General features: G+C 40.7%; 4 protein-coding genes across 7 annotated transcripts; 1 reads left to right on the top strand and 3 right to left on the bottom strand.

Moving 5' to 3' along the window:
* Nucleotides 1-19,109: 19,109 nt before the first annotated feature.
* On the bottom strand, nucleotides 19,110-28,270 carry ogfrl1 (opioid growth factor receptor-like 1). Its single transcript, XM_073481321.1, has 7 exons — nucleotides 28,001-28,270; nucleotides 25,864-25,950; nucleotides 25,642-25,720; nucleotides 25,288-25,366; nucleotides 23,958-24,024; nucleotides 23,516-23,661; nucleotides 19,110-22,722 (listed from the first exon to the last, which is right to left on the bottom strand). Exons 1-7 carry the CDS (start codon nucleotides 28,184-28,186, stop codon nucleotides 22,173-22,175), a joined length of 1,194 nt encoding a protein of 397 aa, XP_073337422.1. The 5' UTR covers nucleotides 28,187-28,270; the 3' UTR covers nucleotides 19,110-22,172.
* Nucleotides 28,271-54,991: 26,721 nt separating this feature from the next.
* Nucleotides 54,992-101,192, top strand: b3gat2 (beta-1,3-glucuronyltransferase 2 (glucuronosyltransferase S)). Its single transcript, XM_073482213.1, has 4 exons — nucleotides 54,992-55,525; nucleotides 79,153-79,297; nucleotides 92,045-92,193; nucleotides 100,727-101,192. The coding sequence occupies exons 1-4, from the start codon at nucleotides 54,992-54,994 to the stop codon at nucleotides 100,811-100,813; spliced, it is 915 nt and encodes a 304-aa protein (XP_073338314.1). The 3' UTR covers nucleotides 100,814-101,192.
* A 1,811-nt stretch (nucleotides 101,193-103,003) lies between these two features.
* On the bottom strand, nucleotides 103,004-203,926 carry LOC141008953 (stromal membrane-associated protein 1-like). 4 transcript variants are annotated; one of them, XM_073481327.1, is made up of 12 exons: nucleotides 203,897-203,926; nucleotides 201,840-201,982; nucleotides 187,353-187,486; nucleotides 184,580-184,665; nucleotides 179,284-179,359; nucleotides 166,362-166,430; nucleotides 162,156-162,230; nucleotides 137,443-137,506; nucleotides 129,457-129,578; nucleotides 114,276-114,468; nucleotides 109,523-109,767; nucleotides 103,004-105,987 (listed from the first exon to the last, which is right to left on the bottom strand). In XM_073481327.1, the coding sequence occupies exons 2-12, from the start codon at nucleotides 201,955-201,957 to the stop codon at nucleotides 105,841-105,843; spliced, it is 1,329 nt and encodes a 442-aa protein (XP_073337428.1). In that variant the 5' UTR covers nucleotides 201,958-201,982; nucleotides 203,897-203,926; the 3' UTR covers nucleotides 103,004-105,840. The 4 variants fall into 4 exon arrangements, with proteins under 4 accessions (XP_073337428.1, XP_073337430.1, XP_073337429.1 ...); XM_073481329.1 differs by lacking the exon at nucleotides 203,897-203,926 and having other exon boundaries at nucleotides 166,362-166,427; nucleotides 201,840-202,266; XM_073481328.1 differs by lacking the exon at nucleotides 203,897-203,926 and having other exon boundaries at nucleotides 109,523-109,764; nucleotides 201,840-202,265.
* Nucleotides 203,927-205,352: 1,426 nt separating this feature from the next.
* slc1a4 (solute carrier family 1 member 4) lies at nucleotides 205,353-223,008 on the bottom strand. The gene is made up of 8 exons (XM_073481277.1): nucleotides 222,366-223,008; nucleotides 216,999-217,041; nucleotides 214,026-214,091; nucleotides 211,445-211,611; nucleotides 211,084-211,317; nucleotides 209,621-209,815; nucleotides 209,295-209,429; nucleotides 205,353-208,989 (listed from the first exon to the last, which is right to left on the bottom strand). Exons 1-8 carry the CDS (start codon nucleotides 222,878-222,880, stop codon nucleotides 208,749-208,751), a joined length of 1,596 nt encoding a protein of 531 aa, XP_073337378.1. The 5' UTR covers nucleotides 222,881-223,008; the 3' UTR covers nucleotides 205,353-208,748.
* Nucleotides 223,009-225,732: the final 2,724 nt, after the last annotated feature.

The raw sequence follows: 225,732 nt of genomic DNA, 5'->3' as shown, positions 1-225,732 counted from the left end.
TGTGTGTGTGTGTCTTAATATAAAGAAAAAGGATGAGAAATGCAGCGAGTGAGAAAGAAACAGGAAGTGAACGTTTGGGTTGAGGGAGCAGGGTCAGAAAGGGCACTATGGGAGTCCTCCACATTCAACTGCATGAGAAGAAGTAATTAGATGTGTGTGTGTGTGTGTGTGTGCGCTGAGCTGTGGGAGTGTGTATGATGGCTAAACAGAAAGGCTGAGTTGTGTTTACATGGTAAATATGTGTGTGTGTGTGTCTGTATGTGTGTGTGGGTTGGGAGTTAAGGTTGTGGAATGTCACATGCTGATAGAATGCTTACTGGACAACAAAGCCAGGGAAAGAAAACATAGTGGAAACCATTAACTACACTGGTCACTGCTCAGCACCGTCTTTACTGTAAAACACAAAGAATGAACGTGTGTGTGTGTGTTAACATTGCTGTTAATGCCCGCTGCTCTTGTGTTGCAGGGAGCCGCCATACTGTAAGTGGTTATAAGCTTTACATTTGCGGTTATAACAAATACCTGCCAATAAGCAGAAACCTTAGATATTGCTGAAGAGACTACAGTGTTGATGTTATGTCAAAGATGTCTGTGTACTGTGTTGCAGAGGTGTCTTCTGAAGTTAGCATGCTAACCAGCTAGCCATGGCCCTGTCGTTTCAGCTGGGAGTTGTATTCACAGTGAATTTGTATCATTTTGTTTTTATCACTACACCAACTTTTCCACCACAGACAAACTTTTTTTGTTGTTATATTTCAAATTAAAAGTCTTGCAATACGCAGATGTAATCTAAATAAACTAAAGCGTGTATATAATCAAAGAAGAGGAGCTTCGACTTTGGTTTTGCAGTGTGTTTCATGTTACCAGAAGAGCTTTTTTTTTTGGATTTGAGTATGGCACGCATACTGTACATGGGAGTGACTGGCACAGGAAAAATTGAACAAAAGAGTCTCAGATCAAAGGTTGATGGAAAATTACATTCGGACAAATTATTAATGTAGTTTTTTCTTTTGTTTGAGCCTTTAAAAAAATGCAATTATGACAAAAAGATATATGTAAGACAGTCACGTGTATAAAAACCCACAAATACTCGAAAGTTAGGAAGCTTATACAAAGACCTCTCCTAAAAAACACTCAAGGCGAGACAAACATAAAGGGAACAGACAGATGCGGAGCTTTTCAATAAAAGGCAAAGTGAAATACTCTGTACGCAGTATAGATCTGAAAGGAACAGCACCAGTATCATTTTTCAGTCGTCCTGTGCTTTCATGAGATTTATTATTCCACTCAGGGCAGAATCGGGTGTCGGCAGGTTTGAGGATAAGGACAGACAGCAGAAGCGGTGGAAGGGGAAGGGACGCAGACAGGAGGTGTCAGCTGTAGAGGAAAGTCACCAGTGAATTTCTTTGAGTCCAAGTTGGCAGTGGGACAGAAGCTGGATTTTTCCAGTAGAGCTCTCTGATTGTGTTCTTGATGCTCTGTGTCTATGTTTATGTAGCTGTCCTTGTATACTCGTGATCATGAAATGTCCATGTCAACATTAGATGATATAACACTCAAAATAAAATGTGAACTTGTTCATTGCAGGCTTGCATGTGTGCATGGCGTGTATGGTGTGTTTGTACCTGTAGGTGCCGTATCCCCTCCAGGCCGGTTGGCAGTCAGGGCTACTGTAAACATCCTTGACTGGAAGCTGGTGTTAGGCTTTGGGGCTTTCAGTCGGATGTTTGCAGCAGCCAACTGCTAGTACCATCGCTACACTTCACCTGCTGTGTGCCATCACGAAATGTGTGTGGAGCGCACTGATATGACACGTGTGTAAGTATAGTGACTATCTTTGGATCAACTGTAGTGACGGTTGAGTCAAAGACTGGTCACACAGAAAATAATTTGTTCACCAACAGTTTATTACAACCTGGGTTTTACTTCCATAGCTCTTCCAGTTAGTTTTAGTGGTAATGATAACATTGTGCTCCATAAAGTCATTGCTGAGATCTCAAAAGCAGGCGAGACGGCGACAAATCCTACAGGACAACAAACATGAGACCACCCGGCTGCCAAACCAATGGCAGCTGGGTGGCTGGAGATGGCTCATTACACCAGTAACATGCAAAGTGCTGTAGACCGAATCACAATTTGTTTACAATAACTTCCAAGTAGAAAACCACTGCATCGCGCACTGTTATACATACAATGGATTGATGAAGTTTATAGATCTATTTTTTAATTTTTTTTTAAATGCATGTTTGATACTCAAGTTAGTTTGGAGACTTAATTTACCTGTTGGGCCACAGACTAAGGAAAAAGACCTGAACTGCTGGTGTGAGATGTCACTGTTTGGTAGGTCAAAGATGTTAGCGAAGCAACACAGTACATAAAATAAGAACAGCAGAAACGTCAGATAGATCAGACCAACATGTTGAACTATGTATCCTAAAACGTTACAGTTACTGCTGAAAATGACAACAAATTTGTGCCTTCTTGAAAGTGAGGAAAGGCCGGCCCGTTCTCACATCCAGCGCGTCAAATGCTGTCTGGTCAGTGGCCCAACACTTCAAAGCCTGGCACTGTAGTCAGTTCTTGAAGTGCCCCTCTAGTGCAGTAGCATAAAAAGCAAGAAAAGTCAGAGAAGGGGGGTGGTTAGGGTGGTTAGTCAGGTCATGCACTCCACTTTCCCCTAGGAGATCTGGAGTTCACTGCCCACATGACTAAGAGTCAAGAGTGATTATTTTTGAAGTTATGTCACGTAATTAAGTTAACGTTCGTATATGATGTAACTTATGATGTCTTACATCAGTTATGTGAGTTACAAGAGTTGTGAGAATGTTTTTTGTGCCTAAACTTAACCAAACCGTGACTGTTAGACATTATAAAAAGGCCAAAAGATGTAATATGTCATAAAATGTGACCTGTTTGTCAGCTAGCTGTATTGCATGTTGCGTGTTATTGCTAAATTGACCACATTGCCCTTCATGGGCAAAATTGACTCGAGGGGGGTAGATAGAGCGTCAGAGAGAAGCTTAAGACCACTGAACAAGCTGCATATTTGGGGAAAAGGCACAAGTTGCATCTCTGTGAGTGACAAAAGCTTCGTCTTATCATGGGAGATGTCTCAATTCTTAGGAAAAGTAAATATGTACAAATAGAACAAAGCAGAAAAAGTGGAGAGAGGAAAAGGAGTTTGATTCCAGGGAGAGAAGGCTGGCAGTGATGGTTGTCTCCATTCAGGCCATTCAGTTCCCAGTAGATGGGAGCGGCTTCATCCTCTCCTGAGAGACGAGGACAGGCGAGGGGAGGAGGGGAAAGGAATGGAAGGAAAAAAGGAGGAGAAGAGACGAGCATGAAGGGAAAAAAAGAGAAAGTTAGGGAGATGAGGTGAGGATGAGGATGGGGGGAAAGGAAGGTAGAAGAAGACATGGGAGGGGAGACAAAAATGGTGAATCCTGAATGGTTCGGTCGTGATTTTCTCCCCCCTCATCAGTCGGAGCTGAAGGGAAGTGGGTGTAACATATACTACAGGACCACAGACAGGGAAGGAAGGAAGGAAGGAAGCATTCTAATATTACAGACCCCCCACCCCAGCTCCACATTCATCATAGCATGAATGAAAACATGCTGTGCTTCTTGCAGTTTCTGTCTAAACAGTCTCAGCGTTCCTTCCTTGGTGCTGGAAAACCCAGCGAATACAGTTCAGCTCACAAAAGGTCCTCTACATGTCGAAACCAAAAGAGCTCGTGATGCAGCAGTTTATTTGTTGCCGCTACAGTATTGAGACGTCACTAAATCTCATATGTGTTTATTTCAAACAATCCAACAGATTTCCTGCCAAATCTGTCTCAGTGGGGGGGAAATGTAGATTTGGAGACAAAAATTCTTCTACACAACATTTTGTTTACTTTTCAGACGTCTCTCTAATATTTGCTTTTTCTCTTGTGAGTAACTGAATCATTTCATTTAACAGATAAAAGGAGAGGGGAAGTATCACTTTGTGGGTACGCTCGTCAAACCTCAGGCATGTGCAACACAAACCTACTATTCAGACCTGGATACGGTGGCACCGCTCAGCTGCGCTTCCAATTTTGCCCAGTGGCCACTCTCTGTATTGCAGTGGAAAATTCCCCTGAACCATTTTTTTCCCATAGAGCACCATTATTAAAGAGACATCTGTAAAACTGTTGACAGGACACCTCGAACTGCAAACAAGGTCAGTTACGACTCACTGTAGTTTTTGATCCATGGAAGTTGCATATTTGTAACCGAGCAGTAACTTGAGGGCGGAGCCAGGAGGGTGAACACTGTTGCCCATATTCAGTGGGCTGCATAACAAGGAAGTAAACCCACAAGCTACAAAACTTTTTGGGCTAATGCGCCAGACGAGCAGTTCTCATTGGACTGAATAGGCAAAGTTATCCTTTGACCTCTGAGTTCCAGGAAGTGTAAACATCCTACACTCTCGGCGTCCGCCCCCTGGTGGCCGGGAGTGGGCCTGTTTGCACTGCCTGGCTCAGGAACTCAACTAGCAGCTGAGGAGAAACATTGTACATTTCAGTGCAGAATGCAGATATTATAGTTTTTTCTCATAATATAATTTATCCTGTACATGTTGTTACTGTCCAAACACAAGGATACTGTATGGAGAAGGTATATTTTTAATCCGCCCAGTAACACAAGTTACTGAAAGTCCTCCATTACAAATTCAGTTTGCTAACTGCGTCTCCCTTTTGTGCTGAGGATTAAACCGTATGTTTACTTTCTTGTGTTAATGTGTCCGGATGCAAGTGTCAAAATCATAGGCGCCACACCAAAACAAGCACAGTTTGAGACACAGCAGTTAAAGTAAACAATGTGTTCACCATGGAAGTTAGTGTTCCTTCTTACAGGTGCAAAAAAGGGATTCTGGGGAAAGATAGTTGATTGTTGAGTCTCATTCTCAGGTCCTCGAACCAAAAACCTCAGTATTTGATGACCTGAACATGAGACTCAACAATTCTGTCTCCGGGATTGCTTCCTGTCCCTGTACAGTCCTGAAAAAGAGTTCAAATGACTCTTGAATCACAATCAGGTTCTGTAATGTCTGTGCGGGAAGTTCACAGTATGAAGTTCAGCAGAAAGGATGTGCGTTAACCAAATTAGTGTTCAGAGAAAGCAGCCCGACCACACACAGACTCACAGCACATCCCCGCGGACCTGCAGTTGTGTTCTGTCACATTTTTTCCATTAGTGAAATTGTGTGTCCATCCTCAGTGCCATTAAAAAAGACATCAACAGTGTTAAATTTAACTTGATGTGAGTGGCCGGCAGCCTGTGTAAATAAAGAGCTATTAAAGTATCAACTGGAGGATTTGTGCAATTCCTCTGACATCCTTGGTCGAACTGCTAGGGAATGCTTGCCATGTGGGACAGGAAATAGGGAGCGGCACATCTCTGATTGGCCCGTTTTCCTGACCCAGCGACCTCGGTCATGGCTGTCCCACTGGGGCAGGGACACACACACACACACACACATACTGCAGAGTATGTGACACAGTCCAGGGACAGGACAGAAAGGAGGAAATGTGGCTAAAAATGATGGAATAAGTCAAATGACTGTTGAGTGTTTTATTCTTTCTGTGAGACTGACCGAGTATTGAAACGTGTCTGTGTGCATAACATGATGACATTGAAGGAATTTCCTCTGACTGAAAACAAATATATCAGTGGTCATTTGTATCAAGTGTGGTATGTGGCGATAGAAGGAGAGACTTACAGAGGAAGCAGAACCAGTGGGTGTTGTCTTTGTGTGGACTTCCAAGGCTGCTATTGTAGAACTAAAAATATACAAACCCGTATACATACATAGGAAGGGAGTGTGTGTCTGTTGAAAGGGGATTGATTCTCAGGGTCTGGTGTACTCACTAGATTTCACCGTTGCTATGCTGGTTGTAGATGATGAAAACTGTACAATCGAGAACAAAAGCAGACTTGTAACTGTCGGGAAAACTGTTTATTTAGAGCCTGAAGTTTCAGGCATGTGATTCCCGCTAGTGAACACTAGGGGTCATCCTTGTCATGCATAATTCTGGATTTTGATCGGCGTCCCTCCTTCTTTAAATGGGTCTGTTCACTCTGTGTCTGTATGAGCAATTTTTTCTTTTTATTGTAAGAGAACACAATATGCATTATTAGAATACAAAATGCCATTATTATATGAACATGATATGCACAGATGCTCCTGGACCTGCAGTAAAGCATCTGAAAGCTAAAATCCCACCAAATTGGGGTCCGTGGTCTAATTTGTGTCCGTTTAAGGACTTTCTTGACTTGAATAAATTTGAGAATCACTGATCTAATGTGCAGCAAATTACCAGGTTTATTAACCTCTGTATTCTTTTATTTAAATGTGGACAATAACGCTATCTCCAGTAAGACATAGCTACTGTTTTCAGATGGAAAAATGACAATAAAAGCACAAATATAAACATACAAAAGTCATCTTTTAAGAGAGAATGATATGAAATGTGCATACTTTTACCACAAGGTGGAGCCATAGTGTCACTGCAACACTGCTTACTGTAATACATCACTGCTGCACAGCTTCAGTGACCATCCTTTGGTTCTGATTTTACGATGACGATCAAATCCTTTCCTATAACAAGCAGAGACTTTAATTATGTAATAAAAGCTTTTCTTAATGGTCTCCCCTTCTAATGAAACGTCATGATGCGTTCCAAGACGCAATGAGAGCAGAATCCCTTCTGATGATGAACGGTATTGATGTTATGGATTTAATGTAACAATAAACAAATGTGTAATACATTCAACGAAATAAAGAAAAGAACGTTTTTTGGGAACTATAACACTCAAAACTGAATGTAAAATTGTCATTTTATACATGTGGAAAATATTACATTTATTTGATTGTGCATGTGTTCATTATATAGGGTAAATTTCACATACACATGCTGAATAACAAAGATTATAGGTTTCTCTTGCAGATTTAAAGACTATATCGAAACTCTCACATTCATAGATACTGTTTATGAACTATTTATAAAATATTCTTTTTTCTGTGTACCATCATGTGGAGCATATGTGTGTTATGTATTTGAATGTTTTTCAATAAAGTTAATGGCTATATACTGTACACTGAGTTGTGACTAATAAATATTTCACTAGACTGCCTATTGCATCTCACTGTGTCGTGTTGTGTGTGTGTGTGTGTGTGTGTGTTGAGGCAGGGTGAAGATGATCAATACCTCCAGCTACATTCTCTCTGGCTGTAGAAACTTTTCCATGTCAGAAACTAGGTCAGTTACAGTAACATATTAAAATAATATCCACATCCTGTTTTCTGCACAGCAGCAGAAAGCAGAAGTCGACTGTTTTGCTTGCGTTCTAGTTTCTGCCACAACAGAGAGAGCAGGGAAAGCCCCCGAAACCAAAACTCACTCCAGTTTCAGCCTGGTCACCGAGAGTGAAACGGAGCCGCAACGCTGTCTGAAAGCCTGCAGTCACGATTTTACACAACGGTGTGTCAGTGTGTCTCGTATGATTACACAATGACCCATGTGGAGTACAGCCGGAGTACTACTGCTGATGTCCAGGGTCATTCATCATGAACGGACTGAAATGACCACCAAGGCAACTATGGATAAACAATATATAGATAAACCATACATGTCTAGACATTTGCAGCTGGAAAATGTTGCAAATCAAAGTGTCAGCCATCATTGACGGCAATTTAAAGTGGGTGCTTTCTAATTAGGTACCATTTGTAAAGTTAAAAGCATTTATAAGAACAAATCATTGTGAAAAATCCATTTACAGGTGTTTATCCTCTACATTTAGTAATAAAGTTCCTCTAAATGGATTCAAATCCCATAATAATTGCTAATGGGCTTCTCACATTTCTAATAAGCCATCAGGTAGAACCGTTCAAACATTTTGAACCACTTGCCACAAAAGCTTGATTGGGTACAGTCAGATTGGTGAGAGGATGGCTGTGTGGTTTGAAACAGTCTTTCCCTTCTGTGTGAAGGGTTTGTGAAAAAAAAACAGAAGCTTAGCATCAAAATCTGTGCCGATTTAAATAGAAACAGGTTCTTGTTTCAGTGTCGAGTGCACAACAATGTCTATACCCGGCAGGAATCAACTGGCATGTTGGTTCAACAAAGCTATTCTTAAAACTTCAACATAGAAATAGAGCAGAATATCTGCTGAACATACTTTTACTGTCAAATCACAGTTTAAACCTACTCAAGTATGTTGCAGAGAGCCAGAAGATAAAAGGATTCCCAGAATATCTAGAACCCAATTTTCAGTAATCTCAGGTCACTCGTGCTTTTCTGGATTAGAAGATTTAATCATTTAATTCTTCTTCTTTTAAGACTAAAAGTATTTTGAAATACAAATAATACATTTGATTATCATGTTTTTTTGTTTTTTTTGTATCTATGTTAAAATAGACATCATTAAAGGAAAGAAGATAAACTTCAATATAACTGGTGATTAAAACGTTTGAAAGGCAGTGTACACAGTTATAAATGTTCAGTAACCCTAACCCCAGCATTAGTAAATGAACGATGTATTGTTGATGAAGCCTTTAGTTACAACATTAACCCGTTATTAAGAGAAATCGTGTAATAGTGTAATCCTGGGTCGAGTTGCAGCAAAGCGACTAGCCAATCACGACATACTTTGGTAAGAGTAGCTGAAATCTGAGCGTGAAATTCACGTCCACCCCTTTCTGCTAACAATCCCACAATGCAGTGCATCGCATAGATGTACTCCAACCCTGTCAGTGATGGCGCAAATAGACGATTTATGTGTCCAAAATCCCAATGTACTCATCCCTATAGAATAAACCACAGAGTGTCAATTATATGTGGAGTAGTGAATGAGTGACGGAGTGATTTTGGCCGTAGCCCCCTGCCTCAACAGAGACCAACTTTCATCAGTCGTCTGAAATAAGAAGATCCACTGACATTTAATGTGTTTTAATCTTTGTTTTCTTTGGAGCATAAGCAGGTGTAAGACATCTAGGACAAAGACATTTGATTTACAAGACCAGCCATAATATTGTCAACAGTTCGAATATGCAGTAATGTCAGAGATCCATGGAAGTGTTGGACAAGCAGATATCGGATGTAAAACAGTGTGTTACTTCAAACCAATTTAAGGGGAAATAAACTGGGGATTTGGGTCGATAAAGGGATTCATTAAAAGGTTTCTTCTCATTAAACTGCTCATAATGCAGATAAAAGCTAATAAAATGTGTAATAAACAATCTCTTTTATACTGAGTGGGATTGGTTGAAAGGTCGAGGGAATAAGACAGAGACGGAAAATGCTTGCTTCAGTTTTAAGATTATAATTGTGTCCAGTCGTTCAGTGCGATCTGACATAACCAGCAGCACTCAGGCTTCAACTGTCAGCCTCAGTGTTGATATCAGCAGAAAGGAAAAAGAAAAAGATCAGTTCTTGTCAAACGCTTGAAAATAAAAAGTACCACTGTGGTGCCCTCTGCTGTGTTACAGATACGGCCTTTGGACATACTGTTGAGAAAATAAGTGAGTGTTGGTGATTACCAGTCTCCAGCGGTGCCTGAACTCTCATGATCTCCCCTCGAGGATGAGAGAGGAGAATATTGTGAAATATCTCTTTAAAGGCACTGCGGCGTGTTGAACAACACGCTGGGAGGAAATGGGAGACGAGAGGACAGGAAGCACATGGAGACACCATCTGTTGTTGGGCAACAATAAAGAAAAGAAATGCCAAGCTGGAGACAAACACACACACACACATAGACGCATATGAAAGCAAACGGCAAACAGAGAGCAAAGACTATCAACAGTGAGAGCACATATTCGTCTGATCAGGATGCTTCATTTCAATTTTCTGATCTAGATTTCAAAACTCAGACAATTAACAGCCGATATAAAACAGCCCTATTATGTGTCATATGCTAGCACTTAAAATAATCATGTCTGACTAATTAGAATGAACACATTGTTTGTATTCATTCAACCCATGAGGCCTAATCCTGACAAGCTAACGTTATTCTTTGCAAAGTCAGCCTCACCTTTATCCATGATTTTCCAAAATTCTTCCTCACTAATCAGATGATTTGGTGTCACGATTATCCATTCGGCACAGCAACAGCAACAACATTAGCTTGGTCTACTGAGGGCGATAGCAGTACTGACACCCTGCTGAACAAAGCATGGTTTACTGTGCTCACACACTGTGTTTTCTGTAGTTGACATTTGTGGTTAAGATTTAAACGGGATGGATTGCCATGAAATCTGGTAGCCCTGTAATGGCTGATCCATCATCTTTTCATTACATTACATCAGGTTATATTTACAATTTACATGCAAAACTAATGACACCAGCCTCAGCTCTACTTTGCTAAAAAGCAAACATTAGTATGCAAACATGTTAAACCAAGATGGGAAATACGGGAAAACATGATACCTGCGTAACATCTCCATTTGTCGTTATAGGAATTCTAGCACGCTAAATGTTAGCATCTAGCTCAAAGTGCCACTGAGACACCAGCCTAGCTGCTATAATAACATGTCGGCAGTCAACGGTTACGTACCCTATTGACATTTCTACAATACGTGTCATATCACGTTTACATTATATGTTTATGACCTGGCTCTCATGGAGGCAGATGGAATGGTGGTGGAGTTAAGCAAGAAGGCTGCCATGCCAGTTTGAGACAGTGTTTCAACATTTGTAAGTGTGAAACCACTGGATATTATAGGGAGACCTCTGGACAATTTTTAGCCATGTTTATGGCAACAAAAAATCGAATCTTGTGTGTTTGTGTAGACCACAACAGGTATTTTAAGCCAAAACGTGATTTTTTCCTTACGACCAGGTCCTAGGGGAAACCCTGGTACAACATACAACAACAGACTCCCCACTTCCCATCTCCCAAGCACCACCAGCAGCAAAGTATTTTAAAGTCTTTATCTGAAAACCCATCCAAGCACAAAAAGAAGTGCTGGCAGTCTGGGTGGATGCAGAAAGAGGAGAGCCCACAGGAAACTGGGAGGAGCCGGCCTTTAAACTTCTGGCTTGGAGGCTGGAACCAGTTAGCTCCCTCAGACAACCTAACTCACATGTCATCATGCACTCAGCCAAACACGCCTGTAGCCAATCACACAGGTAACAAGACAGAGGGATTAAATCAGGGGAAACTAAAGAACATGCATGAAAATGTTCATACGTAAGGACACAGACAGCAGCGTTTTGTTTGGTATCTTGCTTCCATAATTCAGCGTCAGGAACAGAACAGGATGTTTAGGAAGAACATAACGTTGGAAAGGAATGCTCAAATGAATTCTGAGGATGGAAAATGTTTGTTTTTTTTGCATGTCGTCACAATGAATAAATACATTTTAGCCATTACGACTCACCCGCAGAGCCTAAAATAGAGGATTTGCTTTAAACACTGTAGTATTTGACTATTTTGTGGCTTGAAAAACTGTTTTTATGATGTGAACACAAATCAAAAATGTTCAATATTTCCCCGGAGGATAGAGCATGACCTGAAAATGTTTCCTTGCCATGTATTTCTAAACCTGCATGCTATAAAATTGGAAATTATAGAAAACCTGCAGCTATTTACATCAGTGTGCGCTGCGTGTGCGCTACAAGACTTTTTGCATCCTTCACACACATCCTTCACACATTTTCATACGATATAACGAGCACCATATAATGAGAAATATTTCCCCCGTTTTCTTGCTGGGGGAGGGGGTCCCTTTCAGTCGAATGCAAATAAGTCGACAAGCCAGAATATCTCCCCACCGATCACCATGTAACCCTGCACTGCCTCAACACACGCTCAGTCGCTTTTTCTGCTCGAGCACACATTATGGAAGGCCTCCTCATTCTGTCAGTGTGAATCAGGTGAGTGTGCACGTAGGAGACACATATACATACACAAAGACACGCACGCATGTGTAGTAATTTGGGTTTGGGAACATGAGGCAGCGATTATGTTCATGATTTTAGTCAAATTTAAATGGACTCTAGGAGACAGGAGTTCCTCCTCCTCAGCAATAAGATGTGGTGCTCTATCAAAGGAGAGTCCTCATCACTGATATTTCATGATGTATCGGGTAGAGTTAAAGCAACACTATGCAACTATTGTTCCTTTAAATAACACCTTCAGCATCATTTTGATGGTACAATGGCTTTTAATGGAGTCAGTGCTGTCGCCGGCTCAGCCACTCCACCGCCCGTTGCTTGTTCCTGTGCTATGTAACTTGGATGAGCGGGTAGGATGCTGCTCTGCCTCAACTCTGTGTTTTACGGAGTTTCCTGGAAGCATGTTGTCGGTTGCTGGCCGGCTGTCCTCGGAGCATCGCCGGAAAGTGTCGGTGTTTGTTCACACCGCTATCACGGCAGCTTTGGACCCCTGAGAGTAGGAGGTTATCAGGTTCGGGTGCTGGAGTGGGCACCAGAACCGGAGCCAGGTAAGCAGGCAAACGGAACCAGGATCAGCAGCCCCTACGGACAACGTGGCAGAGGCAAAAAGATCGAAGAGGAGGTTGATGGAGGAAGCTCAGAAGAGGAAAAAGAGAGAGTGACTGTGAGCAAGAGACTGGACGAGAGTAAATATTGGACTGGCCTTTAATCTAAGGAGCGGGTCCTCTTCCACGGAGTCGGCTATGATGCACCGCCATGTTTCTACAGTAGCCCAGAAAGGACAGACAAGCCACTGGATCTAGAGAGTCTTTCATGTTTTCTGTGGCCACCAGAGGGGAGGATGAGATGAGGGGTGTTCAGTTGGTTGCTATCTCACTAAATCAGCTACTATTACCCACACACTGGACCTACGACATATTGGTCTATTAGACTGGCTTTACTGTACACCGTGTAAGTGTACTGTATTAGTGTAAGCTCAATTTTACATGTGTTCACCATAAAAGCAGCCATCTTTTATCATACAGACGAAACAAAAACGTAGAATTTCCGTTTTCATTTCGGAATTTCAGTGTCCATGTGCAGATCGTACTTATTGTCGTGACATTCAGAACCGCTCGACACTTCATCTCTCCTGTCTTGTGTTTTCTCATCAAGGCTTACCAACGGCAGCGAAGAAGAGCGGAAGGATCGATGCTGTCACTGACGGGGAAAATGAAGAAAGGTTGAGTAGGAGCGAGATGAGTCGCACCACAGCACAAGCGATTTCCTTTGAAGACTCTGGCCGTCACATCTTTCGGCTTAAGTCCTCTCCTGACGGCAGCAAGCGCTCTAATTGTATCTCTCTTATTATTTTCCAACTTCTTTGTGCAGAAAACACTTGTTCGAGCGAGTTCTTCAGTCAGTTTGCCGTTCCCATAATATAAGGCTCCTCCAGCCTCTCCGGCTCTCTTTACTAAGAACTTTAATCCTATTATTCAGCTGGCAGATCTGTTGCAACACATGTGTCCTTTGTACTGAAGAATCAGCGTATTTCTTTCTTTTCTTGTCTGTGGAAGGCGCAGGCATCACATGATTGACTGTAAGAAGCTTCAGCACTGAATGTGTACATAATGATCAACAATGCTTCAAAACTACATTAGAAATGTAATAAAACTGGTTGTCAAAGACAGCCATTGTGATATGTCATTTTTGTGAATGCATTTACAGGCAGGATATCTGCTTTCCGCAGCGCGTAAGCCCTGCTGTTGTTAATTTCTCCTGTCCTTTTGTCAGGCGTCATCTGTCACAGTGTAATTTAACATGAATATATTATATATTTTTATGCCTGCCAACAGCGTAATCTGTCTCCTGTCGGGACACAACTGAAAATTAAAGCTGCAAGCAGCGATGAACGGGCCCTCGCAGGCCACGCGGGTCGGGCCGTGCTGCTGTCGGGGCGTGCTCCTTACCCGGACCCATTGCCCCGTTATTGTGCGCGCATGTCTTAACTGATAGCCAAAAAGTGGTTTTGTGTTGATAATAGCGCCACCTGCTGGTGATATTTGGTGTGTGAGTTACAGATGCCAGTCTATACCGGCCCAATCAGTTTCATATCCATAAGTGTTATGGTGTGGGCACAGTGCCAATTATAAAATGAAACTGCCACCAGAGCGCCACCTAGTGTCAGATCGGTAACACCTTCGTCAGCTGTCCTCAGGAGGCCATTGGCAATCAGTGTACCAAGTTTCGTGTTAATCTGACCAACCGATGTCGAGATATAAAATACTTCAATTTAAATAGCGCCACCTAGTGGTCATGGGCCAAGATTTTGCACAGAGTCTTAGGGGCTCATGGGGAAATACTATACAGAGTTTCATGTCATTTGGACACACCAATGTGGAGATATGCAACACTTCCTCTTTTGACTCGAGTCCACAGGAAGTTCTTATTTAATAACTTGAGTGTTCTTTGGCGTATCAAAATTCTTTTAAGAACTTTTTGTCAGAAGGGTCCACTGATGCTGTGTGCAAAGTTTGGTGAAAATCGGTGAAATTGCCTGGGAGGAGTTCAAAAAAGTAGGTTTGCGACATTTCGCGAGCTAGCGGAAAAAAACGCTAGGCGCAAATGGGCGTGGCCTATATCAGGAGATTCAGCAAGATTCACTGAACGCGTGGATATAAGGTTTTTGAATGTGCGACAAAGTATATGGGAGTTATTAGGCAAAAACAGTTTGTGTTGATGATAGCGCCACCTGCTGGTCATTTTTGGTGTGTGAGTTACAGGGGCCGGTCTATACCACCCCTGTCAATTTGATATCCATAAGTGTTATGGTGTGGGCACAGTGCCAAATATAAAAAGAAACTGCCACCAAAGCGCCACCTAGTGTCAGATCGGTCACCCCTTTGTCAGCTATCCTCAGGAGGGCAGTGGCAATGAGTGTACCAAGTTTTGTGTTAATCTGACCAACCGATGTCGAGATATAAAATAGTTCAATTTAAAGAGCGCCACCTAGTGGTCATCAACCAAAATTTAGCACAGAGCCTTAGGACCTCATGAGGAAGTAGGATCCTGAGTTTGACGTCATTTGGACAAACCAATGTGGAGATATGCAACACTTCCTGTTTTGACTGTAATCTACAGGAAGTTGTTATTTAATAACTTGAGTATTCTTTGGAATATCAAAATTCTTTTAATAACTTTTTGTCAGGAGGGTCCACAGATGCTGTGTGCAAAGTTTGGTGCAAATTGGTGAAATTGCCTGGGAGGAGTTCGAAAATGTAGGTTTGCGACATTTCGCGAGCTAGCGAAAAAACACGATAGGCAAAAATGGGCCTGCCCTATATCAGGAGATTCAGCACAATTCACTGAACGCGTGGATATAAGGTTTTTGAAGGTGCGACAAAGTATGAGGGAGTTATTAGCCAAAACGTACTTTTCTTGATAATAGCGCCACCTAGTGGTGCACGTTCACAACAACAACAGATTATAAAATTTTTCGCCAAGCCTAATGACTTTGCCAAATAAAATCGACTTTTCATTCACATTCAGGCAGTGAAAAATGCGATCATTTTGGACGAAGGAATAAAATAATAATAATAATAATAATAATCATTCGAAAAACAATAGGGACCTCGCAGGTTCCCTGCTCGGGCCCTAATAACTGCATAGCTGTCTTATGCAAACACGCGACGAAAGGGTAAATTAACAGTGTTTTATGCAAATTGCACTCATAAGTAATCAATGCAGGCTTCGAAGCAAAACTGTTAACTGCTGTGATCGCAGGTGAGACATGATATCACCCTCCAGTTACGGATCCTGCTGATGACACGTTTTATCCAAGTGTAACAGAAGCTGATGACTATTGCAGCTACAGCACAGTGCGTGATGTGACACTATTCACCTGAGTGCCTGAAATAAAACCGTGAATTGTTGTTTTGTGTTTTGTGATGAAGGTGTATTTGAAGATTAACTCCAGGTAATGTACACTAGGTGTGCATAAAGGCACTCCACAGTCAGCATGAACAGTGAAAAGGAAAAAAAGGTTAACTGAAACCCTCTTGGGACTGTCAGACAAGATAAATAACCTAATTAAAGGTGCAGTATGATAAACAAACAGGGTAGCTCTTCTTGAAAGAGCTGAATCAATGGGTTCAGTGCTAATACAGGGTTTTAGTGTTGGTATGGATGTAGCCGTGTTGGCTTGCAGCCATTTTGCCATGAGTTTTGTGCACACTTTCACCGTTCTTCTCGCCAAGTAGGAAATATTAAAGCTGTTGAATTTCTGACAACCTGGATCTACAACCAGGAGGCTGACATGAATATATTTTTTCACTTGGCTGCTCATAATTACAGTCTGTACATTATGTGAACGCAGCACTAGGCTTGCTAGCCTACATAGCTAAATGAAAGGCATGCTATCCTCAGTTTTAACTTAAGCCCTCCTCAATAGACCCTTTTATATAAGCCTGTTGTGTGAAGATGCTTGATTGACATCTCCCTCTTATTAGTTCTCTTGCTCCTGTTCGGGCAGGAACACTTACAAAAAACGGCTCCCTGTGGATATTTGCAGCAACATTATTTTTGCTTGTACCACACAGTGCTGCAGGTTTATTGTTGTAAAATGTAACAAAATTCAACTGCTGCATAATTGATACTGGCTGTATTCTTGTGTCATAAGTAAACCACTTTATTTTGGTGGTGCTAGCACAGGAGCTTTGGACCACTGGGAGGAAAAGGTAGCCTTTCAGCGAACATGGCTGGACTGGTGCTAGGTTGTTAATGCGCTTACTTCAGCAGATATCTCTGCAACACATTAAGTAGATGTCATTTCCACAACATGGCCTTTATATGCCTTTAAAATGTATTGCAGCATCTCATAACGTCGGCTGAAGAAACAAATCCAGCAGACTTGCAGAGGCAGCATGAGTCAGGTAGTCAAGGTATCTAATGAGTAAAATCACTGGGTGTACTCCAGCAACTTTCAAGCCAACATACATGTGGATACTTGACAACCACGCTCAGAGTGCATTTGTTGCACTCTCACCCTCCCTTGAGATGTTTCCATAGGTGCCACATGGAGCTTTCACTTGGTACTCTCATCTTGCAGTAACATTGACCGTGCTGAAGTGGGGTGAAGGTTGTGGTAGAGGTGTGTCAGAAATAATCAAGCAGAAAAGTGCAATTTTGTTGTCAAAGATGAGAGGATTTGTTCCTGCATCACCTGCCTGCTCACACCAGGTTTATCTGCCAGTGCAAAAACCCTGGATATCAGGAGAAAACATGTTGATGTATTCAGCCTGTAAGCAAAGATGAGTAAATGATTTTCATTCTATACTAACTATAAACACTGACTGCAGCTGTAGTGATGATCTGACCTAGCCATGATGCAAGAAGAGTGCCGTCCCTTCGCTCCAGTTCGGAAATGTATTTACAAAGTGAGCACTTTGTCGAAAAGACTGAAACAAACTGAAGCGTTAACTTCCAACTGTCAGGTACATTTGTGTGTACCTGACAATTGTACAGATACAGGTGTTAATTTATTGCGCTCGTGTATTCACACCACATTTATCACTTCAGAGCGAGACTGAAGAAGAGAGAAACTATGGCAAAAGTTATGTACTGAGGTTGTGATTTATGTGCTAGGATTACAATTGCGCATAGAATTATGAGGATACATTTAGTAGCTTTAAAGGAATAGCTTAACATTTTGGGAAACATGCTAATTCACTTTCTCTCCAAGACTGAAAGTACAAAAGGAGGAGGGGGGCTCGGACATGACTTTTTAACTTTTTGCTTGTTGGAAACACTGGGAACAGTGTACACAACTCAACAAAATACAGTATATAACAAAGTTCCAGTCGCTTTTACACATTTGAACACTAACATTTCACATCTTCAATCGTACGACAAATAGAATTGGAAAAATGACAGTTTGTGTTTTCACTATTTCGTGGTGAAAACCGGCCAGATCAGTGACTACCTATGTGCTGTTGTCATCACAATGAAGTTGCCATCATCATCATCATTATCATCGTACCATCTTCATTACACATTGTTATTTCAGAGCTGTTACAGGTGATGATGCATCCAGTCTTTATGCTAACCTAGGTTAACTGCCTCTCAGCATCACAGCGTCAAATAAACACGTTTCCTAATTTAATTAGACTGAACAGTAGAATAATTGTTATTTATATCTTTATGTACTCACAATAAAAATGCATTGCATTGCAACTGATTAAGAGGAGCCTTAGAAGAGGGCTCTCGGGACTAGTAGAAGTTCACCTGCTCTTCGGTAAATTCCTGTTTTTTTTTTTTTACATTTTTCAATACAGAGCAGCTGCATGTTGTGCTTGACTGGAGTTGCCTCCCAGGGTCATGTTAGTTACTGACAGCCCAACATCAGGGCTTGATGAATGCCCACTACAGTTACAGTAAAGGGATATTAAAGGTTTCCTTACACATAAATAGACAACTTACCTGCTGTTCATTGTGTATTTGCCTACTTTGTCATTCATTATGTGCTCCCTTCTGACTGTGAAGATCAAACTGCACTTACCTGTACAGTATGCTGAGCTTCTGTCTAACATAATGACATTCACTTGTCATTCATTTTTTTCTGATGGAGCCCTTTTTTCTTTGTTTTGGGGTGTATCGTGTACGGCATCGATGTGCATATTAATGCTCCATTAGTTCCAGTCAGATTAGAGGTTCTGACGTCAGCGATGTTTCAGAAGTCAGACAGATAATCTCAGTTATATTAAGTATCTGAAAGTGAATCCTTTCGCATGTCTAATCCTCCACTGTGAGCTTATTTAAGTGATATCTGTTCAGCCTTTGGCAGACAAACTGTTTTTTTTGCTCCCACCGCTGAGATTTACCTCAAGCACTGAGATTATTCCTGCTTCCAGAGCAGCTCTGCACCTGGAAAATTGGTGCTCACAAACTTTAAAGGGGCTCTATGTGACAATTTGTAGTAATTTACATGTATTAACCACTTTTTTATGGGCCATATGTGAGCAGATTGTAACATGATGTCTGTCTCGGTTGCCTATACAAGCCTGTGGATGCTAATGTTATTTTAGAAGTAGAGTACGCTAATGGAAACTGACAACCTGCTTCCAGCACAACACAGATGTTCCACAGAGCCCCTTTAAAATAAAATGTATAGCCACACATACATACAACACTTCCAGATGACAAAAATCTTAATCCACATCCCCATTTTTATTTGAGTCAAGTGTGGCAAATTTCACATTTTCGGGCAAATGTCCAGTTATTGAGGCCCATCTAACACTGGAGGAAACACTGGCATAGTCAATATTCTATGGAACAATCACATTTTAATCAACAGGCCAGGTACAAACAATTTCAAGTATTATATAGTATTAACCTCTCCTCTAAACCGAGTCTTATGGGATTTATTCCTGCTGTTACTGTACATTAATACTCATACTGTATATGACTGTAATGCAAACAATAATGTCAATATCAAAATGCTGTACAAAAAACAGGATGTACAGGAAATCAGTTGGGTAAGACACTCCTTACAGCATACAGATAAACATAAAAAATACAAAAAAAGGCACTTAAGAATATTAGACACACACACACACTCACACACACTCACACGTATATATGTACACATACAGTATACTAAGAAATCATATACTTGAGCCCATGTTATCACACAATTCACCTGAAAAGTTATTTTTACAATTATATCAGATACACTTGGCTGGGGAGCAATGCAGAGACCTCGTCAGCTAATGATAAACAAGGCGTCATCCTACAGGAAGAGCAGCTGACAGAGTCAGGAAGGAGTGTTTACATCCCGATCGTATGCATCACCGCTGTCTTACACCTCAAATGGCTTTTAATTTCACACGTATCTGTCTATTGTAAGCAGGAACTCAAATGTCTGTTTGAAATGATACCTAGAATTAAACATTATGACCTTAACCTGCCTCTGCAAAGTCCTTATTGGCTGAATGGACAGACCAATACACACTTATATCGTATTTATTCAAATTAAACACAAGTATGGTGACGCTTCCGACCTCTGATATGACGAGTGTCATGATATGATGTTAACAACATCTCGGAGGTGAGTATAAAATCAGCAGCTTTGCTTTCTCGAGCAGCTGCTGACCCTAAAAAATAATTAGTCTGGTTGTCAGCGCAGTGTTAAATTACTGTAGCATTAAACATGCTCATTAACTCACTCCTGCACCCTCATTAGAGAACAGTTCTGGGGGAAATATTATTTTTGTGGAATATTTTTTGGCACGTAAATGAACAAATTCTTCAAATATTGAATATCTGACAGAAATATCAGCAGCTGCTCTCCCACAAACTTTATAATTGTCACATTCAGAGGGATAAAATCAAGAGTATCATCACTTACACTGTTTAGCTCGGTTAAAAACTAATTATTATTGGCAAGTTATTGCAAGGTTAGAAAATGTGAGAACAATCATGTTCACGACGCGATAAGTTCCTGACCATTTGTAGATTATATATGTAGTTCTGTCTCGGTCAACAATTTGGAGAAACCTACAGCGCTTTGGACAGGAAGACACAGATTGTCAAAAAAGTGCAACACACCACACGTCACCTGTTTGAGCACATAACTTCAGTCACAGTCCACATCCAGTCATCAAGAATAGAGGGCTTTTAGGGACACAATGCACTCTGTGGCAACCATATTGGCTATGACAGCAGAAAAAAGTATGGTTGTGTTCTGTTTTTCACTACTTATTCACTCCACTTGAATGATTTTGTCTAAAATGTCAACGTGTTTTATTCGAAATCTGAGCTAAATCAAATATGGGAAGATTAAATTGTTGGAGTTCAATATTCAGTCAAAACAGACCAAGTCGTGCCTCAAGTGGGAGGAATTTGTAAAATCTACTCTCAATTGTTGCGTGCCGTGGGCTTCAGCCTACTTCTTTTTTGGTGATTGACTGTGAGAAATTCATGTGAAATAATTTTTGTTTGTAACTAAAGAATAGTCTTTATAAAATGAAGCCCCATTAGCCAGGAAACAAGCCTATTGTTGGCTGCTTTTTTTAATGCAAAATGGAAGAAACTAGCAGGGATACTATTCATCATAAATTAGCCTCTTGGCTAGATATCCAGCTTAAACGTTGATATTGTTGCCAATAGGGCAAAGAAAGAGAGTTTGATGGGTCACAGGTCAACATGAATCTTGACCTATTGCTATGTGCTATATTTAGCCATCTTAGCACCTTGCCACTTGTCCAGTAGGCCTTTGTTGTGCCAGTGATTGTTTACAGGAGAGCTGTGATGTCACCAAAAAGCCTCTATTCCTCACTGTTTCTTACAGATATCAAGTCACTAACAAATCCTGTTTTTTGCTCAGTAGTTATATACAGTTATCGTAGGGAACAGCTACCTTTAACTTGTGGAGTAAAATTGCAGAGCAGATAAATATTGCATTGTGCCTGCAAAGTGACAAATTCAAATCTCAAAAAACATGGTTTCAAAGTATTGCTTTGACAAGATAGCCAACCCCTGCCATTGTCACTTATCCTCTCTTTTGGGTTTCTTAAAAATAGAAAACAAATTCTCCCTGATCTCCTTCTTCACATTATGATCGTTAGAAAGCCTGTTGAGAGTGAATACAGCCCAGCTTGTTGCTCAGTGGAGCTCCAGCTGCAGTGTTTGATGAGTAAGCAGGACTTTGTTTCCCAAAACCATCGCAAGACCAATACGCCAATCGTGAGACACCTTAGGTTCAGTAACCACGTTTCACTCTGCCATAGCTCCAGACCCAAAAATAAGGCAATCTTTTGTTTGAGTTGTTTCATAATCATAGCCCTGATGAGGAAAAGCCTTACAACGCATGTTTGGGTTTCTATTGATTTGGATGGTTTTGGGATTTGATCCAAGGCGAGTTTGTTTAGCCTGACTCAGGATATGACCTCCCACCTGCCCAGTCACCCCAGTCCCGCCCCCTGTTCAATACAGTGAAACAGATCAGCAAAGAATAACAACACATTGTTAATGGTAAGCCCTTAACCTGAACTGATTCTAATGACCGTCACATTGTATGAATGTGTTCTACTGTTACTGTCTTGACCCTAAGTGTCAGTGTCCTATGGGGTTGCCCAGAAACTTCCTAACTCTGCTAAGAATAAAGTTCTGGGATAAACGATGATGTTTTCTTTACAATTGAACCGCTTAATTTTTAAAAACAGTCCTTTTGTTTTCTGTCTGCAAAACTTGGTAACAATCAAACCCTTCTCCCTACAAAGGAACCATCTCATTGTACTGGTTCCTCTCTCCTCGAGCTCCCGCCATCATGAGTGCTCCCTCCAGTCCGGCCATACTGGAGCCGAGTCCTGTGCAGCCCTTCAGCCCTCCTCCAGCCAGGTCCTGGCACATCATGGCATCATGGGAAGACACAATAATCCCGCTACTTGCCGAGGTGGAGTTGGGGCTCTCCTCCCCCCTCCTCTGTCGCTCCGGTGTTGGAGCAGGTGCTCTGATCCCACTGCTTCCAGCACCTACGCCGCCTCCGACAGCTCCCCCTCGCCTTTTAGGTGGCGGGCCCCAGAGGAAGGCGTGGGCAGGCCTGTAGTGCTGGCGGGCGTAGCGGAGCAGGCGTCTGCGGGTGGCTGGCAGGCGGATGGTGTAGACGTAGTACTCCAGGACGCTGTGCTGCATGTTGGGAATGGTGTTTTGGCACAGCGACTCCTCCAGGAACAGACGAACCAGTGGGGCCTTGAAGGCCTCATAGCCGAGCTCCCCCAAGGATTTCAAGATGCGAGTGATCCGCAGGTAGTTGTGCTGCGACCTGGGAAGAACAAAGCGAGGTGAAAAGGTTTACTGGGATGAAGAGGGTTAAAACAACTAAACCAGATCAGACATATACATTTTTAGCAAAAAAACGTAATGTAAAAATCAATGCTGCACGACTCTGTGTAGCATTCAACTTGTATTCTGATCTTCTGGTCTCTGGACAATACAGAACCTTCATTAGCAAAAATACTTTTGTCTCCGATGGTCGTTTGGCCTGAGAGGAGTCTAGAAACCACATTGCACCAGATGCAAAAGACATCGTGTGTATCTGATGGGACGTTAAAAGCAAAAGGAGGGAATAAAATTATACTGAGCAGCTGCTTTATGGTGGAGAATGTGTTGTTTTTCATGTGGTTGGGATAATGGTAACAATTAGCATCAGATACTTTGGGTTTAGAGGTGGTTTAAGACTTGAGGAGGTTATAGTAATAGCACTGAGACCATGCTGTGTAATACCACTGGTAAACACCCCAACGTGAGACATTCAGGTGGTTTCTATGGCAAGAAAAGGCAATGACTTCTCTCAGGCCATGAAACCATTCAAATCGAACGCGAAAGAAAAACAAATCAACCTTTAAATTGCCCTTTAACCATCTGTTTGTTGGCTTCAAACATGTTGTTTCACATTTGGCTGCTGATAGAAGAACAATTAAGTTGCAATGGATTTAGAATAATTGCCTTGCTAAAGGACACAAAAGCAGAAATCGGCAACCCAGCCAGAAGTTCACACGAATTCTAGCAACAATTTGATACCACGAAGCTGCTGCACGATGTGTTTACGTGCTTACTCATTGAGGTGCTGGAAGCGCTCCTGCCAGTTGGAAGCCCGAGCAACATTCCCGCTCTTATCCAGCAGTTTGATGCCATAGAAGTCCAACATCAGGGAATAGGCTGCCAGGAATCTCCGCTTAGCTTCCCGAGTGCTTTGGAATTCCTGACAGGAGTAAACACAGCAGATGAGAGACCGGGACACGGGGACAACACCATGTTTCTGTTTGGCTTTTTTTTAATGTTTAGATGGTCGTCAGAGGTTGTAAGAGGGACGTAACATCTATGTGTTAATGTACTCTCGTCTCAGTCACTGGCTGAATGATAGATGTACTCAATCAACAATGTTAAATACTTACTATGAGGAAGTGCAAACAAATGAGACATGCAGCAGGAAGCTCAGACATTAACGCGCTTGCAAACATGGTGCGTAGAGTCTATACGTCTTATTTTGTGTCTTACTTTGATCTCGTCCTGAGTCAGTTCATGTGCGTAGAAGTTGAGCCCTTGTTCTCTTAATGGGAACAGCCTGCCACACGGGAAAAAGATTCAAACACATTAGTTTACTCAGTAATGTAGATTATTTGACTGCACAACAGCTGCTGTTGTTGTCAACGGAAAATAAACAAAGCTAATACCACTATTGCTACCTTATACAGTTCCAGTCATACGTCCATTAGCTAACTGACTAGACATGGCAGGCTTATCAAGCTTGAAGCTGCAGAAGGAAAGATACTCTCTTTTTTTTTTGTCTTCACAAAACCAAAACCAAATATCGTAAGAGATGGATTCATTGTGTGTGTTTGTCTGCTCTCATGTAAGCTACAAATGTTAGCATGTCCAGCCAACTAGCTTGCCAGCTACAATAGTAGCATTACTTTCAATGTTGAGGAACACATCATTAACTACAAACTATATAACATTACATCACAAGTAGCACATCCACTGTGTAGAAGCTGGACCTGGATGCTATCACAGTTAGCATCTCTGTCTTGTCCTATTGAATTTTTGGTTATGCTCGTAATAAGTAAGTAATAGTCTGACTTTACATTTCTCCTCATCATTGTGGTAATGCCAGCACTAACTAACTCGACAACGCAAAACAACAATGTTGTTTCTTATAACTCATTTCAACGTCTTCTACGGGGATCATCAATTGGTGGTGTTGTTGTCTTTTTGCCTTAGACATGAAGCTTTAGCCTCAGTCTTTAGCACAATATCATGTATGTATCCATCTTGTGTATTTTCAAGACCCTTTTACAAAATAAGTCTGCTGGAAATATTAAAAAGTAAACTGGAGAGAGTGTTTTAAACCAACTCATGGAGCTGACGTTAGCTTAATTGGCTAGCTACAGTAGCTGCAGCTAACAAAATCTGATGCCGACAGTCCTCTTTTCAGCCGTCAACATCTTCTCTCCATGGCTATTGTCTACCTCTGTCTGACCTGAGGACCCGTTGTTTTGAAAATGGTAAATCTGCCCCCTTCGTCATTGTTAACTGCCTGTGTCCTATGTAAGAAGCAAAAGCTAAACAGGTGTAGCGACAGGAACTAAAGAGGACCAGGCTTAGCGAGTACTTATTTTCAAATCCATTCCAATTCTAAGATGCCCCACATTTTACAATCAGGAAGCACAGCTGATTTAAATCCTCACACTTTTTCTAGTGACATCTGTTTGACAACTGGACAGAAAGAAAAAAAAAACAAGCTTCGACATGTCAGTCACTGCCAATTACGAGGAGTTTGTGCTATCACATTCGAGACAAATGAAAATAGACAGATGGGTTGTCTCACCACTGAATGTAGGTGTGATTGTGCTCCAGTTTGTCATAGTCGCCTCTCCACTTAGTCAGAATCTCCTCTATATAGATACCTGAGGAGAGACAGGGACTAATTAGCTGCCACACACATTTCAAGTGTGTATGTATGTATGTGTAACATGTGTGTGCGTGCGTGCAAGTGCGTGTGTGTGTGTGTAAGCTTGTTTAAACATTGGATCAGTCCACTAATCTTCTGGTCTTTCCCAGTCAAACATGACCTTTAGCCAAGCACAACTCGTTAAGCCCAAAGCCAACATCGGGTCTCTCCACAGTGGCAGGAGGTCTGCATGTATAGAGCACGCGTGTGTGTGTGTGCGTGTGATCTCACCATCAGGCACTAGAGGGATCTTGTTCATGTAGAAGCGCAGGTTGCGGTACTCGTTGGGTTGCCGGGACTTTCTGAAGTTCTGCACAAAAACACAACAAAGAGATCACACTGGGTGTCGACAACATTGAGACAGCGACTGCGCATTGTATAGCTACATTTGTGGATATCTAGGCCACCACAATACATAATGTTTTGTTTGTGTGTGTGTGTTTGCGCATGTACCGGGTAGCTATGACGGTATTTGTAGAGGTCCCTGGCAGCGTAAAAACTCCTCTTCATCTTTGGAAGAGACTCTGGGGATTCAGTCAGCTGAGAAAGAAAGACAGTCAGAAAGAAAGAAAAAAAGAAAGAAAGAAAAAGCAAAAAATTGTCTCTGTTCAAATGCAGATCTGAAACAAAAACATCCAGTGTTTTTAACAGATGCAGCGTCCCACTCATCCACCATTCAGCTGAATTAAAAGCACCGACTTTGCTTTTGAGGTCGAGTGCTGTCATCATCCATTTCTTTCTGGCAAAAGAGGACAATTCACATCAGTGCTGCCGTGCAATCGCTACAAAAGGACGCTAGAAACTAGATCTGATTCTCAAATTAAATCTGGGTCATGCTAACTTCCACTGGTCAGAAAAGGCTTGCACTAAGCCTAATCCTGTTAAATCTAACTATCTCGGTATCATATTGTGCACCCAATACCTCGAGCTGTTTACTGTGTGATGTTTCTTGATTTTGTGTCTTTTTATAGACATGTTTGAGTGTTCCCTGAGTTTCACCTTAACCCTCAAAGACTCAGGCCATTCAGGACCCCTACAGTGAATGTGATAACTATTTTTTACAGTTATTATACTATTTTTTTTCTATTCTGCAGCATTGATTCATCGAGGAAACCCACATAGTTTGTTCCAGTGAGCCAACGAGCAGCGGTTTTAGCCAACCTGCTTTTGTTGTTCACGTCCAATGGATAATATATTTCTCTGAAAAGAGTCACTTTTGCACCAATCTTCTCAGTTATGATAAAATAACCTTTCTATTTACTCTCTGAAAATAGCTACATGGTTAGTAAATGAAATATCGGATTTTTCACTGAAGAACACAGAGAAATTTATTATAATAAATGGCTGTAACTTGCCTAGAAAAGGTCAGAAGAAGACAAAAATTCATATGGAAGTCTGAAATATCCAAGTTCAACTTTTTAAATAAAAAGAAAATTAACTACCTACGATCCTTTCTGAGTTTAGAGTAAAAAAACACATTTTTTTTTCTTTAATTCTGGTAAATTTATCCATTCTCAGACAAAGCGAATGTAAAATTGGGACTTGAAATGAGCCAGACTGAAACTTAACGTTCTCATAATGATGTACGGCAAACTAAATATATACAGGTCAGTCAGCCGCCACAAAAAGTGTTCAACGTCTTTGAGAGTTAAACCACAGTCCAATATGCAAAGTCCAACACCAAGCTGTGGTTTAATCATAACCAAAACACAGAAAAAACAATTAAGGAGTCTGATTGAACCAATCTGAAACAATCTATCAAAGAGTGATCCAGCAGATTACAGTTTCTCAAACAGCCCTGTTATAACCTACTGGTTTCATTAATGTGAAACAGTGTGAAGCAGCCGAATTACAACTATTGTGATCATTCAGGGCACGGGGACAATAATCATGAAGCTGTAACCTAATAGAAAATGTTTTATTTCTTTCATGAACCAGCAGGCACATTGTGTAATTTCAACTGGAAAAGCAATATAGGGAGTAATTACCTTCAATAATGAGTTAACATAATTATCCCTAGTAAGTGGTAAATAATGCCACATGTGAGATATATCAGTACCACATCATCATGCAGTTAATGTTAAATGAGTTGGGATATTTTGAATATTTCTTTGGTGTTTAATCCACCAAGCAGCAATTTATGTCACGTTATGTAAAATTAGACACTTTCCCAGTCAGCTCACTGCCAGCTGCCTGTACAACCCTTCACTGTCCTGTGTAGTACACCTTGGTACAAGTGCTGTCACAGGAGGACCATTGCAGTGAAGTACATTACTGTTTGGCGGATATAATGCCAGAGTGTATCTCAACGACTGAGTAAAGTTCACACCATGAAGTGAGTGGAAATCTTTGCATAAAACCCACGTTCACACTAAAATTGACACATTTTTGAATGGAGTTTGGCGGAACGCTCGCCTCAACGTGACAGCGTGTATCGGGGCTAGTGGGCTGCCCTTCCGTGTCCTGGCCTTGTCAATACAGTGCGCTGCCGGTGGCACACATGTTACCGCATCGTGTCCCTTATCACCAGCCCCAACCCCCCCACCCCGCATTGTCTCATCACAGGCATACTACATGACCCTCGGTGTACCTGCGGGGACGTGTCTCCCGGGTCTCCGGCGGCCCGCTCGCTCTCCGCCGGGCTGACGGAGTCGGAGATGCCGCTGTCATCTTCAGCCGCCGGCTCGTCGCTCTCTGAGTCCGACCCCCACGTCGAGTCGCATTCCTCAACGGTGCTCGGCTCCTTGAAACGCCAGCTGCCCAACAGATTTCCCATTTAAAAAACATGCAACACCTCTCTTGTACTTCTTTGCACAAATCACTACATCATTTTGCTCAAAGCCCTCGTATTTAGGTTTGTCACATTGTCCTCAGAGCGGAGCTTTTAAATGGCAGAAAAGGGGGAATTTCCAGATAAGCAGCGATGATGCGTGTTTCGGTATGAGAGGTGATTAGTGCCACAGAGCAGCGGGAAGCGCTCTTAAAGCTACAGTCACTGAATATTTACCTGAAGGAGACGCCTGTTAATTGTCTTAAGTATTTCTACTATTGCACACCTGTTTCCTCTTATAAATATTGTATGTTTATTGTTACGGATCAATACAAGTACAAATACAGTATATTTCAATTGTTTATCAAATGCAGAGCTTCAGTGCTAATGCTGCATACTGTCTGCTGATTGTCCAGTGGACACACGTATACTCATATAACAGATTTAATTCATCTTTCTGTACACTGGCTTTTGTTATTTAGTGTCAAATACCAGCCGTCCTTGAAAAACTTTGGCCTCTCAACTAGATTTCATGAAGCAGAGTCCAGTTCAGCAAGTTTAATGAAGTACGCAGGAATTTATACTTGAGATTTTACGCAAACCTGTATTCATATCCCAAGCTAACTATTCAAACTAAATTAGCTCAAATATTTAAGGCAGCAATTGAACTTTTAAGTTGAATCAACCCAAAATGATGCACAGTGCATTGTAATATATATTTTTTGTAAAACCCGAGCCTCTATTGTACAGTGTGTGTGTTTGTTGCCATGCTTGCGCCGTACATTTTGGGATATGTTGCACACGAACTGAGGTTTAATGTTAACCAGCAGCACAAATGCATTTTGTGCTGCTGGTTATTTTTAATACAAACAAAAAAAATGTGTTTTAATACAAATGTGGAATTGTCATCCATCTTAGAAATCACTTCCTTCATGAATTCAAACAAACTGGTATCCAATTGCAACCACAGGATCAAAGCCAGTTCTAGAGTGTTGAAATGTTAAAGGGTAGAGGATCTGTCCATTTCCTTTCAAAATTCAAACATAAGCTGGTATCCAATAGTAAGCACAGGATCAAAGCCAGTTCTAGAGTGTTGAAGTGTTATAGGTAGAGGATCTGTCCATTTCCTGCCATTTGTGCTCAAACCCAAGTTTGGTTCAGACACAAATTTAACTGTTACCATGGAAAGTACACAGAGAAAACAAAGGAGACAGAGGACAAAATACACTGAGGTCCAGGAGAAGACAACTCTGGAAGTCATGGAAAACAAGTCCACCAAGGATAAACCTTCATTTGCTGTCCGCCTCAGTTCCCTTGAAGAACGCATAAGGTGTCAGCTGATGGACAGAATGGCGATGCTCAGACCGACTAGAACGGCGGGCAGAGTCAACTTGGAAATCCGAGAGGACTCCCTGACTGCTATACTCGATCAGCTCCAAGAAAAGGAGACATCCAACATGTGGAGCGGTGAGAGAGAGCAGATGCAAAGGAAGATATGTTTCCTGAAAGCCCAGCTGGATAAGGCTCAGGCCAATGTCTCTTCACGCAACGAGATAGAGGATCTGAAATCACAGCTCCAAACCATCTCCGAGACGCTGTTGAACACTCAGACTAGCCTTGAGCAGCAGACCTCCAGTAGTAAGGACCTTCAACTCCAACTGGAGAAGGCGAATGCAGAGAAGGAGGACCTTCAAAAGGAAGTGGGGGCAATGAGATCAGAAGTCCGAGTGGAAAAGCAGCTGCGCTCTGTGGCTGACAGCAACACTGAGATGTTTGAGGCTCGCAGAAAAGCCGAAGAGCTGGAGCAGGATCTTGTATTTGAGAAGAATCAAGTTTACCGGCTGCAGGACAAACTGAGCAAGATCAACAACATTCTTGTCAGACGAAAGGAGGACGCTGAGAAGACTCTGGAAAGAACCGAGGCTTCCCATCGTGCCGAGCTGGAGGAACGCAACGCAGAGACCAGGAAGATTTCATCTGCCCTGAAAAATGCAGAGGATCTGCTGGAAACTGAGCGCCTCCGCTGGCAGCAGGAGAGAACCTCCCTGCTGGAAGAGACGGAGAAATCCAGAGCTCTTCACGTGGCTCAGCTTGGCAAGCGAGATCAGGAGAACAACACCCTCCTGGCTGCTCTGAAAAACACAGAGCAGCAGTTGGAGAGACATCGTACGGAGTGGCAGGAGGTCAAGTCATCCCTCCTTCAGGCCACTGACAGCCTCAAAAAGACTCTCCAGGAAAAGGAGCAGGAGTGGGAGGAGAAAGAGAGCTCCGTGAAGTCCAAGCTGGAAGATCTCGAGAGCCAGGTCAACAAGAAGAAGAAGAAGAAGAAGTGGTATAGAAAACTCTTCTAGTGCCCAGATCCAGACTCAGGAACAGAGACTGACTCAAAAACATGCATTTGTTCTTGTATATTTGAGGATTAGTCATACTGGTTTTCTCCGGGTGCTCCGGTTAACCAACTTTAATTGAAGAGGAAATTCTTCAATAATAATAAAAAAAAAAAATGACCCTGTTCCTCACAAATATACAAGAACAAATGTGCGTACACACCCAGCCGTCCGAGGAGAGGGGATCTCTCTCTGAATTGCCTTTCCTGAGGTTTCTTCCCGTGCACCTTCCCAGGTTCATGGGGAGTTTTTCCTCGTCTTCTTAGAGAGCTTGGGCTGGGTGTCTGTTCCTGATCTGAGTCTGCAAGGCCCACCGTAATACCATCAGCCAAAAAAATAACATCTTTTTTGAGTGTTTGCATTGAAAATAAAACACAAAATGCAATGAGAAAAAAAAGTTGATAATTTACACTTTGTTGTTGTTTGTTTTAGTGATACAGCTCCTCATTCAAATCATTTTAGTTACATACAAAAAATGCATTCTAGAAACCTTTTTTTCTATTAAGACATTAAAGAGGTCATATTATGATTTTGGGGTTTTTGCCTTTCCTCTATTGCGTTATGTAACATTTTTGTGCATATAAAAGGTCCTGCTCCCGCACTGCCTGAAGTGCCTGGTTTGGAGTCGAGCCTTTACTTCCGTAACGTATGTGTGTCACTATGTCATATAAATGCGTATAATAATATGCGTTACACAAATATACATTTTTAAACATTTATTATAAAATATATACACTCCAGTCAGCAGATATGCAGTTTCTACTGCTGTAGTGGTGTTATTTTAGATCACACTACCTTCCTCGGGATGACCCGCCCTACCCTGCCTCTGATTGGCTACATCCTGCCTGTTAAGTAATGCGCATGTGCAACTCTCGCCAAAGATCGAATGTAGGCGAGATGTCTCATTTCCACCAAACCGGAAATGGTGTTTCCTATGGTGAAACGAAAAACAGAATGTACAACAAAAATGTATAACACATTAACAACACTACAGCATGTCTATATAAAGCAATATTCATATGATTTGTGGTTGTTTTCTAGCTGGTATATGTATAACATTTATTGCTCATTACCTTTTGTCACTCTGAAGGCGCTGATCCTATTTGTTACGCAGTATTTTACAGTCCACAGTGTTGTTGATGGGCCCTCGCTTCTCCTCATGCTGCTGCTGTGTGGCATTAATCACTCCCTATACAGGGTCCCGGTAACAGCAGCATCAGTACCAGAGCTGCGTCACGTGACACCGGGACAAGAAGAGGTTACGGTAACCCACACCACCACCACCACCACTACTGACCCCTACCCTCCCACCTCTCTGAGATTATCAATGTCAAAACATAGCTTGGACTGTACAACATCCTTCACAATTTCATTGATTGATTTTATCATAATGGTTCTAAACCAAACTAAAGGGACGACGTACAGCATTTGAATATTTGTTTTTCCTGATAAATGATTTAAATTTATCAACAAAATTCTCTTCTGAATTAAGGCCACCTGTCAACATATTTCAGCATGATACTGTCACGGCAAAAGCTTGCATAAAGCAACACTATGTAGAAATTGGCATTTTGTGTGATTTGGTGCTGTGTGGCATTAATCACTCCCTATACAGGGTCCCGGTAACAGCAGCATCAGTACCAGAGCTGCGTCACGTGACACCGGGACAAGAGGAGGTTACGGTAACCCACCCCACACACCACCACCACAGTTTCTGAGTGCAACACCACTGTTGTAAATACAAATACCAGGTCAAATTACTTAAGTACAATTTTGAGGTACTTCTACTGTCCTTCAGAATATCTTATACTTAACTTCAGATTAAAATATTGTACTCTTTACTCCATAACATTTCATTAGACATACAGCTAAAGTACTAGTTACTTTTCAGAATAAGACTTGAAAACATACAAAATACATTTGACATAAAATACAACATATTATGAAGGATTAAACCAGTGATTCACAACTTTTATGGCATGTGACCTCATCCATAAAACAGCATCTGGTTTGTGCTCCTTGAAACATGTCGTGCTGTTAACAATTCAGACAAGACATTTGCCTCAAGAAGTCTCACAGTTTCATTGATACAACTTTTTAAGGCTGAAAAAGATTAGAAAAAAGTTCTTAAAATAATTTGTTGTTTTCTTCTTTCTCCTCCCATCAATCATCCCACACCCTTCAGATGTATCTCGTCTCTTTGGAGTGGCCTGATGTCTTGGTTGAGAACCACAGGATCAAACCAGTGAACTGTATATACAGTAGTTAAAACCAGCTCCACCTCGACCTTCTACAGCGATACACCTTCTACTGCTACATGCAGACCAGCGTGTCAGTAACGTCATATAATAATAGATCAGTCATAGAGGACAATTGTTTGAATTAAAACATTCTTTTACTTTTGCTTTAAAATTATTTTGCTAATAATAAAGTAAATCTGTTTTTACCTAGGTAGGATTTTAAAGGCAGAACCTTTAATTTTAACATTGTAGTTATATAACTTTTACTGAAATGCTCTGAGTGCTTGTTTCACCACTGGTATTTGTGTTGGCCTTCATGTCGTCATAAGCTTTTTAGTTTAAACTTTAAGTGTCGTTTTAAAAAATACAGTTCTACTGGACTATCACCACTAGTTACAAATGACTTCACTGCACGTAATATTAGTATCAACCTTCAAATGTCAAGTACAACCCTAATAGGCATTTTTGGTTTGGTTAAGGCTGTAGGTCGACCACCCTGACACTGGAAAGAGGAGCTACCTGGAGGGGAAACTAGAGCTCTTGGCAACGTGAACGACACCTGTGACATTGATGCGACTCCGATCAAAAGGTGCCCCTTGCCCCCTCAGCTCTGGCGGCTGCTGCGATGAAAGTGACTCACGGAGGTCAGAATAAAGTCATCATTCCAGTGAAAAAAAATGTGTGGTGTCGAAACCAAAAACCAAGTGAAACTGAGGAATGAGGCCATTGAGAGTTGATACTGCAGTATCAACATTATAGTCTCGGTCTAGTAACCACTCATAGGAACTGAAGTAGTTGCACCATCAGCAGTTAGCGTGACCTCTGTAACATTAATGGTAATTCATTACAAAACAGTGATTAACCGAGAAACAACTTCAATAACATTTAAGAAAGCTGAAACTCCTACAGTGCTTCATAATTGTCCATTGGTCTCATGCTGGGTTGGATTTTCTATAAAATGGAAGTGAATGCAACATTTAGCATCCAGCTCGGACTTCCCAACTACCAGTTCTGACAACAGCAGAACTCTCACAACCACAAATGAGTTATTGTTAACGGTGGAAAACCCAGGATCAGATGACTACTATGATCAAATCAACATTGTTACAGAGAGATACAGAGAAATCCTTTTGAACGGTGTTGAGGAAAACTGTTTAGTAAAGGCACAGCAGCAGACAGACAGTCAGGGGTGAAAACATTTGGTTGTTCCAAGGAACATTACAGTCATACAGCAGGTGATCTTTTCTGTATCGGAGGATTGAGGAACAATCTGTGATGGGATCAGTATTTCATCTAAATATGAGCCATAAGTCCCGGCACCAAACCAACGGGGAGACTTCACTGCTGCATTTCTTTGTTTACATACGCTTATTGCCCCAACATTGTGTGAGTCACAGAGGACTCTTTTTTTCATCAGTGAGCCTTTTATTGCTTTCAGTCCAACCAGTTTCCTCTAATGTGTTGTGGAAACACAACACCTGAGCCTGTTTATTGGAAAATAATGACTCTCATGCTGTCGAGTGATATTATACACTTACACTGCCACACAGTGTTAATCTAGCAGGGTTACAACCAATGAATATTAGCTAATCTGCTCGTTAGTCTCTCAATCAATCACTTCATTGTTTGGTCTATAAAATGTCTGAAGATTATGACATTTTCAGAGTCACAAAATGCCCCAGGTGACATCTTAAAGGTGCTATATGTAAGAATTAGAAACGTACCTCCAAACAACTCTAAACATAGCCGCTGACTGCTGCTAGCTGCTGTTAGCTTGTATGCTTAGTTAACTGTACAGCAAGCAAGCAATCTTATTGGCTGACTCTGTCCAGACTGGGAGCTTCAAGCACCGGGAGTGTTGGTGTTGTTTATCATCGGACTCCCCCCTCTTAAGGTACAAAGTGGCTAGGTGCTAGCTGGTTAGCATGGTAACTTCAGTGAATATCTATGCAACCAAATACATAGATGTCTTTGACATGATGTCAAAACTGTTATTTCTTCACATTCAGTTGATAATTTAAGTTGATTTAAGAATGTTAATAAAGCATATTCTTACATATTACACCTTTAAATTGCTTGTTTTGCTGAACCACAACACAATTTCAATTTACTATCAAAAAGTATAAAAAGAAAGAAAACATGAAAAAAAACTTTAAAACACTACATCATCCATAAATGTTTCTGCCTGAGTCATGTAGATTTCCATCAGTAATGGTAGCTGGTTGTCAGAGAAGACAACAATTCCTATGATCCCTCACTACTTACGTCATTTTCTTTGTTCTTTGTTTGATTGATATACACTTGAACAAAATAGTTTCTGATTTAAAACGAACAAACTGTTTCAGCTCCTCATCAACTATCTATAAAATGCCAGCCTGTTAAACATAAATATGCTGTATAGACTTTTCAATTAAGAGAAATTAGGGCACCAACAAAATGAGGAATAAACTTCAGAGCTATTTTATTTAAAGGAAGTGCAATAAGAGGATGTATTTGTATGTGCTGATGCAGCAACAGAATTCTATCTACACAAAATTAAAAATAAATGCGACACTTCTCTTTTTGTTACCATTTTTTCTCAAGTTCAAGTAAAAGATTTAAGACTTTTTATTGCACACAAAAGAATCATGTCAGAACTTTGATAAAAATCTGTGTTAGTGAGCACTTCTCCTTTGCCAAGATGCTCCATCCAGCTGACAGCTGTGACATATGATGCTGATTAAACAGCCTGATGAGTGCACAGGTGTGCCTTGGACTGGTCGCAATAAAAGGCCGCTCTAAAAATGTGCAGTTTTATGAAACAAATCATTTTGTGTGCGTAAATAAACCCCACTTATTTCTGCATATTTTACTTGTACTTGGGGAGCAAAAACAAATTAATAAATGGATGCCAAAGGCCAAATTTGTTGTTGTGAGTTGAGATTCAGCCTCTCAGAGTGAGTGATCCTCTTTTCTTTTCTGCTGTGCTTAACTAATCTGACCACCAGAGGGCAGTGTTTTCAATATAATACTGTCAGACTGTCTCATCATCGCCAGCCCCTCCCCACTCTGTGTGTGTGTGTGTGTGTTTGTGTTTTCATCTATATAGGTAAATGTAGATGACAACAAGAGGAGGCGGGTGACCGGGGGAGGTTGATAATGTATAGAGGCACACACATCCACAGTCACACATGAGACTGGTCCTCCAGCTGTAGCTGCCAGCAAAGACACAGCATCCTGCTGAGAAAAGGCCTCTTGTTGAAATGGGGCAGCTCAATGTTCCCTGCCTATGGTGCAATTGTGTGTGTGTGTGTGTGCATGTGCATCTATGTGTGTTAAAAGCTGTTATGTCTCCCCTAGGATCAACTTGGGTGTGTCGCTGCCATTAACAGCATGTTAGCTACCTGAGCTGACGCTGAGAAACCAACCATCAACCATAATGACCATACAGTACCTCTGAGTGTGTGTGTGTGTGTGTGTGCATGTGCTGACTCTTTATGATAGCAGAAAGCCAAATGGAGTAAACGTGGGGAACAGATTGAAAGCACAGTTCAGAGAGGGTATCTGTGAGATGATTCCTTCTTCTTTTATTTATTTATTTTATTTTTTGGTTCCATCTTTGGTGTCATGACCTCATTCCCACAGTGTATTTTGTCACTGGGACTGCCAGAGGTCACCTGCCAATCAAACGGCGTGTCCAGTCCAGCAATGTGACATCAGTAACCTTTGATTTTCTCTTGGTGAAATTTCTGTTATGTGCTTCTCTTTTCTTTGATTTGCCCTGAAGGCTTTAACCGCTCAAAACCCTGGCTGCAGTGTTCGCAGAAGATTTAGTTGAAATGTGAGAAAAGTGAGTGACAGTATCTTACATTTTGGTTATGTCCCGCTCCACTTTTCAATATACTGTAGCCTGTTTGTCTTCATAGTAAACCTACAAAGCACCGTATGGGTATAGATATGATTCTGGGGAATTTGGTCCACAGCACACTCTATAAATAATACAATTGAGCATTAATCATTAATAAATCTCATTAGAGGAATTTCGAAGTATCAGTGAATACCATTTTCTCTAAAAGCCGCAAAATAAAAAGTTTAGTCCACTAATGATGTGTCAATCTGAAACCAGATTCTCGTAATTAACAAAGAGGAAAGTCATAAACACTTTTCCACGCAAACAAACACCTGGTAAAAAAGGAACGATCCATTACATGATTCTGGTGGTTATTAAGGAATAAACAGAAAAACAGTGTGGATGCTGTGCTCGAGTAACTCAATGGCAAAGTAAAGGTCAATACATGACTGTTCATGTGACAATTACATTATTTGATTATGTCCTTAGATGTTCTCGAGTGGCTCAAAATGAAAGATGAAGATTATTGTGGCTTTGACGTCACAGAGACAAAACGTGTTTATGTCCGGCCTATCACTGGAATTCAATCGCTCAGCTAATTCACGACCGGCCTTTTGACTTGCTGCGACGGGTGCTGCGAGTGCTGCTGTTTGTCTTGCTGGCAGAGATAAAACCTGAGGATTCACCCAGAGAGGAGACTTAAGTCCTCACCGGCACAAGGGACTCCAGCGACATCCCCTGACAGCTGCTGACTGCTGTTATGTATGAAGGGAGGATAAGGGGAGCTGTAGCATCAACCTTGATGTAGGGAGCTGGATATTTAAAGGAACCGTTCACCCCAAAATTAAAACTACATGTTTTTCCTCTTACCTGTAGTTCTGTTTATCCATCTTGTTTTGGTTTGAGGTGCTAATTTTTTCAGCCGTTGAGATTTCTACCCTCTACATGGCTACCAAACTACACCCCCAAACATGAATGAAACATGCATCTACTCACAGACGAGCGCCTCGTGTTCATGACAGAGAGGGATGGAAACATTAAGCTGTAACGTTAGATATGTTAGTTACATAGATGCACGCTTCCTTGTGCGCGGTGAGATGGAAAGAAAATAGTTCCTACATGAAACTGCTCACAGCAAGGTCTGTGGAGTATCTTGACTAACCTGGTCGTGATTTCTGGAAAGACACATTGCAGAAATTTTTCAGAAGTATTTTGTGTGTGTCATCTAGTCTCATTATATTTGAGACAAAGCAGACATCTCTTCGGCCGTCTGCAGTTGTGCATAATGTTTCAAATCAATCAACCTCCCACTCTGGGTGGACAGCAGCTCTTCTACTGCCCAGCTAGTTGCCTTCTTCCTCCGCCCACTCATTCACAAGCTAAACACACTCAAGGTTATTTACTGTGAAAAATGGCTTCTGTAACACGTGTTGAACCCTTTATTACCAAACCTCATGATGTCCCCATGTAGGGTCTTTACACATGGTGTGAGTATGGTACATAGGTCATTTGTTTGTTATTAAATGTTTCTTTCCAGGAATATTGTACATTTACTCTCAGTGGAATACAGAATAAATCACAAACAAGTGTCCCCTTCAGGGTGTTGCAGGGACAAGGAAAAATATACTGAAGGTGATGATTTAAAGATCTTAATTTAAAGGAATACATTAAAAATAATAATGTAACATTTTTTGCATTAAAATGTTTTTAAAAGGACTACATCTTTGTTGTATATTTTGTTGAGTTGTGTACTTACATTATCCCAAATGTTTCCAACAATATTAAAACCCAGAGAAATCTGTTTTTGTATTCAAGTTAACGGTGCCTTTAATTGGTCGTCTGTCGCCATAACTACCGGGAAAAGACAGTTGGTTTAACTTTTAACCATTACCACATCCATGAGCATTTCTGTCACTTAGATAGATTTTCATCAGCAATGGTGGTTGTTACACAAGGAAGACAACTCCCATGATCCCACGCTGTTTGTATCTCTTAATTTGTCCATGTTAGCTTAAAAGTTAAACATGCTATAATCATTTTTTATATTAACATTACATCAAATGACGACATGGAATGTGAAAAAGCTTTGTTCATGTGCCTGTAAAATAATATCAGCTCTGCAGTTCCCCTCAGCTCTGTGAAGCGTTAAGCAGCTAGAGGGCGCTATATTTTCTGCAGGAGTTGATGGAGACCAACACATAGCTAAAAGAGGGGTGAATATTTAACTTACATTTGTCAGATGGTCAAAAATAAAGCTGCAGATGAATGCTGATGTTGCTCTGTAACTGCTGGATGTGTACACAGGCTAACAAATTCACTCATCAGCTTGCAGCCCAGTCACCAGGATAAAATATTGGCAGCATACATTTCTGCAAACCACAGAGTACATCAATTTGTACGTGTCCTACACATCATATCAATATTCATGTTACACGTATATGAGCTGACATCCATGTCAGGGGGAGGAGGAGACGGTAGCAGTGTGACAGACCACTTGTTTGTGGTGATAGAACCAGGGATTTTAAGTCAAAACATAATCTTTTCCTAACCCGTAACAAGTTTTCTTTTGTATTTAACCAGACCATAAACAATGCGTTGTCACAACATAAAATGGAATATTGAACCTAAAGAAAAGTAAAGCAGAAATATATCTATCTGTCTGCAGAAATATACATTGCCAACATTTATTCTGGTGATTAGTTTGCAGCTAGAGTGATAATATGGCTGTGGATACAGCTTGTGTCTATAAAAAGGAGATGTTGAAAAAGGGTGAATAAGAGAAGCTCTTATTGTAAAAATCAACTTTCATATTCCAGATCATACTGTACTTTTGAAAAGGTTCAGCTTGTGCCTGCTCTGATGTGACAAGCACAGGATTCATGAGGAGGGAAAGAGAAAGCAGCTCTTTGCTCTAGTGAGCAACACCTGGACCATTATCATTAGGCAGAAATTGTCACAACTAAGCGTCACAATCTGAAAGCTTCGCATCAAGTCATTCAGGATTAACAATCAGCACAGTTTACAGCTCAGGAGAAAATCATTATCTCTCCTCTTCGGTAATTAGGACCTCTAGCAGATCTTAAGTCAGCTGAGTTTATGAAGAAAGACCCTGCTGAAAAACGGTTCGGTCAGCTACCTTCCAATAAATAATGGTTACAAAGTCAGTCCTAAACACAACTCCAGGTTCACTTCCACTTCAAACTGTTCGATGTCGCACCCAAACACATTCTGTTGAATTTCACCTCCATTTTCTTTTCCCTCGCAGCCTTTAAGTGGCAACGCGCTAGTAGCTAATCTCTCAAGCCGACACTCCGGCTCATGGCTAATGACTAAGTGTCAGTGTTACAGATGAGGCTGCTGTCTACACTGACCTGTTTACAGACACTAAAGGCTAAAGGCGTGAATGGTGCCCGTGATAAATCATTCCTCCACAATGGCTAGAAAATGAACTGTTGGCAAACAAATATCAGCCGCCAGCCCAAAATGTTGCTCAATCGATACATCAAGCAATACATTGATCAAATAATACCATCAAATGTAAATTACACATTTTGGATGGTTCAAATACTTAAAAGAGAAACAAAAAAGACTACAGGTTTCAGTTTAATATCAAACGTATGTCCCTCATATAACCGTAAATGGATCAACATTGTTTAGTTAAGTAGTGAGGTGATGGAGCCCATCAATAAATTTAGTTTTTCCCGTATCTAGTTATGAAAAAGCCCCTTCATATTTAATTACAATATTCAATTTATAAGCTGGACTGCCAGAGCAGACAGAGGGAAGTTTTTCACTTCAGACAGGGTAGCAGGTGTCATAGTGAAGATGAATTACTCCAAGCTCCCAGTGCTCCGGTAGACAGCGGAGGCAGTGAAACATAAGGACAGCTGTAAGGTAAAATTAAACTACAGTTTTAGACACAGTGATGTGCAGAGACTCTTTCAGATACAGTGAACCAAACAGGGGAACCAGGGCAGGGAACACGGAGTACTGGGATGGAGGTGCAATTACAAATTAGTGTCGGGAGAAAAATGAATCCAAGTCGCTGACATTTGAATAGCACTTCCTCCAGACAATGATTGAACTGAACATTCACATCATAAAATCACTTTCTGCTTTTATTTCCTTTTATTGAGAGCCTTGTTCTTTGAGCAGGGCTCATGTTGCAGTAGCCACCGGCATGACCCAAAGCTGTCGGCATAGAGAAGATGGTGCTGAGGACAGCTGCTGTGTCTCGACCTCCTTTTCATTTTCCACATTATGCACCCCACGCTATCATAAAATGTGATAGAGAACAACTGCTGCCCATCAGATTGTTTTTTGGCAACACTGTCTTACTATGATCAACAAACAATAAGAAATATCCATGGCTTGGGTTAAGTGTTGCTGCACCTGAAGGAAATGAAAGGAAAGGAAGATCATGGGAAGGAAGGACAAACTGGCTTCCTCTACGAACTTTTCTTGGAAGTCAGTCAGATAATAAGCTGGACGAACTTGGGAGGAGGATGGCTTCAAACGAGACCTGGCTCAACTCTTTGATCCCAGACTCAGCCATTACCTCTGAGGGCTTCTGAGATAATGGCTAAACCTGAACTGAACAATAGAATTGGAGAAGAAACAAGACGGTAGGTTTCCGCTTCATGATCAACAACCAGTGGTGCTCAGATGTGGTCATCATTTCTATGGGCTCTTCTCCTGATCTAGAGCCCCTTATGATTGGAGCTCTAATTATCTCCTGAGGGAGTTACTTCAGATCAGATCTTACATCGGATTACATCTCAAAGAGCTCCTACAGTTCACCACATGTCAACACCAACCAAGCCCTGGACAAGATGTAGGGAGTTATCAAGAGACTTCATGACAGGGACCAGGTTTAGGCACTGAAACAACTTGATTAGGTTTAGGGACAAAAACTACTTGGTTAGGTTTAGGCACTAAAACCTCTTCAGTGGCTTGGGAAAACATCATGGTTTGGATTAAAATAGCTACGTTACTTCTGTAACTTCTGTAACTTCTGTAACAAATGTACTTCTGTTATCTTCATAACTTACTTTACATTATGTATGTCACGTAACTTCAATGCGCTAGTAAGTTAAGAGAACTCACCATTGACTTCTGGTTTCACACTCAACATAAATAGGATGAAAGTCCTATGCTTGTTTAACCTGATCGTCCATCCACAACCTCCTCCCTGCATGGACTTTTCACTTTTTATACTGCTTTCATTTTCAACCTATAAAAGAACAAATAACAAAGCGAATCAACGCAACACAATTTTAAAACCACAAATTTTGGTGAAAGATATTTGAGCGTCTTTAAGTATTTTTAAAAGTGCCATATAAGTTAAATGTATTATTATTGTACCTTGTTAAAGGTCCCATATTATGAAAAACACGTTTTCTCTGGTCTCTACATATATAAACTGGTCCTCCCTGAGCCTGCCAACTCCCAGAATGAGGAAAGGAAACGAGTCCTGCATGGTCTCTGCAGCCCACCCACTGGTAAAACGGGGCTCCTACAGGCTGTTCAGACTCAGCTCATAGGCCGGCCTCCTCTGCGCGAAAACACGCCCCCTCTCCCCGGAGATATCCGAGAGGGGGGCGTTCACCCCCGAGGTGAAGGTCGGTGTGTCCAGCGGTAAGCTAGCAGTGTTTCGCAATGTCGTCGCTCAGAGCTAGACACGCAAATTGCTCTGTTGTTGGTTGTTAAAATCAGCATAAGTGCCTTTATTCTGTCCCAGCTCCAGAAGAACAGAACAACGTGCCGGCTACGGTTCATTAAGTCTGTTTGTGTGTGCTAACCACTTCACATCGGACTGCTTCAGTAACGAGGGTCAGTACAAAGCGGGCTTTGCCTCGACACAGACCCTCGGAAAAGGATCAGACCCAACCACACGGGACCAGGCAGCTGCACCCGAGCCACAGGTAAGTGTCGCCACGTGTTGATAGTATTTACAGTTGCCTACGAGTATGGTGACGTCAGCTTGACATTGGCTAACTAGTTAGCTCCGCTTCGGTCGCTATGCAACGGCGTTTGAAGCGAGTTTAATGTTAATATTATTACGAGGGAGCTTGGTTGTCACAGTAAAAAGTCTGGAAACATGTGCAGACTGGAGACAGAGACTATGCGAACAGTGTCCAAGAGTTTGGAGACTGTGTTGGAGACAAACACAGCTTTCGCTAGCTGTGTTTGGATGTTACCTGTTGCAGGTCAGTGGGGGATGGGAGCCGGGTGGTTGTGTTGGGGAGTCCTGCTGCAGCCGCAGAGTCTGTATTTTTCTGAGCCTCTCCTTCTGGGTCCGATTCTGGGTCAAACTGGTGTGGTTGAACGACAGCATCTCGGCGAGCCACAGCGATACATCCACCGTAAACATTAGCACATGCTACCGCTAGCGTCAGCGGCATCCTCTCCCTGAGAGGCGCGTGTAGCAGGACGGAGCTCATTAGCATTAAAGGTGCAGGCACAGAAACAGCCTGCTGTCAGTAGAGCGACTTTCAGGAAGCTGAAATTCAACACCACGGATGTGTTTGGGGCAATACATTTCGAATACAGTGTTGTTGGACCTCTGACAGCTGTGTGAAATTGATGAAAAACAGTATAATATGGGACCTTTAAGATCTAGAAAACAAACAGTTACAAGGTGGACTTGACTTGGAACTTACTGGTCTTGACTCAGGGCTTCATAGCCAAGACTTCTTGGTTAAAAAACAGTGATCCTTCCACCCACTGAACCTCAAACAGATTTCCACAAATTGACATCTGAAACACAGTTCAACTTGTCACACTCCACACTCATTCATGCAGCCTGACCCCAACATGTAATTAACATCACATGCACGCACAGTGCACAGAGTTTTTTGACGCTGTGTTTCTAAAAGGAAGGAAGGTCTCCTCTGTTATGCTAATGGGGCCAGATATTGCCAGTAATTCAAGGTTAGTCAAACAGCAGTTTGTTTGGTTGCCGGGCACGATCAAGAGACTTTCCTGTCCTGGCTCGACAACACGCTGGCACAGCTACAGCCATCAATGTCATTGCACAGACAGTGCAAGGTAGAGCATTTGTTTCTGAGTCCAGCCCTGTGTTGTACACAAAGAAAAAGCCAGGCGGTGAGCCAGTTCAGTATGTCACCGGGAAAAGTATGGCGTGTGTAGCTGTCTGGGGTGTGTTCGAGACAAATTGAGGAAGGTTGAGATTTTGCAGTCTTGATTTGCACGTGCACTACTCAGGTATGTACATGTTAAAATAGATATTTGGTCAATGTCAGTCACGAGAATCGATGTCGTCACTGACTGTGTTTTCCAAACCACTGCACTGTACTGCCTTTCTCAAACAAATCAGCTTGGATTGGTTCAGCGTGCTCAGAACGAGGGAGTGAGAAAGTGATAAATACACAATGAAATAAGAAAAGAGCGGGAAAGAGATGAAATGGGAGAAAAAATAAGACAACCAGCCAGGAAAAGTCACAAGGAGTCACAAAAGAGACAAAAAAGAGAGAGAGAGAGAAAAGGCGAAATTGATAAACAGGCACGGCAGTGAAAGAAAATCTTTATTGCATTTTTTATCCAGTCTGTCTGAGGAAAGGAAGGCACAAAAACAGAGTTATTCTTTTGGAGATTTGATTGTGCAGGCAGAGAATAAATTCAGTACGCTGCAAGGTTCTGAAGAACACAGGAGAGGCAATTTTATCCTCTATAGCCTTTCTCACAAGGTCTAATATTGTTAAGCTTTCAACCAAATGGTCAAAGGTATTATTATAATAATTAACTTGACAGTATTAAAACAATAACAGCGTAATCTGCAGTCATTCAGTCTACTGAAATCAGAAAAAAGGAACTGAAAGTTTGTCACAATTCGTTGAGTTGTTCATTGTGACATGATTGAATTGCTCTGTCGGAAATTTTCCTGGATCAATTTTCATGTATCCATCTATGTTCCAACTATTTTTTTTTTTCCAGGCATGATTTTTCATGGGAGCGCCCTTTAAAGAAGGCAGCCCTGATTCACATCATGAATAATCATGTTTCCACCGAGCATTGTCCTGCTGCTCAGGGAAGCATTAACTGTGGTTCCTGCCGACACAATGTGACCACTGAAAGCTCATTTAAAGGATCCTCAGCCCTTAGTTAGTGTTTTAACTATCGGGCGAAGCAGCACAACAGATGGATGGTTTACTGAATGGGTCTGCCAGGCTCAGGTCCAAAATGACCTCACAGAGATCCCAAACGACCATAAAGATAAGCAAAATGACCACAAAGTCACACAGTTACCACAAAAAGATACAAAGCGACGACAAAGAGATGTAAAATGACTACAAAGAGATAAAAAAATAATAATGAGCACAAAGAGACACAAAATAATGACAAAGAGATACAACGTGACCACAAAGAGATATAAAATGATCACAGAGACACAAAATGGTTACAGAGAGACACAAAATGATCACAAACAACCACAAAGGGATGTGAAATGACCACACAGGCACAAAGTAATCTCAGACATACAAATGACCTCAAAGAGATAGAAAGTTACCACAAAGAGATACAAAATGACCACAATTAGAAATAATAATCACAAACCAATGAAAAACATCAACAAAGACATGCAATATGACCACAGAGACACAAAATGACCACAAAGAGACATCAAATAACTGAAGAGACATGCAACATGCCCACAAAGAGATGCAAAACAAGCATATAGAAACAAACAAACGACTATAAAGACACAGAAACTGACCACGAAGCGATATAAAACGGCCACACAGACACAGAATGACAACAAAGAGACAAAGTAAAACGACAGCAAAAAGATGCTGAAAGACCACAAAGAGACTTTTAGACTTTGTGTCTTAAATGGGACTTTAACATGCATTTAGTCGTACATGAGGCAAAACCTTAACTACTGTACAGAGGTCTGAATCTGATGGCAACGCTGGAAGGCAGGGTAAAAAACTGCCATCATATCCTCCTCATGGCTGTCCCACACTGCCTCCCCCATCAGACTCTGTGAACTCTGTCTTTTGTGTGGTTGCTGTCTCAGTGGGATGCATCGTACAAAGGCGCACACTTCAGTCTCCCCACAAAGGCCTTCATGCCGTCTCCCTCAGTTTAGCCTATAACATGAAGCGACTTCACATCAAACATCTACTGTTTATTTCAATTCATTAAACATTGATTGCATTATCATTTTATGTTACAATTTATTACACCAGTCGGGTGATGAAGTAGCATAGTTTGATTATTTATAAGCTTTTTTAATCTTCAGTAGAAAATACAAGCAGTGTAGCAGTGTTGTGTTTGGTCACGCTATCCCTACTGGAAACATTACATGATTTTCAAAAATAGCTACGAGACCCAACCGCTACACTGATCATGCTGGCGATGTTATTGCTGCACAACTGGTCATGTCCTTCTTCACTGCCATTATTTGCATGGCAAAAAAGATGTGAATAGTGCTCTAGCCACAAACAGATTGCAGGTGCACATATGACAGGCTGTAGCTGGTGCCCTTTTGTAATACATAAGAGAATTTGAGTTGGCAATGGATTGGATAACATTATATAGCTCTGTCATCAACATAGCTGGCAGCAACTAAAATCAAATGGCTGTCGCATAAATGTGACAAGGTGGTCCGACTTCAAATCCTTCCCAATACATGAAAAGTATTATGTATTACACTGTATTTTTCAGCGTTCATCTAGATGATAGTTACCAGACTGCATTTCAATATACTACAGTTTAATACAACAACACCATAAACGTAGGCCTTGTAAAAAAAAATGACATCTCTCAGACAGTATCAACCAAGGCTGAACTTCATTGTTACTTTCTAATTTTGACTGAGGCGATTTATTTCATGACAGCCGTATTGGATTGCATCAGGACGCACAGGGGTTTCTAGCTTTTGGTCAGTCAGTGTAAAAAATATATAACCTGACAACCGAGAGAGAGATGTCTCATGGGATCTTTAGTCTGATCGCGAACATTTGGTGATCTGTTGTCTGCCTTCTTGTCTCACAGTTCTGTAGACGCTTCTATCTGCATCCCTTACAGAATTGTATGTTGAGGAGTTGACCATAATATACAAGTGCAGAAATATTGAGAAAAAAGTGCAACCTCAGAGTGCAAAAATACACGTAACATGAAGTGATAACAATGACAAATTAACTAATACAAAAGAGGGTAAAATAACTGTTGAGGCTCTTTCTACATATTTAAATTATTTTTGAGTTAAACCATTGTTCTGTCAGCACTGGGAGGTAAGAACTTCGTCACATTCATCTGTTGTTGTCTTCCACATTGAAGAAAATGTCAGGAGTCAGGAGACTGACCAATTTAACATCTAACAGAGTATTAAGCTCTTGACTTTTTTGGTGCTGCTGATGCATTCAAATGTCAAGCGGCGCCTCTCATCCCGGTGCAGAATGTATCGAGTCAACCCCCCCAATCTGAAGAAGTGCTGGACAGAAACTTATTTCTATGCTAATAGTGCTGACAAATGTGTTGTGATCGGTTTGCCATTTTTGAGCGGATTTGAATTGTCCCCTTGAATTGAATTGTACTGTGAATTATCATATAATTGCATTTTCAGCCGTGATTTATGTGCACACTGGAGCCGCTGTGCTCCAGTTAGTTGGTCGTGGCATTTCAGCAGCTGGTCTAACTCCAAACACTGCAGGATGTTTCTCCACCAGTAAACATCAATCTTTTAGCCCTGCTCCCCTCCCCTCTTCCTGCTCTTTTCTTTCTTCATTCATTTGTTCTTTCTCCATCTTCCTGTCTTACTTCCTTCCTTTCATTCATTCATTCTTTTTTCTTTAAGTTTCCCTACAGGCGATGCTTTCACTTACTCCTTTATACCTTCCATCTTCCATCATCTGTCTCAGCTGTATGTGAAGAAATGACAGTGAGGTACCCTCAGGGTTATTCAGTTGTTCTGCCTCCTTCATACTGTGCACGCACGTACACATGTGAACACACACATCTCCTCTTCTCTGTCATTTCTGTATCCCAACGCTTGGCATTGACAGATTCTCTCTCCAGCTTGTTGTCTACGGTCCAGTCTGTCATCCTGCCTACAGTAATAATATTGGAAATTTGAACATGTATGCCAATATCTACAATTTGTGTACCAAAAACTGATGGTGATTGATAAAACCAGAAAAAAAACACATGAAAACAGACTGATAATTGCTTAATATTAATAGTAATTACTAATTACCAAGGTTCAGTGCTTCTTCAGGATTTACATCCATTATGATTATCAAGATTTTCACAATAAAATGAAAGTCCATACGTACAGCCTGAAGTAGTGTGTATATGACAATAGATCATAGCTCAGGGCTTCCAGAATACAATGTAGTATTGACCAATTGGACAACAGATATGACAAACAGCAATATAGAAATGTATATGTAATATACAGTCCTACACTGTGTCCTCTAGTCTGAGCTTGATGGTGGTCTTCTTCTCTGTGGACAGAGCTCTACTCTACTCATCTCTCAGTCTTCCAGCAGCACATCCCACTAACAAACAGAGCCTCAGCCCTCCACATCACTGTGTGTCACCACACTGCAGGGTCCTGGCAGCCCCCAATCACACCGACATCCTGACATTTGACATCATGTCACTATGGCGAAGCCTTCAGGGTCAAATCAACAGCATGTACAAATCCAACCCTACATTGATGACAGGCAGCTGACTCAAGTCTGTGTCAAAGGTAATAGTGCTGGAACGTCATCCTGGTTGACTTTACTGGGACCAGCTTGTGTAGCGGTGATGCTTTTAATAGCCAGATGTAGAGAATTGTTCCAGGACTGGTGTGTACATTTACAAGGGTGGAGGAATAATGGACTGTGTGGTTTTTTTTTTTTTCAAACTGCACCAACCACTATCACACTTTGACGAAGTGTTCAGGTAATGCTGAGCAGATTGGAGTTTTAGCTGTACAAACATTCCTCACAGCTCTGCAGGTAGAAATGGAAAGAAATAACACACACTGGCTGATACAAACCTCCAAAGCTTTTTCAGAGTACAGGTTGAGGCACAAGCTTGAAAACTGACCAAACAGCAAATGAAGTTAAAACTGCACTAATCAATATTTTTATATTAGCACTGAATCAATGGTATGTAGGGTGAACGGTGTTGCTCTTTGTGACAAACCCACAGAGAATTTGCCACCTGACTCTCCAGTTTGCCTCAACTCTATGGAGCCTTTCTCATTAATTGCATTTCTATAGGCTTTTTTTAATTTTTTTTTTTTTTAAAAAGGCTGGTTGCAAGCAAGCTGTCTGACAAAGCTAGCAAGTAGCTAGTGCACAGTGGGGCATTTTAACGTACAAAGGCTGATACAAAATATAATAGATAGAAACAACTCCAAACTTTATTGTCACTGCACAGTGTACAACGAAATTTCAGTGCAACTCTAGCAAGTGTAAGAACAGCAATAAATATATATTGCACTCGTCTTGATAAGAACTCAGCAGCATATTATTGCACCTAACCAGATATACAGCATTGCACCAGATATTTAATAAAAATAAAATATAAAAAATTGCACAGGGGAGTATTGCTCATAGCCAGTTTTTGGCAGAGTTCAGTTCTTTGAAATCTGGAGGTGTGGGTCTCAATAGACCTGTAGTGCCTTCCAGAGGGCAGTAGAGTGAAGAGGTGATTTCCTGTGTGAGATGAGCCCTTGATTATGTTAGTGGCCCGGCAGAGACACAGGTTCTGTATATGTCCTCAAGTGAAGGTAACTGTGTGCTGCTGATTTGTTATGCTGTTTTAATGACTCTCTCAAGTGCTTTTCTGTCAGCTGCAGGGCAGCCAGCGTACCGCACCAGGATGCCGTAGGTGAGTATGCTCTCTACAGCGCAGCAATAGAGGCACAGCAGCTGGGACAGGTTGGCTCTCTGCGGTATCCTCAGGAAGTAGAGCCGCTGATTCACCAGAGAGGTTAGGTGTACCGTCCGTGTGAGATCCTGGGAGATGTGTGTGCCCAGGAATTTGAAGGTGGTGACTCTCAGTCCCACAACAGAAGTGTCATCCACAAACTTAATGATGACAATTGTGCTGTGGGGTTGATGTGCAGTCGGGGGTGTAGAGAGAGTAGAGGAGAAGATGCAGCACATAACCCTGTGGATGCGCTACTTTAGCTCTGAGGTAACCTGCAATTTGCAAAATAACTACTAACTAACATTATGAATTAAATGTAGATTAAAAAGGTCGATATTTGCCTCCAAATTGTTCCGGAGTGGAAGAATAAAGTAGCAGAAAATAAAATGCAAGTGCCTCTACACTGCACTTGATTGTTGTATTTGAGTAAATCTACTTAGTTACATTCAATCACTGGTTTATTGTAAAGGGGGATCTGGATAAGAGGATAATGGTGGGGAATGAGATCCAGCACCTGCAGGGCGAGGGAGGATAATGGAGGACTGTGGCTGGGCGTGAGGCTGGAGGGAAGCGTGGCTGGCAGGGATAGCATTGGAGGCTTGGAGGTGGTTGGCAGCTGAGTGATGATCCTGGGACACGGAGAGACAATTTAGTAACATGAAACACAGCGAGAATAATCTCTTAGACAAAAAACTAGATTGGCCTTGAAGTGCAACTACGGCAGGGGTGAAACAACAATCTGACGAAGAGCGGTTGAGGAGCCGGGGGTGGATTTACTGAAGGGGACGAGCTGATGAGAGGCAGGTGTGCAGACTGGGAGGGGTGACGGGCTGATTTCAGGCAGGTGTGTACGATGAGCAGAGAGAGAGCCAGGAAGAGGAAGGACGACCACGCCCTCACTCAAACACAGACGAGACATAAACAAAGAGACGCAGACAGGGGAGCACTGGGAAACACAAGGACATCTTCTGGGGGTACAAATATAGCATAAAATAAAGGTTTGGCTACATTTCATGGTTTGAGTTATTAGCACGAGAGTGTGTCCTCATTATATAAGCTAGCTCCTCTTTTATCCTTTGCTTTTCTCAGGGCCCACGTCTAATTTTACAAACCGTTTTTCCGCCCGTTGAGGTTTAATTCAGTCTCAAAAGCAGTTCTACCCCTGAAAAATCTGCATTTATCATCCGACAAAGCTTTTGTTATTAAAAAATATCACTTGATTCCTTAGCTGAGAGACTTAACAAGATACTGAGGTAATTTGTTGGAAAGCTGCTCTTTTGCATAGCAGAACAGTACGAACTGTATCTGCTGCAGGACTGGTTGAGTGACAGAAAGTCACAATAATGTATATTTAAAGGTGTCTATTTTTGGCCCAACTGTCCCTTCAGTTTTCTGTCACTTACATACTTAGACAGGCACAAACGCTTGCTATGGATAAAATAGCATTTATAATGCTGAGACAGGTGAGTGACAAGGCAGCTTGACATGTGATTGACAGGTCTGACAGCATGACAGGGGGAGGAGATGGGAGATTTTTTACAACGCTTGATGGATCAAGACAGGAGTCACGGCTTGACATTGGACTGATTTTTATTGTGCCTTGGCAGAAAATGGTTAAATTAACCTATGACTTCTTACTCTCAACATGTTCCACCCAAGCAAATTTGAAAATAAACAAGGTTGCTACAAATCAAGTTTCCAAACGCTTGATTATCCCGTGTACATTTACATTTCTTTGAACAGCCCCCTTTAGATCTTGTTTTCAAAGTCCTGTACATAAAATAAAAATGCTGTTCCTCCTCCGTGTCCCTGCTGTGCTACTAATAATATCTGAAGCAATTTTAATCAAAATGATCTCATTTCAAATTACATTTTGCTTGACGAGTCCTCTTAATTTCCAAATTGCTCATTGTGTATGAACAGATGGAAGAATGTGCAATCACGGCTGATAAAGCACGGCCATTTAATATTGGAATAGAGCCTGTTAAATCACTCGCTATCATCACATCACTCTCTTTAAAGTGATTTACCGCTGAGTGAGCCCATTACCTGATTTTCACCCAAATCACTGAGCATGCGATTGATTAAGCCTCTAAGAGTCATTTTGTTTGGGGACAATGCATTCGATAAGTTTCAAGGGGCCAAACATAGCGCTAAAAACAACTGGTGGTTAGTACCGCCCACCCTCACCCTCAGCATTCCCTTAGCTGCTACCTTATCCAAACAATCAAAGGTGCTTTCATCCTGTGAAATTATGAGCTTGTTTGCCTGCAATTAGTTTGGTGTGAACCAACTCTATTAGTGTGGCTCAGTGATTTCTCTTCTCTTGCCTCTCGACAGATCCCTTGATCCGTGTTGTGTGCATAATTACCCATCAATGATTAGCTTCTCGGCTGAAGTGGAGAACACCAGTAAGCCAGGAGCTACGCACTTATCTGCATCAAAGACCCCTGAACGGATTCACGATAGACCACAGACTTTTGATCCAATTCTGTTCAGATGAACCCCATCTGGGAAGTCGGCTGTTTGGTATCTATGACCTTGAAGAGTGTGGGTGATAATAGAGTGTTGCAGCAAAGAGTCCTAAAACCTGGAAGTGAGTTAGCGTTTTATTCCCTTCTGGCTCTCTTGCCTCATAGTTGGTGGGTTTTGTGAATGGGTGTTTTGTTAAATGCCTGAAATAAGGTCTGTGGTTAACTTCATCAAGTCGAACATGGCAGGCAGAACTGTGAACTGTTCTTAGTGCGATTTCATTTCACTTCAAAAAACATATAAGTGGTGTTCCTTTCGGAGGATCTTGCTGAAAGAAATGTATAAGTATCATAAACTTGTTTGCCACAGAGTTTATTTTCTATAATTAATCAAGATCCAATTGAAAAACCCCCTGGGCCTTTTATCGAGGGGAACTAGGGCGATGCTAACTTCCGGCTTAGCCTACAGAAATACGTCATCCCTGCCACTTTCATGACACAAGGGAAGAGAGAGCCTATATCATCAGTTATTTTCTTTATATTATTTGTGCCTTTGCGGATGGCAGCTGTGTCAAGTTTGGTCATCGTAAGGTCAAAAGGACGCAAGAGTCGGTCGGTAACATGTTACCACTTTTCCTTTATTTTACTCCATTGAACTCTGTCAGTGTGTGTGTAGTTTAAGAAACGCGACCCTGACTCACTCCAGCTTTAATTAAAGCAGTCACATTTATTTTGTTTATATAAAATGTTAGAAAATAGTGAGAAATGCAGGTTCCTACAGCTCAAGGTGAAGCCATCAAGTGCTCACTTTGTCCAAACAACACCTCAAAACCCAAAAACATTCAGTTTACTGTCTTATTAGAGCAAAACATTTGACAGGCTGGAAGCAGTTATTTCTTTCTGTAGATTTAGGATCCATACCACTGACTCAGTATTGAACATCGTTAGACGTTGATATTTGGTTGGTTTCAAGTTATGGTATTAAGTTACCAAAATTCAACGTCTGTCATTCCAATGCCAAGAGTCCAACATCTTTCTGATGTGACATTGACGTCTCTGCCGTATTAACTGTCCATATCTACATCATGAACTTTCCAGCAAAGACAAATATGACTACTACTACTACTACTAATATAATTTACAGTAAAGCTAGTTTTAGGTAGATTGATCCATCTTTAGATTGTTGTTTGCAGCCTTTCTTCACATTGATCTGTCTTTAGATCAGTATAAAGTAGCCCAGGGATACACTCAATTATTATTTTCCTTAATCTGATGATTACTTCTGCCAAAGAGGTTGCGTGTCCATTTGTGTTTGTTGGTTGATTTGTCAGCAGGATTGCATAAAAACTGCTGAACACATTTCCACAAAACCTGGATTGAAGATGGGTCTCAGCCCAGAATATACCCCATTAACTTTTGGTGCAGATTCTTCTTTAACATTACGACATCGGGCATTTTTCAACATTTTCTTTAATTTCTCTGGTAAATGAGGCTTGGATCTTGATGGGGGAAAAAAACAGCCATGTTTAAGTGGCTGATATCTATGAATGAGTACAATTCGATGTGGATCCTATCTATTAGTCTGCCACGACACGTTGGAGATGATGATTCTGTCTGCATTGTTTTGTTGTACTCTCGGTTGGTTGAGCTTAAATTATAATTAAGCAGTAATGGGCAGTTTAAAATTGAGAGTGATACAGAGCTCTTTTGGGCCTTGGTGAAGGTATGCAGTCTATTCAGTCCCATTCCAGTCATTTCATCTAACAGTAGTGACAAAAGGCCATCATAATTACCTAAAACCCAAGGTGCCATCCTCTAGTAGCCTGTTTTGTGCATCCAAGACCTCAAAATACGCAATCAAGGGAAAGAAAACAAATCTTCACAATCCGTAAAGAAGCTTGATCTATAATGTTTTCAATTTCTGTTCAGAAATGTGACCAACATCCAACTAACCAAAATGCTTGCCGGTTAATCTGGACCTCACATGAAGTCACTCCACACAGCCGACATATCACGATTATCTCTCATCACTTTGTCCTGACATTTTTACAAGATGTAAGTTTGAGTTATTGCCTTGAGTTTGGGATAACAGTGTGTAAGGAGAGATGAGAGTGAAAGGCACGTTTGCATTAGTTATGTTGTATTTCTGAAAATTAATTTTTCTGGTCTTATCAGTGTAGAGACCCCTGGAGGTCTCCATGTCCCGAGACAGCTCAGATCAAATCCTCCCTGTTTCTGATTTCATAATTTATTCTTAACAAACACAGCAAGAGCTCCGGCAGCACAGGCTACCCTCTCTCCCTCTCTGTCTCTGTGCTCTCTCCATCAACTGGGTTTATTCTCAGCGGACTCTGATGCACACAACATAACAAGGCCTTTCTCCCTTTTCCCCTCCTCTCTCTCTCTCTGTCTCTCTCTCTCTCTCTCTCTCTCTCTCTCTCCAGGTTCTCTCCTCTATCCCGTCTCCCCTCCTCTGCTCTGCACCTGCTCCTCCCCTCCTGCCTTATTATCCTCAGACTCAGAGCAGCGCTCCGTCCTCGACAAGTGATGCTCCTCGGCGGCGCACATCGGTGGGTTATCACCGCCCGCTGCAGGGGACACCGCTCCGGCTTGTTTTTCTCATCTGGAAACAGGCACTGAAGGGCGACAGAACATGGGAATTTAACGGGGCTTTTGAGAGAGTGAGCTGGAGGAGGGAAGGACGACGAAGAAGCACTTAAGTCCCATCCGAGAGAGGAGGAGGAGGTGGAGGAGGTGGAGGAGGAGGGGAACTCCGGGGAAACGGTCCCGCCGGGACGGGGGAACGCAGCAGAAGGTTTTGCGCTTGATATAGTTTTGAAATGGACTCAAGAGGTCTGCTTTTGTTGTTTGTTTGTGAGGAGCAACATCACAGGATTTAAAGGAAGGGGTTCCTGGAGTTGCGGTCGGTGCATTTGGTGTGTGTGATGGAGTGAGTGAGAGAGAGGGCGCACGGTAACTTCAGCCTCGCCATGAAATCAGTGTTTTTCAGCCGCTTCTTCATCCTGCTGCCCTGGGTCCTTATTGTCATCATCATGATCGATATCGACAGTAAAAGAACGATCCGGGCTCCAGCAGCCGCTCGGACCGGCAGGGCGCAGCGGGCGGCCCGGACCGGCGCACCGGGGGTCGGTGGCACCCACAACCAGACCGCCCTGCCGGTCATCTACGCCATCACTCCGACTTACACCCGTCCGGTGCAGAAAGCGGAGCTGACCCGTCTGGCCCACGCCTTCCGCCAGGTGCCCCGCTTCCACTGGATCGTAGTGGAGGACTCGACGACGCGCACGGAGCTGGTGGCGCGCTTCCTGGCCAAGTGCGGGGTGCCGTACACACACCTGCATGTGTTCACTCCCCGCAGGTTCAAGCGCGCCGGGATGCCACGCGCCACGGAACAGAGGAATGTGGCTCTCGCGTGGCTCCGGCAGCACCGGAGCAGGCGGGACGCCGGGGTGGTTTTCTTCGCGGATGACGACAACACGTACAGCCTGGAGCTGTTTGAAGAGGTAGCCCTACATTTCATATATCACCTGTGTTATTACCGGATATCCGAGGGGATATTGGTGGCGTATGTCTTATCAGTATTTCTTAAACTTTTTGTAAAATATCTTAATTTAAAGTGTTTTAATTTGAAAACCAAGAGGTGGAAGCATGGGGTTTATTGTGATGCTTCATGGATTTATTGCTTAAAACAGTGATGATGGAAGAAGTTCTAAAATCCTGATGAATATACTCCATCACACACAAGTCTAGCATTGAACAAATGGTGAAAATATAAAATGACAGAAGTATTATCAGCATTAAGGCTGCTTACAGCAACACAATGTAACGTCTGAAAGAGGAAATGGCACATACATTAGTTTATAAATAGAAATTTAAACCTATAAGTAACTAAAACTGGCACTCAGTAGAGCGCATACCTCCGCAAAGGCCCAAAAAGTCCCCTTGAATTCCACCACTATCAAACTCCATCACCCATAAATGCTTACCCATAAATGGAACTCATCATATAGGATCTGCACATTGTACTCACTCATGGATCCAGCCTGATCCATACACTAACACCTGAGAAATGAACAAAAAATGTCCTAAAACGCCCTATATTGCAATTTTAAAGAGATGATTTTAAGTGAGGCAGTTCACTGACTTTATGAGTGTACATGTGCTACTGTACTGATGTGCTGCTGCTAGACTACATTTTAGGGTCTACCATTGTCTTATAATTGGCACCTGGTGCCTTTTGGCAGAGGTTTTTGTTGACTCACTTTACAGTATCAGAAGCAGTCATTATGCTGAATGGCCCCTTTCTGAGTCCTGTTATTACATCATTAGATAATTATTCATAATTGCAGCATTAACGAGTCAACAGAATTGAAATGTTGCAGTCGATGTACATGGCACTAACTGCTGTAGGTGCTGTTGGGTTGCTTAATCTGACAGTATTGCTTCATATCTTCATGTGCTGATCACCTTTTTATGTGAAGAATGTTAAATTGTTAAGTAACTACCAACTAGCAGTCAGATGAATTAAAAAGTACCTCAAAATTGTATTTAACAGTACTTGATCAAATTCACTTAGATCCTTCCCACCCGAATGGTGTCGGAGCCCTCTGCCAAACAGCCCTGATAAATCTTAAACGCATCCCTGCACACCCTGTTGCAAAGGATATTGTCCCATAGATTTAGTTACCGATGTCATGTCAGGAGATAATAGAGGTAAGAGCCATAGAAATTGACTATTTGGGTCCTTTTTCTCACAGTATCTACACTATGAGGGTAAAAGGTCTATTTCCCCATTTCTGAATACGTTTGTACCGTGCTGGAACGGTTATGCTGCACAGGAGAAGCCATTGTTTAGCATTCCCCATATGAGATCACATCGAAATTCACCGGTTCTTCATGTTGATGGGATCCCACCGGAACGTTGCTAAAAAAAACTCTGGGGAGGCTCCAGACCTTGTTTCAAGACCCGCTCGTTCCACCCGAGATGCTGTTGTTAAACCAATGTATTCTAGTCGTGAAACTGGTAAAACTACATGACAGAAAGACAGATGAGAGAGATGGATGGTGGCCGAGGTGGTGCTGGTGCTCACTCGGGGTGTTTCGGTTCACCAGGGCTGCCACTTCTTTCCCATCTTTATCACAGCACCACCACTGTCCAGATTTCTTCTGATTCACTCACCCACACTGAATTAATGTGACAAGCAGGATTGTGTGTGAGAGTTGTAAGAAAGCGATACTGGTCTTTTTGAATCATTATAAGACATATTTTCATTTTTATGATTTCAGTATTTCTAGTTTTATGATTTTATGCCCCTAAATCAGTATACTTATCTGGATGTAAAACCCTCTGATGTAGCATGTAGACCAATTTGAGACACTCAGAGTCTTCTGATACATAAATACTGATAAAAACATATCGACCGACAGTCGTCTGTAAATCTGAGTATGTCGACAGGCCGGATGATATGCCAGTAACGACTTCTCATATCGGTAAACTGACACTCAAGTTTATGTCTGAGCGTGTGTATATGTAAGCACATGTACATACGTATATGGGTGTCTCTTTTCACATTACTGTTAAAGATCTGTCGTCCTCGATATTAGAGACATGCAGCTCTAAATGTCCAGGTAACAAAGAACGATGAGCCAACAGTAGCGGCGGACGCAACCAAACAACCCTCTCACTTTCACATGCACAAACACTCTGAATGAATGCTTCTCTGATTGCTGATTGCCTGCTCTGATTACTGCCATTCAGAGAAAGCTAAAATTGCTATCATTTGTTCCAATAATAAAATGTTCGGAATGCAAAACATTTTTTATAACTTATCTGTTAACTCTGCACTGAATAATGTAGTAAAAACCGAATGGAAAAAACTGATTTCAGTAGTTGGAAAATAAATTCAATTTCACAGTGAGCGATTTACTGGCTGGCGAGCGCTGATGATGATCTCTGATGACGATGGACCCATTCAGAAATGTTGTGCTGTCCTCTACCTGAGCATTATAACGAATGAAAACGATGAAAAATGAATGTTTGCATTGCAACATGTTGATATGAAAAGGCTCTTTTCTTTTCCTTTTGAAAGCAATCTCAGCTTGCGTCTAAAATCTGTTCTTCAAACAGCAGGGTAAACCGAAGGCGAATTTACACTAAGTGTGTTTGACGCACTGTATTTGAGCTCTGCAGCTTTTCTTCTTTCCGTTTGGTCTGTTTGGACATGTGAGAGCGGAGCCTGATGACTGATGATTCTAAGAGAAGTCTTGTTCACCAGAGAAGACAATGTAACCGCTGGAGAAATGCTGTAAATATATAGGTTTAAGGCTGCAACGGACGAATTTCCACTATCGATTGATCTGACGTCAAGCCAAACAGTCCAAACCCAATATTAGTCAAAAGAAGAAGAAAACAAAAAACAGTCAATGCTTTTACAAGCTGGAAATATTTCACAGTTTTGCTCATCAGTTACTTAAATTATTAATGGGATATCACAGTATTGGCAGCGTACATTTCTGTCCTTTTACTAATTGATTAATCAATTATGTAAAGAGTTAAACAGAAAATGAACTGCAGTCTGGGCTGGTGCTCATACCCATCATGCTTAGCTAAAGTTACACACAAATGACCCAAAGGTCCGACCAATCAATCCAAATGCAGCAAAGTAAATTATTCACATTGGTTCAGCCCGAAGAAATCCAGCTTTGATTTGAATCACATGCTGATTCTCGATGGCTTATCCATCTTTTGCGACCCTGAATGCAGCACTTGGGTAAAAAGCCTCTATATTGTGAGCCCAGTGTGCTAGCAGAGACTACCCTGACACGTATTCTCAGTGTTAGATTGTGTGCCTGTGGCTCATCGTATAGAGCGTGTTTGATTTGTTGATAGCACACTGTCTTCTCTCTGTCCTCCTGCCTATTTCATTACTTAGTTCCTCTGTGCAGGTAATGGCCTGTCATAGAGAGATAATAGGCTGTCATACGGCAGTAATAACCTGCAGAAACTGTCTGCAGGCTTTAGACTGATGGCAGTAACTGTGCTTATAGTGGGTGGCAGCTTCAGATTAAAAACCCTTATATCACTTCAGGAGGAAAAATGAATGAGTTCACGTTTCTGCAACTAAAATATTATTTCAACGTGACCTTTTGGAATATTAATTCTCATTTTAATCTTTTGTGAGTTTTTCTTGCAATTCCAGCGATGATTTTGTAAAACTGGCATTCAAGGAAAGTCGGGACTTTTCAAACCCATCTTTAATGCAATACTATCATATCTATAGAGTCACAGCAAAAGCAATACCCTAGGGATGTATATCAGATCAGGCCAATCAATTATCGGCCCACTGATGGCTGAATTTATATTATTAGCTATTTATCATTGTAGCAAATAACAAGAGGTGACAATGTGTGGCTAAATTGCTTTCATGGACTTTACAAGCACAACATATGCACATTCTGATACATGTGGTGGTATCCAGCTTAAAAGTTGGTTTGCAATATGTAGAAGAAGAAGAAGAAGAAGAAACACACTTGTTGCTCTCATGAATTTACCTTTTTTACTGTTAGGTGTGCGTAAACTACAGGTAATGAACTTCTTTTACAAATACAGAAAAATATGAATTATCCGTTATCTTATCAGCATCAACCATGAGAAGCAGGTCATTATCGCTTATCAGAATCGGCTTTAAAAATATCCTTATTGTGCATCCCTAAACAAAAACAACAGTCCCTGTTACACATCCTGTTTTATGTCCCCTGCCCACCAAGTTATATAAAACTGAGGCCCTGACCAGTCATTAGAAAAAAAGCTAATACCGACATAAGAAGATTTTTGTAATTTGAACATCTGCCTATGGAGATTATGCTACACAAAGCGCAGTGAGGGGGAAAATAGACTTAAAGCATTACAGTACTGCAGGCACCGTGTGTTTGGTGGCACTCTGAACCCAGTACACAATACCCAATACTGTAGGTACTGATTTAAAAAATTGCTACACATGTTCTGCATCATGGGATTAAAACCGAAGCTGATGCGTTTAAGATGGATGATTGAAAAACGTGGCTTAAACACTTACTGTGTAGTCAAACAACAACAACAAAAAAATGCTGCCAATGTGGATGGCCCAGAAGCCAAAACAAGCGTGTCTTCGTCCTGGTAGGCGTGTTTGTAGGTTTGTTGCTGGTGTTGTGTCCTGGTGACAAATGTAAATCCACCCACCATGGCTCAGATAGGGTCAGGGTCAGTATAGAGAGGAGGAATGATTACAACATGAGTGATGTACAGTATTAGACCAATTAGACCTAGAAACCCTGATGTCGGTGCTATGAAAAAGAAGGAAAAGACCTGGTTGTATTAATAAGTAGGCAGGTCATGTAACTTACTGGTCTAGTAGAGAGATTGCTGGTTGTGAAGCGTCTCAAGTCCCACTGGTAAGGTGAGCACATATCAGCAGGGGGAGCAGGCTCAACACCGGAGCTCTCCGTCATGTGAACGCCTGTTCGTTCACTCTTGTTTTACCTCGGTTTCTATCACTCTCCCTCTTCACCTTCTTTGCCTCCTCTATCAGTGTGGTTCTTTTTCTTTTGCACAGTTAATTCAGTTGTTCCACCGTTACCTGGAGGAAAGTGACCGGGGGAAAACAAATGCCTCTCCCTGCTTTGGTTGCGCAATTGCAGACGCGCTTCCTTGGTGCTGTAATTTCGTCTTTTGTTGTTCCGTGAAAAATCCAGCCTGGTGGTAGACCGAACAGCATGGTGGAAGTGAGATTGGTGTCATTTCCTGTGCAGCCATTACTCTGTGCATTCAGTACTTATGTCAGAATGATATGTAGAAGCTGAAAAAGTCAATTTCTTGGACAGTAAATGTATCACTGTTATCCTTCCAGAAATGTATCCTTGTATGGTTCTGCTCCTTAGCCCTCACTGACTCAGCAGACTAGAGATAATTTTAACAAGGAGCAGATGTAGAATACAGTACAGGAGAATTATATTACTCAAATTGATTTAATATATATAATATATTTAGACATTGAGCAAAGATGATAATCACAGTTTTTGGGAGGTTATATCAATGTTGATTTAAATAGGAAAAAGAATGTTTCTCAATATTTAGATTTAAACCAATTTTATCAGTCTAGTTTTTACTGTAGAGCTGAAGGCACGTCATTTCTGACCCGCAGTTGCCCAATTAACAAATGATGAACCCCAGCTGGGACAAAATCTGCCTCATGCTCGACTCTGAGCTGTTGATTACATGAAGGTATCTGCCCAGGCAGTTTTTGCTCCAAACCACCGCAGAGTAATGAGCAAAGTGTGTCCCCCTCCCCCCCTTATGAAAAAAACATCGGTACATAGCAAATGTTTAACAGGCCTTCCTTCTCTCTGGCAGCAGAGTGAGAGCGAGAAGTCAGGTGGAACGGCATTTAGCATTAAGACAAGAGTTAAAGGGTGTATTTTCTGATTCCGCACATTAGTCAGGTCTCACTTTGGCATGGTTTATTATGCACGCGACACGTTCCAGCTGAGTCGACTCCTAGTAGTCAATAGGGTGTCAGAAAACGCAAGGCTGCTCATTGAATGCCACCCATGCAATTACACCTTGATTGCTCACACATACACACACACACACACACACACACACTGCTTCCTGTTGGTTCCTGATGGTGGTTTCGCATTTTTCCCTCAAGATGCAGTGTGCCACCCTCATGGGGGCTCCCTCACTTTGGACCACATTAACATGGTGTTTATAAAGTTCGAATCTCTCAGATTTCTTTTTATATCACCTCTCAATCAAATAGAGTTTTTGGAAGGCTTACCCCGACTGTAGTTTCTTCTAGTAATGTATTCTCGTGAGGACAGTGAAACAACACTTATACCCAGAATGGGGGGATTGTAATAAGGTTATGAATTCCCTAAGCCACAGTGAATGAGGCTCCGTTGATGAGTTTTGGGTTGTTTTAGTGAAATATCTCAATAGCACAGTGGAAGGAGTTTTCTTGTGGGAGAAATTAACAGGGAACAATATTTGACTTTGGCAGTCCAGTAACAAAAAAGACAGATTCATTTCTGAGATCTGGGAGTCTCCCCACATCACTAAACAGACGTCAAGACAGCTAGACCCCATTTAATATACAAGCTAACCATCTCTGGGGATTGTTGAGATGCATTTTAACCAAAAAAGGTTGAAAAGATGTAAATGTACCTGTCTCTCAAAGACACGTACGCAGTCTGTACTCATGCTCATAGTGTATCTACAGTACATCAGCAAGGAGTCTGTGAATAAAGCCACCCACTGTCTGATGTTCTTAAAGGTCCCATATTATGTTCATTTTCATGATCATTGTTTTTTTAATTTTGGGTGTCCATTAGAAAATCTTTATGATTTACTGTTAAAACCACCTACAATGTTTCTAATATTGTCTATGCTGCAGCACCTCTTTTCACCCTCTGTCTGAACGCTCCCTTTAAGGCTCTTTAAGGCCACCCTCCCGAAAAGTCCCGTCTGCTCCGATTGGTTAGTTCTCACAGACCTGAACAGGCACTCCCCACTGATCAGCTCTGTCTGTGTTTTTGCAACCACAGCTGTGCAGGGGGCGTGGCTGAGGGCGTGACATTGTGTAGGTGTGACAAACATCCTGAGTCTACCACTGATTACCAACATTTTATATTTGTTACACTCATTGGCTTTACCTCCAAATAAAGAGCTTTACGATTCAACTCTGATCATCTAACTTCATGTTTCTTCTGTTGGATTGCAGCAATTACTTTGGTCAGTGGTTTTATCATAACCAGTAGAAATTATTATAGTTAAAACTACAAAAGTAAGATCCAAAATGTAATAAAACCCGAGTTATCCAATAAAACGACTGCTGACCCCAACTATGTCTGGCTCAGTCAGTTTTACAATGGAGGAGCCCAATCAAACTTGGCTGCGAAACAAGCAATCAGGAAAATTAAGCTGTGCCTTTTCCTCCTTCTTCATTCCTGAAAAGCTGACTCTGGGGATGGAAGCTTTTTCAGCTGACGGCAGCATGGCAGGGCTGTTTGATTCAGCTGCAGCAGCCTGTCAGCGAGGCAAGACTTTCGTCAGACCTTTTTTGAATAATTGAACTCCCCCGGCCCTGAGAGCTGCGCAGCAGTCACGGCGACTATTTTAGGGAGCAGGTACTTAGGCAAATGCTCTGTGCTGAAGTGTGACTCTGGGACACCTTCCTCGAATGGTGCCACAGCAGATCTAGTGTTGCTTTTTTTTTTAGTTCTAAATTTGGTGTGATGGCTTTTCAGATTGTGTATTTGTGATGGAAATCCCTTGCTGTGCTGAAATGCAACTGAACTGGAGAGCTCAGAAACTCTAAGAATAATTTGTTCCATTTGATTTTTTTGATAATTCATCTTTGAAATTAAATTGGATTTTAATTATACTTTCATACTGTTAATATTCCCTTCTCTCATATGTTATTCATCTTACTGAGCAGTCAGTCGGTGTCGGGGAATTAGCTAAATTACTTTCTATTTTTTGAGGAAATGGTCTAAAGACACGTAAGCAAACATTAAGGATATATTTGATCAAGAGTCCGAGCGGCAGACTCCAGGCCTGCAGAGAATCGTGGGGCGATGGGGGGTGGCACAAAGAGAAACTGCTGGGATAAAGGAGCCAGAGCGAAATGGGAAATTCAATTTCCTCAAACCCCTATGAGCAATTATCATAATTACATAGTGTAGTGGGAGAAGCGGGGATGGGGGGGTTGTAATGTCAGGGTAGCGAAGCATAAAGGAGATGAACCTTGGCGAGAGAAATTGTCCGTGGTGGGGTTGGTGGGAGGATAAGGACGGGGGAGACAGGAAGGTGATGGAAAGGTTGAAGGCTTTAAAGGGCCAGTTAAAACGTAAGACGGTGTTATGCACCAGCTTGCTGCATATTCTCCCAGCCTTTTTTGACTACCCCCTCCCTATACTCACTACTCCCTCATCAAGCCCCCTTTTGTCCTGTTTCACCCGTGTGTAACAGCGAGTGGCATACATTTATGTTAAACAGAAGCTGTGTCTCTAAAACCTGTGTTCTTTTTTCCTAATGTGTTTATAGCTTCTTATGTTTACAGACGAGCTTCTGTAATATCTCAGACATTTTCAAAATTGATAACGAAACTACACTAACCCTTTCCTGTGAACTTGTGTGGGCAGGAACCACTGATGAGATCTTCTTTCCTTTAGGACCAGTACAGTATGTGGGCTAGTGGTTCTCATGGGTTTGTTGTAGACGCAGTGGTGAAGCTTTCTAATCCCTAAACTTTTTGGTTGATCAAGTTTGTCTACTATTTCAACATAATAATTAAAGGATGAGTTAGCCAAAAAATGAAAATACAGTCATTATCTAGTCACTCCCATCTTTATGGAAAGTCGGGTAAAGCTTCACAGATAAAACAGCACTGCAGAATTCTCCTAACAGCTAAAGTAGCTGGTCATGTCACAGTTTCTGGGATTTTTTCCATAATAGTGAAATGTTGTGGAACTGATTAGAAACCAGTCTGATTAGTCATTATACATTAATTATGTCAGCAATGCGTCAGGGTCTGTCATCAGTCTGATCTCTGCTGAGAGCTTGCCACCCACTCACAACCTCGAAGGAACTCTTTATTTCACAGTTATCCTTTGGCTATGGTTTAACCGTCTCACTGTCGCTACTGCTACTTAGATTGTACAACATTTTCTATAGTGTGTCCTGAATTAGCCTCCAGAGTAAACAATGTAGTAAGGCTTTCCAGTTTCTTAGGTTAACTAACTAAAACTAATCCAGAGAGGTGTTGATTCAACTGTGTGTTCATTTCAGATGATGTAGCTCACAGTGCTGTTGAATTGTAATGGTTATAAGAGAGGTGTTTCTTAGAATGAAAACAGGCTAAGAGCTAGCAGTACTCTGACCAAATGAAAAACTACCAACTCTTTTAAAGCTGTCTTTACACAGTGTATCATCTTTCGGTAGGGAGGTCGTATTCACTGGGTTCATATCGTATCATATTGATATGTTGAAACACTAAGTTATCAACAAACTAACAGATCAAGGCCACGGTAGACCAGCAACTCCCATGTTCTGTGAGGTAAAATTGCTGTTTTTATCTATGTAGTTTGGTGGATTTGAAGAGAGCACAGATGGATGTCACAGCTTCAGTTCTGCATTGATTAATATCTCACATATAGTATGTCTGTGCAGGGAGGATTGAAGGCTACTCATCCCAAGTCCCTTATGTCACATTGTCCAAAATTTTGCGTCTTTTGTCATATAAGACAGGGTGACGACAAACATAAACATTCAACAGGTCAACACACATTGTCACGAGCTGTTACAAGTGCAGAAAGATTGACTTTGTTCCAAAAAAAAGTGTCTTTCTCGCTGTGTAATATTTGCAATCATCGCATGAACCCCTCCTTGTGTGTAAAGTCCTTAATACATAACCAAAAAGGTAAAAATGAGAAGTTATGATTTTATGGAGTACCCAGTTCTTTAACTCAGCATCTACAGCCATAGTACATTGTGGGTATCCAGACACAGTTTGTGAGCACAGGTTTTAGTTTCCTTACAGGCAGAGCAGCAGTAGGTCGGCAGGGAGCATCACTGTTTTCAGGCTGTGTTGAGTTTGGGAAGTTGCATACAGTCAGTGTGCTGGGCAGTTGTTTGCCCAGAAACGGTTCCAGCATGTAACTGCCCGTAAAACCACAAAATGTAATTTTTATATTTCTGTATGTGTTCATGTTCAGTTGGTCAATGTATTCTTTCACATTGGACGGAGCCAGGTTAGCATGTCCAGCCAGGTGCTTAACACACAAACATGAGAATTGTTACTCTCATCTCAGTCTTGGCAACATATACAAATACATACACAATGTTAAGGTTGCCAGAAGTATCAGTACCTCTTTATACCATGCGAAATCCAGATTGGACAGCATCAGATGTTCCGAAGCTATAAAAAAAAATTTACTGAAAGATCTATAATCAGATTTTCAACCCAAATCTACACAGATATTAAAGGGATATTTCGGGTCTTTTGACGTGAGCATTGTTACGCTGTAAACGGTACCAGCAGTGAAACGTCTTTAAGCCACCTAAAAGAAGGCCCACCTAAAAAGCCGCCGTCGGACAGCCGCTGAAAGTGCACAGTGCACAGCAGGCACAGCTGCGCTTGTTCGTAGTAGTACGCACGCTGTATGGTTCAGGGAATGTAGTGCCAATGGAAAAGGCTGTATGCTCTACATTTAGTGACACTTTAACGGATATATATTTCTTTAGGTGGACCTTCTTTTAACTGGCTGAAATATGTCTTGCTGCTGGTACCGTTTACAGCAGTACACTGCTCTGCTTCCTGCTGGTGCTATGCGCTGCTTCTCCACACAGGGGGAGAGCTGACGGTCATGTACTGCAGGTAATACACTGACTAGAGATCAGCGAGTACATCATGCAACCCAACATCAAAAGACCTGAACTATCCCTTTAACATTATTACAACTTGACTTTTCTGTGCCAGCACTGTGTGCAGGTTGATCTTTAAAAAAATACAAAAAAACAATGTTGTTATTATTATTATATAAATATTGATATCATATTATTTTGTGTGCTTAGGACTTCTATTTTTTTTTTTGCTGTGGTATTGAAAGATGTGTCGAGTTTGCACACAGGCAGCTAGTTCCCCTGCTGGAAAGAAACACTGTGACATTACAGCATCTCTGCACGTTTGTGGATATTGTCACAGAAATCACTCCGTTTCATACTCTACACACACACTCAATAAGCATGCACCCTCATCTCTTTCATCTTTTTCCACATAAACCCATAAAGCATTCAACCTGTGCACGTATCATGCACCATTGCATCACGGTTTCATAGCCCGTCCCCAGACTCTCTAATTTGATTCATTCATTTTCTCCCAGCTCATTTCTTCCCTCCCTTTCTCCGATTGCCTCTGCCATGCATATTAATAACACACAGATAAAAATACGCTTGATTAAAATCACACCCGGCCCAGCCACCCGAACACTCGTCCCAGTGCGTCAACAACACAATGACGGCTCTTTCTCCGGGGCAGGAGGCAGGAAACGAGAACATCCATAATGGATTTCATATACCTCATCATTAAGAGTCTCCTTGTGTGTACACACAATTCACTTCTCACCTATTTGTTTGCAGGGGAGGGAGTCAGAGTTGATTACCCGACTGAGCCTCGGTGCTCCCAGACAGAGTGTCCTGGCTGTGAGTCAGATGAAATGTGATTCCTCTCAGCACTGTATTTTTCACCCCAGCTTTTCTTTTGTTTACTTGTAAATAGCATGCGTTTACTGACTGAGCTGCCAGCGCTGTAATTTGTCAGGACTTGGAGGTTGTCGTGCACCCAGCTGCATCTGAAATGATTTTTCATGTGCGGCAAAGATGAATTATTTGTTATCTCAGTGCAGCGTCTGCCCTCTGGTGAAGATATCCATATTGATAATGAGACAGGAGCTTTTGTAACGCATGACAGTGTCCGCTTGTGGCTCCCTCTATACGGCCCACTGATGTACAGTACAGAACAAAGGGCTAAAGATTCAGCAGGGAGTAAAGTGAGTGTGTTGAGTGAGAGCAGAGAGCGTGTGTTGTTTTAAGGTCTTATTAGGGGAGGCAGAAGAGCGAAGTTATATTTCCCTGGAAACATTCTACAAAATATTTTTCTTATATGAATTTTGTTCCATTTCACTCTCCATAGGTGTATTGAATTGCAGACTTCTGGACTTGAGTGACATGATGAAACTCGATAAAGACTGGACTTTGACATCCAGGACTCATCACATACATTCTAGCCTCTTTAGGACTTAAAAGTCCACCTTAAATGTCCAGTTTGTAAGAAAGTTTTCTCATTTCCAACTTGTCAATTACATCTTCTTTGGGATTGTAGGTCAGGTCGGCCCCCATCCCAAAGCGTCAGTGTTTGAGGAGTTGGAAATGAGACAACTTTCTTACAAACTGGACCTTTAAGAACAGAAATGAATATTATTTTTAGCAGCTTTATAGGTCATTCTGTCGGTCCACAAACAATTCCCCACCCTTTTGGCGACCACACCCTTTGTGTGTGTCTGTGTCTTCATGACTTTATCACTGTCTTATTCATGGAGGACACCAGGAGATGGTTTTGGCATCCAGGTAATTCAGTATCAGTGCCTTTCTTGGCACCACCTGGAAGTTGGTTGACATGTTCTCTGATCCAAACCATATGTTTTCCATTCTTATCTTATTCTTATTCCCAGTCTTATTTCTGTCTAATCTGTATATACTATACAACATCTATCGTCACTCCAGTGTTCGTCTTCCTGCCTTTTCTTTACCCATTTAAAGGGTTTTGTGGGGGTTGGAGTATTCCTAACCTCATTTTGGCACGTCATAGCAGGATAAATACAAAATTATTTGACATGAAAATCGGGGGAAAAACCCTCAGTCTGGAATGATTGTCAAAAAAAGCTTTTGTGCAACATTTGGAAATAGAAGAAAATAGTAAAAAGAACTTTACATTCCAGGATATGAACATAATGTGCTTTTCAGTTTTGCCTTTAGAGAAAACTCCATTCAACTGGAAGCTTAGGGAAGGCACATTGGGATCACTACAGTGTTAAAATGTGAAAAAAATTGTATTGGTATCCAATGAGGAAAATATTTGTCTACCGTGAACAAAACTAAGACGACTCTCTTCAGATTTAAAATGTGTAGCAGCTTCAGAGACAATGAAAAGAAGACTGAATGTGTGGACCATCAGAATCTTTACACCCTAAGGAGAGATGCTTTCCTGCATCGACGAATGAAGCTCGACCAGAAAGAAAATACAATATCGCTAGAAAATCCCACTGTGAGCTCACACAGAAACCTTTACTCTTTCTCCTTCCCTAGTTGAGTCCCTGTGGGGAGCTGCAGAGCTGGCTCTTGATGATGAACCTGATCATAAGGATGAACTCTGTGGTTTCTGAGAGACTTGTTTGTGTTCTCAAATATGAGCTAGATTACTGTGGTCTGTTGGAGTGACATGTAGTACTCATAGCTTCTTTAAGACCTGGATCCTACTCTGTTGGGACTGAGATCAGGTGTAAAAGCCAGCTGTGTTCACACTATTACTGTTCTTTCGGTAAAATTGTTACAATGACCCAGTTGCCAGGATAAATGTAGGCAGTGTATGTTTCTGCAAACAATTAATATGTTGAAACTTTACATTTCTTTATGTGAAACTTTAGGCTTCTTTAGGTTCGGTTTTCAATTTTATGACAATGCTCTGCTCGTGGTCTGGTTAGGCGTAGGCTCAGAAACCACTTCACTTAATATTAGGAAAAGATCATGTTCTGGCTAACTGGTTCTGTTGCCACAAACACGGCTGGAAATTGTCCCAAGTTGAAGGTAATATGACACATAGTGTACAAATGTTGATATGACAGGTATGATATGTAAAAAAAATGAAATGTATCCGTGTTTTGCATGTCTTCATTTTGTGTTTTTCCTTTTGAATCCCTTCCTTTAGGCAACTTTATCATTTTGTTTCAATCTGTGTTGAACACACTGTATTGATTTCAAAGAGCTGTGTCTTGGCCTACAAAGATAGGGTGTGTGCTCTCCTTCCCACTGTAACAATTATTTGTATGTTGTTTAAAAAATATGGATTTTTACTCAACTTCTAATGAAAAATAAGCACTAAAAAGCATATATACGCACACACATACACACAAACAAACACACACACGTCCCAAAATAGCAGCCTTTCTGCACAGAGGATTACATTCGAGGTTGCGTTGACTCTCTAAGATCATTGCAGTGTTTTTCTTCTCAGATAAAGGTATAAAATGTCCCAACAATGAGTCCTCATTGTTTGAAATTGGTTTTGTTAGCAGTAAAAACAAGAGTTGATAGTAAAATCAATGACTAAGAGAACTCCTGGTTTACTCCTGAACTGGTGCTAAATAAAACCTGAGCAGCAGCCAGAAACAGAAGAACCAACTCGCTGGTTAGCTTTTAGGCATTAAAGGAACGATCGTGCAGCTGCAGTCACAGCTGCCAACTCAGGGTACTACTCACAGTAGCTCATAATTCCTACTTAGAGCAGCAAAAGTCTGGAAGGTAAATTCAATAAATCTTCATCTCCCGATGTGAAATCTAATGGCTGTTTATCTTTCTGTTTTCCCTTTCTGTTTATCTATCTGTTTATCTGTTTGTCGGGATCAGCTTTCACATTTCTCACTTTTGCTGCTGCTGGCCATTTGTTTGATCACACAAATTCCTACTATTAATTTGTTTTGTCAGTTACATTGTGAAGGAAACATAATTGCTGCCCAGATTTTGTTCAGTGCAAATGATTTTTTTTTTCCAGTGAATGAAGTGTAATGTCTTTTTTTAACATCATGTTATGGAAAGATTGCACTTGTTAATGAAGTAAATACATCATGTGCTTGAAGTCTCTTTGGACAATATTCAAACAAGACTTCAATATTTCTCTTACCTGAAGCACAAGCAGATGTTAATATTGCCAGCGTGGATATTGTTGGAAAACAACATCAGTGAGCATTTTGCAGATAAATATCATTATCAACATCTTGCAACTTGGCAGATTAGTTAATTAAAAATATTTCCTCAATGTGCTGCTAAAAATAGCTTTATGTTTCTTCCAAAATGTGCCTGCTTTTGCAAACTGGAAGAATATACAGTATGTGATTTCTATGAGACAAAGTTGTCTGAAGATATTCACTCTGTTCTTCTCACAAATCAGTCACTTACACCCTCTGAAACGTCAAACCATTCTCAGTAAAAACCCTGTAGCCTCCATTCTTACATACCAACTCAACCTAGAACATTCTCAACTATCCACTTCATTTACTGGTTGAGACCAGTTAGGAAATGTAGCTTTCTTTTTCACATTTATTATTCTATATGGCCTCAGAAGGGTTGTCTGTATCCAAAGCTGTTTACTGGATAGCTTCAAGATCTAAGGTCTATTTGTCATTGTACAACGCAGGGCTGAATAATGAAATGAAAATTTGTACATGTAGTTTCTTCATGCTGCACAAACATAGAATATATATACAGTAATTTATATACCTATATACATAAACACGTACACACCCAGGAATAATTCTATAGAGCAATTTTTTATAATAATAATAATAAATACATTTTATTTATATAGCGCTTTTCATGATACTCAAAAACACTTTAAACAACCTCATTATAAAAGGAAACAACACATAACTTTTTCATTTTCCTCAGGGCATATGTAAACAGCAGCAACTGGTGATGGTGCAATGATTTTCATTTTCCTTTTCATCAAAAGTTTTACACCAGAGAAACATTGGCCATCAACTTTGACTGTGTTTTAGCACCGAGCATCAATGACGTAAACGCAGATCCACCTCTCCTGGTCCTGCCAGAGTCCTGCATGGTATCGGCTCAGAACGTGGTCTACTGCATACAGCACCTTGATTCGGGATATTGTGGTGAAGCCAGGTCTCTGCAAAGATGTGAGAACAGCAGTGTCTGATCCCATTTTGTACATTTCATTTGGACTGGGACAAGAAGCAGCCTTGTCCCAGTCCAAGCTGGGATCTGTTTCCTCTCCTCCTGTTGGTCTGGTTGGATGGTTGAAAAATGCCTTGGGTAGTGACTGTCTCAAAGTCCGCTGCTCTTAATCGAAAACGTACACTTTTTATCCAGTGCTGATGTATTTCTGTAATAGGTAATATGTCTTTACAGCAATAAAGCTGAACAAATAACATTTACAGCAAAAATGAAGCAGAATTTGAAGGAGCTACCGGCCACTGCACCCACATGTGCCTCATCACATAATACACTTCAGCGTGTGGTGGTAGAAATCTGATCAGGTTCACTTTTGGTGTATATTTACATGGTGATCGAACAAATAAGACAAGGGAGAGTCAGAGTTTGCTTTTGCAGCTTACTAGCTGAGCCTGGTCCACTTTAATTTAGTCTGCCAGTCACAACTGAGTCAGATTTCTCAAGTGTGTACACATACTTTGCCAAAAAAAGGTGATTGTGATGTCCCTTGAACAAGGTGTGTAATTTATTTGTACCATTAGCTAGCTTTGGCTTGCTAACTGACAGCTGAACTTCACTGCCACTTTCTGGTCTGACCAAGCCTCGATGCAATATTGTGCTGTTGGACTGAGTCTATTAAATTATCCATGGCTACATTAAAGTTGCCCTTTAATGCGATGCAACGCACTCCTATTAACTTTAATTGGTGCCTAATGCAAATTAAAAAAAAAAAAAAAGAAAAAAACTTGCTGTTGTGAAGATCCACAGACAGATTATAATTATATGCATATATCTACAGTGGCAGGGTCACAGAGTTGAAATATCTTGGCATCTGGCTGTATCAGAATCGTATATTAGATATTTTATAGTCAACCTGGAACTTGATGTGGCTTCTAAAAGCAGCTTTTCTCGAAGATGTGAAAGGAGGATAGTGGAAGCAATTGTCCTCATGTGTGTCATTTATAGAAATGCTGCTGCTTCCACTTTCATCATTCAGCTCTTAGGTTCATTACTGGAGATAATTACAATACTCCTCACAGCATGCAGACATAATAACCATTGTGCTCATTTATATAAAAAGCTCTTGTCTGGAAACGGCTGAACTTAACCTTGTTCAGGAACCTCATTCCACACCAGACTGAAGACTGCTGTTGTGGCAACCCAATCGTCAATACGTCAATCGTCAATAAATATTGGCACTGAAGGTTTCTGTAAACCACGGATATGTTGTTGTGCTTATGGTCTGGTTAGGTTTAGGCACAAAAAACACTTGTTTAGGGTTCGGAAAAGATTGTTTTTGGCTTACCCGGCTCTCTTGCCACAAACATGGCTGGAAAATGTTCCAGCATCTCCTAAAAAATATCCAAAAATCCAGTGGTTTCGTGCTTACAAATGTTGAAAGGCAGTCTTGAACAGTGGTTTCTGACTCGGCGTCCATAACTGGTCATACCTGACTGTAACTGCTTTAACCGAGCTCCTCTTCTCTTTTCTTTTCTATTCTCCCTGTGTCGGTTTTTGTCACATTATTTGATGTATTTTTCATCGTCCCTGCCTTGCAGGTAGTTTCTGTAAAAACAGCATGTACTGTGTGCTCAGGCAACCTAAATACAGTTAAGACTACAAGTTTGTGCTACAAACTTTTCTTGTGCCAGCAGTAATCTGCAGATGGTGGCATGAAAACCAGCATGTACTAAAGCAGTTGCCACCGAGCAGAATAATGTACCATCTGTTGAAACACTGTCACCCCACAGCTTTGTTTGGCTCTCAGCAAGCATTTTGACATTGAGTTGTTGTTGAAAAGACAACCTGCACTGATGTTGAAAATGAAAACAGAGACGACATCTGTATTGAGCTGCCACTTGCATCAGGAGTCCAGTCCAGTATCATTCTGATATCCGATTAAAACTGTCTCCAAAGCTGGTTTAATATAACTTTTTTTTTTTTTTTTTAATAACATATTTCATATTATAACATCGCATTGTTGAAAGGTTGTGCTTGATTAAACTGACACCGAACTTGCACATCCTCTGATCATCTGTCAAATACTTGCTCTGTATGGTGGGGCAAAGATTAACTTGTCATTTAAATGTGATTTTTAACCTCAGACGCTCTAACATGAAGATTTGAGAGGTACTGAGTGTGAGTCTAATGATACTGCCACCCTAGATAGCCAGACTCAGTGTGGCGCCTGGCCACAGTCCAGTCATAATGGATAAATGAAAGCTATAAAAACAACAAGTAGGGTAAGCAGCAGTATAATGTGCTGTTGATATAGCCTGGTGCTGGCAGCCCGCAGTTCTCAGCTCTCTCATTTAATGCAGTCTGAAGAAGCTCAACAGGCATTTGTCTGGGTGTCATTTTAACTAAGCTGTGCAATGGATTATTGACATCTTACTCCTTCAGTCAGACATCTGCCTGAACCCTTCCTGCATCTAATTGGTCGAATGAACTACTCAGTGAGCCGTCAGTCGTCTTTGCTTCTGATTTTTCCAGACTATGAATGATTTGGTCTAAACCAACAAAACCAGTCGTCCACACCTACAGGTCCCATACTTTGCTCAATTTCAGGTTTATACTTGTAGTTTGGGTGGCTTCTAGAAAATGTTTACATGCGTTGATGTTCAAGAAACACGTTATTTTTCTCATGCTGTCTGTAACTGCAGCACCTCTATTCACCCTCTGTCTAAACGTGTCATTTAAGCTTCCGTCTCTTTAAGACACCTATCTCCATCAGATAAATGGCAAATGGCGGTGAGATAATAGCAGGAGACAGGAGACATCACCAAAGCTGAGGACAACATATTGGAAAACCTTGACCTTCTCTCATGTAGAAACATGGTCCAGTGTGAAGATTCATTAGGTTGTTAAATTGGGCCTTTGTGGACTAAAACTGAAATCCCTCTGCTCTTTATGAACGTTTATGGGTTTTTTATGTAGATGTTTATAAGGCAATAATTTCATCTAGGAGACATGACCTTCTAGGGGATGTAAACAAACAGTCATGTTTTTTCTTCACTGCAGAGAAACTTCAGAGAGCGGCAGCTGCTTGTCAAAACTCTTTTAATGTGCTTTGAAAAGTGCCAAAGGCCAAAGACAACAAAGACAGATATTTCTGAGTGTGTTTATGCCCGAAATAATGTATGTATTTCACCATGTTGTGGTGCAGATCTTGTTAAAGGCAGGCCAAGCAGAAACAGCTCAAAATGTTATAGAGCTGGGTCCCCTGCGCGCACAGGTAGCCCCTCTGAATATCTTTGCACACCGATGGACCCTGTTTCCATTCTAACTCTCTAATAATGTGCGAAACTGCACTAAGCTTGCTCTGAGGTGCAGCATTCAAACCAGGGGATCATTAGCAGTCAAAATAGGACTTAGCCACTAAGCCAAAATAACGATCGTACTCCAGGAATGATCTGGGAACGACCAACGCGCACAGTCAGCCTCCCTTTCTTCTTCCTCACATTTTCTTTTCATCTGTTTTTTTTTTTTTTTTTTATAAAGCAGAGGAGTCTTTGAAAAATGACCTGAGAGAGAAAGGCAGACAGCAGCAAAAGAGAAACGACGGGCGAAAGGTTTTAGCGTCACGCAGGCAAACTCAAGGGGCCACGGTATTAACAGGGAAACGGCTTCAAAGCTGCTGACGTCACTCAGGGGCCCTGATAGAGAGTTTGTTGGGGTGCGGGACAAAAGAGATGGAAAGGAGGAGAGAAAAGGAAAGGGGGGAAGAGATGCTCACCGCTTCTCTGGAGGTGCAGGATCCAAAGATAAAGTCACCGCGCCTCATGAAGATGAATAATTACAGTTATCATCTGTGACAGTTTGATATTAATAAATATCCCTTTCCTGTTCTTTGTCTCTCTGCTTTAAAACAAAGGGGATTCAGTCAGCTCATCAAAGCTTTTACATTTAACTCTGAGTCGCTCTTTGCTCCGGCACACAGGAGGTGATGTTTTTTTATATACTGACAGTTTGTCTATGCTGAAGAAATGTAATATTTTTCATGATATGTCGTCAACATCATGAAGGGATGTGTTGAACATAACAATCAACATCTGGAAATGTTTTAATCTCTGTGTTTGTATTTCATATCAACTTGACTGACATCCCTACTTTCGTCAACTAGACCAAACCATGTGAGATACAGGTGTGAAACTTGGTTGAGCAAGGGGCAGGAATTAGGGGGAGGACTGAGTACTCATGTAGCAATCACTACTGAGTAGCCACGGCACATAATGCGAACATGTTGACATGTATCCTGGCTGGTGTGATTCCATCACCAGATGGTCTCTATTTTAAACATGTTACTCACCTAAACTAGTCTGGTGACCAGGTGTTTTGGAAAATGAAATCATGTGGAGAAATAAAGAAAATAGTAATCTTGCAGCCTGTCAAGAGTTTTTAAGAGACACAAGGTTTCTTTCATGGACCTTTAGTCTGACATCAAATTCACCAGCCCATGAAAATGACCATGTAGGTCGCCTGTCAAAGCAACTTATTCAGACCCATATTTACGTTTGTTGTTAGGTGTGGTCTAGTGGTTGTAGTAATTATAACAGCAGCAAAGGAGGAAGTCAGGTGAAATAGTATGAAGAGTCACATGTCTGTAAAGGGAGGAGGTCTGGGATGGAGGGGAAGCAACCTGATCTTTCTTTCTTCAGAATAGCTTTAAGAGTTTCCCTTCATTAGTCCTACATAGTGTTGCTTTATTTGTCCACCTTAATGCGCGCCTCTCCTTTTTTGTTTCTCTCTCCTTTCTGTTTTCTCTCTACCGGCCACGTTATTTGCTTTTTTCGTCAGCAGTAAGTTGTATAAAGGGGACCAAATAACACACCACACGTTTAGGACTGTTCCACCAGTGACTCTGTTGTCATAACGGCATGTGAGCCGCATGTGGGCGACGCTTATTGTTAATTATGTAGCCGATCGAAACCCAGTGTGCACCCAACGACAATGCAACAACCAGGTCCACTTAGTGCACCTGTACAAAACAACAGCACAAGTAGTCCTACATTAAAAAAGGAGAGGATGCATCACAATCAGTGTGTTTACAGGAAGGATGTAATAACAGAGAGCGTCTCTCTCTTCCTCTGCAGAGCTTGCGTGATTGACAGTAGATGGGAGGGGAAGAGCGAGGGCTGATTGTCACCAAGTTAATAGAAAGGCGTCATTCTCGCGGATGGATTAAAAAATAAAAGTAGCCTATAAAATGGTTAAAGGGGTCGTCAAATATACTTGGGCGGCTATTAGTATACATGCCCAAGTAAAGTGTATTTGTGGGAAACTCTGCAAACCATACAAAAAAAGCGGTCTGATCAATGTCAGTCAGGCTTATTTTAAGTTTATATTATGAATACAACTATCCATGCTGTCAAGTATCTAAGGTACCATGGCTTTTGCCCTGAAGGCCTTTATTGTTGTTTGCTTTGTCAACTGACAATTAGGTGGCTGCTGCTGCTGGCTGACAGATAACACTCCCTTTAAACACTTTTCCCAGCCCTTATGTTTTAAGAGGTGCACCAGCACACTTAAATGGAGCAGAGCCTGTAAGTACAAGGATGTGTCGTTTCACATTGTGGCTACCTATTTAAGGTCCATGGCTGAAACTTTGTGTCTCCAATAAACTCCACTAACTTACATTTTCTGGTCAGGGTCTTGTACATTTGCGTAGTGATTAATATATCTGTTAGAGGCCAGTACTACAGTCAGCAGTGCCTTTGAGCTACATGTTCATATAAACTGTGTTATTCTTTCTTTGCAGCTCCGTCTACAGTTCTGTGTCTGTCATTGAACTCTGGCGAGGTTCGATATGCACTTGCTTGAGGCAGACATCTGCAGACAATGAGGCTGTCAATGGCAGACTGACAGTTCTTCCCTTCCCTAATACAACAACACAAACCTTTTCTTCACCTGATTGGATACTCACTGGGCTGTAATTGGTTTTTGATTTCTTCATCCAGCTAGACAAACATTGCAAAAATGTCAAATTTCTCCTAAATTATTAACCAATAAAAACATTTTAGTTGAGGTAAAGCTATTTTTTTTATTTTTCCATGGACCATGTTATATTCTCAGCTATGCTGTGATCTCATGCTCCAGGTCTCCCCTCCATGACTGCTTGGAAGTTTGCAACAGGACTGTAAATCTCTCTATATGCTGTGCTATACCTACACTTGGTTTCCCGTGGCTTTAAAAGCCAGAACTCAGTGTGAAGTCTGGGCGCAGTAATGCAGTGCTGCTTACTGATTTGGTTTTGTTCTGTTGTTCTGTCATGAGCGACTGGCTGGAGGCTGTTTGGGTGAGCGATGAGGAGCAGTGTCTGAATGAACGGGCTTCGGGGTGGCCAGGGCTGGAAAATAGAGTCTCACACACACACATATATGCATCCACACACAACGCCAGGATACAGATGTCTCATACTCCCAACACAGAAACTCAGCCGTCCTCACACAGTCCACCCCCCCACACCCCCTGTCTTTTATCTCGCTCTCTCTCCGTCTCATTTCTCGTCGCACTGCTTCTGGCTGTGTGCAAATTCATTCACTGTGAAAATGGAAGGCAGCTCCGCACAGCACAGTTTCATTTAGTCTTCTATTCAGTTAGCCACAGACTCCCTGCATGCTGCTCTCACCCACATTTCATATGAAATTAAAGGTCTCTAATCACTCACACAAACTGACACACGAGTAATTCATTTCAGGATCAACGTCACCGGCAGATTCACTGACTTTCTTTCTGGGGTTTTTCGACTTAATTGCATCGGCTCAGAGTGGACATCGGCTGTTGGCTCAGATTCCACTTCCAGTTTGCTTTTTCAGAGCTTGTGCTGCGACAGAAGAGAAAACTGATTGTTGATCAGCAAGTCTGACCGCAATTTGTAAGAGATGGCCAGAATTTTAGTTTCAAACGTTATAAACAGAGTGTGTAGAAACAACAGTGTTGACGTAATGTCTAAGACCTCCATGTCTGCTGATTCACGCCTTTCCTGTCCCAACCTGCCATGTCTTCTGTGAGGCTGTGTTCAGTCCCAGTCTAGTGTTCAGTTGTGTTTACTGTGAGGTGGCTGAGCCGACTGAGTGAGCCCCGTTGACTCCCCTGTCATCCGAGTTTGCAGGCACACTCCCATCAGCTAAAAGGATCTGATCAGATCAGCCTGATTTTGTATTCTGATGTTATTATACAAAATGTTAATGTATGGTTTTGTACAGTGGAATCGTCATGGCTGTTGCATATTGTTTGCTGATTTTTTTGAAGCTGAAGTGTATCTGTGTTGCTGAATGTGACTTGGTTGGATTCTCTGCTGCTCAGCACCTGATTATTTAAGGAAACACCTGTTGGCAATTAATCACAGAGCGAATCTGAGGAAGCTGCATGCAAAACACATAGTTCGCTCCCTGTTGTTTTTAATGAAACTGCAGTAAAATAGTGTCAATCCGTTCTGGTGTGCGCTGTAATAATATTTTTTTGTCCTGTACTGGCTGCCTTGGGACAGAGAGGACAGCTTTGTGTTTAACTGCGTTGTCTCATTTGAATGTATGTATCTGTACGTGTTTAGCTTGAGTTAATGCAGTTGTGTATTTTTCTTCTTTGCAGATGCGCAGTACTCGAGGTGTGTCTGTTTGGCCTGTGGGATTTGTAGGCGGTAGAGCGTATGAGCGCCCCCTGGTATCCGGGAGTAAAGTTGTCGGCTGGTACACCGGCTGGAGACCGGACCGACCGTTCGCCACCGACATGGCAGGTAAGGAACAACTCCAATGAGATATCGAATTACTACTCCTCGTTGTGTTACATTGTGTTAATAAAAGTGATTGCAGATATTTTTTGTAAATATAAAATCATCAGAATGTCTTTAATGAGAAATCCATGGAGACTTCTCACAATGCAGTCATCAGCATACTTGTTTTCGTTGTGACTTTCATTTTGCATCGCAGTAATGTAAATTACTCTGGAAAGATCTCCAGAGGTTGATTCCTAATGAATGTGGTTCACCTCTGACCTTTCTACTCCATCACTCATGTTGTTTCATAACGTAGATAGATTGACATCAAATTTAAAGAACACATTCCATTCATGAATGATTGTAAATCAGAAATAGGGATATTCCCTAAAATCGACTCATTACTCATCAGTCAGGAAGCGTGAAATATGAGGTGTTATGCCCCAACTGGAATGAAAGGTCTGGCAAAAGGATGACATAATTTTGCTTAATCCAAACTGGAAATAATAAGGCTTAATAAGGTGCTTTACAAGTAAGCTTTACTTGCCTCTTTTAAGACTAAATGGATGACTGGTACTGAATCTATTTTGTAGATGATCCATGTCTAGTTACCCCCCTCCATCCTTATTACTTATCCTGGATTTAATAATGTGTTTGGACTGAGTAGAACATTCATGCAACATCTGGAGGTAAAAACCTGGCGAGTGACAAAAAATGTTTGTAGAAAGCTCATGGCATTTTTGGTCTGGACTGTTAAATGGTGGTGAAAATGAAACGGTTCCTCTGTTTGGTTTTCACCGCCTTGTGGAAACATGGGACGATTTTATTGATCAGTTCATTGATTACAGAACAGTTACAGTCAACTGGACCGTTTTGGCCTGCCGGCTTTCATCAGAGCAGAGAGCAAACAGGAAACAAAACGCTGCTCTGTCTTTCTATGAGTTTACCTGAAGAAATTGGACAGCTTTTCTATTGAGCCTCTGTTTATTCATGGATTAATTTACCAGAAAATGAGATCAGATCTTTCCAATTCACATCCCGACTGTTACTCCTCCACACAGGAGCTTCGGTGCTACTTTGCTTGATTGTTTATTCCTGAGATAAATCACAAAGCAGGATTGCAGAGAGTTGAATAAAACTATTCTGAAAAGATGCAGATTAGATTGGATCAGAACTAAAAGAACCCAGTAGTCTCAAAAAGAAAGTCTGAGGTTTCAGGAAACTCACCAGTTTATGTGTTGTCTCGCAAAGACTCAGTCTGTTCAGTACATACTGCATGTAACAGAGACTTCTATCTATACTGACAGGTGTCGACATCATGTCGTCTTTTAAGGTAGCTCTGAAATCTAATTTTATATTTCAGGCCTTGACCCTGATGTAACAGTTTCATTTGATATTTTCTAGTCCTGCTGTTAATACTTTTGCTTTCTGAAATTTCGCAATAGATGAGAGCAGGCATATGTCACTTTCCTGTCACCAGGGTGACCATGCCCTCTTTTGGGTGAACACAAACGCTGCAAAAGCAAGGACGTTTCATTAAAACCTGGATATAGTGTTGGAGACGGAGCCCCATTCATTCCTATGAAAGCTGCTCAGTGGTGCTTTGAAGCCAAAAAAGCTTGACTTCCCGTGTATGAAAACACCCGAATCTTCTGTGTTGTGGGACCCAAGAAGCATACCGTTTACAGATGCTTCTTTCACAATGTAAGCTTATGGGAAAAAGTCTTTTTGGGTCACAGTGCATCACCTGACGTTGTAATTACACAGTTTGGCCACTAGGAAAAGTGGCTTCAAAGCCTGGCGCCCCTTCTGGGGGCTTGTGCGAAAGTGCCAGCGCCAAATTGAAAAAAACTAGTAGCACCATGCCTAAAAGTGACTTCATGGCATTTTGCACATCAAAAAACAAAAAAAAATAATAATTCACATTAATTGAGCTGATCTACTCTCTAATAATAAACCTCGTAAAAAAGCACAAAGTTAAATGGGAAGTCCGGCTAAAACCAACCTGTTTTCCACTCCTCTCTGCTCGTAGTGAAGTCTCTTCATTAGCACAAATAGCTATAAAAGCAGAGGCAGTGATTCAGCTCTGCCACAGCGATGTGATTAGTTAACCGTAATATTGGACAGATAATAAAAAAGCCAAATAAAGTTTCTTAATGACAGAAAAAATATGACAGATGACAGAAATACATCACCAAGACATCCATTAAGGTAGATGTGTGTGTGTGTGTGTGTGTGTCCACTTTGATTGAGGTCGGACTGGAAGCACACTCATCAACCCCTAAAGAGCAATACTGCAGTCTAATTGTGTGCTATTAAATTAGCAAAGACCTCAGCATTTACCACCAGTCAAATTAGAGGGGCTGTTTTCACCCAAAAGAGCAAAGTGTACCCATTTGGGCTGCTCTCATCTGTCTAAATTTTCCTGAAAGCCTGATGCTGAAAGAGTTTATGACTGAACCATCCGACCTCATCAGAAGTAGGTCTTTACTCAAATGTACTCAGAAAAGGTGCATTATGATACTTCGCCACATACAAACTTGTCAGACATTGAAAACCTTATTTTTTCCACTATGTCAAATATTCATTCAAATACTATGAAATAAAAAACAAAGAATAAGTATAGCTGACCAACGTAGCACATGCGTTCCACAAATTACTTCACGTCACACGTGTGAGTCCAAATTTGCCTTGTAGTTATTATGGTTCTAATGGAGAGTAAATACTTAGCGAACATCTCCATAAATCTATCTACATCTGCATATCTCCTGAGTAAAATCCAATCGAAGGAGCGTTCAGGACTCCAAAGAGAGAATAATTTATCACGCTGACCAAATAATAATAGCCTGTCACTCCTAATTCCACCTCACCCACATATCCTGTATTTAGACATCTGCTGGAGACATTAGTTGTTAATAAATAATATTAAATGTAGAAGTGTTGTTTTATCTAAGATACAAATGACGATTGCGTGCTTATCATTCCAAACCCATATGTGGACATGGCCGAGGGCGCTGCCGCAGAGCACACACATGCACACGCACTCTCTTCACACACACGTGCACAGGTCTGCCCCTGGGATCAGTGTTAATTAAACCATGATAACAAGAGCGAGCATCTCTTTTTCTCTCCTCCACCTTTCCTGCTCCACCACGGCCCAAGATCTCATCCCTCCATCCTCCTTCCAGCCATCCCATTCCACCTAATCTTACTCTCACACACACACACACACACACACACACACACACACACACACACACACACACACACACACACACACACACACACACACACACACACACACACACACACACACACACACGCTGACTGTAATTATCAGCCTTACTTTTACACCGCGCTATATAATTACACTGTCAATTTGCAACGCAAAGATTTACTGCTGTGGCTGTAATATGAGGCATTTTTTCGCTTTAAATTCTGCAAGAACAACAATGGCTGTGCCGAGCGAACGGCCCAAACTTTATTCACTCTTAAATTATTATTCATAGGATTTACAATGGGGTGTCTGCAGAGCGCTGAGTGAGTGCCAGTGCGTGTCCTAATAGTATTGTGTTATACAGCGCTGTATTGTTAGCAGATCACTAAAGCCTCCCATCTATTGCTCTGTCTCATTTAGCCAGACCCAATGGAGCCTGGACAATGATGGTGTGGAGTACTATTCACCTCAGTGTGTGCGTGTGTGCATGTGTGTGTGTGTGTGATTATAGACATGTGCGCACACACTGACGCACACAATTACTGAATCATGTATCTGGTTGAAGGCACACAAGCACGCACCTGCCAGCACTTCAACTGATAGGCATGCACACGCAATTTTCAGAGGAAGCATCTTTGCAAAACAGGGCAATTGAGTATATGCATGTATATCTATGTACTGAGTAAACACAAAAATATAAGGTGCGTGCGCACACAGACACACCAACACAAAGACATTGTACCTTTGCTGAAGTGGTACTTGTGCCTCAGGAGTGTTCCCTGAGATAGGACATAGAAGTGTTTAACCCTCAGTAACCCCACTGTTTACCCTGCTCCTGAGATGGTGAGATGAGAGGAGCAGAGGGGAGGATAGAGACAGTGTGTCGAAACGGTTACAGACCCATCCTCCTGCACTGAAGTACTGGTGTAGCAGTAGAACAGAGCAGAAGCAGTGGAACAGGGGACAAAGACATTAGCCAAATGGGTGTCACTTCTAGCAGAATATAAATGAAGCAGATAAAGAATAAGTGTTGCGGATCTTAATTTCTTATTTGTAACGTTTAGTCACTTACAGTGTTTATTGTAACAATAAAATGCACTTTAATTTGACAGTTTGGCTCTGCTAATGTGATGCATTGTGTCGTGTCCGGCTGTGCGGCCTTGAAGTTAGCAGGGTGTGCTGCAGAGTGTGATTTTTCAATGATCAGTGATTAAAAACCATTTTGTTATCTCAATTTGAAACTTTTAGTTTAGACAGTGCACTCTGCTAGCTCCAAGTGAGCACGCCCAGAGACGACACCAGGACCGAACAAAGCCTCAGATGGCAGAGGCAGCTGGCACACCGGGGTTGAGTCAGCTAATAAGAGCACCAGCTGCACGGCTAACTGAGCTAACTAGCTAATGGTGGACAGCTACAGTTTGCAGTGGTTAGCTTACTTAAGCAACAAGGAAAACTCCAAAAATTACTTTGGTACTTATTTCCTGGCGTCAGACTGGCCTTATAACAGTTAATGACATCTTAATGACAAGTCCGAATTATGCTACTGTAGTGAAGGTTGTCACCTTTGTATTGAAAGACTCCTTTGTGTTAATGACAGGTGTTATGTCATGGATCTGATGGTGTCAGGTCCACATCCCTTCAAATAAAGTGCTGCCAAGTTTATATTATGTTGTAGTAAAACAACAGTCAAAGTCCCTGTGATCGTCTTCACAATTCATCCTGAGGCAGTGTGAAGTGCCAGAAAAGACAAATCTGTCCCATTCTGCGTGCACTTTAGATAACAGCAGTGTGGTGTACAGTTTAAAGTTAGAAGGGCGATTCTGTTTCACTCGATGCTGCAGCGTTTGAATGCTGCTCTGCACTCTGGTATGGAGATGGAGCCTTCATCCTCCATGTCTGATTAAGCCCCTTGTTGAAACTCTTGCATATTTTTTGGTTTGCAGATTTCCACTTTGTTCACTCTAAAATGTAGTTTGCCTCACAGCATTTTAGCATGAAAAAAGAAACTGGAAGACACCACTGGAGGTAAAACGTTGAGCTGTTATGGTACCATAATTATGGAATTTCAAGATCAGACTGTTGGGTTTTAGTAGTGACACTCGTGTGGTAGCATTAATGAGGTTTGGAGAAGGTGTCTTTATTTCACTACATGCATGACAGTACAATAGTCTTTAGTGAGTCTTCAGTGTGTGGATATAGAGGCAGACACACACACTAAATATCTTGGGTTAGAGAGGGATTTTTCTTGGGATAAAAGAACCAGACTTAGGCAAGAATACCTGAGAAATACCATGATATTGAAAGCCTATTTCCTACTACTAACCAGTCCTTCTCTTGTTTTTTCGATTTCATATTTTCTGATACATTTTGAGAAGATAAGGCGGTAGTGTCAGTAATGTCTTCCTTTGGCTTCTGAAGAGACATATGAAAGCCTGGATTTGGATTCATTCCTTAACTCAAACAGCAGAACAGACACTTCTAGTGGAAAATGAGTCATTTACTGTCTTCTGAGAGAAGTTTGGACCGTTTCTGAATCAACTTCAGTCTTTCCTGGACCCAGCACGTACTGTAATCGCCATTAGATGAAGGTGTTTCTGCTTGATTTTGTCTCAGTTGGAGGCAGGTACTTGTTGCCATGGTGTCTTTGTACCCCACATCCCAGTGGTGACCTGTCAATCAAACTGTATGGGTGGTACTGGGACATGGCTCTCCTTGGATTTTCATTTGTCTTTGTCTTTATTGAAATAAGAAGAGAAGCCTGTCACTGCAGTGTTACATCACCTGGTGATCGAGGTTGCTTAAACAGTTAATTTATTGTTGGCTTATGATTTTATTGTCATAACGCCATGGCTGCTGAGTGCGCTCCTATCTGTTTTTGCCCTGGAGGTAAACTCTTTTGAGTTTCATCGCAGTCTCTGAACTGAAAATGAATCACAGGGCGATGGGATGGAACACAGATGGGGAGAGGGGATGAATAAAGGGAGGAAACAAAAATAAAAAATTGATTGCATACTTGCATGTAAACCTAGAGCACAACAGAGTGATCCCCTCGGGCTGCCAAAGCTTCGGGTTACACTACAATAAGACAAATCAATAAAGCACGAGAGACCATGCCAGGCATTGTTTTCTATCTCATTTTATCGTTTTGTTTATTCTTCTATCAACCTATTTTCCTCCAGATCAGATCCTTATTATGTATTGTTCCCTGTTTGATTTTCATAGCTGTAATATGAAGTTGATTAGGATTAGAATTGGGCCAGACAGCATATGAATATTATTTTGTTATGATTATTAGACTACAAATCGTCTGCATTGCAGTAAAGTGATGTCATTTTCTGACTACTCTACTTAATACTTGCCCTTATGCACTTAGTCATTTTATCCACATTACTGATGAATCTTTATCAAAAATCTCATTGTGTTAATATTTAGTGAAAGAGCTCTTCATCTCTCCAGCTAGCAATGAAGCAAAGTTTTCTTTCTCTAGTTCACTCATAAGCTACATAACTTTGCTTTTAAATAATCCTTGAGGTTCAACAAGGCAGAATTTGTCTCCTTTGTCATTAAGCATTTGCAAAGGGAGGATTTTTTTGTTTGAAATGTGTTATTTATCAGCTTGGAGTCTTTTTTTCCGCTGCCTTTGCTGGGGCAGCATTTCTTGACCTGTTGATTAGTGGAATAGAGTGACACCATCACTATGTGTCAATATGTGTGCATGAGAAGGAACTAACAAAACCGGGACCAACACTTCCAAAATATTGCTCTGTTGGTTCAAAAATCCACTTTCAACCATCGTAAACATTACAAGAACTGTCCCAGCTTGTCCTGAAATTGATGTTAGTGGCTTAATATGTTGAATAAACCGTGTCTGCATTACGTACTGTAATTCTGTTCATATAATTCATTCATGGCTATCAGAAAGTACCACCCCAGTGCAGGCAGGGTCTATTTTGACCACATGAAGTACAGCTGAGGAACTATACTTAGACTCCAGTAAAAACACAGGTAAAGTTCAGTAGTTCCTGAAATGGTTATGGGCCCCTGGAAACAGGTGGTGAGCTCACACAGTAAACTCTAATCTCACTCGCTCTCTCGAATGATGAATTACATGCAAATCTTTTTTCTCCAAAAAGGATAATGTAGCATTTAATGATGCATATAGTCATATAGGTCAGCTAGAGTAGGTCAGGAGTAAAGTGGGACAAAGTTAGTGCAGAGCCTGGACGATAGCCTCTTGGGCAAACGGGGCTCAGATAAGCCCTGATCTCCATATCACTGAGGCTGCCTGCAGGTTAGAAGATGTCTATCTTGTAATTGCTCTCATATCTGTCTGCTCCACCTGAGCTGCATTTATCTCTGTATTTAGCCTACAGTATCGCACACACAACAGTAATAAGCCTGATACCAGAGTAACCTAACAAATGGTATTATATCAGGGTCTGTATGTGGCTTTGTGTACGCATAAGGCATTGTGCAGTTGTAGGAGTTTGCCTCTGGCATGGAGAAAACTCATAGTGGTTATGAGTAGGGCTGTACCAAATATCTTTTTTTTTTTACATTCAAAGCTTCAGTTGAGGCTTTTGTATGAAGCTTTGAATGTCTGTTGTCAGATTTCAAGGTCACCCTAAAAAAAATAAATGAATAAGAAATCCTCAAACAAAATCTCTAAACAAAAACTCAATTGAATAGTGATCCAACGCAAGTACATAATAATTTCTCTTTTTTCTTCCTGACCTCAGTAATTCCCTGTAATCGTGTTAGAGCCAAAATAGATTATTTTATATTGTGTGCTTTTATTGCTTATTGTGCTGTTATGACTCAGAAACGGCAAAACAACGTCAAAGAACTTGCAGAAACGAAGGCTGACTGTTGCATCGCCTCATGTCGTCTTTGTCTCGGCCAAAAAGCTGCACTTGAACACACCGCAAAGATGACAGCAGTATGCCAACTTTCTCATATGTCCGCACCTGCGTGAGAGGAAATAAGTCTCCAAACCAGGCAGCAGTGGTCGTATTCGTCATTGAAAAAGTGAAACTGGAAGACTCTGGACCGCAGAAACAAACTGTTGTCATGATAAAGAAGCACCACTCTCGTTTATATCGAATCAAAAATATGCCATGACACTGGCGAAGAGGCAAGGCTCAAGGGGCTTACCCTTCTTTTTCAGTTTCAATCAGAGTGATTTGTCTTACTGACGAGCTCTGCCGCCGATTCTACACTCTCAATCGGTAAAAAAGTCGCCGACAAGGACCAACTATCAGGACACAACTGTGGGCACAGATGATCACCAATGGCCCTGACATTGGTGATGTATCAGGGTCCTTAGACTGCTGCTACAAAGCCCTGTTAAAGGTGGAGAAAGACTGTTATCATTCTCTCTCATCCCCTGATCATCAAATACCGATGCTTGGGGTTGGTGGTTCGGTCCAAGCCAGCATCGGTATTTGACGACCTGGGTATGAGACTTAACAATCAACCATCATGCAAACAACAGCAGTGCAGGATTCAAATGTTGATTTTGAATCTGAATGTCAATGTTATGGACGAAGCTTCAAAGCTTGGAGCTGTTGGATAGAGTACAAAGCATAACCTCCAATCTATAAACATTGCATCTGTATGAGTCTTTAAAATGGCTCCCAGTCTCACCCTGGTGTGTATTTTTGTGTCTGTTTGTGTGGGTGAGTGCAGGATGAAGGGTGAGGCTGTGTTTGTGATGGTTGACCTGTTCTAAAATGCTGCAAAGTTAAGCCTATAGAGAGATGATAAGCAAAGCCATTTGCATGTCTACAGTCTGTGTGTGACCCCAGCTGACACTCACATTACTCAGAGGACGGCTGTCTGCTGGCCATGTGTCAGTACCTCAGGACAGCTGCAGCCTAGAAAATGCTGTTCAGCCACGAGGGAGTGGGAACAGAGAGGAAGGAAGGATGGTGAATTATTTGGGGTGAATTCCCACACTAATGCGCTGATTGCCAAGGCGTGCCACCCACTAACGATTTGCATAAATAAATATTCAGTAATTTATGTCGAGACCTTGTGCACTGAGGATTGCAGACATTTCTGGAAATATTCTCCGGTCACGCTCTGAACTGGAAACTTCAGCAACCCTCGGAAAAATACTGCTCTGCTTAAAACCTAACTACACCTACACTTTCATTTTTCATGCCTTGATGGGGCATTTAATGGCCGTACCCATTTACTATGAATTACACACACTTTAAATTTGCCTACACCATGGTTTTGGGATTTTCTGTGTTTTTCCAAGCTTCCAGGCAGCCACTGATTTCAGCTTGTATGAATATTAACTTGACACTGAGTCAGTTTGACTTTTTAATAACTAACATAATGGTCGCAAAAAAAAAAGCATAGATCATTTTAAAAAGGCTTCGGGCTTCGTGCAGTGTCAGGGCTCTGACATCCAACACTTTAGGTTCTGGCCAAACATTGAAAATGAAGGAAAGCACATCCATGTTTGCTCATGCATGCCTTCCACGTTTAAAGGAATAGTTTCACATTTTAGATTTTAGAAACAACATTTTTTGGCCCTTAGAACGGGGGGAGTATACGGACTGTTAAGACAGGTAGTTAGACAACGGTTAAGCACGTTGCTGTGATTAGCTAAAGACTGGATGTAATGGGAAAGCCTGGCTCTTTTCAAAGTTTTGAAAAAATGCTAAAAATATAATGATAATCTCCTTGTTTAATCTGTACACAAATACTACTGTAAAATGTTGTAGAGGGAGCTAAATGCTATAAAATATCTCAGGTTATTCGTCCATCCAGCAATGTGTGATGTGCTTTCATATTAGTGTTTGCATAAGGATGAAACAAACGAGATACAGCGTGTTAATTAGTGAGTTTTAGATGTCTTTGGAGGGGGATTTTTGAAGTTTACCAGGCTGTTTACCCCCTGCTAGGTTATGCTAAGCTGGGCAAATCACCTCTCTACTTAAAGCACAGTTATGCAACTAATGATCTACTCTTACTTCTAGCAACGAAGCTCATTCACAGCCTACAAATGGTCTTGCATTCATAGTTTGAGAAGGAAGATTTTGTAGCTTGTGAGAATTGACCTCGTATAAAATGTTGTGTTTTGGCACTGTTATCTCGTTGACTGGCCTCAGTGAGAATAGTACACAATGTGAGCTACTACCAGTTCTACTTGGTTATTAGGTTTAGGTTTGTCAGTTTCTTTCTTATTTCTGTCTACTGACTCAGCAGGAAGACTGAGACAATGACTCCAGAGGCAGCATGAAGGAGAGAAGGTGCTGATGGGATTTGTCTTCAGCCCAGTTGGGGTGTACTGGCTACAGTGTGGGGTCCTTAAGGGGAATGCCACAGAGGACGAGACACTGTACTGATCACTGTATGTTACCTCTGGGCAGCTCGTTGTGAAATTTGACAGTCCAGCCAGATTAGGAGTAATTCATGGATTTCTAATAAAAATAAAAAAAGCATGCTGATAATATTTTTGAATAGAATAATTTTAATATTTTTTCCCTTTGAGAATGAATGATATCAGTATTTCACAACAGTTAGAACCACAGACTGGTGTGTGCATTATGTGTAGAGAAAGCTGGCATAGCGTCAGGTGATGTTGGTCGCTTGGATGAAACCATTTGATGTACTGCATGGAAGTTTTTCTCCCCACACAATGAATTGTTACAGCTTTAGTGATTCCCAGACTTTTCATCCCATTTTCTAGCCAGTATTGTTCCATTTTTGAGGAGGTGAACGTCGACTGCTAGATAACTGTGGTGGCTTCATGTGTAGGCTTCTTATGCCTGAGAACATGAGCGTAGGAAGCATTTAAAATGTGGGGAAATGTAACGAGCTTCTGGGGATTCTCCCTCAGAAAATGTCTAACAGGGTAGATGCTATTTTTAGTGTCTTTTTGGTGTGTTTTATCACGCTGCTTGATTCATTTATCTTGCTATACTAGCTATGAATGAGTACATTTTGCAGTTTCATCTAGAGAACATGTTTGGTCCCAGATCACATAGTGGGGAAGATATTAAAAAGCTTAAAGTACAGAAATTGATTTGATGCATAATTCATAATAGCTGCATGGCACAGGCTCCTGATATACACTTTTGGCTTACGTAAGTTACGTACGTTCGGCTCAAGTACATATTTGCTAACATTTCAAATAGCAAATAACTTAAAATACAATACATAGAACCAAAATAACCAAACAAAATCTCATGAAATCCTCATATAATAGCTGTGACACTGATGCCTTAAAGCCATAACACAAAAGCATAAGTCAAGGTTAAGTTTTTGTAATTCAGTCAGTACCTTTTGAAAAGCTATCTGTTTCGATCAAAAGTCTTAATTATCCGTCTTTCCTTTATGGTTGGCCTGGGATAGGATAGGATTATTACTTGTGCTCTGGAGCACACATGACAAAGCACTGCAAACAAATGCGACACAGTTCAATCATATTAAGCTTTGGGCCAACTACCAGCATTTGCAAGCTTTAGGTCTGACAATCATCAGTTTTCTGTTTTCAATATAACTTGAGAGAGAATCGCAGAGGAGAGAGAGTCCTGAATGTCAAGAGCAACAGTTAATAGAAATGCAAAATTACTTCATGTGGCAATCACAATAACACAGATAACCTGCGGATTACCGACAGAAGAATAGAGGCCAAACCTCTTTGCGTGGCAGAGAGACACTTCACATGATAAAACTGCGCTCTGAAAAGCCTTGTATAATGACAGACTGGAAACAATTTATAATAAAACCTTTACTTTGAGCTCATACATCTATTTTTTAGTCTGCAGTTTTATTTCCAACCGTGATCCACAGCTCCATCTCTGAGCACATCTCTGAGTCAGCTAGAGTTGGAGGCAAAAAGATGTAAAAGAGGCACATCATGTGTCACGTTCAGACCTCTGCCCTCAGGGTCAGACAGCACATCAGATGTGTGAATGATGTGTTCTCCACACACATGTTGATGAGGACAAGGTTAAGCACAGCAGAAGAAAGGGGTCAACTGGAGCTTTTGTGTTATAGATTGTTGCCTTTATATAAAGTGGATATTTTGAGTTATGGAAAATAATTGCGAAGACTAGTCTCTCAATCAGATTCTCTTTTCAACCTTCAAACGCATTTCTGGTTGTAGGACAGCTAATATCTCTTTGCTTTCAAAGTAATTATGCCGTGTCAGATTTTCCCGCACTGCTTCCAATTTTTCTAATCAGGTTGATTAAATCTGGTTGCAAGCCAGCCATTAATCTCCACCTCTCCTCTACTACAACACACACACCGGCACCCTTAGCATTCTGACTTCCCTCTCACTGTCTCATGCTTTCCTTCTTCTCATGTATAGTAAGTACAATTATCGCAGGAGAATGGCAGACCCCTGTGGTAAATGAATTTCATATCAGCCATATCATAGTCATTAGATACACTAATACACTCACTCATTTTCTGCTGTGATTATAATAGACTCATAATGTGCTTTTAATTCACGCTGGCTAACCTCAGCACCCTCTTTACGACACTGTTCCCACTCATCCTCATCTTCCTCCCTCTCTCTCCCGCAGGTTTCGCAGTGAACCTCCAGGTGATCCTGGCCAACCCGCGGGCACAGTTCAAGAGGCGTGGCTCCCAGCCAGGGATGCAGGAGTCGGACTTCCTCAAACAGATCACCAAGGTCACTGAGTTGGAGCCTAAGGCCAACAATTGCACCCGGGTCAGTAACCAGGCACTGCTGATGCCAATGTTTGCAGAAATATTTCAAATTAAATATTTTTTCCTCCAATAACCTGTCACATTATTTGCTGTAAACATCACAACAGGTGCTCCTTCTAACTTCAGACCATTGGATTCAGAAATTTTCTCCAGTTTTAAAAGTAATCCAGCTGAATTACAATAGTCAGAAATTCATTGAGGTTCATACTCTATAACTTTTCATTAGTTATTACCACATTACTTGTGCAGTGCAGGATAAAGCTTTCGTGATGTTTCACAGGTGTTATTTTACCTCATGAAGTGATACTGAAACCTGGCACCTTGGTGACTTGACAGGAAATGAATGAGCTAAAGTTAGAGACTGCATGAAAAATGGCCCAAAGATTGTTTTATATATGTTTCAAACCAACTTTACCAACTTCATCAAGACCTCCTCTCATTGCATGCACACCGTCCATTTGTCCATTCGACAATAATGCCAAATGCAATTCTGATTTGCATTTTTTTCACTGTTAAAATGTATTTTCTATTTTGACTATTTGATTTCACAGAGAACATTTTTATTTAGAGATTTTATCAAGATTCCCTTCAGACTTACTTTGAATGATCTTAAACAGACTTGATTTATTATTTGATGCATGGGTAAAATGTTATGGTTTTCATAAGTTTAAACTTGAACATGAATTTCTACATCAAAGCCCTCAAAACAATTTCTAACAACTTTCTGTGTAAGCAGTAGGCAATTTATTTCCCTCCACTCAGTCTTCACACAACTTGGAAATAACAATAGCTACTTCAGGATGCTGTTTGTTGACTCCAGCTCAGCATTTAATCCAATCTCACCCATGAAGCTAATTGGAAAACTTAACACTCTGGGCTTGAGCACCACACTCTGCCGTTGGATATTGGACTTCCTCACCAACAGACCCCAGATAATACGGATTGGCAGTCACACCTCCTCTATGTTAGTGCTCAACACCAGAGGCCCCCAGGACTGTGTGCTCAGTCCCCTCTACAGTAAAGTATGTGGACGATACCACCATCACCGGCTGCATTACAAACAACAATGACAGTTCATATCAGGAAGAAATCAACAATCTTACACGGTGCGGTCCCCCACAAATTACCAAACCCCTCTTGGTATGAATCCAGATATTTTGGGTGAAATAAACGGACAGCAGCTTTGCATTACACCACTGTATTTTATACAAAGCCCCAAACGTCAAAGGTCATTTCTGTTGTCAAGATTTAATTAAAAAAATCAGCCATTATGCAGTTTATATTCTCTATAAAATGAAAGTGATTTTTCTTCGCTTCACCTCTCAAAGTCATTGTTGTTGATGATGGTGGGCAGGATTGTTCAGTAATATAACAAGTACGTTATCAGACTGCATTGACCTGCATATGGGAGGTGGGTGACTCAGACTAGGGTTCAGTTTTTCGTCTTAATAGTAATATACTTGTCTTAATCTAGCACTTGTGTGTTTGTATATGTGTGTGTGTGTCGGATATTAAACTGCAGTCACCATCACAGCAGAAACTAACCATGGGGCACCTCTCCCCACTATTGACAGCATGACTCATGCTTTAAGCTGGTGGCACAGGCTAAACTTAGACACACACAGCTTGAATTGGATAGAAATGGCGTTATAGCGCTATCAATTCTAGTTGTGTGCTTAGACAGCTGAGATCGATGCAGCTCATCTCAAATCACCACAGCCCCTGTTGGCACTTGGTTTTATGAAGCCACTCATCCTCTTGACAACCATCACCGAGCCGCCTTAAAGGACTTTTGCTGAGAAATGGATTCTATTACATTTTTACCCTTAAAGGAATACGAGAGCGAAGATTGTTAGTCCCCAGTCGGTCCAAACAAAGAAAATTCATTTTAAAGGACTTTTGTTTTGTTTGTTGTTGTAACTGTTTATGGATTTTCTTTTTCTGATACTGTTTTAGGTGATATTAGCAGTGGGCATGATCCATCAGAGCCCAATAATCATAATAATTCTCCAATAATTTCTTTCTTTAGTATGAAACACATTTCCACTTCGACATGCAGAAGCAAACAGGCAGATTCAAGAGTTGCTCATTTTGTAAGTCCACTTAGAAAAGTTTGTATATCTTTATCAGTCTCATCCACAGTTGTCACCATTTTTGTGGCCATTATTTCTGTCACTATTTTTCTGGTTCTGACAGACAGATGACATCCCTGTTCTTTATCATGGCTACATATCTGTGATTGATTTAGTCAGGGATTGCAACACAAGATGCGATTCAGAGGTCTGAAACCAGGCTTGGTCTGTTGGATACTTTGGTATAAACCAAATACTTCAACAATTAATTGCCACACAGCCATATGGCTATTGTTCATTTCTAGAGGATTCTTCTTATTAACTTGTATAAGTCATAAGTAAATATTATTAATGACCTACACATTTTTTGTTTCGCAGTTTCACCTCAGGACCTTACAGGTACAGTACCTTGCCCTGAAAAAGGCACTCGTGGGTTAGTCCACTCCCGCAATAGGGTCAGGGCAGCCCGTACACTCATTGGCACCAAGGCATTGGCTAAAATCTGGGACTGAATCTGCGGGTGCTGTACCTTGACTGCCCACTGCTCCCCCGGAGCTCCAACCTCAGCTTTAAATGTGTCTGTGTTAAGTTGTTGAGTTAGTTATTTGTACATGACAGTAGATGTAATAAGAGGGGAAGGGGGTTCAGAGTATGTTCAGACTCTACACTTCCCTGATGGCAAAGCTCAAACGACACCAAAACTGTTGGTTCAATCATGTAATTTCTAGTTGTTTGACTGATATAGCAGCATCCAGCGGGGCTTTGGTATTGTTGATTTTTATTTAATATATTTAGTTGAAAACAAAATTGTTTTATGCTACTTCATCCTGTTTATCTCTGTCCATTACATTTGCAAACAGTATTTTCAGCCTCTGTGGAGAAAAACTCAGCAAGCGGTTGTTTCATCTGGACTCAACAAATGTGAATTGTAAATTTACTGTTTCACCAGATGCGTGCAGGTCACAGTGTTGCACTTTTAAGTCCCTGGTGGGTTGTGGGTAAATGTTTTCTGCAGGGAATAGAATAAAGACCCCCAGTGCTGCTGGATCATCACTTACTGCTGGCTGCTGCTGGCTGGCTGCTGCTGCTGCAGACAGCTCTATGTTGAAACTATCATCATCATTATCAGCCCCATTACACTAATGGAGGTGCCCTGCCGCTGATATTAATATAGGCCATTAGCAGGCTGTGACATCATCAGTCATCGCCCAGCACCGCACAGACAAGAAGATGTGATATCAGCATTTATCACGTCACAGTGACAAAAGCAGCGGGATGTGACATCATCGTTCATAAAGCCCCTGTTGTGTAGTTAGAAACTGTGACAGTTTATAAAGCGGTCATACCTCAAAACCAACTGACCAACTCGGCCCTCTGTGTAGACAGAAAATGTGATGTCATCATGAAATGTTCTTGTGAGTAAGAGATGACATCATCACTGATCATAGATGTGTGAGCAGAGAAGATGACAAAAGACTTTTGTACAATGAACAGAAAACAATACAGAAATCAAATGTCAAATGTAATTATAATAGCATAATAATTTTTAAATAAGCGATAAGAAATTATGATAATAATAATAACGTTTAAAAATGAATAGCAACAATCCATTGTGCAATGTTAACAAAATAAGCTAAACAAAAGTTATGTTCTTTAAGTTTTCAATAGGTTGTATTTGAGCTTATTATAGCTGAATATTGAATAGACAGAGATGAGATAAAATAAGCCTTTATTTAGCATGCTGCAACACAATACATAGACATCTTTGACATAGCATCAATATTGTTATTTCTTGACATTGTGCTGATAATTTGAGTTCATTTTTTAAATGTTTTAAACTAAAATTCTTACATATTGCACCTTTACATTGACCGTAACCTTGTTAGCAATGTAGCATTTATGGAGAATCAATCAAGCCCTCTTTAAATCCACGAAGAAATAATCCCAGTGGATGTTTTCCTGGAGGGCTAAGTGCGGATGTTACCCAACACCTCTCAAGAATAACCCCAGGAAATCCTCTTTAATATCCTCCCATAAAACCAAAGTGACAATTCATGATAAAAAGAATAAAAAATCATTGTCATCATTACTCATAAAATTATCATCTACCACCAGTGGTAATCCAGACTACTAATAACAACATCATAATTTAAAATGTGAAGAGAATATACAGTACATTGAATGAACATCATCAAGTGACATCATTAGTCATTACACAAGTCCTAGTTTTGTTGATATATTGAAATATCTGGGTTTCCACACCTTGTGCTTGACAGATTTAAGTAATCCTTAAGCTGAAGTTATAATGAAAACCACTTTCTGTTGGTTTCGGCTGGTCTGAACAGTTGTGATTGAAATGATTTCCAGCCACTGTGACACACCCTAACTCCAGGCTCTAACCACTTTTGAAGAAGGTATCTAGGATCAGGATCACAGAGCCTGAATCCTGACCTTGACAATGGAGGGCAGAAATGCTCATCTGATGGCCGGTCAGTATGTGGAGACGACTGACAGAAGCTGTGATGTAGTTAGAGCAGGAGACTAATGGCAACAGACAGCAGTGACAGGACAAGAGAGGAGGGGGAAAGCAGGAACAGATGGAGACAGATGATAGCACAGGAGGAAAATGAGATAGAGTGGAGAGGGGGAGAGGAGGGGAAATAAAAGCAGAGGATAGGTGGATGATCTGACTGGATGTGTAGTTAAAAAGAAGACACCAAGGAAAGAAAAGCGACACAGAGACGTCTGCTGCCATGGACTGAAAGACTATACCGATGTTTATTGCATTTGCATTGGCTTTCAGGTTTCTGCTAAACCTAATTTTTATTTTATGAATGTGGCTAAGTGCATCTCTGACCACCACTGCATCTGGTTTGGAGGATCTGATCCTAAAATCACTACAAATGGATTTGATGCACATTTTCCTCTCGGTCCCATTATGGGACAGTCGTGGTTTATCACAATCTGGGTCTTGAGACGTGAAGTTTATTCCTGGAAACTGTAGGTGACAAAAACAGTCTCAAGTTGTTAAAGTGTTCGGAAAGATGGAAATTTGAACATCTATAATTCCATCGGCTGAGGAAGATTGCGTGATAAGATCAGCTATTACGGGACCTGGTGGTGTGATTGTTTCCATTGAATTTATTTCTTTTTATTTCTTTGGTTAATTAATTTAAAGCAAATCCCATGTAGCCTTATTCTGAGATGTAGAACTGACATGATTCTGGTTTGCCTCGCCTCTGCATCACAAGGTAACAAGTGTCTCAGCATTTTAAGACAGCGGTATCTTGTAAAAGCTGCATTGACCTAAAAGCTGTCTCAGATGTAGAAAATTCTGGCTCATCCATTCATTGATTTGTTTGATGCACTTATTCATGTGGTAACACTATTGTGTAGAGTTACATGTCATCAGCGTAAGTGTGGTAGGAGATGGTATAGCACTCTATAGTCTGAGCAAGGAGGAGCATGTAGATGTTGAATACAGGGGCCAGAGAAGAGAGCCGTGAGGAACGCCATGTGATTTTTGTTTGCTCAGATTCATGTTAACCAGTTGACACAAAGAATAACATCTCCATAACATGTTGTGTCCATCTGGGAGCACTGACAACTGTAACATCTTACTCAGCACATCTTATTCCTCAAAAAGAAGTACGATATATCTTTATCAGCTTTTGTTAATGACTCAAATGTATTCATATCAGTCTGATGATCAGGCTATAATCATATCAGATAGATTCGCAATGTAAATTTTGGCCACAAGTTGCAATAATCTGGAATTAAAGTTATTTCAAGGTCAAACTACAGGCTGTTGCTACCCAATCGTCCTTTCACTGCTTCTCCACCAGTTCCTCCTTCTGCTGGGGAGAATCTAGCCTGTCCTCACGTTACGCTATTAAGGCAAAAAAAGAGAGAAGAAGCTTTAACCTGGTAAAGCTTTTTGTCTCAGAGTTGCCTCAGGGAAGGAGAGAAAGATAGCGCTGGAGAAAGAAATGAGAGGTAAAAACGGGAGCAAGGCCATAAGAGAAAAAGTGGACGTGATGAATGAGGAAAATGGAGAGCAAACTGGGAGAAAGAGAGGTGTTTGAGTCCGGGGGAACGGGGGAGGGCACTCCGACTGCATAATTGGTGCGAGTGCACACACACGTGCACATCCTCACACACGCTCAGTACCATTTTCCCCACAGCTCTGGAGTGATGCTTTAGTGGCTGCTACATTAGCCTCGTTAGATATGCAAAGTGGGCCAATTAGCAGCACAGTGTGCAGGAAGTGACATGTTCCACCTGAAGAAGCCCAGAAACTAAGGCAGCCAGCAATAAATCATGCTCCTGTGAGTCTGTGTGAGTCTGTGTGTGTGTATGTGTGTGCGTGTGTGTTGCTTTGGACACAGAAATGTCACGTGTGAATTATAAGCTCATTAGCTCTTTCCTAAAAAAGTCATTCTTAATCCACACGACCTCACTTGAATCTCCGAGGAGGAAAACTTGTCCCGCTCTCCAGGAAAATATTAATCTTTGCATCCATTGCGGTGTTTTGTCACCAATATATTGCTGTGAAATTGGCTGCAAACACAAGACAAACAGCTGCGGTGAGGTGCGTGCTGCTTTTGATTTGATCCATTTCAGGAGGTGTCAGACTGTTTCCTGTGTGAGGAATCCCTCCTGGCAGGCTGGTGAGCGTCAGATTCACAGCAGGAGGATACAATTCCATCTGTTTCAAAGAATACAGCCGTGTCTTTCATTTGACAGATATTTCATCAGAGCATCATCAAGGAACGAAGCCTTTACTTCAAAAAGTCTGAACAATAAGGGGAAAACAACTACCCAGTAGCTTTAGACCAATACATGGGGTTTCATTAATCCCATACAGTACCTTTAACTTCAGGGGTTGAGCGTGCGTCAGTCTGAGGTTCACTGATCTTTTGTGTCAACACGTATAATACTAAAGTGGATCCGAAGGGACTCGTCATCATGTCTGATCACATGTAATTACCATCACAGGAGAGATATCAACCTTTTTGATAGAAGCTAGAGAGTGTGATCTGTGAAGAGCAGAGTGATATTACATATTTCTACTCTTTGATCGCACGTGATCACTTAGGGTTGTTGGAGCAGTCTTGCTTCTGGAGTGGTGTTTTCTTTGGTTTGGCTGGTCTATTTAGATCGGGTCCAACAGTCCACGGGTCTGCTTTGGACGTCTTGTATATTTTTTGCTCAAGACGGTCTTCAGTGCATCTGTTTCTTCACTTTTGTGAGGACAACATGCTACAGCAAAGTTTAACGAGGCAAGAAATACAAGCAATCAGACAATCAGCGCGCTCAAGGGCTCAATCCCATTTCCAATTTTTCCCCCTACCCCTTGTTTTCAAGTGCCCCTCAGAACAGATCTACAAGAGGTAGTTGTTCAAATCTCCCTTATGACTTGAGACAACCCTTTAAGACCCTCATAAATCATTAATTGTCCCTGATGGTGTTTATATAAACAGACACAACTGGACATTTCCAACACGGCATCTTCTGCTGTGTTGATTTCTCTTACTACTGTTACTGTGCCAATCCAGGTATATTGTCACAATGCAATTTGCCATTTGTCTGTTGGAGATAGAAAAGCATGGACGTTTGTAGTTCATTAACTTCATGCTATCAGTCAAGTCATCAAATAAAAAAGAACACTGCTTCATTACCTGTCCACTAGCGGTGCTTTATAGGCTAACATTAGCAACCAGTGCTCCTGCCCTGCCAGTCAGCACTGCTATTAGAGGAGCGGTACCAAGTGCAGCAACTTTGATGTCATATGCCATCAAAGAGAAGACATCAGCAAACTAATAGCAATTGTTTTTTGCTTGTTTTAATGAAAAAAGGACCAAAATAGATTGAAACCAGTCCTCATTACCCTTGGCTGGAAGTGTGCCTCCGTTTGGGGGTCATGTAGCCCTAAAACTTCACCCTACCCCTCCTTGGATCATATTTTTATGGTTTGCATTTGTTTTTATGTCCAAATAGGTGAGGACACCCTTGGGTTTAGTCCAATAATTTGATTGCTTGAACATTATTGGACCTTTTTTGTTGCCTCATTCATTTATTTCAACAAAAGGTACCCTGTGAAGATAGTTTACACTGGTTAGAAAGATTTACTGTAAAACAATAAAAAACAAAGTTGTCTTGTAATCTACTCTGTTTTTAGTGTCACTTTCATTGTTTCTTCATGATTTTAAAAGCTTTTTCAGATATTCTTCTGCTCTGACACACACAGAAATTCTTGGGCACAAAATATCAGGTATCAGCTGATTTAATCCAAATAACATCAACCTGAGTCTTTGGTCTTACATGGTATCAGTTTAGCTCCGCCAACCACCTGCATCTGTGCTGTATTTATCCAAGCATAACAGCCTGTTCATTCTTTATTTATCCCCCAGCATTTCCACCGTCAGCAGATTTCCTCACCCCTCTCCTTCTCTTTTTCAGGTGCTGGTTTGGCACACTCGCACAGAGAAACCACACCTTGCAAATGAGCCCAAACATCGGAAAGACACTGTGGTGATTGAGGTGTGAAAAGAGGAGCTGAGCAGCGGATCCTGAACCAGAAGCTGATTGTGGCTGGCCATCATCTCTTGGCTGGGACTAACGGCAGCCCCCTGCTTTCTCTCCTTATCGGGCTAATACAATCTGTTCACGGCGAACACAGACTCTGAGGAGCTGCATGATTCAAGACTTCTGGCTGTCCGTCAAACGTGCTCTGTGAGGACTGGGCAGCACTGAATATCTTTGTGTAATAAACTGGGATGACCCTGACTGTGTATTTCCTCCATCCACGGCCTGCTGATGTAAAAAAAAAGTGAAGTATATGTGTTAAAAAAAAATATGTCGCTTATTTGAAAAGTGCCATGTGAATCATCAATGTCATTTTTAATCATTAATACATCATTGTCAAATTAACTGTGATACCTATAATTACCATACAAACCAGACTTGTAGTCCAGGTAACTGCCTACTTCTTATGACAGCGGTCGTGAGATGCTGTTTTTTTAAGCAGCTAAGAAGATTTATACCAATTTCTTGTCTGTGCATGTATGAAGCAGGTATCAGGAGGATACTGTTAGCGTTTAGCATAAAGACCATGAACAGCCAGCCTGGCCCTCACCAAGAATATGCACCAGTACATATTAAAACGCCTTTTCTCGTTCATTTTACTTGCTAGCCTACTTCTGTGGTCTTCAACAGCTGGGCGCAGCGACAGTGAGCTAGCATACAACTAAATACAATATGTTAATTACTCAAGTGTGGCAATTTGTAAGATATAACCAGAGTTTTTAGTTCAAAACCTTTTAAAAAATTTACCAACATTATCAGCTGAATGTGAAGAAACAACAGTGTTGACGTTATGTCAAAGACGTCTATGTGCTGCGTTGCTAACCAGCTAGCCCTGCCTGTCCTGTCACTTTGTGTCAAGTGTCTCTCTTTTACCCGACTTAGACGAGCTTAATTGCCTTTTAAGCTCATGAAAAAAAACAAAAAAAAAAACAGTTGAGTTAAACTCAACAGAACGAGGCCTAAAACTCTTGGTCTTGGTTTGTCTTTTCTGCAAACACCTCTGGTTTGGTCAAGATAAATCCTCAACTGACAGAGTAAGATGTGAAATATATCAGCTCCACATGCTGATGACTCTCCTGCCCCCGCCTGCTGTGTCTTCTCGTCCCTGGAGTCACAGTCCTGGTCTGGCTAACTGAGCTGACTTGCTAACGGCAGCTAGTAGCTACAGCCAAAGATGGCTAACATTACATCAAGTATAGTGAGGAGCCGTTGTCTGTAACTCTGGTGATATGCTGCCTCTTAAATTTTCGGATACCATCGACAGGTGGCCATATCTTACAAGCTACACTTTTAAAGGTGTTGGTACATTTGAACTTCGGAGAGAGCCAAGCTAGTTGTTTTCCCATGCTAAGCTAAGCTAGGTTAACCACAACCCAACTCCAGCTCTGTACCTGCACACAAAATTGGTATCGTTTTTCTCATCGTACTGAAATATGGCAAGTATTTCCCAGGATATTGAACTATTTGTTTCAAACAATACTTCTGACTTCGTTTACATATCTCTCGCTGAGCAGATTAAAATGTTGGAATGGAATTTTTTGCATCAGCTTTTCACTGTTTATCGTCTGCTGAAGGTTGTAGGCCTGTTTGTTGATGAAGAAAATTACCCTCTTCATGTGTTCATGGTGGCTCGTACCTGTAAAATGCCAATGAGTGACTAACACACGCAGCTAGACTTTCCAGCTCTGGTCCTCTTTGTTTAAATGAATTACATGTCAAACTTAATGTGGTAAAGACTTACTAATGCATAAATGCTCTTTAATTACATCACCCTGAACTGCTCATATATAATGAACTGGAACGACCTTTGTCCTCCTCTCATTCTCTATGTATGTGAAGTATGTGATCAGGTTTGGAAATGGCCCGCGTGAAGTCACAAGTAACATCTCTCGTGACAAGCTGCCGTCAGTAATGTAGTCTGTGGGCTGACAACAAAGAAAACAAGCCTCACAAGTTAAACGCACCTGCCAGCGGAGGAATAAAAAGGAATGAATTGAGCAGACGGGGTAAAAAAAAAAGGGCACATCAGACAGGCCGCTACGAATTTCCTTCACTGCATGTTAACGGCAGTATTTGTCCCGAAGACTGAAGTTTAGGGTGGACTGTGTTGGTGTACGATGTAAACGGAGGGAATAAAAACAGGATTAAATCCAGGATTCAACAGCCTTTATTTCCAAATGACCCTCTTGTAAAACTTGGAACGGAAAAAAGGAGCAAACAAAAGAAACTCCAAAAAGATAAAACGGTACTTTTACAGTTAAAGAGTCATTGGACAGAGATGAACACAGAAAACTTCCTGTATATCTTTTTAATGCACGGAAAACACTTTTTTTTTTCTCTGTACTAGGCACCAGAAAATGTAAACACATTGGAAATAAACCTGGAGGACAGTAGATTTATTGAACATGATGATGTGTTCTTCACACTAACCACATGTATGTGCAACAGTTATTGCATGGCAGAGGGACCCTGTGTATACGGACATGAATCTCTGCATCGGCGCTTGGCAGTGTGATCGTAACTCTGTGTGCACATGAGTATGTGTGTTTGCTCATTCCTCTCACGAAAACAAGGACTGGACAGTGGTGATGGGACCCATCCAGCATTTTCATACAGGTCCCCTTTTTGCTAGCACCGTCCACTCCAGTTTAGCCCTGTGATTGGTCGTCCAGGTTTATTTGCTTCAGACTAACTGTGCTTCTCTTGTACTGCACACAACAAAACACCACAATAAAGATGGCGGATGGCAGAACATACAGTTACAGCGTCATACATGAAGGGAGCAACATTTTGGGTGTCACATTTATCCAGTTTTTTAAAAAACAGAAAAATGTTGGAAGTGAACTGACGGTTCACTTATCTCTGCTGTTGCCTGACAACGATCTGAGAGACGAAACCACAACACAGCGAGAGATACAGTACCTGCTCTGCTATTTAAAGTGCAGAAAAAGACAAACCGCTGTGATTCCAGTAGTGCGAGCATTTGCCTCGGGGAAATGGTACATTTGAACAACAAGGAATGTCGTAAACTGGGTCGGAGCCCAGTTTCCAGCAAATCCAGCTCGTTTGGTTTTAAAACACTTCAAAACGCCGCAGCATGGCTACCAAAGACACCCCGGGGAGCCAGGGGACGCCCAGCAATTACCGAGACTTGAAGGAGGAGGAGATATTTGGAGTTTTAGGTTGTTTTTAACCAGCGAGCAGTATGAGAAACAGGGCAGGATCAATTAATTCAACTGTTGATACAACTATAGATAATGAATAGCTGGCCAGACGGTGTTGTCACAGCCAGTATACTGTGTGTGTGTGTGTATATAATTTATTTATCAGTGGTTCCCAACTGCTTTCGACTCTCTTTTTTCCTTTTCAAAGGAATGTCTACTTGCAACTAAAGCAGGGCAATAAATTGAATAAATTTTAGTTTTTGTGTTTTATGTGTGAAGTGTCTGCAACACTGAATTATTACAACATTCACAAAAAGGATATTTTCAGCCTGTAGAAGTGTAGAAAGACAGACAGCTGGCTTCGTTAGCCGTCTTGAGTTACAGCAGACCCTTATACTGCGACAGGAATACTGTAGTTTTCAGGACTGTGACTCAAGACACTGCATCTACAACAGGGTTGGACTTAAAACGGACTGACTTACGGACTTGATATTTTTGGATGCGTGACTATTAGCTCTCTTACAGACAGAAAAATTTAAGAATTAATTAATTGCAAATTCAGGTGGCGCATGGTGCATGTTTTGCACATTTAGGCCTTGAAATACTGATGTTTCAGGCTAGTTTTAGTCACATTGTATTGTAACTTTTAAGCTGTATTGCCCGGCCGTACTTGCGATCTCTTGCCACAGTTTGAATTGAACTGAGTTGGCAGAAGTTTGAAGAGTGATGTTGCATTTTCTAACAGTTGTTGAACAGTTTATAAAATCCTTGGAGCCAAGGCTCTCCAGTATGTCGCGATACAAAAGCAAAGACTCAGAAAAATGAATAAAAAAACAAGATTTTTTTGAATCTTTCAATCCTTCATGTCTATCTTTACCCCACCCAAAGGTTAGGAACCACCGGTGTGTAAGATCTTTACTGTGGAGCAGCTCTTACACTGGCTGCAGGGGGGAAAGAAATTACAAGCGGTTCTAATGAGACACTGTTTGACTTAATACTCTGAATGTCTTAGAGTTCCTTGTGGGAAAATGGTCAAATTACATAACAATGACTCGCTGAATCAGTGCAGAGTAACGTCTACTGTATAAGCAGCTTTGAGCCCACGTCAGTCAAAGTAACTTGAAAGGAGAGAACTGGAGAACCTGATCTCCAGATGTTTTCCTTCCGAGGAGCGATGAAGAGAAACTCAAACCAAACAAAGTCGCTGAGAGTCGAAGCATCGACCTCTCTCCTATGGCTCTGTAAAGAGGAAGGTTCACATCTTATTCACATAAATACAGTACTGTTCAGACGATTATCTGCTACGAGGCTCTGCTCGCCCTACAGAGAGGGGGGAGGGAGGGGAGAGGGAGGGCTACAATACACACAGCAGAGAGAGGGGTGAGGACAGGGTAGCATAGACCAACCACAAGATAGCCATATCTACTGTAGGTACTGAAAGACTATTCACTAACTATCCATTTTGGTAATGATATCATATCACTAGACACTCGGCGTTATTGGTCCAGCAGCTTTTCTTGTTGTCGATTCTGCTGTTTTTGTCTCTTTCTTCAGACAACAACGACTAAAGGAAATCAAAAAATGAAGCAGAAAGATGAACAAAGACTGGAAACGACAGCTGCCAGTCTTTCTTTTTCTTCCACTCCATCCAGCGTGATGTCATCTTGTTATTTTTTTTATTTTAAAGGAACCATGGTGAAGGTGTGTCGGGTTTGGGAGGGGGCAGTCAGACTACCCCCGCTGTGCGTTGTTTATGCTGAGGAGGTGGGTGGCAGGTCGTTTTATTGCCATTTCCCCCCAATCATCCTCTGGAGCCTCTTCTCGTCACTTCCACAGCTGAGTGCTGAGGGTCTGGCCGGAAGCCGTTGGTGACGCCGCGGGCCAACCAGCTGCTGGAGCTCCTGATTGGCTTAAAGTGGCTGGCGCTGGCCCTCCACCACTCATGTTCATGCCTGACATCTGCTGGGTCATCTGAGTGAGAAAATAAAAGCGAGGGGGGCGAGAGAGAGACAGAGGGAGGGAGGAGGGGAGTCAGTTAAGAATTCATCTGAGCAAAAATAGACAGCTATTCTCTCCTCCTGTTAGCAGGGCGGCTGCTCTCCATCCTTTACCCCGACTCCCCTGCCTCCAACACTCACTTTTTACTTTCACCTCTGTTCTTAAAGGCTTTTGGCTCCTCCTGCTCTCTGCCCTCTCTCCCTCCCACCACTTCCCCACTTCCCTATTCCCCGACCAACTCTTCACCCCATGCCTCCCATCTACCTCCCCTACTCCTCCTTCCATCCTGTCCTATCTATTATTAATATGCTTTGGTGCAGCGCTACTCACTTATCTGGTCATCTGAGAGCTTTGGGTGAGTGTGTGTGTAAGTATGTGTGTGTGTGTGTGCGTGTGTGTGTGTGTGTGGCTATGCATGTATGTCAGCCAAGCTCGGACATATTGCAACCAAGCGCTCGTTCATCAGATCACCATTCCATGACGTCTTTCTACACAATACACACACACACACACACATCTCACCATCTACCTCCCACTTTGACAGTTCAAAGGTGGTGATGTATGTTTGTGTGTGTGATTTATGATCTCTCATTAACCTTCCCAGCTGTCAAGATGCTGACTACAGTTTTGATTGCTGAGTGCAACCACACACACACACACACACACACACACACACACGAACACACACACAGTATGATAAGGACTGGGTATAAGCGGTGTGTGTTTGAGCAGCAGGTAACTGACTTAGAAAACTCTGAGACAGATGTGCTGACAAGCCTCCCAATATAGATCCAGTATAGACACAGCTGGCAGTCATCATCAGTTCGGGCATTTTACATATTTTCACATGAAGACAGTACGTCTGCTATTCAAACAGATTATTGTTTTTAAACTAACAACCTGTGGAAATCATGTAATGGAATGAAGAAACACTGTTATGAAAAGTAGAGCGTAAAAGAGTACCTGGGTGAGAACCGGCTGCTTTTAAAAAAAAAAAAAGAAATATAGAGTTCAACTCTGGAAACGTTCATGTTAAATTTGTTCAGAAAAGTTTGAAATTGTGAAATAATATGTGTAATGAGTCGAGGAACTAAGATTAGCATTTTGGCCGGACACAGATAACAAGATGGTATCATCTAGTATGCAACAAAACAAGCCATTACAAGCTGTAACTTGCCAATGCCCTAAACATGATTAAAAAAAAACAGACTCAATAGGTATCAGAAAAAGATAGAAAAGCTTGAAGTCAACACAGTACAAAGATCTACTGATGAAATAAAACCACTGAATGTGATATTACAGCCAGTGAAAAGAAGGGAAAAATCGCTATTTTCCCAAAAATGTAAAAAACTATGTTTTTCAGCTCTGAGGCTTCCGTATTTCACAAGATCTGGATTTATGCTGGACCAAATAACTTTTAGATGAAGACAGAACTACATTAATACACAGGATCAGAATGTGGTTGTGAGAAAATGAAAACTAGTGGAGATATTAATTGATTCATTAATTAATTGAATGATTTATTGTAATTAATTCCATCCTGTGAACAACAACTATTCAAATGAACACTTGTTGCCGAGCATTCTCAGGGTTTCTTGGATGTTCAGGACAAATTTCAACCCAATCAAGTGAAAAATAAGCGATTAGTGAGGCTAAAAACACACATTTTTATAAACACAAGATTTGAAAAAATAATTAAATTTAGCTTTGAGGACCACTTGTGAATCAATCATTTGATTAATGTCTCTTTCTCATTTGCAGCCTCGTCAGACAGTTTTCCTGAAGCGAATGAATCAGATATGAATTTTCCTGCAATGTACTGGCATACAGTATGATCTAATATTCCTCCCTTGATGTTGACTGACAGACTACTTAAACATACAATTAGCTTTAATCTAACTTAGTTGACATTTTTATTAACAGTGTCCTTGTTGCACTTGGGCTTGATAATCAATGTCTTGCTTAATTAAATCCTTAATTGGCAGAAACCATTTAAGCTCTTCGAGACAAATGCGCGATTATGGGCTAAATAAATAAACTTGACTTCACTTGACATTTGGGAGCTTTCTCTGTAAATATTGGCAAGTTTGATCCAGATGTAATTACATGCATGACACGTGGCAATCAGAATGCTATCGGATCAGCCCGACCTTATCCGAGATGAAAAGTCTAAATGACACCTCCTCAGTTTGGATACATTCAAAACCTATTTTCCTAAAAGGGGAAACAGAGGAACCCTTCCTCTGTAAAGGAAATCCAAACAGAGCTCATACAGATGGTCTCCTGGAATGAGGACACCATGTTCGCTGACCCGTCTGCCAGCTCCATCTACTTAATTTGCATTGCAGTCATCCAGTCACTGTGTGGGTAGAATCGTAGTAATAAGAAAGCTTGTATCTACCACCAGCAGGTTGAAATGGAAAGACCCATGATAACATGTACTCAGATAAAGATGCAGGTCGTATGTTTATACCAGGCATAAAGACAGAACACACTGACCTGTTGACAGAGCTGCTGTGACGAGAGCACAGCTACTTTACTCTGTAAATCCACTCTGTGAGTAGTGGATCTGTTACTGTGTCTGCTGAGAGGTGTGAGGTGGGGAATACAGAGCTGTCTGTTTCAAATCAAACACATCACATCTGTCCTATCACAGGTTGGCAAGGTGGAGGTCAGCAGATTGGATTTTAACTACAGGACCAATATTGGGTCCATATTGTATATTGGTCTAATCCCACTGGCCACAGTCAAACGTTTAATTGTTCAATTAATACAAAAAAAAGTGGCTACAACACTGAACATGTGAACATGATTATGTATGATAATTCACTTCATTAAATGTCGAATGTCAAAAAAGATCTTCACATTATTTTAAAGGAGACATATCATGCTCATTTTCAGGTTCATAGTTTTATTCTGGGTTACTACTAGCATAGGTTTACATGCTTTAGTGCTCAAAAACACATCAGTTTCCTCATACTGTCCAGTGTTGCAGCTCTGTATTCCTCCTCTGTCTAAAACACTCTGTTTCAGCTCCACTCTGGGCTAGTTTTATGTTTTTAAATGACTCTATCACCACTCCTCGACCAATCAACAAATCCCATCAAATGTTGGTGAAGTCATTATGTCTGCGCTGATCAATTCATTGTGCTGGGCAGAAAATTACTTATGAAATAACCTTGACTATAAATTAAATAGTTGATTAAAGCTGCACAAAATTAAAAACATTGTGTGAGACCATATATCAACTTTTACGACCAGGATAATAAAACTATTTCACAGGTGGTGTGACACAGGCAGGAAAAAACAATATATTTATGACATCTTTATTTATGTCACTGGAAATACATGTAAGTAATTCTAAAAAATGAGTGTGCAGAGAAACTGGAGTTGAACTACAATCAGTTAAATGTTCAAATGAGTTCATCATCACCATGAAATTAATTAAGTCCCTCATTCGGAGTGTGTTTTAGATGTATAACATATATTTGTCTGTCCTGAGTGTTACCTGGCTCATATTCCACTGTCCTTGCTGCTGTCCTTGCTGCATGCTGTACATGTTCTGTCCTTGGTTGGCTGGCATCGCGCCCTGCTGCTGCTGCTGCATGCCCATGTAGCCGCCGTTGGGCATAGCCACGCCGGGCATCATGGCCCCTCCGCCCATCATGGTGGTGGGCGGGACAGGTCCACCCATCCCTGGAGCAAAACCCTGCGGAGCGAACTGCATCTGAGGTTGGCCCATGTACATTCCTGCTGGAGAAAAGAACAACATAAGCACAGATAGGTTTATATAAGTGCTCAACAGGACTACAAGTTCATTTTCCGGCTACTGAGTGTATTTTTAACTGAACATAATAGAGAACAGAGCTGTGCTGAAGTTTTCCTCACATACTGTAATGAATCCAGTTTTGCTTTAATCCACTCAAGATAAAAAAAAAGGGTTCGTCCTCGCTGCAGCAGCCCAGGGTTCGAGTCCGACCTGTGGCCACTTGCTACATGTCATCATGATACTATTTATCATAATTTCATCTCATTAACAAAAGCCTCACTGTTTTCTCTTCACTTTACAAACACAAACAACACATTTTGTATTGCTCCTTCACATTAAAAGCATTCAACCGGCACAACAGGAGGTGGCTTTTATGGCAAAGCAGCCACAAATGATGCCATGCATTTGGCACCAAGGTCAGTCCTGATGAGTCAACTCTACTTTAACGACAACAAATCAACTTGGACTAATATCTTGAGGCAGTTTGAAATGAATGCATGACTAATTTCATAATGAACATAAATGCCCGGTCGGGGCGGCTGTAGCTCAGGAGGCAGAGCTGCCATGCAAGGTGCCGACCTGCTCATCAGGAGCAATTTGGGGCTCCTGATGAGCAGTTCGGCACCCTGCATGGCAGCCTCTTCCATCAATGTATGAATGTGCGTGTGAATGGGTGAATGTGACAAATGTTGTTAAGCGCTTTGAGCGGTCAGTAGACTGGAAAGGCGTTAAAGAAATGCAAGTCCAGTCCAAAAACATCAAAACAACCACATTAGACGTTTGCTTGACTGGGTAAAGATCAGCACACCCAAAAAGCAAAAATACTTTTTTATTGCTGCCTCTTAAGATGAATCTGAAGCTGTAGAATATCATATTTCTAAGAAAATATATCACCCATAAATCCATTTGCACGTCAGCGCTGCATGAGACCACTGTCGGGATGTGATAAGTGGCAAAATAAAACATGAATTTATCAGATGTGTACTGAGTGGAGAGATATAGTGACTGCATGTACAAAATGTTAGTCTTCCACCTGATACTGAAATATAGCTTCTTTAAGCACAGTCCCTATCACAGTGGTGAGCAATATGGCCAAAATCTTCTTTCACGGTATAAATAATGTTATAACACAGTAACAGTATGTTTCACAATACGGTAACTGTTTTGTAAATTCAATTAAGAAATGGTTTCAAACAACCATATCGTGCCACATTTTATCACATTTGATTATTCTTCTGTTATTTGGACCTTGAAACTGAAATACTTTCAAAATGATGTCTCTATGAGAGGCTTTATGTGAGTCCTGCTGCTCAAATCTCATTACCAACACAGCTGGATCCCCAAGATCACACGAGAAACCAGACTTGATTTGCCCTAAACATACAGCATAGACACTAAAGGCGTTTTCTCAGAATCAGGTCCGGACTTTGTCTGGAGTTGCCCTTTCACACATGTAGCACACAACAGCAGATTGCTTGTTTCAGATGTTCCCAGCCACTAGAAATACTCTGTTTGGTGAGGGTAAGGCGTAGCGCCTGAGTAAAGCATGCAGAAGTAGGAGGACTCATCAGCAGTGATGGCTGTTTATGCGTTGATATAAAAACCACGTGTAGTTGGACGTATCCGCAACACCAACGAAAGAGTAGAAAAGCAATATACAGGCGATGAGAAAAGAGTACGAAGCAACTGCACTCCGACGCCCACTCGCATGCTGTGAATTCTCCAGACTACGACCTGCTGTATTCACAAATGCTCGATCGGACATTAGCCAGACTTTGTACTAGGGATCTGGGCAATGGTATTGACAAAATCTCCAAAAAGTATGCACATCATATTGCCTAACGCTATCCTATCATGTCTCAACGTTTTAACATCCCTGACTGGTACAGACTCAAAGTGGAAATGTTGGTAATATTTTGTAACTTCTGTTTAATTTCATCATGTTGGTATTAGCTGCAGTTAGAGCTACATCCCCCATCCAGAGATCACATCTCCACCCATCCACACACACACACACACACACACACACATGCAGAGGATGGAAGTCTGTGATTTGGGGCATTTAGCCTGGCGCAGTTCTCTCGGCTTTGATCTCCATCAGCATTTATTTGGATTCAGAGCGGACAATAAGGCAGCAGAAAGCCCTTCATCCGGATTTCCATTCCTAATCCTCTATACATCAGTGTAATCATGCAGCAGTATAATCAATATGCACAAACTGCTGCTGTACAAATCTGCTGCCTACCCACTACCATTCAGAAAATATGTACCACTTATGCTTTCCCACACACTCCGAACATGTTCAGGTTGATGTGTATGTGTTTACTGTATGCATGAACGTCCGCCTACACTCACACACATAAACAGCCTTGGCACTTCAGTCTTTCCACATAATAACTGTGAGATGAGTGTGAACCTGCAGACACTTCTCTATTTTTACTGCTGCAGTGGGACTCCGGTAAATGCAGCATGGAGCGGACCTGCCTCTTTTTCAGTACACTGACCTTTCATCTGCCTTCACTCTCCTCCATTTTTATGATACATCTCTCCTCTGATTTATGTGTGAAAGTGTGTAGGTGTGTGTCTCTGTTTGTGCACAAACACCTACATCTGAGTGTCTCACTTATGTTATGGTACTGTATGTTTTTCCCCCGCTTATGAAACACAGCATGTGTATACTGTTTGTTCACATTCTTCATGTATAACACATCTAAGCTGTTTGACTCTGAACGAGGCACAATATTTTTTTACATTGCTTTGTATTGCATTCAAACTGTATTGACCCATAACTGCCCCAACCTGGGGATCAGCAACTCCACAGATGTCCCAAGGTAAGTCTGAGGGGCCACAAGATAATTCAAAAGATAGGAATAAACAAAACACACTGCATATCTGCTATTACACTTTTTCTGTTTTGTTGTTGTGCTTTCCCAAGAACACATTCCGCTGAGCAGGGATTCAGCCGGGTCCTCGCCATGCAATCCAAGTACAGTGCTCTAGGCTGAAAATAACTTCTCTTCAACCCTGCAGTGAATAGTTAGAATAATTAGACCCAGAAGACAGGACAGCCTTTATTCCCAGTAGCCTTGGTAGGTTGCTCTTCCGTTAGAACAAATAATATGATTGGTTCTTGTTTGGCATTTGATTGGCTGCTATATGTGATCATTATTGAGACCTAACTAAAGTTTGAATGAGAAATTATTAGTTATTTGGCATTCAGTAAATAATCTATTACTCATACAACAGAGTAATGATGAGAAGACCATTTTTTTTTTAATCAGGACTTACATTTTCATTCTGGTCTGTCTCTAAAGGTTTCGTTGGACTGACCTTAGATGAAATGGCGCTGTGTTTTTCCATTGCGAGGCAGCTGGATTCACAAGATCATGTGATCTCACGAATGATCAAGTGCATCACATTACTTTTCTATCACTGGTGGTTATAAGGAGTTGATCTATGTGAATTTTTTTTTCTCTCATAAATTTTAAATGGAGAACTTATTAGCAAAAAAAACGCAATGTAAGTTCAATATTTACTCTCCTTTTGGCTCTGTTTTGGTCTCCACCAACTCCTGAGGGAAAGATAAATGCTGCACGATGTTCGCCAGCTAATTGCTAACTGTGTCTTACTGTTGTTTGGCGACAGGCAGTAATGAATTGTGGATTTAGCAGAACTTTTATGGTGAAAGAGGATGGCTGCTGCTGGAAACGAGGTTGATGAGTGTGGTGAGACGGAACCTTAACAATAAAGTTGCCAGTCGTAAAACTGAAGCAATTAAATGAATGATGCCTAAAAGCACTGTAAAGCTGACAGGGACTGTAGAGGTGTGAGATGGTAATTGTTTGTGGGTTAATTTTACAGCAACACCTTTCATAGTTGTTCCATTTATCAACATTAAAAAAATACTGATTAGGGCAGCTTTACATTTGGTCTGAGCACACATGAACACTGTGGGCTCATACATGAATCCCATGTTTGCTATAGATTGGTTTTTGTAAGATATTCAGCTGATTTGTTTGCTGTGAGCATCAGCACATCATTTGAGGCCATCAAGATAAGGCCAAGTGAAGATCAACCTTATCTGTTGCCACTTGGAGTAGAAAAGACTTGGATTCAGGTATATGCTCGATAGGTAAGATGCTACCTGGTGTGGGGGCGGAGTTTGTTGCGCATTAGCTTTAATCTACAGTACGATAGCTTTGGTTGAGCAGCTGAGATGTACAAAAGATTATTTTTGAACACTATAAGCCTTTGCATGCTTTGTTTATTTTCTGTAGTTGAACAGAATATATCCAAACCAAACTAAAGGAGTATGTGCTTAAAAGTTGAGATAAACTGCTGCAAAATACTTTGGTTTGAACCCATTTTAGCTTGTCTGCTTCTCTACATAAATTATGTAGAAGCTGTATGGGACGATCAAGCTTAACTGATTCAATATGGATGACAGAGGGTTAAAAAAGATGCTGCGTGTGTGTGTGTATGAGTGTGTTACCTTGTCCTGGAGCAGGCTGTTGCTGGCTCTGCGGCTGACTGCCCACTGAGCTGCTGGCATACAGAGACAGGATGGAGTCTTTAGATAAAAGCTTCTTCTGCTCCGCCTTTGTGGTGGTAGTGGTGGAGGTAGAGGAGGAGGCAGAGGAGGAGGTGGAGGGGTCCGCCTGCTGAGGTGCTGTACTGGAACCAGACTGTCAGGGACACAGGGGGGAAAGGATGAAGAGAAATGTCATGAAATATGTAAAGCTTCACCCAAACATATTTTTATCTGACAGTGTTTAAAGTACCTGCTCTTGGTCACCTTATGGCACAGTGCATGCAGAGATGGATATGCCAGAAGTAGGGCTGGCTCGATTTTTTTAAGCTAGAGCAGATAAGATACATCAGTTTTGGCACTGATACCAAAACAAGACCTTTTCAAATGCTTGCAATTATTTTTCTTCATCTTGAAAAATCATATTAAATCCTAAAGGGTGGTTGGAGTCTTCATTTACCTTATCAACAAAGAGGACCAGGCCATTTGAAAAAAGGCTTATATTACAAACAGGTCTTTGTGCCTATTTTTATATTTTATCATATGTTAGGTAGGCTCTTGTTTTCTCAACCAGTTCCATTTTAATATGCTGCTGTAAAAAATTCACCCGCTCCTTAATTTCCTTCTCTTGATAAATTCAACATAATATACGTGCACCCTGTCTAACCGTACAAAGTCAGCTACTGGCAATGAAATTAAAGACTTCCTGAAAGAACAACAAAGTAAATCAATTAAAAATCCATTGGTTAGAAAAAAACTAAAAGCAGAAGCAACAGTAGTGAGTAAGAATTATTGACCATTTTAATACAAAAAGGTAGAGTTTTGTTTTTCTCCAAAGTTTTTATTTCATTAACAATGAAATTGCAAATGTTAAAAGAATGCAACTTTACAAGACTTTTAACGATTAAAAGTTTAAAGTAAAATTTTGATTTTGACTTCTACTGAAGTTCGCTTGCTAACCAGCTAGCCCACTGGTCCCCAAGCTCCCATTCTGAACAGCTAGCTGCATGGCTAACTGAGGTGACTAGCTACCTAGGTTACTCTGGACACTTGCTGCCTTCCATTTGTTTTGCATGTTCTGTATGATTTGACAGGTGGCCAATTCTTACATATTGCACCTTTAATTCTTCGGTGTGTTTCGGTCATTTAGAGTTTCATAAAGTATAATTAACTGTTCGATGTTTTTGCCAGTTATATTATCTTTAAGACCATACAGGCAACAAAGAACTGAATACATATATCCAGTATGTATGAGGGAATATACTCCCTGTATATTCCCTCATACATACTGGATATATGAGGATGAGAAAACGATAAGACAAGGCAGGCAAACAGGAGAGAGGGGAAGGGAAGAGACAAGGTAAAAATAAAGGGGGAAGAGCAGGAACTGAATAAAGGACAGGAAAGGAGAGAAAAGAATGGAGGAGACAACAGAGGAGAGGTATTGTCACTGTAAGTGAGACAGATGACATTAATTAGGCCGCTGCACAGAGAGGTAGACATGAACTGCTGCAGACAGGACACACACACACACACACACACGCATCTTTTCAGGCACACACCCATTATGTCTAATGGATGAAGCTGACAAAAAAGTAACACCTGCTTAAGAGCTCTGTACAGGTGTGCGTGTGTGTGTGTGAGCATGTGTGTGTGTGTGAGCATGTGTGTGTGTGTGTGCGTGCGTGTGTGTGAGAGAGAGCGCGAGAATGGAGAGAGAAAGGGGGAGGCGATAGTCAGGTGGACTTCACGAATAAGAAAAGGAGAGACAGTGTGATAAACAGTGGCTCCTGCAACACACACACACACACACACACACACACACACACACACACACACACACACACAAACAGGTGAAAAAGGGACAAGAACATTTCATCCACAACCAACCACACACACATCACACATTCTATTAGTCACACACAAACACAAACTTAATACTCAATTGTACATGCCCATGCGTGCGCGGACACACACACACAAACACACTCAAACAAACAAAGAACTTTGTGAGTGTGTTGTGCTCAACTGCTTAGCAGGCAGCTCTGCTCCCCTCTGTCTCTTTCTGCTGACTTCCTTTGACGAGAGGACAGGAAGGAGGAGAGGAGGGAGGCAAAGGAACCGAGGAAGAGATAGCAGAAGGACGGAGGGGGAAAGAGAGGAGGGAAGATTGTAGAAGAAAAGGATGGACGTGGAAGCAAGTCAAGGGAGAGAAAGAAAAGGGAGAAAGAATGTAAAAGGAGAGGAGAAGGAAGGGAATGAACAGGATGCAAATAAACAGAGGAGAGCAAGGTAGGGAGGACAAAACAAAAAAAAACAGCGATACGGAGAAGGAGCGAGAGAGAGAGAAAAAGGAAGAGAGAGGACAAGTTGAGAGCAGAGGAGGCAGGGGCAGATGAAGGAATAAGCATAGCTGTAGAGAAAAGATGGATAGCTAATCATGCCAACACAACACACGCACACTCTCAGGGTCCGCTTTCTTTCAAGTGAAGCCGGCTGAAGTGAGTCGGGTGTTGAGGGAGGCAGGATGGAGCTTCCTTCCTATAAATAGCTGCAGCACATTATCGTGATACTTTCTCCTGGAGTGAATAGAAGGTGAGAGCAGGCAGCAAACTGTCCTCACCTGATTCGTCTGATGTCAGCCAGCTATATAACATGACTCAATCAAGGAGCTAAGCCTATTTGCTGCTAAGCTTGTTCACAAAGTTGAAAAATACATTTAACAGACTTCAAATCCCCCCAAACTGCAGTAATCGTCAGCCATTCAGCTTCCTTCAAGGAGTCATATTTGTAGAATGGACGGCATGAGTCAGACCGGCTCTGAGCTTGTGTGATAAGACCGTCATCCAGAGCGGTTCAGGAAGGTCGCAGCAACACGTGGAATGTTAACCAATGAAAACTGCTTGGAGGTGGGGGAACTGTAATTAACATCATATTAAGTAGGGAAGGGTACCAAAACTCGATATTAAAGGGGCCCCGGGGCTAAATTATTAATAGACTGTATTGATAATTTCCGACGTTAATGGTTCTTTTATCTGTACTTTTGGACATTCTGGTGTAATTCATTATCACGTTGTTGTGGCCTCTCCTCTGCTGAGCTCCTCCACATGCACACACAGGGAGTGAAGTCAGCAGAGCAGAGAGGCGCCGGTGGAGACAGTGAAGTGAACCAGGTGAAGATAACTCCAAGTGTACTCGAGCTGACAGCAACAAGGCTCATTACTGTAAGTGCAATAAACCCTTTGCAAGTAAAATGCAAATAGATTATCAATACACCTGTTCAACAAACATGTAGAAGGCAATATTTTAACCTGCTCTGTCTGCACTCTCTCATCCACCGCCACTGTTTTACACAAGTACAGTGTGCTAGCTCGCCTAAAGCAAATTGACTCTTAAAAGTTGGCTAATTCTTGTGAACTCAGCTGCTGGCTGAGATAAACCAGCCCCTCCTCCCTCTACCAGCAGTACATGCAGGCTGTGAATCACCTCAGCAGAAGGGAAGAGGACTCATACTGACTCTTAGTTCTTTACAAACTTCAGTCAGTATTTTGATTACAGGATATTATTTATTTTATTCACAGTTTAGATCGGTTTCCACTGAGATATTATTGAGTTTAAAGTGATTTTGCAGTTGTAAACATTATTGTTGCTGCTCTAGAAACAATATTGTTACATTTAAACAGATTAAATTCTGTTCTTGTTTTGAATTTATTCTGTCATGAAATAATATATCTTTTAAAAAGCAATTATATCATAATGAAAAAGAACCGATAAGAGTACCTATCACTAGCAATACGATATGTAACAAGCTTTATACTGTGTAATTGAAGATGTATGGCTTTATGGTCGCTGATAGTGAAAGAGAGGTTTGAGAAATTCATATTAAGGCACTGTCTCCTAAATTCTAGCGCATATTCTGCATATTCCACAGTTGTGTTGGCACAATACTGAATTTTAAACTTCCATAAAATACCTTGAAAAATATTGATGTTCGACACCATCAGGAAAAATTGACGCAACATTGAGGGCATACAATTTGAGATGTTTTATTAAAAGATAAATATAGCTCGGCTTGTTTACTGTGTGTTCGGAACAGCAGCATCGAAATTAGTTTACATCTGGAAGAGGGGCGATGTGGGCACTACAGCAGCGCAGGTGTCACAAAACACATCTGTTATTTCTGACAACATTAATTTACGGTGAAAATGTTCCAGTAAACCAAAAATGTTCTCAGCACTTAATGTAAATCAAAAATAATAATAATGATTGAGTGACAATGAAATTGAGTAGACCGTGTACCCAGCAGACATTTTGACATGTGAAACTCTAAATGTAATCAATAACACTGAGTTGTTGTACTGCATCGTATTAATTGCTGGAATAAAGCCTTTGTTAATGTCATTAGTCCAACCTGCTCTTTTCCTGCTATGACAGAATGAATAATATCTGTTGTGAAAAAGGTCTTTGAATCTGATAATTAATGACCAACCTGTCCTACCATGTGACTTACAATATATATTATAGAATATGCTGTAGTGGTCTTTGAAAACAGATGATATCATTGTTTGGAACTATCAGTGTCAAAGTAAGTGAAACGAATGAGAGTGGAGATATTTATTGGTCTTTACCTCTTACTGATGCACGAGTTGAGGACTCTTTTGGCAGGAATGCAGTTGCTTACGACTAAACATTTTCTATTGGCCTTTCACTGATTCCACCGTCTGTGACTGCCAGACACTCCAGGAGCATTAGCTCCAATTGCACTGAAAGAACAGCGAAGCGATCCAGCAGATTTCTTGCCAAAGCCAAACTGGTGGCACACAAAGTAAAATGCAGCGATGGATCGGTGTAACCTCACTTCTAACGGATGAGAAATTTAAGTAGAGTATGTCACGTGCATCTATCTTTTTTTTTGTCTTACTCAGTTTCATTGAGCAGGGCAACACACACCGTCCGCATAGTGTGTGATGTGCTATGGTGCTCCTAGCAGCGCATTGTGTAACAGAAAGTCTCTTCAACAAGGCTCCATTCTTCTCAGCCAATGTTGGTGTTGATGTGTGCAGCCAGAGCTCTGAATTACCACTCTGACAGCCTTTTCCTCACTGTCGCTATTCATAGACCTCTACAGCCAAACACACACACACATACACACACTAGACTATCTGCCTCCCTACAGTTTTCCATCACTGCTTGAAACACTCATACACTCCCCTCTGATAGACCATCTGTGGCTTTAAAAACCACACCACGCTCAGTGTGTGTGTGTGTGTGTGTGTGTGTGTGTGTGTGTGTGTGTGTTGAAGGATTTGCGCTAATTTACAGAAAACAAAAGCAAAGCTTGCCTTGGAAATCTGAATTCAAGAGGGGGAGTGCCAGTAAGGAACATGATGGAGAGAAGGAATGAAAGAAAGATTGAGACAAATAACAATGAAGAAGAAATCAGCTGCTGGTGAATTCATTACCTCATCCCTCTTTACCTGCATCGACTTTTTCTTCCGCTTAACAAACTTAACTCATCTGTCCGTTTCTCCCCACGCCTTCTTCAATCATACGTCACTCTCCCCCGTCTCCTCATTTCTTTCATCCTCTTCTCCCTCTCCCAGTCGTTTCTTATTCCTTTTTCCCTTCTCTCTTTTGTCCTACTTAGTCCTCAAACACAAACACAAAGCACTTGCACAAAAGCTTCTAATTTATGTCCATTTTAGTAGTTGGTCTCTGATGTATTTTGTTATGCACCATGTACATTTCTGGACTAAAAACCATGCCAGTTAGAACTCTTGTTCTTCATTACAACTGAACATTTAGTACAGCTTCGATGCACGTGGAGTACTCCTGCCCAGAACTTTTAAACCGCACTAATCAATATTTGTTTTTCTAACAATAGATTAAACAACTACATTTAGTGTAAAATGAGTCACTTGTAGCAATGAACCTATGAAGAATCATCACCAAACTCTGCAGCTGCAACTTAGCCACTGAGTGACATCACTGCAGGCAACCAGCTCAGATTACATGCAGCTTCCTCTGGAGCCACAAAAGCCTTTGTACTACTATTTCACATTCACATTAATTGATCGTCAAGTTCAAATTCAAGTTTGATGAACACAAACAAAAACTCAACGCCCTCTGTTCACTTGTGTTACAGTAATCAGATACTGTGTTCTTTAATAAGAGCTTGATTGCCCTTTTTTTCCTCATAATTAATCTTAGTTTCTTTTCATCAACACAATCTTCCTTGTGGCTCCTGTAAATCCCATTTGCACTATGTTTACGCCTCCTTTTCAGCGGCAGTGAATTTTCCACACAAATATGACAGTGTGAAACAGTGTGACCTCAGTAAATCCAGTGAAATACATAATCAGTCTCCTATTATTTGCATAATCCTCCCTTAAAAGCCTATGCAGTGAAGGGAGAGATGCACCTTGCAGACACAAATGACGCACAAACTGCCACTTCAGCCTGCAGCGTCAGTTTGATAAACGTGTGTTCGGGGCATGGACAGAATTTGTCTCAACATATTAGTCTCGGAAGCCTCAATAAATCTGACCCTAGGTCTCTTATTGATTACTTACAGTGTGGGTGAACTACGTGAACCCACCAGCTTTAGGAAAAGAACAGAAATAAGGTTGGTGGTGATGATTCAAGCCAGAGCTTCTGGTGTCCCTGCCCTCACCCTCCACCTTACTTTATCTGTTCATTCCTCTCCTAACCTGCTCTCAGCCCACTCATCCTTCTTTTCCTAAGCTGTTCTTCTGCACTTTGTCTCATCCGTCACTCTTTCTCCTTCCTCCCATCCTTCTTTCCCTGTTTTTCAGTGCCTCTTCTTACATTCTTTTGAGTTTTCTTGGCTAAATCTATTAAAAACTAAATTTTCCTCCTTCAGGGTGGGGTGAATGAGAGACGGAGGACAACATATAGACAGAGCGTGTGTGTATGTAAACGAGAGAGAGAGAGAGAGAGGAAGAAGCTGGGGATAACACAAATCCTCCCCCTCCTACAAGGCTGTAATCGTATTTTTGTAATTGACGTATTCGTAGATAGGCGAGCGCTCCCCGATGCCGGTTAATAGCTGCACGAATCAGCAGGCTGCCAGCTTCCTCTTTCTTCACGCACCCAGCTAATCACAGCTGTAAAGCAATATCCGCCTGCTGAATCCCAAATTCAGCCCTCTGTGCGTGTGTGCGAGGTTGGGTGGATGTGTGCTGACTGTCAAAACAGCGTCCTTGTGTGTACTGCTTGTATGTATAGGAGAGGAAAGAAGTTATCTGAAAATGGAAAGGTTGGTGCTGCCAAAGTGAGTTTATGAGTTTCCTCGTGGGAGCGTGAAGCTGCACAGCAAAGTTTGCGTCTGAGTGAAGAAGGGATCAGGAGACACACTCATTATACATCTGAGAGACCAATGGGTGTCGTCCTCCAGGAAGCAGAAATGTTCACACGCCGTTAGTTTGTAAGACTTGTTGATCGCAGACAAACAAACACAAGCTAACCTTCACACCAATGCAGGAGCAGTCGTCATCCACGTAACTGTCTTTCCTTTAAATGCTGCAGGAGATGTCAGTGAAAGTCTGTACATCCCACCAGACATGACCGAGGCAAAGACAAGCAAGACCTCTCCTGGCGAGTTTGAAGGCAACATGTCAGAAACGTGTTTCGACCTTGGTGTGTATTAACGCACGGAGAATAAGACAGTCCTGGCTGTGAGAGCTGCAGTGAACTCCATTTTCTGAATAGAGAGGACCGTGGGGGAAACAATATGTCCTGTTTGACATTCAAATAACAGAGTCTACAAGACAGACAGGGCAGCCACAGGCGGAGAGCCATGTGAGAGCAGCCTGTCTGCTATCAAACAGCCGCTGTGGAGCAATCACTTGCTGTCTTTGAAGTGCTATGTAACAGTCCGTGGCCATAACGGATAGCCTGGCACTACCGCAGTGAACGAGTCATTTTTAATCTAATGACTAATAACAGTACAAAGGCCCGTCTCATGGATCACATGTGTAGGTTATGATTTCATCTGACAAACAGCGGTGGAAAGCAACCAAGTAAAGTTACTTAAAAGGGAAGTCTGCCAACAAGATTTTCAGTTAGTTTTGTACGACTAAAATGTTGGTAGTATATGTAAATTAACATCTCTCCATTCTGCCTGCACCCAGAGGCCCCACTTTCTGGCCGGCAAAAGTTAGGGCTGTTGTATCAACTACAGATTGGTTTGGTTCACATTTTATAAGTGTGCATCCACAGACACAAAGAGTGTAGTCAGATCCCAAGACAGAAAGCCACTCTCTCTGTCTCTCTCTTTGATTGATTGAGGAGCGTCTCACCAAACTCCAATTAAACTGTCTAGTTGATAAACTACATACCAAGATTTTGTTCCTACACTGCCTATTTCTGCCTAAAATGATTTCAGAAACATATGTTAGTGTACTGTTAAGCTGTGATACAAAAGTATTTGTTACCAGCTGGCTGTTTTACTGTTTCCCTACTTCAAAACAGACAACAAGCGAAAAACAAGTGCCATCCAACTCACAGTACGTCGCCTATAAGCAGGAGTGTTGTGGTGATGCGGCGGAGTGCATTTTGGTTGTCATAGGTTTTTTCTGCCTTTTGAGTAGGAGGGAATACCACAGGCACTTTTCTCTGTTTTCTCTGGTCATGTATCACCAATTTCAAAAATATGTGTGTCTTTCTATGGTATAGACAGTCCAATTTTTATCTAAGGGCCATCTTTCATTGATTATTATCAGCAAAATGGACTTACTATTCAGAAAAACTGACGCATCAATGCGTGAGGAGCATTCTACTGTTGAAGTTGCTCGAGGTGATTTTAGTTTTACAAGTAATGTCTTCGTATACTGTACGTATGGTTCAGTAGTTAAGTCCTTTAGCTCAGTACAATTCGCAGCCTTGGAGTCGGGCCCCCTCTAAGCAACCACAAGATAAATCTGGAGGTCATGAGATGAATAATAGATGACGAGTACTTTTGTTTTTATACTTCATGCATGTACATTTTGCTGATAATATTCATGTCCTTGCACTTAAGTGAGATCAAGGCTCTTGACATCAATGTATTGGAACTTTTGCTTTTTTAATACTGTATTAACATAGCTGCTGCCAGAAGTGGGCAATAGTGTAGATATTTTTACAGCCTGCTGTGCAGCACTCTACAGTCTGAAAACCATTTGCATCGTTCAGCCTCTGAAATGATGGTTCAAAGAACAGCATGCATTATGCAGCTCATGGTAGGTGTGAAATTCCAGTCTTGTCTCTTTGTCCACTGCTGGAAAAAGGTGGTGTCCAATGGACATCATAAATCAAACAGAGTTTTTCATTTAACACATAGTCTGGCTTTTGCTTTTTTATATCTGTGATCTATAGTTCTAAACCTATATAACCTACATTGCAAAGTCAGACTCTGCACACAATTTACATCGTTTTCATGTTCTCATTCTCTGTTGTATGCTAGTACATTCCTGCAAAATGTACTTAAAAAGCCTATTCATTTCATCATTTCATCCCCTTTTTTTCCCTCTTGGTGTTGTACACCAGCATGGTTCTGGGCTGCATTTTAATTTATGCACTTTTAATCATAAATCCGAGTTCATAAATTCCACTTAGAAATGCTTGTACAGTGAGTCTCATTCATGCATATATTTGAACATACCTAACATTGATTAAAGAGGCTCCAGGTAAGACAAGATATATGAGTGGAAGGACGTTACAGGAAGGAGGCAAGGAGCGTAAAAGAGAGGAGCAAAAGGACATATGAAGGACGAGGAGGAGCATTGCTGTATGTGCAGATTCAAGGAAAATATATTCATGTGAGAGAATGAATGGTGAGTGACGGTGGTGAGGGGGAGGAAAGTGGAAGGACAGGGGAGAGGGAAGATGTATAGAGGGAGTAATGGAGCATAGAAAACAGTGAGAAACAGAACTGGTCTCAGGTGTAGGCTGAGAGAGGACAGACCATCACAACGAGGGTAGAAAAACTACTGTGGCAATATTAACAATGTGATCTCACACATCAAGTCTAGAATGATGCAACACTCTATTCTAACAGACTAATCAATCAGAAGATATTTAATGTTGCAGACAGTATTGCCTTCTGCAACATTAAACAGTTTTAATTAATTAAAAAAGATACTGCAGTCATATGAACATATGATAAAAATTAGAGTTTATTGATGGTGTCCAATAATGGGTGCAGCCAATCATCGTCTTTGGGACGATGACGAGGGGAGTGTGTATGTTGATGTCTTTAAATTGGACAAATGGGACTGTAGTCAGCTTCCAGTCTTTCCAATCTATCACTGGACACATGCAGTTTACACTGATAACACTTTATGGCTTTATTCTATAGGACAGCTTGAGAGATGACAGGAAACAGGATTAGAGAGCGGGGGATGACGTGCAGCAAAGGGCCACAGGTCGAACTCGAATCCTGGGCAGCTGCAGCGAGGACACGGCCTCTATATATGGGACGCATGCTCTACTGACTGAGCTACTGTGGCGCCCTGAATTTGTGGTAAATTTTTACACAGGTGCTTTTCATCTTTAGTCAACAACTGTCAATTTTTTCATTTGTTGGTGCTAGACTAACATCAGCTCTAGCTGTCTAGCTAATAAACATTAACTCCCTGAGTTGGTTGTCTCCAGCTGGCCCTTATGATAACAAGAACCATGCAAAAGGATCTCAATTTTGCACTCGATGGCAAATAAATAAGAGATAATGAGCGCCTTTTCATCGTTTTTGTTTTTTTTCCTGTGTTTTATGTATGGTTGTCCTTTGTTTTAAATGTTTTATATGTGCCTTGTTAAATGTTTAGTATTGCTGTTTCTTTTTAATGTATTTTATGTGTCTTTTGAAGCTGTCATTACACCTGCCCACGGACTGCAGTTGAAAATTAGACCAGATGGCTAAACTGACACAGTTACAGAAATGTTATTCATGTGCAATCTCCCTGTTACTCTAAACTGTATGAATGAAAATAAATAAAATGAATAATTTTAAAAAGGTGAAAGGCTCAATGGCCTAAAAAGTCCTCATCCAAAGGTTAAGAGGTTTAAACATAAACTACAACAAAAGAACAGCTTTGTGCTTGTATTGCATGGTTCAGCACATAAGCCTTAGTATTGCACTGTATGCACGAAATTACAGGAAAAAAATGTATTTCTATAACACTGTTCAAATGTTTACCATGGAAGTAGGCTCAATGAGTTACTTGGACATGCGATGCAAAGGTTAAGTCAATGGTTTTTGGGCAGAGCCTGCCAGCCACTATACAGAACCCTTACCACCACCCATCAAATGAAATGCAGGCCAATTATCTTCCCTGAATATTAATGATGATTACTATTCTGTGTTAGAATGACAAACAGCAGCCAATCAGAAATCCAAATGCACAGTTAGAAATTTGAAATTCAAACTAGATTTAGGTTTTGTTTTTGATGCCAAACTGCAGCCAATCAGAAATGCCAAAGAAAAACTGCTCTCAGGAATAATTCCAACTGGCAGTCCCCCAAGGAAAAACTCTGAGGCTACTAGGAAATAAAAAGCAAAAGGATATATAGGCTATCCTATTTCACAGGCCGATTTTTCTTAACTATCAAAGGAAATTAGCTAAATTGCTAGTTATTGTGAGTCCTGCACTTGGTGGTTCTATGTCAATTTCTTCACTGCCGGTTGTATCGAAGTAGTTTCAGTTGTAGTGAGTTGTACTTGGCCTGCATGTGGAGGACCTGGCTGTATCCTTGCATAATGGGATACGTTGTTGGGAAAGCACAGAGCAGCAGCCTGGTCTTCTTCCAGAGAGCAGGGTAAGGCTGGGCATACTTGACCCACATGGTGCCCCAGCCAGAGGCGGGGAAAGTCACAAAAGATTCATGACTAGACAACAGTTTTAGAAAGCTGTGGTGAAAAGTTGCAGCAGTGGTAACTCTCACTCCAATGTTTGACATGAGAGGAAATCCAAAGCTTGAGAGACCTCCTTTGCCTTGATATTATTCCTAAGCAATAAAATGGTCAATACCAAACTATCTTGACTGCACAGCATACAACACCTACTATACGGTTGTGGTCAAAAGTTTACATACACTTGTAAAGAATATGTATATCATGGCAGTCTTGAGTTCCAATGATTTCTACAACTTTATTTTTTCTGTGAAACTGTATATTCAAAACAGTCTGTACAACTTTTGAGTTTGACACATCTTATGAGACTGACAACCCAAGATAGTTGTGTGATTGTGGTCTTGAGTGTTAAAAATAATATGCCTCAATATAATGCTATATCCATTAAATGTGGTTTGGAAGACAATTGGAAAAGTGAGGCATTCATATGTATTTGCCTTTTCAAGCGACTAGCTAAGTTGGCTATAGTGGAGCTTACAAAAAAATCAAAGATTCCCAGTTGTAATTACCACTTGGTACAGTAATCATGGTAATTCCCATGTGGCATGAGTGATGCATAACCCTCCAGAAAATGAATGGACTTCTGCTGATAAGTTAATTTAATGTGGAAGTGTTGGAAGACATTCATGATTGGCCAAAGGGGGGCTGCAGTGTTACCTCACATCACCTGTGGCCAAACAAAGGGCTTCACAGAGAAGAATAAAAGAGGACTGAGGAGGAGAATTTGGGATTAATGGATACATGGAGATGAGCAGAGGAGTGAGGCAGAAACAGAGCAGCAGCAGATGAAGTCACAGAGGAGGTGAGCATGGAGGGGAGATTAGAGGGTAAGTGGGAGGCTGGCAGTGGCAGAGGGGGAGCTTGCAGTTACAGCAGCTCATAATTGTTCTTCATGCCTGGGTCCCTAGCGAGCTACTGCCTGGTTCGGTCCCAGGAGGCTCAGAGGTGTGTGTGTGTGTGTGTGTGTGTGTGTGTGTGTGCATGTGTACCAGAGTGAGATACAATTTAAAACCTAGGAATAGGTCAGCCATTGAAAGAATGAATTTTGAACTGAGGAATGTGTCACTGTGAATATGTTTTTGGTGTGTGTGTGTGTGTGTGTGTGTGTGTGTGTATTTTGCTCTCATGGCATATGTAATGCATGTCACCTTACCTCTATGTTTCTTGTATGTGTATATCCCATGACTACAGGTGTGCAACTGTATCTTCCGAGTGGATGTTGTGTGAAACAGAGTTCACATATGTGCCTGCATGAATGTGTGTGTCCTCATTTCCAGCCAAGCCAAGGTCAAAGGCCTCAATAGCATTTTAAAGTCAGCCCTGCTCCTTGAAAAATGTTTAATTCAACCAGCTTTGTTTCCTTGAAACTAGTCGTTGAAGGACTGAGAGAGGTAAGAACAGAATATCTAGAAAATATAAAACAATTTCCTTTTTTCCCCTTTTGTTTTCTCTCTCTTCATATTCAGACAAACGCCTCATTTTGTTTTGTTTACCAAGAAAATAAAGACATGACCGAGCACACTCATTGGACTCCATCACTTTGTTTTCTAATTTCCTCTTTCAGATATCTGTGATAGTTTGGCTGATGATGCAATCGTGATTTAAATCATGACTATTTTCTATGAACTCTGGGCCTGTATTTGTGTAGTCTACAATGCGTCAATCAGGGTTAGTTTGTATCAAGCATAATACAAATCTAATAGCGTTATTTTGGTTTCAGCATGAAAGAATCAAATGAAATGACGTTGTTGTTTGTTCTTGAGGTCATCCCTGGCAGGATGCAAATAATCAAACCTGTCAGAAAAGTCAAATTTAATTCAAGGGGGGCTATCAAGGTTTCTAAGGGGGCAGTGCATGGAACTGTAAAATGTTTTGCAGAAACTGAATCAGTTGTATCCAAAGCACGGTCAGGCAAACCAAAGGTGACCAAACAATCAGAAGATCAATACATCAAGCTTAGTTCACTGAGAGACAGAAAAACAACTTTACCACAGATACAGAGTTTGCCAAACAAACAAGTCTCCAATCAACAAAAATCCTGTCAAAAAAAGGACAAAATGAGGACGAGTAGCAGTTTCTAAACCACTTCTCCAGATGGAAACAAGGCCAAACACTTGAAATACTCAATAATAGAATTTCACTGAAAAAAGTTCTGTTTATTGATGAATCTAAGTTAGAAATGTATGGCAGTAACAGGAGAGTGTATGTAAACAGACGAACGGTGAAACATTCAAGTCTGGGGCTGTTTCGCCTCCTCTGGATTCGGACACCTGCACAGAACTGACTCCACCCTGACCAAGGAGAAGTATCTTTGAAGTATAAAGTGTGCATCTTTGTGGAGAAGGGTTCACCCCGCAGCAGAGCCTGAACACACCACAAAGCTTTGACAGAACTACTTGGAGACTAAAGAAGACCAAGGAGTCCCGACTGTCATGGACTTTCCTCTGACGTCTTACCTATTGAACATTTATGAGGGCACTTTAAGACTGAGAAAGCCAAGCAATCTGTGACATCACAAGAGGCTTTTTTTGGAAAACTGTCATATCATATTGTGATAACATGAGTCATCAGGTTTTGGTTTTCCATGCCAGAAACTAAACCAGGCAACCAATCCGAGGCTGAGTCGAGCATGTCTTAAGAAGAAAAGCAGTGGAATTCAAAATAACGTGAAAATGACACTGGGGGACCAGTAAGATCATTTATGTGGAGGAAAAACCACACTATTCCATTGTAGGGCTGTGAGTAGTATACTCACATAAGTATACATAAAGGTATTTTGCACAAGTAATCTTTCCTCCGATTGCCAATCACAGTTTACCCATGTGTTAATCGATCAGCTGCATTAGGCTTAAACAACATGTAAATAACAGGTAAAGCAAAGGGCTGCTCTCTTCATTTTTGCAGTTCATTATTCCTCAGATAGGCCCACTCTCTCTCTCTCTCCCTTTGAAGGACATTGGTCAAATTAATTCAATGAAGGAGAGTCTATGACAGTTCGCTTTGATATGATCCTCAGAGAGTGTGTGTCAGCACGTATGAGGGATATGGAGTGTTTGTGAATATGCCTGTGTTTGTGTGTGTGTGTGTGTGTGTGTGTGTGTGTATGTGTGTTTGCATCATGAGAGTCTCCACAGACTCCCTGTGTTGCAGTCTGCCTGTGGTGATAAGCTGATGATGAAAGCCAGTGTGTGTGTGTGTGTGTGTGTGTGTGTGTGTGTGTGTGTGCATGTTTCCTACCTGAGCCTGCTGTGTGTTGTTGGACGAGGGGAGAGGGTTGGAGACCATTGGTCCAAAGATGTCCAGGTCATCGCTGATTGGTGCAGCACTTCCCGAGCCCTTCACACCACCGTCTGGAGCATCTAAGAGAGGGAGCAAGAGAGAGAAAGAGCGATCACAAACCAAAAGTGTCCAGGTGATGGAGATATCAATTTATCACATCTGATGCAATTTCTGTAACACCTTTTCTTCATTTATCAATCTGTTTTCTTGACGTTTACATTGAAATGTTGTAGATTCTGTCAGTTTACAGTACAGTATAACCTGATGTACATTTTACATGACGCTCGAGGCGTACTGTGTGTCCTATATACTGTACATCCTAAAATGCTTTGGCAACACAGTGCAGTATGTTCCCCATGATGATAACGCTAAAAACATACATTTTTTAGGACTATTGAAGACATTTCTTGTACACCCCCTGGCAAAGAATTCTTTCGGCGCTGACAAAAAAAAACAATTTCTAAAGAACTCAGAAACGGTATTTTATGATTTCTGATGAAAAATTATGTAATAGGATCACAAGCTGGCGAGCAGCTGCAAAATGGACCTTGTGCTGAAGTTGTTTTCTGAATATATATTTAAACACATTCAGGACATTTACATTACTTAACATTTACAATGTAAGACTTCTATTAAACCAGTATGAATATAATCAGGATGCTCAGAGTAGACTGCAGGCACTGAAAGCATTACCAGTTATTCAATACAACCTTTACATACTTAAATAAGATTTTCGCATTCACACTCATTTGCATGATGCCCCACACAGCTCAATTTACAATTATCATGCTTATTAATTGGAACATCCTCAAGAAAATTCTGATGACTGCACTCCTTCAGTAGTTAGCTTTGCAGTGAAAATGATTTCCTTTATACTTCTCCTTTCGCTTACCAATTTGCAAATATATTTAAAATTGTAACACAGCACTGAATTAGTTTTGGGTGTGATTAAGCTCAGTTGAATTAATTAAGAGTCTAATATTATACAATTCTAAAGAGACACATTCAAACTTTAAAAATTAAAAGTTTCAAAAATGTTAACTGGAAAAAGGATATTTTTTCCCAGATGGTTCAAAACTGATTTATTGCCTATTGGGGGGTGAAATGAATACACTTCTTTCACAGCACACATTCTGGTAGCAGAGAGGGCTCAGGTGTGAGTAAAAACATTTGGGTGCACCAGTTCAAGTCCTGGTATTGTGCTCATTGACCCTTTGGGATGGCTTAATGGTGCACCGATGGAACAAAGCCGTCGTTATTATTGTTAGTAGTTCAACATGTGTGTTTTCTGCTCTGACCAGTCAACATGTGTGCTGTGAAAGGGTCTATTGTGTCATGTTGGCCCACTGACAAGATTTTATAGGACACAAAAACAGGGTCATAATTCATGTAATTGGTAACAACGGTGCTGTTTTGGCTATGACAATCAAAATGTCTGCAGTGAAAAAGCCAGATGTTAAAAGACACAAAAAAAGGATGGTGGACTGGTCAAATGAATGAGTAGTCAACAGTCATGTAATGTCTGTATCTTTAGTAGTTACATTTACAGAAAAGCAACTGTCTCAAACTGCTGTTGTCTCATTTAAGTTTTAGAAATAGTTAAGATTTTTTTTTTTCCCCCAAGAGTGAGATTAGATGATAAATTAACATCAATCTCATGCCAGTGTGTTCAGTACAGAACTTACTTTTAACTAGATTTAATACAAACAAAAGTCTATTTGAATTTTGGACAGAGTCAGGCTAGCTTTCCTGCCTTGCTCCTTTTCTTTTTGCTGAGCTAAGCTAACCACATCCTGACTTGACCTCCATACTGAATGCAGAGGCATGAGAATGATTCTCACTCTTAAAGAAAGGAAATACGGGCATTTCCCTAAATATTATGTAACTATTCCAATAACAGCACTGTACGTTGAATAAGTCATCCAAATGGAGATCCTCTTGTTACTTATCAGCAAAGTAAGATATTTACTTGATGGTTACTTCCCAAGAAGACCTAGGAAATCTTTATCAGTCCATAAAACATATTTTCAGCAATCTCCTAAACAACTGAAGTAGATGGGGACTAAAAACGACCAAATTACCCCATAAAAACGCTCCGTACAGCTCGTTCGTTGTAATCCAAGTCTCTAAAAGCCCCAAGATCCCAAATAGTTTTAAAAAGATGTTATTTACACCCTTTTCAAGTCAAAATCTTCACTAGAGCTAAAAGTGTTGGCATGCACCCTGTCTGAAGTGGGTGCACAAGCTTGATGGCGCGTTCAATTTGGGATCTCAGAGCTTACACCATACAAACCGTATAGCCATTTTAAGAGGTTATTTTTTGGGGGGATTGCTTTTTTGTTTTTTTTTTACATTTTATAAGTAGTCCCCAGCTATTTCAGTTGTTTGGAAGAATGCTGCAACACCGTTTTGCTGTGAAGCTCCAGAAACGTACAAAACTTCAACCGTCTTTCCATTGGCATGGGGTGAGTAGATAATGATCTATCAATCTCGTGTTATATAAGTAAGTAAGATATAAGTTTAAACTACAGTATCATCATGTAAGAACTCTGTTGTCCAGGGATCGACTCTAATGCTGAAGAAGAAACTGCGAGTACACAATGTACAGTCGTCTGAGAGAGAGAGAGAGAGAGAGAGAGAGGGGGAGAGGGTAGTGATGGAGAGGCAGAAAGGGGGAGGAGATGGAGTGTGTGAAAGGGAAGAGAGTGAAGAGAGGGAACTGTGTGTGTGTAAGAGCGAGCGAGTGAGCAGCGGAGGTCATTTATATAACTACAGTGATGAAACATCCATAATTTAGCCCTTTTTAAAGTGTGAACAAGATGGAGGTCCTTTAGCCAGACAGCAGGTTACAAGGAAAACCATTTACTGAGAGAAGCCCAGAAGACCTCCCATTAAGACTCAAGCTCAAGAACTACTAGATTGTGACGTCTTCCAATCCTTATATTCAAACTACTGCTTGTTGCCCTCAGTTCATCCCGTCATGCCTTCATGTCATTGCCTGGCTTTTATTTTGATAGTTAAATGCTGTAAAAAGTGCTGAAGCCTATTATGGCTGTGATTATTACTTTAGGGGCTGACATGACAAGGTGCGGTGTCACGTTGTCGCATATTGAAATAGAAGAGAGAAAAATAGGATTTCACGTGAATCAATTACCCTCCAGCCACTCTAAACCCCCTCTCACCAAATACTCATTCACCCATTGCCATGGAAATGAGCTGCAGGGAGAAGAGGGCCCATCATCACCATCATCACTGCCACGTCGGGCAATGTGCCCCCCCCCTGTCCTTTATCACGGGATGGAGACGCTTCTTGAGAGCACTCTCGACTTCACCATGGAAACAGCCCAATAGTTCAGGCCGGGGGTGTGTTTTATAATCGACCTGAAACCCTTTGCCCCGAGAACACACACACACAAAGACACACACGGACACATATATGGAGTTTCTCAGTATCTTCAGTGAATACAGCGACCTCATTCAGCAGTAGGGGGCTGTCACATGAATGACTTGGCAACCACCACGAGGGGTAAAATGTCTGAATTGATTAAGCTCCTGACTCTGATGCAACATTCTGATTAGATTTCACATAAATACATGTGAAAGCGTTCTATGATTATGTTACCCAGTGGTTTGAGACGCTTTTCCATCTTGCCGATAACAGAATTCACGGGGTCTTGGTCTTTGAAGTATTGGTACAGCCATGAACCCAGAAGCATGTTAATTTAACCCACTTTTCCCCCAAAACACAAGTCACAACTAGGGCATGAAACAAAGTTAGCTTGATTCTGGGAGCGAGTGAGTCCAGAAAAAGGGACACGAGCCCAGTTGGTGACCGCAGTCATTAGCTGCTGGTAGTCAGTCATTATAAAGAGGTTGGTGTGGAAAACAGACACAAAATGAGCTGCTGCTGGTACAGTATGTTTGTTTACAAGTGATAAAGGAGGTAAGACACCACCTCTGTGTCTCAGAATGTGCAGTGATATCAAATTGTGAACAGATAGTGTAAATTAGATTGTGATGTGGGTGTTTTGATGCAACTCCTTATTAATGGATTATTGAAGAGAGAGAAGAACAGCCTGAAGTTTCAGAGTTGGACAATTATGTAACCATGCAAACAACCATCAGCCAACAGACAGAAATGGTGGACAGTTTCTTTGTTTACATAGTTTAAGTTTGTTACACTAAGAAACAAATTAACAGTAGTCTCTCTACAGTCAAGACTGCCCCAGTGGCTTGGAACAGACAGGTACACTGCATATCAATTGATTTGAGTCATCTGTTTACACGCAATCTTGAAGTGGCATAGCATAATCAACCACGGCGGTGTCTGCATTATTACCTAATCTTACCACCCTGACTTGTAGAGGGCTCCAGTATCAAATTTTAACTGTGCACTATCCCTCGATAAAGTTGTAATAATTTCTTCAAAATACCATAAAAGCTACTGATATGTTCTTCCCTTTGGTAACAACCCTTGTGTTGTTGGTAGTTGCTCCTCTAAGGAAAAAGGAAATGATCCAGTTGTCTTTGCGACAGCGGTGCCGACAATAATAATAATGTACAGCTTTGCAAATGTTTAATAAGAAAAGAAATGTCTGTGACACAGTAGCTGTAGCCAAGGATGCACACAATGCATTTTGGTGAGAAGCAACGAATGACAGTATGAATCAGTTTGTTTACAAGAAAACCCCACAGGGTTCCTTTAATCACAAGATCTGTACAGCGTTATCAGATATATTAATATTAATAAAGAGTAACCAGAGAGAGGGCTAGAGGCGGCACAGTGCTGTCATCACTGTAACACAGACCCTGACTAGACTAACATCACTGTTAACATCACTCTCAAAGATGTGTTTTCCTGGGCCACACTACAACATACAGTATGTGTTATAAGATGAATCCGATCTGGAGGGCCAAAACTGAAAAATAAATAAGTTTCTAAATTCAGCCTTGGATGTACTCTTAGCATGCGGATGCATGAAGCACACACATTGTTAATGATCTTCATTGTTTTGGACTACTCAGCTGTATACTCAACAATTCTGCTGTATTTCTCTCTTTTTTTGTCTCTCTCAGGGGTAAAGATGCCAGAGGCGTTTGGCAAAAAGATCAATATGTTAGATCATGCATTCAGAAAAAGTTTGAACTAAAATTAAGTGAACTGAAGCAAAAACTCAACAGGAAAAAAAGCTACATCCCAGGCAATTTCCACAACAATAAAATGTTTTTTCTCTTAATTGAAGAATAAGAAAAAGAATACCCTCAGCATTTCTACTCGAGGTAAAGCTCAACATTGCTGCTAGAATAGAGGCGACAACATGGAGGAAGACTGCTGTTTATTCTCTCTGGACCTAAGTTTCAATTCAGCGTGTCAGGACCATTATAGTAGAGAGAGACCGAGGTAGAAGTGGAAGGGACGTAGAGACAGAAAAACAGGAACAAGCAGACAAGGGTGCTCCATCAATAAAAGTTTTTCAAATTGATTTAGTGGCTCCTGAAGGGATCTATTTTGGCAGGATGGAACATCTCTGGCACAGCATTTATCATCCTGGGACACAAAAACTATCCAAAAAAAATGTGAAATAAATAAAAAATATATGTTTTAATGCTGTTGTATTATTTTGTGATATAAGATAGTTAGGAAAAAGTCAATATTTGCCACATTGTTTGGCAAAGCAAGTAGAAAAAAAGTGTATTATTGTAGTAAAGTGCATATCTGAATGGTCCCACAATATTATTTTTAATCTCATTCCAGCAGAGACAGCTAAAATGAATTAAACAGAACAGAGGAATTGGCAGAAACACACACAGAAGCAGAGGCAAAAAGTGGCTCTTTGACAGCTGCAGAGTGAGGTAAGTAGAGACGAGGAGGGATGGATGGAGTAACGAGGGGATGTGTGAGTGCTGAAGGCATACTGCCACGTATTTGACTTATTGATTATGTGTGAAATCTCATCCACTCGACATAGCTGCAAGGTGTGTAGCATTGGTTATTTATAGCAGGGCATCCACTCCCACTCTTCCATGCTGCGGTCGGGAATGTTTGATCAATGCTGTCTCCACTGGCTCTCTCTTCTGTCAGCTCAGCTTACCCTCAGCGAAGTCTAATACAACACAGTATTGTTTTGGAAAAATGCAGGAGGATGGCAAATTAAACATTTATGGTGAAGAGCCCGAACCGAATTCAACTTTTTCTGCTGTGTTTTAAATGTCCAGGTCAACGAGCACGGAGCAGAATCTCCAGGCGGTTAACTGGCCAAGACGCATACTGTGTACTCAAAATGTCACAGGTTTGAATCCAGCTTGTGACCTTTGTTGAATGTCATATCCTCGGTGCATTCAATCTTTCCAGTGTCTCTGCTGTTGTGTTCTTCATGTAGGCATAAATGCCATTTAAATGCATGCATGCATAGGGCTGGGCAATATATCAGCATTATATCAATATTGAGAAACCAGGAGACAGATAAGTGTTGTCTTCCTGGTTTTAAAGTCTCTTTACAGTAGAGTGATGTCATTTTCTGAACTTACCAGACTTGTTCTAATACTTGTCTTTACCCACTTAGTCACTTAACAACATTACTGATGATTATTTATCAAAAACTGTCAAAATATTGTGATATTTGAATTCGTTGTCCAGTCCATTTGTGAAGTGCTTCAGAGGATATTTCAAAACATCAAGATGTATAGCAAAAAAATATTGTTTAATATAAGTTTTATTAACTATAAATTTACCATTTAATAATGATGGCTTTTATAAAAAGTGTTACCAATATTTTTAAACACATGTCAAACATTATTGAATGTGTGCAGCTGAAGGTCCTTTCCCCTGTCTCTGGGCCCCCTAGTATAAAGGAGGCCCTAGACATGTGCCTAGATCCAGTCCAGCCTCCAACACTGAGAGGCTTTGGTGGAGTGGTTTCATACACAGTTCACTGTTTGAAGCATATAAACATATTTTTACATACAGAGGTATTTGCATGCTGTGGTGAAAAGTAGCAAGACAGACTCAATTGGCCAGCATGCTAAAACAGTATTCAACAAGGTGCACATTACACTTAATGCTGTCATCAAGTTCATGTTAGTTTCTTAGCATCTCTGCTTCTGCACTGCATGTCTTATCTTTACAGTGCAGTTATCTATCCTGAATAAGAGGTCAATCCCACACCCTTTCTCTCATTGGATGGACACTGCAGAACATTATGATTTCAAAAGTCAAAGTAAAACGGATTGAACTTTAAGCAAGCGGAAGCAGGAGGAGATTGAAGCGAATGGGAACACAATTTGGTTTTACTTCTTCCTTCTCTAACTTCTTTCTCCTTTGATGCCACAAAAATGCACCTTAGTGAGTTCGTGCTGAAAAATCACTCCAATTATTTCGCTGCAATTAAATTACGTACTATACCAGCTAAAGACAGATGAAATAATCATTTAAACCTTTCCTGGAATCTTCAAACATTTTCCACTTGATTGTTGCACAATAACCCTATTATCTACTCAAGTGAGTAATAATGCAGTATAATAATGTTTTTCCAGTTACAAAATAAACTGATACTGCCCAGTTTCCCCAAAGAACAAAATTGTTTACGCTCCCTGTTCGGATTACACGTGAAACATAATTACATAGTGGAGTACATCACTGGACAGTCGTGTCTGACATGCAGGTCTGAAGCCGCCAGTGATGTATTAACTGCCAGACGGTATAATAAGGTCTCTGTCCATGACTCAAATAAAGCCTGACAGCATTAAACCTTTCCCCTTATAATGTCACACGTTATTGAACCTACAATTATTACAACATCAATCAAAAAATGTTTTTACATCACCCAGCATAATTGGTTTAATTTACATATCTGACACATTAGGCAGGCATCTGAATACAGTCAGACAAGTTATTATATTGTCCACAGGTTATTATAAATGGGTAGAAGACTGTACATGTCTTACCCAGGCCCAGCAGGTCCACAGCCGGCTCGGTACTCTCCATGGTGCTGGCTTTACACTCTGACTGCTGAGAAAGACAAAGACACAGAGACAGGTTAAAGAAAAAAGGTATGTTAGTATAAGGTCCATTCAGCCCCAGATTCTATGTGCTCTCAGTTTTACATTATTATAGAAACAGCCAACATGGGCAAAGAATTTACTTTGGATGAAAACCAAGAAAACCAATTCTGATTTTCACTGAAAAGTAGTATATTAGACAGCCAATGTCACTCACTAGTCATATGATGAAAGCCATAGCACAGCTGTAGACTATAAACACACTTCAATTGTAGATTTCATTCATCATGATTAGATTTAGTGAAATACTGTTTTATTATGTAGAGAATGTCCTGCAATTTTGATATATCCTACAAGAAGTTTGGGGTCATTCTGCTTCGTCTAAAGAAAGAAAAGAAAAATAATCCATTATCCTGGATTTCAATGGAGAGTTTTCTTGTTTTAAGGGACCCTGTGGAGCTTTTGATCACTAGTGACAATGTGGAACTTTGTTTTGAGGCCCTGAGTCCCTGTTTTGCATCTTGTACTCTACTATCATGCATTATGCAGACAGATGACGTAACCTTCCTGCTGATAGTTTTAGTTTTAAGCCAAGAAGCATAAAAACGCACTAGCAAAAGGCAGGGTTAAAAAGAACTGTTAGCTGAATTGATGTTAAAGCAGCAATTAATATTTTTATGACCACTGTTCTGAGGAAAAAAGCTGTAAAAGCAATATGGACAAATTATGACCTCATAAAGTTGATATGGTGAACGTCTCAGCAAACCTATTAACATATATTGAAGACATGGAGCAACGTGGGCATTCTTTGGAATAATGTTTCGTTCCCTCCAGATGAATTTAAGCCCAACATTCACACTCTTTTAAGCTCTGTTTTGTTCTCCACCAGCCGCTGAGAAATCTGGCTCTTTAGCTGCCAAATTCTGAATTCTGTAGAGTTCACTAGCTAGCTGCAAACTTTGCCTGCCTGCTGTTTGTTGTTGGGTAGTTGCCAGAGATTTTCACTGAAAACTGCTGCATGCTCCTGAAAGCGAAGTTGATCAGAGATGTAAAAGTGAATCAAAACAGTACAGCTGGAGGCTGTAAACCAAAACAATGAGCTGAAAGAAGTTAAAGGGCTCAGAAGGTACATGCAAAGAGTACTCCTTCTCAATACTTTTTTTAAAGCAAATCAATTGGATTCAGATCGACAAAAACATCAGTCAACAGCAATATTGTCAATCACCTAATCTTTTAAGTCATGTATCGAGTGAAATTACCACATATTTGCTGGTTATATCAGCTGTCTGTCAGTGGTATATTGCTTAGACAGTGTTGTATCTGATGAGGAATCGTGCTAATTGAGTTTTTAAATTGAAAGCAAATTAGGGTAGTAGAAAAAAAAAAAGGCAGTGGAAGAGGAATAGGATGGAGTAAAAAACAAAATGAAAGACAGACTGAGGGAAGGACAAAGATGAAGACATTTAAAGTCAAAGGATAGGAGAAAGAGACGGGATAATGAAGAAGAGAGGATGAGGCTGGATAGAGTCAAAGTGAGATTGGACAGAAAAATGTGGTGAGGGAGAGAGAATATAAAAGGTTAACATGTGGGCCATGAGAGATCTACAACCCTGGTAACAAACCCAATTTCCCCCCAACAAAAGATCGATGGACCACATTAAATTCAATGTCGTTCCAATCCAAGGCAATGAAAACAATTACCGTGTCCACGCCTAATCAAGAATGCATTGGCTGTGAATTGATGTGTGTTGGGACTGCAGAAAAGCTGGAACAGCGGCAGCGAGAATCACAGCAGGAAGGTCGTTTGTGTACAGCAGCGAAAGGCTGATTTGTGCTGTGCATCCATATTGACCGACAGTGAAGTGCAGCCGTACAGGAGCCTAAAATACCAGGTGTCATTAACCTAAGTAGTTAGGGTAAGGGTAAAACTGACTTCATGAGAAACTAGCATGGTAGAGCGCACACCTCAAGAAAGGCCCTACAGTCCCCAACAGGCCTCACTGATTACAGTCCAAAAAGCAAATTTATATTTTTAATCTAAATATTTTCAAATATATTTATTCTGAATTTACCAGACTGTTCTTAAAATTTGGTCAGGATTCACTGATCCATGTTTTTCTCCCAACTTCTGATACCTCAACTCAGGGTATCTGCTGATACAGAGTACCACACAGTACCTGTCCTCTTTCTTTCTCAGATTTAAAATCTTTGAACCCTCGCTCAGTGGATCTCTTAGAAATAATTTCTCTCTAAAGTAAGTTGAAAGCCATGAGTTGCTGTGGCTCGGCAAGTCCCTGGCTCACTGTGGTGGAGTGAATGTAGCCTACAGAGGAAACACTGAATATTACAATAATTTGTACATCTAAAGATCTTACAGTACAAAATGTTTACCCATCAGTTAAACTTACTGTATATCGATCAAATATAATTGTGGCTTCAGAAAAGCCCTCACCTCCATTAAGACTATTTCCAGGGAGAGAGCAACAAGAAACACATTTTATGGTATGCCTGTCCATTTGATTTCAGACATCTCAGACCATGCAAAGTGTTACAAAAATGAGATTACATAGCCTTTCAATGCTACAACCCACACAGCTGCTGTGAGACAGAGAAGAAAGAAAAACGAAAATCCTAAATGTCACTCTGCATAAAAAGCTTAAATTCCCCGCAGTATGTCAGAAGGATTTGTATAGACAAGCTGCCAATAGTTTTCTCCAACGCTGGCACACACGTTGGGTTTTCCAGTTGTTATCCGGGATGACACCAAATGATACAGCTGACAGACGGCTAGCGACAGACTGTGATTGGCTGTCAGCGTCAGTTGTGTTTGAGGACAGAGAAAGTGAAATTGGAGAGGAGACCAGCAATCGATAACCACCCACACCACCGCCTTACCCCCCGAACAGGTGAATAGAGTCTTCCGTGATGAAGGTGATGCCAGTTTGAATGAAAACCACTGAGCAAACCAAACCCTCCGACGACTGCTGTCACATCAGATCGCTGTCAAATACACACCAGACAAAGCTATCAGCTGACGGCTGTCACACTGAACGTCTGAGTGAGGGCAAAGTCTGCTGAAAGTTCGTCCCTAAAGTACTTCTACTGAAGCCAAGACAAAAGTAGTGACAGTGAAGTACTGTGGAGTCCCTTTAATCATTTTATTTCCCATACAAGGTCAACAGCAGAAAAATAATTCCAGCTGCAGCTACTTTGATGTTTTGTCGTTCTCGTTTTTGTCGAAACTCAACACCTTCTGCCAAATGAAAAGGGAGCAAATTATACCCTTTTAGCTACTAGAAAATCTCTGCAGGAAATGTTGAGATTATTGACAGCAGTTAAGCAACAAACCACAAAAATGTTTAAGTAAGAGATTGGAATTAATTGGTGAAGAACGAGCTCAACTTAAAGTCCACTTACAGGCTTTCCTTGAGCTTTTGGTCTGGCCCACTGGAAGTAGACTGTGGGTAAAAGCCTGCAGTTGGGTAACTATTTCAGTTGGCATTCTCCTCTTTTGCGCTAAATGCATGTCACTGTTTTCAAAATGCCTGTCGCTATGAGAAACAACAAGAACATCAAAGCTAGCAACCCACACACATGACAAGATACCCTGGCTAACCCTAACCTGGTCACTGAGAGTACAAATTTAAATAAGCTGGCAGCTATAACCTTTTCTTTTGCAGGGATCTAGCCATTTTAATGTCAGGGCTCACCTCCCCACATTCAAATGTTCCACCAAAACAAGTCCCCTTTGACACTGTTTTGCAGGGGCACTGTTGCATTATTGTCCAGGGCTTTGCGCTGCCAAAGACAACATTGATTGGTTTCAGGAATTGCAAACATGAGCTTTTTTTTTAGCCCTATAGCAAAATGATAATGGGTGCAGTCAGGCCTTTCACCAGCGGTCTGGTTATGCAAGACTACTGAGCTTTGACAGAAACGGGTCACGGCTTTGAAGGGAAAGAGGTCACATTCAAAGTCATAGTGACTCAGATTCAGCACTAAATTCAGAAAAAAGACGGTGTCCCAATTGGAAAAAGCTGATTTGTGGGTCAGTGTTCAAGGTCTGGGTTAGGGCAAGGTTAAGGTAGGGTTAGGGTTAGTGTAAGGGCGAGGGTTAAGGTTAGGCTAGTAGTAGTTATGGTAACGATAAGTCTATGTTAAGTCTCCAAAAGTGACATGAATCAACATGTGTGTTTGTGAATGGGTGACTAATAAGCAAATTGTACTAGTACTACTGTTAAAAAGAAAAACAAAGCAACAGAGTGGTGAGTATGACTTGAGTAAATTGTTGTACTGATGGAATTGGTGCTGTGTAAATGTGCATTATGCTGAATTTACCATGTGTGCCATTATTTGCGATTTATTCTAATAACTTTTATTTTTAAGGTATTCAGTTCAGTTATTGTTAGTGACAGTAGGGCATTATTGAGTCCCATATATCTTCTTCTTTTTTTAAATTACACAAGGCCAGGAGGATTACAGATCATGCAAGATTTCCAACATCTCAGGATAAGGTTTAAGACAAAAATCCAACAAAAATGACTGAAAAGCATTTTTGAAATATTTCTTTAATTCACGTCAGGACCAGCAAGGGACTCGTGAGGCAAAGAATTAATCAAGACAGAGAAGCTAGCTGCCAGAAATGGTAATACTGTGTATAAATATTCATTAGGTACGAGAACATGAAACTGGACCTAAGATCCCTCGGGTACCTGTGGCATCCTAATTACATCAAAGCATGAGATAATGCTATTATAAAAAGTGCTTGATGAGATGATAAGCAGCAGTTTGAAAGCAGGCAGCAGCCTGCGTATCTAGCATTTATCCTTCTGCATGCAGCTTATATTAAGTGGACAGTAGAGAGTGACATCTCAAAAGGAAAACAGCATTCTGGACATGCACACAGAAGCATGACATTTAGCTTTTGGGGATCTCTACCACCTTCAGCACCTGCACAACATCATGCCAAACAATGCAAAAGGAAGAAAAAAAGGGGGGCTGCAGTCAAGGCAGCTGAATGACAATACAATAATGAACAAATATCATGGTTTTCATAGTGGAATATAAAGGGCAGGTTTCTCATAGAGGAATTGTCCTGACCTCAGCCGGTACTCTAAGGATGATTTTCAATAGATATCTTCTGTGGATATGGCATGAAAATAAACTTCAATCCAAAAATATTATCATCAGTCCTCAAACGGTCTATTAGTCAAATCCAAAAACACATATTTTGCCTACACACCCCATCCTGGCTTCCTTGAAATAAAAGAAGGTAGCCGTGCAAGTGTGGTGATGTAGAGAGGAGGGAGGGGATTGCTAACTGCAAAATGGACAGGAAGTTAGCTAAAATGACAACAACGCTTACAGCTTTAATTATGTTACACTACTTGAACTTGACAATTACTCTATTTAGAATAGGGCTGGGCAGTATCTTGACTTTTTAAGATATATTGATATATTTTCAAACGAGATACAGTTTGAGACAATATTGTTTATATCGATATGTGTATATTTTAAACAGGAAGTCTGTTTTAATAAAAGTGCTTGTGACATCTCAGATGTGGTTTTAAGTTACAACTTTAACCCACTTAAATACCAAGATATATACTGTGAATCACAGAGATATGATAATTGGGAATTAGGGCTGGGTTAGTAAATCGTAGAGCTATTATGTAAATAGCAAAAAAGCATGCAAGCAGCCATCCATGGACTTCACTCACAGTATGATCCAGGAGAACCAGTTGGGATTGAAAACCAGAGATTTCAACACATCTTCCATGAAGGTATCAGCTCTCATTTGAGACACCCAAAATGTAACGTGTAGGGAGCTTAAGATGTATACCATCTGTACTGTAAGGCATCCCTGTTGTGGTGATGCTTGTTGTAGGATATCCCCCTCTATCACCACATTTCATGTCTTTGTCTACTGTTAAGTAACTGCAAAATGTCCCAAATACTCAACAAGAACAAGACGTTTAATAAAAAATATTGAACAGAGGCACAAAACACCAGCGATCAAATTCAGTCAAAAAATATTTGTATTGGCTTTCAAAAACTAATATCATTCATACTCTGGGGAGTACTGGATCACTGACAACTGCTGCACAAAAATGATGACACCTGGAACCCACTAAACGTACACACATAGATACAAAAACACACCTCAAGCCCTTTACAGAGAGGCTCGCAACCCACTGAGACTCTACTCAATAGCCTTACACAACACAACAATCCACTGTCCTCCTTCACACGTACGAGAGGCAGGCAGATGAAACAAACGTCTTATCCTCTGAGGAGAGGCAGTGCGAGGTGATGGAACAAACAAAGAGCAAACAACATTAAAAGAGGGAGAGGAAAAACAAATAGTGTGGAAAGAGACGAGTGGGAAATGAGGGCTGGAAATCAGTTGGCAGAGGGAGTGAGGAGGAGAAGGAGAAATACGGAGGACAAATAGGAGAAGGAGGAAGAATGACCATGAGGATGATTGAAGTAGGCATAAGACAGACAGCATCAGACAGTGCAGCGAACAGCAGCAGAGATAGCAGAGCTGCAGTACTGCTACCAGCACTACTGGAGCTGCAGTCAATCATGGGAGTTGTTGTCTTCATTGTTAAACAACCACCACTGCTGCACCGATGCACCGTTACCTTGAACAAAATTAGGACTTCTCTGGGTTTGAATATTGTTGGAAACATTTAGGATCATAGAAGAACACAACTCAACAAAATATATAACGTTGTTTTTAGAAATGTTGCATATTATATCTTTAATTCATTGTTAATGCAAATGCAACATTTCCTCCATTTTAACCTGGAATTCATTTATTACTTTTCCCAATCAATTTGAATTACACCAAATGTTGTCATGCAGTGTTAAGCTACTGTCAATTCCACCCGCTCCAGATGTGTCGCATTAAAAAGCCACCCTGATGAAGGCAAGGTAGCCTAAAAAAACACCTGACAAATAAAGCGAAGAGCTGTGCGATGTGTTTCACACTGATCTGCACCTTGATGTGTGCGTGCTCTCAAAGTAAGAAAGTGGCATATTAAAAGCCACCATCCGTGCAGGAAGTGTTGCACTGACAGTCGCTAAACACTGAATAAATAAAGACAGCAAAGTAGAAGTGATTATAACAAATCAGTGAATTAGAGCAGTGTGACAAAATTAACTCGACTCAATGTCCTCTCACTTGCTTTTTCTGAGCTTCCAGTCGACGCTGAGACCACTGTTGGACAAAGCTCAAAAGGCTATCCTAATTGTATTTATTTTACCAGGAAGTCTCATTGAGATCAAGACCTCTTTTGCAAGAGAGACCTGGCCATGGTAGCAGCTGTACAATTAAAAGTCCAGTGTGTAAGCTTGTTACCTTAGAATGAGCCTTTGATAGCTACAGAGGGAGTCCACTGTGTTGCGCCACCATGATTCTACAGTGGCCCAGAAGAGACAAACCCAACACTGGCTCTAATGAGGGTCTTTTGCGGCCAACGTAGGGTGAGTTGAGGGTTGTTCAGTTGGTTGATAACTGCAACCACACCCCTAGATGTCACTAAATCCTACACATTTGACCTTTGAGATGTGTTGTCATGCAACAGTTATTTTATGATTAATTCCGATCACTTCTACTTTGCCGTTTTTTGCATTCCTTGTTTAGCTACTTCCTGCACAGATATTTCACAGTAAAAGCTTTCCAGAAGCTGCAAGTGAATAATCCAAAGGTAATGGATGGCCTTTAACATTCAACTGAGATCAGCATTTATTAAAAAGAGAAATGAAAAGAAAAAAGTTGGGAATATGACAGGATTATTGTTGCACTGATGAAATTAGCGCTGTGAAAATGTACATTATGCTGAATTTACCGTTTGCACCATTAATTGAGACTACTTCTAGCAGCGAAAGAAGTTGAACCAGAACTGTAGTACATTAGTAGTTGCTGTTGCGCTGCAGGGAGCGGATTGTTTTCTTGTGGCTGACAGCTGCCTCATTAACACTATGAAAGAGAATAATAAAACTGCCAATGGCTGGATGAGCCAGGGATGCCAAAGACAGAACCACAGTTCACTGAGGAGGAAAGGGAGGATGAGGTCAATCTAGGGGGAGGGGAGAACAGGGGAATAAATGAATGCGTGAAGACGGAGGGGAAAGCTGAGTGTCGGATGTGAAGCGAGGGAGACGGAGAGATGAAGAGGAATGTAAGCAGGGAAGGTGGAGAGGACGAGGAGGTGGACGATGATGATGAGGAGGACAGGCAAAAAAAAATGACAGGAGGGGATCATGACAAAGGGAAGAACAGGGAGGGAGGAGAAAGACAGCGTGATGAGTCATGATGAAGACAGAAACAAAGGATGAACTGAGGAGATGACAAGAAGAGAGAGATGACGAGACACTGGGCAGCAGGCCAGTGTGTGTGTGTTGAAAATACATTATCAATACACATCGAGATGTCCATATCATAAAGTGGGCAGCACCCCAGCTCCGCCCGGAAAGACAGAACAAAGTCTCTGTGTCTGTGTGTCTGTGTGTGCGTGTGTGTGCATGTGTGTGGCACCGCAGTAAGTCAGAGGCTGTTAAGTGTGCCAGGCTGCTGCAGTTCTGCACCATCCAACACGATCTGTCACTCAGCTGGTGGCACTGACACGCACTCACACACTCGCACACTCACACACAATCTAAAAGGTTTTGTCACAGAGAGGAGATCTTAAGCTGCCACACGAAAGCATCTCTTCCACCCAGTTACATTCATCTGACAGTCATGGAGAGCCCATTGCATTTAAACACACACACACACACACACACAAAGAAAAAAACACCATGACATAAAAACAAACAGGTAAAAAGACACATACTCGTGCAAATAAAGGTGAAAACAAACACAAATTCAAGTAATGCAAACAAAAACATGCAAAAAAAAAACACAACACAGTGGAACACAACACACACATACTCTCCAAATATCTGCATCCACAGAGACACAAACAACACACACACATACACACACACACACGACTGTTTGAGGAAGGTCACGGTATGGTCTGACGGCTGATGCGTGACGGTGCTGTTCAGGGAAAAGAATACCTAATCAAATCAAAACACTGGCAGCTAACACACACGCGCGCGCGCGCGCACACACGCACACACACACACACACACACACACACACACCAATTTAAACAGGGTATTTTAAGGTGTTTTCAAAGTGAATTTTATTTGTCACTAAGCAGGAGAGCTTTCGGAGCATCGAGAATCTTGTTAGGCTGTGTCTTGGAGAAAGTGGCAGGCAGCTTCAGGTTAGAATTTGTTTGCTGGATTTAAGGAAAACACACACGCACACACACACACACACACACACACACACACACACACACACACACACACATAGACTCACAGCGGCTGCTCCGATTCAGGGAACACACACCCAATACCCAACTTGTCTTGAGGAACACACTTGACGAAGTGGATTAGATGTACACACACACTCAGGCACAGACTCACACACATGGATTTAGGCATGGATTTAGGGAACACACACAGCTGGATTTGGGAAAGGCACGCGCAACAAGCTGGATTAGCATGCTGGTGCTAATACGGAACACTGGGCTAGCGATCTCCTAGGGACACAGAGCAATTTCTTCAGCTTTTAGTGTTTTTAACCTTTGGAGATCTAAATTGTGTGAGTGGTTGTGTGTCTGTGAGGCTGTTTTGTACTTCAGTCAGGCTGCTTTTTGCTTGTCTCTTCCCACATAGCCTCTCATGTCCTGTTCCAGCAGCGAAGAAGCAGGATTGGACCTCATGTTGCCGCTGTGAACCCACCCTCTGCCACTTTGCATAAAGTAATTGGATTTATGATGTTTTACATATGGTTTCCTGACTATACTGAGCCTTCAACAACAAACACAAAACTCTGGTGTGTGTGCGCACGCACAATGAACTGAAAACTGAAAGTGTGTGAGGAAAGACTGAGTGAGAGAGGGGTTGTAATTACAGTATGTCTGCATGTGATAAACTGTGTTATCAGCTCTATTTGTTTGCAGAATAGTTGGTGTTTAAGCAACTGTTGGTGTGCAGGTGTGTGACTAACCAATTAGTATAAATGAGATTGATATTGTATTGGAGTGTGAATAAGACGGTAGCAGCACTGGAACGGAGGAGGACAGTATTTGACGAGTACATTTTCAATAAACCCAGAGCCTCTATACTTTGCATTTGCACTGTTTAACTACTTAGTAGGCAGCCAAGGCACCAGATTCAATTGTTTCTTTTTGTCTGCATATTTGCTTTGTTCAGTTACCATGGTAGCACGTGTCATTCTCCTCTATCGCTAAGTGTCGAAAAGGCCCCTTTTTACTTGTTTGCGCACACGGTGTCCATGTAAGTCTGCGGTAACAGACTGACTTTCTCAAATACACTTGTCTTTTCCAAACTCTGGCTGTTTTAACAGAAGCATCAACTTGGCTGTGGCTCAGGACGTAGAGCTGGTTTTCCGCTAATCAGAAGGTCAGTGGTAACCCTAACCCTTAGGCAAGAAACTGAATCCTGATTTGCTCGCAATGGCTGATAAATCAGTGTGTGAGTGGAAGCTTGAGAGGAGAAGTTAAAATGAATTTCTTTAGCGAACATCCAGAGGAAGATTTGGTTCACTGCTTACACTGATCATGGAAATTACTCATTCCTTCCAACAGCCGAAAAAAACATCAAAATTACATGCATATCCTCAGCACTTGATTACATTATTTCAACTATTTATAAATGTTTGTCGCAGCTGTTTTGTTGCTACTTCTTGTCTAATTCTGAGTGGATTGTAGATTAATTTAACCCAAAAGTCTGTTTCGTCCAAGAACTGGTAATGTCAGATAACAAAGACATACTGTTACTACAATGCTTCACACGATGCATCTTATTAACTGTTCCAGGTCGAGCAGCCATATAAACTTCTGAAGAAAAGATATTTTGGGAGGCAGAGGAAACTGTTTTACTGATCAGGAGCTACAGTGTATGATTCAGCAGATCCCTGCAGGTCATAATATAATAAGACTCTACATTAAAACAGTAGTTGGTTAATTTGTCTATTCGTTCATTCCATCTTTCATATTATCATTCAGTTTTTATCCCTCGTGGCAGTGCTCGTTTTCAAAGGTTACTTTTTATTTGGTTTCAGTCGGCAACAAGTAGTTGTAGTAGCTTCATGGACGAATTTAAAAATGGTTATCAGGCACATTTATTGGTTATTTGACTGTACAGCTGAGGTCTTTATATGTTCACTTATAATCATGAACTGACCTTCGACACGAGTTAGACAGGTTCCAAATTATACTCCCTTTCCCGTTGCTGCAGGGTGTGTGTATGTTGATATGTCTAACCTGAACCCTAAAGAAACTGATCTGAGGTGACTCATTATCTGCGCTGTTGCTGACAGTTGGTATTCCCATTAAATTTGGGTCTGTTTGGGTCAACCACATGTTGGATCAGGTCTTATTATTAAAATTTGGGATCCCTGAAGACCTCTCCAGTGCAGAATTTAGAGGAGTCAAATGAGAGGTGGTGGCGGCCCCGTTTTTTTGCCTGATGGCATACTGTGGCCTACAGTACATAAAGTTCTCAATGAAAGCCCAGGTCATAATATCATCTGATCAATGTGTTGCAATGGATTAAATTCAAGTTAAGGTTCTCCCATCTCCCATAGATAACCAGCAGCACTGGCCATTTCTATGACAAAGTCACAAATATGCATGATATTCATTATTTTAGATATTATTAAAGGACATTATTGTCTCTAAGTGGTGTAACTTTGTGTTCTTTGATTGATAAGAAACTTTGTGTTGGGGCACGGTCCATATTCTTTTATTCAAACAATTTTCTATGGTCTGTTTAGAATTAGACGGAAGTAAAAAGAAAGTCTTTCAAAGGTTTTTAACGAGTCCTCTGAAAGGTCATGTCTGAAAACAGCCATCAGCCTTTCTTTCCGTATACCCTGAATAGCATCTTAATGCTGATACTGTCACCGACTTTGTCTGACTCTCTGTCTTCATGTATCTTCCTCTACACCATTCTTGATAATACTTCTACCTACCATAGGTTCATGCACACACCTTTGCTGAAAACCTTTTTTCTGCATGACTAGACCTTTGTTTTTTGAGTTGTATATTTACATTATCCCAAATATTTCCGAACAATGTTTAAACCAGAGAAATTCGTAATTTTATTTAAGATAACTTGAGATTGATGAGGTAGGAAGTCTGCCAAGGTGACTAAAGGTAAAGTGGATAAAACTTTAAGCATCGCCTCGTCTGTGAACATTTCTTCCTGAGTCACATCAGATAGATTTTCATCAGCAATGTTGGTTGTTTAACAATGAAGACAACAACTCCCAAGATCCGACACTTCTTACCTTTTTTGTTTCATTTTGTTTGAGGGACCCCTAGTGGCAGGAATTAGATACTGTGCATTTAAACTTCATCTCTGCTCTCTACAGTGTTCTCCACTACCATAATAACAAACTTCATTGATCCAGGGAGAGTAGTATTACCTTCATCTTCCTGCTCTACATGCAGTATATTCAACTGAACATGTACATGTACTGTAGAACTACTCACTTATACTGTAGCCAATTGAGCAGCTGAGGAAAAGCTCATTGTTTCCCATAACAGAAGAGAAAGACTGAACCTAGTACGGTAATGATTTAGTTGCATTTGCAGAAATGAGTGTAATTAGAGTAAAATATCAACAAGACAATACGAAAATTGCTAGCCGTAACATTTTGCTTGTGCCAAGCTTTTTAAATTTGGCAGGTAATCTGCTCAAATGCTTTGCTTGGCCACGATTTCAGGCTGAATGATGAGAAGATGAAAGACCAGTCAGTGCGATTATTAAAATAAAAATACGAAATAACAACAATAATATTGAAGGTTATAGAAAAATAGCTGCACGAAACATCTAGAATATTAGAAAACAGCTCTCAACAAGTCCCTTGCTCCCTGCAATATTTACTGATCACTGTCAAAATAAATAGGTTAGAGATCATCTCCTTCACACACATCAGCAGGGCCTTGACACAAATCTATGGCTGACAATAAATCTGTGGCATGATATATTTTACAAAGCCCTGAGCTCTGTAAATGCCAGCTAGCTGAGCAGACCTGGCCTACTCTGTCTGGAGAGGTAAGCTGGGATATAACTGTCTCAGCGGCATAGACAGTAGACCATGCTATTTCACAGCAGGGAAGATGTGTTTGTGTGTTGATGTGTGTGCATGGAAAGGGAGGAGCATGTTGGTTTGTGTATTTGTGAATCCGTTCATTTATAGTGGGGTGATTGGATGTGTGTGTTTATGGTTGCATCTGTCTTGTGTGTGTGCGTGTGTGTGTGTGTTTTCTTGGGAAACAGGCCTGATTCTCTTCCTCCAGCAGTGCAAATCCAGTTTATTGATTGGCCTCCTTGTGGCTACGTTATCGATCCTTTGACTGCTAAACCTCAGAGAGCACCGTTTCTATGTGTGTGGCATGCGTGTGTGGCGTGTGTGTGTGTGTGTGTCACGTTATTAGTCACAGAGCGCTGCTCCTTTGGCTGCCCTTCACACCATCCGCTCAAACTAACTCCAATCGACCACAGATATGCTTTAGCTGCTGCAACTGCTGCTGCTGAGTGTGTGTGTGTGTGTGTGTGTGTGTGTGTGTGTGTATATGTGTGCGTGTGCGTGTGCGTGTGTGTGTGTGTGTGTGTGTGTGTGTGTGTGTGTGTGCCACATCCAATCATGGGAACCTTTGAGAGCCCAACTCAGTCCAGATGTACAGAGCACCTAGCGATAACACACTCCCCAAATCCCTGCACTGAATGAACAAAGATACACACAAACGCATCTACACACGCGCGCGCACACACACACTCCTTCATTTCTATCTCCAACAAAGGAAAGCGCCAGTGTTTTCCATGAAGGAAAGCAGCCTCTTGTTCTCTTTGATAATTTATTCATAGGCTGAAAGAAAAAGACAACATACGCCAGCAGTCCGATGGGACGACAGTGATTTAGTGTTTGTAGAGAGAGAGACAGACATGCGGAGAGCTAGAGAGAGAGGGAGGAGGAGAAAAGGACAGAGGGAGGGACAAATGAAGGAGAGATGGAGATGAATGGAGGTGAGGAGAGGCTGAAAGCAGCCAGAGAGATAATGGAGTCACTTCTTGCCTTAAAACAGTGTTTTTGTAGCCTGAGTGCAGAGTACACACTGTCCTTTCCCTCTACTTTGTTATGCACATGTCGATTTCTTGCACACGTGTATGTCATAAATTAATATTTTGACTCACTATTCTTAAGACCTGGCATGTGGCAGACATTACCTGACAAAAAAGTCTCTGTCATCAACAATGATTGCTTAGTTTGTTTGGGAAAATGTGAACAAAAACTCATAGCATAGCAGCATAGGCTCTGTGTATTTCACATCAAGCTCCTCATCAAAAAAACAAACATTTAGTTTGACTCCCTAAGCAGTTTATTACAAGTCTTAAAAATGCCTCACGTAACCACCTAAAGCTGGAAAGACTGATCCAGCCTGATCTGAATTAATTTTCAATAAGACTGAGATCGATTCTCTAGCTGGAGTAAAAACATTCTTTCTGTGCATGTTTTCCTCAAGTGCGTGTAGCATTAGGTGATATTCTGTGGCGGATTCACCTTTTTTGTTGGACTCTCTCCCTGTTAAAAGTTTGCAGGAGCGCTTTATGCGCTGCTGAGGTTGCAGCTTAACTATAAAGAACACCAGAAATGCAAATATTGGTCCCCAGGACACAATGTGGCTCCATCTTGAAAACTGTAGTAAAAGGCGGAGTGCATGAAGGATTGAATGAATGAATTGAATTGAATTTTCAGATCAGATCAGGCAGAGCCATTCTGGGCATAACAAAAGTTACATTCTGAATAAATGCTTTGAGGCACGTAAAAACACATCTTATAGGATCACTTTATTAAGCATCCATGTAAACAGTTAAGTTGGGATCTCTAATCCAAATGATTTCAGTCTGATTGAAGAAATATTGTCCATGTAACCACAGCTTCTGCATTCCAAAAAGCATATATCCACGACAAAATTAATCAATTATTTTGACTGTTATTGGATCTGCATTGTTGATGGTTAAGGTTTAGAAAAAAAGGACTTAGTTATGGTTCGAGAAAGACGGTGTTGTTGGGAGGCAAAAGCAAACAAGACAATTCTTTGTTGAGCCAAGCATCCATTCAAACCTCCTTCTTAAAAGGTTTTGTGGCACTACAACAAGGTCACACCACTTCTACTTTAGTCTTGAAGACACAAAGTTATAATGCATTCAGCCACAAGAGGTTCTTCTCAGGTACTCATACAAAATGGATGTTTTTAATCATCTGAACAAACAATTTTCTGGTGAGAACAGTCTCGAAACACCACTCAACTTGATTTTGAGATTGACAATTTGGCATGCCTGTGCTTCGTAATGAAGCACGTCTACAATCCCAACCTTTGCCCTCAACACCAAAAACATGTAATCCTAATCCTTAATCTTAACATGTAAACACTAAAAAAAAAAAGTGATGTGCAGCCAAATGGCTTAATTTTAGAGGATTTCCTCAGCTTTCTTTCTCTGTAAGGACACAAGTACATCACACACACACACATTCAGATGCCAGCTTCCGATCAGTGCTGTAGTCTAATTAGTGCCTGCAGGCCTGGGATAGGAAATGTGGAGAAGGAGACAAAGTTGATCTTTGACAACCCCAATCAAGCTGAATAAAAATGGTTCATTTGAATACAGAGGAAAAAAAACAACTACTTGATATTCTGTTTTGCCTGTCAGACTGAATGTCTGTGCATGACTGTCTACATTCATATCAACATCTGTGTTCAGTTTTTCAGATTTCTACATTATCTATAGGATTGCCTGAAGTATTCTTCCGTATAATTCAGTTCAAATCAGACAATCACCTCTAATATGGAGTTTTCTCTATGACTGCAGATGGTGAATATGTTACTAAGATATAATTCAAGAACGCTGAGCAGAGAAGTCAATGCTTGTAGTTAATTTTTCATTTAAATGCTCAACATATCCTTCCGTCAATTAATAGATACATCACCCTGTCTGCCCTTCAGCTGAAAACACAAAAATAAATGATTTGGTCTGTGAGGAGTGAATTTGAGTGGATTTTGAAGGTCAAAATACTTTTGAAGTAATAACAACAGAGCATGGAAAAGGGCACATGTGAAAATAATGAGTATTGGCAAAAAATATTACTGACCTAGAGCAAAACCAAAAGCGCAAGCCATCAAAAGGATGCTCTTACATCTATCATGTCTCGACAATGAACAGAAGACTATTACACAGCATTTAGAGGTCATATGCTCTGCTGGAACTCAATCAAGCATCTTCTGAAATGCAAACACTGCTGATGATATTATGTTAGCCTTGTTTGAGGTTGGGATGTTCCGACAAGTCAATGGCATCTATTGAGAAGCTGCAACAAGATGTAAAATGTTGTACCACTAGAATTCTGCACTTGTACAAAACATGGACGCGCTACGAAGCGAAGCTGCAAATTTACTCATCAATCATTCAAGTCATCTGTTCATCATCTTGGGCCATGAGCTTTAGTTGGTGACCAAAGAAACTGAATAATCCTGTGGCACAAAGTTTCCAAATGTGACTGGACCGAGATGGATCAACTTCTGATGGTGAAATGCTCAGAAAAAATGTATCCACAGTTTTAAAGCAACTTTTTTCACAATGTAAGCTTATAGGAAAAAGTATTTTTGGCAGTTTGGCCACTATGTCAAATTGGCCTCAAAGCCCCGTGCACTTCCTGAAGTCTTGTCTATCGCCAACAGCTCCTGTGCCATACAAGAACGTAACACTTTCTGGACTGAAGACAAACCTTGTTACCAATCAGTACGTTTTCATGCACACTTAAGTCGAGCTACAATCATAGCACGATTAAGCCATTTAATTGGACTACTGCCATTGTCCCAGTATACAAGCACCAGGGGAGAATCGAATTATTGATGGAAGTATGTCCGACTTTACCACAGTAGGTGGCGATATGCACCGTTTCAGCTAGTTGCTACTGGACCTTCACAGTGACAGGTTTGATAAATGCTAAAGATGGTCCCAGTCGCCCGGCAAGCCCAGGTTAGTTGGGGGGGGGGAGGTTATATTTTCCAGCTAAGGAAACACCCAACTGCCCCATCTCACATGGTGAGTTAGTTATTGGGTGTTGATAGCGCACATCAAACAAGTTATCAGAAACAGATTGTCAAGGTACAGTATGTGGGATGTGCCAATCCAGCGACCCAGTGTGACAACATTGCTGCTTTAGGGAGCACTGATGCATATTGCAACCAGGAAGTTTTTCTAGGGCTATGACTCCCCTTCTGACTTGCACTGTTAAGATTCATGCGCAAGTGAAACTACTCTTAAGGCACTGATATGCTGAGGTAAGGTACAGCAAGCAAGTTTCAATCACTAACACACTGGATTGACGTGCCGTAAAGGAACAACACAGCCTAACATCTGTCTAAACATCTGTCTTATTACACTAGGGAAAACATCTATACTTCAGTACACTTGATTAAAGAAGTAAAAAAAAAAACACCATCAATTATAAAAACCAACATGTTTCAGCAAATATCGCCTTCCTAAGAAAAATGTGCCCACGGTGCTGAGGGTGTAACATGGCCTCCGAATCCAAGAAGTCAGCTACCAAAACAACATCTAGGCTTTCTTTATTTCATTCAGTCTATGTCATCAATGCTGAAGCCTGCTGCATGGATACACTGACCACAGAAAAATGAAGCAGACAGTACAGAAATAATGAGGTGAGTTAATTGAGTCCTTACCAAATAACTCAATGACTCGCTGAAAAGTGAATGGTACCTTTGCATGAGTGAAAGGATTCGTTTCGCAAACTCAAGTTAAGAGCCACATTTTTACATTTTCCGATCTGAAGCTTTTAGGTGTTACTTTAATCTCAAGGAGAAGCATCCAAGGTTTTGTGTAAACAAGTGCTGAGAAGAAAACATTGGCAGAATAATTTCATGTATGAGGGTTCATGATCAGGTTCATGAACTTCGCCAGAGACATGGCAGATGATGAATTCATGCAGGATTTAACCTTGATCTTTTGGTTACAGAACTGTCTCACTATCCTCTCAAAAACACTTGTACCTGCACCTGAAGTACAGGTCAAAGTCAGTCTCTAATGTTGCCTCCATCTGCAGTAGGAGTGAGTTAGTCTGACACTTCGCCTCACAGTTCCAGTCACGAAACTTCAATTTATTCCCTTCTCCTCAAATAACACACAATAGCACACACCCAGAATTTTTAATACTCAATTATTCAAACAAAAGCTGCACCGAAAATAAAAGCAAATTGTAATCAAAACAGAAATGGATGGGCAATCAAAATCCAAATAACCCCCTACCAACACTGCTGCAAAAACTGCAGGGAAATAATGGATGCTTCAATCATTTTCTGAATTAAAAGTCTTATGAGACAGAGCCAACTGAGTCCTACAGCAACAGCAATTATTTTTAAATTATTTCATTAAGGCACATGGCATGCTATGAATAATACCTCTGCATTCCACAAACTTCAAGGAGTGGCATTTTCAATATTCTTTTGTTATATTGCATCTATAGAAAATTAAGGAATTGAGGCATGTATCACCAGTAAATTAACTTTAATGATTTGATCAATTGTGTTTATATTGTTTACTTTTTCATTTAAAACTTTTTTAAATCAAAATTGGTGTGTGTATACAAGTTTTTGAAACATAGAGAAAACCACAAAAAATAGGCGATTGACTCCTTTCCCATAGCCGGGAGATGAGTTTGCCTTTCTGTTTTGTTTTTCTTGTGGGTGACGTTCATCATCATAAACACACCGGAAAACAGGGACAGAGCAAAGAAGCAGATCGTATTCCTCATCAGACTAGATCCAGAAGATGTTAAGGCCCAGTTATTGGAGGGGATGTATCCAGAAAGAAGGGACAAACAGTTCGTCTGTTATCAGAACTGTTGCTGATTAATTTTTCGGTCGATCGAATAATCAATTAAACAAATAATCATTTCAGCTCTAAAAGTTATCTAATGTCATCTTAAACTATAATCTCATCTACAATGAAGACAGACGGAGGAAAACACTGTGGTAAAAGAGTAGAAGTAGAAAGCAAACCATATCGATAACTAAAAAAAGTTTAGGTCAACCCTTCAGGCTTAAGTTAACTTTGGCTAAATGGGGATTGTGTAACGTTTTCTTGGACTCTGGAGGAGCTTTGTCAAGTTTGCGAAAATAAACCTGATGCTGTCTCAGATTGGATTGAAAGCTTCAAATCTGGACAGAACAGAAAGTCTGTATTACAACCTGGGGAGTGGAGTTTGAACGAAAACAACCAAGTGGAGAGGATCTAACAAAAGAAAGAGATGCTTCTGGTTACATTCATGCAAACTGAGGATCCAGCTTGACACTTTCTATGGACTTAAAGTTACAATATTATCTGACATTTTTTATAACTGTCACCTGTGAGTCTCAATTGCATGGAAGTGTTAAATGAAATCAGTGGAGTACCCCTTTAAAACACAGCCACTGAGGTTTGATACACAGCAATATTTATTATTCTCCAGATTACTCTAATTTCAGCAGATTTGATACACACACTATGCATGCATCATTATCTTTATTCATCACAATCCCTGGGTTTCACTGGACGGTTTTAATATCAAATGCTTACCCAGCCTGCCTCAAATTCATTTATGTAAAATTAGGTCAGTAACTGGTGCATTTAAAGTATTATACACACAATTTTTTTGCTTGTTTTAATAAAAGCCAAGAAAAAGAAGAAGCAGAAGTGCTGGTTGTTTAAACCTCTCTGAAGAGGAAAGGATATGAAGAGCAGTGAAAGGAGATGAAATATTTCTGCTGATTAAAGCTTGGACTGTTCCATCCTGAAACCAGTGTGTGTGTGTGTGTGTGTGTGTGTGTGTGTGTGTGTGTGTGTGTGTGTGTGTGTGTGTCCTCTACAGATATGTACAGTACATTATCTGCATGCAAAGATGAAAGAGGAAGAACTTTTTTAATGGTACTTTGTTTGAGAGAGAGGGTAAAAGTACACAGCAGACTGATGGGTAAAAACAAGAGGACAAAGAGAAAGTGAGTGAGAGGAAAGAAAAAGTGAGTGAGAGACTAGAGAAACGAGTAAGTAGAAAAAGAGGAGAGAGAGAAATACAGAGATACAGAGCGAAACATGGCTGTCAGCATGTTTCCTGCTATAGTGGAGATTAAACAGCTTTCAGCACGTCAGCATACACTTAGACTAACAAGTCTCTCTCTCTCATATATATACACACACACACACTCTCTCACACTATCGCTCTCTTTCACACACACACACACAAACACACCAAAAATGTCCTCGAATATCTCCTTGACACTGGGGCTCATCGACAGCAGGAGCTCAGCTGATAAGGAGGAAGAAAAGGATATAAACGACGCTGCATATCTCTGCCAGCGCGCGCACACACACACACACACACTTACATCGATGTATAACACATCTGTGGGTCAACTGAGAGGCTGCAACCTCCTGATTTCTGATTCAAAGCAAAGTCTTCCTTCTTTCCTTTCTTTTTTCTCTCTCACAGGAATAACCACGTTAGCAGGCAAGATCCAACTCTGTATGTTTGCTGCTCTGACGCTGAGCGGTCTTTACAGGTTATACATCTGTTTGGAACTACTTGTTTACCTCTGACTAAGGTGGTGCCATGTTGGTTGGTAACTAATTGATAATAATCAATAATAAAGCTTGAGAAAGAAAAACATCTACACAGAGTGAAATGAAAAATGCCATGGTATGACGTCTTTTATGGCTGCTGGATTACATGACATAGCAAGTGTTACTGGTGTCAAGTGGATGCTTTAACAAGCAGGTCAGATTAGGCATCTGGCATGTTTGCTGAAAGAGGTGACATTTTCTTGCATCCACAACCCTGGAATGTGCCTCAGAATTGAGGCGTATTCATCCTATCTTTCACACCCTTACCTTCTATTTTTAGCTACGTTGGCACCATGCCTCTAGGGACTGCAGTGTTAGTGGTTCAGTCAGTCCACCATTTCGGTCAAGACTGAAATATCTAAAAAAAAAAATTAAATGATTCGCTAAAAGAAATTGTCAAGACATTAATGGTCCTCAGAGGATGAACGCTAATCACTGTTGATCCTTTTTGCCTCTACAGCCGTTTAGGGTTTGAATGAAAGGTTCTGACAAAAATTGGATGGATTGCCATGAAACCTTGTGATCCCCTGACTTTTTCTCCAGCACACTCATCAGGCCAAATTTCCTCCAATACAGCCTCAGCTGTAAACATTAGCATGCTTACATGCAAAACTAACATGGTAAACATTACCTCTTTGCCATGGTTACCATACAACAGCATGTTTACCTTGCTATGAAAATACACCGGTGCTCTGAGCAGGCTTTGCTTTGCTGCAGCACCTGCCATTTGTCCATTTACAACAGTTCGTTTCAGCAGTTGGTCACGTCTCTCTGTGACTTGGCCAGGAGACTAATGAGACCCTACTAGCACATACAGGTACATGAAACAGCTGCAGTTTTTTCTTTAATACAGCTGTCTGCATGAGTCTGCTCTCGTTTTGCTGACTGTGTAACTTCCACTTTGCATTTATGACTCCATATGGCAAGTGCAAGTAGACGATCAAGCAGCATGTTATTATATTAACACTAAATTAGAAGTTTTTAGCTAATGAAAATTGAAACTATGAAAATATACTACACTTAGGTGTTGTGTGGATACATCTGGACTCAATTTTTCCCAATTTAAATGTTTTCAAGGCCTCAACTTCTTGATTTTCATGAATTTGAAATGAAGAAGTATTTTGACTTGAAATTAATTTTATTATCAAGAAAAGTATGGGAAGACTGAGTAACAATACTAAGAGTCTGGAGGTAAATTTGTTTTCATTGATTAGGAATTATCATATGCTGATTGCTTTTGATGTTACTTCACACAAGCCTCGGATACAGTCACAACACAGCCTGAGACTCATGACCTGAGACTCATGACTTCAAAGCTGCAACAAAAACAAGAGTTGAGATAAACAGCAGGTCCAGGTGTTGGCTTATGATAATAATTATCTAATTTATGATCTACACAGGTGTCTGCATCATCTCGCAGCAGAAAGGTCAAAACATTCATGTGTTTCTCCTTTATAGCCAGTCAACACTACATATCCTCTGCTGTAAGTATCGGATCCGACTCAGTATCGGCACGTACTCGATATTAAACTAAGCTCGATATTTAATGGTACATCCATATGTTTGATAATTCTGTACGTGTCGATTCCAGCATAATGCATTAGAGACCACCAGGGCCATAACTAGACTTTTGTGGGCCGTAAGCAAAATGTTGTTCGGGGTCCCCCATTTTGTGAAACTATGGGGGTGGTGGTTTTATCTATTTATATTTTTTAAATACATAACTATACATTACAATATACAGTTTTACCTGATAGCAAAACAAGATGGTGAAATTGGTGATGGGCACCATGTCTTTATAATATAGGCTACCTTACTGTATCACAAAGTCCAGTCTACTCAGCATCAACTCAAGTCAAGTAGATACAAGCAGCAAACAGACAGGCCTTGTTTTAGCTTGTTTCTGTCGTACACATTTTTGAGACAGACAGGACAGGATTCGTGATTTGGGACACCTGCTCGCAATTCAGGACAGTCCCAAATTCTGGTCAACCTGGTGTTGAGGTGCTGAGCCACCACAACAAGGTGCTCTCCCTACAGCTATCAGACACACCTGTTGTCAGTTCAGTCAGCTCATTAACGTCACAATATTATTTCAGCATGGGTGCTTCGGGGGCCTTTGCAACTGAATAGTCTGCAAATAGCAAAAAGCCTGTTATGGAAACCACATCTCCACAGTTCATGTCCTTGTTATTTCCGCAATCCTTCCTTAAACGCATAGATAGAAGGCAAAATTGTTACATAAATATGTCAGGACAGAAATATTGCAATAGAATAGAAATGTGACTATAAATTCTAATAAGGTAATAAAAGGCTCTAGAGTTCATGAGCAGATGGAGGTAGAGTAAGAAATGTAAATGCGATCGAGTACATTTCACTCTCAGTGGGTACAGTTAGCCATAACCCTTATTCCATTTCCCTGTTGAGGGAACACACACACACACACACACACACATATATACAGCAGTACCCATACCGCTGAGAGCTACATTATTCCCTCACCGCTTCGCAGGCCATGGAAATACTCTGAATTTACTAACCATGACCCAGAAACACAGACATTCACTCCTTCAGTGCTACCCCCCCATCCCCCCACCCCACCCCACCCCCCCCACTCCCTCCCTTCCCTCTTTCAAATTCAAGCACACACACGGTATAGATATGCATGACCACATACCAAAGCCCTTGCATGCGTAAACATGTGCTGAGTTAAAGGCCAATACGCAGGAACTCAAGCACGTACTGTCTTCCACAGAAAGTGCATTCATATCACACACACACATCCACTGGCCTCTCTTCCATATGTCGATGACTGCAGCTCATTCTGGAGCCGGCATTAAATTCTAGCTAAAACACATTAGACTTTAACTTAAAAACGCTTATCTTGGCAAATAGCAGTCATTTTGTCTTTCATGTATCTTTCTATCAATTCACAGATTTTATTTTGAATCATGGTGTTATGCAAGTTTTTCTTCTTTTATGATGTTAGGGCATCTCTCTCTGGTGCAGTGAGCGTTAACAGTCTAGCAACATTTTAAAAACACTAAATTTAGATATTTTTGCCAGCAGCAAGGGCTTCAATTATTACACATTGTGAAAGACAAGAAGAAGAGTGTTCAGAGAATAACATATTATTACAAATATGTTGGAAATGGCTAACTTGTGTGAGGCACCCAAGGTTTAAGGTTGAAGTTACAGTATATGTGTTTGTTTGTTTGCAAGTGTGCATACATAGAAATAATATATATATATTTTGTATGCATCACATGTTGACGTCCCTGTGCATGCATGAGAAATGATCCAAACTGATGCATGAAGCAAACCTGAAGCATCTGTGAACAACATGAATGTTTATGAGGAGTTTCCCTTGAGGATTTAGCTCCTGCACCAACAGAGGTGGAGCGACTGCACAGACTCTCGCCCTCTTTGTTTTTTCTACACACATTGTGCATTCATAATACCACACTGACTCACACACACACACACACACACACAGAAAAAAGCAGCACTTCTCCATGTCCTCATTCCGGCCTTCACGATGCTTAAACAGCAAAGTACATAAAGCACAATCAATGTCAGCGGGCTGCATTCTCGCTCTGTTTCTCCTTTACTTCTCTTTTTGTTACTGTTGCTGCACTTACAGGCAAGTTTCATGGCCAAAACTTAATTCAAGTGCAGACAAAAGAAAGACAAAAACCTCAGCTACTAATGAAAGCCAAGAACCTGAACCTGAATAGTAAGACACACATTTGTTTGTTATTAACAGACTAAGGTGGTAGAGACTAACATACTACTGTATTCCTTTTGTTCAAATCAGTTTAAAGTAAAATAACTCACTTTTTGCCCGCTTACATGTAATCTTTTACTTGTGAACATAGTCGTACCTTTGTGTTGTTGTGTCTCTCCACTTTATCAGTATTCTCTTTCTTCTTCTCCTCCTTTTTCTTTTCACGCTCCTTCTGTGAAGACAAGAGGAAAGATAGTGTAAGACGGTGGGGTCAATCTATACCAACTCACCTAGGCCCTTCCAGGTCATGTCACGGATTTTCTTGAAAGAATAAATAATGTAAAAACTTTATTGAGACCTGCAAAATACAGTTTTAGTAGTGGATTTTTGAAGTTAGGCTCTCTGAACTAAATTTAATCATTTTTGCAAATCTCCGTGTGAGCATTTTAAACCTCACCAACTGCTTATTTTTAGCTTGTTTGGGCTGAAATTTGTTCTGAACATCCAAGAAACCAAAGGGATCATTTGCAAAATATATTCATTTTAAAAGTTGTTGCAGAATGTTTCATTTTAAGAAATTCATATCCCCACTAGTTTTCACTTTCTAGCAACTGAATTTTGATTCTGTGTGGCATTAATATAGTTCTATCACATCTAAAGTTATTTGGTCCTGCATAAAAAATTCATTGCCACAGATATTGCTTAATTACTTTTAAAGTCTGTATATTTTTCAAAGAAGGATTATTTTAATTTCCTCGAAACCTTTCATAAAACAAGTTCATAAAAGATTCAAAGATGTTACATTATTCCCTCATCGTTCAATGATTTTGCGAACTTCAAAATTTCATAACTAAAAAAGTATTTGGAGTAGAGCTATAAGACTTTACTGGGTACCATTCATTTAATACAACTATACAATATATTTACACAACCGTATAAATGCAGTAAGTGAATTCTGTGACATATGTCGCAGTGTTTACTGCCATGTTTCTGTCCTGCAACACCATAATTATCAGATAATACAGCTACAGCATTCAGAACCGAGACACTCTTCTTCATTAAATCACCATTCAACAACCATTATGAAATATTCTGTAGGAGGAAACATGAAGCCTAATGGTATAGATTTGCTGCACCTCATGGCAGGTTGAAAACAATTAGATCGCATTCCTTAATGTGATTTTAATGCTTTCACAATGCAGTTTTAATGTGCAGACATTATTATCGTACGGAGCATTGATGTAGTGTTTTTCAGGTTAATGGTTCTGTCTAGCTTTGCTATATGTTAATGACCCAGCGCTGATGCCAACCACTGACAGGCTTTAGCTAATGGCTGTCAGGATGCCAAAGAGAAAAGCTTCAGCTTCGCGGGTGAAACCTACAATCTTGCCATTGTGGTAACAATAACAGTCTGTTTCTCACTGCGTCTCCCTCTGTCTCCATTCTCATTGCAGTTACTTTACTGGCTGTTTATTTATAGTTATTTATGCTGAGATGGTTATTTGTCTTGAGAACATAACGAACACAATCATCAATATTTACAGCGATGCAAATCAGAATCACCAATGAGAGCATTTACCGTTATTCTAGAGTCACTATCATTTGTGTCCTATGTGTGAAGAGTAATATAGATACTGGCCTTCATTCTGTTCAAACTGATTGATATTATTGGTTGTTCATCTCACAGGCTATATTTTGGCTGCATTTGTGTTGACATATCAATCAGCAAGTTTGAGTTTATTATATTTGAGGCCCTGGCACCAAATCTCTGACTCTATTAACTATGAGCTAATGAGGCTAGCATTGCCCAATTTGCTCCAGCTGTATTAGCAGGCTATTATACTCCCATCTGATCCTCACTCATAAAAACGCAGCAAATTACAGCTGGGATCCTCCTCCACTTATTGTGTTGGCTGTGTTTATAGCTCTGGTTATTCAATCAGTTCATGTCCGCATGGCCAAAGTGACTCAAAGCAGCACTGACCTCGTGCACCGGTGTAAAGGACAATAGGTAGTAGAGAATGGCAACATACTATGAAACACCAACGCTTTGTCCGAAAACCACTCCCTAATCAAATTCTGAGTGTCAAATTTGTGCCCTAAATGGAAGAAAATCAGCGATGGAACAATAAAAGTAGCCATCATGGCATCTAACCCTAACCCCTCCGCTCTTTATTATTACTCTATTGTGTTTTTGGGGTTTTTTTATGTTATTTTGAGCAATCTCTGCCACAAGAATTTCCTTTGGGATTAATAAAGTTCCACGTTATCTCATCTTATACACACAAATTCCTGGTAACAATCCCACAGTGCAATGTGTTGCATTTGACAGATGCAAAAATTACAGCTGTGCCACAGTACACCTGTCGGTGGTGACGCAAAACAATGACATATTTAAGGTGGGTGTCACTATAGAGTGAACTACTGACTGTGTACTCAAGGCCTGACCCCAGTGGGACCCTTCGACCAAAGCTGGTGCCCCATAAGGTTCGATTTGGCCCACAAGACATTTTTAGAGATTATAGTATAAATACGTTTTTAAGCTGTTTTCTTATTTGTGAGGTAAAACTCAAAAATATAATCCAAAAAAGTAGTAATTATTTTTCACACTCTGAACATAGCAAGGAGAGTGAGACTTTGCACAGGAAGTCAGTTTAGGGAACAGGAGATCCTAGCACCATTTTGCATTTTAATCATATAATAGGTGTTTGATTTTGGCTAGAGGCCCATTATTACGTTTCAGTTTTGGCCCTCCAAGGGAAAAAGTCTGAACGGTTGAACAGGGGAGTGATTTCAGATGCAGCCTGAGTAGAATGTCAAAAAATTTAACAAAGACATATTCTTGCTGCTGTTAGTTTATCTTGGAGGAACTATAGTGTGTATTTAAATAGCCAAGGATGACGTTAACATGGCAGATTTATAATTTAAACTTGTTTGACCCAGATAACAAGAGAAGCATACAACAAACACTACAGGATTAAAATGCAGCAAGCTAAAAAATAAAAAATAAAATCAAGGGAGTCCCATTTTATTTAGGTCGTCTTATGGACAGTGTTATGTTCTGATAGCCGGTTCCTTTTGGCAAAATAACAGGATTTGTCAAGCTCCAATGGCAATTTCAATCATGTTATCTCTCCTCACTCTTATTTTAGCAAAGAGTAATACAAAACATTGGGGTGCCACGCTTTTCATTTTCAGCCAGCACTGACCTTCAACTCTGCCAGTTAAAATGAACATTACCTACAGCTTTAGGTAATTAAAGTATATCCGTGGGGGCTTAAATGGAACGACTCTCTGGTTAATGTGCTCTCTGCAAACTGGTCTGTATCCAGCCAAAAATTGCTTGTAAGGGAAAGGAAACAGCACTCTACAACTGTGAGTGGAAGGTTAAGTAGTTCAACAAGACCAACAAAGTGACAAGTCCCCTTCAGTTTAATGATCTAGTTAGCTCTGCCAAGGACGTTATGTTTTCATCCATGTTCGGTTGTTGGTTGGTTGGTTTGTCAGCACGAATACACAAAAAACTACTGAACGGATTTTCATGAAACTTGGATGGAGGACTGGTCTCGGTCCAGAATAAAACCCCGGTAACTTTTAGTGCTCGTTTTCATGTTGTAGTGGGTTGTGAACATTAATCAGGCTACCACTTAACACTGCAGTGTTTCTGCATTCTCATTCAACAGAAGCTGATTATGGATTCTCAGTTTTAGTCATTCATAACAACAGTAACAGTACTTTAAAAGCCAGTCCTAATTACATTCAATAAGGGATCTGAAAGGCTTTGGATTTAATAAGGTGATTCGATGCTTGATTTAATAAGATGTTGTCAAACTATCTAACAGCTCTGTGCTATTAAAGGATGTCACGATTCTCCAAAACCACAATTAGAGTTAACTTTCCATTTCAAGGTCACAATTCAATTCAGTAAAAAAAAGAAAAATCAGCACCGTCAGCTTTGCTATTGTTACACTATCACATCTGGATTTGTAAAGATCAATGGATGATCGGTTTCATGCCTGTGACAACTGTTCACCAATGTTGCCTTTGAATTCAATTGTAATTCAAAGTTCATTGTGACAGATTTCTGATTTGGAAAAAAAAAAAGCGGTTAAATAATCTATGAAGCTAAAATGAAAGATGCACCCTCTCAGATTATGTTGGCTACTTTATGTTGTAATTTAGCCCAACTGAGTATTGTGGAAGTCAAACAATCTGCTGTTGACTAGTGGGTTGTTCTGACCTTTCACTTGGCCCAACAACACAGTGACAACACCATCACCAACATATCTACAAGGCAACAATGCAACAGAGCACAACCACAGCAAAACACCAGCACACCACAGAATACAGGGGAGAGTTGCACCTCCTGTCTGCTCCTGTCAGCCTGTGAGGACGGCGAGGTGGAGGGAGGAGCCGCTTCAGACGACTTCTGCTGGAAGACAGAGAATTTCAGACAGAGAGTCAGACAGGAAGACAGAGACAAGGGAAGAAGTGGAGAAGAAAAAAATGAAGACAGACAGTATGAACAAGGAGAACAGAGTGAGAAGACAGAGCATCGCAAGGGGAGGACAGAGAAGCAGAGGGAGAACAGAGTTAATTAGAGGGAATGAAGGAGGATTTTCTCCGCTGCAGCAGGGTACTCTGCGCTTCAGTAGATGCTTCAAGCCAAGGTTATATTCAGCCCCACAGCTGCACAGAAAGAACGGTGTCAAAATAGGGTCTCATACTCACAAACACTCACACACACACTTAGAGACTGCAGGGATGACCTCTATTAACCTGCTGTTGACCTGTGAGTCAGACTAAGAGCAGGCTTGAATGGAACTCTGCAGTCCACCACCAACAGTAGCCGGTTGTTTTCACAAGCCAGTTTTTATTTCTCTGCTCATCGGAGTGTTTTGTGGAGCAGCAAAACATGTCCTCCTCTGACCCTGCAGCCATTTCGGAAGATAATACCCCCAAAAAGTTTTTCCAAACTCTGACTTTGTTGCTCCTTTATTCATGAATATTTTATATTCAAGGAAAAAAATACTTCAATGCACTGTTGCTATGGGTCTCTTAATTCAAACAAAACAAAATACATAAGTAGTGTGGGATCGAGGGATTTTTTGTCTGTTATTGTTACACAGCCAGCATTGTTGATCAAAATCTATCTACGTGAGGCAGAAATGTCCACAGACAAGGTAATGTTTTAAAGTTTTAATCACGTCATGTTTATACACGCTCGCTGACTTCCTTCTTCACACTTCACACACACACGACAAGAGACCCAATGAAAGGCTGTGACCTTCAGTAAAAATACAAATTTTTCTGTGTTTGAACATTGTTGGAAAGATTTGGGATCATGTAAGTACACAATTCAACAAAATATATGGGTCAGTGACAAATAAGGGTTTGCATTATGAGCAATTCATAAATGTTTTAAAAAATTGTTTTAAAAGCTTGCATCAGGTTTGCTAAAATGTATATTTTGTATTTATGTTGGTTTCATGTAATTTGAAATAGCATTTGAACTATTTTTTACGAAAGGTAAGACTGATTGCCCCTGAAAATGTCAAGTGGTGTAACCACAACAAAAGAAGAAATACTAAATATTTCTTTCCACCTAGAGTGTATGCAAGTGTACTTATGAAAACAGTTACTTAATTTTAAAATATCACATGAAAATAGATTTTATTAGGATTATTTTAGACATAGAAAATAGAATTGAATAGAAAATTGTATGCGTTTTTGTAATATAGAGCAGGACAAATGCTGAAAACACTTTGTGTTTTCTAAATAATATTTGACAAATTATGTATAAACTGTTAAAAAATATGCTAATACATTGCAATAGAGGATTACATCTTATTCCACATGAATTTTCCTGTATATTATAATATTTTTATGAAAAATACTGGTTACACCAATTGACACAAACCATTTACACCACCTGACTATGTTGCTTCTGCAGTCAAAGGCCATTGTTTGTTGAAAAAACTGGCACTAAAAATCAAGCATGACAGTGAACAAGGTCAATTGAACTTTTTTTATTATTTTCAATGAAGAAAAAACTGGTCTCAGGGCAGAATTCGTGTTTTTCTGTTTTAAGGCAACGTAGTTGGAAAAAAGGGAGTCAACTGTCTCCTCTGGTCTCAGGGCAGAAGTTTTTTTAGGATTTTCCTCATGGCTGTTTAGTCTCATCTGGTCCCAGGGCAGAGACCATTGTTTCCCAAAATTTTGTCTGAGGGCAGGTGAATCCCTCCTGGTCTCAGGGCAGAAGTTGTCTGAGGGCAGGTGAATCTCTCCTGGTCTCAGGGCAGAAGTTGTCTGAGGGCAGGTGAATCTCTCCTGGTCTCAGGGCAGAAGTTGTCTGAGGGCAGGTGAATCCCTCCTGGTCTCAGGGAAGAAGTTATCTGAGGGCAGGTGAATCTCTCCTGGTCTCAGGGCAGAAGTTGTCTGAGGGCAGGTGAATCTCTCTTGGTCTCAGGGCAGAAGTCGTATTTTTCTGTTCTCAGGGCAACCTAGTTGGAAAAAAGGGAGTCAACTGTCTCCTCTGGTCTCAGGGCAGAAGTTGTTTTGTAGGATTTTCCTCATGGCTGTTTAGTCTCATCTGGTCCCAGGGCAGAGACCATTGTTTCCCACAATTGTGTCTGAGGGCAGGTGAATCCCTCCTGGTCTCAGGGCAGAAGTTGTCTGAGGGCAGGTGAATCTCTCCTGGTCTCAGGGCAGAAGTTGTCTGAGGGCAGGTGAATCTCTCCTGGTCTCAGGGCAGAAGTTTAATTTTTCTGTTCTCAGGGCAACGTAGTTGGAAAAAAGGGAGTCAACTGTCTCCTCTGGTCTCAGGGCAGAAGTTTTTTTAGGATTTTCCTCATGGCTGTTTAGTCTCATCTGGTCCCAGGGCAGAGACCATTGTTTCCCAAAATTTTGTCTGAGGGCAGGTGAATCCCTCCTGGTCTCAGGGCAGAAGTTGTCTGAGGGCAGGTGAATCTCTCCTGGTCTCAGGGCAGAAGTTGTCTGAGGGCAGGTGAATCTCTCCTGGTCTCAGGGCAGAAGTTGTCTGAGGGCAGGTGAATCCCTCCTGGTCTCAGGGAAGAAGTTATCTGAGGGCAGGTGAATCTCTCCTGGTCTCAGGGCAGAAGTTGTCTGAGGGCAGGTGAATCTCTCTTGGTCTCAGGGCAGAAGTCGTATTTTTCTGTTCTCAGGGCAACCTAGTTGGAAAAAAGGGAGTCAACTGTCTCCTCTGGTCTCAGGGCAGAAGTTGTTTTGTAGGATTTTCCTCATGGCTGTTTAGTCTCATCTGGTCCCAGGGCAGAGACCATTGTTTCCCACAATTGTGTCTGAGGGCAGGTGAATCCCTCCTGGTCTCAGGGCAGAAGTTGTCTGAGGGCAGGTGAATCTCTCCTGGTCTCAGGGCAGAAGTTGTCTGAGGGCAGGTGAATCTCTCCTGGTCTCAGGGCAGAAGTTTAATTTTTCTGTTCTCAGGGCAACGTAGTTGGAAAAAAGGGAGTCAACTGTCTCCTCTGGTCTCAGGGCAGAAGTTGCTTTGTAGGATTTTCCTCATGGCTGTTTAGTCTCATCTGGTCCCAGGGCAGAGACCATTGTTTCCCACAATTTTGTCTGAGGGCAGGTGAATCTCTCCTGGTCTCAGGGCAGAAGTTGTCTGAGGGCAGGTGAATCTCTCTTGGTCTCAGGGCAGAAGTCGTATTTTTCTGTTCTCAGGGCAACGTAGTTGGAAAAAAGGGAGTCAACTGTCTCCTCTGGTCTCAGGGCAGAAGTTGTTTTGTAGGATTTTCCTCATGGCTGTTTAGTCTCATCTGGTCCCAGGGCAGAGACCATTGTTTCCCACAATTTTGTCTGAGGGCAGGTGAATCCCTCCTGGTCTCAGGGAAGAAGTTGTCTGAGGGCAGGTGAATCTCTCCTGGTCTCAGGGCAGAAGTCGTATTTTTCTGTTCTCAGGGCAACGTAGTTGGAAAAAAGGGAGTCAACTGTCTCCTCTGGTCTCAGGGCAGAAGTTGTTTTGTAGGATTTTCCTCATGGCTGTTTAGTCTCATCTGGTCCCAGGGCAGAGACCATTGTTTCCCACAATTTTGTCTGAGGGCAGGTGAATCCCTCCTGGTCTCAGAGAAGAAGATGTCAAATTAACAAAATGGCTCCTTGAATGTTGGTTACACCACCTTGACACTTTAGGAAGTTGACTTGACAGACACAATTCCCCAAATTAATTATAATATTCAGAACAATGGTGTTCCATTTATTTTATTCATTATTAAACAACACAAATGTAAGATTATGCCAAATTAGTTGATAGGGTGTTTTATTGAGAATTTCACCTTTTTGAACAAGTTAAACTATTTGGTACAAAGTTTTTACGGTTACACCTCATTGACATTTTTGCCATTATCCCCTGAATATTCTCTGAAAATTGATTAAATCCAGAAATTTTAGATGAGGTCTTCAAAAAGAGAATTTATGCAAGTGATTTGTACGTTTATTTTCAAATTTTAACCTTTTTAAATTCAACTGAACCATATGTCATTGACCCATATAACAAAGCTCTCAAAATCTTTAGACAAAAACACATTTGCTACACATCCAGTAGTTATGGAGCAAAAATAGCCCTCATCTGTAGTAGTGCTTCTGTCGAGCTGATGAATGTCAGTCCAATACTTTCATTTAGAATATCAAACTCTTTCTGGTTGGAAATTGACAATCTAACATGGATAATGCTTTTTGTTATATGCTCTATAATGTCCAATAAAAATTACAGAAAAAAAAAAAAACATCTTTGACTACAAATTCTCCAGTATGTTCACTAGCTAGTGGATAACTGCGGCTGTCTGCTATCTAGGGCTGAGTGTGTCTTTTACAGTGAGTTTTTAGAGCTTTTTTGCTGGAAAAAAGATGCATGAGTGGTGAGAGTGAACATTGAATTCAAAGACCTGACAGCTTAACAATGAGATGGAGCTCAGTATAAAGCTCTGTAAAGCCAAGGCAGGCTGCAGATTCAGCTGATAATTATCTGTAGCTCATCTCTACAACATTGTTGTAAAAATACAGAATATAGCTCCTATAAATTTTAAAACCAGGTTTTCATCTCCTCAGGTTGCATTCATTCATTTATTTTTCTTTCTGACACTTGTAGGATGTGCAACGAGCGTTATTATAAGTTAGTAAACAATTGCCTGTCTACATAACAAAACAGAGATCAATATTTGATAAGATCGATCATATTATACCTGACATGGACAAGGAATGGTAAAACTTTTTGGGAAATACTTACTAATACTAATTTCCCTTTTGCCAATAGTGAGATGAGGTGGCCGATATCATTCAATACATCTGTGTGTGAAGCTGCAGCCAAGAAGCAATTAGCTTTATTTAATGGCTCTGTCCAAAATGAATCTCTTATAAACATATAAAGCTCATAATAGCTCTAATAGTTCATATGCTGTTGGTATAATATGTTCGTTTAATCCATACATAAACATTTCCTCTTGCTTTAGGAGATACAACATGTTAATAAGTAAGCTTAAAGTTACTGATAAGCATACTTTTGAAATGTGGACAGAGCCACGCTAGCTGCTTTACCACTGCTTTCAGGCTTTATGCTAAGCTAAGCTAACCGCCTACCAGATCCAGCTCCATACTTCATCTCACTCAAAATAAGAACTAGACTAACTTGTATTTCTGTATCTCTCAAAGTGTTTAACAAATCCTTTGGAACAATCATCACTCACTTTTAGCTTGTTTTAGTCTTCATCAGCTCCTGAGAGAAGTATGTCTCTGTTTGATAGATGCTCTACTATGTTCCCCGGCGAGTTGCTAATTTTGTTTGCTTTGTCCTGGGCAGATAGTGCAGAGTGGGTTTATTGGAGCTTTTTCACAAACCCCCCCCAAAAAACTGATAAACCCATCACTCACAAAGAGAGCAGAAAACAGGGGCATAAAGCTGAAGGGTTCAGCGATAAAACTTCTGTCGGTTAATCCCTCCGAGGTGTTCTGTTCACATCATGTGATCAATTAATAGAAAGAAAACATTAATTACTGCAGCTTTAATAGTATCTTTGCTTATGCACAGACTTTTCCTTGTATAAGATGTTAGCGAGCCAAGCTCAATATGCATTTCTCCACTGCCACCAACAGAGATGATCACAGTGCCAGATGGACAGAGAAACTAAATGGATGGCGACAGGAGGGAGTAGGGAGATACAGGAGGAGAAAGTCAAGAAAAGATAATTCCCAAAACCACATTTGCATGTATATTACTGCTTTTATGTGCAGGAGCCTCAAGAGAATTCGCAGCAAGTAAGCATGTTTTTGTTTTTTTATAGATGGTGAATAGCCTGGCTTATGCATGCAAATACAATCTATCATGAAAGCAGGCCACTACTAATAAATGAACACACACATTCTTCAATAATGACTTGCCATTTTCAATCGGTCTTCAAAATCAATACCAATCCAATCTAACAAAAATCCCATCAGCTGCTCAACCACAGAAGTTGTCAAATCTTTCCCGCCTGTAATGAGACATGTCAGTTAACAGATTTAACTAAACAGTTCTGATGCTAGCTCGGCCTCGTCTTTATCACTTCCTCGTTTATTCTTTGCCATCTGGCTGTTCGCTGCCTTTCTGCATGCACCATAGCTTCAGCTACTTCCCTAAAGATTTCTGCCTTGTCTTCACTTACTGCCTCTCCACACGACAGCCGAACAGATTCATTATTTTATATATATATATATACATTCACATGCACACAACCTCACAAATGGAGGTCGAACTGATAGCCCAAAAGAAGGACATAGAACATATAAAAGGATCTCTGCAAGAGTGCATAATAAATGGCTCTTTAGTTATTAAAGGGGAGGGGGCAAAATGTTGTCTGTTGTCAAATATGTTTACAAGTTACGTGCCTTTTTGTTAGAAGCCACTGCCACACCCCCTTATAGCCAACTGGCATGGGCAGTTAATCAGCTGTCCTTTGGCTCATGACCAACCTTTTCCATAAAATCTTGTGCAAGTCTGTGAATCCATTCGGAGGTTATGCAGTCAGCAGGTGGACAACGGTTTCTTTTTATACCACATAGGGTTTTTAAGTCACACAGATCCTCGCAGAGCCACATGGCTACACAATAAATATACTTTGAGACACAGTAGGAATGCAGATCTGTGATTGGACTGTATGAGAGTCCTGTTGTGGGTTGCTCATAAAATATACCCGTTCTTAGCGTCTAAGTTACTAATAAAACCAGCCAGAGAGGAATGAATTGTCAGATAGAGGTGACATCATTACCATCTTCCTCCCCTCCTCCTCCCCTCTCTCTAAACCACCTCAGGGTGGAAACTAACATGGACTGTGTCTTACTGAGGGCAGAACAGAAGAATGTTTTCTCCATTTTTCATCTTTCTCCATTTCCATCCTCTCTCCCTCCGCAACTGTTAAGGCATCAAACGACTGCTTGCTCTTGTTGCCTGTGGTGGTGAAAGGAGCGCAGCAGAGATGTGAATTCAGAGCATTTTCCATCCCCTACTTATACAGTCGATGTCTTTCAGGTTTTTTTTTTTTTTTTTTCTCTCAAAACTTCCTCCTCTTCCGACTTTGATGCTGCCGGAGATGTCGACACAGCACTAAACAGGCGCAGATGGGCTGATGATGAAGATAAAGAGAAAAGAGACTGGAGGGTAAGAAGGAGGAGTGAAAGGAATACAGAGGAGGGGGCGCAGAATGATAAAGAGTGGATAGATAACAAGAGGAGTGGTGCGAACTGGGTGAAGGAGGGTGAACAGAGGTTGAACAGATATTAGGATTTGGAGATAGAAGTGTCTGGCTATCTGCTGTGGAGACTACTGATAGTGAGACGGAAAGATGGTTAACATCTTAACTGAAATTTGTCCGCTGGGCGGACCTTTAACAGCTTCATTTGTACTCTTACAGAGGACACTCGCTGAGGAAAGTAGAACAGCTACACAGAGACTAATAAAACAAGAGTTATGGAGACAGAGAGGTGACTTTTGATGTTTAAGCTGCAATGTAACTCCAAAGTGCTCTAAAAGAACACTGAGTGATGGTCAACTGAACGACCTTGAGCTATATTTTTCAACATGGTTACAGTAGGTAGGTATCACACACTATATGCCTTCAATCTAAAATGCATCCACTATGGAATTAGATATAATTTACTGACAAAAAGGATTAGCAGGAAATATATACACTTGATGCACTCTTTCCCCAGTAAGCGCCAAACTAAGTTGCAAGCCCTGTTTTTCTTTATTTGCATATTTGTGTTTTACATATAGACTAGAAAATAAAAAGCTTTATGTATTAAACCAGACGGTATTATTTATTCAGTTCATGTTACTGGAATAACCTCCATCAGCAGATTCGCCCACAACGTCAATCTGCACTGAACATTTCTCAAGACAAAAAAGTCAACTGTGAGGCTGTTATTAGGCACAATGGTGCTATGCATCTTGACATTTAGCAAGCAAAATGTTTACCAATGTTTACCTTTTAGTTTAGCATGTTAGCTAGCTAGCACTTAACAAAAAGCAGTAGGGGCTGATGGGAGAGTCAGTTTTGCAGGTCATTTATCTAAATACTGGACAATTTTTGATAAATGATGGCACTAGATGAAGAGACAGGTAATCACAAAAGTGATTACAATGCATCCTGAGGGGGAACATCATCGCGTGTGCCAAATTTCATGGCAATCCCATCCTATAGCTGTTGAAGCATCAACTGAAGGGGTCGCCAAAGTTATATCACCCGGGAACCATGCATGATTGTACAAAATTGTGCGCCAGTTGTGGATGTTAATATAGTTGAAGTTGTTGAAGTTGTTGAGATGTTTCAGTCTCGATCAAAATGGTGAAATGACCAGCTGACTGAAGCTGCCATTGTTAGAGTCATGCTGCTAGCATGGCAAAAACACAACTGCACCAAAGAGAAATCTGTGTGCTCCTGTTCAACAAAATAAAAAAGTGACCTTAGCCAAACCATGTAGCTCTTCTGCCGTCCACTGACATCAGAATAAAATAAGTTAGCGGAAGGAAAAAGTTAAGTAGGCTGCCACAGCTGGCTACAGGAAGACACAGAATGCTGTGGACACAGCGGACAGGACGTCTCTATGACTAACACAGGCAAATAAGGTTGGAAGTCAGCAAAGTCTTCCTCCAGGGTGACTGTGCTGCTGTCTTGTGACATTTTTAGGGCAATCACTGGGCTCATCACAGAGGGGCTGCGAGATGAACTCTGATGTCTTGTTGATTCCAGTAACATTGAAATAATGCGTGGTCCATATACTGTTATAAGACGCACATACACCCACTAATTCACTCATGGCAGAACAATGGGCTCATGCTGCATGGGCAATGGAAATGGAGTGGGTGCACTCATGTACTCCACTGCGAACAATGTACCGCAAGCTGTCCATTACAAAACAACACTGTCTTATATGCACTACAACTTGCAGTCCATGTCTGCATCAGTAAAGCTTTTTGAATTTAAGTTATGGTTGTCGCGGTGACTTTTATTTTCCCACCAACTAATAATAATAATAATAATAACTGATAATAAGTAACTAACTACTAATAATCTCAATACAGGACTTTGTAAAGCAAAGAAGAGGTGCACCAAAATTGTGATTTAAATGTGGCAACATCTCATAAAATAAAAGGTACATTAGATGAATAATTGTAGCAGGTGACATCTTCCATTACTTGTTACCAGCTCCAAACTAGAACACAATAACAACAGTGGTGAAACGTGTGGAATGTAATCAAAATGTCTCCTCGGAGTTAAATGCATTTTTTCTTGGACAACCGGAATAGGAATGATCATTTCTATAAGGAATACTTCATGCCTTTAATCCAATTTCAGCTAACTGTATCACATTACAGTATTAACTCTGACCATATCCAGTTTGCATCTGCCAATGTCATCCAAACATGTTGGTTAAACAAGTGCAGTACAGTATGATGTAACTACAGTGAAGAGGTACACAACAAGAAAAGCCAAGCCAACTCATTTCTCACCCTCATTCCAATACACACACACACGCACAAACTATAGCTCAGGGTTACTGTAGCCCGCCCTCTCCTCTTCGTTCTCCATCTGCACGAAACTGCTTAAAGTGATAATGAGTTGTTTTTAATAATTAATTTGCATATAAAAGCCGAGCCGTCTGTGTGGGTGGCAGAAACAGATCCTAGATCACAGTCTGGCTGCTGGCAACGCTTCAGAGAAAGCCAGAGAAAACAGGGAGAGGCAGGAGGCGAGAGGAAAAAAAGAAAAAGACAAACTGAGAAAGAGAACGAAGAAGAGAATGTGGGAAACTAAAAGAGGTACAATGAGAGGAAAGAACAGAGAGATGAAATAAAGACGTGCAAAAGGGAGACTGCTGTGAACAAGACATTTTGCATTAATGCAACGCATTTTGTGTTTATGTTTGAGTGTTTTCATCTCCATTTTTCCCACATTTTCTTTCAAAGCTGTTCAGTGGTTTGTGTTTGTGTGCACCTTCTTTCAGTTTGTAGCCTTGCTGGCTTGAGTTGAGTGGGTGTCGGTAAGGATAGAAATGTCCTTGTTGAAATGTAAAACAGGCTCTGGCATTGGATTGTTCTTAATACATTGTTCAGCATTTGGTCTAAGTGCAAGTGTTTGTGTTTTGTAAAACTTTTATACCTCTCTTCAGGGCTCAACGATTACCTCTCGAAATCTCAATTGGAAAAAGATGCATTGATTGTGCTAAATGATTATTGCTTAAATCACTAGAGCAGCAATTTACATTAAGCCTTTGTTAACATCTCTTTAGCTGTAAGAAGACTGTTTGTTTTTTTTCAAAATTGGAAAGTCACTGTACCCTCAACATGATTTTCAAGCTGTTATTTTAAGGTAAAATCTTCACATGGTGTTGCTTTAATTACCAAGTTGACTTTTCTGTGACCGGTTGGAGAATAAAGAACCCTAGGAGGACTTCAAAAGGTCATGACAGGAAAATAACAGGTTTCACTAATAACAGTAATGATAACTCTGTTCTGTTTGAGTGTTGCAGTAGGTTTTGACAGCTTGACAATGAGCCAGCATGCACAAAACCAGGACCCTGAAATCGAACAGCTAAATAGAATTCAGCCATCATTTATTTTGTTGTTTACACCTGTGCTCTTTACTTCTCTGACATGTCAAAATGACTTCCAAGAAAAAGGCGAGATTTCAGCAGATCTTGTTTAATACTTGGTAGGCATTCAGCTATGCAGAAGTTCAAACATAGCCTGTGAGATACACTCATGAGTAATTTATGCATCAAGAATGATGTTTTTTTTTTTAGGATGATTTACGCCAGGAGCACATTGTCCATGACAATATGACACTGTGAAAATGTGATATTTTTGATGAGACTGACATGCAAAGAATACTGTATGAAACATTTATGAGACACTAAAATAGAATACTGAACAGGGATATGAGAAATCATTTGCTTTGAGATTACACTAATGGCAAAGCTGTCAGTATTTCTCAATATTTCCCCACTGTGTAACATTGTAAGCATTGTGTAACATTTTAAACTTCAGCAAATGCGTTTTTATTTTGTGATTATTTAAAGAAAGTGTCTGTAACTGGAATATACTGGGGCAGAACATTGATTTTTACGATGTGTTCACTTGAAATGGGAAATTCAGCTTGCACTGCTTAATTTACCTTGAGCAGAAATGTCTTCCCTTTAAGGGAAACATTGACACTATTTTTTTTATTTTTTTTTATTTTTATTATTCAATATTTTTTTACAACAGTGAGTTTTTCACTTTTTGTTGCAAGTCATAAGCGTCTTTATATCCCATATAATCCAGACACTGCAATAGATGAAATGTCACTCTCATGTTTTCATTACAGTAAATTAAGTTGCTTTGAGGCAAGTCTATGAGTCTATGTCTATGACAACAGTGACAGTCATTGAAAACAAAACCTGAAGTAACAAAGGAAAGATTGGGATTGAAACATTTGTATTTGAAAAAGTTATACTGGCACTGATACAAATGAATCATGGCACTGAAATAAATTATATTGAAAAAATAAACACAAACATTCAAACTTACACTACATATAAGTCTGGACTTTGCAACTTATCAAAGTGGGGAGTTTAATGCGAAACTAACCAGCCACAATCTAGCACTGGTGAACAGGCTCCACTTTGAATTGCAGCCTGTTTAATTGTTCAGCTCTACCTCACATATAGTACAGCCAGGACCAATGAGTAAAATTGCTCAGGAGTGTTAATGGTCCATTTTTGTAGGAACCATGAACATGAACACACACGCGCACACACATTTTGGTGAGTGTACACGCTACCTTGTATATCTCACTGTATAGAACCATCCCACTCACTGAAACTCTGAAAAACACACACCTCACACAGTTAATCTCACTGGAAACGAGACAAGGAGATGTGCCCCCACACACATATACACCTACACTATCACATCCTTTCTCTCCAATCATCCACACGAAACAAGGTTCAGTCTTGACACTGACACATACATACACAGACATCTCGACTCACTGATAAAGACCTGTATCAGAAGATAAAAGTATTTTTGAAAGGTTATTCTCTTGCTGTTTGCACCAACTCTTCAGTATCAGATTCAATAAGATTGTTGTTTGGGCTGAAATCAGGGTCGGAAGGGATTTTGATGCCTTTCCACACATTTAAGCTTAGAAAGCATTACTGGTGTGATAGACTGAAGTGCAGAGAAGGTCAGGGACTGTAAAAATACAAACTTTACAGGCCTGATGAGTGATAATGGATGCCAACCATGAGGCCTTGGCACAGACAAGTTAGTGCTGGAACTCATTCAAATGTCTTGTGTAAGAAAATGAAGCCAAATATGATAAGTAGCACATTTCAAATGTTAACACAACAGCAGCCAAAACAATGCGCACACTCTTTGATGTAGCTTCTGATCATTCATAATGAAATCTCCTAAAATAAAAGCTTGTGTATGCAGGTACTTGCTACTGTTTTTTCAATAGTAAGGAAAAGCACTTGGTAGCCTTTCAACAAAAAAGGAAACCATAAGTAAGCTAAAGGGACAGAAAAGCTGTCAGTTTGCATTTCAGTTGGTTTATGTCTGTAGCAGATACTGGCATCAAACAGCCTTACATCAACATCTGCAACGAACAGCAACTGATGAACACGTTCATGAAATGGCCTCCAACCATGGCAGCCCTGTACACAGTTCTGACAATGACATGGACTGACAGGCCAAAACTCAAAATGTAAAAACAAGAAGTGACACTGATACTCACTGGAGCTGTAGCCACGGCCTCCTTGTCGTAGTACTTTTTCCTCTCGTACTTGTCCCTGATGAACACTTCCACCGCTCTGAAGGTTGGGATTAAGGACTCAAATACTGCACAAAAATATCCAAATATCCATTATACACACATGCAGTACATACAGTATGCTAAAATGATCAAAATGCTGAAAGAAAACATTGTCCACAAACTTTGCTTTCCTGATTTTAGTGTTAGATACTGCTGGCATTAGCAAAAAGAAGTGATTAGGGAGGTTGCCAGGTCGAATTTCTGGATAAGGTTAGAAATATAGGTGGAGTATGAGACATTATGACTGTCCTTCAAAGTAAAGCATGATCACAGTACGTGCACTGAGAAAAAAATATTAAATGTTCCAACCCAAACCATGATCTTTCCCTAAACTATCCCAAAGACTCTTTAAGCCTAAACTGACCAAACCTTGATCAAGGCAGCAAAAGATCAGGAACAGGTCATATGAATCAAATGTGTCACAGTGATTTGTAACAGTTTCAGAAGGTACTGTTCTTGCCAATCAGGTCAAAAAAGTTTAAGTTTTAAATGCAATGAGCAACAATGTCTTTTGTTGTCTAGTTTAGAGGAAGAGAAACTTTACACTCCCTATACTGGATAACTACTGCTAACTCAATTAGTCTTAAAGTGGGTTTTAAAGGTCCCATATTATGCTCATTTTCAGGTTCATACTTTTACTTTGGATGCCTACCAGAAAAAAACAACAACATATTTTTCTCATACTGTCCATTGCAGTACCACCCTCTGTCTTAACGCTCTGTTTTAGTGCCTCTCTTTTTAAGGCCCCTCTCCGGAAAAGCCCAGTCTGCTCTGATTGGTCAGCTCTCACAGGCCTGAGCAGGCACCGCCCACTGTGTTTCCACACTTTCTATAATATGGGACATTTAAAGCAAATCCCAAATGGCTTCAAATATAAAATCAAATTCAATGTTCTGAAAAATGTGCAATATTAAGCATCAACACATGCACGCCAATTACATCACTTGCCCAAATTAAACAAGTATTTAACTCACTGGTGTTAAAGTCTATGAATTTGAGCTGTCCTCCAAGGTGTGTTTGGAAGACAGTTAACCTTTGATAAAAATGTGTTAAACTACTTAGAAGAATGGTATAATCCAGAAACCACCCCTGATAGATACATGGGTTGTATCTCCATGCCTAATGGTATAACTGACATTGCTACTATTGTTGAGATATCCGAGTGATGGATCAGTAAACTTTTGGCAGATAATTCTATTAAAAAAAAAAAAGCACTCTCAACCTCACACCCACATACTCAAACTGAAACACTCCCAACACGCCGCCAGTACACCCAGGCAATACATCAGCACTAATCCCAACTCTCTTATCTCCCTATTTCAGCAGCGACGCTTCTGTCGGATCGAGTAATAGACTTCAAAAGATTGAAAAATGATGACCACACGCATGACTCAAGCTACGAGATAGGCTGGAAGTGGAAGGCTGCTCGAGCTGCATCTCAAACACAGCGCTGATTTATTACTGTTGACTAGAAACATCAGAGCAGATAGGATCCTACACTACAAGACTGAGCACAGCACTAAAAGAGTGTAGTGGATCAAAGTGTGCCAAATGACATTGTGGTTATGTACATACAACCACAAAGGAGGAGGATGAAGTCGGATGGTACAACAATGAAGCACCTACAAAACAGACCAAATGGACCAGAGAGGCTGACATATGGGCCCGCCGCCGACCTTTAACATAAATTATATCCAGTCCAGTCGGTCCTGTCCAGCTCTGATGAGATGGATATCCTACAGTTGAAGTGATTTCATATTTATTACACCGTATATAAGATTGTCCTGGTTAACAACAGGAATAATGCTGATATATGATGTATGTCTATGGCTCCTTAGAGCTAAGTTGAGCCGGTTGAGTGGAATTGGCCAAATTACTGACTGAGGGTTTCATTGTGGGATTTATAAGATGTGAATACGGAATAAAATTATATACCTGAACCAGCAGACTCAGAGAGGTTGTCATTTCCACTGCCCTCCACTCAGTCTTCACACACCTTGAACATAACAGCTAAATAAGAATGCTGCTTGATTTCAGCTCAGCATGAAAATGATTGGCAAACTAACATTTGTTGCTTGGGTACCACACTCAATCCAATATCCAATTATGCAAGATCCAATTGCAAAAAGACCTCAGAGAGATCAGATTGGCAGTCACACCTCCTCCAATCCAGTGCTCAACCCCCCCCCACAGGGTTGTGTGTTAAGCCCCCTCCTGCTCACACTGTTGAGTTGTGAGTCTGTTGTCAAGTCTTTGGATGACATCGACATCAATCGTGCAGAGTGGTGCACAGTTAGCAACCTGTTGCATCAAGGAGATAAAGACACACTCCTGTCTACATCAGTGAAGCTGAGGTGAAGCAGGTCAACAGTTTTTATGTTCCTGGCAACCACATCACAGAGAACCTGTCATAGTCATCGCACATCTCTACCATGATAAAGAAAGATCAGAAGCTACTGTACTTTTTTAAAAAGCATATAAAAACAAAATTCATATGCCAGGTCCTTCTCAACTTTTACAGACGAGCAATTGAAATCATCTTGATTGTAAACATCACAAACTGGCATGCGGTGTCCACGGCCAATGACAGGAAGGGGCCGTGGACTCGTGATTAAAACCACCCAGACCATCATTGGTACCCATCTACCAAGCAACAGTGATATTGGTGGAGAGAGGTGTCTGCACAGAACTCATAGGATACTAAAAGACAACACCCACCCCAGCCACAGTGTGTTGACCCTGCAGCCATCTGGCAAAAGATACAGAAGTATCCACTGCCGTACCACCAGACTACAAAGCAGCTTTTTTCCTCTGGCTGTGAGACTCCTAAATTCTTCCTCTACACTCAGTAGGACTACAACTTGCATTTCATTGTGTTGTAAAACAGTAAAATACACCTTGAATCTTGACTTCCAAGGGGTTAAGAAGTACATCAACTGTACTGTACCTCTGTTTTGCTGTTATATCAACAACAAACAGTCCTTGATGTTGAAACTTTCCTGTAGCTGACAAAAGAGCAATCAAGGGTCAATCAATGTGATGATTTAATTTGATATGATTTGATTTGACATGCACCTTCTAAAAAATGTAGCTTCACATCGGGGCCACAGCAGCTACAGACACACCACAAGAATCTTGCGCTGCTTGTGTTTTCTTTAACGTGTTTGATGCCAGAGAAGATTGTTGATCGTGAAGACAGGATACAGCAAGCTGAAGAAAGGTTCAATTATCGTCTCCTTTCCAGCAACACACTTCTAGCAAAGATATCTCCACTGCACAGCTTCTCACCACAACACTACCGCTCTCTGTCAGAGTGGATGAAAGAGCGTAAACATGGAGATTGCACAGCAGTAGTCTCTCATGTGAAAAGACAAAACAGACGTTACCTGAAAGTAACCTCAGTTCTACAGAATAAGCTGATATAAGAGGACTGTCATCAATCCCTTGTGTTGTATATGATTTTTTTTTAAAACAGAATAGCATTCTTGTCAGAGTTTAAGATATAAAGATAAGGTTAAAAATGCAAATACAAAAATGTATTATTCAAGATTTTTTCATTAAGAACCCATAATAGTCAAACACAAAAGCACATTCATCAATACACACGCACACACACACGTAGGAGTTGAGAACAATATAGCAAATATGGCAGGGGACTCAGACTCCATTTTTGCATTTACATACATAAGCACAGTAAGTAGCAGGGCCACAGTGATGTGTGAATATGAACAGAGAAAACCACACACATACAGGCGGTAGCTCCTCTAATCCTGGGTCTGTTATCTGCTGTTTTCAGCCAGCGGCGCTGCTGTCAGAACGACTAATGGACTTCAAAAGAGTGAAGAATGATGACCACCCGCACAAATGGGCCTGCCAGATACAAGATAGGGTATTAGAGCAGCATTTCAAACAGGGAGATTATTTATTTCAGTCTGCTGGTGGAAATATGAACATATGCTGCTGTGTTAACCACACAGCTGTCTTGTCTTGTATCGAGGAAAAGGGCAAACTGGAAAAGTGCTGTTCCATCGCGGTATACACAGACACTGCTAGGGGTGTCCTGTTCGAATGTGTGGAATGACGTTGATGTAGCAACTCTGTCACTTCTCATTTGGTGCTAGAAACAATTGGGGATGTGCAGACAAAGCTGAGGTTTAATGATGATAATGAGTCAGATTTGATTCTCATTATTTCTCAGAAAAAAGACCCATTGCAGGAGCAATTTCATGTAAGTTAAACTAAGTAATATGCTGATAAACTGGATACGCCAAGTACAGGATGATAGTGTCATAATATTACAGCGCTAACTCGCTTATCACAGCTTACTAACAACCCGGTTGTTCAGTATTTTCATTTAAAAGAACAATCTGCATTTTTATTGTCTTTTTTGCAAAAGTTACAAAAGGTTTCAAACACTTTTTTTCGGTCAGTGCTGATGTCTCAACTGTTGCCTCAGTGTCGCTGATGTTTCAACAACAAACACTCCTTGATCTTGACAAAACACCCCAAAAGCCCTCTAACCCTAACCCTGACCCTTACACTTTCCCTAACCTAACATTTTGATTCTGATGGCAGTGTGATGTTCCACAAAGTTCCATCAACAGGGCACGAGGATGACTTTGATGATCGTTCTGATACTTTGAAAAAAATGAAAATGATATGAATCATATGCTATGGCTTTAACAACCATCAAGATCTCAATTGAAGTGAATACCTGGAGATTTTGGCGCAACTAGTCGGACAGCGCTGTCAACATAAAAAAAAAAAAAAAAAAAAATAGGGAATATCTTTGGAAGACTGCTGTTCATCCCTCCAATATGCTATACTGAAGCTGTTCTCGAGGCTCATGGTGAAACAAAACACCTTCTTATGGGTGACAAATGAAAGGAATGTTATACAACTTATGTTGTTTTTTTCCTCTTAAATGTCACCCATCTGTATGTGACGACTATGGGGACTTAAGTAATTCTTATGCAAATGTCGGGTACATTGCGAGTTTGTATGCAAATATAGGGCAACATATATATGGTGATGCAGGAACATGTTACTTTTTATACAAATGTATGGTGACATGCAGTTTGATGTAGTGTTAGATCAGCAGTTTATATTCAAGTGTTTTTTTACACCTATGTATGGAGGCGTGAATTATGACAAAACTGAGTTTTCATGTAAATGAAGTTGGGACTGAATAACAAACAGAAAGCAGGCAGAAGGATACTGGTCTGTCTGTGGCCGTCTGAAGCTCTCCGGTAGGTGGGCTTCATACAGCTGTTTGGCCCTGCGGTTGCCCATGTCCACCATACTCTGTAAGGAATGAAGGAAGGAATGAAGGAAGGAAGGAAGAAAGAAAGAAAGAAAAAAAGAAAAAAGAAAGAAAGAAATAAAGAAATAAAGAAAGAGAAAAAAAAGTGGAGTTAATACTTGCAAAGTAATCAGTAAAAAGCCTTTAAGTAGGTGTCGAACACACACAGAAAGTTCTTTCATTCATCACATTTGCATTCAACTCAATTCGCCCACCAACTCCTTCCCATGCACGTTCACACACATACAAACACACAGAGTGAAAGACACACTGGCCGTATGTGTCAAGGCTAAATTAAGAGGAGGGTGATAAATGGGGTGATGATAGGAGAAGTGGAGGAGATGGAGTCGGAATAATCAGCCATCCAGAATTAATTAGTCATTGAAAACAGTGATTAACATTCAGAGTGAGAGCCTTTCTACTCACACTCTGCTGATGGATAGGCACTGCCTTGAAGATACACACATACACCGTCTTTGCCAGAGTACACGCATACACACACACACATACACACACCGAACAATTGGATATATTAACGACTGGATGATTAAATAAATTGCTGGCACGCTCAGGTGAGTTTCATAGACACACACACACACACACACCAATTCTCCTGACTTATTGTGTGTAATTGAATCAATGTGACATGCTACTTACCCAAAAAACACACCTATACACAGTCTAATTACTGTTCTCTATATTCCCTAAGCCTGGCTGTGTGTTTCCACCCATGTTGCTGAACTTGTCTATGCATGTCTACAACCCACCGTGTATGTGAAAGTACTGGAATGCATACTAAATACTGCATTTCTGTGGCAGTGTGTGTGTGTGTCACCTTGAACATGACATAGCTTTGTCCCAACATGGGTTCACTCAGCAATCCCTGTTAGAGTTACATTTTTACAGGAAAAAAAAGCAAATCAATTTTAATTTGTGGGTATTTTCAAATTGAGTTATTTTGCCTGCATGTCTACAGGTGAATATCTGTATACAGTATGAGTGACAAGGAGCGGCAATAAGGATTGCCTTATTGCCTAGGGCAAGTAAAATGCTGTGTGGAGCAAGTAAATCTAGCAACTCAACTTCCTGAAGAGTTGTAATAAGTCAAGTAATTAAAAAATTAATTAAACATCGTTTATTTGTTGCACTGAAGATTGAGCCAGCTAAGGAGTGAGCCATCTCATTTTCTTCTCATCTCTGCAGGGAGTTGTATATGAGCCGTACCAATCGGGCGGTCAGAAGAAAATGGCGGTGGACAAAGACAAGTAGGAAGTGAAGCTCAAGCAAATATTTCAAACGTCCTGGAAACATGAATTATTCTCGATATGCAAGAACGTTTGTCGCTTTGCATCTATTACATACTGGGATGTTTTCATTCTGATTTATTTACTTAAACTTGCAACAGACAATCTTTTTGCGTTTAACTTATCATCTTGAACTAATTGCACAATGTAATGGCTTTAGAAAAATGACGCCATCACCTTAAAGATTGGTTCCCTATAACCTTAGCATTCACTGTGCTATTTTTTTGTTTTGTCCTGAAAAAATGAAGGTTGAATCACAGCACAAAGGAAGCGCATTTTTCATTGCACAACCAAAACAGGGAGAGACACTGTTTTCCCTGGTCAATATCCCCAGGTAACGGTGGAACATGGAGGAGGCAAAGAAGGAGAGCTACGGTGTTGTTCCCTGACTTCTTTCTACTAGATCAGTAAGTGACAAAAGCTTTCTACTTATTAATACAACCAGGTGTTTAACTCTGCCCTTTAGATCACTGAGATCTATGTTTCTAGTTCAAACTGGGATTGTTATGATTGGATTTTGCTTTGGACATTAGCCAGGTTGCTAGCTTTAGCCATGTTGCTAATGCTGTCTTTGTCTTTTGAATTTTCTTAGTTTAATTTCCATTTGGGATGAATATATTTTAAGATTCCCATCATGCTTTGGGTCATGTAAGTAGCCCTTTGCCTTAGAAAGTCATGGTGCATTTACTACTCTTGTTCCCATATCTGCCATTATTGTACAGACAGTAATGACTTGGATTACTTTAGGTACTTAAGAAAAACATATACTGTAAATCTGATAGTTATAGGGCAAAATCTTACATTATATGCTAGAAGGCTTGTCTTTCGTCTTGTGTTTTTTAGTGAGTCATCATTAGAAAGAGTTCCACTGATTCCAGCAGTATGTGTATGACTTCTGTGTGTTTGGATTTGACTGTGAGAGCAAAGGGTGCGATTTCTGACAAAAATTGGGTCAATCTGGTTCAAAGGGCTTAAAGAAAACTCCACAGAACGTACACAGTGTTGCTCCAGTGATTTTTAAAAGCCAACTCTAATACTTTGTTTGACTTTTTCTGCTGCATAACATAAAAACTAAATAATGTTTGAGAGCATCTGTGAGAACATTTGAATTTTGAGGGAGCAAAAGGCCCACACAGAGAATCATAGATATAAATAATAGATACAATCAATATAATAATTTTTATGTGTGCCCCCCTGAGTTCAAACTCACAAAAGCAAACTGAGCAACAGTACTGAGAGGCAGTGAGAACAGTACTAACATGTGGACTGTCATTTATGGTGGCTTTTCCTTTAATAATCAAGTTGTCACAGTATTCCCATGCTGGTATGAGAGGTTTTTTGTGATAAAGGTGTGTATCTCTGGCCCTGGTTGTGTGTGTTTATACCTGGATCTGCTCAGGTGTCCACTGGTCCAGATTGACAGATTTGACCCTGGAGATGTGGACACCCAGGTTGCGGTGGATGCCGGCACAGCGGATACACATGAACACCCCGAGGTTCCATGATGCCCATCGAGGACCTAAAATAAGAAAGAAAGAGAAAGAAAGAGTTCTGCTTCAAAGCTGCACTGCTAAAGTTTTAATGTAAAGGTCCTGTTGTGTTATCAGTAGTACTCCATCAGGCAATGTAGATTCACCCTTTCAATTCTCTTTCAATTAAAATCAAAATATACTCTCTGAACCCTCTTCATCCCGACACAGTCCTAAAAATAAAATTCAAAAGGTAACTCTCAACACTTGATGCCACAAAGTGTGAAGTTGAAGAACAGTGTTCACATATAGTCAGAACTCTGCAGTCAGTATGAGAACCACAGCTACATAGATAAAGAGAGTCCCATCCACAGAAACTCAGCTCAGAAGCCAGAGCTTGGACAAGCTGTTTGACTGACAAGGCATTTCTGGGAAGTACAGCAGCATGCTGACAGACAGTATCGGAGTTGAACAGAAACTCAGGAAGTTAATATGAAAAGATAAAATAGTACCAGCACAAACATTCAACGCCTTTACTTACTTTGGTGAAGTTGTCTCACTTGAAAAACTGACACAGGCAAAATGTACACACTTCAACTTTAGGTTACCCTGAAACAGTTTGAAGACGTTCTTATCAACATTGCTCAGGAAGTAATATCCCAAATCCCTTCAATGCATCTTAATGGGATTTCACAAAGGAGCAGAGCGCCAGTTGTATTATAGATATCATCTGATTATAGTTTGTGTGGTTTAAGAAATATTCTTCTCTATGAAAGTGCAAGCCTGCACTATCAGTATTAGTCATTTTCAGGCAAATGAAAATATGTACATAAATGATTTTTGACATTAAATGTACAAGGTCTACAGAATGGCTGCATTTAATCAACTCTAAATAAGACTGCTGATTTTTTTTTTTCCATGGTTACAGACTTAGTATTCTACAGTTGTTTCAAATTTGTTCTTTTAAAATGCAGGAGAAATATTCAATTCATGTGCTTTTATTGCATGTATTCTCAATTACTTTCATTTAGTGATTAATAGCTTTAATTAAAGGTCACTATAATTAAAAACCTGTTTCTAATAGGAGGGAGACTCCAAAAACAGGCCCGTTAGTTCAATGAAAGCTGCTTTGAGTTTAATAAGCTGAGTTTCAAACGCTTTGATTAGCTCGAGGGTCATACAATTTGTCTATGCATGGAGCCTAATCCTCAAAAAACAGAATTAAAACAAATAACAGTGCCACAATATCCATTACATGTTGTAGCATGACAGGCAGCTACGGCTCCAAACTGATTCTTTCCTAGTGCAGTAAAGAGTTTAATGGTGCAGTTGTATCTTTGCTTGCCAGACAGAGGCCACTGCAAAAATAACCAACATGAGGGTTACATAAAAGCCCTGGCAGAGAACTAGAGCAGGGCCATGAGCTTGCTGCACAGAACCAGAAGATGTGAAGAACCTCCAGGCTGAACCAGACAAGACTTTGATTCCTGTTGACACACAATCGTGCAATGCCTGTTGAGAGGAGGGATGGAAATTTGGAATTCTCCCACAAGCAACTTGCCTATAAGGGTCAGTTGGGTCTGAAGTTTTGAAGTCCTGCTGAATTTGCTGATATTTTGAAAAATACATTCAGTATCTTAAAAAAAAAAATCTAACCTTTGCCTTGTTAACACAACATACTAAATAACCTAAAAACTGACCACTAGCTGTCTGATTTTACATGTTTCTTTATCATACTTTCTCCTGGGACATACGGCTTTAAAAGGGCCATCATAGTCAGTCAGATCAGAAGTACTTGTTGGATGGTTAAATAATTTGGGAAATCCCCTCGCCCCATACCTTTATAAGGTCAAAATAGGCAAGTCTGTGTCCAGCTATTTAACTATAAAGCAAGGAATGTCTGTCTGTCTGTGGTTCGCATATCTCGAGAACCATTTATCCGGTCTACTTCAAACTTGGCAGGTTTGTTGCTGAGGAAACGCTTATGTTGAGCAGTGGTCAGTGTATAGAGTAGAAGTGCATGTGTGTCCCATGTGCGCTTTCTACATGCAAGTCTACAGCTGTCCATCGCCATCCTAGAGTATGATCAAGGCTTAGCTAATCCCGCTTTAACACCCCCTTCGCACCATAACTGGCCAACTGTACAAAGGTCACAAAGTAGTCAGGGAATCAACTTTTGTCTCTAGCGCTCTCTTTTCATTCTTGGCACTATTATATCTGTCACTTTTAATGTAAACAACCAAGTGCAACGCGATGAACGTTGCTCATGAGAGACTTCTGAAAATGTGCACCGCTATAGACGATATCACATGTCCCTCTCTCTCTACGATGGCTGGCTTTTCACTCCGCCTTTTAGTGTGGTGGCTGAGATCAGGTATAAACATACTTGATTTCTGATGTAGCGAGACAACACGTACAAGCTGCTTCCTTTCTAGTATAACTCAGTCTTTAGGCATGATACCAGGTATGTAGAAATCAAGTGCAGATTTAAGATTCCCATTTTAAGGCTAGTCCCCTAAAAACATCAAGAAGTCAGTTTTCAACCAATCATGCAGCTAACAATATCTAGCTAGCTCCAGCTGATAAAATCAGCCAGGGACATTTTCATTTCAGCAGATAAAATTGACAGTCGCTGGCAAAAAATGAGAGCCCTGCTTTTGTCTACCTCTATCTGAAATCAAGGATCCCTTTTTTAAGAAATAACAAAGAATTTTGCAAAATTTTTATCACTGTAAACTGCACATGTGCAGTACACATTAGAAAGCTTAAGAGGCATATCAAACTCTTACAACAGAGAGTGGGACTTAAATGATCAAATGTACCATCTCCAACCATAAACACGACTATCAAATACCAAAGTCACTAGACATCACTAGATGACATCATTGGCTAATTTGTAGATCTTTGACGTCATCACATATTTACATGTCATATATGAAGCTGTGCCAACTCCAAAATTGAAAACGGGGTTTCAGAAGCTGTAAAACAATCTGACATGCACTTTGTTTGAAGCAAACTAATGCCATTAAACTCACTGAAACCAAGACTGTTAACCCACTCATGCATATATTTGAAAACTCTATAAAGGATCTTGTTTGAGCAAAGTAGCTGAGATGAAGTAAGGCTGAAAGCCTCTAGAAAGCTGTGATCTAAATTCAATATTGGCCATATATAAAGTGGCACAAAACATCCCTTGCTTTGCCAAACCTCCATGGAGATGAAAAGGAGATGGCACGGAAATGACAGTCAAATCATTTTAATGGGCGAATGGCTGCAGTCCCTCAATGCCATCGCTGGCTCTAACCCTCTCCAGAGCATGAAACTTACTATCTGTCAATTTGACGATTGAAAGCGACTTTGAACACAGCGAGTGCAAAGGATCAACTTTTATGGATCCAGGCTTCATAGTGGTGCTGCAGTGGGGACGGTTAGATGGCAGCGGGAATGCACGCAGTCTAGTGGGCATGCCGGTCTCGGGTAAGAGCATCAGTGTGTTAATGCAGTGGCACTAATGCGCTAGACGGCCTAAAGGAGCATTAAGGCAGGGATGACTGAGTGTTAAGCCTAAATCAAGCAGCTCATCCATTGTAAGCTGGACTCTATCTGTATGGATTGGACCTCACTTTGGTCTGCTCTTAGATAACCTCTTTCAAAACAAACGCATGGCAGTCCTCGCTGATTTCTCATCTACATGCAGCGACATATCGCACGTGTGTGCATGCAGTGGCTGGAAATCAATTTTTGGTGCAGATCATCCAGATCATACTGAAATTATCATAACAGCAGATTTTCATAATGGAGTCTCATTCTGGCTTCTGAGTATTTCTATTACTGCGAGAAAATCAAAGGAGCAGTTCAGCACAATTTGGCTGTATTTAGGAAAGTGAATGGCTCACAAAAAGTACTCTATCGCAGAGAGACATGTGCTTTAATGTGTGTCTTTCATGCTAAACTGCGCTGTATTCTTTCAACCATCCAATCACATTTCTCTCTGGGATGAGGGGCAGCCAGCACTGATGCACTTTGATGCTCTGACTGGTGAGGGCCAGTGTCTGTAGATGATGACAAGCAATCACTCTGACTCACTTCGTGTAATCTGATTACTCCCCCTTTTGCGGCAACCAGACTTCATACAGTGTAAATGGAGGTTCAAGTTTCCTTTATTCCTTTAGTATTATGTGCATGGAAACTCTGTTACTCAGCCACAGTTCAACCATTAGCTAACAAGACTTTGACGCTCCAATTTCACTTCTTTTTTTTCTTTTTTTAAGTTGAGGCTGGTACAAAAACACCACAGCATATTTTTTTAAGAGCTCAGCGGGTCAATTTAACTGAAGGCCAATGCATCAGCTGAAAAATGTATCCGTCGGTTTTAGGACTAGGGTTGCAAATAATTATTTTCATCCTCGATTAATCTGCCAATTATGTTTTAGAGTAACTGAGTTGTTTGATCTGTAAAATGTCAGAAAATGATGAAAAATGTTGATTAGTGTTTCCCAAAGCCTCATAATACGTCCACAAGTCTTGTTTTGTCTACAAACCAAGCAAATTCAGTTTACTGTCACAGAGCCAAGAATAGACCCCATCAACTTTTGGTGTGAATCCAGATAATCAACATTCATCGGGCATATTTAAGTGGTTGGAATCTATGAGGGAGTACAATTTGATGTGGAAATAGCTTGACAAGAACAACATCAATCTTACGGGTGTTGAATGTGAAAAATAAGGACCATGCCCTTCAAATTTTAAGACAGATTCATAGTTTCATGCAGGGTATCCGTGCTACAGACAACCGGCCTATCAGCTCTCTCTATCCCAGAGACACTCTGGCTGCGAAGAGCGACTCTGGACAAGGAGTACAACCCAAAAGGAGCAGCAGCCGGCAGGTCAGGTTGGTGTGTTTACTTGGAAAACTACAGGTAACAATCCACTGTATTCACAAAAATACAATGCCACCAAGCAGACCAATCACAGTCGTGCAGCGACGTGCAGTTACATTCCTGGGGAGGTGAACGTCGAGCTACAGTGTAGCAGAAGCATAAATCAAGTGGTAGCAGGGGGTCTAAACTGGGGATAACTTGGGTGAGCAACACAAGTATCACCCAGTTATCTATGCTTGCATAACACGCACTTTGGTGTAATGTTAAAGTTTTGTGGCAGATGCAGTATAACAACATTTGTTTAAAAGAGGAGCCTTGGCTGTGGAGGGTAACAGCCACTGTGATTATGAGTGCTGACCTACTGCACTGGTCTGTATCTATTAACCTACTGATTGCTGCATGGTCTGTTTGCATGCTGTCCGACTGTAAATCAGCCGCTGTTAACCTATTGTTAAACAATAACCACTGTTTGCAGCATCCATCCGAAATGAGTGGTTTACAATCTTTTCCCAAACTTAAAATGACCTTCCCTGAGTCTTCAAATGAATGAATAAATGCAACGGATGCATATGATTACAATGAACTGAATATTCAATAGATAAGCAATCGCGTTGGTTCTGAAGCATTAGTATCTGTTCATCTGTGTCTCATGTGGATAATTCAGATTCAATAACAGTTTTATTATGCTATTCATCTTTACACTTGCTCTGCATTGAAGTTTGGACAAAAATAGACGGCTGAATTGAGATCTCTCAGTAGACATGAGCCCTGCAGTCCAAACACACACACAGAGAGAATAGAAACACACCAATGCTACTTTATAGACTGCTGACCTGATTAGACACAAATGAGTTCTTCTCATTCTCTCTCTCTCACTCACACACACACACACACACACACACACACACACACACACACACACACACACACTGCCAAGCACTTTAGTGCAGGTAAATTAGAGCATATCCTGCACACACGAGTATTTTCAAATGAACATGACATCACAGACACACACAAGTTAATAAATATGCACACAAACACAAATACACATTGTTACCTTCACGCATACAAACAGAAACACAGCGAGACAAACAAACAGAGTCATCCCAGCTAAGAGACACACAGACAGATACACACACCCTGGAGCCTCAATGACTGACAGCGAAGGGGGGAGGGGGTCCAGCCGAGCATGAAATTAAAGCCCCAATTGTCAACCTGAGGACAGGACTACGACTGACGGGTCTGTGTGTGTGCGTACACGTGTGGGTCGGCCACCACAGATAGCAGGTGTTATGTTCTTCCATAGAGATCAATCTGTGATTAGGCATGGGACGATATGAAAATTTCATGATTATCCAGACCAACATAATTGCGATTCACGATATCATCATGATAATCATCAAAATATCTGTAAAAATTAAAATTAAAAATTAAAATAGAATTATCACATTTTCATAAATCATAAGGTCTTCCTGGACAAATAAAGGAAAAATAAATGTTGGTAAAATCATCTCCCTGTTGTATACATGCTGATGGCTGTTCAGACATTGTGTGAAAATGCTCCGTGGCAGCAAATCAGGAAGAAAACGAAAAATCTGATTCCACTGATTTAATTCCTGCAAGCCTATTTGATCAATATTTGTCAGCGAGAACAGAAATCTGTGACAAAACTCTTATTCCTTCAGGGACAGAGTAAAGATACAAAGTTGAAAGCTTTAAGGCTTTAAAAATCAGACTTTGTCTGACTTGACTCATACAAATCCTGCAGGACCAATAATACTGTGACCTATCTGCTCTGAACCAGAAATCTATTCTCTCTACTCTTACAGCAACCTTTCTCCCTTTTCATTTGGATCATCTTTTGTCCTCATTTTTAGCCTAATTGCTCTCTAGCTTTTATATCCTTTTTTTATTTCGTTTTAATGTCTTCTTGTAAAACACCTTGAAAACTCAGCATTACCAGAGCTCTCTATATGTTATTAATTACTTCTTTAAATTATGTTTGGCTGTGTGAAAGCAATTTACTTCTTCTACTTTTTACCTCCAGGACAAAAGAAACAATGGCTAACATTACTGCGTACAGTAGAGGCTGAATGCTGCCACAGGCAAGAAAATAAGCCATCGCTGCAATGCTGAAATTCAGTGGTATTCTCCTTTAAAGAGGGTTAACAGCCTCCATTTCCTAATTAATAAAATGTCCTCTTAGCGAGTCATCGGAAGGCTGCCAAATTGTTCAGCCCAGGCTGGAGGAGCGAGGAGAATGAGAGAGTGAGGAGCAGGATGCTGAGGGGGAAATAAAGCAGCGCTGTGCTGCTCCCTGCTGGTCCATTACTGTGAGTCAGTGTCAGCAGTAATGAGGGAGGAGTGGACAGACTGCTTCTATGAGAAGGAATGTTTTCCTCTCCATGCAGCAGTTCCCTCTTTATTATTACAAGAGGAAAGCCTACTAAAAACTCGTCATCTGCTCATATTGTCTGCTCTTAAACGAATGCAGGAGCGTTATGGTGCAGACAGTCTATAAATCACGGCAGATGGATACTACATAAAACCATTATCAGAGGTAATAAAGACTGAATCAGCCAGAGGGATATACACAGGGAGGGAAACCAGAGAATTGAAATAACAACTTTAAGTCTGCAATCTGGCATGTGGCTTGCTTCATTGTGTTTCCTATAGGAAAGAGATTCATTATACCGGAGCATCGGCAAGCCCGCCAGCCACAAGATTTAGGATCTTTTAAATTCAGCCAACAGACAGCAAAGATAATGGGCGAAGGGATAAAGTGAAGATAGGATTCCATCTGCTGGTGACAGAGGGCAGTGTAGTGGGTGTGTTGACATTCAAAAGCAGTGTTGTTGAACTATTTTTAGAATTGATTCATTGTCGACCATTGTTGATACAAACAACAAAAATGTTTTAAACATTCTTAAGCCAATACAAAATCAACACCGACATAAACTACATGCTCCAAAATGATCATACAGTTGAATCAACACCTCTCTAAAACTGTTTAAACATAAACTGAACCTTATCACCTTCTTGAGGGGAGTTTTTATTGCATGAGACTGGTTTATTTTGGCTAAGTGTACCCAACAAACTGGAAACTAATGTAGAGCTAAACAGCATTGAAGAAACCCAAAATACCCGTCACTGTTTGTTTTATCTCATCAATACTGGGAAAATCTATTCAGCCTGAACAGCTTGGTCATTTAGAGGAAAGTTAGGAGTCTTTAGCACCAGATGACAGAGGTGTACAGGGCAATTTCCTCTTCTCATTGTGCCAAATCAGCCATCTTTTTCTCAACAAACCAGCCTCACATTAAGAGTCAAATATAATGACTCCAATGTTATTAGTTTGGTTTCATTCAAAAGATTTCTACACCAATTACTGTGTAAAAAAAATGTATTGTAAAAACATAAAAATATATAAAAATGTAAAAATATATTGGGATTATTTTTTAAACTTTCGTTAACGACGGTTATTATAAAGTGGTACCAATAACTTCACTTAAAAACTGATGGAAACACATTACAATGCTATAACGTGTTATCATGTATAACGTTTTAAAGTGGCTTTAGATTAATCGGTTCTGAATCTGCATCCAGAGAGAGATGTCAGACCGTTATCACTTATATTGTTGCAGTATAATGGCCATTAGGTGTTGAGTCAGAACACTGAAGTATATGTCTTTGTTCACCAGTTTGATTTATGGCCAACATTAGCTGACACTCAATCAATAACAACACATCCGTTCTTGGAAGTCTTCTGACGGAAAGCTGCCCTTGAAACTATTAATGCTTCAACACAGAAATAAAGCTTGCATTCTATCGCTCACATTTGTAATATTTGCACTAAACTTGCTTGACAGTCAGAAACAAACACAACTTATGTGACATTAAGCCAAATCAGCCACTACACCCTTTATATGCAGGCAGAGCTGTGGCTTCTAACTGATGACTGTCTCCTTCTGCGGACACTGCAAGGCTAACCTGTCCTTCACACCTTTAAAATGTATATAATTCCAGATGTGTGTGTGTGTGTGTGTGTGTGTGTGTGTGTGTGTGTGTGTGTGTGTGTGTGTGTGTGCGTGTGTGTGTGTGTGTGTGTGTGTATGCAAGCTTCTGGGTCCAAATTAGTGCGAGTGTGTGTGGGCCGGTGCCAGTATTTTATGTGTGACAGCAGAGAGGTACCAAGGACAGGTCGTCAAAGCGCTGAGTGCCCTGCAGGCGTTTGCCAAGATCTGCTGTGCCAGCGCAGAGGAGAGCATGTGCCAACTCCGAGCACCCCCAGCCACAAATCATAACGCTGACACACTGCCAGCCACTCTGTGTGTGTGTGTGTGTTCATGCTTGTGCGTTTGAGTCACATTGGTGAAAGGATTGTGTTAAAAACAAAATTATAGTCTGGACTCTAAGTAGTGGATGGACTGAGAAGCCAAGGAGGACAGAAAAATGGGATTGCAATCAATAAGGGCTCCATATCTCTCGTTCTCTACCGCTCCCTCTCTCTCTCCGTCACACACACACACACACACAGAAGATGTAGGGCAGTGTGTGTACACAGGAGACAGGAGTGAGAGTGGAATTACAGCTGAGAGGCTAAGGTGAGTCACCACACTGCAGTGGTCACAGCGGAGCTGCCACACCCAGACACACTGACTGCAGCAGGCAGTATGGAGGAGCGATCACGCCAAACCCTAAAACAAACTGATCAATCACAGCTGAGCTCTGTAATCTGAGTGTTCAATCAGCCACGCAGTAAATGCTTGTTTTAAAAATCGATAACAGCTAATGCACTGACTCCGCTGTGTATGGAGTGCAGTGCGTCCACTGGAGGGGTCCATGTTCAAGCTCCAAGAGAGACAATTTAACAAGTTGACAAACTCAAGTTCAGTTCTGAAAGTCTTGTGTATTTATCCTTGAAACAATGGGAGATGTTTTCCAGGATACTGACATTAACAAATGACATAAAGACGGTAACCCACATCAGCTCTGACATTTTCAGCCAAAAGCCAAAAGACATAAATAATACAAACTGAATGCCTATTAAATATCATTGATGAATCTGCTGGTTATTTTTCACATGTTATCAAATTCAAATTCAATCATCTGTCCTATAAAATGTTGGAAACTCGTGAAAAATGCACAACACCATTTCTGAGCCCAGGGTGTCTTCAAACGTCTTGTTGTTTGGACCAACAGTCCAAAGATTTTCTACTAAATTTTACACGAGAGGAAAAAGAAAATCCTCCCAAAGGAGAATCTGGAATTATAATAATGCTAATGTTTTAAAAGATTATCAAAATAGTGTATGTTGTGTGATTTAAACTGCTATTACATTATACGTATACTACATAATCATGTGTTTGGGAGATTACAGAGTACAAACTTAACTTGCTTCTGAAAAAGAATCAGGAAACAATAAAGTTTCTTGTTGTCGAGGTTGAAACTTTTCACTACAAAAAATATACAAAATATCTATAGAATCTATAGACGCATTCAGTTCAGTAATGATATTTACTGAAGTTTATATTTACTTATATTTATATTTTTCTCCTGTACATTTTGAAGTCTTAGGGGTATTTTACAAGAACAGCTCGACTTAATTCTGGCGGCTTTTTGCAGATAATGGTTCGGCTCATTCAAATAATATTCAACAGAAAATAAGTTCAACAAATAATTACCACCCTTCAGGGATTCAACAATAGTCCAAAAAAAGATAGAAATGTAATTTAATCGGCCACCGCTATCTGTGAATGTCATCTTTGGCTGGTAGCTGTCAACAAGGCAAAATACCAATGTTAAGCTCATATATCGGTGCTCCTCTAATTGCTACATGAGTTTACCTGATTGCTACGTAATAAGAGCTAATTAGTAAAGCATTAAATGAAAAGAGGAGTTCCCTGCTCCTGCTGGCTTTGGTTTTAAAGCCTTGTTCTTTTGTAGTCTTTCAAATAACAGCCACAAGATTGGGATTTCTTCATGATCCCAGACTTTTCACACTTTCTGATCCACAATAACTTGCTTGCATCTTAAACTTGCTCAGCACAGGAAAAACATGTAAACTGATATCAATTTTCAATCTTATGAGGCTTTTTCACAAGACATCTAGTTGTCTGGATAAAAATAGCTGTGACATAATGAACATGAGTCATAGGGCATGGCTGAACACTGCTGCTTTATGACTAACATAAGTAAACACGCCTCAGGCTGCAGGGTGCAGGGTGCAGTGTCACTGACTGATGCAGAAAACACAAATCTTTAGATCACGTTTTAATGCAGTTCGGTAAAAAAGGATTATTTACTTCATCAGCTGTTATAATCACTCATGGCGTGGATGAGAATCAGGAGTGACGGGACAGAATTAAAATTAAACTGTTGGGAGAATATTTATTAGTGTTCAGGAGATGGATGCTTGAGTTCCATAAATCAACTTTAGACTTGTCTTGAACTCAATCAGACCTTTTTCAAGACAGTTCTGGTTGTAATGTCGGATGTGTAACAGTTTGTTGATTCTGGTCAAACATTTATTTCTAAGTGTCTTAACTGGAAAGCAAACATCAGACTTGCCTGTTGTCAGACAGATCATGAGACATGTTGGCTGGGACTATTTTTTTATTTTTTTTAGCTAAAAATGACCAGGATTCAATATTTCCCGCTCAGCTTTAATACTTGACAGGGATTTACAGGTACAATGCTCCACAATAGCTGCAAATCAACTCACATGAGAACCATACGAACACTACTAACACTATTGATTCCATGCAAAGCAAAATACCTGACATTTAACAATGCAGCACAGCAAATACAGCCACTCTCTAACCCACCAGGTATCGAACAAAAGTGGTAGTAACAACATCGTCTTCCTCGGTGGAAGCAGTTTGCTCAACAACTGAGACATACAGTACAACTAGGAAACATGACAACTTACTTGTTGTCTCCAAAGATTTCAACCACATCTCATTGGTTTCCTCCTCCATTACATCACGCATGCAGTTGCTCAGGTGTAATGTAATGGAGTTGTTTTCAGGTGACGTGAGTACGGACTTACACGCGATAACAGGTGGTCATACAAACCATCTCCATGACTAGTGATGCACAATATATACTGAGCTGATAAATCTTTGGTCTGAGAATGGAAAATTGAAATGAAATATGAATATTGAAATATGAAACAGGCGTAGCACACTGTTGTAATGCATCAAACCGCTGTATCTGGGTAGAGCCACGCAGTGTAGAGAGAGTCAGCGATTTACCATTTTGAAGGTTTACCGTGGTGTGAAAATTGACATTATCGTACTTTGTTGATTTGATTATCTCAAGTCTTGAATTCTACTTTATAACTGTTATCGAAAATATATATATTTCAAGTTTATATCAAGTTTCATGTCTGTCAGGACAAAATATTTTGTTAAATTATAATTTAAAAAACGTTGTTTTCATTAATTTAAGGGTCAATTTAACTGAAAGTTAATAATAATTGTGTAAGTAAGACTTGTGTAAGTCTGTAACTCTCAGGTGTGCATAAGCTACAGGTTAGGATCTTGTAAAATAGTAAATATATTATCGATGAAAATCCATATTGTGCATCCCTAACCATGACACCTGTGTCACTCCATCTGCTGACAAAAGCCGTGAGATGTGGTTGAAAGCTTCAGAACAAACAAATAAGCCGCACCTTGTTGTGTGTTTTTTTGTTTGTATGTTGGTTTTGTCAAACTGTTGTTTCAGGTCAAGGTCAAGCATAAAAAGCTCAGCTGATATATGTGACACTAAGCCACTGAGAAAGACAGGCAGCTAAATGATCTGCAAGCCACTAGTGGGATTTTTTTTTCTTTAACGTTGACATTATTTCTGAAGACTTTATTTACAATAATACATGTAATGCATCTGTATGGCATGAAAGAAAAAACATTCCACTGTGTGCCTGTAGGGAGCAACAACACCAGGCTTGCGTCATTAAATGCTTTTTAGATTAACATCAAGATGTGAATTAAGAAGATAAGAAGAAAAGATGCAGCATCAGCAGCAGGCAGTGCAGTATCATGATATAACCTGATTCACTGGCTGAGGGAGGTCTGCTACTACAGATTGCAATGGTCAGATGGCAGCATCGGCATGGTGATGACGCAAAAGGCATTTAATCTCAGTCATAGGTAGCCCCGATACGAGCCGTTCACAGTCCACTCAAAACTCGGAATTTCATGCTTCCACACTTTTCGCCAAACGCAGACGTTTATGCAAAAGTCACGATTCTGTGACATTTTTTCACACTCTGTTATGCAAAACATTATGAAATTAATATGTACTTTTTAAATTGATACCGCTCACCACCGGGAATTATTTAGTGAAGGCACGCAAATTAAAAAAGTTCACGTCTTATTGGGATGCATTGCTGTTTGGTGTATTGGATGTATGCCGAATTGAAGACTGGTTCTTAAATATTTAAGGAGTCTCTTTGATTTAAGTGTATCTTAGAGTCTGTGCGAGGGAACATAAAACTTTCAGATTTATGAATGGAGTTTCGGGGGTGGTTATGCTCTGCATGAGGACATCGCGAGTCAGAGGTAAGGTGTTGGCTGCAGCTGCAGCGGACCGGCAGCATCTGATGCTGACGCGGGACATCCACAAAGGAATCGACACCTGTAATTTAATTTTCCCCACACGGGACACGCACGTTTTCCGCTCATTAATAAAACAGTCAAGGACATGACATCGATACTGTCGGGCAAAATCTGCGCCAAGATACCCGCACACACGCGCACACAATGCAAAACCGGAATTAATGGCCATCCCGATTTCAAAATAAAAGCGCCTAGCATGAATTTCGAAAACAAACTTTAAAAGCCAGGTGAGAATGAGTACAATATCCATGCCTTTACAGATAGTGAGAAAAACCCTACAATATCAACATCTCAATGGAAACGCTGAGCCCAACATTCCTCATCACAGATTTTATGTTTTATTAACATAAACAGTAACAATAATGTGAGTCAAAGTGTTAACTAAGTCACAACCTCATTTCAGTTTCGATTCATTGTACTTTAAATCAATAACATACAATTATGGGTGATTTCTTGTGGTATTTACTGCCTCACATATCTTCATTTGTTATTATTATCATTACTATTATTACAACTTTAAAAAGAGAGCTTGATGAGGATTTTACTTTGAAAGTGACAACGGAAGTAGTACATCTTTTGTGGTTAGACAAATGTCGGCTAACGTTATATATTCTGGCTTTATTCTGACAGGACCAGCAATAACTGGGTTTACTTTGACAACGTGAATACAAGTAATGAAGATAATCATAATATTAATCGGAATGACACACTTACAGGCCGCTAACGTAGGCTAACAGGGAGGGATGTACCTGAAGCGTAGTGACTCCCATCAGTCTACCGTCACAGTATGCTGCTAGCTTGATCGCACCCGTTAGCTGCCAACTTCCCACATCATTTCATCCCTTCACACACACGCACACGTCTCTGACACGCAGGTGAGATACAGATGAGGGGCTCACCTTTTGCCTCACAGTCGGCACAGTACTTGTTTTCGTCTTCTCTCAGCAGTTTAGACAGGATGGCCTGATGCTGCTCGTTCAGTTTCTGGGCTTTTTCTCTCTCCGACCGCGTTGTCATCTCGCCAAAAGTTTGGGATGCAGTCCTGCTTGTGTTGAGCCGATAAAAAAAACCACCGAGTGCTCAGCTTGTGTTAAACAGGGTGGGACATCCCCGTGTAGCCGCACTGTACCGCCTGTATTCAGCTAGCTTGCAACCTGCTAACAAGGTAATATGGATCTAAGACAGCATCAAGCCCTGCTGCCTTCAGTGACTGTCGGAATTTTTGGCTGCGGCACATGATTCAGAATCAGCTCTACTGGCCCAGTATGTTAAGGCACATAAGGAATTTGACTCGGGTTGCCAGTTTCTCTCAATTTACTTACACGCATATGTACAGTTAAGGCAAGGCAAGGCAAGGCAAATTTAAATTCTTGGCATAAAGATTACATTCAAAGACATGAAAAATTGCATTTAAAATACATTAAAATCATGTAGGAAGACATCAAGAAACAAAACATTAAAAGTTAATGTTAAGAAATAGGAAAGTAAGAGAAAATAGTATGGGTTTAAAAGATTTAGCAGCTAAATACACACAGAACACATTCTTCTAAAACAAGAACAGCAGACATAAACTGATAGCTAGTATGTTCAGGCATTCAGGTGAAAATAAAACACTATGAGCTGCTTCTGTATGATGTTTGTAATATCTTTGTGTCACTGGTCAGGCTGCTCCGCTCCTCCAAGTGCATAGAAATGAAATAAGGAGTGTTACTGGCGGAGGAGAGATAGGGGCCATGATAATGGTTGCAATCTTAGTCAGTAAACTGTATTAAATGACTATGGATGAGGAGGTTGTGAAAGCAGGCAATATGATATGGTTGTTTGCAGTAGTAATTTGTATTCAAGTTTTTTCAAAAAAGAAAGATCTGAGGTTCAACAGAAGCCTACAGACATACTGTAAACGCACTGAATCCCATTTAAAGTAATGGAGAATCCCAAAATTACACCAAAGGCCAGGCCATTTTTTTTATAGCAAGTCAGAGTTAAAGGCACATTTTAGTTTTAATTGGACTCACATTCATCCATTAGCAAGGCTCTTGCCTGGTTTTGCCCTCTGTGGTGGAGACCTCACAGAGTTATCTACCTGTGCGTCATGTACTCTACAGATGTCACTGCAGCCCATTCATGCAGTTACACAACTAAAAGAGGGTGAGAAACTCTGACACCTGGTGGACAGACGACATCATTACAGGTTGTCTAATCACCTGCTCAGTGTGTGTTTGTGTCTTTAATGCAACCATGTACTAGATGGCCCACGACCTGCAGTGTGTTGGAATGCTGTAAGTAACACACACATAAGCACAAACAAACACACATGAGTTGAATTAGCATCACTTATTGTTATGTATCTATTGGCTGACTTGTTTAATTTGATATTATCGATATGTGATGTATCAGCTATATGGAAATGTGCCTGTTTAACTAACTTAATAAAGGGTTGTGACACACTAGTGATCCCAGTGACCTATTTCAATTATTGATTCCTTTACCTAAGTATTTGAAAAACATAATTATAATCAATTATTACGGTACATTAAAAATACTGATATAATGGTCCACAGTTGCTGTCAAGAGAAGACCAGGACAGATATCACCAGCAAGCAACAACAGCGGAGAGACTGCTCCATGTCCAGCAGAACCTCCAGTGGTCAACTAAAGACAACAACGTACGTACACTCTGCTCACATTCAACTCAGAGATGAGATGAAAAAGTCTAATGTGCTTGTTTTTCTACAGGGCAGAAAGACAAAGAGACAGAGGAGCAGGATTCTCACCAAAGGTCAGACAGTCTTTCAGTGGACCACAGCCAGTTTTCATGTGAAATGTGATGATTACTGCATGATATGTAACCACACAGGATTGTATTTGCCAAGGTTAGATCACAGAGTGTGCAATTATTCCCAAAGCTCAATTAAAGAGTAACTTGATACACCCTGAAAATCTTGTTTTTGCTTACCTTCATGTCAGCTTCTCACCTGGCTGTCACTGTCCATCAGTCAGGTGTCGAGTTACTCTTTATATAGTCGTGGAAAATCATTTGACAAATATTATTAAACATTAACCTTATTACATCGGAGTACACAGGGGAAACGAGGTCGCTTAGAGTTTTTGGCACTATTTGCCTTTATTGGATTGCAGCAGAGCAGAAACAGGACATCAGGGCAACAAAGGTCGAACCTTTGTGAGCATGCAGCACTTTTAAAGTCACCACAAACGATCTAAACAGTACATTTGATCAGATTCAATATCAAACAACGCACAGAACAGCTTCCTTTTTTTACTTTTCAAATTAGAAGTGATTATATTCAGCATTGGTATCAAATATATGACCCAATGCAAGTTTAAGAAGTGTTTTCTAGTCGACTGATCTGTGTTTTTGTTTGTTTGTCTGAAGTTGTCGCTCAACAACACTCTTGGTGTGATGGAGGCTCCTTACACACAAATCGAAGCAACTCTGCCTGTGCATGTTTGTGACATGTCACCTACTTCAGGGTCGTGAGGTCTGCTTGCCGGTCTCACCAAGACCAGCTACCACGGCGCTGTTCCTCCCAGCTGCACTGCCAGAAACACAGATTAGTCCACCCACTTGTTCACAGCTTCTCTTTTACATTACTGCATCTGTAGCTGTTGAGCATGTAGTAATGTGAGAAAATGAAACAACATGCTGATGGTGAAATGCTTCGTGGAAAAGGACGTCATCAGCACTTCATCAGCCTTTTTTGATTGGCAGTGATGGAATTTAAGTACATTGACTCAAGTACTGTACTTAAGTACAATTCTGAGGTACTTTATTTCCATTTCCTGCAACTTCATACTTCCACTCCGTTATATTTGGAGGCAAATATTGTACTATGTACACCAATATATTTTACTCTGTACTACTTACTCTACTTCATATAATCATTTTATCTGGAATCGGATTAAAAAAAAAAAAAACACTGCCAAAACACTTCAGATAATCCAAAAACTGCTGAATAACCATCCAATTATCTGACATGCATTTATATACATGTAAATATATCTGAACTGACTCTTCACACTTAAGTACTTATCAGATAATTTAAGACTTTTACTGAAGTACTATTCATGTGTGTAATTTTCACTTTGACCAAAATAATATTTTAACAAAATATCTTTACTTTTACTCAAGTGTGACTTTTACAACACTGGTTATTTATTAATTAATGTATTTATAACCAATAAATCACACTTATAGCCTTTGGTTGTTTATAGCTTTGTGATTAATAATGACTGACGCAATAAATACCTACAGTATATTATATGTATATCAAATGTAATAGATGGTCATGTCTAACAGAGAATGGCTACTCAGTACAAGTTCTAATTTCCAATTTCTGAATAATAACAATTTGAACTTATAATTAAGGTTAGAAAAAACGGTACGCTTTTAGTTTGGGTTGCATGAAAAATTTTACTGTATCACCTTTAATGTTGACAGACAGCAGGACCAACAGCAAAGAGACAGCTGTACAGTGTTAGACATAGATATGGCACAGGCAAGGTAGCTACTATTACGAAACAAAAACAGAAATTAAAGTAGATTTTCTAACGACAGGTTTTCAGCAACAGTGGCAGAAGAATTCATTAAAAATCTTATCAATAGCAATAAAAAAATTGACACAGAGAAAGTGTTAAAATGAGAAAGTACAAATGATACAAAAAAGTTAAAACAATTACAAATAAATTAATATCAAATATATATAGTAACTGTACCACATGACATGTAATTACATGTGATTGTACCGGATATACTGAACAAAATCTAGTCATAAAACTCATCTTTAGGTTAACAGAGCAGTTGTTAGCTTAGAAAAGTCATTTATTAAATCTCAAATGTTAAGAAATTGTCAAACATACCAGTTTACCTTCTGTTTAAAGCAGACAGTTTCAACATACGCACCATGACCCAAAACTAAAGCAGCACCACCACATCATAATGAGCATGTCAGACATTAGGCGACAGCAACATGCATTAAGTTCACATACATGACGTTCCTTCATCTCTTAGTGGTCTTCACTTTAAAATACACATCACAAGACTCATCACTGGAGCAGTCTCATCACCGTTATTCCCTATGGAAGTTAAATAAAAGATGAAATAAATATTATGACAGTTATCATTCAAAAAAGCCCCTCGAGTGTTTCAGACAGACAGAGAAATGGTTCAGCTGAGCACTGAGCCACCAGCACCCTCAGTTTGGTACTTTCATTTAATGCCTGCCGCCACTAGAGGGCAGCACATGCTCATCCTGTCAGTCAAGTCCTTCCTAATCCAAACTCTACACTAAACCATCAGAAATTTGGCACTTTCCTTCATGGACATCAACTATGACATGGGGCAAGTCTTTAAAATGTTTTTTTCTGAGATCAAGGAAAAGCACTGGGCCTTTTAGCCTATATATTGCTAAAAATCCCACCACATGAGCCATGATATTCCCTTTAAAATAATGTATCCCACAGACTGAATAAAAATATAGTGTCTAAATCGCCCGTCACTGATCTTATATCTGCCGTTAAATTTTTGCCAATAACGGAGGTAGAGGTTTTGGTGAGAAGTCAGATTGTGACATAAAGTAGCTCGAGATGTGCTGAATCACCACCTCAGGTCTTGACAGACAGTGAAATTGTACAAAAAACAAACATCATATAACCTCCACTGAAGATTAATATCATGATGAAAGCATCGGAAACACGACTGGAAGGAAGGATGGATTCACAAAATAATGACAAACAGTATGATGTGAACTCATCGTGCATTTTGGTCCAATATTTGTGTTTTATTTGATTTTTAAGTGAATTTCTTGATTTGCTGGGTTTTCGCTTAATCCCAAATTATGGACCTCACTGACAACCATTTATTAGGCTAATAAATTTGAGACTGGAGTGTTTTTTTATGATGTCAAGATACCTTCAAACTAGAAGACTTCAGCTTTTGGGCAACAATAGTGGGCTGTATTGGGGCTGCGTACCTTCTAGTTTGTTATCTCATCAGGACTTGACATATGGAGTTCATTTCTGTTCTGTGTTTTGACTGGGAGCTGATCTTTACACCATAAATAAATCTTTTATACTATTTAGTTTGTTACATTCGCTAGCTAACTTGAGCGTCACGTCAGTTAAGCACACGTTACTAGCACTAGTTAACATTAACGAACTGATAGCTGCATGTTAAAGTGCCTGAAATTTCATTCTACAAGCGTTTGTTGTATAATGACAATGACATTAATCTTGAATCTTGCATGTTAACATTAGCTAATTAGCTTGCAAACAAAGCCCAAAGTTAAATGGCTATTTATCAGACCTCTTGGTGACATACTCAAAAGCAAGTAGCAACAAGGCTACCTGCTACTTGTCCAAACAAGTCGCAACAGTAAGATAGTATTATGTAACAAATAAGAAAAATGACAATACATACAAATTTGTGTAGCTGACTCACCCTAATTTAAAAATGATCAACGTATAAATGCATCTTTTGAGAGCAATTAGCTGAGAAGGCTGTTGCTCAGTGGGAAGCCATTATTGGAAGCTACTACACAGACTTCAGGAGCAAATTTGAAAAGCAACTACTGTTGTCGTTCCAAAATAAGAAAAACATGCTTGGAAAATCCTGATATCACCTGGGAAAAACATTATGTACCTCATCATGTTTGCAGTTGGCTTTCTCATGAGGTCTTTTTTCCGTGGAATCATAGACTTAGATAATGATGGTTATGTAAATAACACCAATATTCTCTGTGCTCACAGATAAATAGGATTAGTCTGGGAATATAACACGTATCAATGGGTTTTCCCACATGAAACCATGAAGGCAGTTCAGGAGAGATAAACAAACCGGTCCAACGTCCAAAACAATGTCTGTTACTCTGTGTCACTAGTTCAACAGGATTGCCCAAACATAGGGCAAATTCCTAACTCACACTTGAAAGGTAAATGTTTGACATTGTTTGCCGACGGTCAGCAAACAAAAGTCAGGGAACTTCTTGTAAAACACCGTCTGAATTGTGACAAACAGCAGTTTCTAATCTGGGCCCAAACAGTTGTTTCTCTTTACAATCTGATTTGAATTTGAACTTATTTGCCGTTTCCATCGAGCTAAAAAATGAAAAGTAAATGAGCTGAACAAATGAAATGCAAATACATACGCTTCCACCAGCAAATGTGATTAAACCGGCATTCTGAACGTGTGATTGACTTATAAAAGAAAGTGTCAAGCAGTTTTTAGATTTGGACTTGTCAGCATTTGGTAAGTTGTTAGTATTCTATTATTAATGTTGGTCATTGTATTTGCTGTCTGTGGACGAAGACAAAGAAATGCACTTGATGATGTTCCAATGTACAAACCGTTATGGCTCAGAGCATCTCATACAGTGCATGAGACAGCAGAATACGACATTTATGGGAATGTTTTAGGAACATTTTTACACAATGTGTGTTTCCATCCCTGTTTTTTTTTTTTGCAAAATGCTTTCATCAAAATTATTCAAAATATAAAATAATTTGCCACAAGTGAAGGCAAAAAAACTGTTTAGCTAGACTGAGGAAAATGTTTTCAAAATGAATAATTCTCAAATTCATCATATCCTAAGCCCAAGAGGCTGAATTTCATAAACACTAGCTGCATGGGAGACAGTCAATGCTCTAGACAGACTGTTATGACTGCACTGTCCTGGCAAGTGAAACCATCAGTGACCTTGTTTTTTGAACGGACACTGAGTCAGAATGGTGCATCAGCAGCAACGTCAGAGGTGTCAAAAGGTCACGGGGCAAGAAAAAAAGTCTTGCTCAGTTCACAGGACAGACTCAATGGCTTCCGGCGTGGCCCCTGAGGCTTTGGTTTGGTGCTTGACGAGCGGCGAGGTCTCCTCCTCCGCCTGGGCGTTGGCCACCACCTCCACCCGGACTTCGGCCAGCTCGCCCTCCTGCTGCTGCTGCTCCTGCTGCTTCTTCATCTCCTGCTGGTTGATGTGGTGGAGGATTCCAGCACCCAGAGCATCGCCTTCCACGTTCACCACCGTGGTGGTGCGATCCCTGTACGCAAAGACAGAAAGTTAAGGTCAAACTGCTTTGTCTTCGTGTTTCCATTATTTCACCTCCTCCCATGGCTGAGTGTCTTATCCTCATAGCTCAGGTGTTTTTGTTCCACAACTTGAGAAAAAAAAGGAAACCCTGGAGGGAATTTTGAAAGCATTGGGCGATATCTGAGAAAGAGGAATACTCTTTCAGATCATGTTTAACCATCTGCTGTGTGTGTTTGCTCAGGGCAGACGTGATCAGACCTGCATCTGTATTTATTTTCTAACAGAAGTGTCATTGGGTTCAGGCGCTTTACTCACACAATCCAGTCAACAGCCAGCATGAGGGAGAGGTCGTTGGTCGGCAGGCCGATGGCCTCTAGGATGATGGCGATGGTTATGATGCCACCGGCTGGGATGCCCGCTGCACCGACGCTTGAGGCTGTGGCTGTCACCCTAGAAGTAATGATGCAATTGTCATATGAATGATATAATACCATTTGTCACAGAAAAATAAAGTTGACTTCTTGACTTTGCTGGTAAATGTGAGAGCAAATCTATGGATGGATGATTGTAGCGTGTTGTGATCTGTTCATCATTATGCTGAGCAACAAGAAGTAAATGTTGATATCACCCAGCGAACTCACAGGATGGTGAAGATCTGTCCGGCGTTCAGCTCAGTGTTGTTGAGCTGAGCGATGAAGACGGCGGCGATGCACTGGAATATGGCCGCCCCGTCCATGTTAACAGTGGCGCCGATAGGAAGGATGAAGCGGCTGATGCGTTTGTCCACACCGTTGTTCTCCTCGACACATTTTATCATAGAGGGAAGAGTTGCTGAACTGGTGAGAAAAAGAAACAGAAAGAGCATTGTCATATGCTCTGACATTTTTTTTTTTTTAAATCTAGTCGTTGTAGCTGTTGCAGGCCCTCTGCACGCAGTGTGCATGACTGGTGAGACTGGTGAGTACAAACAATAGCCATGTTTAAAATCAAGGTCAAGGTAAATTTTATTATCCTGGCTTTGGCTCTATATAAAAAGCAGAGTTCATCGAGATATGTGCCAGAGCTGCACATCCTCACAATGCATTCCAACCTATTCTTGTTTTTATAAAACAAGAATAAAGCATTTTCATAAAAGGGGAGTCAACATTGCACTTGATTATTGCCCCCACATACTTGTACTGTTGAACAACTTCAACAGCCTGGCCTAGAATAAAAGCAGGGGGGACGCATGAAGGCTTCCCTCTGAAGTCGCTTATCATTTCTTATGTTTGGGACACGTTAATGTCCAAGAAGGAGTGTTTACACCAGTCAATAAAATCATCCACCACTGGGCCCCGGTCAAAGTCATCGTCGCTGACACAATCAAAGAGTCATCCACAAACTTTATGACATGTCTGCAATCATAATGACACCAACACTCGTTAGTGTATAAAACAAATAACACGGAGGAGAGGTCACACCCCTGGGGGTAGCCGGTAGAAGATAAAAGGACATTAGATAAAATGCTATTGATTCTCACTCTAACGCTCACTTTAAATCATTAATGCGGAGGAGAGTCTTTGCTCAGTGTTGCTTTGCTCAGTGCTTTGCACATTATCAATAGTGTTGGAAGAAACATACAGTGACTGTGAGTATTTTGCTATTCTTTTTATAGCAATTCTACCCATACCAGTTTCTTTTGGAAAGTTTATCTTGAGGTCGCTGTTACAGCAAAGGTCATGAAGGTCACTAAACTCTGTTTGCAGCCCAAACATGTCCATGCAGAGACGAGGCGTTGCCCTCTGCAAAGCATAATGACGCTCAGTAAATTTCATAGCAAACTGCCAGATGTTTCTTGTGTACAAACTGAGCTTGTCACCAGATAGTGGAGCTAGGTCAGGTCAGTCAAAAGTGAAGCAAATGATTAAGCTAAAAAGGCTGAAACTTTATTTTTAAGTGTGCTTTACAGTGCATTGCGACTGCTCACTGAGACGCACCCCCGCTCTGATACTGAAATCCACTTGACATTTTATTCACATAGATTTCTGTCACATCAAAGCAAACTCTTATTCCCATTTCAGTACAGTCAAAAGTTAATCTGGGACCCTGTGATGTGACAGAATACCTGGAGCAGGTGGCGAAGGCAGTGGTGAAGGGCGTGATGAGGCCTGACAGGAAACTGAAGGGGTTCTTGCGTGTGAAGCCGAAGTAGATGAGCGGCAGGACGATGCCTCCGTGGATAATGTGGCCCAGGATTGAAGCAAAGATGTATTTTCCCAGACTCGTGACCAGAAGAACCACATCTTCCATTTCCACAATCTTACTGCCCACCAGGAACATGATGCCAAAAGGGATGTACCTGTGAGACGCAAGAGGTAAGAACTTATCAGGAAGGAAAAAGGAAAGCAGCTGAAATGTGGGATGTCACAAACTACCAGTATCACCAGTATTACTTAAAAATCCTGTATGAATCCAGCTCTACTCACCACATGATCCAAGACACCAGCACCATGGTGGCCTCGTTGAAAGCATTGAAGAAACGAATGAGTTCCTCCCCCTCATCTCCCAGCTTCCTCAGCGCCACGCCAAATACCATGGCAAACAGCACCAGACCCAGGATGTTCATACCATCTGTTTCTGTACCAACAGGCACCTAAAACACACAGCAGAGTCAGACTGTATGAGACTGGACACAGTGAAGACATTGTGGGAGGAAGAGCTGTATCGAACCATCTCAGTGGTGTCGTACTCTTAACATGGGCATCTTTTCATTATAATACATTGTATACAGTATTAAAAGTTTACCATTCGTTTTTGTACATCGTGTTTTTAATATTTTTGATCATGTAGGTCTTTTTAACTAGTGAAGTTAGCCTGTCAGCATATATGCATATTAGTAGAACCAGTCACCCTTCTCACTGATTTATGATTTAAATCCCTTCCAGGAATGAGGTCAGAGCTTTACTGCTCGCTTTCGCAAGACGGTGTTCGTCAGTCACTTTCTTTTTTTGGCAGCTCTTCCAAGCATAGAGTGAAAAAAGAGTCATAGCAACCTAACCTAAAAAAAAACACAACATACAAAAACAAACAGTAAGTTATTAACAATATATACTGTGAAAAGTGTTTTACAGATGAAAAAGCAGGAAGTTAACTACGGACATATACTGTTCAGTTGGCACTGGAAGCAAAAGGGTGTGTAGTTTGTAAAGTGGATATACATCACGCTACGTTGTGCCAAAGTCTTCAGGAGACATCATCTAGGAATCATGGATGTCTGTACCACATTTTTGTGATGAAATAGTTGTAAAGACATCTCACTCAAACCTCACGAGGTGCCAAAGGAACAGTCGAGGGATCACTAAGTCCTTGGGTTTCTTCTTCTGGGGACCATGAATGTCTACACTAAAATGTTTTACCCTTCCATTTGTTGTTGAATATGGCTTGCATGGCTTATAATGTAAACAAAACAGGACTGGTTTTCTTAGGTCATGAAACACTTTCACTCAACAGCAGTTGTTCAGTGATGGTCACATACTGGGACCTCAATTGCAGCCTCTCATTATAGAGAGCGGAGCTTGTCAAACAACAGTGTTGATACACTCTGCAGTAGTTGATACGACACCTTGCTACAGAGTGTGCGTGTGTGGGCACATAGGTCTGGAGGCAGCTGAAGGATTCACTGAACTGCATGATGGATAACGAATAAGGACAGGGACAAATCCTGAGCTCAATCCCTTTCCATTGTCCTGAGCTCTCCCACAGCTCCACCAGCTTCATCCCCTGGCACTGGGGTGACTGTCCACCATGACCCACGACAGACAAATACCATGGACAGGTTCCAAGATCAGATCCAACAACTGTTCCCTTATACTGGGTCATTGGGGGCAAACCATGGCCACTGGGGACAAGTAGTTGGATTTAAAGAGGTATTAGGCCGACTGTATGTTCAAAATTCAGCTAATAATATAGAAACCTCTGACCTATTTAAAAAACTCTCACTCATAAAAGCTATTCGAACACAGGTTGTGAAGAAGCATTCAATGCATTCCTAAAAGGTTCTTCGGTACCTGCTGAGTTAAACCATTTGAGCACATTGCTGCAGAGAACCTTTAGAAAGGTTTTTTTGTAGCAGCTAACAGGAAACCTAAAAAGCCTTTTGTGCTATTATGTCAAAGGCTTTTGTTTGACAGTCTAATTTCTCTGTTTAAACATTATCTTCCTCGCAGGCTCAATTGATATCTGTTGGGTCAAGCTGACCACTGGCCAACACTGTTGACTGACCCACAGAAACCATATTGTCACAAGTTGCCCCAGGCGATATTTGAATGTAAAAACACACTTCTGTGCACACGAGCAGAGTAAATAAAAGCCTTTCCCCTTTTCATCGCAATGTACAGCTTCTCCCTCCCTTTTCTCTTTTCTACCTTCACTGGTTTTAAAAAACATGCTAATGATCTATTTCAAATCAGATTGAATTGTCGTGAAATTATTTAATTATCTAAATTAACACATACTGTTAACTGTTTAAGGTTAGTTAAGTGCTCTTGAGTTCTGAAAACCCAGAGACATTTTTAATCTTTGAATAAAAAGCAATTAACCTTTGACACAGATACAGCTTTATTTATAATGGCTGTGTAATAACACCCTAAAATAAAATGGCTTTGTAAAATGACCCTGTTCTCATGACCATGTTCACTTTCAGCATTTCCTAATCAACCTTGAAACCATTCTCTCTAAAACAAGTCATCCATTAGTCTCTCACATCGAGCTTATTCAGTGAGTTTGCACCCATGGGTGGTTCACACACACACACACACACACACACGCACACACACACACGCACACGCGCACACCGTTCCGAGCAAACATGTTCTCCAAGGATCAACAGTGACCTCCTGTTTTCATTCTGGGAGAGTTAACTGACTCATGTAGACACAGAAAAGAGCACTTTTCCTTTCAAAGGTTCATGTGCATTTAAAATGTGCAATTGCATCATACATGTATGTGTATGCAATTTTGTGTGTGAGTGCGTTTGTGTGTGTGTGTTGGGATGCTTCCTGCTCCTACCTTTTGATAGAGGATGGTCCCGTTGGTGTCATTCCCAACAGCAACCATCTTGTAGTCAGTGACATACTGCAACATAGAAGAAAGGAACACTTGTTCAGCCATACATTTTCAATGTGCTCTTACAGTGTCAACATGCAAATATATGTCAGTATTTCTCAATATCAGTTGTCAATGTAAACTGGACGTAAATGAGTGTGTTTACATGCACACCATGTATGATCTGGTTTTAGTAAAAAAAAAAAAACGACGGGTAAGTCCTTATCTCCGGGCTAACAACAATGGACTGCTTGTAACCATAAACACTTCTTCCAGGTTTGTGATCACTATCCATCAAAGTACATCCTCAACTTTCATAGAAGTAGCAATATACAGTAATACAGAATAAAACTCTGGCAATGGCAAAGTAGAGGACACATTTCCAAGAGGGAGAAGTCAATCCAGCATTGTGACAAATATGTTATTCTGAAGGAAAAGACTGTATAATTGATATGCATGTGAAGATACTACGAGGATTAGTTTGAAATTTTGGAAGATACAATTAGTTCAATATCAATGTCATGTCTGTGCGCTAAGTAAAGAGTTGGAATAAGCAGCTTAGCATAAAGCCCAGCAGCAGCTTGAAATGTAAACATGAGAATTGTAGTTTTAGAGAAAGTTACGTGGTGTAACTACTTCTTGACGCCCACCTCGCTTTCTGTGTGTAGTCCATAGACAGAAGAGTGGTGTCAATCAAACTCGAAGAAAGTGGAGAAAGTATATTCTCCAAAATGTCAAACTATTCTTTAAATTCTAATCATTTAATTTTGTCACCGAGTGAAAAACCTCAACTGATGAAGGTTGTTTTTCATGGTCAAGAAAATGTTGTGTTCGTAAAAACTTTTCAAATGCAGTGACAATCTTATGGATAAGTATTTTTCGGAGAGTGGTTTCACAAATGTTGCTAAGGAGAGAAAAAACGGACTGAACTAAGGCTGCCCCATAATAATTGACTAAAGTGTTCTGCATACACAGTGCCACTATACTACTCAGACTGAAGTCCACAGGAGAAAATTCTCATCAGTAGTGAGTTTGTGCAGATTATGCTGCAGCTTATTAGCGTTACCCACTATTTATGTAGTCTGCAGTATGAAGCCTTGTTTTGATCCGATGATCCTGTTTGCCCTTAATTTACTGCATTACACTGTTAATAGAAACTCAACACTTCCTGTATATGTTTCAAATTCAGTGGACCGCTTTTATAGTAAAACATTACCAAAACTTGTGACTTGCAAGGTTCACGTACGTGACTACATGAAACAAACTGCTATCAAATTTTCTCCAGTTTCACTCAGCTGAAGTCTTACTCTATTTATCATTTTGATGTTAACCTTAAGAAGAACTCAAGTTAAGCTGAATTGTTGTTGTGAGAAATGAAAACAACGTGTTGCAGTTGCCCTGATGGACTGTAGTGCTGCTACACTCTTATTCATGGGCTCCCATTATGTTTCCTTTTTGGAGCGGCTGATTCATGTCCTGTATTGCTGGTTTGGTCTGATCTTAGGCCTTGTCTCAAACCAGTCAGAACATTTTTAAATCGGCCCAACCCTATCGGAAAGTTTGTCCAATTTTCCGGCCACCCCTAACATGACTTTAAGTGGCAGATGAGCAAGTTTGTAGTGAGTTATTTTCATACATTGTGTTGATACGGCCACGTTTTTTGGGAAGTTTTAAATTATTTGTTCCTGTCTTTTGAACAACGAGAGTTGTGTGCTTTTATACCGTGTTGTTAGTTGTTCTGCCATAGTCAGAGTTGTTGCGTTACCACTTTTGTTATCGGCACTGTTGTTAACAGCCGGTTTGCTTTGTCTGTGCCCTGAAAAATATATATTTGAATAAATATATTAATATCATAAACGTGCAAGGACTAGGGGACTTATGGCTTGATCTAACGACTGCTGACTAGGAAAATCTTAAGCCTTAAAAAGTGAAATGACTTAAGAACAAGTTATGTTCATTGCTTCTCTAAGGAATGCAGTATGTGCATGGAGTTTGGGGCCAGTTTGAAACTGTCCACTGAAGTTCAGATAGTCTTTCAGCAGGAAAGAGAATCAAGCAGCTCTAACACAATGCTGTCTCTCTCTGCATTTCTTTAAACAGCCCTTCTGAAGAAAGGTTCCCAACGTCTTGGCAGATCTATGGACTTTAAATGAGGCTATAGGTTCTTGGAAGTGGGACATACTTGGACCTGCAGAGATATAATAAGTGACTATAGTCACAAAACTAAAAGGAGAGCCCTTGCCACAATCTGAATCGTACACATCATTTGTCTACATGTCCTTTTAAGCATCTAGCTGCTTGTCATTTTGTGTAAATCTCCCCTGTCCTCTGCTTTCTTGGTTTAATCCACAGTTGGCCCCATTCCACAGGGGCTCTACCACAGTATAGGCTGGGTGGGGGGGATAAATATTGAACTCTACGACCCAGAGTATGACTGACGTGTGACTAAGTGTCCGTTTGTGTACTCTCCTTTTTGTGTGTGCACAGCCATTTTGTATCCCCGCATCCCCAAATATTGAACTTTCCTGGTTCTTATTTTAGCCTGAACAGACATGATCATAATTCTAGGAAGTGGAGCGGGCCGGGTTTAAGAGCAGCGAGGCGAGGTGTGTTGCTAGGCTGGTTGAAATGGAATGGTTTCGCCATGGTAACGGCTGGTAAGGGACAAGGAAAAGAGGCATTTGGGCAAGCAGCAGTCTCCGAACAACTCCTCATTAAGAGGCATTGTGAGGCTCTGGGCACTAAGGCCAGAATTTATAGCCCAGCAAATGAACGTGGAGTGGCATCCGCGTGGTTGGTGAAATAAATTCTGATGAACAATCCACACAAGACACAGGTGGAGAGGAAAAACGGACATGAAGTGGTGATAAAGAGGGGAACTGGTGAAAAATGAAGACAATGTGGTGTGGTGGAGTGAAGTGAGGTGCTGGCACTCACAGAACGGAAAGCAGCAGCCACCAAGTTCGCTGGGAATAAATTCCTGAGAAGGGAAGAGAAAAACAAGTTAGAACCACAGAAAATGACAGCTAAGTTACCGCTGTAATTGACAAAAATTTGGCTAATATTGAAGCCAGTGGTTTGTTATAAAAAAAGCAATCAAACAACAACTGAGCACTAGTCTCAGAAAGTCTTTTAAATCTGTGTGGTTAACCCATCTCAGTGATTAACTGTTCACAGGATTGGTTTGTCATCACACACTCTTACTTTGGCTCTTTTCCCAGGACCTTCCATTAAGTCCACTGTCCCCTACACATGACATTCATAAAAATTAAGTGTTTTCTTGCAGCGTACAGGGTGTGGTTGTCGTCTGTATATTCTTAGATTTAAAAAATTAAATGTCACTAACTTTTTATTTAGTCATATACCCATATTTGCCATTCTATTCACAAGACTGCACTGTAACAGCAGCACAGTTTAACAAGGTAGTTTTACTCGACTCGGTGTAACAATATTTTTGCTCAGAAAACCCCTAGTGAGGCAGCTGGATTCATGAGACCACATGATATGTGATCTTAGTCAAACACATGTGAAATCACAAATCTATCTTCCTTGGCTTCGAGCTATGTGCTTGTGGCCGAACACACAGCGGCTCAACCAATCAGCGTCCATATGAGGAACTACTGGCAGCTACAGGCGTGGTTTAGATGTGCTGACCAGTGAGAGAAGTGACTGTTCGTTTGAAAACAACAATATCAGCTCCAAAAGAGGCTAGCTTAGATGCTGCTGTAGCATCAGTTATGTCAGAGCTGGAGAGTATATTTCATTGAAAAAAGAGCACAGAAGATCTTCTCAATGGAAAAATATGTTTTTGCTCTTTTCCCGACGATTTCGGTTAGAGTTTAATTTAAAAACAGGCTCAGATTTGTCCTATTTACTGGAGTAGTGAACGACGTTTGCATTGCACTAGAACCTTACAGGATTGTTTCAGCTATTAGTCAAACCCTCAGATGTTGCCAGGGAATAAGAGTGTGAAAAACTTTAGATTTTGATGGCAGAGACACATGAAAATATAAATTAATGATCTTTGATCTTGCTTTGCAAGTGAGCATGGTATAAGCAGGATAATGTCATTCAAGCTGTCCTTTGTGTACATATGCACATTTTTCACACAAATTGAACCCATATACATGAAGGGTTTGCTAAACATATTACTATTTAAAGAAAATGCAATTAAAAAAAATAGTTTTTGTGACTTTTAGGCATTCTGAAGTTGAAGAGTTCAATGTTTCCTCCTGTCACATGACCGAGGCGAGGATCTGGATTAACCCTGGGAAACCAGAGCTGAGAGCTGGCATGCTTTTCCCACGGAGCCTCCTCTCTCTGATTTCTAAAGCTCTGTTACATAACAACTTGATTTCCTAAAACATCTCAGCCAAACATCACGCATGACCCTTTTAATTCAAAGCAGCTGCAGAATTAAGTTATTCAGCTAATGCGGTCGGAAGTGTTTCTGGCTTTCTGGTTTCTCTCGGCCACTTTACATTCTTAGTCAAACACTTATTGCATTATGGTGACAGCTTTGATCGTAATTGCAGTCATTGCAGTGTGTTGCTACCACTGGCCCAAAACAATTATAATAATAAAGACAGTGTCTCTTTCGGGCTTCTCTGTTGTTGTGTCTTTTAGCATCTAACACCACTTCACAACGGCAGCATCAGTGGCAAAACAGCCACTGTTGTAGGTATCTTAAATGGTATTTTAGAGTTTGTAACTTCCTGGAAACTCATTAAAAATGTTGATGACTCATCCTGTACTTGGGGGCATATATAAAATATTTGTCCAATAAATGCTTTCTGTATTTTATGACACTGTCATGGATTTATAAAAATAAGAATGTCGCCTGGAGATCGGACCTCACGGATTACTGTACAAAAGGTAGGGTGGATGTCAGGGTTGACGTATGGGTGAACAAAACATCAGATCAACACTACAGTGTTTTTCAAAATCTCACTTAAAGGACATTAAGTATAAACAGATACAAAGCAGATACGGCCTCTACGTGAAAACAAGCTGTGTCAGTATGTTTAGGAGAGTGAGAGGCCTCATATGATGTTAAATGAAACTTTGAATTTGAGCTACCCTCCTGCTGGACACGCCATGTTTGTCCATGTAATAAGAGTGTGTGGACAGAGAAATCATACTAATCCCACTTGACACTCACAGAGAAAAAGACAATATTTGGACTTGAACATTTCTCAGAATTATTAAAAGGAGATGAAGCTCAGCGTAAGTTCGATCAGGAAGACTATCTTTTCATTCACCTCTCTCCCTGATCCCTCCATTCGCCTGACATGGGTGTTACTCTCTCTTCATTTAACCAACCAGATTCTGCCACGAACACTATCAGCCAATCATGTCAGCCATCATCAACTCCCCTGTCGTCAGATCTCCAGGACCCTTCCTCCTCCATCACCACCACCAGTGTCTACACTCCATTTGGGGGGGGGGTCTCCTCATTGAAAAATACGAGTCTCTCCTGATTGAAATCCTTCCTAAAATGCTTGGAGTAACTGGTCACCAGTATACAGTAAATATGTGAGTCCACAGTGTAACACTGGGAAATAAAAGCAGAGTGTCCACCTGCTACTGTGATAAGGAAAAAGTGCTGACAGCAGCAGACGGTGATCAGTTTGTACTAGACACTCCTTTCCTCAAAATACACTCAACTCTGTCAACAGCTGTCAGCTTTCCCACACACTGTAGGAACTTTATATTAGGACTCCTCCTGTAGCGCTCACTGAAGGCCAGCGGGCAGGCTGATATTCAGGGCCGCCAGCAGGGGGGGACCAGTTCAAGGGAGGCCTCTATAACCCTTAAAATAATCTGCGTTGGGGCAGTTGGAGTTCATCTTATCCTGGACACAAGTAAGACTATCTGCGGCCCTGCTGATATTTATAGGCGAGGTTGCCAGGAGCTGCTATATGTGTCTACTGTGTGTCTGACATGGCTTTTGCAGCGGAAAAACTATGATTACAACATTAAAATACTTATTTTTGAAGACACTTGAAAGCCTTGTGACATCCCAAGAGGCTTTGTGGGGCAACTTCAAATCGTGCTGGAGTTACATGAGTCATCAGGTTTTGCAAGACATTGTGGAGTCCATGCCAGCTCGAGTACATGCTGTCTTAAAAGCTAGGTGGGGACATACCAAGTAGATATTTTGAAATTCATGGAAGTTATTCAAAGATTCAACTTTTCATTCAAACTGTTAAGTTGTTTGCAGTTGGAGGTGTCCTGTCAACAGTTTCACAGTCATCTTTTTAATAATGGTGGAATTTTTTGCTGCAATACCGCAAGTGGCCACTGAGAGACAAGATGGCAATGATGACACTTCTAAGAGAACGATGCTGCCAAACACTTGAACTCAGACAAAACTCTTAAAACTGGCAACCGAGTTAGGTAATAATTATGGCGCCCACTCAATCAGCCCACAGGATCTTGACGTGCCTCTGCAAAAGTTCACTCTGTACCTTGTAATTGCCCTTTTTCCTTTGACAGGACAAAGCGAGAAGAAAAGCATGAATGAAGTGGCACTTCAGCATTGCCTTACGCTGCAGAACTCAGTGGTGGAAGAAGTATTTAGATCATTCAACTGAGTGAAAGTAGCATTACAACAATGTAAAACCTCTGTGTTATGTACAAAAGAGCTCTGACTTACGTAAAAGTACATAAGTATTAAAAGTGAAAGTACTCAATGTAAAATAAACAGCCCATGTGAGCCCATTTTCACATTTTATATTAGTGGATTACTATTACTTATAGGGCTGGGGAATATATCAATATTATATAATTATTGTGATAAGAGACTACATATCATCAGTTGTATCAGTAAAGTGATGTAAAGAGCCCAACCAATAGTTGATTTTGGGGCCGATGCTGATACTAATATTAGGGAGTGAAAAATCCTGACATACCAGCTGATATACACACAAGTTTTTCACATTGATCCCTCAAATGTAGTAAATCATTTACAGTTTAACCATAAACTTTGCTGTCCAAAGACGTTTGATGCACTGAAACAGTAACATTTAATAATAAAATATTATCCCAAGTATCTTTTTCTGCTTTATAATCTATGAATAAAAGTTTTCATATCAGTAGATATCAGCAATGATGGAATGTAACTAAGTACATTTACTCAAGTACCGTACTCAAGTACAATTTTGAGGTACTTGTACTTTACTTGAATGTTTCCATTCTCGGACTCTTTATACTTCCACTCCACTACATTTTGTAAGACAAATATTGTTCTTTTTACTCACTACATTAATTTATTAGCTTTAGTTCCTAGTTACTTTCCATATTACATGCTGCATCAGAGCCAAATGAGTACATGTTTAAATTAACCTATTTCACTGACAGTCAGATTTAAAAAAAAAAAAAAAAAAAAAACTTATTCCAATGATGACAAAAATGCTGAATATCGGATCTGATAACTGGCCAGGCCAATAATTGATCAAATCATAGTATATAATATATACTGTACATACAGTACATATAAATATATGTATAATTTACTTTTACTTGGGATATATGCAAAATAACTTGCAACAAACACATGTAGTGGAGGGAGTCTGAATTGTAGTGGAGTAGAAGTACACAGTGGCATAAAATAGAAGCACTCAAGCTCAAGTACAAGTATCTCATTACTGTTACTTAGTTACTTTCCACCACTGAGTGAGCTGCATGTGGAGGAGAGGACTCGAGTTGCTGCTTTTTCCTTGTTAGGCTCAAGCAAAACAAATTCAGTTTCAGAAAGGATGCTGGAGGCGACTGAGTGACCGTTCATGCAACACAATCTACAATCTAACTACCTACAGGTGTGCGTGTGCGTGTGTGTGTCTCAATTTGAAGTGCAAATCAAGGCAGTTTTAGGAAGTTACACTACACAGTCATGCTTGACTTTTTTGAGCCATTAGAAGGGGACCTGCAATCTACATAGTATAATCCTCTACACACACTGATGCGCTATACATTGTATTTATTTCATCTTAATTTTGTTTATTTTTTTCCCATTTTCTCTACAATCTCATGAAGTAAGCCTGTGACCTGGGTATTTAAATAAATGTGTATCACTGCATGCAAGCTTGTTACAGCAGTGAGTGTCTTCAGGAGCGTGTGTGTGCTCCATGCTTAGTGTGTGTAACTAACCGGTGTTCCCAGTGCGCCTGAGGCACGCTGTGCCACAACTCCCCTCAGAACTGCTGCAACATCACAACAATCTGCCTCATCTTATTCACTGCTGGCCTGTTTATGAGTGTTTAATATTTAAAAAAGAAAATGATGAAAGTGGTGCTTCAGTACCTGGCCAGATCTAAAAACGAGTCCGCGGTCTCCTTGTTGTTGCTGACGCTCTCCAGTCCCAGGCTGTTGGTGTTCAGGGCTCCTGCGCCCACGCCGGGTTTAATAATGAAGGCCAGTGCCACCCCGATGCACGAGGCGATCAGCGTGGTCACCAGAAAGTAGGCGACGGCGATGCCCCCCAGCTTGCCCAGGGAGCGGGTGTCCAGGCTGGCGGCGCCAGATACGAGGCTGCAGACGACCAGCGGCAGGATGATCATCTTCAGCATACGGAGGAGCATCTCTCCGGGGAAGGCGAAGTAGGTCATCTGCGCCTTGGTCAGGTTCATGTTGCGGACCATCATCCCGAGCCCGACGCCCACCAGCACCCCGGACACCGTCATGATCACCAGGAGGTTCTTCCTCAGAAACTCCAGCAGCTTCTCCCTGCAGCTCCTCTGCGCGCTTTTCTCCAGGATCCGGTCGGTGGAGGCCGAGCTGGGCATGGCGTGCCCGTTGATCTCGCTCTTTTTCTCCATCTTTTTCCTCTGCGGAGCAACGTGGGGAGGCTGAGTCCGGCTCTCGGCAGCGTGGGATAGATGCACACACACACACGTCGGGCGCACGCACTGTGCTGTGTGAAGGCTGGCCCGGCGTTAAGGCTGAGGGAGAGCCAATGGAGAGGGAGCGACGACACAAAAAGCGAGTGGAACATGCGCACAGGAGCCGGGGCTTTATACCCAGAGCAAATGATGCAAGAGCAGGGGAGATTGCCAGGGTCTGTGGCAATGTGGCACATTTTCTTCCATAAACATGTGATGATTAAAAGAGCTTCCCAGAAATATCTTCCTCTGGCTCTGTGCCCTCTCTTCTCTTGCTCCATGGAAAGATCAAGCATATAAAAAAGCATTTCATATAACAAGCCATACTACCTCAATTAAACAATACACAAGAATAATGAGGATCAGCTTTCATGCTGTTTTCTCCTCTGCTCTTCTGCAGCTACATTTTGTCAACACAAAAGACCCATTCTTCTAGCAGGACTTCCTGTTTTAGTGAAACACACATCTGGACTTTTGCTTTTCCTTGTTCCTCAGGGTTTTTCTCTGAAGCAACTTCATAATGTCACGTTCATCAAATGCCTCAAACACACAATTCAGGGGATGTCCTTCTCAGTTTGGTATGATACCGAGATTGAGCTCAATGCTTTCACAACACTGGGGAGAACAAAGTATCATGATCACCTACTATTTGTAAAGCTATGTCTAGTTTTTCCTCCTTATTCGTCAAGTTTGAATCACAGATCCTTTCACTTTGACATTTTATAAGCACACGCGCATGTGAGGTGACATTTGGCTCTCAGGCAAGTCACCTGTCAGCTCCACAGACTGGGAGTGATGGGGCGGGGGGCTGTCAGCACCATGGCCAGCGCTCTGTGCCTTCTAGGGGGCGCTGTTGCTCGCTGTCTTCCACCTCTGAATGAGGCTGTCGATTTGAATGGAACAGCAGCACTGAGAGATTTCATTTAATAATGTTTATTTAGGAAAGCAGGAGGTCCAGATAGATGCTACTCTAGTCTGAAGTAAGGACTATTATATTTGCATAATGGCTATTAGATTTTTACCCATTTGCATTCTTGTTGCACCTCTGGTGTTTAACCACGAGATGGCAGTATAGTAAAGCTGTTGTATTTACACACAGCAGAGGAAGGAAAGTTTAAAGGATAACTCCACCAATTTGAACATTTAAGTGTGTTTACAGGTCTTGTGGAGCACTACTGCATATGTGAAAATAGTCATTTTTTGTGGCTCCAGAGGAAACTGCATGTAATCTGATAGATTTCCAGTTTTGCATTGTGGGTAGTGTAGGCACCAGGTTTTGAAAAGGAAGAAGGAATGTGTGGGGAAAAAAGGTCATATCTCTGGTTCTTCTGTATCCATCTTGATCATTTGTTTTCAGACTGTCCATAACAGTCCAACAGTGTTATAGTGTTGAGTGCAGTGGGAGACCAGTGGACTGCTTTTCAAAACCTGGTGCCAACATTACCCATAATGCAATTTAGCCAATGAGTGACACCACTGGAGGTAGTTTATGTAGATTACATGCAACTTCCTCTGGAGCCACAGAAGGCTTTATACTACTTTTACACATATGCACTAGTACTCCCCAAGACCTGTAAACACACTTTCATGTGTCAAATAAAATAAATAAATAAATAAAACCCTTTAATTATGTCATGAGAGCAAAAAGAAATTTGCAATAAATACACTTCCTGCTCTGCTGGAAAGGTTTTTAATGTTCCTTATTGTTAGATGTCTTTTTATGTGATTTAGTCATTTTGTAAAGCACATTGTATCATTGTATTGCCTCTTTTCACATAAAATGTGCTTTACAATTATGTTGTATAACATGTTTTATTCTTATTACATTGTTATCATTATTATTATTATTATTATTATTATTATTATTATTATTATTATTATTATTACTGTTTTTGTTATGCTCACATTAGCTTAAAGATTACCTATTTGTGACTTTTCTTTTACTATAAAAGGAACTGTAACTTAAAAGTGACTAACTTTTTGTTCAATGAATGGACTGAGCACTATGAACTGAAGAGTATATGCTGAAATACATTTTTAAAAAATGCTATCAATAATAATAATAACAATAATGATAATAACAATAACAATAACAATAAGAAGAAGAAGAAGAAGAAGAAGGAGAAGAGTACCAGTGCCCCCAAAAGCAACAAAAAGGATAAAAAGATTAAGAGATGAGTCAAGATATTATTAGAAGCAGCTGTATGTATGTATGTAGTTTCTGCCAGGAGGCGTCTTTCAGTCAAAACAAAACAACAGACGGAAGTTGCGTGGGGTCATGTGACTCAGGCACAAATGTTCACAGACGAGGTAATGTTTTAAAGTTTTATTCACGTTACGTTTAGTCATGTCTGCCGACTCCCTTTCTCACTTTCTCTTGTTTTGAGACATTCTCATGTACAAATGTTACATATTATATCTTTAAACTGCTGCAAATCAGGTTGCATTGTGGGCAATGTGGGCTCAAGGATTTGGCATCGATTCTGACCCTTTTAAAACAGCGCAATGCTAAATCATTTGAATAGGCTACTCTTTTAGGTGATACATTTCTTACTTCTTCACCATTTTCATTAGTGAACTTGTTAATTTTTTGTAATACGTTTGCTTTATTGTCTGATAACGTAATCAGCTGAGCCTTTTCTAAAAGAAGACTATAAGCACTGTCATGTTTTAAGTCTCCACTCAATGTTAACAAGTGAATGAGCAGCAGTATCTAGAGGACACAGAGAGAAGCAGCTCTCTGTCTCACTGCCTCTGTTACTGACTGCCGTCTGTGTTGTCCTCAGTGA

Source organism: Pagrus major, chromosome 15, assembly GCF_040436345.1.
Source record: "Pagrus major chromosome 15, Pma_NU_1.0".
In the NCBI taxonomy this organism is placed as follows: Eukaryota; Metazoa; Chordata; class Actinopteri; order Spariformes; family Sparidae; genus Pagrus; species Pagrus major.
The sequence above is the reverse complement of the archived record's forward strand: the minus strand, read 5'-3'. Positions and strand labels throughout refer to the sequence as shown.

Bases quoted from the DNA above. Each gene is read 5' to 3' on its own strand.
- ogfrl1 (XM_073481321.1), bottom strand. From the start codon at position 28,186: ATGGGAAATCTGTTGGGCAGCTGGCGTTTCAAGGAGCCGAGCACCGTT. The intron at 25,367-25,641 runs GTGAGATCACAC...GTCTCTCCTCAG, and splicing joins GATCCCTCTAGTGCCTGATG to GTATCTATATAGAGGAGATT. The intron at 22,723-23,515 runs GTAAGCACGTAA...TGTTCTTCCCAG, and splicing joins CGCTTCCAGCACCTCAATGA to GTCGCAGCACAACTACCTGC.
- b3gat2 (XM_073482213.1), top strand. From the start codon at position 54,992: ATGAAATCAGTGTTTTTCAGCCGCTTCTTCATCCTGCTGCCCTGGGTC. The intron at 55,526-79,152 runs GTAGCCCTACAT...TCTTCTTTGCAG, and splicing joins GCCTGGAGCTGTTTGAAGAG to ATGCGCAGTACTCGAGGTGT. The intron at 92,194-100,726 runs GTCAGTAACCAG...TCTCTTTTTCAG, and splicing joins AGGCCAACAATTGCACCCGG to GTGCTGGTTTGGCACACTCG.
- LOC141008953 (XM_073481327.1), bottom strand. From the start codon at position 201,957: ATGACAACGCGGTCGGAGAGAGAAAAAGCCCAGAAACTGAACGAGCAG. The intron at 179,360-184,579 runs GTATCCTTCTGC...CCCAACCTTCAG, and splicing joins AGACGGCCACAGACAGACCA to AGCGGTGGAAGTGTTCATCA. The intron at 137,507-162,155 runs GTACGACTATGT...TGTCTTTCTCAG, and splicing joins AGAGACACAACAACACAAAG to CAGTCAGAGTGTAAAGCCAG.
- slc1a4 (XM_073481277.1), bottom strand. From the start codon at position 222,880: ATGGAGAAAAAGAGCGAGATCAACGGGCACGCCATGCCCAGCTCGGCC. The intron at 217,042-222,365 runs GTACTGAAGCAC...TTCCCTTCTCAG, and splicing joins TCGTTTTTAGATCTGGCCAG to GAATTTATTCCCAGCGAACT. The intron at 211,318-211,444 runs GTGAGTAGAGCT...TGCGTCTCACAG, and splicing joins CTGGTGTCTTGGATCATGTG to GTACATCCCTTTTGGCATCA.